The 251,410-nt window shown below is 50.2% G+C and overlaps 1 protein-coding gene and 1 long non-coding RNA gene across 9 annotated transcripts; one reads left to right on the plus strand and one right to left on the minus strand.

Moving 5' to 3' along the window:
• Positions 1-42,250: 42,250 nt before the first annotated feature.
• Positions 42,251-241,357, plus strand: DLGAP4 (DLG associated protein 4). Of its 8 annotated transcripts, XM_027977154.3 has the most exons (13): positions 42,251-42,424; positions 100,939-101,157; positions 154,275-155,346; positions 158,627-158,868; positions 161,607-161,721; positions 164,310-164,360; positions 167,160-167,400; positions 208,808-209,169; positions 211,623-211,711; positions 212,258-212,670; positions 237,732-237,823; positions 238,551-238,706; positions 239,558-241,357. In XM_027977154.3, the coding sequence occupies exons 3-13, from the start codon at positions 154,348-154,350 to the stop codon at positions 239,774-239,776; spliced, it is 2,979 nt and encodes a 992-aa protein (XP_027832955.1). In that variant the 5' UTR covers positions 42,251-42,424; positions 100,939-101,157; positions 154,275-154,347; the 3' UTR covers positions 239,777-241,357. The 8 variants fall into 8 exon arrangements, with proteins under 8 accessions (XP_027832955.1, XP_027832957.1, XP_060253762.1 ...); XM_027977156.3 differs by lacking the exon at positions 164,310-164,360; XM_060397779.1 differs by lacking the exons at positions 42,251-42,424; positions 100,939-101,157; positions 211,623-211,711 and adding an exon at positions 211,288-211,367 and having other exon boundaries at positions 154,318-155,346.
• On the minus strand, positions 187,446-189,102 carry LOC121816216 (uncharacterized). Its single transcript, XR_006055691.2, has 2 exons — positions 188,752-189,102; positions 187,446-187,885 (listed from the first exon to the last, which is right to left on the minus strand). It is a non-coding gene; the product is annotated as an uncharacterized LOC121816216 (long non-coding RNA).
• Positions 241,358-251,410: the final 10,053 nt, after the last annotated feature.

Consider the following 251,410-nt stretch of genomic DNA (forward strand, 5'->3'; position numbering starts at 1 on the left):
CCAGACCCCGTGGCCCCTGTCGGGATAGGGTGGCTGTGATCAAGGCTATGGCTGCTATTTACCGAGTGCTCACTACGTGCCAGGCTGCGTCTTTGACAGTACAGTAGCTTTGCGTACATTCACCTTCATATGAAGCCTCCCAACATCCACATGAAGGAAGTGCTGTGGGAATCCCTGTCCTACCAGCGAGGAAACAGGCCCAGAGAAGTTAGGGAACTCTCCGATAGTCACACTGTAGTTGAGCCACATGCTTGGACTAGCTTCCCAGGTGGCTCAGTGATAAAGAATCTTCCTGCTAATGCAAGCAGATGCCGCAGATTCGATTCTGATCCCTGGGTCGGGAAGGTCTCTTGGAGGAGGAAATGGCAACCCACTCCATGTTCTTGCCTGGGAGGGCTGCAGTCTATGAGGTCACAAACAGTCAGACACAACTGAGCAACTGAGCACGCACTCATGCTTGCACTAACCCAGGTCAGCCTGACTCCAGACCCATGACCTTACCCTTTGCATCAGGGGAGGCAAACTTGGACACTGACAGGGGTCAGGTGGGCCCGTGGCTGAGTGGACAGGAGCCCACTCTGCTGCCATGTTCCAGCCTGGGCCGGCCAATTCAAGGCAGACTTGTTAAAGCTTCCAGTTTTTCAAGAGAAGCCCAAAACTCGAATTTTTACATGAAACTTCTCTATTTTAAAGCGTTGGCAACAAACTCAGATTTAAAAAAAAACAACAACAACACTGTGCAAACCAACCAAAAGCCCATGGATTGTAGCTTTTCTGCTTTACTCTACTCTGTGTGGCTGGATGATGATATTCTAACCCCTGGGGGGTCTCTGTCCATCCCCCGGTGGGAGAACTGACATTGTTAAACTTGGCCTTTGCCAGGCCCGCACGCATTCATTCTTGAATGTGCCTCAGAGGCGAAGCAGCAGAAGTGGGGGCAGGGTAGGGGTTGTGTGGGAGCCAAGAGAGCAGACGGAGACGTACTCTTCAGTTTTATGAGCGACAATGGAACAGCACGTGAGGCAGCGTGAATGGGCGACACCCCACAGTAACTTGGCAAAACAGACATCGGTACTAGATCCGATGTCCTGAGCCACAGGTGTGCTGCGCTTACAGCCATTGGGGTAGAAAGAGGAAACACCTGGATTCTGAAAGTGGCAGCCTCCCAGCCTTGCTCATAATAATAGTACTAGGGGGAGTCACTGAAGCTTTCTGGGACTCGGTTTTCTCCTCTGGCAAGTGGGGGTATTAACCACCTCTCAGGATACAAGTGAAGAGCACACGAAGGACAGACTGGAAGCGGCTGGCACACAGTAAGTCCTTTTCTCCCCGCTCTGTTCAGGACACAGCCAAGTACCAGGAAGGCGATGGGAAGGCTCGCTCTTGCCCTTCCCTCTCGGTACAGTCCTTCCTGCCTTCACTCAGACGCTGCACTTGTATTCAGTCCGCTCTGAAGGCAGGTAGGCCTGGTCATCTGTTGAAATCAAGTAGAGGGGAAGGCGACGGGGAGCTGGCGGGGCAGCAGGCCTGTGTCACTGTGGAGACGGGCCCAAGATCACAAGCCAACTGGGCTCAGGACCCTCTGGGGGCAGGGCTGGGCCACAGCGCACGATGCTCTGGGTGCTCCTCAGAAAGAGGCTCAACGCGTTCCCGTGCAGCCAAAGGGGGTCCCTGGCGGGCGCATTCATGCAGGCTTCAGGCCTGTGGACTCACTGGACGCTGAGCCCCAGGGGTGGGGGCTCCTGGTGATAGATCCAGGCTGCGTGTGCCCCAGCGCACACACTGCCACTCCGGTCCTCACCCCGGGGAGATGCGACAAACTGATTGTGATGCCCTTTCCTTCTCAATGTGGTGCCCCAAGCAGCCTTGGCCAGTGCAGGAAACTGACGCACGAGGGGAAACCCGCTTGTCTTTCCTGATGCAGTTAAAGTGCCCTTGGCTTAGAGCAGGGACGAGACAGGCCCAGAGAGGGCAGAGCCCTGGTCCAAGGTCACCAGCATGCTCAAGTCAGGGCGGGCATGCCAGCTGCCCTGTGCAGCCGGGAGCACGGGTCCTGTGGGGCTGAGGCTGCTCAGTAGGACAGGTGTCCTGTGCCCTCATCTACCTGCCCCAAGCTTGAGATCTGCATTCTCACCTGTGTTCCCCACCAAGAGGCCACAGCCTTGCAAGAGGGCAGAGAATCTTAACCCTACCGTAATCCTTGGACAAGTTGGTCAGTGTCTCTCGGGGCCTGGTCTTCTCTGTCACATAGGGGATTGGCTGTGTCCCAGGCTCCTGGGAAACCCCAGTGCCCAGTCCTGGAGGATAGAAGGCTGTGTGCTCCCCACCTCCCCGAGCAGGACCCTGAGCCTACGACACTCACAGCCCCCTCTGGGCACTGCACCTGGAGCCAGGGAGTGTGTGTCCAGCACACACTGGTGGCACAAAGACACACCAGAGCAGAGCCTGTCCCCTGCTCAGTCCTCATGGGCGGGGCTCCATCCCCAGGTCACCAGTCCTCAGTCCTGGGCCTGAAAGAGAGGAGGAGAGTGAGTGAGTGAATGGGTGGATGGATGAATAATATCCTAACAGCAGCACTCCTCCAGCCCCCTCTCTGGGCCCCTTCCTGCACACACACGTCATGGCTCATCCTGGTGGCAACCGTGTGCTGTGGAAGGAGCCACACCCCCTCCCCGTCTAATGTTCGCTATGCACACACCCTTCTCTCTTCACGCCGTGATGCCCAGAGCTCCCCAGAGGCAGGAACTGTCCCTGAGACCCCTGACCCAGGCCGGGCCAGGGAAGCCACCCCCAAGGTTCCTTCAATCCTGGTCTGGCAGGACCAGAAATGCTCATGTCCTCAGTTATGAGATCAGCCCCCAGCGAATGGTGAGCCCTTGGCCTCCCCGTATCTGCTCAGCTTGGCGTGTCTGTCTTGAGGGTTCTCAATCCTTCACCTGGCCTCAGAAACAGCCTCTTGGCCTAAGGGCCTGTCTCCACAATTTGTACTGACTTCCCCCGACCTCATCAGGAGAGATTAAAGTTGAGCTTCAGGGACCTCAGAGAGCAGAGCTGAGACCAGTGGGGCGAAGCTAAGAGAGGCAAGCCTAAAACCTCAGTATAAGGTAGAACTTAGAGTTAAACCTGCCCAGAATGCAATGAGCTCTTTAGAAGAAGTGAGTTCTCCATTCTTTGTTTATTGTTGGTCTGTTGCTAAGTTGCAACCAATTCCTTACAGCCCCATGGACTGTAGCCTACCAAGCTCCTCTGTCCATGGGATTCTCCAGGCAAGAATACTGGAAAGGATTGCTATTTCCCTCTCCAGGGGATCTTCCCAGACCAGGGACTGAACCTGCGTCTCCCACAGTGGCTGGCTGATTCTTTACTGCTGAGCCAGCAGGGAAGCCCGTCTCCATTCTTGCAAGTACGCAGGTGGGAAACCTAGGCGGCTTTGCAGGGCGAACAGAGAGCTCCGCCCAGAGAGCAGCTTCACTAGGCATCCACGAAGTTCCCTTCTGGGTTCTGAAATCTCCTTTTTTTCTAGGACCTTCTCCTTCCCTCCCACCCTCTAAAGACAAACAAGAGCAAGCAATAGCAAGCCCAATTCAGGGCCAAGGAAAGGGGGATCCAGAGGCTGAAGGAAAGTTGTTTGTGAACACACTGTGGGCTCAGGACCTGGGATCCTGGAACCCAGTTGCCTTTTTGCAGGGGCTTCACTAGTCCTCCCTGGATCAAGGCCAAGGCTGAGGAGAGACCCTAACCTCCAAGAGGTTCCCCTGATGTTGCTATGTGGTGGGTCCAGCCACCAGAAGGGTGTGGGGGCCAGGGAAAGCAATGGGGGTGGGGACCAGGGGCCCTGGGTTCAAATTGGCAAAATGTGGGGATACCTGGGGGACAGGCAACTTTTCAGGGGCCCAAGGCCATGGTCTCTGAAGGTGTGTATACCCACCTCTATGAGGGGGATGGAGGGAGCACTGCCCAGAACTCTCTGGCACCTGCCTTCCTCTCGTGGGCTCCATAGACACCCATCTGCCTCTCTCGCACACTCCACTCTGGGACAGGCACAGCAGCACCCACATCCAAACCACTCACACACATCAGACGGGCATCCATCATCCACGGGGACACCCACACGGAGACAGAGACACACCTGGAGCCACACAGGCACAAACGCTGGTCCACTGGCTGGGGAATGTGGGCAGGCCCCGGGGGTGGGGGGTGCGCTGGAACCTTGTTCTGAAGCCAGATTGTATGCAAGCCACTTCGTATCTCTCCCCTCGCCTGATTTGGCCCACTGGCAGCCAGCAGGGCTGGGGTCTGCAGGGAGGCAGGGGAGCAATTCAGCAGACTCTCAGGCCAGCTGACGTGGGCTCAGGCTTTAGCTCCACTACCCTTATCACTCTGTGACTCTGGCAAGTCACTGGACCTCTGGGCCTCTCCTTTCTCAGCTGGAAAATGGGTATCAACACAGCTATCTCTTAGATCCAGTAATCTCTGTAGCCTGCAGGCCTGGCACCTAGTGGATGTGGAGTAAATGGAGATGTTGCCGTTAGTTCAGGGAATAGGCTCAGCTACCAAATGGCCTCTCACTCCTTGCAGCCCCACATGTGGTGAGGGCTTTTATTCATGAGCTATCATTTCCACGGCCCTTTAGGGGGCTCCCTGAGGTCTGAACTCACGTGTCCCCCTTGCAGGGGCCCAAGATTAAGAATGTCTATTTCCCACTTAATGGAGACAGCTTCCAAGCACCTGGTCAGCCTCAGGGGCTAGGAGCACAATGTCCCCGGAAACAGTCTTTGATGTTGAACAGTGAGCAGCCCCACTCTAGAACCTGAACTAGAATCTTGGCAGTTTAGTATTATTGCACTCTAGAACTATGGAGTGCAAAATGCAGAAGCTTTGCCAGCATATTTTAGACTCTTAAGGACCTCAAAGCACAAATCTCAGAATCCAGAATCTCGAGCTATAAGGAGGCCTTGGAGATACCCGGTCCAGTGGCCTCACTCTTGGGATGGAATCCCAAACATGGAGATGGAAGAGAATGTTGAGGCCATTCTAGTCCAGTTTGATACAAGAGACAACTGAGGCTCAGAGAGGGGGAGTGATTGAGGTGAGGTTGCACAGCAAGTTAGTGGAAGCATTGAGACCAGAACCCTGGTCCTGGCCACACACGCTTAGACACAGCCCATCTATGGAGACCTGGAGGAGATGGGGGAAGGTGGAGGAGGAAACATTTGGACCCAAGCAAGGATTTTCCAGAGATTGTTTTTGAAAAATCAAACCAAAAAGAAAAATGGGAAAGGGTGCTGGCTTTCTTTTATTTTCTGCCTTGCCTTCCTTTGGGCACTCATTCTCCACAGCTCTCAGCCGGCCCCCAGCTCTGCTCACAAGCTGCTTCCAACCGCCCACAGGCTTCCTAAAACAGTCTCTGCAAGCTAATTCCAGAGGGTGAATGGCAGAGAGCAGGCCTGGGGGGTGGGGGTGGGGGCCCTTCCTTAACTAGCGCATGCGCAGGGAGGCTCCTTGGGCAGGTGCAGAGCAGGCTGCCCCCAAACCCAGCCCTCTACCCAGGGGCTTCAGCCCCTGCCCACCCTGCAAAACCCACCATTCATTCATTGCCTGAACTCTCAGAATAGGCTATTGATTTTTCCTTCTTAAAAAATTATTTTTTAGGGACTTCCCTGGTGGTCCAGTGGTTAAGACTTCTCCTTCTAAGGCAGGGGATTTGAGTTCAATCCCTGGTCAGGGAGTTAAGATCCCACATGCCTTGAGGCGAAAAAACCAAAACATAAAACAGAAGCGATGTTGTAACAAACTCAATAAAGATTATAAAAATGGCCCACATCCAAAACTCTTTAACAAATTATTTTTAAAAACCATGCATGTAATAATATATGAAGTGAAGTCACTCAGTCATGTCTGACTCTTTGTGACCCTGTGAACTGTAGCCCCCCAGGCTCCTCTGTCCATGGAATTTTTCAGGCAAGAGTACTGGAGTGGGTTGCCATTTCTTTCTCCAGCTGTAATAATATATAGGTAATAGTAAACAGGCAATATCTACTTATTGTATAATAGTGAAGAAAGTGTGAAGAAGAAAATTAAGATCACCTATCATCAACTTCTCCCAATGAAACTATTAGCATCTAAACACATATCCTTCCAGACCTTGGCTCAAACACATATTATAGAAAGAAGGGCTAACTCAGTACATCATGTTCTAAAACCTGTTCTTTTTTTTCTTCCAATGATATATTCACAAACATCTGTCCTAGTCAGCAGCTGAACTTCTCCAGCATGATTTTTAGTGGCTGGATAGTGTCCTGCAATGACTACACCACATTTTTCTCAGCCAATCCCCAGCACTGAAAATTTTAGCTTATGTCTAATTTTTCCCCATTAGAAGCAACGAATCATTGATTCTTATTGTTAAACCCTTGCAGTTATCCTAATTATTCCCTTAGGACAAGGTTCTGGAATTTGAATGACTGGTCAAAGAGTTTACATTTAAAAAAAAAAGATAAATGCAAAATTATAACTGTATTCTTTCCTTCCAAAATGAATATGTTATGAAAAATTAGAAAATGCAGGTAAGGAAACATTCCTTAAGTTCCCTGATTCTTACCACCAAGCTGCAGTTAAGAATTTTGCAGTAGGGACTTCCCAGGTGGTCCAGTGGTTAAGAATCCACCTTGGATGAAACTGGAGCCTATTATTCAGAGTGAAGTAAGTCAGAAAGAAAAACACCAATACAGGATATTAATGCATATATATGAAATTTAGAAAGATGGTAATGACGACCCTGTACGCAAGACAGCAAAAAAGACACAGATATAAAGAACAGACTTTTGGACTCTGTGGGAGAAGGCGAGGGTGGGATGATCTGAGAGACTAGCATTGAAACATGTATATTACCATGTGTGAAACAGATGACCAGTCCAAGTTCGATGCATAAAACAGGACACTCAAAGCCGGTGCACTGGGACAACCCAGAGGGATGGGATGGGGAGGGAGGTGGGAGGGGGATTCGGGACGGAGGGACACATGTACACCCGTGGCTGATTCATGTCAATGTATGGCAAAACCCACCACAATATTGTAAAGTAATTAGCCTCCAATTAAAATTAAAAAAAAAAAAAAAAGGAATTCACCTTGCAAAGCAGGGGATGTGGGTTCATTCCCTGCTTGGGGAACTAAGATCCCACGTGCTTCTGAGAAACTAGGCCTGGGCATTGCAACTACTGAAGCCCATGCGCTGCAACGCATGGCCAAAGAGCACGTGCACTGCAACAGAAAGAGCCCTGTGACAAAGACCCCGCACGCAGCAACCAAGGCCTGACGCAGCCAACGAAATTGACTAACAATTTTTTTAAAAAGGGAGTTGCTGTAAAACACTAGGCTTTTTCATATGCGCGCGTACACACACGTGTGTGCTAAGTCGCTTCTGTCATGTCCAACTTTTTGTGACCCCTGGGCTGCAGCCCATCAGGCTCCTCTGTCCATGGAATTCTCCAGGCAAGAATACTGGAGTGGGTTGCCTTTCCTTCTCCAGGGGATCTTTCCCATCCAGGGATGGAACCCAGGTCGTCTGCATCGCCAGCAGATTCTTTACCATCTGAGCCACCTGGGAAGCGCATATTACTATGCTTTTACCCAAGAACATCTGCCATCAGTATTGGACCCTGGGTCTGATCAAACGTGGTCCTCTTCCCACATCCCCTCTCCGGATGCTGCCAGGAGTTTGTGGGGCGATGGGGGCGCTGCTGTGTGGCTACACTAGGCAGGCTCTCCTCTTCATCCCCATGTCAGGAAAGAGGCCCGTTGACACCTGTTCGCAGCCCCAGTTCCAGCAGCTATTCTTGGTCCTTTCCCATACCGCTCATCAACAGGCATTTTCCCTCCTAAACTCGCCCTGCGTTTCCATAGGAACCGCTGGGCGGGTGGAGATGGAGGGAGAGTCCTCCCCCACGGAAGGGAACTTCATTTGGGGCTGTTGGGGAGCGGCTGGCAGCGCCTGGCGGAGCTTCTCCCACTTGCTCCTCTCCCCACTTCCCAGACCCCTCCCTGAACAGCGTGTTCCTCCGCCCGTGATTTTTAATACATTTACCCTGGCGCTTAATTTATCCCGCATTGTGGTCGGATTTAGCCGCGGGCGCTCTGCACGCGGGCCGGCCTGCACATTCCTGAGCCGGTTCATTCATGCCGCCCGAGAGGCTGCCAGGTGCCGGCGCCAGGGGGCAGCGGGCCGGAGCTATGGGTCCCACCCGCGGCAAGGGCTCCCCGGGGTCAAGGGGTCAAGGGCCTGGGCTGAAGCCAGGCAGGTGGCCTAGAGTACAGCCTGCAGGAGGAGTCACTGGGCGCAGGCTCTGGAGCCGAACTGGCTTTTAAATCCTTCTCTGTTGGTTGCTAATGAAGTGGCTTCACCTCTCAGTTTACTGTCTGCAAAAGGGACCAGTACTGGCACTGCCAGGGCTTCCCAGGTGGCGCTAGTGATAGAGAACCGGCCTGCCAATGCAGGAGACATAAGAGACACAGGTTCGATCCCTGGGTTGGGAAGATACCCTGGAGAAGGGCATGGCAATCCACTCCAATATTCTTGCCTGGAGAATCCCGTGGACAGAGGGGTCTGCAGTCTACAGTCCATGGGGTCACAGAAAGTCGAACACTCTTGAAGCGACTTAGCATGTACACTTTGGCACTGTCCTGGGGCACTGGAAGGGCTGCAAAAGATGATACATGTCAGTGATCACAGAGTGGGGTGGGAGGGGGTAGGAGTGGGTATAAGCAATCAACACCTTCCACCATCATCACGGCTAAGCGGTGGTTCATCTGTTCTGGTTCCCCAGGGAGAAATAAGGCAGCCGCTGGACGATGCCTGGGTCTGTTCTGGCCATGGAAGGAGTGGGGTGGGTGGTGTTTCTCCCCAGCCTGTGCCTGCCTGCTGATACCAGCTCCCCTTGACTGACTGTCAGGAGGCCAGTCCCCAGGGAGGCAGGAGAAGCCCAGGAAGCCATCCAGCCTCTGAGGAAAGGCCACAGGTGTGGATGTGTGAGCCCTTCCTGGGGCCAGCAGGTCCTCCTGAGGCTGGGGTTCTGGCAGGAGGCTCTTGGCTCCAGGCTCAAGCCCATGGGAATTTCTTTGTAGAGTTAGTCTGTTCAGTGTTCATTCTGTCAGTTTACTGATGCCAGCCCCTGCTGAATGCTGGGGACACACTTGTCCTCCAGGAGATCTCTTCCCATGAAGGAGGTAAGCTCAGGGTAAGAAATAGGACCTTCAGATGAAGCCAGATCAACTTCCATGGAAATTCAGAAGAGGAATGGAAGAAGCCATCCCAGCTGGAGCATCAGGGAAGGCTTCCTGCAGGAGGTAGCGTTTAGGCTGAACCTTGAAAATGTGGCTATAGGACCTCTCTGGCAGTCGAGTAGTTAAGACTTAACCTTCCAATACAGAAGATAGGAGTCTGATCCCTGGTCAGAGAGCTAAGATCCCACATGCTTCGTGGCCAAAAAACCAAAGCATAAAACAGAAATAATGTTGTAACAAATTCAATAAAGATTTTTCAAATGGTCCACATTAAAAAAAAAAAAAAACTTGAAAAAAAGGAAAGAAAAGAAAAAGTGGCTGTAAAGAGATAGGATGGAATAAGAAGGACGGTTAGTGTCTAAGGGACAGCAAAGGGGTAGGAAACTCAGTTTGGGAGGTATCAGATGGAGCTGGGAGAATCCTGAGCCCCACTCAGAGGGGTCTGGACCGGCTTCAGTTCTCCCCTAAGACAAGGAGCCCAAGGGGGCTTACCTCTGTCTCTCACATGTGTGTGTGCACTGGGGGGTCATGTTCCAGCTTGCTGAAGAAAAGAGGAGAGCCCCCACCCCAACCCCACTCTCCTGATTAATCTATAATTAAATCAGCACAGAACCACGTTTTCATTGGAGGGCTGATGAGGGAATAGGCTTTTTCTGTGAACCAAGAGCCCTTCCAGGTATCTGTGGATCAAGCCGTGCACAGGCAGCCCTCAGGGGCAGGGGGCGGGCACAAGAGGCCAGGGTTTCAGTCAGCAATAAGAAAGCCAGAAGCTCCCACTTGGCCATTTACAGAGTGTTCCCACCGCTGTCTTGGTTAATTGTGGTGAGGGTGGGGGTGGGGTGCTATTATTTTCTCCCATTTTACAAGTAGAGAAACTGAGGGGCAGAGAGCAAAGGGCTGAGAAAGCCTGGCTGAGAACATGGGTTTTAGAATCAGAAAACCTCAGCTTCAGAATTCCCAGCTGTGCCTCTGGCTGGCTGTGTGGTCTCAAGCAGATTGCTCACCCTCTCTGTTCCTCAATGTCTTCATCTGTGTATTGGAGACAAAACATTATGACTTAAAAATAGTATTGTACGGACTGAATGGTGCAATCCACGCAAAGAATTTAGTACAGTGTTTGGCGTTCAGCAAGTGTTGACCACATGCTACTGATCATCACAATTTGTCTAATGGCTTATTTCTTTTAAAAAAGTATTTTATTTATTTATTTGGCTATGCCAGGCCTTAATTGAAGCATGTGGGATCTAGTTCCCTGACCAGGCATCAAACCCTGGGCCCCCTGCCTTGGGAGCACATAATCTTAGCCACTGGACCACCAGGGAAGTCCCTAATTTCTTATTTCTTGTCCATCTTTCTCACTAGAATGTGGGCTCCATGAGGATAGGGACTATATCCACCTCGTTCACCCCCGTAGCCCCAGCAATTTTCACTTGGTAGTGCAGGGCACAGCAGAGGATGAGATGGCTATGTAGCATCACCAATTCAGTGGACATGAGTTTGAGGAAACTCCGGGAGATAGTGGAAGGACAGAGGAGCCTGGCGTGCCAGGGGTTGCAAAGAGTTGGACACGACTTAGGGACTTCACATAATAACAACGTGTTTTGAAAATTATTCATATGTGAGCCGTCATTTGGAAGGCTACAAAATGCCAAATAAGTGTGAGATAGTCTTTCCTCTATATTCTGCCTCACTCTAAAAATGATTCAGGGAGACAAGTATTGTTACTCTTGTTATCTTTGTTATTATCACTGTTATGCCCCAATTCTGCTATTCAGAGCTGGCCCTTCCTGAAACAGATTCAGGGAAAGCCTAGAAAATACAAGAAGCCTCAATCCACAAATGGCTGCTAAGAGGTAAAGGAACAGCTTGCAAGAGACCTGGCTTCTGGAGGAGTCATATGGGGACAGCTACAGAATCTGTTATCGAATCAGGGGTCCCACTGCTCACCACTTACTAAATCAATACTCACAGATGTTGATAGAAAGGCAAGATGCCTTTAATCAACGTGGTCCAAAAACCACCCTAGAAGATTCTTCTCAGCTATGGAAGTTTTAAAGAGAGAAAGGAAGTAATCTCTGTTAATCATTGAGACAGAGGGTCAAAGTCGTTGCCATCCCCCACTGTGTGCAGGCTCGTGGGCTTCTTGTGATCTTCCCCTAGATTATCTTGTTCACACAATGTGGTCACACAGTTTGTTGGCGAGACGACTGAAGGGGAAGCTGGGAGAGAGATCTGTCTTCATTTCTACTTCTTTGATCTATGGAAAGAACCAACAGATTAGGCAAGGTATTGTGTGATCAAAAGATCTGAAAGGTGTGCTTGGCGGGGAGATGAGTAGAGCATGGGGGTGCCTGGTTTAAAAGTTAGTTACAATGTAACTTTGCTAAAACAAGAAAAGGGGCTGCCTGTGGAGGGTGGTTTCCTGCAAAGATCTGCCTATAAAACCTCTGAGCTACTCACAGCCTGGGAGAGGGCAACCTGGAAGAGCCCCTTCCCCCAGTCACCTGGATGTGCAGAGAGATCTGAGGGGCTGGAGCCTGCAGCCCACGTGAAGCAGGCTGGATCCAAGGGAAACAGACTTTGGGGATTCAGAGATCACTGGGAAATTATTATCTCTGTCCCGTGGGGCGATGGTTTACGACCTCTCCGTTGGGATCTGAGGTTTGTTATACAGACAACTGTTAAAGTCCTAGATTCTCCAAATGAATCACTTTAATGATCAATTTGAGGGGATTCAGAGTCATAGAATGGTGAGCCCCCACTCACTTGCATCCTTGAGTGAAAGATAAAGGAGCCTGTCACCTGTACCCCAAGCCGTGAGCAACTGAAGTCTGTTGACAGTCATTCCCCCATGACAAGAGGGCTCGTGTGAATATGGTGCTCTGGCAGGGTGGTGTGCCCTGCCCACCTCCCCTGGAGGTGCTGGTTGCTGGCCTCCTTGCCTGAAGGTGTTCTCTGCCATGGAGTGACACTCACCAGAAGTCCTAGGGCCTTCATGCCCCCAGGAGCCACTTTTACCCATGGGGACGGGGGTGGTGGAGAAAACCTTCCTCACCCCTCAGTGGGACAGACAGCCATAGCGGTAACTCAAGGATTAGCCCTGTTCTTGGCGTCCCTCCCTTTCCTGGCTCATTCCCCTCATCGCAACACAACTATTGCAGCTCAGTCCTCATCCAGGATCTGCACTGGGAGAAAACCTGACCCAAGACACTCTCCAATGGACATGACTTTGAGAGTTGGCTTTCAGAGAAGCCTGGAGAGCTGCAATCCATGGGGTCGCAAAGAGTCAGACACGAGTGAGCGACTGAACTGAACTGAACTGAACTGAAGACACTCTGCAAAATCGTGTGTGCTTTCCTGACCTAGAAAAAATTTTTGAGAGGTATCCAGGGCCTGTGGATACCCTTGGGAGTGCATCCATCGTGTGAGCTATGATGACTAGACTGCGGGGGCCTCTGGTACTAGAGTGGGACGTGCTGGTCGGCAGATGATTCTAGTAAAGAAAAGTGGAAAGCTGGGTAGCAGAGAGCTCTGTATCAGAAAAGGAGTACGTCAAGGCTGTATATTGTCACCCTCCTTATTTAACTTATATGCAGAGGACATCCTGCGAAATACTGGGCTGCATGAATCACAAACTGTATTGGGGCAGTTTGCTGTAAATCCTCGTCGGGACCCTGATGCAAATCCTGACCACAGGACTCTGTGCTGAACCTGGAAGTCTCTTGCTTTGCTTTAGTAATCACCAGTTAAGCACCGACTGCATGCTGAGGATACAAAAGGATGAAAACAAATCAAGAGTGAGCATCCTTGCCCCTAGGGATATCAGTGTTAACTGGGGAAGAGACATGTCAACATGTAGACTGAGATTAGAGAGGAGCGGAGAAGACTGAGAAATTCATCCATTTATTTGAGATACATTTATCGAGTGCTTAGGGTATACAAGGCACTGTACTAGGCTTTGTGAATGGAAGAGAGATGGGTTATAGCCATACTCTACTCAGGAGTAAGGAAAGGTAACTGACATTTATTGAGCTCCTACTGTGTGCCAGGCATAGAGCAGGGTGCCTTTCAAAGTGCTTATTTCTTCTCACAACAAACCCGGGATGAGGTAGCTATTCTTCTCCCCACTACACAGAAGAGGCCCAGAGAGGTGATGTCACTTATAAGACCACACGGCGAGCAAGTGGCCGAGCTGGGATTCAGCCTAGATCTGTCGGGTTCCTAGACCCCAATACTATTTTTTTCCCTCGAATCAGACTGTGGTTTTTGTCTTAAATACCTACTGAGTGAACCAGTTTTAAAAAGAACAAAACCTGGAAGCAAACCAGGCCAGTCTCAGATGGAGCCAGAACACGCTTTTGCTGGAGTCGAGCTCCTGCTCAGAAGCCCTGTCTCATCAACAGGGGCCCCAGCCTGGTCTTGACCCCTGTCTGTAGGGAATCCAGGACACCTGGAAGCTGACCTCATTCTACCCCCAAAAGTCAGGGAGGGAGAGCTTGGTAGAGGCCCGCTCCCCAAACCCACTGGACCTCAGATACGACTGTTGTGGGATTCAGAGCAGCTCAGGGCTCAGACCCAGCTCCCTCACCTCCCCAAGGGAAGTCAAGGCAGGGCCTGGATGTTCCAGCCACTATTACTGCAGAACAAATCACCCGAAAATGTAGAGGCACAATCTATCCATCTAATTATGTTCACAGTCTCTGTAGGCCAGAACATGAACAAGAAGACTTCCCTGATGGTCCAGCGGTTAAGACTCCACGCTTTCAATGCAGAGGGTGCAGGTTCGATTTCCAGCCAGGGAACTGAGATCCCAAATGCCATGTGGCATGGTCAAATTTTTTTAAGAAAAGAATATGAAAAGGGCACGGTGGGGAGAGGGGTATGCTCCTTCATGTTTGGGGCCTCCTCTGGGAAGGCTCAGCAGCTGGGGGTGATGTGACAGCTGAAGGCTGGAATCATCTGGAATACCTTCACTCACACGTCTGATGGTTGATGCTGGCTGTCGGCTGGGACCTCAGTGGGGCTGTCAGTCAGAACAGTTATGGGGGCCCTTCCATACCACCCTTTCTCAGACTAAACTGGGCTTCCTCAAGGCATGGCAGCTGGGTTCTAAAAGCAAGCATTCCGAAAGGGCCAAGTGGAGGTTGTAGCACCTTTGATGACCTAATCTTGGCAATCGCATAGCCTTGTATCACTTCTGCAATGGATCACAAGCCCACCCAGTTTCAAGGGAAAGGAACATAGACCTTACCTCTCAATGGGACAGCATGTGGAACTGGAGACATTGTTGTGGCCGTCACTGTCACCTAATTGGCTATAAACATACTTTGCTGCTGTAGGCAGGAGGTGGGTGTTGGCTGTCAAAACTATGAGACCAGTTTGAGTGAGTGGCTGCTCTGTGTGGAGATGGAAGCAGCTTTGTGAAAGCTAGAATGGGCTGGAGGTGGGGGGAGGAGTAGTCTGAGTGGGTCCAAGAATAAGTAGCTTGATTGAGGTTTGATTTCTGAGGTCTAGGCAACAAGGCTGGTGGTAACAAGGCAGGGCTTGATCTGGTGCAGAGGAACAGAGATTATTTTATTTGTTTATCTGTCATCCTTCCGTCTGGAGAAGGAAATGGCAACCCACTCCAGTGTTCTTGCCTGGAGAATCCCAGGAACAGAGGAGCCTAGCGGGCTGCCGTCTATGGGGTCTTGCAGAGTCGGACACGACTGAAGCGACTTAGCAGCAGCATTCTTCCATCAGTACAGCCACTCTCGACCACCCATCCATCCTTTTCTTTTTTTTTTTTCATGTTTGGCTGTGCTGCATGGCTTGTGAAATCTTAGTTTATTTTCCATACCAGGGATTGAACCCATGGCCCCTGCCCTGGAAGCGTGAGTCCTAACCACTGGACAACGAGGGAATTCTAACCCATCCATTATTTTTTGATCCATTTACCTATCTCCTCTTCTATCTACCTGTGCTTTCATTTGTTCAACTGGACATTTGGATCATATGCGCGTTGAGCTTATATAAATTCAACTATATCCTTAGGAAAACAGAGAGGAGGGAAAACTAATTTTAAAAGCACAATTGACTCTACCTGTCATTCCACTCAGTGGGTGTTTGCCCTTGAGGGAGTTTGAGCTGAGCCATGAGACTCTGCAGATCATCACAAAGGAGCGTGTAACCAAAGAGGGTGGTGAAAGCAAAACCACAAATGTGGAGAAGGAAATGGCAACCCACTCCAGCGTTCTTGCCTAGGAAATCCCATGGAAAGAGGAGCCTGGCGGGCTATAGTTCATGGGGCTACGAAGGGTTGGGTGCAATTTAACAACTAAACAAGACGATGCTAACAATATTTTCAAAAGTAAAGGATATTTTCTTACCTTCATTGCTGCTTTAAAAATAGCATTAAAAAGATAAAATTAGCATGCCCAGATGTTGTTAATAAGAGACAAAAGGAACTAAAATATATTTTATATATGTGTATGTATATATATATATATGTTCTCTGGGAGACAAATACTATATATTTCTAATTTAAAATTGTTCATTTTGTTAAACATGATTTGACTTTGGTTGGCCTTTTATAGTTTACATAAAACAAAGTTGATTTTCCTCAATTCTGTGATTTAGATATTTCCCACACTGAGCAAGTAAGAAAATTTGAATTTAGGTACCGTGCATGCATGCTAAATTGCTTCAGTTGTGTCTGACTCTTTGCAACTGTATGGGCTGTAGGCCGCTGGGCTCCTCTGTCCATGGGATTCTCTTTGCAACCCCATGGACTGTAGCCCACCAGGCTCCCCTATCCATGGGATCTCCCAGGCAGGAATACTGGAGTGGGTTACCATACCCTCCTCCAGGGGATCTTCCCAACCCAGGGATCGAACTCACATCTCTTCTGTCTCCTATATTAGGCAGGCGGGTTCTTTACCACTCGCACCACCTGGGAAGTCCTTATATATACAGTGGAAATGAAAGTGTTAGGCACTCAGTTGTGTCTGACTTTATTTTCTTGGGCTCCAAAATCATTGTGGACGGTGACTGCAGCCATGACATTAAAAGACGCTTGCTCCTTAGAAGAAAAGCTATGACCAACCTAGAGAGCATATTAAAAAGCAGAGACATTACTTTGCCAACAAAGGTCCATCTAGTCAAAGCTGTGGTTTTTCCAATAGCCATGTATGGATGTGACAGCTAGACCACAAAGAAAGCTGAACACTGAAGAATTGATGCTTTTGAACTGTGGTGTTGGAGAAGACTCTTGAGAGTCCTTTGGACTACAAGGAGATCAAACTAGTCAAGCCTAAAGGAAATCAGTCCTTAACATTCATTGGAAAGACTGATGCTGAAGCTGAAACTCCAATACTTTGGCCATCTGATGCAAAGAACTGACTCACTGGAAAAGACCCTGATGCTGGGAAAGATTGAAGGCAGGAGGAGAAGGGGACGACAGAGGATGAGATGGTTGGTTGGCATCACAGATTCGATGGGCATGAGTTTGAGCAAGCTGCGGGAGTTGGTGATGGACAGGGAAGCCTGGCTTGCTGCAGTCCATGGGGTTGCAAAGAGTTGGATATGACTGAGAGACTGAACTGAATTGTGCCTGATTCTTTACAACCCATGGACTATAGCCCACCAGACTCTCCTCTCCATGGGATTTCCCAGGCAAGAATACTGGAGTGGGTTGCCATTTCCTTCTCCAGGACATCTTCATGACACGGGGATTGCATCCAGATCTGCATTGCAGGCAGATTCTTAACCGTCTGAGCCACCAGGTACCTTCCCTTATATACACTGCAGTTTGGTCATTTAATAATCAGGTATTGAAGAACTAAAATACTTTGTCAGCATTTAGCCACTTAGTACTATAAGTATTTTGGATTAATCTTTAGTAATTTAAACAAGTCTAGAAAAACCAACTGAAGTTTCTGTGCGTTTTTAATTATGTTGAATATCCTGCTTGCTATTAGAATGAATAAACTGGTAAATTTGGTTCAAAAAGCACCTCATTATGGCTGTTGAAGATAGTGAGCTTACAAGCAAGCTAAGAAAATGACAATAGGAAGAAGAGATATTTTTGAGTGCTCAGACATTGTATAGATGGTTTGTTTATTTGATCAGTCTTCTTGAGGAGTGTGTTGGAAGACTTAAAAATGCTTCTCAAATACATGTCAATGGCAAAAGACCGCTGGTGGTGGGATAGGAAGAACATGAGAGGAGTCCCATGTGAGTGCATGATATAGGATGTTTAAACAAAATCTTAAATGACAAGCTTAAATTTTTAAGATACTCAAGAGAAAGAAGGGCCTGCCAAGCAGAGGGAACAGCATGGTCTTCAGAGATACTCAGGAACACAGGATGTTGGGACTTCCCAGGTAGTCTAGTGGTTAAGAATCTGCCTTGCAATGCAGGGGACTCAGGATCCTCAAGGGAGCCTCAGTTTGTTTGTTTGTTTGTTTGTTTTCCAATTGAAAATTCAAAAGGTTCAAAGCATTCAAGAAACATGCTGCCCTGAGCAAGACAGAAGAAATCACACACTATGATTTCAGGGCTCTTAGATACAGTTGGACCTATTAATATATCTGTGGGGATTCACTGAAGACTAGATTGAGGGTGTTTTCTTCCAGGGAGGATTTAGTTTTGCTTCTGTTGAGCTCCTGGTATCACCACAGAATTTATTTTGTATTTTTTATACTTTCAAACATGGAACCATTTCCTACAAAAAGTAAAGTTCACAAGACTTTAGAGGGAACCATTATTTTTTTAAGTTCTACCATGACTGATAAGTTGTGAAACTTAATACGAATGGAATCATGCAGGATTCCTAATGTTGATGCAGTATTGACTGATTCATCCCTGCTGTTACATGTAGTGACGATGTAGTATTCCAGTGTACGAAAAGACCATAGTTCATTTATCCATTGTCCTGATAATGGAAGTTTGGTGCTATTATAAATGAAGCTGCTGTGAACATCCTTGTGTATCACTTTTGGTGAACACAAGCACGTATTCTTATTGGATAAATACACAGGAGTAAAACTGAGTGATGGAGTATAAGGATGTTTGGTTTTAGTAGATACTGCCAAACAGTTTTCCAAAACAGTTGTGCCAGTTTACTCTCCCACGAGCCACATGTGAGATTTCCAGGTGTTCTCCATCCTTACCAGCACTTGGCCTTGTGTGGTTTTAATTTTTGCCATTCTGATGGGGATGTAGTGGTATTTCACTGTGGCTTTAATTAGTATTTTCCTGATGACTAATACTGTAGAACACCCTTTATGTTTACTGGCTATTTTGATACCCTATTTGGTGGATGTCCAAATCTGTTGCCTTCCTTTTTTTGAACTTAGACTTAATTGGAATTCACTGGAAATGTAAAAATGTTGCGAATTCCACATTATATTACACTTCCAGCAGAGTACATGGCAATAGTGCACTGATGTTGGCTCTTGGAAGTAAAAATAGCCTGATTCATATCATTTTCTGATTTCTGTGGTATAAATACTCCAGCCACAGTCGATTTCAAGCTACTGACTGAATAGCTCACAAAATTCCTGAATATTTAACAAGCAGCTCCCATGAGCCAGTCTGGATCGGCTCTGGGACACTGCTACGTCTGGGGTAACACCTCTTATGAAACTAATTGATATTTCTGCAGCAAAATATGTAAATATCCACACTAATTAGTATAAAACAGACTCACATCAGTTGAGGTCATTTTTTTTGCCTGCAAATGAGTCAACCACCAATTAACTGTAAGAGAACTTTCAATTTACAGAGCTCTTTGGGTTTTCACGCGGCACATGAAAGGTGGTGGGTCTACAATTGCTTCGAACCCACTGTTTGAAGGTTTGCTGGTGCTGTTGGGCCATGTCAGGAAGTCCTCCTGGGCTTGTGTGCCCAGCAACAAACAGCGATTTTGAGCTAGCTCATCTCTGCAGTCTCCTCTAGTCTGGGAAGTCTACAGCTGAACATAACAAGAAATATTCCATGACGTGTCCCCTTTGCTTTATTTATGTTTTAGCGTTGCTGTAGAATTATTGTTGTTGTTCAGTCATTCAGTCGTGTCCAGCTCGTTGTGACCCCATGGACTGCAGCCCGCCAGGATTCCTTGTCCTTCACTATCTCCCAGAGATGGCTCAAACTCACGTCCATGGAGTCATCTCATCCTCTGCTGTCCCCTTCTCCTCCTGCCTTCATTCTTTCCCAGCATCAGGGTCTTTTCTAATGAGTCAGCTCTTTGCATCAGGTGACCAAAGTATTTGGAGCTGTAGAATAGAGTCTTCCAAAACGTGACTTCTGGAACTAGAGAGTCCAGAGGTCACATAGCTTTGCCCACAGAAGGCTGTGGAGTCAGGCTGCCTAGCTTAGAATCTCGGCTCTACCATTTACCTGTCTAACTGATTCATTTTCGGCTGTGCCGCGTCTCCATTGCTGGCTGGGGGCTTTCTCTGGTTGCGGAGAATGGGGGCTACCCTTCATTGCCGTGCTCTGGCTTCTCGTTGCAGTGGCTTCTCTTGCTGCAGAGCACAGGTTGCAGTTACGGGCTTCAGTAGTTGCACACTCAAGCTCAGCACCTTGGGCACGTGGGCTTAATTGTTCTGTGGCATGTAGGATCTTCCCAGATGAGGGATCGAAACCTGCAATGTGTCTCCTGAATTGGCAGGTGAATTCTTAATCACTGGACCCCCAGGGAAGTTGTCTACTATTTACTTTCACATTAAACCCCTCTGTGCCTCAGTGTCCTCATCTGATCATGAAAATTGAGGTTACAAAAAAACAGAATTCCTTGGGACCATCTCGGAGCTGCCCGTTGGGGACTTCCAGGTTGCGTTGAGTATCTTGGACTAGTCAGCCTTGGTGAGTGCAGGGCGGATACTTCGTAACGGCAGCCCGAGGACCTATGTTGCCTGCGTTTGGTGCTTGGGGTGTTTCTCCATCTTTGCACCTTGCTGATCTGTGCCCACAGTGGCTGGTTAGGGCAGCTGCTGGGTCAGTGATGCTCAGGCCCAAGGCCACTCCCCTCCCTCAGAAAATCCTGTGCTTATCTGAGAAACATCCCATCCCAGGCCCCCTGCCCCCATCCTGAGCTGTCTCAGACCTGATTTCTTAAGTCTTTCTCTTCCTCTAGAGCCTGTCTGAAAGCCGTGCTTTAGATCCATCTCCTCTCTCTGAGGGGCAGTGGATGCTGTAATAGACCCGTGTTCCATGCTGACCAGTCCAAGGGGAGCCCTTCTGCCCAGGGGCCAGGGGATGCTGGCTGAGCCTTTGAGGTGTGAGCAGGCCAGTGGCCCCTCTTGTCAGGCCTACATTGGTAAACTGTTCTGATGGGTTATTTTTTAAATTGGGTTGTCAGGACCTCCCTGGTGGTCCAGTGGCTCAGACTCCATGCTCCCAATGACGGGAGCCCAGGTACAATCCCTGGTCAGGGAACTAGGGCTTACATGCCACAAACTAAGAGTTTGGATGCTGTAGCTAAGAGCTGGTGCAGCCAAATTAATTAGCTATATTATATATATGTATATAATTGAGTTGTCTGTCTTTGTCTTCAGATTCATAGGAGCTCTTTGTATGTTCAGGATATGAGCCCTTCCTTGGATACATATACTGAAAAACCTCCTTTCTCCCAGTCTGAGGCTTGTCTTTAACTTCTCCTAAATGAAGAGTTCAAATTTAATAAAGCCTAATTTATCCTTTTTTTCTCTTATGCCTTTTCATAAATCTTTGGGAGATGAAGACATCTATCCACATTTTCTTCTAGAACTTTTATTGTTTCATTGTTCACGTACAGCTGTATCATCCACAACCTTGTATTGATTTCTTTGTGTGAGGTAAGGCTCAAAAACCTTTTCTTTTCTTTTTCATGTGGATATCCAGTTTTGACAGCACTATTTATTGAAAATACAAAATAAATATACTTTTTGGTAAATATTTTTGAATTGAAAAATGCATATCCTTCCCCCACTGAATTCCAGGGACAACTCATTAGCCAGATGATCATATCTGTGGACCTCTGTTTTTTGGACTCTCTGTTCTGTATGCCTGGTTTACTCATCTATCCATGCACTGATGGCTGCTACTGCTGCTAAGTCGCTTCAGTCATGTCTGACTCTGTGCGACCCCATAGATGGCAGCCCCCCAGGCTCCCCCGTCCCTGGGATTCTCTAGGCAAGAACACTGGAGTGGGTTGCCATTTCCTTCTCCAATGCATGAAAGTGAAAAGTCAAAGTGAAGTCGCTCGGTCGTGTCTGACTCTTCGCAACCCCATGGACTGCAGCCTACCAGGCTTCTCCGTCCATGGGATTTTCCAGGCAAGAGTACTGGAGTGGGGTGCCGTTGGCACACAGCCTTAATTACTGTAGCTTCTCTTTTATTAATTCTTTATTTACTTATTTTTTGTTGTTGAACCATACAGCTTGTGGAATCTGGGTTCCCCAGCCAGGCATTGAACCCAGTCCCTTGGCAGTGGGAACACAGTCTTAACTACTGGGCCACTGGAGAATTTCCTTCTTTTTTAATTAGAACTTTTAATTTAATTTTCATTGAGATATAATTGACATATAGCATCACATTAGTTTCAGGTGTACAAAATAACAATTCCATATTAATATATGTTGTAAATATAATTGAAAGTTCACATACAGTTGTAAGAAATAATAGAGAGATCCTGTGTGCTCTTTACCCAGTTTTTCCCAGTGGTAACATCTTACAAAAGTGTAATACGGTGTCACAACCAGGATGTTGATATTGATACAATCTATCAGTCTTACTCAGAATTCCCCACTGTGTGTGTATGTTCAGTTCTAAACAGAACCACACATGTAGGTTCATGTGTCTACCACCATAGTTAAGATAAACAAGGTTCATCTTCAGAAGAATCCCTTGTTTCCCATTTTTAGCCACACCCACCTCCCTCTCACACCCTCTCCCCATCACAGTAACCCTCCTTAACCCTGGCAATCACTAATCTATTTCCCATTTCTATTATTTTGTCATTTCAAAAAATGATGTATAAATGGAATTATATAGTATGTAATCTTTTAGGCCTGGTTTCTTTTTCTCTGTATAAATTCACCTAAATTGTTACAGTACCAATAGCTTGTTCCTTTTTATTACTGAATAGTGTTGCAGGCTGTGGATGTAGCCATTTGTTTAATCATTCATCCAGTTAAGGATATGAATTGTTTCCAGTTTGGGGAAACAATTATTAATAAAATTGCTGTGAACATTCCAATACAGATTTTTATGTGAACCTGTTTCTGTTTCTCTTGGATAAATGCCCACAAGAGTGCAATTTCTGGATTGAATGGTGATAGCATATTTAGTTTTTTTTGGATATATTGACTGTATTTTTTATAGCAATTTTGTATTCACAGCAAAATTTAGTGGGAATTACAGAGAATTCTGATGTAACTCCGGCTCCCACATCTGCACAGCCTCTCCCACTATCAAAATCTACCACCAGAAGGGTATATTTGTTATAATCTATGGACTACATTGACACATCGTTACTACCTAAAGTCCATAATTTACACTAGGATTTACTCTGAGTGCTATGGCTTTGGACAAATGCATCACCAATACGGTATCATATAGAGTAGTTTCACTGCCATCAAAATCTTCTGTGCTCAAGTGAAGTGAGTCAGAAAGAGAAAAACAAATATCATATATTAATGCCTATATATGGAAACTAGAAAAAATGGTACTGATGAACCTATTGCAGGACAGCGATAGAGACACAGACATGGAGAACAGACTTACAGACACAGTGGGGGAAGGAAAGGGTGGGGCAAACTGAGCGGGTAGCATTGAAACATGGACATTACCAAATGTAAAATAGATAGCCGGTGGGAATGTTGCTCTGTGACAACCCCGTGGGGGACACACGTGTACCTGCCGTGGCTGATTCACGTTGCTGTATGGCAGAAACCAGCACAACACTGTAAAACAATTATGCTCCAATTCAAAAGAAATGAAGTAAGTCCTCTGTGCTCACGGCTATATTTAAAATGGATAACCAAAACGTCTAACTGTACAGCATAGGGAACTCTGCTCAATGTTATGTGGCAGCTTGGATGGGAGCGGGGTGTAGGGGAGAATGCATACGTGTGTATGTATGGCTGAGTCCCTTTGCTGTCCACTGAAACTATCATATTTTTAATTACCTACTCTCTAATATAAAATTAAAAATTAAAAAAAAATCCTCTGTGCTCTGCCTGTTCATCCCTCCCACCTCCAACCTCTGGCAACCAGTGATCCTTTCACTGTCTCTATAGTTGCACTTCTTCCAAAAGTCACATAGTTGGAATCATACCGCATGAAGCCTTTACATATTGGCTTATTTCACTTAGCAACTATCATTTAAATGTCCTCTATATCTTTTCAAGGCTTGATAGTTCATCTCTTTTTTTTTCCCATTGTGTGGATGTATCACGGTTTATTTATCCATTCACCTATTGAAGGACATCTTGATTGCTTCCAAGTTTTGGCAATTATACACACACACAAAGGTGCTATAAGTATTTGTGTGTAGTTTCTTTGTGTGTGGACCTAAGTTTTCAAGTTATTTGGGTAAATGCCAGAGAGTATACAATTGGTGGATCATGTGGTAAGAGTATGTTTAGTTTTAGTAAGAAACTGTCTTCCAAAATGGCTCTACCATTTTGCAATGAAATGAGTGTTTTCATCGCTCCACGTCCATATCAGTGTTTGGTGTTTTCAGTGTCCTGGAATTTGGCCATTCTATTCATAATAGGTGTGTAGTAGTACCTTGTTGTTTTGCTTAGCAATTCCCCAGTGGCATATATGGACTTCCCTGGTGGCTCAGACAGTAGAAGAATCTGCCTACAATGCAGGAGACCTGGGTTCAATGCCTAGGTCCGGAAGATACCCTGGAGAAGGGAATGGCAACCCACTCCAGTACTCTTGGTTGGAAAATCCCATGGACAGAGGATTACACCCCCTTTAGCCCCCTGGTGGGCTATAGCCCATGGGGTTGCAAACAGTCAAACACTGACTGAGCAACTATCCCCTGGACAAGAGAAAGGCTACCTACTCCAGTGTTCTTGCCTGGATAATTTCATGAACAAAGGAGGATACATACACATGTATCCATTCTCCCAGCACTCTGCTCCCATCCAAGCTGCCACATAACATTGAGCAGAGTTCCCTGCGCTATACAGTAAGACATTTTGGTTATCCATTTTAAATAAAGCAGTGAGCACAGAAGACTTATTTCATTTCATTTTAATTGGAGCAGGCTACAGTCCATGGGGTCACAAAGAGTTGGACATGACTGAGTAACTTTCACTTTCACTAATAACTTTGATGTTGAACATCCTTTCATGTGCTTACTTGCCATTTATATACCTTCCTTGGTAAGGTGTCTGTTCAGGTCTCTTGTCTGTTTATAAACTGAGGTTTTCATTTTCCTATTGTTGAGTTTTAAGAGTTTTTCGTATATTTTGAATAACTGTCCCTTATCAGATTTCTCTTTTTCATATATGTTCTCTCAATCTGTGGCTTGTCTTCTCACCCTCTTGACACTGTCTTTCACGGAGCAAAGGTCTTTAGTTTTAGTGAAGTCCAGCTTACTATTTCTTTCACAGGTCATGCCTTTGATGTATTTAAAAAATCATCACCATATCCAAGATCATCTAAGTTTTCTAATGTCATATAGGAATTTTATATGTTTACATATTACATTTGGGTCTACCTATGATCCATTTTGAGTTAATTTTTGTGCAAGGTGCAGGATCAGGGCCTGCATTCTCTCTTTTCTTTTTTTTTGCTTGTGGACGTGCAGTTGTTCCAGCTCCGCTTTTTGAAGATTATCTTTGCTTCATTGTATTGCCTTCGCTCCAAGATCGCTTGATTATATTTATGTGGTTCTATTTCTGGGCTCTCAGGTCCATCCGGTGGATCTGTTTATCCATACTTTCGCTAATGCTTGATTATTGCGGCTTTATAGTAAGTCTTGAAATTGGGTAGTATAAGTTCTCTGTGTTCTTCTCCGTCGGTAGGAGTTGTTTACTCTGGGTCTTTTGCCCCTCCATGTACATTTCAGAGTTAGTTTGTCAATATTCACAAAATAACTTGCTGGGATTTTGATTGGTATTATGTTAGACCTGTAGATCAGGTTGGGAACAACTGATATCTTGACAATATTGAGGCTTCCTTTCCATAAATATGGAAGTCACTCCATTTATTTAGCTCTTCAGTTTCTTTTCATTAGTTTTATACTTTTTCTTGTAAAGATCTTATATGTATATTTTTGGATTTATACCTAAGTAATTGATTTTGGGAGATGCTAACGTAAAATACACTGCGTTTCTTAATTTCAGATTCCACTGCGCTGGTGCATAGGAAAGTGACTGGCTTTCTCTTCTTGGCTCTGCTGGGTCTTCGTTGCTTCACAGGCTTTTCTCTGGTTGTGGTGAGTGGGATCTGCTCTTTAGTAGTGGTGCACAGGCTTCTGATTGCAGTGGATTCTCTTGTTGGGGAGCATGGGCTTTGGGGTTCTCATCCTTCCTATATGGGCTCTGAAAGATGGGCTCTTTATCTCCACCTGTTGGGCTGTACCCCGCAGGCCTAGAAGGCCTGTGCTTGCCCAGCTTCAAGACTGACGAAATAGCCTGCAGTCAGCAACAGAGATATTAATGGTTTAATGAATGAGGGAGCTTACGCCTGAAGCAAGGTCCTGGAGCAGCACCCCGTCATGTGCAGTGAGTGGATGGCAAGGCAGGACATGGTAGCAGTCTTCCCTTGGCTCCGCTCTTGAAGGCTGTTGATTCTAAGGGTTCTGCCCAGGAAATTTTCTCATCTCTCAAGACGCCTTCTCTATGAATGACTTTGTCTGCTCCATGCCTTCAATCTCTCTGTCTCCAGCTCCAAACTCTCCCCTGGTTTCCCATTTTCCTGGACATCTCCTTACAAACCTCAGGGAGACTGGGAGGCCCTTTGGGTGGCAAAGAAAAGCCTTGATATTGAAGGCAGAATACCTAGTTACACAACCCACTTGGATCAATTGTTGCCTCTCTCTGAGCCTTGAATTTTCTCTCTGAGAAAAATGGTGTTGGCTTCCCAGGTATGCAGGTCAGGAAGCAACAGTTAGAATGGGACATGGGACAACAGACTGGTTCCAAATAGGAAATGGAGTACGTCAAGGCTGTATATGGTCACCCTGCTTATTTAACTTATATGCAGAGTACATCATGAGAAACGCTGGGCTGGAGGAAGCACAAGCTGGAATCAAGATTGCTGGGAAAAATATCAATAACCTCAGATATGCAGATGACACCACCCTTATGGCAGAAAGTGAAAAGGAGCTAAAGAGCCTCTTGATGAAAGTGACAGAGGAGAGTGAAAAAGTTGGCTTAAAGCTCAATATTCAGAAAACTAAGATCACGGCATCCAGTCCCATCACTTCATGGCAAATAGATGGGGAAACAGTGGAAACAGTGGCTGACTTTATTTTGGGGGGCTCCAAAATCGCTGCAGATGGTGATTGCAGCCATGAAATTAAAAGATGCTTACTCCTTATAAGGGAAGTTATGACCAACCTAGACAGTGTATTAAAAAGCAGAGACATTACTTTGTCAACAAAGGTCCATCTAGTCAAGGCTATAGTTTTTCCAGTGGTCATGTATGGATGTTAGAGTTGGACTACAAAGAAAGCTGAGCACCAAAGAATTGATGCTTTTGAACTGTGGTGTTGGAGAAGACTTTTGAGAGTCCCTTGGACTGCAAGGAGATCCAACCAGTCCATCCTAAAGGAGATCAGTCCTAGTTGTTCATTGGAAGGACTGGTGGTGAAGCTGAAACTCCAATACTTTGGCCACCTGATGTGAAGAACTGACTCATTTGAAAAGACCCTGATGCTGGGAAAGATTAAGGGCAGGAGGAGAAGGGGATGACAGAAGATGAGATGGTTGGATGGCATCACGGACTCAATGGACATGAGTTTGGGTGAAATCCGGGAGGTGGTGATGGACAGGGAGGCCTGGCGTGCTGTGATTCATGGGGTCGCAAAGAGTCGGAGATGATTGAGCAACTGAACTACACTCACAGGCTGTTGAGGGCAGGGCCGGGGGTGGGGGCAGTTTCCCGGGAGTCTGAATTGACAACTCTTTATAAAATATGGAGCCCACAGGAGGAGCGGCATCATGTGCCCATATATACTTCACCTGGCTCCCAGGTGGGCCTTCCTCCCCTTTGCCTTTTGCCCAGTCCTCCCATCTCAAGGCAGTTCTATCAGCCACTCACACCAGAAACCTGAGGCTCAATTTTGCGTCCTCCCCTCCTGTGGCCACACAGCAGACTCCATCAGCAATAACTCTTCTTATTCTTTTTAAATAAACATTAGTAACTTTATTTAAATTGCATTTCTTTTTGGCCCTGCTGGGTCCTTGTTGCTGCCCTCGGGCTTCCTCTGGTTGCACGGAGCAGGGGCGACGCTCTAGTTACAGCGCAAGGGCTTCTCGCTGCAATGACTTCTCTTGCGGGGCACAGGCTCTAGGGCATGTGGGCTCAGTAGTTGCGGTGGTTGTCATTGTTCGGTCGCTAAGTCATGGCCAGCTCTTTGCGACCCCATGATCTGCAGCCACGTCAGGCTTCCCTGTCCTTCACTATCTCCCAGAGATTGCCCAAACTCAAATCTATTGAGTCAGTGGTGCCATCCAACCATCTCATCCTCTGTCACCCTCTTCTCCTCTTGCCCTCAGTCTTCCTGGACAAGATTCCTGGATCAAACCCTGTCCCCTGCATTGGCAGGCAGACTCCCAGCCACCGGACCACAGCAAAGTCTAGCAACAGCTGTTGATTCTGCTTCTTTGATGTTTCTCCCAACTGCCCCCTTTCTTTCCCTTTCCACAGCTCCAGCCTAGTCTCGGCCCATCATCTCTCCTCCAGATGGTTGCAGTGGCCTCCTCCCTGGCCTCACTGCCTCCTATCTCATGCTCTCTTGAGAGCCGTCCTCTACACGGGCCACCATTGAACGACATGGATCACATCATCCCCATCCTCTAAACCCTGCACTAACACCTGTTTGCCTCCCAGATGAAGGTGAGCTGTTCCCCTGGTGCTCCAGGTCTTTCCTGACCAGGCCCCTGCTCTGGCCTCAGCTCCGCCCTCCACATGCACCCTCTCATCTGTTTGCTTTCCCTTGAATCCCCTGTGCCTCCTGCCTTTTGTTCATGCCAGTTTCTCCCCCCGAATTTCCCCCCCTTCTTCCCATGCCTGCTGCAGGGGTGACACACTCCTTGTAATAAGACCCGCACTGCAGAGCGGGAAACTGCAAGGTATACAGGCAGCATACAGGCGTTTTGATATGATAACGATCCTGCTTTTGCCAGAACTCTTTGGAAATGGCCTCTCCTCCCCTAGGCTTAGTCATCAGATGTGAGAGTTACCTCTTAAACCCAAGATTTGGACTAACGCAATCAACCAGATGCACTGCTTGGGAAAGGTCAACCAGAGGACACAAAGGTTTAGGGTTGACCAGATATCCACTGGGTGAGGCATGTCTGTGTAATGCTTTGCGTGTGATTCACTACATACTAAGACAAATGGGATCTGGTTACCTCTTTCTAGAACTGGTGGTATCAGGTACTGGGGTGATGTCAGCCTTGGAGCCAGATCATGAGGACTGCTGGGGCTGAGAGAAAGGGGCTGAGACCCATCTGCCTGCATCCTTTCATCTCTCCCCACCCCCTACTCCAGGGTCCTTGAGCTGTCAGCCACCACTCCCTCCCAACCTCACAGAGGCACTTTGTGCAGGTCTCTGGGGTGGGAGTGGGCAGCAATTCCAGCAGTTTTAGCATAAAGTTTTACACTTTATGCTTGTTCCACCACTTTTTTCCCACTTATCCTTGGATAAGTGAATTAACTTCTTAGGGCCTCAGTTTCCTTTCTGAAAAATGCGACTCTTAAATCCTACCAACTGCGGTATTCAGAGGATCAGCCAAAACAATCCTTCCGAAGCTTTTGGTGTACGCACAGGAAATGCAATGTCCTTCTGCCCCTCCTGCTCTCCTTACACCCTATTTCAAGGGCAGAGACTTTGTTCCATTCGTAGCAGGCACTCCTGCTATTTCATGCGTGGCTCAGGGTGTAAGATACAACAGGTGTCCATGCGTGTTCCTGAACTGATCACATAAGGGAGGGCAACTTGGGGGCAGTGCCCTGCCCAGAGCATTCAGACATGGGGTCAGGGCAGCCCCAATGCACCTTCCCCTAATGTCATACCAGCTTTAGGTTTTGAACCCTATGGACCCAGGTCCAAATACTGACGGTGCTCTCACTCGCTCTGAAATCTGGGCCATGTAGTCACTGGTCTCCAAACCTCAGTTCCTCATCTGAAAAGGAGTGAGGGGATCCCCAGGTGGAAGCAGTGTGACAAGAGTCAGACCCAACACACAGTAGGTACTCAGGAGATGGGACCCAACCTGTCTGCCTCCTCCTCCCTCTCTCCCTCCTTCCCTTCCTTTCTTCCGTGTGAGAGATGTCTCCAAGGAAACGGGAGGAATTATTTTAAGAAAAGAGCCGAGGGCCCTGGTGGGAGCAGATGGTGGCTCGGGCATCTGGGAGGCAGAGGCAGGAGGCTCTGGCCCTTCAAGGAGACAACGGAATCCAAGTACCTCCCCATCCCAGAAAGTACTAGGGCTCAGCCTGCAGGTGAATCTGTCCAATGGCAGAGAAAAGGCATTTCCGGCATCACAGGGCAGGATGGAGCACTGGGCCTGGCTGAGTTTTTGACTCACTTGATGACCCTAGAAAAGTCCCAGCCCTCCAGTCTATTGGCCTGTGAGCAAATAGGAGGCCCTACTCCAAGGGATGAGGCAGGGAGAAAGTAGGATTGGGGTCAGGGGGCTGAGTTCTGGGCTGAGAATCGTGTGAGAGAAGGTACCAAGGCACTCCTGCACTCAGCAGAATCTCATTCATTTGCTCACTTGTCCATTCATTCCATTTGTATCCTGAGTGCCTTCCTCAGCCAGGCCAGGAGCACACTTTATTTCAAGACTTCTTCAGATTATCCCTGATGTAATATTTTTGCCCCCACTGTACCTATGAGGAAACTGAGGCTCTGAGAGGCAAAAAGAATTTGCCCTGGTTCAAAAGAAAGTCAAAGCTTCTCCCCCAGTTTTGTCCTTATTTTCCATAGATGTCTTCCATGTTCATAGTCATTGGAAAAGACCCTGATGCTGGGAAAGATTGAGAGCAGGAAGAGAAGGGGGTGACAGAGGATGAGATGGTTGGATGGCATCGACTCAATGGACATGAGTTTGAGCAAACTCCAGGAGACAGTGAAGGATAGGGAAGCCTGGCGTGCTGCAGTCCATGGGGTTGCAGAGAGTCAGACACGACTTAGTAACTGACCGACAGCAACCTCCACCTTCAGCTGGAAATCCTGATGCCTCGGGGTCATGATGCGGAATTGGCTAGACTCTGGCTTCATCTTTGAACTCTGAGACTTCAGCCCCAATGAGCTGCCCACAGTGGCTTGTGTTGACTTTCAGGAAAAAAAAAAAAAAAGCACAACATGAGAGCTTCACATTAAGTTTTATTTGGGGCCCATGGGAGGACTGCAGCCTGGGAGTCAGCACCTCAGATAGCTCTGAGAGACTGCTCCAGAGACAGGGGCAAAAGACAGTACATAGGTGATTTTGGTAAAGGAGGAGTGCTTGCAATCAAGCGCATATTTTTGGTAGAAAGTTTCTGCTGGTCTCGTGAAGCTTCTGCTAGTCATGAGAAACAGTCGTCACCATGAAGGATTTTAATGCTTTTCTAGATGTGAGGAGACATAAGAACTGGGCTCATAAAATCAGCTTCTGAGATTATCTAACTATCTGAAGACCTGTCCTGCCAGTTTTCTGGGAGCACAGAGTGCCTCATTTCTGCTCTCCACCCTGAACTCCTTCAGGGGGTGTTGGAGGTCAGCAGCTGCTGTGGCACATGATTTAATCCTTGTATACATGGATGGCAAGCGCCCATGGCAAGTGCCAATCTGTGGTTGACACTTCCAAGGGCCTGACCTGGGCCCCAGGCTTTGGTGTACGCTGTCCCCTCTTGCTGGAATGTCCACTCTGTCTTCACTTTGCTCATCAGACTAGGTGATGAGCACAGCTCGGGAGGCACTTCTTCTTGGATGCCTTCCTACACTCTGCTAACAGTTGGTCAGGGCTCCTCTGGAATGGTGGGTTTTCTTGGGTCTCCCCTGGAGCTGGCAAGACTCTTGAGGCCAGAGACATCCCTCCTGCATCAGGCATCCCTGGTGTCCAGCAGCATCTGTGAGCAGGAAATTAATAAATGAGTGAGAAAAGGGACACCCTAGGATTCCATTGCTTGTTTCACTCCTTTTTTCCTCCAGACATTTCCCAAGCACTTCCTCCATGCCAGCCCCGGGGACAACAACTCAGGCTTGCAATTTACTTTGTGGTTTACAATGAACTTCCATCATCAAAATCACATGCATGCATGCTATGCTAAGTCACTTCAGTCATGTCCGACTCTGTGCGACTCCATAGATGGTAGCCCACCAGGCTCCCCCGTCCCTGGATTCTCCAGGCAAGAACACTGGAGTGAGTTGCCATTTCCTTCTCCAACCATCCTGTAAAGTAGGTGTTCGTGTTTGTGTCCATTTTCCAGATGTGGAAACTGAGGCCTAGTGAGGTTGAGTGACTTGCCTAGTCACAGTCAGTGCGTGACAGAGCTAAGATCTGAACCCAGATATTTTCTCCTCCAGGGGATCTTCCTGACCTGGAGATGGAACCCGCATCTCTTAAGTCTGGCAGGCGGGTCCTTTACCACTAGCACCACCTGGGAAGCCCAGCAAATACACACTACTGTATATTAAATAGATAAACAACAAAATTTACTGTATAGCACAGGGAACTATATTCAATATATGGCAATAATCTACAATGGAAAGAATCTGAAAAAGAATATATATAGGGCTCCCCTGGTGGTTCAGACTATAAAGACTCTGCCTGTGATGCAGGAGATCTGGGATTGATCCCTGGGTCTGGAAGATCCTCTAGAGAAGGGAATGTCTACCTACTGCGGTAGTCTTCTCTGGAGAATTCCACGGGCAGAGAAGCCTGACAAGCTACAGTCCATGGGGTAACAAAGAGTCGGACACAACTGAGCGACTAACACTTTCACTTTCATATAGATATCATTAACTCACTTTGCCATACATCTAAAACACACAATATTGTAAATCAACTATACTTCTAATATTTTTTTTTAAGTCATCAGGCAGAAGAGTGGAGACACCTAGGTGCCTCCAGTGGACCAGTGTTTAGGAGCTGTTGACCTTGGCTACTGCTGGGCTCCAAGGTAGGCACCAAAAGCAGCTGCTATAACGTGTTTGAGATATGGTGTGTCTCTGCCATCATAAAGCGTTTGAGAAGTCTACAGATAACAATATCGTATTGTACAACTTGAAATTTGGTAAGAGGTTAAACCCGCCTCTTTTTCTTTTGGCCACACCAAGCAGTATGCCAGATCTTAACTTCCCTGACCAGAGATCGAACCTCACACCCCTGCAGTGGAAGCATGGAGTCTTAACCACTGGATGGCTAGGGAAACCCCAAAAAGGGATTAGGGGAAGTCCCCAAGTGTTCTCACCACAAGAAAAAAAAGGTTATTATTAATACGTGAGGTGATAGATATGTTAATAAACTCAATTGTGATCATTCTGCAATATAGGTATATATATATATCATATATATCAAAACATCAAATTGTACACTTTAAATATTTACAATTTTTATGTGTCAACTATACCTCAATAAGAAAACAGCGACCTCCTTCAACAGGGCCCATGCACAAATGGCCTCACTCAGTGCCCCCAACCCTGCAGCAGGGCACCACCAACCCACACCTCTGCTGGAGACTCCTGGACACTCACAGGCGAGTCTGGGGCAGTTTCTTCAAGAAAATTAGAGTTACCAAGGGAACATTTCATGCAAAGATGGGCACAATAAAGGACAGAAATGGTATGGACCTAACAGAAGCAGAAGATATTAAGAAGAGGTGGCAAGAATACACAGAAGAACCATACAAAAAACATCTTCATGACCCAGATAATCACGATGGTGTGATCACTCACCTAGAGCCAGACATCCTGGAATGTGAAGTCAAATGGGCCTTAGGAAGCATCACTACGAACAAAGCTAGTGGGAGTGATGGAATTCCAGTTGAGCTATTTCAAATCCTAAAAGGTGATGCTGTGAAAGTGCTGCACTCAATATGCCAGCAAATTTGGGAAACTCAGCAGTGGCTACAGGACTGGAAAAGGCTAATTTTCATTCCAATCCCAAAGAGCACAATTGCACTCATCTCACGCGCTAGCAAAGTAATGCTCAAAAGTCTACAAGCCAGGCTTTAACAGTACATGAACCGTGAACTTCCAGATGTTCAAGCTGGATTTGGAAAAGGCAGAGGAACCAGAGATCAAATTGCCAACATCTGCTAGATCATCAAAAAAGCAAGAGAGTTCTAGAAAAATATCTACTCTTGCTTTTCAACTATGCCAAAGCCTTTGACTGTGTGGATCATAACAAACTGTGGAAAATTCTTCAAGAGATGGGACTACCAGGCCACCTGACCTGCCTCCTGAGAAATCTGTATGCAAGTCAAGAAGCAACAGTTAGAACTGGACGTGGAACAACAGACTTTCCAAACCAGGAAAGGAGTACATCAAGGCTGTATATTGTCACCCTGCGTATTTAACTTATATGCAGAATACATCATGAAAAATGCCAGGCTGGATGAAACACAAGCTGGAATCAAGACTGCAGGGAGAAATAACAATAACCTCAGTTATGCAGATGACACCACCCTTTTGGCAGAAAGTGAAGAAGAACTAAAGAGGCTTTTGATGACAGTGAAAGAGGAAAGTGAAAAAGTTGGTTTAAAACTCAGCATTCAGAAAACTAAGATCATTGCATGTGGTCCCATCACTTCATGGCAAACAGATGGGGAAACAGTGAAAGATTTTATTTGGGTGGGGGGGGGGGCTCCAAAATCACTGCAGATGGTGACTGCAGCAATGAAATTAAAGGACGTTTGCTCCTTGGGAGAAAAGCTATGACCAACCTAGATAGCATGTTTAAAAGCAGAGACATTACTTTGCCAACAAAGGTCTGTCTAGTCAAAGCTATGGTTTTTAGAATAGTCACGTATAGATGTGAGAGTTGGACTGTAAAGAAAGCTGAGTGCAGAAGAATTGATGCTTTTGAACTGTTAGGTTGGAGAAGACTCTTGAGAGTCCCTTGGAGATCTCCCAAGGAGATCAAACCAATTAATCCTAAAGGAAATCAGTACCAAATTTCATTGGAATGACTGATGCTAAAGCTGAAACTCCAATACTTTGGTCACCTGATGTGAAGAGCTGGCTCATTTGAAAAGACCCTGATGTTGGGAAAGATTGATGGCAGGAGGAGAAGGGAATGACAGAGGATGAGATGGTTGGATGGCATCACCAACTCAATGGACATGAGTTTGAGCAAGCTCTGGGAGTTGGTGAAGGACAGGGAAGCCTGGCATGCTGCAGTCCATGGGGTTGCAAAGAGTTGGACACAACTGAGGGGCTGAACTGAACTGATACCTCAATAAAGTTGAAAAAAAGGGCTTCCCAGGTAGCAGTAGTGGTAAAGAATCTGCCTGCCAATGCAGGAGACATAAGAGATGTGGGTTTGATCCCTGGGTCAGGAAGATCCCCTGGAGGAGGGCATGGCAACTCACTTCAGTATTCTGGCCTGGAGAATCCCATGGGCAGAGGAGCCTGGTGGGCTACAGTCCATAGAATTGCACAGAGTCAGACACAAGTGAAGCGACTTAGCACTTAAAGATGGGAAAAAAAAAAAAAAAAAAGACATGCTTGGTAATACCAAAAAGAAAAAGTCAAGTATTTGGGGGTGACAAACTGGGAATGGGGAGTGGCAACTAGAAGTCAGGGCAAGCTTCCCCAGAGCAGGTGACATCTGAGTCAAATTTCAAAGATGAGTATCCAGTTGGGGGAGAGGCATTCCAGGAAAAGGGACTTGCACAGGCTGAGGTGTGAAGCAGCTTAGCTTTGGGAGAACCTGCAGAGCCTGTAACTGAGTCATGGGATTTGACCGGAATTGAATTAGCAGACTCTGGAGAGTCCTTTGGACTCCAAGGAGATCCAAACAGTCCATTCTAAACAAGATCAGTCCTAGGTGTTCTTTGGAAGGAATGATGCTAAAGCTGAAACTCCAGTACTTTGGCCACCTCATGCCAAGAGATGACTCACTGGAAAAGACCCTGATGCTGGGAGGGGTTGGGGGCAGGAGGAGAAGGGGACGACAGAGGATGAGATGGCTGGATGGCATCACCAACTCGATGGACGTGAGTTTGAGTGAACTCTGGGAGTTGGTGCTGGACAGGGAGGCCTTGTGTGCTGCAGCACATGGGGTTGCAAAGAGTCGGACATGACTGAGCAACTGAACTGAACTGCACTGAATTAGAAGAGGATGCAAAAGTCAAATGGTGAAGATTTTTGAATACAAGATTAACTCTGAATACCAGTTCAAACTTTCACAAGTTCTCTGCTATATAACACAGGGAGCTCATCTCAGTGCTCTGAGATGACCTAGAAGTGGGAGGTGGGGTGGTGTGGGAGGGAGGCTCAAGAAGGAAAGGATATACGCATGCTTATGGCTGAATCACTTGTACAGCAGAAACTAACACAACATTGTCAAGCTATTATCATCCAATTAAAAATTTTAAAAAACTGTCACAGGTTCTGGGTGCTAGGGACAGTATATTAAAAAGCAGAGACATTACTTTGCCAACAAAGATCCAGATAGTCCAAGGCATGGTTTTTCCAGTAGTAATGTACGGATGCGAGAGTTGGACCATAAAAAAGACTGAGTGCTGAAGAACTGATGCTTTTAAACTATGGTGTTGGGGAAGACTCTTGAGAGTCCCTTGGACTACGAGGAGATCAAACCAGTCAATCCTAAAGGAAATCAACCCTGAATATTCATTGGAAGGACTGATGCTGAAGCTGAAACCCCAATATTTTGGCTACCTAATGGGAAGAGCTGACTCATTGGAAAAGACCCTGATGCCGGGAAAGACTCAAGGCAGGAGGAGAAGGGGACGACAGAGGATGAGATGGTTGGACCATCTCACCACCGACTCGATGGACAGGTGTTTGAGCAAGGCCCTGGAGTTGGTGAAGAACAGGGAAGCCTCGTGTGCTGCAGTCCATGGGGTCGCAAAGAGTCAGATACAACTGAGTGATTGAAGTGAACTGGCAGCTGATTCATGTTGTTGTATAGTAGGAACTAACACAACATTGTAAAGCAATTATCCTCTAATTAAAAATAAAAAAAAAAACACGTTTATAGGTTCTAGGTCCTAGGGAGCCAGCCAGTGCAGGCTTCTGAGCAAGAGAGAGGCATAGATCTGTTCTATAGAAGGATCTCTCTCTGTGGCTGGTGTGGAGGATGGATTGGAAAGGAAGAGACTGGACAGGAGTCCTGAGAGGAGGCTGGGGTGGTCCAGTCGGGGATGCAGAGGCAGAGCCAGGGTAGGGCCAGAGCGATGGGGCCGAGGGGCTAGACCCACAGTCTTTATAGGAGAGAGAAAGTTGATGTGTGCCAGAGGGTGAGGAGTCAGAGGCCACCCCTCCCTCCCTGCAGGGGTCCTTGGAGTTTCCCTCCTCTCCACTCCTCCCAGGGCCTGATCCAGCCTGACCAGATGCCTGGTTGACCTGAGGACCGTACTGAGGTCACTTACTCGAAGATCTGATCTTGAAGGATTTGGACATTATCTGGTTTGGTCACAAGCCACGTCTCATAGGTAGATGTGGTTACTGCATGGATCTAGTCATTAGCAGAGCTGATCATTACCCAAGGCTGGAGGTTACCTGCTGCCATGTGGACTCTCTTCACTTGCTTTGAGTCATTCTGTCCTCTCCCAGGGTCTTTCCTGAAGCCTATGCCTCTGTGTGGTCTGAGCTGGTGGGCTGATGGCAGAGGTTGGAAGAGAATCTGACACCCAGGCTATTGCAGCCTTTCCCCCACCGTATCCTGTCCGGCCCCTGGGGTGGGCCAGAAAGGCAAACATCCTCCAGTCCCACAACTTCCTTCAGAGCCTGACTGTTCTGTGCTGTTTGGGTTATAACACCCTTTCCCAAATGGATCATACCTATCTCCAACTCTCCCCCTCCCCGTCTCTCTCAGTCTTTTCATCTCTCTTTGAGTCTCTACGAATAGTTTCTCTCTTTTTAAGTATGAGCCTCAGATGCACATGATTGAGTATCCTTAACAGCATCCTTGGCTCATGACACAGTCTCAGTAATGGTCCATGCACAGCTCTATGTATATAAAACAATACACTATAAAACAGAACATGATGTAATATATGTGCTTGTGAACCGCTGTCCATGCCCCTAGAACTAGAACAGAAGCAAAACCTGACATCCACTTCTGTGTCCCACCCCATCCCAGATCATTAATATTCTGAATTTTGAGTTTATCCTTCTCTACTTTCTTTGGTTTTATTACATGTATGAGTGCCTAAACAATTTATTTTTTTTCTTGTTTACTATTTTAAAAGGCATACTGTACATAATGCTCTCTTTAGAAAAACTCAGTGCCACGTTGAATGAGAATTCATCTGTGTTGTGTGTAGTTGATTCATTCATTTTGAGGGCTGCGTGTGTCTATCCCACAGCTTATTTATTTGTTCCTTCTCTCATCAATTGATAATTGGATTGTTTTCAGGTTTTCCACTCTTTTGAACAGTGCTGCTATGAATGAGTTGCTGTTTAGTCGCTAAGTCGAGTCTGACTCTTTGCAACCCCACGATCTGTAGCCTGCCAGGCTCCTCTGCCCATGGGATTTCCCAGGCAAGAATAAGGGAATGGGTTGCTGTTTTCTCCTCCAGTGGATCTTCCTGATCCAGGAACTGAACCCTCATCTCCTTCATTGGCAGGCAGGTTCTTTACCACTGAGCCACCTGGGAAGCCTGCTGCTGTGGATATTTGTGTGCATTTCTCGTAATGCTCCTCAAAATGTGTTGGCATCACTTGGAAACTTGTCAGAGACGTGGGCTCTCTAGCTTCGCCCTCAGTCAGTTTAGCCGCTCAGTCATGTCTTACTCTTTGCAACCCCATGGACACCAGGGCCTGCAGCACGCCAGGCCTCCCCGTTCAGCACCAACTCCCAGAGCTTGCTCAAATTCATGTCCATTGAGTTGGTGATGCCATCCAACCGTCTCATCCTCTGTCGTCCCCTTCTCCTCCTGCCTTCAATCTTTCCCAGCATCAGGGGCTTTTCCAATGAGTCAGTTCTTTGCAACAGGTGGCCAAAGTACTGGAGCTTCTGCTTCAGCATCAGTCCTTCTAATGAATATTCAGGACTGGTTTCCTTTAGGATTGACTGGTTTGATCTTCTTGCAGTCCAGGGGACTCTCAAGAGTCTTCTCCAACACCACAGTTCAAAAGCATCAATTCTTCGGTGCTCAGTTGAATCAGAATCTGCCTTTGAGCAAGATCGCTGAGGGATTCCTATACACATTAAGGTTTGGGAAGCACTGGCCCAGGCTTTGTGTGCAGGGTTCTCTCGAGTGCATGTATCCAGGAGCAGATTTGCTGGGTCACATTGGTGTTGCAGTACAGAGGGCCGCACTGATATGCATTCTCACCCACACTTGGTGGTGTCAGACTTTCTCATTTTTCCTAGTCTAATAGATGTGAAGTGGCAGCTCAACACGGTCTCGACTTATCTGTCCCTCATGACTAATGAGATCAGGCACCTTCCTTATATTTACCAGCCATGATTTCCTTCTGTGAAATGCCCTGTTGGTGATTTTTGCTCTTCGGGCTCACTTCCTGGACAGGGAAGCCTGGCATGCTGCAGTCTGTGGGGTTGCAAAGAATCAGACACGACTGAACCACTGAACTGAACTGGGCTCACTCAGCTCTACCCCTACCTTTGCTCTTGCTGTTCTCTCAGCCTGAAACCCCTCCCTGCTTCACTATCCAGTGTCATTTCTTCCCAGGAAGCCCTCCCTGACTGCTGCTTGGGTTGAGAGCCTCTTCAGCCCCACTGGCAGGAAAATTTGGTGTCACTGTCCCTTCGTTTCATCTCCTAAAGGCTCTTCCTCACCAAAGAGATTGCAAACCTTATGTCTTGGCCGCTACAGGGTTTTGATTTATTTTTTCAATTTAGTTCCGTAATTTAAAATTCAGAAAATTTTGTATTTTCAAAAATCTGAATTGCTGATTTCTCCTCAAAAAATGAGATGTCACCCCACTGGGTCGCCCCACCTCCAGAGAAACGATCAGTTGGCCCTGAGCAGGGGCTGCCCTACCAGACCGTGTGTCACGGTCCCCCCACCTCCGCACTCACAGCCTGTTTAATGACCTGTGTGGGTGGGCTCCATGGGCATTTGTTTGTGATGTTGCCTAAAGCACACCTGTTGTTCATTCCCCTAAATCTCTCCCATCCTTTCCCTCCTCCCAGTAACTCTGTCCCTGTCCCCTGAACTGTGACACCAGCCTCCCTCACCTTCTTTACTAGTCTTGCCCTCTCCAGTCCATTGACCACGTCACAACCCCAACTAAGAACCAGCCATGGCTCCCCATTACCTTTCCAGGCATCTCCTGACTTTCTCGGTGGGGGGTGGGGGGAAGCATTATTACATTATGAATATTTCACGTTCACAAAAAAGTCTTGAGAACAGCACATTAAACACCCATGTACCTGCCATCCAGCTTAAGAAATAAACCATTTCAAGTATATTTGAAGCCCTTATTACATTCCTTTCCCTTTCTCCCTCTGGGTCATTGCTCTCTTGAATTTTCTATTTATCACTGCAAGGCATGTTTTTATGTTAACACATTTGTATTACGTATGCATGTGTCCCTAAACAATATATAGTATCGTGTTGCAGGTTTTCAAACTTTATATATCCACGTCAAATTGCCTCCCATCTGCAATTTGCTTTTTTCATCTAATGATATATATTTTTTATTTTTTTCCTGGTACTGAAGTATAAAACTCATACAAAGGGTACACAAATCATAACTGTACAACTCTGAATCTTCATGAACTGAATCAACAGTGTAGCTTTTTTTTTTTAAAGAAAGTCTTGCTATATTTTACTACATTAAAAAATATAAGCAGGGTCAAAAGACAAATAATTGACATGGAAAAAACATTTGAAACTCCTATCAGAGGCAAAAGATCCATCTCCCTCATATAAAAAGACCAACTAGATATCAAACAGAAATAAAACAGTGTTTCCTTGTTTGTTTTTTTGAGATTCATCTTCACAGAGGCATGTGGTTTGGATTCGCCTGTTTTGAAGATCATGGCATGGAGAATTTTCCATTGCCTGAATTCATCACTGTTTATCCTGTCTCTGCTTGATGGATAGCTAGGCTGTGTCCAGCTTTACACTCTTACTCATTGATGCTGCTATGAACATCCTTGTAAGAATCTTCTGGGGACCCCTGTGTGAGGTGTTCTCCAGGGCAAATCCTGCTCATCTTTGACTTGACCATATGTTGCCAGGTCACTGTCCAGCTCTTGGCTCTTGCTAGCTTCCAGCTCAGATAAGAAGGTCTTCCCAACTGCTCCAGGCAGTCCATTCTCTGTGGTCCTATTGACACTCTGCTAAAACGTAACCACCTCTTTGCCGGCTACACACTCTCCTCCTCACCCACCACCTGAACTCCAAACTCACTTCTTCCAGGGCCTGCTGAAGTTGCCTCCTCTGGGGAACATGACCTTATGGTGTCATCTCCTCTGAGTGACATCCTCTCATCACACTGTCAGAGTCCATGAAGATACCGACTAACCTAGAGCAGACAGTGGGAGGGATAAAGGGAGGCACACAGATGGGCTGAGAGGGGCTGCATGAAACAGGGATATACAACTAATGGCTTAGGGCTTTGATGGATGAATAGGAGTTTGTCAGGGAGAGAAGGTGGGAAGGCCTTGCAGGCTCAGGGAAAGGCAGAGAAGTACTGGAACAGACCTTTCTGAGATGAGGATGTGGGCAGTGTGGGTGGGTGATGAATGAAGCTGGGAAAAGCTGTGAGGAGCCTTGAATGCCATCCTTTAACACTATTTTGACTCTGTTTGCATTCAACTGGCATTCTGGGGAGATATTGGAGCCAGAGAGAGCAAGCACATTCATTTGACACTTACTGAATGCCAGGCACTAGCAAGGAGCTTACATCCATTATCTCTTTGCTTCCTCGATCCCTGCTGGGGATACTATACTGGTATTGTCCCCATTTCACAGGTGGAGAAACTGGGGCTCAGACAAGGCAGTCACTCCCTTTTGATCACAGAGCAGAGCCTCAGGAGAGGTAGGACGCAAACTCTCTGCCCGGTACACCAGACTTCGGGGATGGTTTTTAACCCCCATGCTGCCATAGGCAAGAAGACACCAGGGGGAGGTTTCTGCAGGAAACGGGTCACCAGAAGGGGGCAATGTTCTCAGCAGCAGGAGCCTTAAGTTCGAATCCCAAGGGCCTCCAGACTAGCACGGTACGAATCGGGCCAATCTCGTCCCGTGTGGGCCTCCGTTTCTCGTCTCCACGGGGCCGGCGCTCGGCAACCTAGGATGTCGCTGACCCACTCTGGAGCCTGGATTTCCAGGTTCCCGCGCTACCGCAGCCCGCGCTGTGTGACCTTGTGCCAGTAGCCTGCACTCTCTGGGCGGCCCACCGGGGATCTCTAAGCGCCCTTCCGGCTCGCGACCGAGCGTTGCCGGCCGCGGAGACCCTCCCCCTCCCCGTGGGGTTGCGGGGCGTGGGTGGGGGCGGGCGTTGGAAACGGCGCCCCGGACCCCCAGCCCCGAGCCGGCGGCCGGATCCGGGCCTGGTTTTGGGCGCAGCCGCGCGGCCCCCTCCCCCGCGCGCATCTCCCCGCCCCCCGCCCCCTCCCCTCCGCTCTCGGGGAGCCGGGGCCGCGCGGCTCCTCCTCCCGCAGCCGCATCTGGGGCGCCGCGCCGGCCGGAGGAGAGGCATGGGGTGCCCGCGGGCCGGGGCCGGGGCCGGGGCCGGGGCCTAGGCGGGCGAACCTGCGAGCGGACCCGAGCGGCGGCGGCGGCGCAGCGCAGCGGCCGAGCGGGCCAGAGGCGGCCGGGGCGCCGGGCGCAGGTGAGGGCGCGGGGGTGGTGCGCGGTAGTGCGGAGGACCCCCTTTCCGGGGCGACGCGCCCCGTCCCTCGGCAAGACCCCCAAAGCCGAGTCTCCTTTCGGACAGACCTCCGCGAACCGAGGGGTGGCGCTGGCGCAGAAAAGCCCCCTCCCCCTGCTAGTTCCGTCTTCTGAGCCCCGGATCCGAGGGGGCGGTTCTGCGGCTGGGAAGCCCCCCTTCTCTGGGTGGGATCCCCAATCTAGGTCTCCCCCCGCCCGACCCTCGAGCCGCGAGGGCGGGGGAGGCGGGGGCGCTGGGGCCCGGAACCCCCTATCCAGGGCCGGGCCCCCATTCCAGCTCTGTTTCCCGCGGACTCCCCCTTGTCAACGGGTTACCAAAGCTGAGAAGTCCCTCCTCCGAACCGACCCTCTATCCGCAGGGCGGCCAGGGTGTCAGGTAGACCCCTTCCCTGCCCACCAACCTTGGAGCCGAGAAGGAGGGCTCTGCCCAGTCGGCCGGCCCGGGCATTCCTCCATTCAGCCCGGCTCTCTCCGATCCCGCCTCGGTAGCCCTGGGGGCCTGCCTGGCCGGGCACCCCTCCTTCCCCAGCTCTTTTCCCGGACCTGGCATCTGGGGAAGGGGCAAGGGCAACACACACACACCTCCCACCCCAGAGCTACATAGCACCCCCTCCCTGTTTGCGAACCCGGGAAGGGTCCAAGCTGACCCGGGCACCTGGACTAGGGTGGGGGTGGCGCTCACATGGCTACGGGAGGCCCCCACGTGCGGTGCCCCGCGGTGAAAGGGGTTCGCGTTCAGAGAGGGTGGCAGGTGGACCAGGTGGCCAGTGAGGCCAGCTGGGTCCAGATGTGCCAGGGCTGCTGGGTAGGGGACCTGCGTTCCTGGACATGTGATGGCCCCTGGCCTCTTTGGACCGAGCCCTCTTGTCTCGGATCCCCCTCCATCCTTCAGTTCCTCTGTCCCTTCACCCCTCTCCCTTCTCCCTTCGCGCTGCCTGTGTTGCAGAGGTGCTGCCAGACACTGACTGTTGATGTGGTGGGGAAAAATGAAACAGGGGAAGGGGTTATGGGTTGGGGAAGGCCAGTTGTGGGGGTTGAGGGGTGAGGGGGGAGGTGGAGGAGGTGCCCCCAGGATGGCAAGCCTCAAGCTTGGAGGGCCGGGCTAATGGGGGGAAGGTTCCTGCACCCCCACCTGCCTGGAAGTGGAAATGACAGAGGGGGAGGGGGCTGCGGTCCCCACCTTCAAAGGAGACCAGCCGGCCTGCCTTTAGTGGGTTGCACCTCCCCTGCCAGCCCAGTTCCCTGAGGTCCTGGCTCTCTCCACCGCTGTGCCTCCGCGGGTGAGAGGGGGCCTGTATTTTCTGCCAGGCGGGAGGTGGTGAAGAGAGATTGTACAGGACTGTCTCAGAGAGTAGCTGTTGGAGGAGCCCAGTTTCTGTCCAACCGAGGGGACTGTGGGCTGCCGGGTGGCCTGCAGGGCCTGAGCCAGACTCCTGAGGGCAGCAGGACTGGGTGGGGCCGCGGAGCTGGTGGCCCGCTGGTTGCTGGAGTGCCGGGAGCCACCGCCAGGCCCCAGAGCCCGCTGCTGGTGGCCAGTCAGCGGCAGATGCTGGTTGTATTCCGAGCAGCTCCTGGAGACAGTAGCTGCGCACGTGGGGCGGGCGTGTGTGCTCCTGCCTGCGCTGTGGCAGGGGTGCCCCAGGGCTCCTGGGTCCTCCTGGAGCTGGGAGACAGCAGCTGGACTTGGGCGAGAGTGCTTGTGTGTGGTGTCCAAGGCCCCCGCCCCTCGTTCATTCACTGGAGGCCAGGCTGGGCCTGTGAGAGGTGCTGGAGACTTGGGATGGCCTGATGTGGTCCCCACCCTCCAGGAGCCCCTGATTTGTCAGGGGGAGATAGTGTGTGCTGAGCCCTGGGACCGGAGGACGAGGTCCAGACTGGAGAGGAAGCATGGGGTGGGGTGGGCCGAGGGATGGCTGTTCTGTGGGACCCAGGGCAGCACCCAGCTTGTGCCAGCCTTGCGATGGAGCTGCAGGTTTGAGGGCTGTGCCCTAAGCGCGAGGCTGCTTGGCAGCTTAGCTGGTATTTTTGAAGAGAAGGCTGTGCAGCCCTTGGAAACTAACGATAGACCGTGTTCTTTGGAGCTTTCGGAAGACTTAGTGATGTATTGGACGTACCCCGGGCACCCATAGGCATCTCGTTAGGTTCTGGCTTCATAAATGCCAGTGTTTCTCCATGATGGGGAGGCTCTGAGGAATTATATGGGGCACTCTGTGTGACACAGGGCAGGTGGTCTCTACCCCAGCCCCCATCCATGATTGACTGATCGATTCATTCATTCAAAAAAGCATTAAAAAATAGCATTATCTGATTACAGTGCATTTAAACACTTCCACTTGGGCTTCCCAGATAGCTCAATGGTAAAGAATCTGCCTGCCAATGCAGGAGACACAGAAGACACAGGTTCAATCCTTGGGTCGGGAAGATCCCCTGGAGAAGGGGACTGGCAACCCACTCCAGTATTCTTGCTTGGAGAATTCCATGGACAGAGGAGCCAGGCGGGTATAGCCCATGGGGTTGAAAAGAGTGGGATTCTATTGAGCACATGTGCACACAAACATGTTCACTCAAACATTCTGGAATGTGACTTCATAAAATCTTGAATGCAGATATTTTAAAAGTACACAGTAGGTACTCAATAATTGCTCACAGCTCCCAGGATGAAGCCCAGACTTCTTCCCCAACTTGCTACTCTAGCCACGTCTTGCACTGCCTCCCCGCCTCCCTCTTTGGCTCCAGTCCCCTTGGCCTGCTTTCAGTTCCTGGAATAGGCCAGGTTTCCTCCAGCCTCAGGGCCTTAGCACATGCTGGTTCCTCTGAACCTCCGGACCCCCCTTCCCCATTTGCCTACTTAACTACTACTCATCTTCCTTGGTCCCCAGGCCAGGTTGTATCTCTGTCACCACCTTTACACCCTGTGGGCCTCTGCCTTCACTGTGCAAGTCACCGTTCCTTATCATTACATGTCACTCTGTGTAGTTGGTATGGAGAGGGCCAGGGTTATGCCTGCCTCTTCATGCCATTCCCCTGGGGCTGAGGACAGATCTAGGCCATTCTCAGTCAAGGGCTGGGTGGTAGAGTGTTGGGACCCTTGGCCACTCCCAGTCACCACCCGGACCATCCCTGTGGGTTCCTGGCCTCCAAGTGGGTCTGCAAGCTTAGAGTCATTTGGCTGGGCTCTGTGGGAGTGACAGGCCTGTAGGCTCTAAAATCCCAAGACGGATTTCCCCAGTGGTCCAGTGGTTAAGAGTCTGCTTCCACTGCAGGGGGCATGGGTTCTATCCGTGGTCAGGGAAGATCCTGGATGCCGCTCAGCATGACCAAAAAAATAGAATGGTTAGTTCTTTAAAAAATAAAATCCCAGTACATCTAGGGGTCCCCTGGAGGCTCTACAAGAGGGTGAGGGGCCACACTTGGGCAAGACCCTACATCTTTGGGGGTATGTCTATGTGCCTGTCTTGCCAGAAATTTATTCCTGAATCAGTTCATCTCTTCCTGAATCAGTTCATCTGCTCATATTGTCACTCATTTACTGGTTCATCTCATCTTCCTTTCACTAGGCCACCAGCTCCTTCACCTCTCCAGTTTCTAATCCTCCATTCTGTCTTTGGGCCCTCAGGGCTTCCCGAGGCCTGCTGAGTGCCCAGCCCTGTGCCAGGTGCGGGGACTCAGAGTCCAGCCCACAGGGCCCTGCTCTGTAAACTCTCGTCATCCCACCAGGCGCCCTTCCGTGATGGAGGCTAGGGTGGCCCCAGCGCTGGGAAGGGGCCCCTAGCGTGGACCTGTGGGAGTGCTTCCTGGAGGATGTCCACTGGATCTGGGGTGGATTTTGGAGGATTAGAGGGATTTGGGTCGATGTAGGATGGCAAGGAAGGGCACTATTGGCTGAGAGAACTGCATGGTTAGAGGCAGCAAGGCAGCCAGCGCTGGGCGGGCTTGGGGTAGGTGGGGGCGGCCTCCTGAAAGAGGTCGCCTCCTGAGCTGGCTGGCCATGGAGGTAGCCCTGGAGGTGGGCACTGTGCTGTCAGGGTGGGTGTCCAGTCGGTGCCAGGAGCCCCAGCGCTGCCTTGCTGTGTGCTCTTGGACCAGGCATGACCCCTCTCTGCGCTCTCTTGGTAAAGTGAAAGGTGAGGCCTGGTGAACTCAGAGGGGCCTTGCGTCTCTACCCACAGTCTAGAGTCTGTGATCTTGACAGCCTGGGAAGGGAGTCCTCCGGGGCCCTGCCTCTTCTCTGGGTGTGAGGCGGGGTTGGTGGCTTTGAGGGGCCGTGTGTGAGGCTCTGCGGTTCCTTCTGAAGGAGGACCCTGATGGTTACCAGAGTGTGGTGGCTGGCTTAGCTTAGCCGGGGAGCCTTGCCATTCTAACTCTCACTGCAGCCCCTTTGAGAAAGACTAGCACGAGGAGGGGCTTCCTGTGTGGCACAAAGACAAGCCCACTCCCCACTTCATCAGACTCTTGTGAGGGGAGCCCTTTAAGACTCCAATGACTGGACTTCCTGTAGTTGTGAACTTTGGTGGGGATGGGGAGCCTGTTCCGCTCTCACGCCCCCTCCAGAGTTTCCTGGTGGTTGCCCCAGGCCAGGACTCAGGCCTCTAGGGTGTGTGCAGTACTCCACAGTTTGCAGAACGCTTTTAATCCCCGCCTCCATCTTCCAATCACCCCCAGGGAGGAATATGAATACAAAGGGATACTGTCTCCATTTGACAGATGAGGAAACTGAGGCTCAGAGCAGTTGGTTGGCTGCTGAAGGTCACTCAGAGGGTGGAGATAAACCCACAACACAGAAGTCCCCTGCCACTGGGCTCCCAGGGCCCCCCTTGCTCACCGATTGCACCTCATTTCCCAAGCCGAGGAGTGGGGCCCAGATTCCTCTGTGCCGGTTTCGCAACGCCGCCTCCTCCCCGCGGAGCTCTCTGACGTGGCCTTTTCAAAAACCCAAATGAATGGAAGCAAATTTTGTTTGGAGAATTTTGCTACACCCTTCACCAGGGCTGGCTGCAAAACCAGGCTTGGGGATCCCTGCTGATGTCGATGATGATAATAATAATAACAAGGGATCATGGATGAACACCCATTCATTCTGCAGAGCCCCTGTGACGGCATCCCAGGAGCCGAGCACAGGGCTGGGCCCTCTGCTGACTGAGCAGCGGCTCTGAGCACTGTAAATCCTGCTTCTCCTCTCATCCCATCCCACCCTGTGATTACTCTCCCCATTTTACAGAGGAGGAAACTGAGGCACTGAGAGATGTAGTAGGTGCTCCAGGGCCCAGCAAGTGGTGACATGGTGGCACCAGGGTTTGAATCCAGGTCGGTTAGCGTTCAGAGTCTAGTCTTAGCCCCGTGTTCTGGAGATTCTAAAGTTACCATTTGATCAACAGAAGTGATGGGTAGGGGGCACGGAAGGTGGGGATTAGGCAGAGGAATCGCATGTGGCAGACCCAGATCCTGGTGTGAGGGCACCTGGACACACACTGGAGGCGGAGCTCAGCCTGGCCTGAGAGTGACGTCAGAGTGCCCATGGATGTCACTGGTCACTCAGCAGCGCCTCGCCTCCCAGGCCCTGCCCGCGGCCCCGGAGGAAGCCTGCTGTTAGTGAGAGCTGGCCTCTCCCAGCTCCTGTGGTCGCCACTAGCATACACTTATGGCTTCCGGGAGGGGGGATGGGGATGTGCGACAGGGGCTCTCACACACACCCCCACAGCCCTCAGGGCCCTGTCACAGGGGTGCAGACGCTCCTGAGAAGGTAGCAAAGCAAACCCAGTGTTTGTATTCCTCTCTTTAGCGTAAGGCCCGTGCAGGTAATCCATCTCCTGGAGTTTGCTTCAAAAATGGCTCAAGCGACATTTGGTACATGAGAGGGTCATCGTTAGAAAACACACGATGTGGGCGTGTTCTGTCTTTGACAGTGTAGAAATGAGGCCAGCATCCCGGCTTATACACGGAACACAAGACCCCTTATTGAGCACCTGCTGTGTACCTAGCACTGTGCTGTGATCCATGACGTGGGCTCAGGATCCCACCCCAAAGAGGTGTATGTGATCGTGCAAGCGGGGTCTCTGCAGCCCCAGGTGCTGGATCTGGGGGGTGAGAACTGGGCCTCTGGTTCCGATGTGTTTCCTTCTTCAGTGACAGCTGAGCCTGTGGTGATAGAGGTGACTCCAGGAGGCTTTTGCTTCGCAGCTGCTAGGGGCCGGGGGCCGGGGATAGGAATGGTGAGCTGCCTTGCTGCTCTGTGTTGCCGACTGACTTGCAGCACCTCTCTGAGCCTCACGTCTCCATCTGTTTGTGGGGTGCTGGGGGTTAAGTCTCTGAGGTTCTCCCAACTCAGCCCTCGGTGACTCCAGAGGTAAACCCAGCCGGGAGGTGTCAGGGAGCCCTCACTGTGCTCACTCCTGCCCCCCACACCTGCCTTCCCTCTGCCCCCAGCCCCTGCCAGAGGGAGGGAACCTTCCCTTCCGCCCACTGTGGGCTGACTGCGCGCAGTGACGCAGCAGCCGCCGAGGGCTCTGGAGCGCAGCTTGGAAACGGGGATCCGGGTTTGCTAAAGACATGGGGAAAAAAAGGTTCTTCCCACCACCCCCAGCTGCCTGCCTGCCTGCCTGCCTCCCTCCCCCGGCTGCCGCCAAGCCCTGGCACCTGCTTGGCTCTGCCAGATCCACTTCAGGGTGGGAGGCTCAGGGCTGGAGTTGCAGCCAAACAGAGCCCAAGTTCACGTCTCAGCAGGCTGAGGTCTTGCTGTGTGACCCTGGCTTGGTTGCCTGCCTTTTCTGGGCCAGGCTTTGGGGTTCTGAGTGAGGCTAAGCAGGCAGCTTTGCCGGGATGGTTCTGAGCGGGGTGTCCTGCCTGGACAGTGTCTGCTATTGGGGGTGACAGGGCCCTCTGCCGCCTGTGTTCACGTGTGCACCCCGCCGTGGAGCGGGCGCGGTACCGTGCACATTTTACCTACTGAGGCTGCAGAGCTGGTGGGCATTTGAGCGAGGATTTGAAGCCAGGTCTGTGTGACTCAGGCATCCAGGCAGGAGGCTGGCCCGGGTCTCAGCTTCTCCATCTCTGCAGTAAGAGCGGGATGGGGTCAGAGGGGTGGGGGCTGCCCTGGTCCACACTGGGCTCCCCACAGGCCGTGGTAGGAATTTTCCGAGGCTGCTCACCGATTTCTGGTCCTCGGTCCTCGAAGCTGAGGTGTGATAACAGGGAAGAGGTGTCAGCAGCTCACACCACTCCTCCAGTGGTGGTGGTGGGGGGTGACCTGCCACTTTTGGGGTGTGAGAAATTCCTGGAGGACGGGGAGAGTGCAGAGCCTTCCAGGGACAGTGTGGGCTGGCTGGCTCTGGGGAGCCTGATGGTCTTTGCGAGTCATGAGGCCAGGTCCACCTCTGCAGGTCTGTGCCTCTGCCTCTCATCTCTCTGGTTCATCAGGGGACTTGGGAAGAGTGTGGGCGTGGCCAGGGAGGAAGGGCTGCGCTCAGTCCCCTTCCCATCCCTGGGTGGGATACGTGTGTGTGTGGTGTGTGTTTGGTGTATGTGGGGAGTTGTGATGTTTGCCTCTGCTAAGGACAGGCCTTTTGTATATTGTTAGATCCTCCTAGCACTGCGAGGTAAATATTGTCACTCCTCGGGACGTCTCTTCCCTTCCTCCCTTTCTTCTTCTAAGTGTGCATTCAACAGACATATGGTAAATGCCTGCTCTGTGCCCACAGTGAAAGTGAGAGTGTCAGTCGCCCAGTTGTTTCCGACTCTGCAACCCCAAGGACTGTAGCCCGCCAGGCTCCTCTATCCATTGGGATTCTCCAGGCAAGAATACTGGAGTGGGTTGCCATTCCCTTCTCCAGGGGATCTTCCCGACCCAGGGATCAAACCTGGGTCTCCCACATTGCAGGCAGGTTCTTTACCGTCTAAGCCACAGGGAAGCTCATATGCTCAGAGTGGGTGCTGGGGGTACATCAGTGAGCCGAGCCCCTGGCCATCCTGTGGGGCCCACAATCCTCATGGGAGGGCAGCAGTCATGACCTAACCTCCGAGATGAGTGTAAACTCACATCAGAGACAGGCATGACTGCTCCAGAAGCACAAGGAGAACTGACCCAGATGGGGTGGGGGGTGGGGGCTCAGGGAGGGCTGGCCCAGGGAGGTGATGCTGGAGCTGAGACCTGCGAGTGAGGAGTCAACTGGTGAAAAGGCCCTGAGGTGCGGGCAGCTTGGGAAGTGTATGGGTCTCAAGCCCAGAGGAACTTGGAGGAGCTCGGTGTGAAGTAGAATCAGGCACGGCTGAAATATGGGGAAACTGAGGCTCAGAAAGGTGAGGCAGCCTGTCCAGGGGGCTGGCCACTTGGCCAGATGGGGGTTGAATTGCTGAGGGGTTCTTGGGGGGAGCTCATGTTGTTTGAGCGACGTGCCAGAGGTCAGAGTGGAGCTGGGCCGCTCTTCCCAGCCCTCTCAGCCTCCCCCTGCAAGGGTGCTTCCCGCCGAGAGAGACTGAGGAGTCACAGAAGGTTCCAGAGAAGGGCAGACCCACAGTGCTCCCCTGGCCGGCCACGCCCCAGGCCTTCCCGGCACTGGCACAGAGTGTTGGCCACCTGCCTGCCTGCTGAGGCTGAGGCCAAAGCTGACTGACTCCGCTGACCCGGCGTGTCACCACCCTCTGCCGACACTGGACTGGGCAGGGGCAAAGGCGGCCAGCCGGCTGTTGGGAGCCGACAGTGGGCAGGGGCGCCCCACAGCCAGCAGCCCTGGGGCTTCTAGGAACCATTCGCCAGGCTGGGTTTAATCAATGACAAGTCTGTTCCTAGAGGCTGGAGGAAGGGAGGCAGCCTTAGGCTCGGAGCCCTTGGGGTGGGACTACGGGTGGCCACGAAGCAGAAGTTGAGCTCCTCCTCTGCCCCATGTCCCCTTCTCAAGCATCTTTTGACTCCAGCCCTTCATGGCCAGTGGCCATGGTGACTGTCCCAGCCCTTCCCGGGTCTCCTGCCCGTATACCCTCCTCACAGAGGAAGAGAGATTTATCTAGAACCACAGCCAGCCCTGACACCCTGTCATGGCCCAGAGCCCTGAACAGTCCACACCTCTGTCACCTGCCTCCCTGCACTCCCCTTGCCCCTGCTGTGCCCTCGCCTACGGCTCAGCTGAGTGACTTGGGACTCTCTGAGCATGTCATGTCCCCTGGCCCCCACCCTCCGCACTTACTGTTCCCTCTGCCCAGAAATCCCTTCCCCAAAGTCTTTCCTCAGGAACTCCTGGTTTTTACCACTTGGCTCAGGCCTTGTCCTTTCAGGCACCAGACCTCTTGTCCCACATGGGTTCTTCCTCCCCTACCAGATGGAGGCCCCTCCAGGTGGCCAGGCTGGCACCTCTTGGTTCCCCCAGTCATGCCCAGCCTGAGGCCTGGCACACAGTGGGTGCACAGCTCATGGATGTCAGCTGAGCACTGTTGAACCCATGATAGGATGTAAGGCCCAGTGACGAGGGAATGGCCTGTGCCCCCTCAGACTTCTTCCCCCAGGGATGTCCGGGCCATACCCCAGGCCAGGTGGCAGATGCCTCAGACCAGAGTCCAGCCCAGACCCCCACTGTGGGCCTTGCTCCTTCCTTCCCAACTAGGAGAGGAGGTGATGGCTGCGCGAGCCCCTCTGGGGCACCTTGGTGTGCCCGGGACTGAGCCAGTGGGAAGTTAGCTGGTTGGTCTCTGTGTTTTAGCTGTGGACCCACCAGGGCTGTTTTTTGACCAACCCAACGAGAAGCCCAACTGTTTGAAAGGGATACAGTTCTTATTCTTTAAGCCCCTGAAATTTGGGGCTGCCAGTCCATACAGAGTAACAATACCTACTGTGTGCCAGGCCTTATTCTTGGCACTGGACATAATGCTATTCTCCCCCAAAGGGCTTTTGGAAGAATTCAGTGAAAACTGATATGTGAAAGCCTTTAGTTTTGAGCTGGCACATGGTATGCTCTCTGGTTTAGAGGAGTTCTTTCAGGTCTGTTCTTGTGTCTGTAAATGGTTGTAAGAAGCAATCATACAGGGAAGGCTGGGGTTGAGGGGGGCGGGGAGACATGGGAAGAAGGCCCCCCTGCACGCCCAGCCTGGGAGCATACAAATCGCATCCTCTGAAATCAGCCCCAGTTGCTCTCTGCCCTCTCCTCTACCCTGTGGCAAGGCTGACCCTCTGTGTTATTAATAGTTATCTGGTGGTGTGTAACAAATCACCCCAAAACTTAGTAGCTTAAAAAGATAATAAACATTTATGATCTCTCTCTTTCATACACACACACACCACACACACACACACATACACACACACACACATACACACACACACACACAATCTCCAGGAGCCACTCAGGAAATCTAGGGAACTTTTTATGGAATCTCGAGAGTCCCTGGGACTACAAGGAGATCAAACCAGTCAATCCTAAAGGAAGTCAACTGTGAATATTCATTGGAAGGACTCATGTTGAAGCTGAAGCTCTAATACTTTGGGTACCTGATGCAGAGAGCTGACTCCTTGGAAAAGACCATGATGATGGGAAAGATTGAGGGCAGGAGAAGAAGGGGGCAACAGGGGATGAGATGGTTGGATGGCATCAGTGACTCAATGGACGTGAGTTCGAGCAAACTCCAGGAGGTAGTGAAGGACAGGGAAGTCCGGCATGCTGCAGTCCATGGGGTCACAAGGAGTTGGACATGATTGAGTGACTGAACAATCATGATGATAAGTGATAAGTTAAACCAGAGTGATGCTAGCTGTTTGCTGTGAAACCTGGGCCAGAACTTGACCTCACTGTCTCTCCAATACCCGGTGACTCTGGATGGAGGGTGGGAAAACGAAGCCTGGAGAGGGAGAATGACACTGCAAAGGTCACACAGCTGGCAGCTGGTCGAGCTGGGATTTGAACCCAGACTAGCCCAGGCTCTGCACTGCGCTGCCCAGGGTGAGAGTGGACGAGGGACAGGAGGGAGGTTCGGCTGTTTGGGGCCTGGTGTGTGCTTAGTCGCTCAGTCATCGCTCATTTGTGTCCAGCTCTTTGCGACCCCGTAGATTGTAGCCCGCCAGGCTTCTCTGTCCGTGGGATTCTCCAGGCAAGAATACTGGAGCGGGTGGCCTTTCCCTTCTCCAGGGGATCGTGTGCAGCCTTAATGCCTGCTTAAAACTGAAGCATTTATACCAGCGAGTATTTATGTCCAACTGCTTTAATATACAGGTATTTTTAATCTGGTTTTGCTTTTAATTGAAAGAACAAAACTGAGTGGAAAAGTAGCGACTGCCTCAGCCCCAAGGACCCAGGGAGGCTTTCTAGAGTCACAGGCTGACCTCCCTGGGTGGCCTCCAGCGAGCTAGTCCACCCACAGGAGGAAGTGAGTGGACTCTGTGGGTTGGCCCCAGTTTGAGTCTGGCTCTGTTCACCAGCTGTGTGACCTTTAGCAGGTCACAGGAACCTCTTTGAGCCTCAGTTTCCCCATCTGTTCCCCATGGGCTAACAGCATCATTGCCTGCCTTGGAGGCTTGGTGTGAGGGTGAGATGACGTCTTTGTGTTAAATTATCTAGGACGGGGCCTGGCATACAGTAGGTGCTCAAGAAAAAGTAGCTGATGTTGTGTTCTCTTATGACCGTTTCCCCCAACTGGACACACACACTCTGGAGGCTTCTAGTGTCCCCTCCCCACACCCCAGTCCAGATCTGCACACAAAAAGTTTGCCTGGGCTCCCAGCCTGGAAGGGAGGGCCAAGAAGTGGACACTCCAGTGTGCACAGTGCCTGCACACACCGGAACGTGTGCTCATCTCCATGTTATAGGTGGGGAGATAGAGGCCCGGAAGGGCTTGCCTGAGGGCCTCAGTGGTGGAGATGAGACTGAAGCACAGTGTCCTTTTAAAAACTTTTATTTTTGACTGTGCCACGTGGCAAGTGGGATCTTAGTTCCCCAACCAGGGATCAAACCCATGCTCCCTGTAGTGGAGACGCAGCGTCCTGACCGCTGGGCCGCCGCCAGGGAAGTCCTGAACCACGGAGTCTTGCCTCTGAACCTAGTGCTCTTTCTGCTGTCGCCTCTGAGAGATCCTTGAGAGAACCTCAAGAGGCTAAGAGAATGCTGGAAGCCTTCAGGGTTTCTGGGAGCCGGGACCCTTAGGGTCTCCACCCCTCGCTGCCCCCAGCCCCCTGTGTGACCCTGTGAAGCTGCCTCCCTCTCTGTGCCTTGGTTCCAGGGTGGCGGGGAGAGCCTGGACTCTGGGCTGCCGGGGACCGAGGCCTCCTCCCCCAGGCTCCACTTGTGTGCCCTCCCTCCTCTGCTGGCCTGGTTTGTACGTGGCCCACATTCAAGGCAGCTGCTTTTGGGTAGGAGGTCAGGCTTTGGGAACCCTGCTTGGGAAGACCCACCCAGGCCCAGCCCTGAGTTTGGGCCCCAGATTGGACTCGCCCCCGCCAGGGCAGGGGGCCGTGGGCCGGGCGAGTGCTCCAGAAAGCCTCCCCCAGCACTCAGGCCTACCGTGCCCCCTACTCCCTCCCTGTGTGTCCTGTGTTGGGAGCAGATATATTTAGACAGAATGCTCTGTTCTGTACAGATTCTACATCCACTGTGCCCATCGGGGATGGGGAGGCAGGGCCTGCAGGCAGCCACACCTGGTCCCTAGAGCTCTGGGCCCGGCTGGTTGGAGGAGGTGCAGCTGACTGTGGACACCTCCCTGCCTGCTAGGACCACATCTCTCTACCCTTGGCCTCCAAGCCTCAGCCAAATGCAATCACTTGCTCCCCTCCTGCTCTCTTGCCCCCCACTTCCTCTGTCCCTCTCGGCACAGGAACACTTTCTCCATCGTGTAGTCAGTCGGCAAACATGGATTCATTTCTGCCCTGAGCCACGCCTTTGCGGGGACCTGGGACATGGAGATGACCGTGAGGGCCTGCCAGGTGGCCATGTTGTCACAGGCTAGGAGAGGGATCACAGGCCACTAAGTCATCAGCTTCTGTGTCGCCATAGCGCGCAGCCCCAGGACAAGGTGTGGGGGGATGATCAGGGAAGATTTCTTGGAGCAGTTGTCCAAGCTGAGATCTGCAGGTTACGTGGGAGCAAGCAACTACTGGGGGCCGAGCAGGCATTCCTGACAGCGGGCGCAGCGTGTGCCAAGGCCAGGAGCTGAGTGAGGACCTGGCTGCACTGGGGAGAGTGGAGAGCAGGATCCTGAGCTGGGATGAGACCTTGCTGAGCCTTGAATGCCTCGGGGAGGTTCTGGCCTCCCTTTCCCTCGCACCCTGAGTGGTGGGGAGCTGAGGGAAGGTTTTGAGCAGGTCAATGGCCAGGTCTGGTGTGAGCGTTACGGGGTGGCTGGCCAGCGGTTCTACCCACCGAGCTGGGCCTGGTTCTCTGGCAGATGCGCTGGGCCCCGCCAGGTGGGAATCAGAAATAGCTCACACGTGCTCAGCGCTTGCTCGGTGAAGCGCCCCCCGCCCCCCAGCACATTTCATCCGTACTGGAGTCAAGGACAGCTCTGCTCAGTGTTTGCAAGCTGGGTGACCTTCTCCCTCAGTTTATTAATACATCTCCCTCTGGAGCTGCAGGCAGAGCTCAGAGAGTGTTGTAGGGGACAGGGAGGGTGGCAGATGAGGGTCCCCCAGACAGGAACTGCTGAGGGATTGGAAGATGGTACCTGTCCCCTGGAATAGTCTCCAGTCAGATAAACCCAAAGTACAAAAGTGAGAGTAAAAAAAATGGCCTGAAATCCACCGCCCTGTGGTGAGCATCGTTCACCTTTCGATGTCAACCTTCTGGAGGCCCCTCCAAGTAGACCATCCCTGGCATGTGGATTCATCCATTCATTTTTCGTTCCTTCATCAAGTATTTGCTGAGTGCCCAGTTCTGTGGGCACTGTGGTGGGCAGAGGGGACTTGGCTCTGAGTGAAACACACTTCACTTTTCTTGTTGTTGTCCAGTCACTCAGTCCTATCTGACTCTTTGTGACTCCATGGACTATAGCACACCAGGCTTCCCCATCTTTTACCATCTCCCGAAGTTTGCTCAGACTGGTGTCCACTAAGTTAATGATGCCATCCAACCATCTCATCTTCTGTCGCCCACCCCCCTGCCCTGCCCTCCAACTTTCCCAGCATCAGTGTCTATTCCAATGAGTTGGCTCTTCGCATCAGGTGGCCAAAGTATTGGAGCTTCAGCTTCAGCATCAGTCCTTTCAATGAATATTCAGGGTTGATCTCCTTTAGGATGGACTGGTTTGATCTCTTTGGTACCCAAGGGACTCTCAAGAGTCTTCTCCAGCACCACAGCTCGAAAGCATCAGTGGTTTGGTACTCGGCCCTTTTCACTGTTAGGGGACAGAAAAAGCAGATAGAACAGAGATGAGGTCCACAGGGGTGGGTCATGGAAGCTATGGACTTAGATGAGAGATCCTAGCCCACGCTGGGGGTCTGGCAGGCTGCATGGAGGAGGTGACGCTTGGGCTGAGACCTGGGGAATGAGAGGATATTGCCCTTACAAAGAGGAGTGGGGAGGAATCATTCCAGGTGGAGAGAAGGGCTGATGGGCAAACCCTGTGGTGTGAGGGCAACATCATTTTCAGGGAAGAGAGGAAGAGGGGAAGCCACAAGTGATGGGGTGAGGAGGAGGGAGAGGTGAGGCATGAGGGGGTGACAGAGACCAGACTGTGTGCAGCTTCAGGGGCTGTGGTCAGGGTTTCGTTCAGTCGCTCAGTCGTGTCCAGCTCTGCAACCCCATGGACACAAGAGCATGGTTGCTGGTACCGTAAGGGCCAAGTTCAGATCCCACTCTACCACTTAGCTGTTTGATTGAAGCAAGTTACCTAATCTCTCTGTGCCTCACCCTTCTCATCTGTAAAGTGGAGCCAGTAAAGTTCCCTACCTCGTAAGTTGTGAAGATGAAATGATATTAAAAAGTGCTTAGGATGATGCTCGGTGTACACAAGTACTCTTATAAATTGTCACTCATAGTTTTGAAGTCATCTGCCGATGAAGTGCATATGTGTAGATGATTTTGCATAAATAGCATCATATAAGTCCTCTTTGTCTATAGCTACCTTTCCCCTTGATATTGGCCATCTTTCTGAGTCAATGACCACAGAATATTATTATATTTAAAGTTGTGTATTGAGGTGTGACCTATGTGTTGTGGAGTACACGAACCTTAATGTATATATATATATATAGTATGACTTGATTTGTGTATATATGTACATATACTGGAAAATACTGGAAGCAACCAAGGTGTCCTTCGATGGATGAATGGCTAAACAAACTGTGGTACATCCATTTAGTGGAATATTATTCAACAGTAAAAAGAAATGAGCTGTCAAGCCACAAAAAGACACAGAGGAGCTTTAACCATAATTACTAAGTGAAAGAAGCTAGTCTGTAAAGGTTACATACTGTCTGATTCCAACTGTATGACATTCTGGAGAAGGTAAAACCATGGAGACAGTAAAAAGATCAGTGGTTGCCAAGGATTTGAGGGGAGGAAGGGAGGGGTGAGTAGGAGGTGGAACACAGAATATTATAGGGCAATAAAACTCTATTCTATGATACTAAGCCTATGGGTACATGACATTATATATTTGTCAAAACCCATAGAACTTTTCAGTTCAAAGAGTGAACTTTAACCTTGGACTTTAGTTAATAATAATGTATCAATATTGGTTCATCCACTGTAACAAAGGTACCACACTGAGGCAAGGTTTTAGGGGAACTGCAAGGGGGCAAGGATAAAGGATCTATGGGAACTCTGTAATTTCTGCTCAGTTTTTCTATAAACCTAAAACTAAAAAACAAAGCCTATTCATTTAAAAATTAAAAAGTAAATTAAAATGTAAATTTTTTTAAAAGGAAAAAGATGAAAACAAAATTCACTAGAGGTTTCTGCTGTAGTGTTGGAGATGGGTCCCGTTGGTTGTTTGGTCTGGGGACGTTTTTCTTCTCCATGGGAGATGACTCCAGAACCCCTCCGTGTTTCGCTTCTGCTCCCTCTCTTCCTGCTCATTCTTATGGTGGAAGAACATCCCCCTATTACTTAAAACTCTTTCTAAATGTCATGTTTTGTGACTCCCTAAAGTAGGAGATGATTTAGAATTCCAGTGACAGACTAGGAGCCATTCTATTTGTCCTTCCATGTTTGGAGAAAAGGATGGAGAGGGGATAATGGAGGGCTTCCCTAGTAGCTCAGCTGGTGAAGAAGGCACCTGCAGGGCAGGAGACCCCAGTCTAGTTCCTGGGTTGGGAAGATCCCCTGGAGAAGGAATAGGCTACCCAGTCCAGTAATCTTGGGCTTCCCGGGGGGCTTAGACGGTAAAAAAAATCTGCCTGCAATGCGGGAGACCTGGGTTCTATCCCTGGGTTGGGAAGATCCCCTGGAGGAGGGCATGGCACCCCACTCCAGTACTCTTGCCTGGAGATTCCCCATGGACAGAGGAGCCTGGCAGGCTGCAGTCTGTGGGGTCGCAAAGAGTCAACACAACTGAGGTGACTAAGCACAGCACATACAAAACAATGGAATCCGGGGATCTCAGGTGATGGGTATTACATTTTAGGATAAATGGTTTAGAATGACAGCCTCATACCTGGTACCAATGCATCTCAGAATCTCAGTACAGTTATCTTCAAGTGACAGAATGAGGTATGTTTATATTCTGGAAATAAATGATTATGACTCTTTGAATAGATGAGACTTAACATTTCAAGACTCTAAAAACATTAGAACCTCTAAGTTGAAAAAACCAAAGTGTTCTAGTTTGATCCTTTTTCTGCCTCTTTTTCACATAACTTTGATTTATTTTCCTTTTTTTGAAAAATAGCTTTTAATGATGTATAACTGACATACAATAAATCACACATAGTTAAAGTGTTCAAACTGATAAGTTCTAGCAAATGTATGTCCCCATGAAACCATCACCATAATCAAGATAATGAACATATTCATCACTCTCGAAAGTGTCCTTATGGCCTTAGGTAAGCCGCCCTCTTTCTCCTGTTCCCTCTTCCCTCCCCCACACTCTACTATTGTCCCTCCCCGTCCACAGACAAGCATTTATTTGTGTTCCCTAGAATTCTATATAAATGGAATCATACATCCTGTTTATGTTTGCTTTCTTTCACGTATCATAATTATTTGGGGTTTCACCTGTGTTGTAGCATGTATGAATAGTTCTTTCTTATTGTGTTGAGTAGTATTCCATTGTGTGAATATGCTATAGTTTATTAGTTTATTTATTCATTTACTCGTTGATGGAGATTTGGGCTTATTTCCAGTTTGGGGCTATTAAAAAGCTTCTATGCATTTTAGTGTACAAGTCTTTGCATGAACATATGTTTGCACTGTCTTGTGTAAACACATCCAGAGGAATGACGGGATGATTTGATAGGTGTGTGTTTAATTTTTTTAGGAAACCTATGGAGGTGTTTTCCAAAGTGGGTGCACCATTTAAAATTCCCACTAGCAGTGTGTGGAAGTTCTTCCACGTCCTTACCAATGCTTTGCAGAGTCAATCCTTCCAATTTTAAGCATTCTGATAGCTGGAGTATTTCACTGTGGTGTTCATTTGCAATTCCTTGATGACCACTGATGTTGAACACCTTCTCATGTCCTTAGTTGCCATCTGTATATTTTCCTTGGTGAAATATCTCTTTGTCTCTTTTGCCCATTTTTAAATTGGGTTGGTGGTTTTCTTATTCATGAGTTTTGTGGGTTCTTTTTGTATTCTGGATACAAGTCCTATAAAGGATATATGTTTTGCAAATATTTTCCTCCAGCCTATGGCTTGTCTTTTCAAAGCACTGGCATTTTAAAATTTGAATGAAGTCTAATTTATCAGTTTGTTCTCTTATGGATTATGTCTATTGTTGTCGTATCTAAGAAATCTTTACCATGTCCAAGATCATAAGGGTTTAGTCTGTGTTTTCTTCTTGAAGTTTTATAGTTTTAGGTTTTATAACTATGACGTATTTTGTGTTAATTTTTGTTACAGTGTGAGATGTAGATTAAATTTCACTTTTTGCTCATAAATATTTGATTATTCCAGCACCATTTGTTGAAAAAGAAAAACTGGCTCTGCTGATTATCTCTGCTCCTTTGTCAAGAGTCATATATATTCATATATGTGTGTGGGTCTATTTCTGGACTCTCCTGTTCCATTTATTTGTTTGTCTGTCTTCTGATACTTCAAAGCAGTGTGATACTGTTTTGAAAGCAGGCCCTCCAGCTTTACCCTTTTTCTTCAAAGTTGTTTTGGCTATTGTATATCCTTTGCATTTCCACATTAATTTTGTAATTAGCTTATCAATTTCTACAAAAGTGCCTGTTGCTATTTTGGTTGAGATTGGTTTGAATATGTAGGTCAGTTTGAATAGAATGAACATCTTAACAATATTGAATCTCCTAATCCGTGAGCAAGATATCTCAATTTTATTTAGGTGTTTTTCTAAAAACTTACCTCAGCAATAACTTAGTTTCCCATATCTAGTCTTTCACATTTTTATCATATTTATTCCTAATTATTTCATATTTTTTGATGCTGTTATACATGGTATTTAAGATTTTAGTTTCTGATAGTTTGTAGCTAGTGTATAGAAAAAATGGATTTTTATAGATTGATCTTTTGGATAAAAGTAAGCTTAGTAAGCTTACTTATCAGTTGTAATAGCTTTGCTGTGCATGGCTTCTATTGGATTTTCTATATAGATGAGCATGTTACCTGCAAATAAAGATAGTTTTCTTTCTTTCTTTCTAGTGTGGATGCCTTTTGTTTCATTTTCTTGGTTAATTGCCCCGGATAGAAACTCCTGTGCAATGTTGAATAGGAGTGATGAGAATGGACATCCTTGTCTTATTCCTGGTCTTAGAAGGAAGACTTCAGTCTCTCACCATTAGATATGGTATTAGCTGTGGGGTTTTTGTGGATGCTTTTATCAGTTGGAGGAATTTTTCTTCTATTTTCAGTTTGCTGAGAATTTTAAAAATTAGGAATGAATGTTGGATTTTGTGAAACGCTTTTTCTTTGTTTTGAGACAATCACATGGCTTTTCTCTTTTAGTCTGTTATGAAGTACATTGATTAGTTTTCAAATGTTGAGCCAACTCCACATTCAAGATGAGTCCCACTTGGCCTTTTAATATATTATTGAATTAGGTTTGCTAAAATGTTGTATATGATTTTGGCATCCATATTCATAAGGGCTATTGGTCTATAGTTTTTGTTTATTGTATTGAGTTTGTCTGGTTTTGATATTAGGGCCCTATAAAGTGCAGTAGAAAGCAAAATATTTCCCTCCCTTCAGTCTTTTACAAGAGTTTAGGTAGAATTAACATACACGTGTTTGTCTAAAACCACCGATGAAGCCATCTGAGTCATGAGTTTTCTTTGTGGGAAAGTTTTATCCAAAAATTCAATTTCTTTCATTAATATAGGGCTACTCAGGTTACCTACAGCTTCTTTTAAGTGGGCTTTGGTAATTCATATGTTCATGGAAATTTGTTCATTTCATCTAAGTTGTCAAATTTATTGGCATAAATTTGTTCATCATATTCCTTTGTTATCACTTTAAAAAGTAACAGCTTTATTGAGTTGTAATTATATATAATACAATTTGCATACAATATAAAAATCAATGGTTTCAGTACCATTGTACACAGTTGTACACCAGTCATCACATCAAGTTTAGAACATTTCATCACCCCCCAAAGAAACTCTATGCTTGTTAGAATACCGACTTCCTTACCCTTAGTCCTGGGCAGCCACTAGTCTACTTTCTGTATCTATAGAGTTGCTTGTTTGAGACAGTTCATATAATATGGAATCAAATATATGGTCCCTGTGACTGTCTTTTTTCACTTACCATGAAGTTTTCAAGGTTCATACAAGTTGTAGCATGTAACAATACCTCTTTCATTTTTATTGATGAATAGTGTTCCATTGTGTCCTGGAGAAGGAAATGGCAACCTACTCCAGTATTCTTGCCTGGAGAATCCCATGGATAGAGCTGCCTGGCAGGCTATAGTCCATGGGGTCCCATAGATTTGGACACAGCTGAGCGACTCACACACACACACACATGCACACACACACATTCCATTGTATGGATATGCTACATTTTATCTATCCATTCTTCAGTTTGTGGGTGTTTGTGTTGTATCTACTTTTCATCCATTACAAATGATGCTGTTTTGAACATTGTATATAGGCTTTCACGTGGACATGTTTTCATTTTAGTGGCTCAGTCAGTAAAATATCCGCCTCCAATGCAGAACCCAGGTTCAATCCCTGGGTTAGGAGGATTCCCTGGAGAAGGAAGTGGTAACCCACTCCAGTATTCTTGCCTGGGAAATCCCATGGATAAAGGACAGAGGAGCTTGGTGGGCTATGGTCCATGGGGTCACAAGAGTCAGACATGACTTAGTGACTAAACTACTGACCACACCATCACCATGTATCTAGAAGTGGAATCACTGGTCCCTATGTTCTGTATTTAAGCTTTTGAGCAACTTCCAGGCTGTGTTTTAAAAGAGGCTGTACCATTTTGTATTTCCACAGCAGTGTATGAGGGTTCCAATTTTTCCAGGTCCTCACCAATATTTTTAACTTTTTAATTTTAATATTTTTTTTTTTGCGGGAGCGGGGAGGGCATGCCACACAGCATGTAGGATCTTAGGTCCCCAACCAGAGATTGAACCCACGCCCCCTGCATTGGAAGCATGGAGTCTCAACTACTGGATCCCCAGAAAAGTCCCTAACTGTATGTCTTTTTAATTATAGCCATCCTAGTGGATGTGTTTTGATTTGCATTATTTTCATGGCTTCTGATGCTGACCATGTATTTATTGACCATCTGTGTCTTCTTTTGAGAAATGTCCTCTCACATCCTTTGCCCATGTTACAGTTGGGCTGTTTGCCTCTATGTTATTAAGCTAGGAGGGTTCTTTATATATTTTGGAATATAAGTCTGCCATCAGATATATGATCTTCACATCTTTATCCCAGTCTGTGAGTTGTCTTTGCACATTCTTGGGAGTGTCCTTTTCCATTTTGATGAAGTCTGACTTACCTATTTTTTCTTTTTAGGTGCATGTACTTTTGGGATCGTATATGAAAACACATTGCCTAGTTCAGGTTGTAAAGATTTACACCTGTGTTTTCTTCTAAGCGCCTTATAGTTTTAGCTCTTATGTTTAGGTCTTTGATCCATTTTGAGTTAATTTTTTTGTACATGGTGTGAGGTAGTCCAACTTCATTTTTTTTTTTTTAATGTGGATATTCAGTTGTGCCATCACCATATGTTGAAAAGGCTGTTCTTTCCCCCATCGAATGGTCTTGGCACCCTTGTTGGAAATCAGCTAACCATAAATATGGGGGCTATTTTTTTTTCTGGACTCCCGATTATGTTCTCCTGATCTATCCTTATGACAGTACCACCCTGACTTGATTACTGTAGCTTTGTAATGGAATTTTGAAACTTACTGTTCTTTTAATATCTTTGTAATCTGTAGTGATATCGCCTGTTTCATTCCTGATATTGGTAATTTGTGTCTTCTCTCCCTTCTTTCTATATTTTCTTTCTTTGATCCATCTGGCTAGAGATTTTTTCAGTTCTACTGATCTTTCCAAAGAACCTGCTGTTTGTGTGTCTGATGTTTCTTTATTGCTTTTCTGTTCTCTTTTTTATTGATTTCCCATTGAATCTGTATTGTTTCCTTGTTCCGACTTAGTTTAGTTTAATTTGTTCTTTTGGTTTCTTAAGGTAAAGGCAGAGGTCATTGGTTTGAAGCCTTTCTTCTTCACTAATACAGACATTTAATGCTATAGTTTCCCCTACGTACTGCTTTAGCAGCATCCCAGAAATTTTGATATGTGATGCTTTTGCTTTCATTCAGTTCAAAATTTTCCAATTTCACTATTGATTTCTCTTTGACCCACTGCTTCTTTAGAAGTATATTATTTTGTTTCCAAATATTTGGGATTTTCCAGGGATGTTTTCTGTTATCGGTTTTTATATTAACTCCACTGTGATCATAGAATGTATTTTGTATGACTTGAATCTTTTGAAATGTATTGAAACTGGTTTAATGGCCCAGAATATGGTCATTTTGGTAAATGTTCCATGAAAAGAATATATATTCTGTTGTTAATTGGTGAAGTGTTCCATAAATGTCAAGTCAAGTTGGTTGATAGTGTTATTCAAATCTTCTATATCCTTATTTATTTTCTGTTTACATGTTCCATCAGTAATTGAGAGAGTGATATTGAAATCCCTGACTATATAATTGGGAATTATCTGTTTTTTCTTGCATTTCTATTGTTTCTTGCTTTATGTATTTTGAAGTTTTGTTATTAAATGTGTAAATATTTAGGATTATTGTTCCTCTTGATGGATTGGCCTCTTAATCTTTATAAAATGACTTTATCCTCTAAAACATTTTTTTCTAATATTTTTTCTAATAGCCCTCCAGTTTTCTTTTGACTGGTGTTAAACATTTTTCTACGGTTTTCTATATCTTTACTTTTAACCCACTGTTTTTGCTCTATAATTGAAGTGCATTTCTTATAAGCAGCATATAGTTGGGTCTATTTCTTTATCCAGTCTGAAAGTCTCTGACTTGTAGTTGGAGTGTTTAGACCATTTACATTTGATGTGATTGTTAATATGGTTAGGTTTCGATCTTTCCTCTTGCTGTGTGTTTTAGCTGTTAGTCTTTGCTTTGTTGGGCTTGCCAGGTGGTGCTAGTGGTAAAGAACCTGCCTGCTAAGAGAAGCAGGTTTGATCTCTCAGTTGGGAAGATCCCCTGGAGGAGGGCATGGCAACCCATTCCAGTATTCTTGCCTGGAGAATTCCATGGACAGAGGAGCCTGGCGGGCTATAGTCCGTGGGGTTGCAAAGAGTCAGACATGATTAACGTGACTTAGCACTTTATTTTGTTACTTCAGTGATTCCTGTGTGGTTTATAGTACACACCTTTAACTTAACCATTGTCTACTTTCAAATCATATTATATCACTTCCTGTAGAAGACTATCGCATTCTTATTCTATTGTTATGCATTTTACTTCTGCACATTTTAAATACAAAATCATATTATTATTGTCTAAACAGTAAGCTATCTTTTAAAGAGATCTAAATAATGAGAAAAATAATCTTATGTTTATTCGTGTAGTTACATTTTCCAGTACTCTTAATTCCTTTTTGTAGATCCAGGTTTCTCTTTCATATCATTTTCCTTCCGCTTGAAGGACTTTGACTTTTCTTTAGTGTGGGTCTGCTGGTGATGAATTTTTTTCGGCTTCTCTGCCTGAAAAAAGTCTTTATTTTTATCCTTCATTTTTGAAAGTTATGTTTGCTGGACATGGAATTCTAAGTTGACAGATTTTGTCCTTTCGACACTTTAAAGATGCTGTTCCTATGTTCTCACTTGATTGCTTTTGGCCAGAAATCTGCTGTCATCCTCATCGTTCTCTTCTCTTTACCCTGATTTCTTTCAAGATTTCCTCTTTATCTTGGGTTTTGAACAATTTGATGAAGATTTACCTTGGTGTAGTTCTCTTCATACTTCTTGATCTTGAATTCTTTGAATTTATTGAATCTGAAGGTTCATAATTTTTCACATGATAGGGTGAGACTCAGGAATAGAGAAGAAGTATCAGGCCCAAAAGCTGGGGGAAAGCTACTTCTGACTCAATTTGCCTGTCAAGTAGGCTGAGGGATCCTGCACATTCAAGGCATTCTGTTTTCCATGCAAGACTTGCTTCTAAGGTCCGAGTACACCATGACAGGGTGACTAAGGTGTGAGGTAACTGGATACGACCCTTAACTTGATGGCTCAGCTTCTCTTCTTGTTCCTTCTGTGTTGAGACATGGAGCTTCTAGCTGGAAGGACGTCAGGCCCCGGCCAGTCAGGCCCCAGATCCACACAGAGGCTAACAATACACAGTGAAAGTAAAGAAATATCAGAAACAGAGATGGTGCATCTTGTTTGCAGATTAATCTGGCAGATTTTTAAAACATAAGTCTGGCATGGACAAGAGTATGGGAAAATAGGCCTTCCCAGACCCTATTGGCAAAGGCGCAAACTGAGAAATTGAGACCGCCCCTCCTATTTTTTGGGACAAGTTGGTATAGAATTTTTTAAAATTAAAGATTTAAAAAGCTTAGAATTTTATATATGCTTGACCTGGCAATTCCAGCTCCTGGAAGTTATAAGGAAACAGTTCAGAGCCAAAAGATGTGAATTTGAAGACTGGACAGTGACCAGCTTTGTGATCCTGGACATATTACATTACCTCTCTGAACCTCCATCTGCTTATCTGTAAGACAGGGATTTTAATGATGGTATCATGGTTGTAATGAGGATGAAATAAGAGCATGTGAGGGTTAAATGAGATAATGTATACAAGGTACTTGGTACAGGGCCAAGCAGAGAGCAAATCTTATGCTGCTGGGTGATGTCTTGATGATTATTATATATGGAAAATAAAAGACAAGAATGACATGCCCAAAATATCAAAAACGGTATGACGTGCCCAAAATATCAAAAACGGTCATCTCTGGGAGAGGAATCATTTTATTTTCTAAATGCTTCTCTGTTTCCTTCCAGTTCTCTATAGTGAACATATATGGCCTCTGTAATGAGGGAAAAATGATGGCAGTTTAAACACAATATGCGTCTTTCTTCCCAAACTTCTTTTGAAAGGAGTGAGAAACCCTTTGAGCCAGGCCAGAGGTGGGGGTGATAGGGCTGGAGAAGGGCCGGGTGACCAGATCTCCACCTCCAAGGCCAGAGCCTAGGTTAGAATCCGAAAGGAGGCCACGGAGGGAGGTGGTGGAGCATATTGCATTGCAGGTCCGCTTCCTCACAGTATGCCTCAGTCAAGCACTTTTGCCACTCTGTGCCTCAATTTTCTCATCTGTAAATTGGGCATATAAGAGATTCTGTCTTGTAGAGTTGTTGAGGCGTCAGTGGCTGTTTAGTTTCTTGTTTTGTTTTTTAGAGGTCTATCTGTTTTATATTTATTTATTTATTTGTCTGGCTGCACTGGGTCTTAGTTACAGTACGCAGGATCTTTAGTTGTGGCGTGCAAACTCTTAGTTGCACCAGGTGGAATCTAGCTCCCTGACCAGGGATTGAACCTGGGCCCCCTGCAGAGGGAGTGTGGAGTCTTAGCCACTGGACCACTGGGGAAGTCCTGACTGTTTAGTTTTGGCATAGTGCCCAGTGGACAGTGTGTCAGTTATGGTCACTGTTGTTACTTCTCTTCTTATTATAGTCATTCACCATTACCTCCAGGGCACGTGGTGAAGGGAGGGGACTGGTAGTCCGAAGAGGGGCTCCATCTCCCTCACAAGATGAAGCAGGATGTGAGAGGTGACAGCTCAACTCAGCTGGAGGTCCTAGGGCAGGCCACCCCATCTCTCTGGCCTTTGGTTCCCCCTCTTTCCAATGGGGACGCTTGTTTCTACGTGTGATGGGTAAACGGGCGCCCATGTCCAGTGCCCACACACCAAAGACACCTAAGATTTGTTCCCTGCCGTTTATGGATGACACCTGCATCAGGGAGAAGAGTAGGAGCGGCCACATGGCCAGGCTGGGTGGGGTCAGGCACCCCTAGCACCCAGTGGCTGGTGCCTGAAGCCCCAGCTGTCCCTCCTCTGGCTCCCTGATGGCCGTGGTGGGAACAGGAGCAACATGGGGACATTAATCTGCCTCATTAACTCACTTTGCTCTGGAGTTGTAGCAATTAGCCCTGCATGCAGTCTGAGGAGCAGCCAGAGCTGGGCAGGGGTCACCCAGACTGCTGGCCACCTGCCTGCCCAACCTCTGCTGGGTACTCGCTCTGTCCCCGGGGAGAGGGGCCAGAGAAGGGGGTTTCTTAGGCAGCAGGGTTCCTTACATCACTGAAGACGGAAGCAGATGCTCACTTACTGACTCAGTCATTCAGAGGATGTTTCTAGAGCACCTACTACGTGCCAAGGAGACTGTGTGTGCTAAGTCGCTTCAGTCGTGTCCAACTTTTTGTGACCCTATGGACTGGAGCCCTCCAGGCTTTGTCCATGGGATTCTCCAGGCGAGAATACTGGAGTGGGTTGCTGTACCCTCCTCCAGAACTTCCCAACCTAGGGACTGAACCTGTGACTCTCAAGTCTCCTGCATTGGCAGGCGGGTTCTTTACCACTAGCACCACGTGGCCATGCTTGCCATGTTTAAGTGTGGCTGGGAAGAGTGAGGGGATCAGTAGCAGGAGATGTGGTCATGGAAACAAAGGGGCAATGGCTGTTGGATGGCAACACCGACCCAACAGACATGAGTCTGAGCAAACCCCGGGAGATGGTAAAGCACAGGGAAGCCTGATGTTCAGCAGTACATAGGGTCACAAAGAGTTGGACATGACTTAGCGATTGAACAGGGCTTGTAGGAGGGACTTGGCCTTTTCCCTGATTCAAGCCAAAGTCTTTGGAGAGCTTGGGCCCAGGAGGTGAGGTGATCAGATTTGTGTTTCATGATACTTTTCTTCTGGAGGAGGGGCACTGGGAGGAGCCCAGCTCGGCCAGTTGTCCCAGTGGTGTGGCCACTGATCTGGGAGGCATTGAGGGCTGAGGAGTGCGGATGTCTTGAGGATGAAGGACAGATCATGGAGCTGGGCAGGGCAAAGGGTTCATGTCCTTCCAGTGAGTCCTTCCTAGGCTTTGAGTCTTACTCATCCTTTTCACCAAGAAGTGGGCTGATCTCCAAGGCATCTCTCCTGTCAGCCTTTCCCCTGCCTGGTCCATGCCTCATTCCACCCCACCCTCCCACCCCCAGCCTCAGCTGCAGCAAGGAGCCAAAGCCTACATGAGCATGAACCTCAAGGACTAAAATTGTCTTTCTGTGTTAGTGTTGACCAGAGGTTTACGTATATCTTAGCTCCTTTCATCTCCAGGGTGGGTAAACAGAGATCTTCCCATTTTACAGATCAGGAAACTGAGGTGCCAAGAGGTGATGCGTCTTGCCCCAGGACACAAAGCTAGTGGCAAGCAGAGCAAGGATTTGAATTCAGGTTGGATGACTTGCCAAACCCCCCCTTCTTCATTGTTAATTGTTCCAGCGGCCCCTCCAAGCTCTGGGTTCTGTGATATAAGCACCACAAGTATTGGGCACCCAGTGTGTACCAAGTGCCATATTGGGTGTGTCACTTAGCATCATCTTCTGTCCTCGCCAGCCCCAGGATGGAGTAAGTGTCCCCATTTCACAGGTGAGAACATAGAGGCTCAGAAGGGACAAGAGTGAGTTGCCCAAGGTCAGAGCTGGCCACTGGGTCTCCGGTCTCTGTAGCGCCTGCTCTCTCAACCCTCCCCCCACCCCAGCCCCTGGAGTCAAGATCCCCTCAAAGCCGATGACCTCAATTTTCCAAGGTAAGGCAGCCTGTTAGCATCTCAAAGAACCCTCTGCCTGCCGCCATGTATATTCATGGAGCTTCAAAGAGGAAGCTCAAGACAGGAGACTCTTTCTTTCCTTCCAAGAGCAGAGTCTCACCCTCTCAGATGCAGGAAATGTCGTCTGCCTGGGAAAAGACTTGATTTCTTTTTCCTTTTTCACCCATTGGTAAAAGAAAACGGCTGCCTCCAGCTCTGACTTCTGAACAGGGTTGGTTCAGACTCTGCCTGGTTGGTTCTAGAAGGTGGGAGGGCCCCAGAGCTGCTGGCCAAGTAGTGTCCTCCGTCCTCCCTTCCAGGCCATCTGGTCTCACTTTGGAGTCACAGAGAACTGGGGGCAGAGTGCAGAGGGGGCCTCGGCATGCCAGGGTTACCTCCTCACCCTGCTTAAAATGCACCCCGTAAATGCAGTTCTTTTCCCTGCTGTTGTGTATGTTTGAAAGTTTTAATAAGAAGAAGTTAATAAAGGAGTTATTTTTTAAAAAATACTAAAAGCAAAAAAAAAACCCTATTCTGCAGACTGGTGTCCTTCGGGGAGAGGGCCACCCCTTCTGGGCAGGGCAGCCCACGCCTTTGCAGTCAGGCTTCTCCAGTGCTGGGGCTGCAGTGAGAGTCTGCTCCTTTCCACAGCTCTTCACTCTTTGCATGCGCTTTCCCCTCTGGCCTCACAAACTCCTATTAATTTTTCAAAGCTTATTTCCCATGCCACCTCCTCTCTGAAGCCATCCCGGATTCCTTCAGGCAGCCACACCTGCCTCTCTCAGAGCCCCTGGTTCATTTTTGCTCATCAGCAGCCCTCACCAGTACATGAACAGTGCTTTCGGCTCTGTTCTTTTTCCAGACTATGGCTCTGATGCCTCAGGCAGTGGTTCCCGTGCCTTCATGAGGAAACCTGAGGCTCAGAGAGGTGAGGTCGCTTGCCCAAAGTCACACAGTAATGGAGTGGTGGGGTTAGGATCCAAATGAGTGTGTGGCTATGTGGCCCAGCCGCCACACCCCTCCCCACTCTGCCCTGCATATGTATAACACCAGGGCACTTTGTAGCACAGGTCTTTCTGGCTTGGTCTCCCCTGCTGGCCTGGAAGCCCCCCAAGGATGGGTCCTGGGCTCTGGATTCTGTGTACTCAGCCCAGGGCTGGCACCAGGAAGACATCTGTCAAATGGGCGAAAACCTAGATCCAGAATCTTGGAGACCATTTATCCCACTCCCTGACATTATAGAGGCTTCCCTCGTGGTTCAGACGGTAAAGAATCCGCCTGCAATGCAGGAGACCCAGGTTTGATTCCTGGGTTGGAAAGATCCCCTGGAGAAGGGAATGGCAACCTACTCTAGTATTCTTCCCTGAAGAATCTCATGGACATAGGAGCCTGCAGGCAATGGTTTATAGAGTCACAAAGAGTCAGACACAACTAAGCGACTGACACTTTTTGCTGCCAGTATGGAGTGAAGGCAAAGGCTTGCAGGTCTCATGAACCACCTGTAGAGGCCTCAGGATCTAGAAACCTTGGGAGGCTAGAAAGTCACTGCCCCCACCTACCCACAGGGAGGACCAGATATTTGGGGAGCAGTGGTTCCTTGGACTGCAGGGGGAGGATAGGGCTCAGTGAACAGCAGGGGGTTCCTGTTGCTGGATCGTCCAGCAAACATTTTTTAAGTGCCAGGCAGAGTGGTAGACACTAGGGCACAGTGACAAGCAGACCCAACCTGTGCCCTCACAGGGCTCTCCTGTGAGAGGCAGAGGATGGCCAGACAGAAAATTGATAGGAATGCTACAGTGCTGAAAGAATGATGGGCGGGGCGGGGTGGAGTGGGGGCGGGCATGGCAAGTGTCTAGGCTTTCCGGAGGTGGTGTTGAGGCTAAGCTCTACCGGGTAAGGCAGCCAATCAGGGAGCTATGGGCTGCAGGATCTCCCAGGCAGACTGTGCAAGGGCCCTGCGGTGGAGAAAGTCTGGGCTCACCCAGGACAAGTTGGGCGTGCTCTCCAGGAAGGAGGAGATGCCAGAGGAGGTAGTAAAATCTGCATTTGGTTTGGGCTCAGTTGCTGGGGGCCAGATGAACATGGAGACCCCGGGTACAAGGCTGGTGCAGTTTCAGGAGAGATGAAAGTGGACTGCATCAGGACGGGCTGGGGATGTGAAGGGGAGGGGCCAATTAGATTTTGGTGGCCAGGCCTGTTGGCTTTGTGCTAGGCTGGGTGGAGGGAGGTGTGGGGGACACTGGCTAACTAGATGGGGGTTGGGACACGCAGCCAAAGTCCTCCTTGTGGGGTTCCCCAAAGTGGCCTGCGGGGAGCTGGGTGGTCCCTTTCTCTGAAGCCATCCCTTCGTAGCCTGCATCTGGAACTGATGGGTCTATTGGAGGTGAAAATTGTGTCTCCTGCCTGGTCCCCAAATTGCCCCCTGGGGGCAGCAGAACGCCAGGTGCCCATTTTAATTCTCCGACAGTCGTACTGTTTTATTGTTCCTATTTGGGGTTTTATTATTATTGCTGCTAATGGTTTAAAAAGCCTTTTAATTAAAGCTGTAGGTTGGAGCTGGTGCCTGAGCCCTTGGGGCGGGTGGGAGGAGGCCTTGCTAAGTGCTCATTCCCTGCCTTACGGAGCTGGGGGTTCTGTGCTGGGGTCCTTTCCGCAGGAAGGCTAAGGCAGGGGCCCCTGCCACTGAGACCTTGAGACCAGCCACTGGGGGGGGATCAGGCCTCCTGTGATGCAACCAGAAAACTGTCCCAGAATGGCCCCCATGACTTCTGTTTCCTGTTGAGAACCTTCTGTGGCTCCCTAGTGCCCTCTCCTGCAGGAGGCTGGGGGCCTGTGGTGGAGAGCTTGTGGAACACATCTGGGTTTGAGTCTGGCCTTTGTGACTTAATTGCCACAGGACCTTGGGCCAATTGCTTAATGGCCCACAGCTTCAGTTTGCTCCTCTGTAAAATGGGAATGCTGAGTTCTTGCCTCATAGGTAGGGTTGTTAAGAAGAACACAGAGAATGGCCAAGCATTTGGCCCGTACCGAGCATTCTATGAATGGGAGTTGTGTGGTTGTGATTGTCAAGACTGTGCGGATTGCACATCAGGTGCTCTTTGAATACCAGCTGCGCTTCTCGCTGATGCTGCCGCTCTTTTCTCCTTCCCTTCTTCCTCCACTTGTCCTGGATCATGCAGGAGATGGAACCTGCCCTTTACCTTTGCATGGGAAGCCTTCCCTTCCTCCCCACTCTGGGTTCTCAGAGCTGCTTAAGCATCTCCTCTTAGGGACCTGGTCTTCTGCCTTTGATCACAGACTTACTCCCTAGGGTTGCAAACTGATGCCTGCAGGACCCAGCAGGTCAGGTCAAGAGGAATGCTGTGGAGGGAAGGACCACAGCCCTTTGGTGAGATTCCTGTTTCTAAGACCTGCTCCCATCCTGTGGCCGTTTCCTGCCTCCCCAGTTACCTTTGCCACTTCAGCCCTCTTTTATTGAACATCTACTATGTACTCCTGAGCTATAAGGTATTACCTACACTGACTTCCTCCATTTTCGTCCTGGTGACCACCTATGGCATCTTTCTGTGCCCATCCGACTGATAAGGAGGCAAAAGCTACAGAGCTGAAGGTTTTCACCACCAAGGTCACCCAGCTGACGACCGCTGATGCTCCATCTGGTGCTCACTCTCTTCAGCAGTGTTGGCAGCTGCATCCATATCACATTTCTGCCCCAGGGTCTTTGCACTTGCTGTTCCTTCTGCCTGAAACTTTCTGCCCCTGCATACGTACAGAGCTTCCCCCCTCGCTTCGTTCAGGCCTGAGTTCAGATGTCACCTCCTAAGAAGAGCCCACCTCCTGGAAGAGCCCTCTATTCCACCTTTAATCCTGCTTCATTTTGCCTCGTGACAGAGGTCATACCCTGAAATATCACACAGTTGTCTGTGTAATTTCCATCTTTTCTGCTGGACTTCAAGGTCAGTAGCCACATTCATTCTGCTCACCTCTTATCTCCAATCCCCAGAATGGTGGCTGACATACAGAACCTATAGGTTTGTGGTTGAGTGATTCCTTTGGTTTGCAGACTCTCTGTGTGGGTGGGACTGAGGGGGTGGCAGACACTGGGGTTCAGCAATCCCAGGGGCAGGAGAACTGGAAGGCCTGGCTCTGCCCCAGGGGAGGCCCAGCCATCAGCCTCTTCCCCCTGCTCTGGTTTCCTTTGCGCCTTCCAAGCAGGGCTGTGGCCCTGAGTCCAGTCAGAGTGGGCATCAGTCCAGCTTTGTTCCTAGTGGCTGGACCTTCCTTCCACACGGGGGTCCTGGCAGACCCCACCTGGACTCCTACCAGCACCTATGGTCTCTGTCTCTGCCCTCTCCCTGCTGCGGCCACATCTCTGCCTCCCCCTAACAGCTATCCATTGGAAGCTTCTGGACTTGAGGATAAAAAAAGAAGGAAGATACAGCCTGGGGAGCTGGAAAAATGAGGGAGAGAATATAGGTGGGGCTTGGTAGCTTAGCGGAGAAGGCAATGGCACCCCACTCCAGTACTCTTGCCTGGAAAATCCTATGAACGAAGGAGCCTGGTAGGCTGCAGTCCATGGGGTCACTAAGAATCGAATACGACTGAGCGACTTCCCTTTCACTTTTCACTTTCATGCATTGGAGAAGGAAATGGCAACCCACTCCAGTGTTCTTGCCTGGAGAATCCCAGAGATGGGGAAGCCTGGTGGGCTGCCGTCTATGGGGTCGCACAGAGTCGGACACGACTGAAGTGACTTAGCAGCAGTAGCATTAGCTTAGCATTTCCCCCATTCTGGATTGGATTGACCTATTTTACAAATTAGAAACTGAGGCCCAGAAAGGTTAAGTTATTTGCCCAATGGAAGAGCTCAGATTCAACACCCTACGTTATTCACATGCCCATGGAGGGTCAGACACGCTCCAGGCTTGAGGGTAAAGCTAGAACCCAAGTAGTGTTTTAGGGGTCACTGCCCAGTCACCCGAGAATCCACTTGAACAACTGCTAGTGTCCAGCACCATGCTGGGGGGCAGGGGGATGGGAGGGCAGTTGTAGGGGTGGTGGAGGCAGCTAGGTCTGCTGGGGGTAGCCTCCAAGAAAGGTTGGATTTGGGGCTTGAAGTATGAGCAGGCGTCCCCTGGCCAGTGAGGAAGGAGGAAGGGAAAGCCCAGGTAAGGGTCAGGCTGGAGCCTTTCAGCATTGAATGGAGACACCTGAGAGGAAGGTGGTCAGCAGCCCCTTCTGCTTCAGGGCCACAGGGAGCTGGATGGTGGGATTGGGGCTCCTGTGGTGTTTCCTGGCTCTGGGGTCCTGAGGGTTGGTGGCTGCAGCAGAGGTAGGAGTTGTAGTGATCACCCCTCCCCAGTGAAGGATTAGCTTCTGTGCAGCATGTTTTAAGGCCAGCCTTCCCTTCCCCAATGTGTCCAGTGGTGGCTCAGTGGTAAAGAATCTGCCTGCAATGCAGGAGATGCTGGTTCGATCCCTGGGTTGGAAAGATCCCCTGGAGAAGGAAATGGCAACCCATTCCAGTATTCTTGCTTGGGAAATCCTATGGACAGAGGAGCCTAGGGGGCTACAATCCATGAGTCAAACACAACTGAGTGACTAACATTTTAGAATGTTGACTTTAGAGTCCCTTCCCCGCTGTGTCCGGTGAGGGCCCACAGGTAGGCCCACTCCTCTACCCTCTGCGCCTCTTTCGACCTCTCCCAGGGGAAGAAGGCCCAGGCGGTATTGCCTTCCACCTGGTCTAGAGTGTGAGGGGAGCTGAGGACCCTGTCCAGCATCCAGAGGCCCTCACCCGACCCAGTCTCCCTTCATCCTCATCACTAGGCCACGAGGAGATGGGGATTGGCCTGTTCCAGGGTGGGGAAGCCGAGGCCCCGAGAGGGAGGGCTGGGTGTTTGGCAGGCCTGAGTTCCTGCCCTGGCCTCCACAGTTCGCATCGTGCAGACCAGCAAAGGCTCTGAACCTCGAGGACCTCGGCTGTCCAGGAAGTGAAAGGGTCAGAGGAGGGAGGCGGAGGCTTCTTTGGCTGCATGTGACATGGGAAGCGTTGTCTGCTCAGAGCTGAGTGCTGGCGGAGAGTCAGCCACGAGTGCGAGGGGGAGGCAGGGAGGCCCATCTGGAGTCTGCTGAACAGTAGTAAAAATCACCAATGTAATCAACATTTATCGGGCACCACCTGTATGCAGGGCCCTGTGCAGATTGACTTCTGCCCTCAGGGAACTGGTCCAGTAGGGGAGACAGTCGTCAAATTATCACAAAAACAAGAAAGTGGAACTGAGCAATCAAGTGGAGAGTCCTATCCTAGTCAGGGGTTGGGAAGTCATCTCTGGGGAGGTGTCACTTGAACTGGGCTCTGATAAATGACAGCCTCGCAGGTAGAGATGGAGGGCAGGGCAGGAGGAACCATACAGCACCGGTACTGAGGCAGGAAGAAGCAGGCCAAGTTAGAACGTGCGGAAAGCCTGCGAGGCTGGCCCACTGTCAGCCAGGGGAGTGGGAGTGAGAAGGATGAGGCTGAGAGAGGGAGCCTGTGGCTGGAGCAGGGAAGACAGAGGAACCTGGAGTCGCCAGCAGTGCCTGATTAGCATGTTCATGATCACGCCCACCCTCATGAATATGCTCATCACCTCCCAGAGGGTTGAGGAGGTGGCCTAAGATCCCAGCACCCTCTTCTGCTGGAAATGGAGCCCCAAGTAGGGGTGGGGGTCCCCGACATCCCCAGTGTCAGCTCCTGCCTTCTCCTGGCTGCCCGCCAGTCCCTGCATACCCGCTCTCTCTTGGGAAATTCCGGCTGTTCCAAAAGTGGGGATGGTACAGAAGAGGGGTGTCCCTGGGACACCCACACACACCCTGAGGGCCGGGCCTCGTCTTGTCATTCGCCTGCACATGGCTGGCTTCACTTGGGTGACTCACCCTGCCCAGGGGCACATGGAGGGTGGGAAGTTCAGGAAGGAAGCCCGAGCTCCCGTTACCAGTCCCATGCTCAGTGTCCCCAGTTTAGGCCAGGAGCCTCCACTGGTCTTGAGGCACTTGAGTCCCTGGTGGCCACACCAGATGAGAGGCACTGGTTGTGCCCCTGCCTATCCCACCCCCTGGTTCTGAGTCACCGGAGAGCAAGAGAAATATGAGGGAGAAGTTGCTTCCAAACGGGGCCCCCCCCAGCCTCCCAGGAGACCCAGGAGGGTCTTCCCAGCTAGGCCTGGTCCCTCAGGGGGCTGTCAGGAGGCTGGTTGGGTGAGGGGGGTCAGGAGCCAAAACACTTTGATGCAGGTGCTGCAATCCAGTGGGTGGAGGGGGTGGTGTAATTAATTGTCACCGAAGTAGTGAGTCAGGCACTGCTTGCAGCTTTGAGTCAGCCCCAGGGGGTGAAGGGGAAGAGGACATGGTCAAGGTCGCTTGCCAGCAGTTTGGGCCAGGCCTCCCCCAGAGCCTCCCACTGCTCTCCCAGGTTGCTCCTGGAGCGTTCAGCCTGCTCCAAGGTAGCTCCTAGGAGCTGTTCAGTCGCTCAGTCATATCCGACTCTGCGAGCCCATGGATTGTAGCACACTAGGCTTTCCCGTCTTTCACCATCTCCTGGAGTTTGCTCAAACTCATGTCCATCGAGTTGGTGATACCATCCAACCTTCTCATCGTCTGCTGCCCTATTCCTTTTGCCTTCAATCTTTTCCAGCATCAGGGTCTTGTCCAATGAGTCAGCTCTGCGTCAGATGGCCAAAGTATTGGAGCTTCAGCTTCAGCATCAGTCCTTCCAATGAATATTCAGGGTTGATTTCCTTTAGGATTGATGGGTTTGATCTCCTTGCTCTCCAAGGGACTCTCAAGAGTCTTATCCAACACCATGATTCAAAAACACCAATTCTTTGCTGCTCAGAAAATCCCATGGACGGCAGAGCCTGGAAAGCTGCGGTCCATGGGGTCGCTGAGGGTCAGACACGACTGAGCGACTTCACTTTCACTTTTCACTTTCATGCATTGGAGAAGGAAATGGCAGCCCACTCCAATATCCCAGGGAGGGGGGAGCCTGGTGGGCTGCCGTCTATGGTGTCGCACAGAGTCGGACACGACTGAAGTGACTTAGCAGCAGCAGCAGCAGCTTTCCTTATGATCCAACCCTCACATCCATACATGACTACTAGAAAAACCATAGCTTAGACTAGATGGACCTTTGTCGGCAAAGTGATGTCTCTGCTTTTTAATACACTGCTTAGGTTTGTCATAGCTTTTCTTTCCAAGGAGCAAGCATCTTTTAATTTCATGGCTGCAAGGAGAGCCTGGGGCATTTCCCTCACCCTCTTTGCATAGAGAGGGAAACTGAGGCTCAGAAAGGGCACACACATGCCTGCTTACTCAGTCCTCTCTGCCTACACAGCTCTCTTTTCAGGTCTAGAACACTACACCCAGATGCTTCCTGACCCCAGGCTCTTGCTTAGCACTTTCCTGTGCCTGGAACCCTTCCCCCCTCCTTGTTATATATACGTCAAGATTCTCAGCTTACTGTCCTTTCAAAGGGGCCTTCTGTAACCCTGTCTTGGCCCTCCGGTTTCCTCTGTCCCCTGCCTTTGGAACACTTACCGTGATTTATAATAGCTTTTACCAGTTTTATCTCTTCTTTTTGCCAAGAGGTAAGCTCCGTGAGCCCCAAGTCCACATCCATCTCATTCAGAACTCTAACCTGGCATAGAGCAATGATAGTAGAAATAACCAGCATTTACTCCATGCCAGGCAGGCTTCCTTAGTGGCTTAGACAGTAAAGAATCTGCCGGCAATGCAAGAGGCCCAGGTTTGATCCATGGGTCAGGAAGATCCCCTGGAGAAGGAAATGGCAATCTACTCCAGTATTCTTGCCTGAGAAATCCCACGGACAGAGGAGCCTGGCGGGCTACCGTCCACAGGGTCACGAAGAGTTAGACGCGACTGATCGACTAAGCATGCTCTCCATGCCAGGCACAACACAGACCCCTCCAGAGGCCTTGATCCCTCGTAACCCTTTGAGAGAGTCACAGTTTCCATCTCTCCCATTTTAGGGATGAGTAGGCTCATGCAGAAAGGAGGCTGGACCTGGTCTTGGGCAGTCCACCCAGAGCCCGCACTTCCATACAAGCCGCTGGGCTCCCCTCTCCCTCACTCCCTCTGTTCCAGTGCACACAGTGGGAACTTGCTTGGTAGACATTGGCTTGGTGAACGGATAGGAAATTAGGCTTTTCCCGGGGCCACCCAGACTTTGAGGGAAGAGCCCACCCATCACCCCAGCTTCTGCCTCCCCAGTGTTTTCAGCTGCTGGTGGGATAGCAACCTCAGCCCCGGGGGCGGGGGGGGCGCGCACCCTGACAGCTTCCTGCTTCCTGGCTGCTGGCAGTCCAGGCTCTCCAGGGACGCCTCTTTCGGTTTTCTCCTCATTTCTTTGAGCAGATTGAAGAGTGGGAACAGAGACAGCCTGTTAGACTGGTATGCTGGGACGAGAGGTTTAATTTCCCAGGAGGCCCTAGCAGCTGGAGCAAGCCCCCGAGGTTGGAGAGAAGGGGCTGCCAACACAGGCACGACAGTCAGCTGGGGGCATAACAGAGTCACATGGAGCTGGGCACGTGGACCCCCCATGCCTTCTCGCTGGACTGGGCTCTCCCTGGTGAAAGGGGCAAAACAGAAGTGTTATGGCCAGGGACCTCCACACACTGCTGTGTGACCTTGGGCAAGTCACTCCTCCTCTCTGTGCCTCAGACTCCTTTTTGATAATGGAGGACACTGTGAGGACCTGGGCAGCTAAGCGGTGCCTCCAGAAGGAGTAATGGGAGCGTGTGTTGACTGGATGGGGAAAGGAGAGGCAGGATAGGCAGAGGGCTGTTGCTGGGTGGGAACCTGTCAGGACAAGAGGAGCCTGTTAGGGTCTGGGGTTTTGGCCTGGCAAGTTCCCTAACCTTGAAGGCCAGGCCTGTGTGCTCTAAGTTGCTTCAATTGTGTCCAGCTCTTTGTGACCCCGTGGACTGTAGTACGTCAGGCTCCTCTGTCCATGGGATTCTCCAGGCAAGAATACTGGAGTGGGTTGTCATGCCCTCCTCCAAGGGAACTTCCCGACCAAGGGATCGAACTCATGTCTCTTATGTCTCCTGTATTGGCTGGTGGGTTCTTTACTACTAGCTCCCCTCAGGAAGCCCTGAAGGCCAGGCCCAGCTCCCACCAAAGCCAGCAACAGCCTCGGTCTGACCGATGTTGACTAATGGCCGCAAGGTGCCTGGGTGCCAGTAGCCGCCCCCCACATCGGTGGAATTAGCTGTGATTTATGGGATTGGAGCCCTTGGGGAGCAACTGTCTGAGCTCAGAGAAGCCTGAGGAAAATGGGCCAAGCAGGGTAGGGCCTGGATGGAGGCTACCACGGCCACCTAGAAGGGATGCCGAGACTGAGTCCCCTGACCAATGGTCCTGGCTGGGAAACTGAGGCCCACGGAGGGCAGGTGACATGCCCCAGGCTGCCTGGTGCACACGGTTTGTGCCCCTGCCGTTTGCCAGCAGAGTCTTCTTCCTCTAACTAGCAGCAGAAACCAAGAGCCAGAGCTGGTATTTGGTGCTGGGAGGTTCTGTAGACTTCAGACTGGCCAAGAAAAGCCACTCAAAGCGGGCTGCATTCGGGCTAAGTCCTGCGGGATGAAAGGGAGCCAGTCGTGAAGGTAGGAAGAGAGTGAGCTGAGTGGAGCCACCCGCATAGGCTAGAGCTTGGAGGTGGGACAGAGGCTGGTGCATTTTTCAGGGAAGAGCGAGGAGGGCAGGGTGGTTCCAGGGGCTGAAGGGGAGGGGCAGGGTTAGTGATGCTGCTGCAAAGAGTGGGGCCTGATTAGACCCTGAGGGGTCTTCCAAGCCCCAGCCAGGGGTTTGGACCTCATCCTAAGCCCCCTGGGCAGGCTCTGGAGGTATGTGAACAGCTCTGCTTTCCATTTTCCAAAGAGCCTCCCTGCCCATTCATGAAAAGTGACCTGGAGAGGCACAGGGGAAATTGGGGAGCCTGGGGATGGCTGCCGTCAACCCTGGGGCAAAGGTGACCGAGGATAACCCAACCCCAGAGCTGAGATTTGTCTCTATGATTCTACTTTAAACCTCTCTCCACCCTGGGGGCAGCGACCAATTCTAATGTCTCAGAACCATTCCAGTCCATGATCCCCATGATGCCCCTCTCTAGGGCACAGGAACCCTGTTTTTCAAAATAGTTTATTTATTTATTTAGCTGTGTCAAGCCTCAGCTGCGGCTCAGGGGATGGTCAGTTGCAGCAGGTAGGACCTTTAGTTACGGCATGTGAACTCTTAGACGCAGTATCTGGAATCTAGTCCCCTGACCAGGGATCGAACCTGGACCCCTTGCATTGGGAGCATGGAGTCTCAGTCGCTGGACCCCCAGGGAAGTCCCAGGAACCCCGTTTAGTAGAGGTGGTACTGCATCAGACAGCTTGATGACTTGCTCAAGGTCACCCAGCTTGGAAGGAGCAGAGCTGGGATAGGAAGCCAGGTTTCCAGGCCCCACCACTCTTTCACACCTCCCCTTGCCCCTTATCCCCAACCAGAGATCAAGGCTGCACCTCCTCCAGGGTAGAAATTGGGGTTTTGAGGCTACTGGGAGCCTCCTGTTGGGTGGATTTGAACTTTATCTGCATGTGTGTGTGTGTGCCCATGCTCCATCCAGCAGGAAATTTGGGACAGGAGCAGCTTGGGTGTATGTCTGGGTCTCTTCTTTGCTGGGAAACCAGGCCAGAGCTGGGGGGCAGCGGGGGTGGGGGGAGGCCTAGCAGCATTGCCCTGGCCCTGCCCTCTCCCTGGCACTTAGATGCCTGCCGGCAAGGGCACTGGTGGACAGTGAGTGGCCGCTGGCCCATGGCTGCAGCTGCCACACATTGTCTCTGTCCGCTTCACGTCTCTGCTTTTGACAGAGGACCCTCCAGCAGAACAGAGGTATCACCATGGAGGGAGCTGCCTGCCTGTTGTTCTGGCTGCTGTGGGCTTGGGGGTGTCCTGTTCCCCTTGCCAGGGGCATTCTGGCTTGAACCTGGGTGATGGGACCCTGGGTTTCCTGGGTCCCAGGTAAGTCAGGTCCCTCTCTGGTCCTGATCCACAGTTTTCCCATCTGGACGGTGGAAGTGGAGTGGGATGGATTCAGTGACTTTGAAGGCCCACAGGTCTGAATCTCTGCTCCCCACTTCACTTTCTGTGTATCTTCCACAACTAACTTCACTTCTCTGAACTTAAAAATGCCTGCATTCTTATCCTCATTTTAGTACTTACTTTGCAGGACTTCTGTGAGTAGAAGCAGGTAAAATTCTTGCAAGACCAGGTACAGAGCAGGCACGCAATTAAAATCAGCCTCACAAAGTAATAACACATACACCATCCAACAATAATAGCTAACATTCGTTGGGCCCCTCCATGCACCATGTAATTCATCTGCATTCACTCTTCACTGCAGAGTTTCGAGGTCAATACGCTTATTGCCCCCATTTTACGTTGGAGAAACTGAGGCACAGAGAGGTGAAGGGCCATCCAGAGATCACACTGCTGGAAAGTGTGGAGCCTGACTGGCCATGGCTCCCTGCTTGTCCCTAAGTGCTAATCTTTCCTCTTGAATTCCCAAGCCCCAGCAGAACCGGCTCCTGGAAGTGTTTGCCAAGGGGAACCCTGTCTTAGGAACACTGTTGGGGTTTCAGCACCATGGATAGAGCTCAGTGGCCACCAGGCGGAGGCTGAGGGCCTGAGGGTAGGAAACTGACTCTCATCTGTGCCTGGGACCCTGGATGGCAGGTGCTTTTTTAGGGAGATGGGACCCTCCACCTCATCCTCACCGTCTAGGGATAGCAGGGCTCTGGATGAGCCAGCAAAGGCAAGCGTCCACCGCATCCCCTGGCACAATGACTCTGCTGTACACGAGGTCCATCTTCCTGGAAGGGAAGGAGTCAGGCCACCACTTCCAAGTCCTGGAATCACCACATCCCCATCCTAAGCTGTAGGGTCACCATGGCAACAGGTGGCAGTTGCACACCTGAAGACGTGGCCCCAGGAACCTCAGGCTGACTTGGCTTTGGGAAGCCCAGGGGCCCTGAGTTTGAAGGGGTCACCACTGACTCTGCTCTCACTCCAACCCACTGTATAGATGGGAAAACCAAGGCCCAAAGGAAGGAAAGCTGGATTCCTGGGATGTGCTAGCTAGAAAGTTCCCAGGGATCGTCTGGCCCCACTGCCTCATTATATAGATGAGAAAACTGAGGCAAAGGGACCATCGTCAGGGAGATCTGCAATAGGTCCCCCTGCAGTTGTCTTCTGAAAGCATCGCTTCTTTTCCTCCCTTACATGTGCCATAATTTAAAAGTATGTGTTTTGTGTGTTTGGTGTCTCTTCTCTGCTGGCAGACAAATTGGGGGCTGTGGCTGTTGCTCACTGTGGTGTTCACCATGGCATGGACTCCAGGGCCAGCTGGCCTGGGTTGAGATCCCAGCTCTGCAACTTACCAGCTGTGAGACCTCAGGCAGGTCATTTCTCCGTGAGCCTCAGTTTCTTCACCTGTGAGATGGGGAGAATGATGGTTGCTTTGCACATTTGCTCAGTTGGTAGGAAAACTGAGCCTTGCAGGTGGCAGGTGCCAGCCAGTGTCAGCTGTTGTCTTTGTTACTGGTTTGTGGGCATTTGATGTACATTGAATGAATGAGTGAAATCCACCTGCCAGGCCCATCATGAGGACTTTCCTTGAGGGCATCACGGGCAGCTGCCTCCTGATTCTATGGCGTTTCTCATTCCTCATCTGTCTTGTCAGAAGACCTTGAAATTTACCACATACTGAAATCCCTTGGAGAAACTTGACACTGCAGATTGCTGGCCCCATCAAGACCCCTGGGACCCAACTCTCTAGAGGCAGTGTCCAGGGTCCAGTATCGTGAGCACCCTGTGCTTGTCATCAGTGGTGGGAGGCTGTTGTGGCTGCCTTGGGGTGTTCAGTGATGAACTGCCTGGCAAGCACGGGGCTGGTGGGCTGCTAAGGCAGTCCTGTTCAACCCCAACAGGGCCTGAGGCCTCATTCCACAGAATTCTGGACAAGGTGCTGATCTCAGGAGAGGGAAGGGTAAACCCTAGAGAGAAGCTATCAGGGAAGGCCTCCTGGAGGCAGTGGTGTGTCCATCGGGCCTTGAAGAGTGGGGAGGATGTTCCCTAGCTGAGATTGGCAGATGGTATCGAGGATGGGGGAGTAGCACACACAAAGTGGTGGGGGCAGGAAAGACAGGTTGTGCCTGGTGTGTGGCGTGGGATGAGCTAGTAGATGATACAGTCAGAGAAGTGGGTGGGGTTTATGTGAATCGTCAAGGACCTCGAATGCTACCTCTTATACAAGTCCCTTACCTTTCTCTTGTTTTCCTTCCTTCCATCACTACAAAATCTTAGGACCTATTCCACCTCTGATCCCAATTAGTCCCCTCCCAAGCCCCAGTTCTTCCCCATCCCCTCTCTCCTCTTTCTCACCCATATCCTGACCTTGAAATCAGTTCCCTATGAAATGATGCCTATTCCCTATGAAATGTATCCATGCTGAAGTCACAGAAGCTGAAAAAGGTTGATGACATTGGGGATGGGGGTCCCGGTGGTGAGGAGGTATGTCTTTTTACAGTAGTTGTTTAGTCCCTCAGTCGTGTCCGACTCTGCGACCCCATGGCTGCAGCACGCCAGGCTTCCCTGTCCTTCACCATCTCCTGGAACTTGCTCAAACTCAGGTCCATTGAGTCAGTGATGCCATCCAACCATCTCATCCTTTGTCATCCCCTTCTCCTCCTGCCTTCAGTCTTTTCCAGCATCAGGGTCTTTTCTAATGAGTCAGCTCTTCGCATCATGTGGCCAAAGTATTGGAGCTTCAGCTTTAGCATCAGTCCTTCCAATGAGTATTCAGGATTTATTTCCTTTAGGATTGACTGGTTGGATCTCCTTGCAGCCCAATGGACTCCCAAGAGTCTTCTCCAACACCACAATTCAGAAGCATCAACTCTTTGGCGCTCAGCCTTCTTTATGGTCCAACACTCACAGTACCTTGTTACAGTACCTTAGCACAAAGCAGGGACTCCAGTGGTAAGAACTCAGACATGATAGAAGGACAGAGAGGAGGCCAGCATGACTGAAGTACCTTTTCATGGGTCATTATGCAGATAAGAAGTGATGAACATAAAGTACCCAGCACTCATCCTGGCACATAGTAGGTGTTCAGTGATTGATGTGCCCATGTCATGATTTTCCCAGGTCATTTCTGGAGTAACTATTAACAGCTTCCCTTTCCATAAGTTCCTGGTTTGGATAATAAAATATATGGTCATTGCATCTGTAAGCAAGAGCTATTTCTTGGGAAGCTTGATTCCCTAAGGTGTTTCTGGGAGAGCAGCAGCGCCAGCCTGTTCCGTGTCCCCAGGAGATGGGCCACCTTCCTCATATCGACATTCTCCCCCATCTCAGCCCCCACTTCCCTGCCCTACTGGGCACAGCGATGCTTGTGCCAGCCCCTCACCCCCAAGCGAACAGAGTGCCAGCATCTCACAGTTGGCACACTTTCAGCATGAGAGTCCTAGGTGGCTTCGTGATTTCCCCAGATGTGTCTCTGAAGGAGGTGCCTGGGAACAGGAAAGTGATCCACGCAGGGAGGCAGGAGGTTGGCATATGCCCAGCATCTGTCCCCCTTGCTCAACTTGACCTTGGGCCTGGCTAGTTCCTTCCCACTCTTGGCACCAGTTTCTTTGGTGCTGGAGTGACAGTCCCCCTGTGGATGTGGAGGCACAAATGAAGTAGAGGATGAGTTTCTCAGGGTTTGGAGCCCTGAGCTATATGTGGGTTGTGTTGAGGACAGTCCCTCCTGGACAAGGCAGTGGGGTGGCCTCCTGTGATCTCATCCATCATCCTGGCGCTGGGGACAGTCTTTCCTTGTGCCAGTACCTGCCCCATCCTGACGCTTCTGAGACTCAGAATTCAACCTCTTTAGATTCCTGGACTGGAGACTTCTTTGGTGGTCTAGTGGTTAAGCCTCCATGCTTCCAGTTCAGGGGGTGCACGTTTGATTCCTGGTCAGGGAACTAAGAGCTACATGGCCCAGCCAGAATAAATAAAGGAGAAATATTTGAAAAAATATAGTACATTTTTTTTTAAGTATTAAATAGCTGGATTGGCAGGTGCTTGACAAAAATGTGTGCCTCACTTTCCTGGCCTGTAAAATGGACCTGATACTACTCACCTGTTATTTCTGATGACTGGCAAGGGGCTTGCCAGCTCACAGCACCAGCAGGAGTGGCTGGTGATATCCCTTCATTCCCACAAGTGTCAGCACAGACCTCTGCATACAGTAGGTGATGACTCTGTGCCCCGGCCGCAGACAGCAGGGAGGTGGTGTGTGTTGAGGGTTCCATCTCCCCTTTGCCGAGGCCAGAAAGGGCTGCAGTCACTGACACCTGACTCCTCCTACTTTGGGCGTGAGGACTTCGCTGCTCCCAAAGGCTGGTCATGAGGTTGGGAGGGGCACTGTTCCTCCCACCAGGAAGACCTCATCCTGCTATTATCTGGCAGCACCATGAGCCCCTAACTCAGGAACCCTGAGGACCTGGGAGTTTGGATGCCAGGCCAGGGCAGCTAGCATTGGCGGTGGGGATCTGTGGGCCCAACAGATGTAAATTTTAATCCCAACTCTAATGCATGCTGGCCATCTGACCTCAGACAGGTACTTTCACCTCTCCGAGCCTACAGTTCCCTCAGGAAAATGGGGATGATAGAAAAGAGTTCTCAGAGTTAGGGGGACCTGATTACGTGGCACAGAGGAGTGAGTAGCGCCTGCTGCCGCTGGCATCACCCTTAGCCTTGTGCCAGCTCTGCCAGTTGGCAGGATCTGGCGTGTCGTTGTAACGATGCTATAAATGGCAGAAACTCTACAAGACAGGAGGGCAGGTGGTAGGTCTCACTCTGTCATTTGCTCTGTAAATATTTATTAAGTGCCTTCTATGTTCCAGGCATGAGACTGGGGGTTCCTCATACATCTGCAGGGAAAAGAGATACTGTCTTTCCTCCTGGGCTTACTTTAGGGATGGGACTCATTGAACCAACCAGTAGATATGAGTACTGCAGTCCGGGTGGCGACGCATTCTATAAAGCAGGACGAAGGGACAGAGTGAGAGTAGTGGTGGACTGCGGGGTCCAGGTCTAGGATGGTCTCTCTGAGGAGGTGACGTTTGGACAGCCTTAAAGGAAATGAGGGAGGGCGGGAGCCATGTGTGGATATCCAAGGAGGAGTGCTTCTGGTGGTGGAAACAGCCAGCGCAAAGGGCCTGGGGTGGGTACAGATTGTGGCAGGAAAGCTGGGAGGTCAGTACAGGGGGAGCAGAGGGTTCTTGATAGGAGAGTGGTAGGAGGTGAGGGCTCCTGGAGGTCAGGTGTTTGGCCCTGGAAGCCAAGGCAAGACCTTGGTCTTTTCGTTCCTGGTGAGACAGAGCCCTGAGGGCTTTGAGCAGAGACTTGCCTTTTAACAGGATCCTCCGGCTACTGCGTGGAGACCAGGCTGAAGGGATCAAGGGTGGAGGCAGGGAGGCCCTGGGGAGGCTACAGCTCTGACCCAGGAGAGAGATGATGGTGGCCGGGACCAGGCGGCAGAGGTGGAGGTGGTGAGGGGTGGCTGGATTCTGGAGATGTTTTGGAGGTGGGGATGGGAGGGGCACTGACGGATTGAATGTGGGGAGGGAGAGAAGAGGAGGGGGAGGGGCAGAGAGAAAGACGGTGTTAAAAAGCCTCAAAGCTGTATGAGATTACCCGTGTGGGCAGAAGGCGGACTGAGCTATGGTCGCTTTGGGGAGCAACGCTTGAGTGAATGGAAATGTGTCTGGTGAACTGAAAATTAGGTTGCAGGTCTGAGTTATAACACAAAGACGTAAAGAAGAATAAAATCTTTTCTGTCATGAAAACTATTGGAAAGGGCCACAGGAATGAGCTGGGTGGTCAGGAAGCCCAGGTTCATGCTGCTGTCCCTCCCCCTCCCCACCCCCACCTTATCTGCTGTGTGACCTTGCTTAGGCACCTACCCTCTCTGGGACTCTGATTCCTTTCGGAAGGTCTGGACTCCCTGACTAGGAAGTCATCCTTCAGGAATCTCCCGTGGAGGCTCTGGGGCGGCCGTGGCGGCCGTGAGACTCCAGGGGGCTGCAGGTGTGGAAACAGGGAGGAGGGGTGGGCAAGGGAGCTAAGGGTGGGGAGAAAGCTGGCCTGGAGGGCTGCTTCCCTGGAGGGGGCTTGCAGACAGGGAGGCCCCAGCTGAGAATGAGGAGAGACTCATGCAGAGCTGTGACAAGTCCTGCTGGGATGACTGAGAAGGGGCAGCTCCCGAGAGAGGCAAGAAGGCCTCAGGCTGGGCCTTTGTCCCAGCGAAGTGCTGAGGCAGCGTGTGGCCAGGCTTGGCTGGATTCCCCAGGTGCAGAGCCTCCCGGGCCAGGCCTGAGACAGGAGGCCATTTCTCCTCCCCTCAGCCTCCTCTCCCCGCCCCATGGCCTTTCCCTGCTACTGACCTTCCCAGGGGCATTTTTTGTTTTCACCATAAAGGACAGAGGTATCTCCAGTAAGCACCTGGTCCAGGACCAGCAGGTGACAGCCACAAGGGGTCTAAGAGCTCACTGTACAGCTGAGGAGTCACCCTGACCCCAGGAGCTGGGGCAGAGCTGAGGTTTCACCACTTGCTGTTTCGAAGTCTGTCCTCCCCTCCCCACCCCTCCTGCCCTTCTCTTTTGTTTTCCCCACCCTATGTCAAGGGTCAGTGGGGAACAGGGAGCAGGCTCTTGAGGCAGGTTGACCTAGGTACCAAACTCGCTTCTGCTACTCGCTGTGTGACCTTAGTTGAGCCACCCAACCTCTCTGAGTCTCTTTCTCCTTGTCAGCCAGAGGGGAGATAATGATGACAATCTATCAGAGCCGTGGGGAGGAGCCAGTGGAACACTATGAGCAAGTGATTGACAGTCGCTCAGGTGTGTCCAACTCTGCAACCCCATGGACTGTAGCCTGCCAGGCTTCTCTGTCCGTGAAGTTTTCCAGGCAAGAATACTGGAGTGTTTCCATTCCCTTCTCCATGGGATCTTCCCGACAAATTCTTTACTGTCTGAACTACCAGATGAACACTGTAGAACTCGAAAAATAGGAGGCTGACAGGTGCCAGCCTCCAGCACCCTGGGCTGATGGGCATCTGGGTTATCTGGTGGGAAGTCATGCCTAGACCTAAAGTGAAGGTAGTGCCGAGCAAGTTCTCCCACTTGACTTTTTTTTCCCCTGACCTGATGTATTCGTTTATTTGGCCAACGCACAGCTTGGCTTTTGGGGTCTTAGTTTCCCTGACCAGGGATTGAACCCCAGACACGGCAATGGAAGCCCCAAGTCCTAACCACTGAACTGCCAGGGAACCCCTGCCCACTTGGCATATCACACAAAGCACTCCCAGAATTTGGGAGTGGGCTAAGGACCCTGTGGGGGAGTCAGGAGAAAAGGCCAGAACAACAATGCCTCGGGGACTAAGAGCTGTCCTCTGCCCCACTCAGTGCCGCCTCCTCCATGCCCAGGCTGGCCACACTTGAGATGCAACCACACCGTCTGTGGACAGTGGCCCGGGGCAGGTGGGGTGCCAACCGTGGGAGGGGCCGCCTCTCTCCAGTGTGAGCAGCTGGGTGGCTCACTGGGGTGTGGTGGCGCCGGTGACAGGCAGGCGGCCCCATTGCAGCAGCGTGTGGGGGCTCAGAGTGGCTGCAGCCCCCCATCCCCCACAGTCTCCTCCCCCTCCTCTCCCACACCTAGAGTGTAGACCACGCCCACTGCTTGCCTTTGCTTTCTGCCCAGCCCCTAGCCTCCCTGCTTCCGTCCCCAGCTGAGTTTCTCAACAGTGCTGACTACTCACTGACCCCTGGTATCCCTCACCCCCTGCAGCCTGGATTGCCTCTCATCTTCCCATGGCCATCCTTCCCACCAAGGCCACTGGGACCCCCAGTGGTTCACCAGGTGGCCGCATCTCAGTCCTCAGCCAGGCTCTGGCCGTCGGCACACGCCGGCAGCACCCCTGATAGCTGCCCTGGCTGCTGCCTCTCGAGCTTTTGCCGGTTTCCCTTCCTCTGCTGGTCCGCTAAATATTTCTGCTTCTCAGGGCTCTGTGCTGTCCGCCTTCTGTCCTCAGGCCACACTCCCTCATGGGGACTCATAGGCTGCCCCCACTTCAGTGCCCTCCTGAACACCCACCATTCCCTGATCTCCAGCTCCATCCTGACCTTTCCTTGGAGCTCTCCTGGTTGGACTCCCGGAGTCCCAGAAGCACCTCCTGCTCAGCGCGTCCAGGGGCACCTTGGCGTTTGCCCTCCAGCCTACCGTTGCCTCCCTGTCCTGATTAGTGACCGGCACCACTGGTCACGTGGACGCTGGTAGCCATAGTATCCCCTTTGCCCCCATCAGCCTTTTTCAAAAAGAGCTTTATTGAGGTATAATTTACATACCCTAGAGTTTAGTTATCTTATGAATTTTGGTGAGATTTAGTAAGTTCATAGGGTGCAGAAATTACCACAATTCCAAAGTTCCCTTGTGTACACTTGCAGTCATTCCCACTCCCATCCCATACCCTAGGCAACCACTGATCTGCTTGCTAGTTTTTACCTTTTCTGGAACGTTCCTATGAATGGAAATATACAATATGTGGTCTTTGCATCTAGCTTTTCGCTTCCTCCAATTAGCATGTTGTTTGTCTGTTGATGTTTTAAACTGGGGTAGAGTTGCCCTACAGTATTGTACAGCAAAGTGAATTAGCTATGTGTTTACCTATACCCAGCCCCGTCTTGAACCTCCCTCCCGCCCCTCCATCCCACCCCCCTAGGTCACGCAGAACAGCAAGCTGGACTCCTGTGCTATAGAGCGGGTTCCCAGCAGCTATCTGTTTTACGCATGGCACTGCACATATGTCAATCCCGATCTCTCACTCGATCTCACCCACCCCCTCCCGGGCCCAATACGTCCATTCTCTCTACATCTGCGTCTCTATTCCTGCCCTGCAAACAGGTTCATCTGTACCATTTTTCTAGGTCCCACATATAGGCGTTAATATACACTATTGGGTTTTGGACCTAGAACCTGTCATACAGAGTGAAATAAGTCAGAAAGCATATTCTTTATGCTCATTTACATTGTGGCACAGATCAGTACTTCAATCCTTTTTAGTTCTGAGTAGTAGTCCATCTTATGGACATATGACATTTTGTTTATCTGTTCACTACTTGGTGGAAATTTGGATTTGGGGCTATTATGAATAATGCTGCTATGAATATTCATTTTATAGGGACATATACTTTTGCTTTTCTTGCATTGCTCTCTGTATTCCACCATCGTGCAAGGCCCTGATTTTCACTGGGAAGCCATGAAGTTGCTTGGAAACTCTCTACCTCCTCAACCCAGGGATAGAGCATGTGACCCAGACTAAGCTAATCTGTGTGTACAGATTAGAATAGGGGCTCAAGAAATGTCTGTTTGTGGGGCACAGTGTCCCCTGCCTTCTGCTCCAAAGCTACCGTGAGGAATCAGAGGGGCTCCAGACTGGATGAGGCTTTGAAGGAGAGATCACCTGGGTTCAATGTTAACAGGGGAAGATGGAAGGCTTGGAACTGCCTGGGTCCTCCAGGCCAGAGCACCTTTAGGAAGTGCAGAGAAATGCCTCCCAGTATTCAGAAAAGGGAAAAGTAGGGCAGGCAAAAGGGGCCACGGCGGCGGGCCCTGGAGACTACAGAAGAGAAATGAAAGGGTTATGAGGAAATGACATTAAAATGAAGATCTTCCCTGGCCTCCAAAAGTCAGGGGGCCAAGAGGAGACCAGGTAGCCAGTGAGGGGTGCCCCTGGGTCCCATCAGAGTTGCCAGAAAGTTTAGGGACTTATGAGACTGGCCCTTTGGAGGATTTAGGGAACATTTGATCTCCCCATCCTGGATGGAAAACCCGCTTGGCACCAGCTGGCTGGGTCCTGGGTGAACCTTCCCCAAGAAGCTGCTATGAAGGTTTCAGGGAAGTTCTGGCCTTACACGCTGTGGGGTCTTGGCCTCCGCGTGGCAGGGCATAGGGCTGGGGCCCAGCTCAGGTTTCCTTCCAGAAACAGGTGCTGATGTGAATCTAGGGCACAGAAAACCAGAAACCAGGCCAGGCCTGAACTCCCTCATGGGACCAAAGTCAGGAGCAGATGAGACTGTGGATGTGAATATGCCTTGCAAACTGTGAGGGGCTGTCACACCCTGTTGGTGTCTCTCCTCCGTGCAGCCTTCTCAGAGACTCTCCCAGCTGAGTGAGTCACCCTGTCCTCCCAGACTGTATATAAACCTCACTCTTGGACCCATTTTCCTCAGTCACAAACCCTAAGGAAGGACATGTCCCTTCCCGCCAGACTGAGCTTCTTGGGGGCAGGGACAAGCGCATCATTCTTCCGCGTCTGGCTCAGTGCCTGACCCAGAGCAGGAATTTGGCAAGGAGTTCTTGAATGACCTTGACTTGTAGAGAAGCAGGTAACATGAGGGTGCTGGGTAGCCTCTGCTTGTGAAAACAGGGACCGGCTGGTACGTGGTAGAAGTCTTTCCAGTGAAACGTCAAAATGCTTCATCAGTTGTGGCTCCAGCAGTGTGACTGGCCAGAAATGCAGCGTCGAGGTTGAGGATGCTAAACGCCCGTCTGGTCTTGTGCTGTTCAGTAGGGTAGCCCCGAAGCACCTGGGGCCATTTCAATTTAAATTTCATTTAAAATTCAGTTCTTTAGTTGCACTCGTCACATTTTGGGCTTTCAGTAGCTGCATGTGGCCCATGGCCTCTATTGGACAGTGCAGGGGAGAGCATTCCCATCACTGCAGAGAATTCTCTTGGACAGCATTCATCAATGCCTAGAAATTGCACGTCCATGTGTTATCTTGGGCCCTGATCATTTCAAGGGGCTTCCAAGATTTCCCTTGAATTGCAAGATCAACCCAGTCAGTTCTAAAGGAAATTGACCCTGAATATTCATTGGAAGGACTGATGCTGAAGCTGAAGCTCCAATACTTTGGCCACCTGATACAAAGAACCAACTCATTGGAAAAGACCCTGATGCTGGGAAAGATTGAGGGCAGGAGGAGAAGGAGAAGACAGAGGATGAAATGGTTAGATGGCATCACCAATTCAATGGACCTGAGTTTGAGCAAGCTCTGGGAGATGGTGAAGGACAGGGAAGCCTGGCATGCTGCAGTCCATGGGGTCACAAAGAGCCAGACACAACTGAACAACAACTGAGATTTCTGGGAGGGGGCTCTGGAGCCTGACTGACTTGAGTTTGGATCCTTGCTCAGCCTGAAGCAAAGGAATTTCCGCCGCCTCCTCTCTGAGACTCAGTGTCCTCATCTGTAGAATGGGTGACCGAATGCCTGCACAGAGCCATGAGGGTTGGAGTTGGAAACTTGTAAAGGGCTTCTCAGTGCCCTGTGCAAGAGCCAGATAACAGGATGCATGTGTCCAGAGCAGGAGTCTCTGGACCCTTGTAGCTTGGAGCTTCCTGCCCCGGGGCAAGGCATGCTGGAGTTTCTCCAGACACTGGGGCCTGAACAGGGGCAATGGTTTGTGGGCGTGCCCAGCTGAGGACAGTTGGTAGGAGAGGATGAGCCTGGAGCTGGTGGGGCTGAGGCTGAGCTGGGACAAGGAAGCTCACTTCCAAGCCTCTACGCACTGAGGAGAGGGCTTTGCAGTCCGAGTTAGCTTGCAGTTCCTCTGTGTAAAACTCTCCACTGTCCACTAGCTGACTGGAGGATAGTAATTAATAATAATATGAACATACTATTCCTTGGACTGCAAGGAGATCAAACCAGTCAATCCTAAAGGAAATCAGTCCTGAATATTCGTTGGAAGGACTGATGCTGAAGCTGAAACTCCAATACTTTGGCCACTGATGGGAAAAACTGACTCATTGGAAAAGACTCTGATGCTGGGGAAGATTGAAGGCAGGAGGAGAAGGGGACGACAGAGGTTGGATGGCATCACCGACGCGATGGATGTGAGTTTGAGCAAGCTCTGGGAGTTGTTGATGGACAGGGAAGTCTGGCATGCTGCAGTCCCTGGGGTCACAGACACAACTTGAGTGACTGAACTGAACTGAACACACTAGCAGCTGTATTTACAGAGAATTTTCTGTATATCAGGCTCTGTGCTAAGTATATGGACATAGCACATAGTATGAGGGACATACTATGCAGATGCTTTAACTCATTTCCTGCTCACAACATCTCTTTATAATAGGCATGTTGTTCTTACCATTTTACAGATGGGGAACGTTGAGGACATTTGTTCTAAGCCACACAGTTATGAGGTGGTGGAGCAGGATACTGACCCCAGGCTCCAGAATATATGCTTTGAATAAAGCACAGATTCCCCGGGGCATCCCTGGTGGCTCAGACAGTAAAGAATCTGCCTCCAGTGCAGGAAACCAGCGTTCAATTTCTGGGTCGGGAAGATCTCCTGGGGAAGGGAATGGCTACCCACTCCAACAGACTCCTAACCTGGTCTGGAAAGTCCCTGCAGAGCTGGCCTCAGTGAGTCTTTCTGCCTTCACTTTGGGTCACTCCCCACCTATCTGATCCAGTTCCTCAGACACCCCAGATGTCTCCTTCCTATGCCTGTGCCCTTGTTCATCCCCTTCTCTCCTTAACGCTCCACAGAGTCCTGTTCATCCTTTGGGACCCAGTTCTAGAGTGAGCACATTGAGGCCAAGGACAGGGCCTAAGTCCTTTCTGTATCACAATGTCTGGCACGTAGCTTGGAGCATTGGAGGTCTTGGTAAATTATGGGTGGTGGATTGGAGGGTAGATGAGTGAGTGGATGGAAGGATGAGTGAGTGGATGGAAGGATGGGTGACGTCGATGGATGGTGAGTCACGGGAGAGTAGAAGTTGGTGGAGGTTGGGAACCTGGATGGGTGGATAGAGTGTGGGTGGACAGGTGGCTTGTGCTCAAATGCCCGTGGCTGCTGCACTGAGTGCAGGGGAGTGGCGTAGAGAGCATCAGTGATTTGAAGACATTTCAGGACACAATCAGCAGAGCTTGCACAGAGAGCTGAGGGGCAGGGAAGGGTCCAGAACAATGGCCAGGTTTCTAGCTTTTGGAGACTTGGGAGGATCATGGTGTTTTCAGGGAGGAGCAGGTTTAGGGTAGAAGCTGCCACGGTTGCTCCAGGCTGAGCTGGAGAGAGGTTTCACGTGTGGGAGCCTGAAGGGCCCATGAAAGAAAGGCCTGGGAGGCAGCTGGGGAGATGAGCCTTGGTCAAGTTCAGGGGCAAGGGTGGGCCTCGCCGAGACTCGAGAGATCATATGGATTCAGGACTGAGGGCTGGAGGACAAGCCAACAGGGGAGGTGGAGGAACCATGGCCCCTGAGGGAGAGGAGCAGCCAGGAGGGACGCTGAAAGAGACGGGAGGGCCCTGCCATATTGCAAACCTCCATCAACCATTGTAGGCGGCGTGCTGTTGGGACCCAGTGCCAAGGTGGTGCAGGCAGGAGACTCCACGCTGGAAATGGTCCATGAAGGGTGATGAGGTTTTGACCAGTCTGATGAGGGTTACTCTGAGCAGGGAAACTGCATAGTCCAAGGCAGGAAGCGAAAATAGGTTATGCCCGTGGCAGCCAGTCAGCTGTAAATAGGAGGCTCAACACCCTTTCTCTGCCCAGATAGCACACTGGGGTCACAGGCTCCAGGGTCTGGAAGGACTCTGGGGTAATCTGGGTGCTGTGCTACTTGGGACAAGTTGCCTCCCCTCTCTGGGCCTCAGTCACCTCATCTGGAAACCGGAATCAACACCACCAACCTGGTTTGCTGAGAGGAGTAAATGAGATGTGGGAGTGTGAGAAGCCCCCAGTTGCATGGGGAAACTCTATAAGTGCTATTTTTAAAAACTGTCTTTTCATTTCAATTTCACAAATATTTATGGAGCTAAAAGGTTCTGTGTAAATTAAATTTTTGTACGACAAATACTATTTTAGCTAGGCCTGGGGTGGCAAGATTGGGGAGGTTATCCATTATTTGAAGAGCCCTGAGTTGGATTCTTTTGAAAAGCCCTTGCTCGTGAAGTGAAAGTCACTCAGTCGTGTCCGACTCTTTGCGACCCCGTGGATTATACAGTCCTTGGAATTCTCCACACCAGAATACTGGAGTGGGTAGCCTTTTCCTTCTCCAGGGGATCTTCCCAACCCAGGGATTGAACCCAGGTCTCCCGCACTGCAGGCAGATTCTTTCACAGCTGAGCCACAAGGAAACCCGGAGCCCCTGCTTGGTTTGTTTTTTTTTTTTTTTTTTGAGTCAACAAGGATTTTGACTTTCTAGGCTCACAGAGGGAAGTTTTCATTTGTTCCTCTAGTGTTTTGAAAAGATTGTCCCAACTGATATAAGGTGACGGACCGAGGGAGACAGCAAGCAGGGCACTCACGGAGGGGACTAGTGCCATGGTCTGAAGGAAGGATCACGGTGACCCAGACAGGGGGTGACTCTGGGCATAAAGGGACTTCCCTGGTGGCTCAGCTGGTGAAGATTCCGCCCACACTGTGGGAGACCCGGGTTTGATCCCTGGGTTGGGAAGATCCCCTGGAGAAGGGAAAGGTTACCCACTCCAGTGTTCTGGCCTGGAGAATTCCATGGACTATACAGTCCATGGGGTCACAAAGAGTAGGACATGACTGAGCGACTTTCACTTTCACTGGGCATAAAGGGAAGGGAATGTGACAGACAGTGCAAGAGGAGGAGGGTGTACAGGAACCCCCTGGCGTCTTGCTTATCAAAGGGGGTGAGCTGGTTCCAGGTACCTGGTTAGATGATGCTATCAGAGGGCAGGGTCTCTGCAGAAGAGACCCTGACATGTGACGTGTGAGGTGTCCACAGGGCAACGGGCAGAGCTGCCAGTGGGAATTTGGTTCTGCAGACCTGGCACTCCATGAGACATCCTGGGCTGGAGAGAGAAGTAAATGTCTGTGATAGGGAAGGAGGGGGAACCCAGAGCTCATGACAATTAGCTAATAAATATTTATTTGGCACCAAAAACATTTGTTGAGCGATGTCTTCCCTGAGCACCTCCGAGCACAGGTGATGTGGCAGGCACTGGGGACCTGGCAATAAGCTGCGTAGACCTAACTCTCAGCCTCACGGGGCCGACATTTTAGTGGGAGGAGCAGGGTGTAATTGGGATAAATTACTTATTTGCATATCCTGTTATAAAGTGATACGTGCCTAGGAGAACAATAAGGCATGGAGGGACTGGGAATGTTAGGTGGAGTGGCTGGGTAGCCATCAACGCTGTGCTCACTGAATTCATTTAAACCTCACAACTTTATGAGGAAGGTGCTGTAATTATTCTCATTTTAGGAATAAGCAACTGAGTCACAGAGATGTTAAGAAACTTGCCTACAGTCACTCAACTGTATAACTGGCAGAACCTGGATTTTTACTCTAAGTCCATGCTCTTCTGTTAAGAGTCTTAACTATTGAGGGAATTCCCTGAATGTCCAGGGGTTAGGACTCCATGCTTCCATTGCAGGGGACACAGGTTCAATCCCTGGTGAGGGAACTAAGATCCCACAAGTCACATAGCATGGCCAAAAACAAACAAACAAAAAGAGTCTTAACAGTTGTGCTGAACTGCCTCTCATTGACAAGGTCAGGTCTCAGCGAAGGGCTAAAGGAAGTGAGGGGACAGGCTCATGGACATCTAGGTGACAGACTTTCCAGGCAGAGAAGAGCAAGTGCAAAGGGCCTGAGGCTGAAGCGTGCCGCAGAGGTCAGAGTAGCTGGGGCAGAGGGAGCGGGCCGAGCGTAAAGGGGAGATTCAGACGTGGGTGGGGGGGCACCCGTGGCATCTGCAGGGCTGTCAGCTTTTGCTGGAGATTAAGTGAGGCCATGGAGGGTCTAGGGCAGAGGAGGGGCAGGCTCTGGCTTGGGTTCCCAGCCTGATTCCTCTGGCTTTTGTGTCAGGAGCCAGAGCAGAAGCAAGAGACGAGAGGATGTGACTGATCCGGGTAGGAAGTGACGGTGGCTGAGCCCACAGCACTGGAACGCAGGTAGCGCCCCTGCCTCTTGCTCCGTCGTGCAGGTGGCTTCAGCAGGAGCGGCTGAGGGCTTCGATGTGGGAGCGTGAGGGAAGGACAGGCATTGAGGCTGACTCCAGGGGCTGAGCCCGAGTGGCTGGAGGGAGGGGGTTCAACTGATTGTGATGGGGCGGCTGTGCTGAAGCTGCTTTATGAAGTACCTTTCATGTCCATTAGCCCTGTTAATGACCTGGCTGCTCTCTGTGGTGGATGTTGAAACTCTCGGAGGTTGCTCGGAGGTTTGCTCAGGATCACTCAGCCGGAATGAGGTGAAGCCAGGACCAGAAACCAAGTGTGCATTGAAATTTTGATCCATTTGTCCAATCAGGAAACATTTCTGGAGCACCTTCTGTGTGCCAGGCTCTGTGCTAAGCGTTGACAGTGATGGCCAGTGATGATGGTCCTGCCCTCAAGGAGCTCCCAGTCTGATGGAGGAAGCAGTGTCAACCAATGACCATAGTTATGACTTCCTCACATCAGCATGATAAGTGGCAAGAAACTGAGGGAGTCCTAGGAACTGGGGACTTGGCCTGGCTGGGAGGTCAGAGAGGGCTTCCTGGCGGAGGTGAATGTCAAATGCAAAGGCCTTTGGGATGGAGGAATTCTTAGAAAAATGCTCCCTGATTTCCCAGGCCATAGTGGAAAAACCCCCAAGGGAACCCCTGCCTCCCAGAGGACAGCTGTCCATTGGGAAGTCACAGAACCTTTCTTTTAGTTTGGTTTGTTCTAGCAGCTTTATTGAGAGAATTCAATAAAGAATTCTATAGACTATATAGAATTCTATACAATACTATACAATTCACTCATGTAAAGTGTCCAATTCAGTGGCTTTTAGCATATTCACAGAGCTGCGCATCCATCACCACATTCCACTCTGGAGCCTTTTCATTATCCTGAAAAGAAACCAGGAGCCCCTTAACTGTCACCCTCTCCCAGTCCCCGCCCCCCACCACTGGCAACCACTCCTCCTTCCTGTGCACACAGAGTTGCCTGTTCTGGACATTTTATATAAGTGAAATCATGTACCATGTGGTCCTTTGTGACTGGCTTCTTCACTTAGCATAATGTTCTGGGGGTTCATCCCTGTTGGAAGAACCGGAATCTTAATCATCGTCAGAACGGGCGAGAACCTCAGAGGCTGTCTCGCGTGCTTCTCCCACCTGTCGTAAAGCGGGGAATCTGGAGGAGCCTTGCCCCCGCCCCTCAGAAGGGAAGCTGAGGGGCGACTCCAGGGCCAGCCGTGGGACCCCCTGCCCCTCCCTCGGCCTTCCCCTCTTTTCCTTCCACTCTGGGTTGCAGCTGACTTTGGCTCAGAGTGACAGCATGATCAGGCACACATCCTCCCCAGCCCTGGATTTTCATGTACTGGCAATTTTCACGCCTCATGGTTCATCTTGAAATCTTTTAAGAATTTGTGTCTGCTAATTCAGAATGTTTTGGAGTTCAGTATTTTCCTTTTCTGCTATTTAAACACTTCTCATCCAGATGGTTACGCCTGTTTTCCTGGGGTGGTGATTTCCCCACTTGGGGAGGCAGAGCCACGTTGGGTGGGGTTAAGCGCCAGGTCTTGAAATTAGATACTCTGACACGTCCTCAGTGGAGGGTAATTCCTGAAGCTCTCTGAGCCCCAGTCCCTCCCTTTGAAAAATGCAGATTACACTGTAGGGCTGTGAGGGGAAAATGAGGTCAAAAGAGGTGCCGACATAGGGAGTTTAGAGAGCGTGAGGGCTTTCTGGGGTCCTTTTTACACCAGGAGAAAAAGACAAGCCTCCTCCACCGTCCACTGCCCCTTTCTCCATATTCTTGCTGTGAACTGGCCCCTGGACCCCTCTTCCTGGGTCTGAGGGGAGGTCTGAGTTAGGATCCCAGCCCCACCCCTTGGATTCTGTGTTCTCACATCAGCTCAGTGTCTCCACGGCTCCACCTGTAGACTGAGAGGACTAGGGCTGGGGCTTCCACTGAAACCTCCAGAGCAACCCAGAGGCTCCTGGGAGCATGGGTGTGGAACGCTGTGGGTGGGGGCAGCCTTTTCTCCTCCAGGAGAGCCTGGTTCCTGCTGACTTAAAGATCCAAGCGGGACCACGGCACCTGTTCAGCAGAGGCGGGTGGAAAGGGACACCTGGCTTCCCTGGGCCTCTTGTGTGAGACGAGATGAGACGTGTGATGTGGGAGGTGGTGGGGATGGTGAGGCAATGCCTCCTGCTCCAAGTGCAGGGGACAGGGACCAAGCCACCAGACTCGATGCCGGGTATTCTACCTGCGTTATCGTCCTAATCCTCACTGAAGCCCTCAGAGGAAGCACTTTTATTTCCCTTTGACAGGCAGGGACACTGAGGCTCAGAAAGGGGTAGCTGCCTGCCCACTGTCACCCAGCGAGCGAGGGCTCATCTGGGATTTGAACTCAGTACTGTGTGACTCTGGCCCCTTTCCTGACCACCCCCATCCAGGGAAAAAGAGGGACAAGCAAGAGGGGGAGGATCGGAGCCTCTGGAACCCCAACTTCCCAGCTGCTGTGGGATTTCTGTGGGTGGTGGGGAAAGCATCATAAATATGCATGACATGCAAATCTGCCTCTGATAAACAATGTGGGGACCCATGTGAGCAGGGATAGTGTTGTACAGACACTTGCATTTCTATCATGATGGCTGCATGGAGAGTTCCTCCCCGGCATCCCCGGGGTCCACCCAGGGGTCTCAGGGTCCCGGGCTTACCCCTGGCCACCTCCTCATTGACGTCCCCCTTCATTCCTGCAAGGAGGTGTCCCTGGTGACTCAGATGGTAAAGAATCCTCCTGCAATGCAGGAGACCAGGGTTCCATCCCTGGGTCAGGAAGATCCCCTGGAGAAGGACATGGCTACACACTCCAGTATTCTTGCCTGGGAAATCCTATGTACAGAGGAGCCTGGTGGGCTACAGTCCATGGGGTTGCAAAGAGTTGAACATGACTGAGCGACTAACACTTTCCCTTTCATTTCTGTAGGCACCCGTGCCTCCCCCTCTGCCAGGTGCCTGGTGGCCAGAACCTGGTCACTCGAGGTGCTGGAGGGCCCCATCCCACGCTGTTTTCCGCCAGCACCTCTGATCGTGTGCCCAGAGGATGTGTGTGCTAGCCCTCGGTCCAGCGCCTGCTCCTGAGGTGACGCCGCCAGCTGCTTTCCGACTGGTTCCCAATTTCCCTCTGCACGTAGCTCCCGGGTGGGTAAGTAACCACAGTTACAGCCTGGGCACTTGGAGTCAGGGCTGCTCACCCACCCACCCACGCTCGGCACAGTTGGGAAATGCCCAGTCTTCCCACCTAGCAGGGCCCATCTGCTGGTGAAGGGACCTCAGTGAGAGCTTCTGTATGTCTGTGCTCAATTTATAGTGTGACCCCCTGCCTCATCCAGTCCTCCCAACAACCCACAAGTTGGAGGCAGTGATTTTGCCCATTTTTTACAAAGGAAATGGCCTTAGAGTGGAGAAACCACTTGCCCGAGGAGGCAGAGAAAGCCCAGTGCTATACATCTCCAGCTCTTTCCAAACCCGAAGGGCTGTGGGATTGGTGACAGGGGCTCAGGAAGGGAAGGGGAATAGCCAGATGGGCTGGAAGCCATGGAACCTCTGGGGCCCCTGGTGGGATGGGGGGCTGAGATGAGGTCCTCAGAGTTCCAGAATCTTGGGGAGCCACGTCATTCCTGCCCCTCTAGCCTGTTCCATTGGCACCCTTGCAGTGCCCATGGTGCCTGACCCCAACATGGACAAGGTGCCCAGCCCTGTAGCATCTCTGACATCCATCTGAGGATGCCTCTGTGCACCCACACCTGGTCCCATCACCCTTCCTGCAACAGGGACCCCGACAGGGTTACCCCACTTGTTGCCAGCCGCAGCTCCAGGCACCCCCTTCCTGAATCTCACTCTCCTGCCATGTCCCCAGGCTCTGTAGATGTGACGAATTCACAGATGAGGAAATCGAGGCTCAAAGGTGCTCACGGGGCTCGCCCAGAGAAACCTGCTACCACTCACCATGACATGGGGTCGTTGGTTCACGATCGATTTCCTTGTCTGGTCTCAGCAAATCAAGGGATGGGAACAATCGCTTCCTTCCCCACCGGACAGTCAGCAGCTGGGCCTGGCACCGAGTGGGTAGACAGTAAATCTTCACGTCTTCATGGGAGGAAGGAGAGACAGAGAGGAGGGAAGACAAGACCCTCTTACCTCCCTCCACCCAGACCCCAGCGGGACCCAAGAGCCCACTGACGTTTGGGCAGCCACTGGTCCCTGCTGACTCCAGAGAGCTGGCGGTCCACTCAGACCTTCAGCAAGGCAGCCAGCCCCTCTGGTCCCCATTCTCTCATCTGCCAACAATTGATCAACCTCCTTAATGGAATGGTTATGAGAAGGGGAAAGACTCATAAATATGGATAATAGGCAAATATCATAGGCTAATGAAAAGCTGGGAAGTTCACTGTAGATAACGTTTGTAGAAGTGCTTCTTCAGGAACAAGAGCCACACACTTGTGTGATGCCCGCTTAGTACTAATGACCATGTAAAGGACCCTATTAATTTGCTCACCCCCAGCCCAGCTCCGCCGATCTGGCCAGGCTGTTGTAGTGACCATAGACAGCTTTTGCATTTGGTTGAGAAGCTGTCGCAGGGAAAAACGTCCTAAGGCCACCTGGTCTGAGATCTGTGTCTGTGGGATTTAATCCTTTGCAGATACTCCTGGTGGTGCCCAGGGTCCTGCATGCCTTCCCCACGGACTAAGTATGTGACAGGTGCAGTCTGGATGACAGCAGGGCGTTTCATGAGCAGTTATTATGTGCCGGGCGTTGTGCGGGGCTTCCCGGGTGGCTCAGCGGTAAAGAATCTGCCTGCCAATGCAAGGAGACACAAGAGATGCAGGTTTGATCCCTGGGTCAGGAAGATCCCCTGGAGGAGGAAATGGCAGCCCACTCCAGCACTGCCTGGAGAATTCCATGGATGGAGGAGCCTGGTGAGCTACAGTCCGTGGGGATCACGAAGAGTCGGACATGACTGAGTGACTGAGCACACACGTGGTGGTGGCGTGCTAATGCTTCGCTGTCTTCATCATCTTAGTTAAGCTCCTGGTGACCCTGTGGGAGTTTGATGGGGAGACTGGGGCATGGACCTGGGGGAGAGGACTCATCTGGCAGCCTTCTAGTCCTTCCCTCGAGTTACTGCCGCTCTGTGCCGACTTGCCCCCTCCCCCACCGGCCTGGCCCAGCCAGGGGGGCAGGATCTTGGCCGCCAAGAACACAGCGTAGCTGGCAGCCCCTGGCATGTGTGGCCCAGTGACGAAGAACGGGATTCCTTGGCACAAGCTGGGAGCACAGCCGTCAGCACTGCGCTGAAAGATGGAGGCCTGGGTGGCAGCGAGGGAGGTGTTACTGCTGCTATTTTGCTAACAAGCTGGTTATTTAAAGAACAGCCAAAGCTAGAGTTGGGAAATGGATGGGGAGTCTCTGTGCCCAGGGCGGAGGCGGCCAGGGGTCCAGGAGCCTGGCTGGGTGTGGATGGGGTAGCCATGCATTCTTTTTTCATTTGCTTATTATTATTAATAATGGTAACAGGATCATAAAAATCTAGAAAGGGATTAGATTTATGAAGAAAAGAGGATATGAGAATTAAGAGTGGGCAGGAGGGGTTTCTTAGGGGCAAGCAGTGTTCTAGTCATTGATGCAGGTGGTTTTGTGATCATTTATTACAGTAAACCGGAGAAGGCAATGGCCCCCCACTCCAGTACCCTTGCCTGGAGAATCCCATGGACAGAGGAGCCTGGTAGGCTGCAGCCCATGGGGTCACTAAGAGTCGGGCATGACTGAGTGACTTCATTTTGACTTTTCACTTTCATGCATTAGAGAAGGAAATGGCAACCCACTCCAGTATTCTTGCCTGGAGAATCCCAGGGACGGGGGAGCCTGGTGGGCTGCCATCTGTGGGGTCGCACAGAGTCGGCCACGACTGAAGCGACTTAGCAGCAGCAGCAGCATTACAGTAAACATTTCTGTTTTACGTGCTTTTCTCTGTGACTTAGATTTCACAATATAACGGGTAAAAAGCAATTACAACAATAATGGTTAATACTTCTTGAGCACTTACTAAAGCCTGGCTCTTTGCAAAGCATTTACCTTATTTCATGAAATTCTCACAGATTCTATGATTCTACCCATCTTATAGAGGAGGAAAGTGAGGCTTTGAGAAATATAGTGTTATTTATTATATAATCAAAGGGCACTCAGCTGGGAGAGATGGGATGAGACACAGGACAGACGGACTCAGCCCCATATCACTGTCCTGTATTTGAAATCGGGGGCTAGGAAGTTCCCCCCAAAGGGCAGGGCTTCCTACATTTGTCCCTCAGGCATGCATTGACACCATTATGTTCTTAAGGCTTAGGATACCAGATGGGAGTCTGTGTTGTAGGCAACATGGGAGGTATCTGAGTCTGACGAAGGATCAAAGCAGAGCACTTCACCAGTTAATAAGTGTTGACAGAGATTTCTCTGGTGGTCCAATGGTTAAGAATCCACCTTGCAATGGAGGGGACACAGGTTCAATCCCTGGCCAGAGAACTAAGATCCTACATGCCCTTAGGGTGACTAAGCCCCACACCTCAATTGCTGAGCCCATGAGCTGCAGAGCCTGTGCGCTGTGACAAAAGATCCCACGTGCCACCACTAAGACCCAGTGCAGCCCAAAACAAAACAAATTTAAAAAAAAAAAGAATGATTAGTGTTGACAGGTAAGAATGGGTCTCCCTAGGAACAGACTAAGGGAGGAGGTTAGGGCTCACCTGGGAATCACTGAAGGTAAAAACAGGTCATCCAGGTGAGACAGGATCAGACTCCACCTCTGAGCTAACTGCACATAGTGCAGAACCGGAATTTCCTGAGGATCCACTGTGTGCTAGGCACATCCATTGTCTTCTTTCATCTTTAGAACAACCCCGAGAGATTAGTGGAATTCACCCCATTTTACAGATGAGGGGACTGAGGCTTCCAGAGAGGAGATGACTGGCCCAAGTCCACACCACCAGGGAGGGGTGGAGCTGCTCCATCAGCTTGGCCATCTCCAGGGCCCACTGTCCTGTGGGTACAGTAAGCGCCACTCAGGGCAGGGGGTCCCAGCAGGGCAGGCACCTGACACAGAAGCTCCAAGCAACCCATGAACAGAGTCAAGTTCTAAGGCAGATCTATGGGTCCCCAAACTGGCGCTGGGGATGTGGTCCAGAGGGTGGCATGGCAGAGGGTGTCTCCAAGCCCAGAAGCAGAGACGCCTGCTCTACAGACAGGGCGCCAGCCCCAGCGAGATTTCTTTATTCCCGGGACATTTATTGAGTGCTGTGCTTTCATGCATTGGAGAAGGACATGGCAACCCACTCCAGTGTTCTTGCCTGGAGAATCCCAGGGACAGGGGAGCCTGGTGGGCTGCCATCTGTGGGGTCGCGCAGAGTCGGCCACGACTGAAGCGACTTAGCAGCAGCAGCAGCAGTGCTGAGTTGTGCTAAGTCGTTTCAGTCGTGTCCGACTCTTTGCCACCCTGTGGACCTCAGCCCACCAGGTTCCTCTGTCCATGGGATTCTCCAGGCAAGAACACTGGAGGGAACCGCCGTGGTCTCTTCCAAGCGATCTTCCTGACCCAGGGGTTGATCTCGCATCTCCTGTGTCTTCTGAATTGGCAGGCAGGTCCTTTCCCACTAGCACTGCCTGGGAAGGCCTTATTGAGGACTAGTCCCTGCTAGTCTGTGCCCCATGCAGAGCGCTCAGCCTTGGGGAGGGACAGATATTATACAGACACCCAAACAAATTAACTGAATAAGCAGAGACTCCATCATTGCACTGAAGGAAATGAATGGTGACATTATAAAGATGAATGGGGTAGGGCGCCTGCATAATGGCATCAGAGGCGGGTTGTGGGGCTTCAGCGAACTATAAGACATAGAAGTCTGGAACAATCCCGTTGCTGGCTCACTGGTGGCCGCTGCTTTTCCCACTGTGACCTCCAGAGGTGATAGCTACCTCCTGTGTGCTCATCTGCTCATCACATCCTACCGGGACCCTCGGTGCCAGCAGGTCCCCTTCCCCTCAGTTACTGAGAGACAGACCCAGGTGGGGGATGAGGTGCAGGGAGGCACACAGCTCAACGGGGTGCGCATGGCTGGCTGGACCGCATGCCAGCACCACCCTGGATCCCCGCACCCCAACTACATCGTCACCGACTCACTCGGGTCTGCCAATAAGCACTCTCGCCGGAGACACTCTTTTTTTTTTTTTTTTTTTAAGTTTGTTTTCACATTCACATCTCTTTCGAATATAATTTTACTTCTTTATTTTTGGCTGCTCAGGGTCTTCACTGCTGTGCGGGCGCTCTAGTTGCGGTGCTCAGGCTTCTTTCGTTGCGGAGCGCCGGCTCTAGGGAGGGCTTCGGTAGTTGTGGCTCACGGGCTTAGTTGCTCCAAGGCATGTGGAATCTTCCCAGACCAGGGATCAAACCCAAGTCCCCTGCATTTGGCTAATGGATTCCCTGTGCCAGCAGGGAAGTCTCTCGCCAGAGACACTCTTAATGGAGATGCCCTGGATTTGCTTTTGTGATAACCATTTATCCTGCCTGGGAAGACAGATGCTACCTTCCAGACACTCAGAGAATCTGAAATCTCAAGCAGAGAAACTTACACTGGTGAAGTCAAACTCTCGAAATCACGGAATCTTAGTCATAAATAATCCAGCAAGAGCAAGCATATGCATTTTGCAAGTAAGATCACTGCACCTTTCCTGAAGACAGTGATAAATTAGAAACCACCCAATCATCTATCAGCAAGAGATAGTTAAATAAATTACGGTCCAGCCAGACAATAGTGTTCTCAGTGGCAGTGAAGACAATGCCACAGATCTATGCTTGTTGACATGGAAACATGTCCATGGTACATTGTTGAAGGAAAAATAGGAGATTATAAAATGGTGTATGTTGTATGATCTCATTTTTGTTAAGAAATATCAATACATGCATGCTCCTGCCCAGAAGGACAACCATTTCACTGTTGATAGTGGTTTCCTCTGAATGGTGAAATAGAGACAAATTCTATTTTTATTTTTGCTTGTATCACTCAAGTACTCTGTAGGTACAAGTGATAGAAAACCCAGCCCAAACTGGGTTTAAGGAAAAATGGAATTTATTGATTTGTGAATGTGAAGTCCAGAGGCAAGTTCAACTTCAGGCTCAGCTGGTCTCAGGGGTTCAAACCTTGTCACTAGGACCCATTTTTTTTTTTAACTGCTGGTTTGTTTATTTTAAACTTTATTTTATTTTTTTGGCCATGCCATGCAACTTGAGGGATCTTAGTTCCCTGACCAGAAAGCGAACCTGTGCCCCCTGTAGTGGAAGCACGGAGACTTAACTACGGGACCTGATTTGTAGTCACCGTGTCTCAAGTCTGCTCCCTCTGAGTTGTTCTTATGTTCTCATAGGTCTTGCTTGGGCGGGTAATAAGATGCCTGCCCAGAGGAGCATGCAAGACTTCTTCCGAGATAGCTCAGACACAAGTCCCAGAACAGAGTCTTAGTGTTCATCAGTCTCGTGTGTGGCTGTTCCCATTCCTCAGGCAGGTCCTCTGACTGGCATCCTGGGCCTATGCACCACCATCCCCCAGCTGGAGAGGGAACTGATACTAGAACTTTATCAGTGGAGAATGGGGAAGCATAGCTTCCTCAAAGGCTGGTCCTGAAGTAGACCCATGCATATGTGCTAAGTTGCTTCAGTCGTGTCTGACTCTGCGACCCTATGGACTGTAGCCCACCAGGGTCCCCGGTCCATGGAATTCTCCAAACAAGAATACTGAAGTGGGTAGTTATGCCCTTCTCCAGGGGGTCTTCTTGACCCAGGGATCGAATCCGGGTCTCCTGACTTAGCAGGAGGATTCTTTACCATCTGAGCCACCAGGGAAGCCCCTGTTCCCGCTACCTCCAGTTAAACATCTCCTACACAGGATCAAGTCCACAGTTCTGCCATTGCCTGAGGCATACCCAGAACACTGCCCATCCACCTGCCCTGAGGTCTGTCTCCTGCATGACCTGCTGGGAGGGCTGCCAGGGACCTATATTTTCAGACTCTAGTTAGTTCAGTCACTCAGTTGTGTCCGACTCTTTGCGACCCCATGGACTACAGCATGCCAGGCTTCCCTGTCCATCACCAACTCCCAGAGCTTGCTCAAACTCATGTTCATCGAGTTAGTGTTGTCATCCAACCATCTCATCCTCTGTCATCCCCTTCTCCTCCTGCCTTCATTCTTTTCCAGCATCACGGTCTTTTCCAAGGAGTCAGTTCTTCACATCAGGTGACCAAAGTATTGGAGCTTCAGCTTCAGCATTAGTCCTTCCAATGAATATTCAGGACTAATTTCCTTTAGGATTGACTGGTTTAATCTCCTTGCAGTCCAAGGGACTCTCAAGAGTCTTCTTCAACATCATAGTTTATTTCTTCGGTGCTCAGCTTTCTTTATGGTCCACCTCTCACATCCATACATGACTATTGGAAAAACCATAGCATTTTCAGGCCAGAGGGTTCTAAAGCCAAGGACCCCTGAGCAGTCTGCACATTGCTGGCAGCTTGAATGGAGAGGGGCAGGCAGACAGTGTCACATCAGTCCAATCGCAGAGGGGTGTTTAGGACAAACATCTGCCTCAGCAGTTCTCCAAACCCCTCTTTGCATTTTACATACAAGAAACCGAGGCTGAGAGAGGCCAAGCCACCCGTACAACAATACAGAGCAAGTCAGAGGCAAGTCTGGGACGTGGACCCAGTCTCTTTCACCCCTGCCTCCTCCATGGCCTTCCTTCCATCCTTCATTGAGCCCCAGTTACTTCATCTACTTGAACAGCTTTTTTTTTTTTTTGGAAGTTCCTACCATCCCAGATCATCCTGATACCCTTCTAAATTCAGAGGCAGCCAGCAAAGTCTTCATTAATCACACTTTTTGTGTGTCTGATTATTGTGGCAGCAGCATTTACTGCTTCTGATACATCAGAGCTTCGACATGCGTGAACCATATTTTATGGGTCATCTCTAATACTTCATTGCCCCCCATGGTCCCCATTTAATCATTTCTTCTCACACTCAGACATTTGCTAGCACCTGCCTTGTGCCAGGCGCTTTACTAGACACCAGGCTACACCAGTGCCTTAGGGCAGCCCCTGCCCAGGGGGAATTCACAGTTCTGCTGGGGACAGCGATGCCTCCTTCACGGATGGCAGGTGACACATGGCAGATCAGAGGGAGGTGCCAATTACTCAGAGGTGTCTGGGGCGAGAGCACTGATTCTGTCCCTCTGAGCAGAGTCTTGAAGGATGCATAGGGGTTCTTCAGGAGAAACAGCTGAGCAGGTTGAACCAAGTAAAAGAAGCAGCGAGGTCTGCAAAGACCTTGCCTCCTTCCTGCTAAGCTCTAAGGCCACCCGGGTGTGAAGGTTGGAGATGTCGTCCCTGGAAGGAAGGCTTCAGCTGTTGGGCCAGGGGGTTGCATTTGATCCTTGGAGTAGAAGGGAGCCAAGGGCAGGGCAGTTTGAGTGTTAGAAAAACTTGCACATATGGCTGGTGACAGGGAGGCAGGGCAGGACCATGGCAATGGCTCAGAAGGGCAGTTAGCAGGGAGACTGAACAGGACTTGGGGACTTAGCAGGTGCTGCAGAATGGGAGGGGGAATTCATTTCAATCCTGGGAGGAGGGGGCTGTGGGACTTGGGGGCACTGTGGACCCGTGTGGAGGAGAATCCTGGCAAAGACTGGCTCAGTGTCAGTGAGATGGTCCCCAGGTGGGGCCAGTAGGAACCTCTTCCACTTTTGTGAGACTTAGAGGAGCAACCCAGTGAGATCTCCGGGGTCCCATGTCCCCGCTGAATGTCGGAGACAAGTCTCTTCCTCCCATGAAGCATAGCATCATTTTGCTTCTCTGTAAAATGGGCTGAGGATAGTCCCTCCCCAGGAACTGGGGGGAGGGTCAGAGGAGGATTTGGGAGTGGGTGGGCTTTGCACAGTACCCAGTACACATTAAGTGCTGCTGACTGGCGGCTGCCCTGGTTATCATGGTCAGGGGTGCAGAGATGGTCAAGGGAGCTCTGGTGTGTCACCCGCAGAAGGGAATCCAGAGACCTTGAGGGGGCCTTGCTCCCTGCCTTTCTGTCTCTGTTAGGGAAGGCAGGGGCAAGGTCTGGCTGTCAGACCCAGGGAAAAAGCTCCAGGGAAGGAGATTTCAGCTAAGGGTAGGAAATACTTTGGATACAAAGAATTCTCTGTAGATGGGCTAACTCAGATGATAGTGAGCTCCCTGTCAATGGGAGTATTCAAGCATCAGCTGCATCACAACTTGACCAAAACGTCTGTAGAGTATTTGTAATTCTGCTGAGAATCTGGAAGGTCCTTTCTAGCTCAGAGAGTCTTTGAGTTCATGTTTTTTTCTTCTCTGAGCCTCAGTTTGCTGATCTGTAATATGGAGGGAAATCGCAGCCCTGTCTTAGAGTTGATTGCAAAGTTTAAGTGAAATCATCCAAATAAAGTGCTTAACCCAGATTTGGCATAGAGCAAGTGCTCTGTGAGTGGTTTTCACCATTGTTGATGTTACGCTAAATTCCTGGGTGTGTCACTTCCATCTGATGACCTCCACTTGCAGTGTGTGGTCTGACCACCTTTCAGGATCAACTTTCTGACCTTCTCATTGCCACTGTCTCTGTCCCCAGCTCCTCCCCTCCCCCCATCCCCTCAGGGTTGGTAGGAATTCCAGACCCTTGTTGGGCCCCTTTTAGCTCCTGCTTGAGTGAGAGTTGGCAGGTTGGGGTGGCGGGCGCCATCCGCCTCCCATATGCTTCCTGCTATTTAGAGGAAAACTCTGCTCGCGTTCCTCCAACCACACGGGTTGACATTTCCAGACAGACGCTGGAATCAGCTCTTCGGGGGATTGGCAGATAAATTTGGCCCTGGCTGTTGGGAAAATCTTTAGCCTTTCCGAGGAAGCAGAGCCCAGGCTCACCAACTTCCGTCTACCCCACGACTCCTCCAGCCTGCTCCTTGGGGGCCAGAGCCCTGTGCTACAGCCTTGCAGATTAGGGTAAGTCTTACCAGCTGGGCCGTCCCCCCAGGAGAGCCCCTGGTCAGGAAGGGTGGCTTCCAACTTTGTGTTCAGAGGCAGCGAGAGTTTTCAAGAGGAAGCCTCCTCCCTGTACGTCAAGACCCCTGGGCATCGCCCAACTTAACCTCACAGAGAAGCCCGTTTCAGATTAGAGAGACCTGAACTCAAGACTTCTTGTATGTCTGTGACCTTGGGCAGATGTGGCTTCACCTCTCTGAACCTCTTTTTCTTCATCTGTAAAATGAGAATAATAGCATCTATCTGAGGAGAAGCCCTTAGGATGGTGTCAGGCTCATGCTAAAATGCTCTACAAATACTAGCAGCTGTCATCATCATCGTCGTATCATTATTATTTGATCTAGAACGATGCCTGACACATAGTAGGGGTTTAGTTAACACTGGTGTTTTTCTCTTCTTCTTTCTTACAGCTGTAGCTACCTAGGGAATATTGGAGCATCTCAAAATGAGCTCAGACAGAGGCGACCAGAGATAGACATGCAAGAAAAGGAACATAGAGAAGCTGCCACATCCAGGGTAGAGTGTTGGTGGCCAGACACTCCAGCACGTGCACGTGCATGCACACACACACACACACACACACACACACACACACTCTCTGTCCCAAAGTTTCATTCACACCCTGGAGTCTGGGATGCCCATCTGTTTGAATTCTGTTGGGGCTGAGTTATAAGCAATATCCTGAGGGCATGAGACACATAACAGCTTGGCTTTGATGGACGGAGGGAGAGGAAGGCCTGGCTGGAGGAGGAGTCGGAGGGGAGGCTCTGGGCCTCAGCAGCAATAGGAAGGTTCAGGGAGCCTGAGTAGTGCTGTTCGGCTGGAGTAGAATGCGGGAGGCGGGAAGGTGTAGGAAGCTAGCCTGAGCTTCATTCAGCACCTCCTGATTGAGCTCAAGTACTGGGCCTCGTGCCAGGCATGGGTAGATGGTTGGAAAAGATGGGCCTGCTTCCTGCCCTCAAGAAGCTCTGGTTCTGGTGGGGCCAGGGGGGAGGGTGTAGATGGCAAACAGCGAATTAACAAGATTATGTGTGCTGAAACTGACCAAGCGGCTGAGAGAGAAGGGTGTGCTGGCTGGTGGTGGGGAGTACCTACTTGAGGCAGGTGGGCAGAGAGGGCCTCACTGTGACCTGAAGTTGGAGCTGACCTGAAAATACAGGGTATGGGGGCAGAGGGCAGAGGGAACAGTAAGAGCAAATGTTGGGGAGGAGCCAGATCCTAGGGGCCTTGAACACTGGGTGCAGTCAGAACTGCTCTTGAGGATGGTCACTCTGGTGGTAGGCGTAGGATTCTGGTGGGGAAGAGATGGGAACCAGGAAATGTGCCTGCAAAGACTGACTGACAGCTTGCTGTGTGCACTGCTGGAGGCGGTCAGCAGCTTCAAGTTTTGAAGGGAGGATCCAAACCTGTGTTTAGCTGGCAGGTGAAGTCAGTTAAGAGAGGAGACATCGGGGAACTTAAAGCCAGACACCAGAGCAGTCAAAGGAGAGCCAAGTGCTGGGCGTGAGATATCGGGCCAGGACTGATAGCATGCAGGTGAGGGAGTGGGCATAGGCTGAAGCGCTGACTCACACTAGACCTAGAGGCCAGTCCAGACCTGTTTACCTGCTATGTGACTTTGGGAAAATCTCTTGACTTCTCTGAGCCTCACTTATTGTAATACTGAATCAATTGGAATTGAATATGGCTGCATTTAACAGAAGAAATAAAGTAACAGTGATACAAACATCCAGGAGATTATTCTCATGTAACAAGGATCCTAGAAGCAAGCCAGGGCCAGTATAGCACTTCAAACAAGTGATCAAGGGCCCAAGTCTCTGCCATCCTTGGCATGTGTCCTTTGTTCTCATGGCTGCAAAGTGGCTGCTCCACCTCCAGATGTTGTATCTGAATTCCAGGCAAAACAAAGGAAATAAAGATCGTATGCTTTCTGAGTCTACCATTTTTATCAGGAAAACAGTAGGTTTCCTAGAAGACCTACTCAGTGGACTTTTGCCTACATCTCATTTATCAGTGTGGTCACCTGGCCATGCTTGCCTCAGGGGAAGCTGGTGGAGTGAATAAACGGTAACTGGGCACTTCTGCCAATTAGGCAAAAGGAAAAATGGCTAGCAAGATAGGTAGCAGCATCCACTTCAAAGCGCCCACCTCATGGGAGCTGTTGGGAAGATATTAATGTGTATAAAATAGTTAGCACCTGGGAGTCCACTGGTTAGCAGCTTGCCTTCCATAGCAGGGGGTGCAGGTTCAATCCCTGGTTGTATAGGTAAGATCCCCCATGCCCCTTAGCCAAAAAACCAAAATGTAAAACAGAAGCAATACTGTTAACAAATTCAACAGTGACTTTGAAAATGGTCCACATCAAAAAAGGTTTTAAATAAGTTTAATATTTAGCACCAAATAGAGAACCCTCTCCGGAGAAGGCAATGGCACCCCACTCCAGTACTCTTGCCTGGAAAATCCCATAGGCGGAGGAGCCTGGTAGGCTGCAGTCCATGGGGTCGCAAAGAGTCAGACACAACTGAGCGACTTCACTTTCACTTTTCACTTTCATGCATTGGAGAAGGAAATGGCAACCCACTCCAGTGTTCTTGCCTGGAGAATCCCAGGGATGGGGAAGCCTGGTGGGCTGCCGTCTATGGGGTCGCACAGAGTCGGACACGACTGAAGCGACTTAGCAGCAGCAGCAGAGAACCCTCTCAGTATATGGTGGCTGTCTTTATTATACTGCACTACTGAATTCATTGATTCAGCAAGCATTTATTGTATTCTGGGCACATGTATAGTCTTGGAGACGTGATGGGGCAGTCCCTACCCTTCTAGTACCCAAAATGAATAGGGAAAATGAGCAAGGAAGCAGGCAGATTTATTCCAATCGGTGTCACAGGAAAACTGGAATGTCCATTTACTTATGACTTTTTTTCCCATTCAAAAACTTTATTTATTATCTTTGGCTACACTGGGTCTTCACTGCTGCACATGGGCTTTCTCTAGTTGCAGCAAGCCGGGGCTAGTCTCTAGCTGCAGTGCACGGGCTTCTCGTTGCAGTGGCTTCTCTTGTCGCGGAGCATGAGTTCTAGGGAGCAAGGGTTTCAGTAGTTGCGGCACGCAGGCTCAGAAGTTGCAGTTCCCAAGCTCTAGAGCGCAGATTCAGTAGTTGCAGTGCACGGCCTTAGCTGCTCCTTGGCCTGTGGCATCTTCCAGGACCAGGGGTTGAACTCATGTCCCCTGCATTAGCAGAAAGATTCTTAACCACTGGACCACCAGGGAACTCCTATCTATTTTTTCTTACTGCTGTGGTCCCACCACCAACAGCAGTGCTTGGCATACATTAAGAACTCAATAAAGCATTCTGAATGAAAGAATTTCAGAAGTGTTCGTTAAGGGCCTTCTGTGTGCATGGCTCCTTGGGTCATATAGAGAAAATGGGTGACACATCACGCGTTTCCACAGGAAATTGCTACAGGCCAGGCCTTGAGGTGGATGCTAGGTACCTTGGAGTGTGCAAGCGTGCTGGACGCTTGCCCCCATTGACCCTGCGGTCTAGGGGCAGGAGCAGAAGTCTGGAGGAGTCTGGGGTCCTGAGATCACATCTGTTCATGTGTCCTGGAGTAAGTTCTGCCCCTTGCTGGGCCTCAGAGTTCTCCTCCGTATGACAGGTGTGAGGGGCTGTATGTGGAAGTTCAGGGATGCTGGGTGTATAAGCACTACATAGGCAAGTGGGCTAGTGCCAGCTTGCCACATTAGGAGAAAGATGGGAGGGGACTGCATCTGAGACCCCCGAAATCTCCTGGGAGGGCAAGGGGTATGGGCTCTGCCTCCATCCTCTCTTGCTCCACCATCTGGGATCAATAGCTTGATAACTGCCAAGGAAGGGCATGGAGCTTCCAGCACTGTATGTGGGCAAGTAGCAAGTAGGCTATACTGGGTCCCCCAGGTGAGAAGTAAGTATGATTGTAGTTATCAGAGAGCTCCTGGAGATAGGGAAGCAGCCTGGAATTTGAAGGTGAAAATCTGATTCTGTCATTTGGTCGGTTGTGTGACCTTTGGCCTATTTCTTGACCTCTTTGAGCCTTGATTTCCTTATTGACAAGATTGGTCTAATAATCCTTGCCTTCTCTGCCCCTGAAGATCTTGACCCAGCACCTGGCGTGTAGTAGGCACTCAGTATTGGTAGTGATCCTCATTCAGTTCAATTCAATTCAGTCGCTCAGTCATGTCCGACTCTTTGCAACCCCATGAACCACAGCACGCCAGGCCTCCCTGTCCATCACCAACTCTTGGAGTTCACCCAAGCCCATGTCCATTGAGTCAGTGATGCCATCCAACCACTCATCCTCCATCGTCCCTTTCTCCTCCTTCCCTCAATCTTTCCAAGCATCAGGGTCTTTTCAAATGAGTCAACTCTTCGCATCAGGTGGCTAAAGTATTGGAGTTTCAGCTTCAGCATCAGTCCTTCCAATGAATATTCAGGACTGATTTCCTTTAGGATGGACTGGTTGGATCTCCTTGCAGTCCAAGGGACTCTCAAAAGTCTTCTCCAACACCACAGTTCAAAAGCATCAAGTCTTCAGTGCTCAGCTTTCTTTACGGTCCAACTCTCACATCCATACATGACCACTGGAAAAACCATGACCACTGAAAAAAAACTAGATGGACCTTTGTTGACAAAGTAGTGTCTCTGCTTTTCAATATGCTGTCTAGGTTGGTCATAACTTTCCTTCCAAGGAGTAAGCGTCTTTTAATTTCATGGCTGCAATCACCATCTGCAGTGATTTTGGAGCCCAGAAAAATAAAGTCAGCCACTGTTTCCACTGTTTCCCCATCTATTTGCCATGAAGGGATGGGACCGGATGCCATGATCTTAGTTTTCTGAATGTTGAGCTTTAAGCCAACTTTTTCACTATTACCTTCATTATATCTTCCTTCTTGGGAGGAGGAATGGAAATTGACTAAGCCTCTATTGTATGCCAGGCTCGTGTTGGACACACCGCCTCATTTTATCACAGCTCTGAGGAGATGAACTTCTTCCTGTTTATCAGAGGAGGACACTGGTATTGTTTTGTGGACTCATCTTCCCCTCCTGCTGTCTTAGAAGGATATTGCTGGCTTTTCTGGGGTCCCTGGTGAACGGAGGCCCTGAAGGTCCTTGAAGAAGGGCCTGAGGCAGCTCATGGTGCTTTCTCTGAGACCATGTAGGTGGCCTATGAAGTCAGACATGGAGGTGGGCAGGGCAGGAATCTAGCCCTCATCAAATGGGCAAGGAGCCAATAAAGATGGACTCAAGGGTGAGTGATGTGGGAGGAGGGGAAGGGGACAGGCATCTATTCCACTCAGAAGTGCTTTTCCTCTTTATTTAGCATCTTGAACAGGGCAGCGAGCCCAGCCCTTGAGGTGAGGTGGCAATGGGCCTGGCCCTTGCTGCCACTCTTGGCTTATGACACTCTGCCCAGTGGCCATCACTAACTTGTGTCTGAAATGAGGCCAGGAGTGAGAAAAAGAGAAGGCTTGGGAGGCTCTCCTGGCCTAGGGAGATGGGTTTTCCAGTCAAATACCCCTAGAAAGCCTTCTTGAGGTACCTCAGTCATTGGGTGAAAAACAGGGAAACAGGCCAATGGCAACAAATAACTACATATAGGGACAGGAAAAAAGAAAAGAAAGAAAGTAGCCTGTTCTGGGCCTTAAAAATAGAGAAACAGGTAACTAGCTGAGTAAAAAAGAGGCTTTCAATGCCACCATAGCATGGGCAGAGGGGGTTTTTTCACTGACCTTGGCACTGGGCTATCTAGGGTGAGCACGATGTGGTTGCCCTCTCCTTGGGGGGGGGGGGGGGGGGGGGGGGGGCTAGCGGAGTGCTGTCCATGGTACTGAAAAGAGGGTTTGGCTCAGTCCCAGCAGCTGGGGACGCTGTCCGTGGTTCCGTCTTCAGAGACTCTCATGAATCATTTCCAGGATTGCTTTACTGGGAACCCAGTTAGGAGAGTCTTTGGCCTTGGCATTAAAAAATCCTAACAGTATCTGAGGTGGAATTTGGGTCCATATTATTGTTTACACATTTTTAAGAACTAAGAAATGTATTATGCTGTTTATTTCCAAACATCAAGCTACAGGAAAGGTATTAACATGTATCCCCTCCCCATTCTAGATGTGAGCTAACTGAAGCCTAGAGAATTTAAGTGAACTGAGAACTCTGTCTCTCTCTAGCCTCTGTTTCCTCAGTCATAATAGGAAGGTTGCTGGTAGCACTACACAGCCTAATGGGTGGGGCCAGGCTTCGTAAACTGATATGTGGAGGGGTGACCTTGGTCTTACACACAGAGGAAGGCATGAAAGGATTGTTAAATATAAGCTCTTAGAATCTGGTGGGGTTTTCCTGAATGGTATGTGTTATATATGAGCCAAATCTGAAAGAGGGACTGTATGGAAAAGGGGGGCATGGCAACCCACTTCAGTATTCTTGCCTGGAGAATCCCATGGACAGAGGAGCCTGGCAGGCTACAGTCCATAGGGTCACAAAGAGTTGGATATAACTGAAGCAACTTAGAATGCTCACATGGAATCACTGCCTTACAAGGGTGGGTTTTTTGTGTTTTTGTATTTTGAGAATCAGAAGAGACAGTGGGTGGAAAGGGATGACAGTTTAGTCAGTAGAAATAAGACCCAGAGAAGGGAAAGATGCCCCCTAAGGCAGCACAGCAAGCATTAGAATGTACTTACAGAAAAGGGCCTAGCCCTGCCACCCTGAACTACCCAGCAGGACTGGCAGCCAGGCAGGGACAGCACCTGGTGGCCCCAGCTGATAGACCTTCCTTCAGGCAGGCAGACTTGGGCCTCAAAGCCAAGTGTCCCTGTGGGGGTCAGTGGCTGGTCCAGCTCTGGCTGCTTCTCCACCAGCCACCCTAACAGCTCCTAGCTTAATATGCCTCACAGGATTGCTGTCACGCCCAATTAATCTGTCCGCCGCCACCCTCTCTCCAGGGCCCTGTTGTGGTTGTCTGAGGCTCTGGACATGATCATGGCTGCTGTCCTTGGCACCTGTTTGGCTTTTGTGACAAGGTGTCCACCCGCTCTTATGACCACCTGTCACCTTAGAGTATTACTGCCCAAGCCCAGGCAAGGAGAGATTATCTTCTGGACCCAGAGACTTGGCTGCCCTCTCCCGCCACACTTTACCCTCGTTCCCAGGGACTAAAGCAAATGAAGAAGGAGAGATGGGTGGGGGTGACAGAGGACATTGGGAAAGGAAGGCAAGGAACTTCACGCGCCGGCCACTCTCCTTGGTGACCCTGGGGGGGGTGTCAGCTGATGCACTGTGGAAGACACAAGTTCAGCTCATCCACACCCTCCTGGAGAGCTCTCAACAGCCTGGGAAGCCGGCAGGACATAGGATCATGTCCATGTCACAGACCCCAAGAGCTATGTGACGTGAGGTCTGCAGTGAGCACTTAGTCTAGGGGCAGGCTCATGGTGGGATGCTTTGCAGGGCAGGGATTACAACCTGGGGCCTTGGCCTAATCTCCAGCACCTGTCAGCACAGAGCAAGCATGTCACAGGAAGGGAGAGAGGGACGGTGAAGGAAGGGAGAAAGGAAGGAAAGGAGGAAGAAAGGGGAGGAGGGAGAAAGGGAGGAAGAGAGGGAGGAAATGCAGAAAGTCTTTCCAGGTATTAGAGGGAGCTTTCACAAACCCAGGCTCACGGGCGTAATTCGAATGACTTTCTTATATAAATGATGTCATAATAAGTGAATTATCTTTGTATTTTGCCTTCTTTTGACATCTATCCAAGTACAAGTGCTTCTGTGAGTTCATTCATTTCTTCTGCTGAGCAGGGTTCCATCAGATGTTGATGCCGCATTTAGCCCGTCCTCCCGCTGGTGGGCATTTCAGCATCTCCAGTTCTTCATCTTAAGCAGGATTGCTGTGAACTTCCTTGTAGACGTGTTTTCGTGTTTCCCTGGAAGCAGGGTATTCTTCATCTTAAGCAGGATTGCCGTGAACTTCCTTGTAGACATGTTTTCGTGTTTCCCTGGAAGCAGGGTATTCTGTTTTAACAAACACTGCAAATTGCCCTCCAAGGTGGTTATGCTGCTTTGTGCTCCTATTAGTGATGTATCTGAGTTCCCATTTCCTCAGCACCTCCCCGTCAGTTGATTTATCACTGTTCAATTTTGCCAGTCTGCTGGGAAAAAGCAGCTATCTTCGTTAGCATCACCCGATTATCAGAGAGGCTGAGCTTTGTTATGTGTTTAATAGTCATCTTGGAATTTCCTCTTGTGCAAAATGCCTTTTCATGTACTTTGCCCAGTTTTTTTCTTTTTATCTTTTCTTATTCACTTGTTAGAGACGTTTATGTATGTGGATCTCAGTCCTTTTTATGTTTGTTGCAAATATTTTCTCTCAGTGTTTTGCTTTTCTTTTACCTTTGTGTCTCTTTCACTTAGAAGTTTAAATTTTGGGTGAAATAAAGCATCATTTTTTTTCCTTTATTTGCTTTTATTTACAGTTTCCCCAACCTGAGGTCATAAAGATATGCTATGTGTGTGCATGCTAAGTCTTATCTGACTCTTTGTGACTGTATGGACTGTAGCCCACCAGGCTTCTCTGTCCATGGGATTCTCCAGGCAAGAATATTGGAGTGGGTTTCCATGCCACTTGGGTCTTCCCGACCCAAGGATTGAACCCGCCTGTCTTTCATCTCCTGCGTTGGCTGGCAGGTTCTTTACCACTAGCGCCACCTGGGAAGCCCCAGACTATCGGTGTGTGTATTAGACTCAGTTGTGTCCAACTCTTTATGACCCCATGGACTGTAGCCCACCATGTCCCTCTGTCCATGGGATTTCCCAGGCAGGAATACTGGAGTGGGTTGCTATTCCCTTCTCCAGGGGATCTTCCCAACCCTGAGTTCAAACCCAGGTCTCCTGCATTGCAGGAGACTACCATCTGAGCCACCAGGGAAGCTCAAAACTATCCATATAAACATGAAATTAGGCTCCCTACCTCCTACCACATGCAAAGATAAAATTCCAGATGGATCAAAGGCTTAATTTGAAACATAAAGGAAAACAAACCTTTAAAATTATTAGAAGGAGATACGGCATATCTTTGGGGTTTCCCAGGTGGCACTAATGGTAAAAAACCGCTTGCCAGTGGAGGAGATGAAACAGACTTGGGTTTGATCCCTGGGTTGGGAAGATTCCCAGGAGGAGGGCATGGCAACCCACTCCAGTATTCTTGCCTGGAGAATCCCATGGACAGAGAAACCTGACGGGGTCCATGGGGTCGCAAAGAGTCAGACAAAACTGAAACAACTTAGCACCTGGATAGTTTGTACCAGCAGCTTTAGAAATCCTCCATCCTTTTCTTGCTAATTTGAAATATCATCTCTGTTTTCTGTTAAAGTGCCTGTGTATTTATGGATCTGTTTCTGGGAGTTCTGTTCCGTCTCATTGATCTCCTTGTCTTCCCCTTTGTCTATGTTAATTCTGCACTAATTACTGTATCTCATTCTTTTTTCAGCAGGGACTTGGAGTAGAACTTGGCATTTGGAGTAGGACAGTTCTTTTTGGGGCTTGACTACCCAGCTAGTTACAGATTCTTTAGGATCCTGGATTCAGTCCTTGGTGCTCAATGGTGGTAGAACCGCTCCCTTGTCCCCAGCCATTGTTACAATTGAAAATGCCCCAAGCATTTCCAAATACACCCTAAGAGCGCAATTTCACCTGCTGTTAAGAACCACCACAAATAACTGTCGACTGTGCTTTGATATCTGATAGGAGAAGCCCCTGCCCCCTTCTCGATTGATTCTTCTTTCTCATAATCTCTTTCCACTCTGCTTTGCTGCCAGGAATGGAATCCATAACATGATGCTTTGTCAGGCACCTCTGGAGTTTCAGTTGGACACATTGGGTTAGAATTCCTGCTCCCTTACCTGTTAGCTGTGTGGCTCTGGGAAAGCCAGTTAACCTCTCTGTGCCCATTTATTAAACGGTCCTCTGAGGCAAGGACAAGGTCAAGAGAGATATAAAGGATTCGGAACAGGAATCCTTAGTCCTGGACCTAATGGGATTGCCAAAAAAGTGATAGCTCTTAACGTTATTCCTGTGATTATTCCTAATCCATAGTCACTGATTATTCCATCAGTGACTCTCATCATGGTCACTGTCCCACTGTCCCATGTCCATCCAGCGCTGAAAGGAGTACCTGGGTGGGCTCTGGCCAGGGCTGAGACCACCATGGCCTTTCCTGTCTGGAAAATGGGATGGCAGGATTTGCTGCTGGGCTGGTTGTGAGGATGACAAAGCAGAGTCAAGGCTGAATCCAAGGTTTGGGTCTGATCAGTTAGGAGGGTGGAGCTACCAGAAACTGGGATGGGGAGACTGGGAAGAGCAGATTTGTAGGGTCAGGGTTGCAGGTTTGGTCATGTTGAGTTAGAGATGTCAGTTAGATGTCCAAGATGCTGAGTGGACAACTGGGTACATGAGTCCAGAGTTCAGGGGAGGGATCCAGGTGGAGATGGAAAAAGATCTTTCCTAGATCTTTTTCTCTGCCTTTGCATAGGTGTTTTATTGTCTTCCTATCTCATAAATGGAACCATACTTATAATTTATCTGCAGCCAGCTTTTTTCATATATCCTATGGTTTGGAGATTTCTTCTCAGGTCAGTACTTAGAAATGAACCTTTTGCTTTTTCATGGCTGCATAATATTCCACAGTGTGGCTGGATGGAAGTTATATTCCCAGTCTCCTACTGTTGGAGACTGGGTGTTTCTTGCCTTCTTCTCTCACTCACTGTATCATGAGCAATTTCACAGAGTTCTCCTTGTGCAAGAGATGGAATTTCTCTGGCTCACCTTGTAGCTAATGGCAGCTCCAGGCTCACATTTTTAATATTTGGCCTCTACCCGAGGGTTTAAAGTTTCTTTGAAAAGTTTGAAAGCAAATATTTGAGTCAGGTCTTGAACGGGGCCTGAGTTCAAGCTGCAGGGCCACCTGAGGACCCCTCCCACCTAGAGGTTCCACTGTTCTGTGGCTGGGGAAATAAGAAAGCACGGTGGTTAAGGAGACTGGTTTGGGAGTCAGAGAGTTGAAGTTGAAGTATTTGCTCTTTCTCACCATGGGTCCTGGGGCAGGTTATTTCCTGTCTTTATGCTTCTGTTTGTCCATTTGCAACAGAGAGATAACACGTATACCACCTGCCCCTTATAGGAATGGTGAGATTAGAGGAGATAGTAAGTGCCGAGTCATAGGCTTCGCTGAGTCCTGCTGCTGCTGCTGCTGCTGCTAAGTCGCTTCAGTTGTGTCCGACTCTGTGCGACCCCAGAGATGGTAGCCCAACAGGCTCCCCCATCCCTGGGATTCCTGTCATGGGCAAAACACTCTTACACTCTGAACTAATATTTATCATTTACAGCTAAGAGTCTAAGGTATTATTTCCCAATTCATCCTTGTGGTCCTTTTCTTCCTCTCTCCTTTATCTTTTTAAAAATTTCCTTATAGAATTAAGAAAAAGAAATAAGAGATCAGAAGAAGAATGAGTAGAGACAGAAATGAGATAATTCCAGGTTATACTTTGCTAAAGGGAGGCTATGCATTTGCCTCTGACCTTCTTAATAGACAAAGAAAAAAGAAAAATACAAGGAATAGCATGACTCACATAGCAGCCTTGAAAGAGGAGGCAGTTAATTGCTCTGGTATGTACGGAATGACCATGTGTGCGATGCCATTCGTATGACGAGTGTAGTAACCATGGGCGCTGCTACAGCTCCAGTCTCTGAAGGATCTGAGGGGCTGGGGACCATGGCTGTGGGACCCTGAAGGCTAGGATACCAAGGGGTGGGTGGTGGATGGACTCTGAGCTCTTGGGCTCCCAGTCTGGTGGGGGAGACAGCCAGGACCGCACCCACCCTACTGCATGGCAGAGTGGGCTCCAGGCTGAAATGGGGGTTCAAAAGCATGCAAACTGACCAAGGGGCAGTGAATTTCAGTGGGGAACGTCTTTTTTTTTTAACTTTTCATTTTGTATTGGGGTACAGCCGATTAACCATGTTGTGATAGTTTCAGGTGGACAGCAAAGGGACTCAGCCAAGCATAATCATGTGTCCATTCTCCCGCAGCCTCCCCTCCCATCCAGACTGCCACATAACACCAAGCAGAGTTCCATGAGCTAAACAGAAGGTCCCCATTGGTTGTCCATTTTAAGTACAGCAGTGTGTACATGTCCAGCCCAAACTCCCTAACTATCCCTGCCCGTGGGGGAGGTCTTCATGGAGGAAGTGGTCTTTGCTCTGGGGCCTCTGAGGCCAGCTCAGACTTTAACCAGTGGGGGTGAAGGTGGTGGAGCTGAGAGCCCCACCAGGTCCTGCCCAGGGAAGCAGTGCCCATTTACGGAGTCTCACAGATAAAGAGAATGTAGAGACCTGAGTTCAACTGCCCGCCCCGTGAAGGGAAAACTGAGGCCCAGAGAAGGCAGGGATGAGCCTGAAGTCACACACAGAGGCAGGGACATTGCGGTCCTCAAAGCCAAGCCTCCTGTGTCCTTGGCCAAGGCTAGTTCTCCCCCTCCCCGCACCCCCACCCCTCATGGCGCCTTCTCTGGGTTCTGACTCGCCTTCTACAGGGTCATTAACCACCTACTGCCTGTCACGTGGCGTCCCCTTATATTTAACTTTCACGTTGTGACTTACAGAGACCCAGAATAGCAGCCCTGAGGAGGGGCATGCCTCCACGGCTCTCCCCTCTAGGCTAGCTGAATTTCTTATGGGCGCAGTGCCTTCCCTAAGACAGAGTGGAGTTCTGGATCCTGGGCCTCGGTGTCATTGCAGAACTGGCTTGTCTTTCAGTCAGACTCAGATATGAGAGGTAAAGTACCACCTCCCTGAAGAAACGGGGACTTCCCCGGCAGTCCAGTGGTGAAGACTATACACGTCCAGTGAAGGAGGTGTAGGTTTGATCCCTGGTTGAACAACTAGGATCCTGCCTGAGACCTGGTGCAGCCAAATAAAAGGAGTGAAGTACCCACTGGAGGGGTCCTGAATACACACCGAGGCCCGATTTTGATCCCAGTCGATCTCTTCACCCTAGCCCCACACTGGGAAGAATGAACCCTGATCCCTTCTCCAGACTGAGCTCATGGAGAGCTGGGGTCAGCCCTTCTGCCCATCACTGCCAGAAACTCAGCTGAGGATTCCACGCCCCTCCCCCCCAATAAAGGCAGTGGTTCCTGATTCAGATTGTGCCCCCACGGTTCTGTCTCAAAGACCTGCTCCCCATACCCTGGCCTTGGCCTCAGTGGCCTGGGCACCGGTATCCATGGGTAATGGACAGGCCATTCAGTCCCGTCTGCTCTGACCATGAACTCTGCATCTCCAAACAGGCTGCCAGCACAGCTGAAGCCCTTCCTCCCCTTCCTCCTAATTTGCCTCCTAGCTAATTCCCCATACCGTGTGATCCATGTGAGGGCTGAGATATTCATAAAATCTGTGTCCTTCATGATCAAGCCAGCCTCAGGGACCAAGGCCAGAGCCGCTCTATTCATTCTCCCAAGCCCCCAAGCTTCAAACCATCCAGCGCAGAGGCCTTCATCACAGTCCAGCTGAAGCTGTAGCTTCTGCATTTCCCCTCTCTCAGGCCCTACCAGGCTCAGGAACTGTTCCCAGCAGCCGCCAGCCCTGCTGGAGTGGAAGGGGCAGGGCTAGGGAGGCAGGCAGCAGCTCCCCTTGGGTCCTGGTGCACCTGCCTGTGAGTCACTACCCCTCTCTCAGCGCCCGGCTCTTTGTCTTGCAAACGGAACATTGGCCTCCTGAGTCCGTGGGCTGGGAGTGGGGTTCAGTGAGGGGCAGAGTGCTCAGTGCAGGCCTGGCAGAGACGATCTGCCTGGCGTTAGACGTGTTCCCCCCATGACCTGTGCCACGTGAGCAAGTGGACAGGCCCTACTGTCCCTTCCCACAGCCTGTCACAGGGCCTGAAGGTGAATCGTTTGGGTTGTCTAGAAATCTCAGCTAAAACACGGATCATCCCAGGAAGGAGGCAGCTTAGGGCTCTCCTTCTGATGAATTACAGAGGCTCCTAACTTCCTGTGGTGGGCTTCAGGACTTGGGTGACAGGAGGCAGTGGCCTGAGGTCATGCCCCTGACCGGTCCTCCATAGTAACCCCACCTTCACCAGTAAGTCAGAGGTCTCAGAGGTCTTCCAGGACACCTCTTCCCAGGGTAAAAGCCCCTCCTCAAATTTCCACCAGCCTCCCTCTGGCCTCTGCTCGCATTCAGGTTCGCCATCTCCTGGGCAGCTCCTTGCACCATTGGGATTTTTCTTAGATTGTGCCCAAATCTTTCTCCCTGTAACTTCTGCTTTCTTACCCAGATTCTTCTGCTTGAAACAGTGATTGTTGAACCTAGTCCTGTGCACTGGGCTCTAAAGCCCCATGGGAAAAAGCCTAACATGACCCAGCTGTTGAGGAATTCATAATCCACCTTTAGAGTCAGATGAACTCATCTCCTAATCCCAGCTCCACGTGTTACTTGCTGTGTGATCTTGGCAGGTCACTTAACCAGTGTCCTCATCTGTGAAGTGGGCGCTGTGCAGGTTACAGGAAGTGGTATGTGCAAGGCTCTGAGGACAGGAGCTGACGTGCATTGGGAAAATGATAGTGGTTGGGTTGGAGGGTACAGGCTGAGGGCAGCCTGGCCCAGGCTGCAGTAGACACCCGCCCAGGGAAGGGAATATCGGCTCCCAGTTGGTCAGGACAATAGCTCTTGAGAAGGTGGGGCAAAAGTGGGCTGTGATGGGCCAGGCTGACAAAGGGAAAGTCTTTCCTGGTAGCAGGCACTGCTGAATAGAAGGTCTGGAGGCATGACACCCACAGGCTGTTGTGGTGGCTGAAGCCTAGGTGTGCAGTAGCAGTGGAGGCTGGAGAAACTGCCTGAGTCATGTCACAGAGGACCCTTATTACTGGGACATGGAGTTTGGGCTTCAGCCTGTGGTCACTGTGAAGCCAATGAGGGGTAAGGAGGCATGATCAGGGGGCGTGACTTGAAGGAGCCTGGCTGCCGTGACCTTTCTGACAGGTGATGGCAGCCAGGTCCAGGGCTGAGACAGCAGTGTAGATTTGAGAGGTGGCTCAGAGAGGGCACCACCAGATTTGGCTACAGAAAAGGGGACTTTTGAAGCATGAGAAGGGGAGCAAGGGCACCTCAGTGTCCAGCTCAGGTGCTGGGGGCTGCCACTGGGATGGGGATGTGGAAGGAACAAGTCTGCCAGGGGAGATCTGGAGTTCACATGTGTTGAGTCTCAGATGCTGGGTGGACATGTAAGGGCAGGCGGCCGGGAGGTGAGGCATCCTCAGGGCCACTGGTCATTCACTCACTCATTCATTTATATGTTCATCCGCTCAACGTACACTTAATAACCACCTCCTGTGATCAGGGACCATATCAGACTCAGGCTATTGAAATGGACAGGACCCAGCCCCAGCTCTCCAGGGATTCTCTATAGTGGAAGAAACAGACAGTAAGCAAAATAAATGAACAAGTGCTCTTGAAGATAATAAACCTGGGTGACATGGGAGTGGGGGAGTGGTGACACAGAGCAGGGGAGGCCTCTCTAAGGAGGTGGCATTTGGGCTGAGCCCTGAATGGAGGAAGGGAGGAGCCACATGAAGATCTAGGGAGGAGCACTCCTGGTGGGGGGAACCGGGTGGGAGGCGCTGTGGGGCGAGGACGGGCAGGAAGGAGTTTTGTGACCTCCCCGAAAAGAGATGGGAATTCAGGGGCAGGGACTCCTCTGGTGGTCTAGGAGTTAAGACTATGGGGGGCACAGTTTGAAGTGGCCAAAAAAACCCTCAGGGACAAGGGGAGGGTGGCACTTGGAGCTGGGAGTCATCAGGGCAGAATGCCTGATGAAAATTCTGAGGGGCACCAGGTGCGAGACGGGAGAGGGGTCTGAATGGGGAACACTGGCCTGGCCAAGAGCCTGAGGAGGCCTGGAAGTGAGAAGAGCTTGACTTAGCACCACGATCCCCGGCCTGGGCAGGTCCCCCTTCACTGAACCTCCTCCTCTGTTAGATGGGGGCACTAATCCTTGTCCCCAGAGAAGGGGGCTCCTGAGCTGTGAAGGGCTGTACATTTAGGGGGTGCCCTGGTGGCCCGGAAGCCCAGGTCCTCTGACTGAGCTGGTGGACTTCCCTGGTGGCTCAGAGGTTAAAGTGTCTGCCTGGAATGCAGGAGACCAGGGTTCGATCCCTGGATCGGGAAGATCCCCTGGAGAAGGAAATGGCAACCCACTCCAGTACTCTTGCCATGGAGGGAGGAGCCGGGTAGGCTACAGTCCATGGGGTCGCAAAGAGTCGGACACGACTGAGCGACGCGACTTCACTTCACTGGTGACCCGGAAGCCCAGGTCCTCCGGCTGAGCTGGGGAGGCAGAGCTAGTCTGGATTGCTATCCTTGTTCCTGCCCCCAGGTCTCCAGAGGTGGAGACCCCAGACAGCCCTTGGGGAGAAAGCCCAGCTTGGCGTGCCTAATGGAACCAGTCTGGGCGGGCTGGCCACTGTGAGCATTGACTGGGCTAAGCTGGTCCCATCTCCAGCCTCAGACAAGACTCCAGACCCTTTAAGGAGCTGGGGAGCAAAGTGAGGGGGGAAACCAGCACAGAAGAGAGAAGGAAACGGGCGATAGGCTTCATTTTGCCAAGAGCTACCACGTGCCTGCACCCTTCGGGGCACTTTAAACGTGCCATCTTGAATTTTAGCATGGTTGGCGTCTCCATTGTTCAGATAAGGAACCAACAGTCAGAGGGGGAGGTGACCTGCCCAAAGCTGCACAGTGAATGGGTGCATTCCAGCCCTGACCTGTCTCTCTGCCAGCTCTGGGCCCTGCACACACACAGGGAGGGATGACTTTAGTGGTACACAGCTCTGTCTCCCATGCCACACTGGTCTTCTCTCTGTTTCCCTAAACCCGTGATTCTTTCTCTAACCCCAGGACCTTTGCACACACTGTCCTCTGCCTGAAACACACACACACATACACGTACCTTATCCTGTAAATTCCTACTCATCCTTCAGACCTCAGATTGAACCTCACTTTCTCCAGAAGCTTTGTTACACTTTCTCTCTTTTTAAATGCGCTCTGTGATCCACCTATTCCTTCTCTGCAGGTCTGGTCAGTGTTCAACCATCTCTGTAGTTATGTTTATGATCTCTCTCCCCGAGAGACTCTAAAGTCAGGGACCAGGTTTCTCCTGGTGCCCATGGGGCCTAATGCAGAACAGAGCGCCAGAGCTCTGATGGGGGGCTGCCCAGCACCCCAGCCCTGTGGGGAAGCAAGGCTGCAGGGGTACAGAGGAGCCCTGTCCCTGCTGGTCCCACTGGACACCTGTCACCCATCCTCCTCCTGAGACAGACACCAGGTCCCCGTCTCCTCCAGGGCGTGACGTCAATCATTAAGTGGCTTCTGAGATGAGCTGGGATTGCGTGGGTTCTGAGGTGCGTGTGTGTGCACATGGCCCTTGGTGCACACACACGTGTGCACACGGGCCTCCGTGAGTAATTCCAATGGGGCTTCCGAATACCGTCTCCATGGAGAGGCCACCCCCGCCACCCCAGCCCCAGGTGGCTTGCCTCTGCCACCCTAGCTAGCTCCCCTCCTGGCTTCTCCACGACCCAGATTCGACCCGCCTCGCCTCCCGCATCCGCAGGGGTCTCACTGCTGAACGCTTGGCGTTCAAGGGCCTCTCCCCAGACGCGCCTCTCATTCAGGACCAACCACGCTCCTGGAAACCATGTGGAGAGTGGGAGCTGGCGTGCGACTGCCTGGGCTGGAACTTCTTCCCCCACCCCGGTGAACGGCCAAAAAATGATGCCGGCACACCCAAGGGACCCAGTCACGGGACCCTCAGGATCTGTCCTCCTCTGCACACTCCGCATCGCTCCTCCCGCCCTTCTGACCCTTCACAGTAAGCCACTCACCCAGCACACTCACACACTCTGACACCCACTGTCTTGCACTCTCTCTCACTCGCAGCGCCAGCTGCACACCCACTTAGGCACCTGCCGTTCCTCTACCCAGAATATCCTTTCCCTAAGTATCCACAGGCTCTCCCCTCGCTGCTGCCCAAGCACCGCTTTTCCAGAAAGCCTGTCCTGGCCACACGTCACGCCCATTCTTCTTTACCGTCTCTGATTAGGTTCCAAGAAGCTATTGTTACCTGAGTTACAATACGTCCATTTCTCTGTTATTTGCCCATCCATACCCCCACCCCGACCCCCACCCCAGGATATAAGGTCTATGAGGACAAGAACTTGGTCTGTACTGCTGAACCCCAAAGTCTCGATGGCCTGGCGCTTAGTAGGTGCTCAGTCGGTATCTAATGAGCCGACTCATTAGAGAAGACCCGCGTGCTGGGAAAGACTGAAGGCAGGAGAAGGGGACAACAGAGGACAAGATGGTTGGATGGCACCCCTGACTCAATGGACATAAGTTTAAGCAAACTCTGGGATGTGGTGAAGGACAGGGAAGCCTGGCGTGCTGCCGTGCACGGGGTGGCAAGGAGTCGGACACAACTGAGTGACTGATCAACAACAGCCAGTATCAGTTAAAGGGACAAATGAGTGAACTTACAGCCAGAGGCCGGCCCCTGGTGATCGGGACTGTATCTCTCATAGCTGATGCCATTCTTCACTCTGAGTGAGTGTTGGTCGGCTCTGTGCTGGGTATTTACACACACCTTACTGCCTGTGACCCTCACAGTCAGCCCAGGAAGAGAGGCTCAGATGTCATTATCCCCACTTCTGAGAGGAGGCAGTAGGCTTCTCGAGTTGCCACAGGTCCCTGAGGCTGGCCGGGCTGTTGGAGCCCAGGCCTGCACAGTGCCAGCTCCAAGCCAGTGCTTCCTGCCAACCCCAAGGTCACCACCTGCAAACGCAGCAGTCTTGGGAGCCCCATTGATATAGCATCCTGGCAGTGGGCACTACAGCCCTCGGAGGAAGGTGGTGGCTCTGTGTCGAAGAGAAAGGTGGGCCCGGAAATGGGAGCCCCAAATTCTGGTCCTAGGTTGACCTCCTCATCGCCAGGTGACCTTAGGTCAGCATCTGCCCCTTTGGCATCTCGGGAGGTCACTCAGCCCACTTGAGACCTCTTTTGTGTTTAAGAGAATGACCAGAAAGTGTGGGGCCAGGGGCCTCCCAGCTCTAACCGCCTCCTCCAGCACATGCGCACGTGTGCACACATACAAACACTCATTCACACACACCCCAGGACCCCACGAGGGATAGGAACTTCAGCTTGAAAAACACTGACATGGAAAGTGGAATGGTGAGTAGCTGAAACTGTTGTCCCCACGGCACACATTCTCCTGACTGACTACAGTCCTCCAGCACTGAGCCCTGGGCGAGCCTGTGCCGGACCCAGTGATGCCCCCAGCATGCGAGGGACACAGACGTGGAAGCTAGCAGGCACTCCCTCCCTCCCTCCCACCTTCTCTGGGTTTATTCTGATGTTCTTTTCTCACTTCTTGACTTGGATGCTTATGTTATTTTGCAGTCTTATTTTTCCTTTTCTAGTGTTAAGAGCTTAAGCCAGTGCATGTCTTTCTAGGTACTGCTTAGCTGCATCCCACAAATTTGATACATTGTATTTTCATGATCACTCCGTTCTGAATACTTTCTATTTCCCTTTCGGCTTCTTCCTCAATGCATGAGTTATTTGGAAGTATGTATTTTTAAATTTTCAAACATGCAGGTGATTTTAAGTTATCTTTTGTTACTGCTTTGTGGGTTTTTTTTTTTTTTTAATGTATGTATGATACTGTTTCTTTGGTACTTGTTAAGACTTGCTTTCCCAATGCAGTGGGCATGAGTTTGATCCCCGGTCAGGAAACTAAGATCCCATATGCCTAAGGGGGGTGGGGAAAAAAAGGAGACTTGCTTTATGACCTAAAACATGGCTGAGTTTTGTAAATGTTGCATGTGTGTTTGAAAAGAAGATACATTTTCTAATTATTGGGGTCAGAATTTTCTACATCTTCAGTAGCAGTTCTGGTGTTTCAGAGAACTGAGGGTTGTGGGAACCAAGAGGAGACTCCTGACACAGCCTGTGTGTCTCAGCGAAAGCCTCCTGGAGGAGATGCTACTTAAAGATGTCTTAACCTGGTAGGCAGGACAGGAAGGGCATTCCATCCAGAGGGAACAGCATGGGCAAAGAAGAGGAGGCAGGAATAACTTGCAGAAAAAAAAAAAAAGGTAACACTGATAGAACTTGCTAGGAATCCAGGAGAGAGAAGATGAATCTGATTGAGGTGGCAGGGTCAGGGAGTGATGTTTATAGGAGGATATATTGATCTTAAGATGGTGGGATGAGTCCAGTTTCAACTAACATAGCCATGTAGAAGGGAATGTCAGGTAGCAGGAACTCTGAGAGTAATAATACTAATTCCGGCGAACATCTATTGAGCTCTCACTACTTGCCCAGCACAATGCTAAGTGTTCTATGTAGATTCCCTCATTTAATCCCCTGAACTGCTGCTAAGTCACTTCAGTCATGTCCGACTCTGTGCGACCCCATAGACGGCAGCCCACCAGGCTCCCCCGTCCCTGGGATTCTCCAGGCAAGAACACTGGAGTGGGTTGCCATTTCCTTCTCCAAAGCATGAAAGTGAAAAGTGAGAGTGAAGTCGCTCAGTTGTGTCCAACCCTCAGCGACCCCATGGAGTGCAGCCTACCAGGTTGCTCCATCCATGGAATTTTCTAGGCAAGAGTACTGGAGTAGGGTGTCATTGCCTTCTCCACAACAGTTCAGTGAAATAGATACCATTATCATCTCCATTTTACCGATAAGAAAACAGAGACCAGAGAGGTTAAGTAACTTGCCCCAGGTCACCCAGCTCCAAGTGGTGGAGCCAGGACTTGAAGTCAGCCAGGTACACTCTGACTGTAGCTCCCATGCAATCTTAGCCACTACACTGCTGTTTCCCAGGTATGATGGGGCTATAGGGGAATGACTGTGGCCCACTGTCGCTGGTCTTGGATTACCTGAGATCGGGTGGAGCTGAGCAGCACAGGCTGGACAAGATGAGGGTTTTACACTAAAAAAAAAAAAAAAAAACAAACAGGGTTCTGGGACATCTGTGGTGGTCCAGTGGTTAAGACTCTGTGCTTCTGATGCAGGAGGTCCAAGTTCGATCTCTGGTCAGGGAATTTTCATGTGCAGCCAAAAATAAAAAAGTAATAATAAAAATAAATGTTAAAAAAATTAAAGTCTTGTTATTATTAAAAACAAAACAAAGCAGGCTTCCACTGCTGACTACTTCCCAGCTCTGTAACTCTGGGCAAGTCACTTCTACTCAAAGAGCCTTGGTTTCCTTATCTGTAGAATGAGCCTGCCTCACAGTGGTATGTAAGGGTCAAATATGATCCTGTGTGCTTTGCAATCTTTAAAGTGCTCTGCACATGTGTGTCATTGGACCGATTCAGGGAGAGCTTAGGATGTCAGGCCAAGGAAGCAGAGCTGCCTTCTGTCAGTGGTGGAATGCCTTGGGTGGGCTTTGAGCTGGGGAAGGGCAGGAAATTCTGAGCCTGAAACTGAAAAAGACCACTCAGATCCTCCATCCAGTCTGTCGATTCAGTAAATATTTGTAAGAGTTGAATGAGTTTCTACGCTGAGCCAAGTTTCAGCTCGTGAGCAGATTCCAGTGGGTTACATAGAGTGCCAATTTGAGGATTCAGCAAGGAAGTGAACTTTGGATTAGCCATGTCTGCCTCAGTTGCGGGAAACAGCAGTGGCGGCGAGCTATACATCTGCCATTCAAGCTCTAGTCCAGAGGCTCCCAAGGAAATGGCTCTGCCCTCCAGGGACCTTTCTTTGTTGTTGTTACCACAGGTTGTGCAGGCACTGCTAGCACTTAGAGGGCGGAAAACTGGGAATGTTCTGGTCAGCCCCTCACAATGAAGAATTGTCCCACCTGCATCCCATGTGACTTTCAAATGTCCTACTAGTCATTGCAGGCTTCTCAGGTAAAGAATCCACTAGCGGTAGAGAACCCACCTACCAGTGCAGGAGACCCGAGAGACACAGGTTTGATCCCTGGGTCGGGAAGATCTCCTGGAGGAGGGCATGGCACCTCACTCCAGTGTTCTTGGAGAATCCCATGGACAGAGGAGCCTGGCAGACTACAGTCCATAGGGTTGCAAAGAGTCGGACACGACTGAAGCGACTGAGGATGCACGCGTGCACTGGTCATTCTAGCAGGCTGAAAACTGTTTCTAATTCACTGAGCCTGTCCCCTCACTATATTTCATATACATGCATGAAGTATTTTCTGCACAGTTTTAACATACCCTGAATTTTCCAGGAAGGTAACTATCACATCTACAAAGGAAATGATACGCTTTGCCAGCTTGTTCAGAACTTTGCCAAGAGTTGGTCACCATTTGAGAAGAATTTCACCGTCTCTAGCTTTTGGTACATGTAGGATTTGAGTAACTGATTCAACAGCACATTTCTCTCTGTCTGCATTCATCGCTGTCACTGATTATGTATCGGTAGGTGCCGGCATCCGATTCCTTCATTATGCCTTCTAGTGGAGTTGTGGCCCAGCATTTATGCTTCATAATATACTCTATTATAAATTACTTGCCTTTCATGTCTCCATTATATTTCAGTTAAGGCTTTGTATTTTTTTTTTTGGGGGGGGGGTCGCACCATGTGGCATGTGGGATCTTAGTTCTATTTCCCTGTGAGTGTGTGTGTGTGATGTTGATCAGTCGTGTCTGACTCTTTGTGACCCCCTGGCTTGCAGCCCACCAGGCTCCTCTGTCCCTGGGATTTCCCAGGAAAGAACACTGGAGTGAGTTGCCATTTCTCACTCCAGGGAATTTTCCCAACCCAGAGATCAAATCCACGCCCCCAACAATGGAAGCACAAAGTCCTAACCGCTAGACCACCAGGGAAGTCCCTGAATTTTGTTTAAATTATGTGTGTAGGTAGGCAATGTTATCTATGAATTTCATTTCAGAGATGATAAAGGGGGACATTACCAAATATTTGCTATAAAAACGGAAATTGGGGTCTGATTGGTTTGGATGATGCTGAGAACTACTGCTGGAGCCCAGCCCTTTCATGGGGAAACTGAGGTCCAGGGAGAGAAGAGGCTCGCCTGTGTTTATATGGCCTGTGGGAGGCAGAGCTTGAAGCTCATGCTTTAGGAAGATTTATCTCCCTTTAGAGTGGGGTGAACAGGGAGGCAGGAGATCAACGAAGTGCCCGAGGCAGAAGAATGGGAGTGAGAGGAGGGCTGGCTGGAGCAATGGAGATAAGATGCAGAGTGGAGAGGTGGCTTGGAGGCCAGGCAGGCGTGTGTCACAGGGCACTGGGTGGGGCGAGGGGGGTGGGGGGCAGAATGTGCTTTTAGTTCTTTCTTGAGGAATTCCTCCCTTTGCTGGAAAACCTGGCCGTCTCTGTCTGGGAATGCCAGAGGAAATCAGGCCACCCCATAGAGAGGCAAGACAGATCTCCTCCTGCCAGCCACCCCCAGAGCAACCAGAGACTCAAACTGGGCCCAGCCAATCAGGCAGCCTGAGGCCAAACCAGCTCCCACCCAATCCCGGGTGGCAGAGGCTTCTGTTCCCTGGGAAAATGATGCGTCTGTTCCGAGAAATCAAATATCCTACAATGAATCCAATTAGATTTCACAGGCACATGAAAACACGATCCATCTCAAATGTCCTCTGCAAACCTCCAGCCACAGATAAATATTTCATTTCGTTCCAAGTGGTCCCAGGCAGAATATCAAGCAGCATCTAGCCATCTCCCTGGTGGGTCCAGACAGTCCTGGCCAAGACGGTGGTTTGAATGGAGAGATGGAGCCCTCAGTCTGTGCCATGTGCTGCTGCCTTAGCCCTCCGATGACCTCAGACCTGCCGCTTTTCCTTCCTGGGAACTGCACGGCCTCACTCGCAAAATAGACTTACAAAACCGCCTCTCTGGCTTGTATCCTCCCCCACAGAGTGCTGACCAAGGTGCTGGGCACACAGGAAGTTTGTGTTTGTCGTCAGACAAATGGTCAGTGAGTAGCTCCTGTGCCCAGCATCGTGGTTAGTGGTAGGAAACACAGCTGTGAAGAAGCCAGGCTGATCCTTACCCTTGCACAGTTCGTGATCAGGGAGGAAGAGGCAGAAGTCATCATGGAAACCAACACCACTTTTACAGGAGATAAGTCTTGCCAAGAATACAGTCAGGATGCTGTGTTGGAGCACATACTTTAGACTGGAAGGTTGGGGCAGGTCTCCCAGAAGCCAAGTTCTGAATTGGGAAAAGAATTCCCAACAGAGGGCTCAGCAAGTGCAAAGGCCCTGAGGTAGGGAACCCCTAGTGAGTCTGAGGATCAGGAACACCACTGTGGCTGGAGCCAAGTGAGCAGTGGGGAGAGAGATGTGAGAAGATGCTGGACACAGTGCCAGGGCCGAGTGGGATGTCAGAGTCATGCTACATCTCTGTTCAGCAGCTGAACTGTGAGGCTGTTCACTGCTGTGACTGAGCAGGGCCCAGAAGACTCGCTTTACCCCAGTGGGAAGAGCACTGAGTCAGTGTATTTTGGGTCCAGGTTTCCTGTTGGGGCTGTACTGATGAAAACAGGCTAGCAGAAAGGAACTGCCCTTTACCCAAGATCTCTCTCGACCTGGGCAGTTGTATGGGGTTCACATCTCAGCCCCACCACTTACCAGCTGGGCAGTTACTTCACTTCTCTGGGCTTAGTTTTCCTCTGAAAAATAAGGTATGATCTCACCTTGCCTGCAGGACTGTTAAATGGGCTAATGTCTGTGCCCATGAATGAAATAGCTGGTGTTATTATACTGTTATCATCATTACATTAACTCATGTACTCCTGCTAGTGAGCCATGGTTACCCTGGAGTCCCCGTGGGGCACCAAGATGGATTGTAAGATGTTCCACTGAAGGCACCATCCTTAGACACCAGGTTACATCTTATGTGGCAAAGGGAGAGTCTTATGGGCAGGTGTACTTCCCCGGTAGCTCAGTTGTTAAAGAATCTGCCTGCAGTGCAGAAGACCCCAGTTCGATTCCTGTGTTGGAAAGATCCCCTAGAGAAGGGAAAGTCTACCCACCCCAGTATTCTGGCCTTAAGAATCCCCGTGGACAGAGGAGCCTGGCAGGCTACAGTCCATGGGGTTGCGAAGAGTCGGACGCTTTCTGAGCCACTTTCCCTTTCACTTTCAGGCTGCAACTGGCACATTCCTCCACTGCCCCAATCAGCAGTGATCAGCTCCTATATCTTCCGTCTCCTCTTCCAGTGCTCTGTTTCTGAAGGCTTCTCCAGAGAGACAGTGTATGAAGGGGCGGAGTGGAGTAAAGGTGATGATGGGACATTCCCCTATGCAGAGGGCATGCAGAGATGATGCTCTGTGTGTGAGATGTTGGTCTCTCCATGAGACAGCTCTGCTGGTGAGAACCGGCCTAGCTCCTAGGAGATGTTTACAAATGTTTGTTAAGTGAATAAATGAAAGAGATACAGGAATGAGTACACTGCCACCCCAGCTTGTGGGGAGCCCCTGGTCCAGAGGGACCCTGACAGCTCATTCTGGAAGATGCAAGATGTTCCAGTAGCCTCATGCAAGAGCTCCTGGAGGGAGAGACAGCTGACCAGCCTGCAGGCAAGAGGGGTGGTGGGGAAGCAGATCAGGGAGCACCTCTGGAGGACGGACATGTGAGCCAGATCTGGGGGAGGAGGGCATTCAAGGCAGAGGGAACAGCACACACAGCAGCCTGGAGGGAGTGTGTCCTGGGAAGAGCAGGTGGCGTGGGCTAGAGATATGGCTGCAGAAGGGGGCAGGGGCAGGACTGCAAAGGGCCCTGCGTGCAAGGGGAGCAGGGCAGCCAGGGAAGGGTCTTTGGTAAAGGGAGATGTGATTGGAGTCAGGAAGACACGTAGAGTCACTAAGAGCAAGGACTCTGGACTTAGATGGCCCGAGTTCAAGTCCCAGCCCTACTACCAACTGGCTCTGGGACCTTGGGCACCTTCTTATCTGTAAAATGGAGGTGCTGATAATAGTTAAGTGTCACATGGGACAGCCGGAGGTTAAAATGAGTTAGAATATGTGCTAAAAGTGCTTGAAACAGAGTCCAACCCTTGGTGAGGCTGTTTAAGTGTTAGTTATTGTAAGTATTGCATACACGTGTGAGAGAGACAGAGGCCATTTCTGAAAGACCACGTGGGAAATTCCATGAGGGGGTGTAAGTTGGGGGGAACTTCCTGTTTGTTTGTTTTTTTACACATCCTGGGCAAGTGCTATTTTCATAATGATGGTGGAAGAGCCAGGAAGGTCAGATGAGACTGGGGAATGGTTGGACCAGAGCTGATGAGGGTCCAGTCATGCAGAGAATGTGGGGGACAGGGAAAGGGCTCAATCAGGGTGTTAGATGCTGCCACCCTAGAACGGCCTGATGGCCTGTTAAATGTGGAAGACGGGGAGGGTAGAGTGAGCGCACCCCAGGGTGGATGCAGCCATATTGGCCCATCTAGATCCAAATGGGCATCAGGCCAGGGGTCTCCACGGACGGGGTACCAGGGAACATGCCAGGCTGGTCCCCAAGAGAAGGGCCCAAGGTAAGAACCGCTCATGGGGCCCAAGGAGGCTTCCTTGAAGGTTTGAGAAAAATAGCTGAAGCAAACTGATGGTGTCCACAGGGAGGCTGGGTCTCCCGGTGAAGGTCATGGAGGTCACTGTTGGGAGCTGGATCCACAGTGAGGCACTCACCCCCTTGTCCTACCTGTTCTGCCCCTCATCCTGGCAAGGGATCGAGTGGCGGTGAAAGGTTCACGGCCAAAGTCATGTTGGATGAGTCGCCTCTGCACTGGAGGGCAGAGACACCCTGTTTGTCTTGGTCTCAGAGCTGGAAGGGACGATGGAGCACCTGTTGGGGGAGTGTAGCTCACAGATGGTTCTTGACCCTGGAACACCATCCCATCCCTGAGGGAGGAGAGGAGAGGGCCAGATCCCCTCCACCCCGGGCAGTCAGCTGGAATCTCAGGCTATGAGTCTTAGATACCTCAAAGATTTCCTATTCCAGCCAGCCCCCATGGTGTGCAGATGGGGAAACAGAGGTCCAGAAACCACAGGGGCCAGCCTGAGCTCACATCAGGGGTTAGGGGCTCAGCCAGGGCCAGACGCAGGCTGTGCTCCAGCTTGCTAGAGGGGGGTTGGCGGTTGAGGGGGACAGTGGAAAGCCTTCAGGAGTCAGTAGTGCGTGAGCACATGCTAAGTTGCTTCAGTCGTGTCCAACTCTTTGCAACCCCATGGACTGTAGCCTGCCAGGCTTCTCTGTCCATGGGATTTTCCAGGCAAGAATACTGGAGTAGGTTGCCACGCCCTTCTCTAGGGGATCTTCCCAATCCAGGGATCAAACCCTGGTCTCCTGCACTGCAGGTGATTCTTTATCATCTGCGTCATCGAGGAAGCCCCATTCGTTCATTTTCCAGGCTTTTATTATGCACCTGATCTATACCAGGCTCTGGGAGGTAGATCAGACTCAGGAGTGCCTTTACCCTCAAGAAGCTCACAAGATATAGGAGAGAGGAATCCAGATTTGCTGGAGGGGTGACTAAAGGACCATGTGCCCAGAGGGTCAGAGAAGTACTCCCAGAGGAGACAGTATTTGGGCTGGGCCATTGAGATGAGCAGGAGTTTCCTGGGCAATCAGGGAGAGGGGGGCACTCCAGGCAGAGGAAACAGCAGGTGCAGAGCCGTGGACATCTGAAAGTATCGTGTTCGGGGCACCCCAAAGGGCCTTTTGTGTGTGCCTCCTGGGTGGAAGACAGGGATTGGTGTGTGGACAGCCTGTGAATAAGGCCATGGGCCTTGATTTTTAACTTGGTTGATGTTTTTCTGAAGATCCAGTGATAAGGATTGTAGGGAGATCTTTTGCAGGTGATCCTAAGAAAGCCTCATTGGGGTGAGGAGTGGAAGAAAAGGCAGTCAGTAAAGGATTGCTATCTAGGCAGGTACTGCTGTGGACAATGGGGGACCGTGGGAGGCTGAGTAGAACACATATCTCAGAGTTACCAGCACCGGAGGGTTGAGGAGTCTGGGGGGTTTATTGCACCCACACCCCATCCATCGTGGGTTGATGCTATTTCTGGGGGCATCTGCTCCCAGATATGTCTTGCTTGCCTTGTGCATGGGCTGAGCTTGCTCCTATAGACAGAGTCACAGTCTTTGCAGGAGGCAGCCTTTGGTAGGTGGAGGTGAGTGCCAAGCGGATATGGGCGGGGCTCTGACAGCATCTACGGCATGTCTCATCCTTCCATTATCTTCTGGGGAAAAGGGACCAGCAAAGTGCCTGTGCCAGGAAACCCAGCTCTCGGGTGCCACTTGCACAGCCCGGGCTCACCCTCCCACAGGCATCCAATGCTGAGGCTCTGTCCACTTACCCTTGGGTCAGGTCATGCCAGCTCAGAAGCCTTCAGACCACCCCTCGGAGCTGCAGTTTATTATTTTTAAAACAGTTTTGGGATAGATAATATACTCACCTGGATCAGAATTCTAAAAACTAAATGCAATGTGATATCCTGCATGGGATCCCGAAACAGACAAAGGACATTAATGGAACCGGTGAACTCCAGATAAAGCCTGGAATTTCATTACTAGTAATGTACCTATGTTAATTTCTTAGTTTTGACAAATGTGCTATTGTTATGTAAAATGCTAAAGTTAGGGAGAACTGGGTGAGGGTTATACAGGAACTCTCTGAACTCTCTTTGCAACCTGGATAATCTAAAATTATTCCAAAACAAAAGGCTTAATTTTTTTTTTTTTAATTCTCAAAACACGTAGTAGAAAAGCCCTCTTCCTGCCTTTTCCTCCATCCGTTCTGTTCCTAGAGTTTTGGGTACCCATCGCAGATAAGCGAATTTGTCGCCTTTTCAGGCAGTCAGTCAGTGCGCTTCTGTAGCACACGCCGTGGGGGCCCTGCCCCTACTGTCTCATCTCACTGTCTGGTTCATGTCAACTGCTTCCTCCTGGAAACACCTGCAACTCTCCAGCGGAGGGGTTTCTTTCAGCTTGCACAGAAAGGGTGGAAGCACTGGGATTTTGTGCCCCCAGGCAGCCCTCTGCTGGGGCTTTAGGAAGTGGGGAGTAAGCACCCCAGCTCCCCTGGCCCTCTCCTAGGAGCGGAGATTCTGAGATGTGAGTTCTCCCTGTTATGCAGGGTCCTGCACTCAGTTGCTCACTGCATAAGAATGAATCCTTGATTTTCTTTCCTTGCTTCCCACCCCTCCACTGTGCTTCCTGGAATCACCTTCCAGATAGACCTAAATCCTTGGCTAGGGGGTCTGCTTCTGAGAGAACCCAAGACAGACAGGCCCTTGCTGTTTCCACTTACTGATGCATTTTAAAGAGCTTTTCATGGCAGTACTTAGAACTGCCCCGTTCTTTTTCATAGCTACATAGCATTCCTTAGTGTTCAGTTCAGTTCAGTCGTTCAGTTGTGTCCGACTCTTTGCAACCCCATGAATTGCAGCACGCCAGGCCTCCCTGTCCATCACCAACTCCCAGAGTTTGCCCAAACTCATGTCCATTGAGTCGGTGATGCCATCCAACCATCTCATCCTCTGTCGTCCCCTTCTCCTCCTGCCCCCAATCCCTCCCAGCATCAGAGTCTTTTCCAATGAGTCAACTCCTCGCATGAGGTAGCCAAAGTATTGGAGTTTCAGCTTTAGCATCAGTCCTTCCAAAGAACACCCAGGACTGATCTCCTTCAGAATGGACTGGTTAGATCTCCTTGCAGTCCAAGGGACTCTCAAGAGTCTTCTCCAACACCACAGTTCAAAAGCATCAATTATTCAGTGCTCAGCTTTCTTCACAGTCCAACTTTCACATCCATACATGACCATTGGAAAAACCATAGCCTTGACTAGACAGACCTTTGTTGGCAAAGTAGTGTCTCTGCTTTTCAATATGCTATCTAGGTTGGTCATAACTTTCCTTCCAAGGAGTAAGCATCTTTTAATTTCATGGCTGCATACTAGATCATAATTTGCTTATTTAGTCCCCTGGTGTGCATCTGAGTTGTCTCCAGGCTTTTGCTAGTCCAGCATTTTAAGGAGAACCCTGTGGGGAATTACCTGGTGGTCCAACAGTGAGGGCTCTGTGCTGTCACTGCAGAGGGCTTGGATTTGATCCCTGGTCATGGGACTAAGATCCCACAAACTGCATGGCGTGGCCAAAAAAAAAAATAAGAACCCTGGGCACCCCCATGTCCCGTGCATAAGCCTGGGCTGCTGGATAATCCCTGGAAGTGGAATTGCAGGTGACAGTGGCCTTTGGGGCCCTGCTCTGTTTTGATGATCGATGGTCTATGGTCTAAGCCTAGGGCCCCTGGGGTTCAACAAGACCCCCATGATCTGGCCCCAGGGATCTGCCTTCCCACCCCCACCGCAAGGACAACTTGCTGTTTCCAATACTGCCTCCATCTCTCCTCTCTTGACTATATCTAGCGTATGCTTTTCCCTTCTGTGAAATGCTCTTTTCTACACTTTCCTCTGTTGAAATCTTTCTTGTCCTCAGAGATCTGGCTGAAATGCCACCTCTTCCAGGGAGCCTCCTGGTGTCCCAGTGAGTATTAATGCCTCCTTTCACTCGACTGCACACTCTGGCTTTGACGCTTCTCGGAATTTATTTTTATGTGTTGTCTAATTGCCATGTGTATTTCTGCCTCCTGCACTTGGCCACATGCTCTGTAAGGGCTGGAACTGTCTGAGTCACAGAGCAGGCTCCATAAATGTTGAAGGAATTGAATTAAATGTGCTGGCAATTGCTGCATTCTGGCCATTTTGTTCTGTTGTTTGCCAACACGACCTTCCAGGATGGTCCCTCAGCGGGGCCCAAAATGAATCAGGCTGAGGCAGGTGAACTCTGGGGCCCACATGCCCACAGGCAGGCCTCGGGAAGCTGGAGAACAGGGCAGTGTGTCCCTTGGATGACCTTCTCCTAACAGACCTCTTCCAGGAGGGTCATGGTGAGCAGGCGGTTGAAGGGTGTGTCCCCTGATCCCAGCTTGGGGCTCCGCGAGGTGGTGGCACAGGGGACATTGTTATCTAAAAGCTGAGAGGTAGCTCAGGGAGGGGGCTGGAGCGACAGGCTCTAGAGCCAAACTGCCTGGTTCAAATCCCAGCTCCGTCATGTCCCACCTATGTGACCTTGGACAGCCACTTCTTTCTGCGCCTTCTATAAAGTGGGGCTAACAATAGGATGCTCTTCCAAGGGCTTACTGGAGGCTCTAACAAGACAATTCCTATAAAGGAATTGTAGGAATATGTAGGAAACACCTGATAAATAAGCTTCAGAAAGGTCTTGAAAGGCTGTTGGGGGTTCCCATACCAAGCATGTACCAGAAACTTTTGTGGGTACTCTGCAGGCATGCTCTTGCTGAAGCTCCATACATACCCTATAAGTGAAGTATCTTAATGTATTAAATTGTGGTAGGATACACATAAAATGTACCATTTTAACCGTATCAAAGTGTGCGATTCAGTGGCATTAAGTCCATCTACTTCATTTTACAGCCCTCACCACTGTTTTCTTTTGTCTATACTGGTCTTTATTGCTGCACACCGGCTTTCTCTTGTCGCAGTGCTTGGGGACTTCTCTAATTGGTGGTGCAAGGGCTTCTTGCTGCAGAACACGGGCTCTAGATCATGCAGGCTCAGTAGGTGCAGCGTGTGGGTTCAGTTGCCCCACGGCATGTGGGATCTAAGTTCACTGACCAGGAATCGAACCTGTGTCCCTTGCATTGAAAGGCAAATTCTTAACCACTGGACCACCAGGGAAGTCCCCCTTCACCACTGTCTATTTTTAAAACTCTTTTATCACCTCTAAGAAAAATCTTGTACCTATTTAACAGTCACTCCCTGCTCCTCCTAGCCCCTGGCAACCACTAATCTTCTTTTTGTCTCTAGTAATTTACCCAGTATAGATATTTCACATAAAAGGAATCATACCATAGCTGGGCTTTTGTGTCTGGCTCCTTTAACTTAGTGTGATGTTTTCAGGGTTCATTCATGCTGGAACATGGATCAGTACTTTGTTCTTTTTATGGAGAAATAATATTCCACTGTAGCAAGTGAAATATCTTATCCGTGCTTCCTAGGCAAAGAAAATGAAGCTTGGAGAGGCCAGATGACCTGCATGAGGTCACACCGCTGGGAAGAGGTAGTGCCAGATTCAAACCCAAGTCAGATGAGATTCAACTCTCTTAGCACCTCCTGGTGGACAAACACTCTCTTAGCCAAATTAATCCCATTTGTCGCGTCACAAGGGCCCCCACACAGTTGGGATAATCATCTCCATTTTCCAAATGAGGTAACCAAGGTGGGAAAAGGAAGATGACTTGCCTGAGGCCACATAGTGAGTCTGCCAGAACTGAGAGTCCCAGGCCCGACCAACACAAGGAATGTTTTGACATGGCAGCCACGGGGGCTGTTGGGGTCCCTCTAGGCCCTTCTGGAGTGGGATGGGGAGAAGATGAGTTCTGCCTTTGCCCCCTTCTTAGTCCTATAGGCATCCCAGTGCAACCTGGGGAGCTGTCCGTGGTGCTGACAGGCACCTGCTCTGCAGCTGTGACCAATTGTCCCCTGCCGTCCATCCCAGAGTGGTTTTTGGCTTTTGTTCATCAGCAAAAAAAAAAAAAATCATTTCTGTTTACCAGCATCTCAGTCAAATTGCTGTCTGTAGCCTGAGCAGCAGGGCGCTGGGGCACAGCAAACCCAGAGTCAGGCGACCTGAGCCCCTTGAAGCGTCCACCTGCCATATGACCTTGGGTGAGTCCCAGCCTCTGCCCGAACCCAGTCAGCAAAGTGTATCCTGAGGAGGTGGGACAAGATACAACAGATTCAGAGCTGAGCATTCCACAATTAGTGGGCTTCAGAGAGGCTTCTGTGGGCATTGCAAAGGGTGAGACCCCATCTTATCCCCCTTCAGTCCCACATAACCTTCATGATCAATAACCACATGGAGTGATCCAGTTCCAGGCAGCACTCGCTGTCCCAGCTGCCTGTACTGGTGGAAATGGTCTCTATCTGCACTGTGTGTGTGGTAGCCACTAGCAAAAACATGGCCATTACACAGTGGAAATATAGCTAGTGAGACTGAGAAGCTGAATTTTCATTTTTATTTAATTCTTTTTAAGTTTAATTAAATGTCTAGAGCTCGTCTAGACAGTTGGGCTCTGGGGATATGTGGAAGGGAGAGGGCCACTCAGAAAGTGCCCACAGGCCAGGACACACCCAGCTGTTGTTGCTTCTTGACCTCCAGAGTGCACTGGACTAGGAGTCAGAAGCCTGGGATCAAATCACAGCTATCACAAACATGCTGTGTGATCCAGGCCAAATCTCATTCCCTCTCTGAGCTTCTAAGTAGCTAAACATGGGTGGTGTCCAGCCCTGTCTGCTTGTGGGTGGGTCCTGTTGATAAGGACAGTGATAGTGAATACATGTAGGACACTCACCATGCCTGGTGCTGTGCCAAGCCATCTGACTATATTATTAATAACTTCATTTATCTTTCCCAACAACCATTTTAGGATGCCAGACTCAGGGAGGTTCAGTAACCAGCTCAAGGTCACATAGCACCAGGCTTCAAACTTGGGGAGGCTGCCTCCAGAGCCCACATTCTCAGCTTCCATACTGCACTGCCTACAGGGAGAGGACTATCCTCAATACTCCCTAGGACATCTCAGGGAGTGGCTGAAGAAGGGCAACAAGGTTTGAAGTGCCAAGTGGTAGCCCCTTGGTGAAGCCTGGAGGAGGAGGGCAAGGGGAAGTCATGATAATCACCCTTTCGTCTCCCCAACTTGGGGTTTTCCTAGGTGAGGGTGGGCTGACCCTGATTCCCCTAGGATTGAGGGGGTCCTGGCTTGGGAAGTTGGGGCAGAAACTCAGATCTCATTTAATCCATCTCAGCCACAGACACGTCTTCTTTTGCCGGTGTCCCCATGTTTCTTCTTGCATGGGGTAAGCATATGATTCACTGTTTAAACCATGACACTTATGAGAATCAAACAGGGAGACTAGCCATCAGGGATTCAGGATAACAGCGAGAATCTGAGTAACCTCAATGTGTGTCACCCTCTTCATGCTTGAACATGTATGGGACCCAGCTCTGTGCAGGGTCCTGCTTCAGGCCTAGAGAAACTCTCAGGACTGCCTACAATTCCTTAGGATGGTGGCTCCCATCACTGGGGAACCCAGAGGAAACCTTCCTTCTCCACCTGTAAGGTCAGAGAGGACTTCCTGGTGGAGGAGGTATCTCTTCTGAGCTTCGAGGATATTAAATAGGGAAGGAGGTTAGGAACAGAGCATTTTTCAGAAAGGTTCTAGGGACTAGAAATAGACCAGCCTATGTGGGACACAGGCATGGAGAAGAAGTGGGAAAGAGGAGCGAGTTAAGCCAATAATCAACTCCTTTCTCGCCCCTTGGGAAGCTCCAGCTCTTTCCAGCTACCCTCCCTCTGAGGCTCTGTCTGTCCAACTACCTCATTTAACAACTGCGCATTGTATACCTACTATGTGATGACTCTGTCCTTCATGCCGGTTGAAAATGAAATAACATGGTCCCCGCCTTCTCCCCTCTCAGACCCCACAGAGACTGGGGAGACAGATATTAATCAAGTACACAGGGAATCAAGCAGGATAGCTGGAAACCCTGATGAGTGCTTTGAAGGAAATCAAGAAGAAGGTCAAGGGAGAGGAGGGTGGGACGGAGGAACTGTCTTGGACACAGGGGTCAGGGAAGGCCTTATGCAGAGATTCAAGTCAATAGAAATAGCTGGTATGTGAAGATTTGGAAGGAAAAATTTCCAGTCAGAGGGAACAGCATGTGTAAAGGCCCTGTGGCAGGAAAGAGCTGGGGCTGCTGGAGAAATGCTGAATGAGGGGGCCAGTGTGGCTGAGTCAGGATGAGGAGGATGGGTTGTTTTGGGGGGTTGTTGGTCTTTTTGGAGGGCTATGTCTGGTCTTAGTTGCAACAGGCAGGATCTTTCATTGCAGCACATGGACTCTCTAGCTGTGGTGCATGGGCTTAGTTGCCCATGGCTTGTAGAATCTTCCCAGACCAGGGTCAAACCCACGTCCGCTGCATTGGAAGGTGAATTCTTAACCACCAGACCATCAGGGAAGTCGAGGGATGGGGTTTTGCTCGAGGACCAGGGGAAACCTTGAAAGGAACTGGATGAAGCTATTCTATTCTATCTGGGATTTTGAAAGGATGACTCTGTTGTGATTCGTCCCCTGTAGTCTCTTTGTTCTGAGGCTCTAGGTTATTTCCTTCTGCCTTTTCTGTGTCTGCCACACAAAGTTGGGTGCCAAGTGGGGAGTGTGCTGGTGACCTCTGAAGGCCCTGCTGAGAAAGGCTATTTAAATGGGGTACAGTCTCAGAGAGGCCTGGTTAGCAGTCCTGTCCCCACAGAGCTCCTCAACTCCAAATCTGTGCCCCTCAGCTCAGAGGAGCTCAGCACCCATATCCCAGGCCCTGGGTCCAGAGTTCACCACCAGGATGGGAGGCATAGGAATTTGGCTTTGAGCAGAGGAGGGGACCTAAGTCGGGGACAGGGTCAGCCACATGCCCTGAACGGCCCCATCCAGGGGAACCTGCTGGAGCCATTGCCGGCTATCTTGTTGACCAAACAACCAGCTGATTGAATGTCATGCTTTCTAAACAGTTGCTATGGACACAGACTTAGGCTGGAGATAATTCTGACCTTGAAACCATCGGGATAACAGATCCTTCATAGATGGGGAGGATCCTGGAACCTCAGCCTGGAATGTGGGCTCGGTAGTTGGACTGATTTGCACCAGACTCTGACCTCTACCAGCTATGGGGTCTAGAGCATGTGACTTTAGCCATCTGAGTTCTTTGCAAACATGGATGTACTAATATTAGTCACCTATTTCTGTGTTAAAAAAAAGTTTTTTTTTATATGAAAACCTGGCAGTGGCTTTAAAAGCAACCAACATGTAGAGACTTCCCTCGTGGTCCAGTGGCTAAGACTGTGTGCTCCCAATACAGGGGAGGCAAGTTCAATCCCTGGTCAGGGAACTAGATCCCACATGCCACAACTAAGTGTTCCCATGCCACAACTGAAGATCCCGAATGCTGCAACTAAGATCTGGTGCAGCCAAATAAGTAAATATTAAAACAAACCAAAAAATGTATTATATCTCACACAGTATCTGAGAGTCAGAAACAGCCTCAGTGGCCCACAGTCTCTCAGGAGGTTGCAGTCTAGGTGTTCCCCAGGGCTGCAGCCATCTGAAGTCCTAACTGGGCTGGAGGATCTGCAGCCACTCACGTGGCTGGAAAATGAGAGCTGGCTGTGGGAAGGCTGCCTTAGTTCCTCCCACATGGACCTTTCCTTAGGGCTGCTTGAGTGTCCCCACAACATGGCGGCTGACCGCCCCAGGGCCGGTGGTCCAAGAGAGCGAGAAAGAAGCTGCAGTGTCTGTTCTGACCTGCCTCAGAGGTTATGCTCGGTCATTTCCACAATATCTTGTCAGTTGCACAGTCAGCCCTGTTCGGGTTGGGGTGGGTTGTACACAAGAACGTGAGCAGCAGGAGGTGGGACCCCTGGAGTGTATGTTGGAGGCTCACTACCACAGTGGGCTCATTATGCCCACCAAGAAGAGCTGCGCTGAGGATTAAATGAGCTCACAAATGGGCTATCCTGCTATCCAGAAAGCATTTGAGGAAGGATCGTTTTGATGAGCTGGAGCTGAAAGCTCACCACCCTGTGGCTGCCTCACTTTCTTCATCGCTTCTGAGCATCCCCAAGACCTTTTGCCACTCTTTTCAGTTAGCAGAAGCCTGATGAGTCTCCACTGGGTCCAGGCGCTGTGCTGGGTGCAGGTGACACAAGAGTGACAAAGACAGGCCCTGTCCCTGCTATCTCAGGCTCCATGGGACCTAAAGCTGGGCGATACAGAAGGAAGGGCTGGCAGGTAAGGGGCTGGCCTCTCTGTGGAGGCAGCCTGTGCACTGAAATCTGGATAAAGTGAAGGAGGAGTCACATGGTCAGAGGGGGACAGAGCATTTCAGGCACCAGTAAGGGCAAAAGCCCCAAGATGGGGGGTTTGTGTCCAAGAAGCAGAATGGAGGTCCAAGGGAGGGGGCAGGAAGTGAGGCCAGGAAAGCAAGAAGTAAGAAGAATGAAAAGCGGACTTCCCTGGTGGTCTAGTGGTTAAGAATCCATCTTCCAATGCGGGGGATGTAGGTTTGATCCTGGTCAGGAAACTAAGATTCCACATGCCCCAGGGCAAGTAGGCTCACGTGCCACAACCCTGCAACGAACAGCCCACATGCCTCAACTAAGATCTGATACAGTCAAATAAATAAATTTAAAAGAAAAAAACAAGAGTAAAAAGATAATCTTTGAGTTTAAGGGCAATGGGAGTTTAAATTGTCTGGGTGAGATCCGATAGGGGCCTGGCCATGGGCAGGGCAGTAGGGGCGGGGAGAAGTGGTGGGATTTTGAAGGATTTGCTGTTGAATGGGATTGGAGTTGGGAGGAGGTGGTAAGAAAAAGGTGAGTCAAGGATGATTCCAAGGTTTCTGACCTGAGCAAGCAGGAGGATGGAGTTGTCATGAGCTGAATTGGAGCGGACTGTCAGCGGAATGGGTCAGGGTAGGTGGGAGATCAGACATTAGATTTTGGACCTCCAGGGCAAGATGTCAAGGAGGCAGTTAGAGATGTGAGTCTGGTGTCTGAGAGAGATTGGGTGGAAGATGTAAATTTAGGAGTTGTCAGATATAGGTGGTGTTTAAAGCCACAAGTCTGGATGAGATCAGCAGAAGAGGGAGTGTAGGGAGAAGCGGGGAGCAGTTCCTCTAGCATTTAGAGGTCAGAGGAGGGGAATCCAGCCAGAGATAGAGCAGGAGCTGTGGCAGGAGAACGGGAGGGGTACCCAGAGATGAAGTCACAGTGTAACACAGCCTGCCTCTCTCTGCCTCCAGCCCTACCCCAGGCCACATTGAGGCCATCCTTCCCCTTCCGCACATCAGCCCTTCAGAGGCTGAACACAGTGGCTGCATCCTCCATGGACTTCCATGAACATCCCCAGAATATCCAGCCATCATCCATACCATTTCCAGCCTTCCATCACTCAACTCACTCTCCCATGTCCCACTCTGTCTGTCTCTCTCTTAAGAACAGGACTCAGCACTGAACAGAAGTATCCTCTCCCTTCATTTAGACTCTTCCTCTGTTAATGCGACCATGGGCAAAACCAGTGTTTCAGGTAGCACCAAATTCAAAGATGTAGATAGGAAATAGTGAGGAATCTGGGCTGCTTAAAGGGAGGGACTGTGAAAAGGGAGATGGGAAATGTTGGAAAAGATGCTTAGGGTTAGATCATGAAGGGCCTTTTTAATTTTTTCCCCTCTGGCCTCATCATGTGGCATGTGGATCTTAGTCCCCCAACCAGGGATTGAACCCCTGCCCCCTGCAATGGAAGTACAGCGTCTTAACTGCTGGACTGCCAGGGAAGTCCAGTAAGGGTCTTTCTTGATTGCTGCACCAAGGAGTTTGGACTGAGGAGGGAAGAGGATCCAGAGAAAGTTCTAGATTAGGGAAATGGCTCAATCAGGTGAGTTTTGCTTCGGGAAGGGCCATGCTGGGCTCTGTTCCTGGCCTTGTCTGTCATTAGCTCTCCCATGCTCACTGGCCAACTTGGCTCCAGGTTGAGCTGGGATAGAGCAGGGAGGAGCCACTCTGTGCAGATGGGGGTAGCGGCTGCAAACACAGAGGCGCCACTGAGCAGGCAGGGCTCTCGGGGAGGCAGCAGCTCTGCTGGTTCCTCCATGTTTCCAGGAGGGCAATGAGGCTTATATTAATGAGAGGTAATTATGGGCACCCGGATGGGCCTAAGTATAGCTCGGAGACAAAGGCAGCCAGCTGCTTCCCCTGCAAGGCCGAGGCCTGCCTATTTTAAGACTTCCCCAAGGTGAGGCTCCTGCCACCCCTGGGTGCTGGGTGACTGAGAGGTTGGCACCCAGTGTTCCAAGAATCCTGGCCAAGAGAGCTCAGGGTGGATCCACGTGGCCAGACCACCCTCAGCAAACCCTAGAGGTGGAAACTGAGAGGGACCCATCCAAGGTCGCAGCCAGTACGGAGCAGGGCCAGGACTGGCATCTGGGTGCAGCTGCCTGCATCTTCCACTCAGCTATGTGGCCTCCTACACTGGATGCCTTGGCCTGCCCCTAAGAAACATGGTGAGATGAGGACCAGAGCACTACTGATATTTATCAAGGGCCTAGAGGCTTTCTATCTGACATCATAATTAATCCTCATCATAGTCTTGAAAAGTGAAGATCTTCATACCCATGTTATAGAGGAGGAGACTGAGGCTTAGGAGGGATAATTAGATCACCAAATGACCCACAGTAAGAAGTGAAAGAAGTAGAACCCAGCTACACTCTGGCTTTGGGTCAGATTCCCCAGGAAGTAGACTCTGAAGTTTTCCTGGGAAGTCTCTTGGGAACACCTGTGACAGTCGAGGGGCACAGGATGGGGCAGTGTGAAGAATTAGGTGGAGATGCAGTTACAACAAAGGCCTCGGTTAATCCCAGGGGAAGCTCTGGAGCTGGGATGGCCCATTTGTTCTGAATGGGGCAGGAAAGCCAGACCTCGGTTCTGTGCACCCATCAGTGACTAGACACAGGCTGCCCCTGGAAAGAAGCGTGACCTTGACTGAGGCATCGCCCTTTGGCAGAGAGCAAGTCCTAACAGGTACCTGGCCATGAACTGTCAACAGCCAGTGCCCTTGGCTGCTGGAGATGGAGGTGCCTCAGTTCTGAAGTGGAACTGAGGCTGCAGAAGCTGGTCGAAACTAGAGCATGCTGGGCCTTCTAGCCCTCCACTCTTCACTGAGGCATCTCCTCACTCTCTACTCCTTAGCTGGTGATCTAGCCCCAACACAGTCCTCTTCCTTTGCAGACCCTCTAGTGCAGGAGGACCAGTGGGGTTATGAGTAAAGAGCCTTGGGTTCCAGGCTGGAGTGACCTTGCCATGAGGCCTTATGCTGTCTCTTTCCCAGGCTGACACTCTTTGTCTCACAGTTGCTTTAGCTCCAGCATGCCACGTGGCTGGAGCCTAGGGTCTGCAGAGACTAGCTCTCCTCAGTGGCCTTGAACACCCGGCCAAGAGCCATGGGGATGGGACTTCCCTGGTGGTCCAGTGGTTAAGAATCCACCTTGCAATACAGGGGATGTGGGATTGATCCCTGGTTGGGGAACTAAGATTCCACCTGAATCTTAGTGGGGTGGGGCTGTGGGGCTACTGAGCTCCAGCTAGAAGGTCCGTGTGCCACAATGTAAGATCCCCTGTGACATAGTGAAGATCCTCTGCATTGCAACTAAGACCTGACGCAGCCAAGTCAATAAATAAATAAATTTAACAGCAACAACAAAAATCTTTTTTTTTTTTAAATAAAAGAACTTCGGGGAACCACTGAAGTGGAAGGACGCTACTGCTTTGGCATTTTAGAAGTATCATTCCAGTTGCAGTTTGCATCCTGGATTGCAGGGGTCTTAGAGTGAACATAGAGAGAGCAGGGAGGAGATATGATTTTCCAGGTGAGCGGTGGGAGTGACACAGACAGAGGATACAGAGAGGGGATGGCATCCGAAAATATAACTGAGGTGGAGTCCCTGGGGCTATCACAGTTGGGGTTCCTCAGAAGCATGACCAAGATAAGGATTCAGGTGCAAGTACTTTATTGGGGAATAGGCAGCACACTGTGGGAGGAGGGAGGTAAGGCAGGGAAGGGCGGTGGCCAATGGAAGGAGCCTTATCAAGCAAGTGACCGCCCAACTGGAGCTCGCTGAGGACCATAGAGCCCACTCCTCTGTAATCCCAGCCAAGGGGGAAAGAGCCAGGATATTTATACACCAACCACGCAGAGTCAGTAGCTGAGAGCTGCAGCCAGAAGGCGCGGTGGGGAGGGGGTTGTTAATTCTCCCGCAGTTCCTGCCAGCCACATGTGAGCAGAGAGCACTTCAGCTGCTAGAAAAAGCCCCCGCTCCCTCCAGCAGGGATGCAGGCGCTGACAGTTGGAAGTCAGCCTGTTGGGCATCACAGTGAGATATGGGTCGGGTACCCACAGCCACTGCCGTAGTGACCAACTGGACATGAGTTCAGTAACAGGCTCTTATTGAAAGACACAGAAACTCAAGTCAGACTTAAGCAAAAAGGCTCTTAACTCTCATATCTAAGATGTTAGACAAGATCTTGACAAAGGACTGCAGGCTGACACTCAGATAGCAGCCTGAGGATGCCTCTTTCCTAAGAGTTCAGCCGTAATCCCAGGGCTGCCTCTCACTGGCTAACAAAGATCCTGTTTCTATCTCAGAGCCAATCAGTACTCGGGGATGCAGGACTCTGATTGGCCACGCCTGGGTCACGTGTCTACCCCTGGCGCTCTGGAATAAGGCCGATTCCACCTAGACCACAAGAAGGGAGTCTGAATCATTTTTCAGGCACAGTGGGAACAGTTATTAGGGGAAACATAAGAAAGATCGGGAGAGAAGTGCTCGGGGCTGAGAGGACGAGTGCAGTGTGTGCTTCTGGGGCAGGACTGCAGCTGTCTTCTGCTCCTGGTGGCCAGCCCGCTCCACCTCTGGTATTTGGAGGGAGTCAGGCCCCTGCAGAGCCAGCGAGCAAGCGGACTGTGTTTGCAAACTCTTCTGCGTTTTCAGTATCATCGACCTTACTTGAGTGGACACCAAGGACAGATTGCCACACACACAGTTCTCCAGCTGGAGAGCCGAGGAGGCTGGCCCCTGAGCCCAGGGACACTGCAGCGCTGAGGGGCTGTAAGGAAGCTTGGCCAGGAGCAAGAGGGATCCGGGGGTGTTTTTGTGCCTAGAGGGAGCTGCTGCTGGCTGGAGTGGAGGAGGATACTGGCCTGTCTGGCGCACTGATGGGGTGGGTGGCTGAAGTCTGAGTTACTTACTCACTTTGGCTAGAGTTGCTTCTCCCAGCCTCAGTTTCCCCATCTGTAAAATGGAGATGATGGTCCTCCACCTCATCTGGCGGCTGTAATGAAGGTAAAGATGCGAATCAGCAGTTCCTCTCCAGGCTGGGGATAAAGGCGCTGACAAGTCACCTGGTAGAAGCAGAGATGCTTCCAGGGGGGCTGTTCAGTCACAAGGACCATTATTGACATGCTCTGGACTTCAGAAGTGGGGTCCCTCAGGCTTCTAGAGGCAAGGAGAGGTTCTGGCAAAGAACGGGGAGAATTCCACCCAGTGGACCCTGCGCAAGTCTCAGGCTGAGGGGCTTGAAGCACCGTTGGTCGTGAAAACAGCCAGGTCCAAGGATGGCAGGCCTGCTTCTAGGGCCAGCACAGATCGTCCCATGGTGGTCTACACTGCCAGTGGGACCAGCCCTAGGGATGAGGGGTGGCTGTTTGGGGGGCATGTGGAGTGAGCGTGCATGTATGGGGCTCCTTGTGGTGAGGAACAGTCATGCAGCCGTGGAATCTGGAGGAGACCCTGGTGGCTCTGTGCTAAAGAATGCCTGCAATGCAGGAGACCTGGGTTCGATCCCTGGTTAGGGAATATCCCATGGAGAAGGGAATGGCTACCCACTCCAGTATTCTTGCCTGGAGAATTCCATGAACAGAGGAGCCTGATGGGCTACAGTCCATGGGGTCACAAAGAGTTGGACATGACTGAGTAACTAACACACACAAGAAGTCTGAGTTTGAACCTGGGTTTCCAGTTTATTGTGAAAATATATTCATCAAGATAGGAAAATAGAACATATTTTAACAGTTTGCTAGCCTGAGCTGTCGCTTTTATTTTCATATATGGTGAGTGGGTCTCCATTTTACTTTTTTTTTTTAATGCTATCATTTGTATTTGAAATTTTAAAAATGATATAAATGAACTTTGAAAAATTCCTTGTTTACGTATAAATTTTAGAATAAGCTTGTCAATGAAGAATATATATAATTTTTTTTTTGGCCGTGCTGGGTTTTCATTGCCCATTTTACTCTTGATCTCAATGCACAATGCTAAGGGCAGGCCAGGAGTCTTCAGAAATCTTCCCAACCTTGAGATCTGTGGGGAGTCTGGGCTAGCCTTCGCCTCCAAATCCAGCTGACGCCTGTCTGTCTTCTCTCCCCAGGTCAGCTGCTGCCCGGGAGAGGCAACCCGGGCGCCCCGCTAGGGGGACGGCTCCTGCCCCGAGGGCCGGGATCATGAAAGGCCTCGGTGACAGCCGCCCCCGCCACCTCTCCGACAGCCTGGACCCACCACACGAGCCCCTGTTCGCCGGGCCTGACCGCAACCCCTACCTGCTGTCGCCCACAGAGGCCTTTGCCCGTGAGGCCCGCTTCCCTGGGCAGAATGCCCTGCCAGGGGATGGGCTCTTCCCGCTCAACAACCAGCTGCCACCGCCGAGCAGCACCTTCCCCCGAATCCACTACAACTCCCACTTCGAGGTGCCAGAGGAGAGCCCCTTCCCCAGCCACGCCCAGGCCACCAAGATCAACCGGCTGCCTGCCAACCTGCTGGACCAGTTTGAGAAGCAGCTGCCCATCCATCGCGATGGCTTTAGCACGCTCCAGTTCCCCCGCGGGGAGGCCAAGGCCCGGGGCGAGAGTCCTGGCCGCATCCGCCACCTGGTCCATTCCGTCCAGCGGCTCTTCTTCACCAAGGCACCCTCCCTGGAGGGCACGGCAGGCAAGGTTGGTGGCAATGGTGGCAAGAAAGGCGTCCTGGAGGACGGCAAGGGCCGGAGGGCCAAGAGCAAGGAGCGGGCCAAGGCCGGGGAGCCCAAGCGGCGCAGCCGCTCCAACATCTCAGGCTGGTGGAGCTCCGATGACAACTTGGATGGTGAAGGTGGCGCCTTCCGCAGCAGCGGCCCAGCCTCGGGACTGATGACGCTTGGCCGCCAGGCAGAGCGCAGCCAGCCCCGCTATTTCATGCACGCCTACAACACCATCAGCGGGCACATGCTCAAAGCCGCCAAGAACACCACCACCGAGCTAACCGCCCCGCCACCCCCGCCCGCACCCCCGGCCACCTGCCCCAGCCTTGGGGTGGGCACCGACACCAACTATGTCAAGCGGGGCTCCTGGTCCACTCTGACCCTCAGCCACGCCCACGAGGTCTGCCAGAAGACCTCGGCCACCTTGGATAAGAGCCTGCTAAAGTCCAAATCCTGCCACCAGGGTCTCGCCTACCACTACCTGCAGGTGGGTCCCTGCCAAGGTCAGGGGTGGCGTAAGGGGTTGTGGGGAAGGCACCAATTTGAGACCCAGCTGTACCACAGGTTGACTTGGAAAGTTGTTTCATTCAGGCCTTGGTTTACTCACCTAGGAAGTGGGTGGCTGGTGGTATCTTGCTAATAAGATTCTTTCCATTGGTCATGTGCTCAAGAGCCATTGATTAAGACCCTTCTGAGACTAGCCCTGAATAAGGACTAAAACATATCCCTGCCCCCCCCTTTTAAAAAATATTTATTTTCTTTTTTGGCTGTGCTAGGTTTTCACGGCTACACGTGGGCTTACTCTAGTTGCGGCGAGCAGGGGCTACTCTTCATTGTGGTGCATGGGCTTCTCCTTGCGATGGTTTCCCTTGTTGCAGATCATGAGCTCTAGGCGCACGGGCTTCAGGAGTTGTGGCATACAGGCTTTAGTTGCTCCATGGCACGTGGGATCTTTCTGGACCAGGGATGAAACCTTCGTCCCTTGTGTTGGGAGGTGGACTCCTAACCACGAGACCACCAGGGAAGCCCATATGTCCCTGCTCTTGAGAAGAAAAATCTGAAAGCTGTGCCATCTATCCCCTCCTAGAACCAATTGCATGGCATTCTGGTGCCAACCTCCTACCTGGTACTGCCACCAGACTTGGTGCTCCTTGAGGACAGGGACCATATCTGGTGCCATTCTGTGTCCCCAAGGCCCAAGACAGTCTGTCATAGAGGAAGTGCTCAAGAAACATGAGAGGAGAGAGGGGTAGATGAGCAGATGAGCACTTAAGTGAAGAGATCAAAAAATAAATAAGACCTATTCCCAATTATCAGGATGCTAGGAGGAAAAAGGGGGCTTCCCAGGTGGCTCAGCGGTAAAGAATTCGCCTGACAGTGCAGGAGATGCAGGAGATATGGGTTCGATCTCTGGGTCAGGAAGACCCCTTGGAGGAGGAATAGCAACCCATGGACAGAGGAGCCTGGCGGGCTACAGTCCATAGGGTCACAAGAGTCAGACATGACTGAGTGACTAAGCATGCACGCTGGAGAAAAAAACACACGGACAGACAGTCCTGTCAGTGAGAGCAGAATGTGATGTAGATGAGCAGGGAGCTGCAGGAGCCCAGAGGCCTAAGTCCTGTTGGAGGACTAGCTTTTTTCTTTCAGACACTAGAGTGGATTGAGGCACTTATTATGCACCAAGGTCCCACTGCTGGAAAGTGGCAGAAGGCTCAGAGACATCTCTGTTGCTACACATGCACTGGCCTCCTCAAGGGCAGGGTGAGTGGCTGTGACCTGGGGAGCTCCCAGCGCCAGAGCCCAAGCTGTAGGTGAAAATGACAGGAGTAAATTTTCTGTTCACTAGATGGGAGGGGCTGCTTCAGCAGGTAGCGAGTGCCTCATCCCAGAGGGCAGGTCGGCACAGGCCTGGCCAGCCCTTGGAAACACATTAGATGCATTTTGAACCAGATGAACATCAAAGTCTGACAGATGCCTGCATTCTTGTCATTCTATATAGAATTCTAAAGACAGTGAGACTATGGAGGGGAAAGATTCTTTTTGTTTTTCCAAAGGAGGGAAATGAAGTCTAGGCAGGATTTTATATATTTAAAGCTTTTGTGGCTCTCAATCTACCTTCCTTAGTTTAGAATATAGGAGAGGGTGGCGTGAGACCTAGCTCCCTCTCAGATGATGTGGTTTAGTCTGATCATGTGAAAATGCTTCAGAAACACCATGAAAGAGTGGCCCTGTGGGCGCTGGGTTAGTGCCAACTGTTTGCTCCACAGGAAGTAGGTGGGGAAGAGCTAGGGAAGCAACAGGTGTTGAGCAGGGGTATACAAAGCCACCTTCCCAAGGGACAGGTAGGTGGAGGAAGAGAGGTTGGACTAGCCAATGGTTTGGGGTGGAAAGTACAGAACAGTCGGCTGGGGAGAAGGCATTAATGAGAAGTCTGCAGGGGGGACCTGGGCTGGGAATCTCAGGCAGGGACCTTCCCTCAGCCAGGAATCAGCTACCAGCAATGCAGGGGCCAAGAAGAATGTGGACTCTGCAGGCATGGTGATTTGGGGAGTGTGTGCATTTGTGGATGTGGGCAAGAATCGGTGTGCTGTGTGCACTGAGAAACATGTGTACCTGGGTGTACCTGGGTGTCCACGGTGACGTATAGACCCAGCGAGAGTGTGTGCTCTGCATGTGTTGAGGCCGGGACACAGTGAGGCGGGGACAAGCTGAGGTGGGTCCGAGGTGCACTGGCGGCTAGTGTGCATGTGAGAAGGCATGTAAGCTCTGTGTTCACATCATGCGCTCACTGAGGGAGCGGCACACCTTGAAGTAGCTGGGGTGTGTCCTTCAAGAGGCGGGAGTGGGGGGTTATGCCTGCTCTCTGAGATGAGTGTACATGGCACGATGTGTTCACCCTGTGCTGGGCTGAGGTACAGCCATACTCCGTCACATGGTGACCATCCACTGTCGTGGACATGTCGGTGGGTATCAGATGAATGAGGGCGTAGACTGTATTTCCTGGAGCAGCTGGCGGATCCTGGCCTCAGAGAGCAGGAGAGGTCCCCTCAGTTGGTTTGCCATTGTAACCACTGGGGTCAGAGCTGCCCTCACAGCTGCAGCCTCACTTGCCCTTATCACAGCTCCCTTCCACTGATGGGGTCCCTGGGGTTCAGATGGGAACACTGAGCCCTTTTTCCAGCTCACCACATGGCTGCCCAACCCAGGAAAGCCCCTCTGCTCTCGGTACCTCAATTCACCCATCTATGGGGTGAGGAATGCTGGTTGGTTGGCCCCGGAGACCTCACCCCCATCCTTCAGGTGAGGTCCTCTGGCTGGGGCCCTCTGACTTGTCCTCCCCCACTACCCTAAGGTCTGGTGGCCTCTTTCAGGCCTGCGGCTCTCATCTGTGCAGTGAGATCTCCACTGAGTTGATGGGGGAAGGGATAGGAAGGTATAGGTGCTCACACTGTAGCTGGGGTGGAAGCCATTGTGAACATTCTGTCTGGGTGGTTTGGCTGGGGCACCCAGCCTGGGATCCTCGGAAAAATCTAAGGCCAGGGAAGGCCACATAGTGAAACTTCCCAGGATATCTTTCGAGGTAAGGCCGAATTCTCCAAGATGGGAGAGCGAGGGAGCTTTAAGGTCTTGGGGATGGGGGTTCTATCCCGCAGCTCCGTCCCCAGATGATGAGTCCCATCCTGGGTGGCCGGTGGCGCTCTGTGGGTGTGCACTGCCCACCCGCAATCCCGGAGCCACCTTCGCTGAAAGCGGTCCATCCCCAGGTGCCCGGCGGCGGCGGCGAGTGGACCACCTCGCTTTTGTCCCCGCGCGAAGCGGACGCCACGGCCGAGGGCCCCATCCCGTGCCGGCGAATGCGCAGCGGCAGCTACATCAAAGCCATGGGCGACGAGGACAGTGACGAGTCCGGCGGCAGCCCCAAGCCCTCCCCCAAGACGGCGGCGCGGCGCCAGAGCTACCTGAGGGCCACTCAGCAGTCGCTGGGAGAGCAGAGCAATCCCCGCAGGTGAGCGCACAGCCCAGGCCCCTAGAGTCGCTCCCCTGCCCCCGGGAGCCCCGCACCAGGAACCCTGGCCACTCGGAGTTCGGCTCCCTAAAAGGACCACTCCCTTAAAGTGAGCCACGCCCCCGCGTGGGCCACGCCCTCCGGTTATCCCCGCCTCCAGGGGCCCCCGCCTACTTGTGAGTTAGCCTCTGGGAAAGCCTCCTTGCTGCTGCTGCTGCTGCTAAGTTGCTTCAGTCGTGTCCGAATCTGTGCGACCCCATAGATGGCAGCCCACCAGGCTCCCCCGTCCCTGGGATTCTCCAGGCAAGAACACTGGAGTGGGTTGCCATTTCCTTCTCCAATGCATGAAAGTGAAAAGTGAAAGTGACGTCGTTCAGTCCTGTCCGACTCTTAGCGACCCCATGGACGGCAGCCCACCAGGCTCCTCCGTCCATAGGATTTTCCAGGCAAGAGTACTGGAAAGCCTCCTTACCTGCTTGCAACCCCCGCTCCAAGCCTCGCCTTCCAGGTGAGCCCCTCACAGGTATGCCCCACCCCTGAGAACCTCGCCTTCCTCCTCTTCGACCGCCGGCTGTCGGGAAAGCGCAGCCCCACAGATGAATCCTGCCCTCCAGCTTCAGACTCAGGTCCCCTAGGTGAACCCTTCTTCAGTTTAGCCCCCCTCCTGAGATCCTCCTCCTTAGGTTGGCCCCTGGTCTTTGATGAATTGACTCCGGACAGCCCCGCCATTTGGTGCGCTACCCCACTACCCCCCTCCACCCCAGTTTGAGTCCTGGCCACCGGTGAGCCGTATGCTCTGATAAGCGTAAGGGGAGTCTCTCTAGAGAGACTGGCCCAGGTAAACCCTGCGCAGAGGAGCCACACCCCCAAGGTGGTTTCCACTCCCACAGCCCCAGGAACTGCTCCAGGGGACCCTTTCCTTCTGGCTAGAAAAGCCCTGCCCTTTGGAGGATTAGGGAGAATCCAGAAGTCAAAGGGAGTGATACACAGCCTTCATCTGTCCATTACCTTGCCTGGAATTCCTGGAATGGGGCCCAAACCTATTGTTTTAAGGCTTGGAAGAGTTAGTGAAAGTGTGAAAAATGAAATGCACTCACACAGAAAACAACAATTAACATGCTAGAGAAGTGAGCTTTCACGTGCAGAAGTCACAGTGGGAATGAGAACAGAAAAGAATGAGTAGAAAACAGGTGAAAGTTGCTGCAGGCGATTCAGAACCCCCTGAGGAAGAGAAACAAGCCAGGAGCAGACAAAAGGCACGGAAGAGGTAAAGGAAACAGGGTTAGACCTAGTTCTTCAGTTCCTGGGGGCAACAGCCAAGGCTTCACGGAAAAGGCAGGCTGGGAGGACTGCAGCCGTGGGAAAAGAGCAGAGCAGATGACAGGAGCACCGAGGCAGGGAGTCTCCTTGGCCAGGACAGAAGGCAGGGAATGGCCTCCAGGTGGGAATTCAGGACACCGTGGGCTGTTTCTAGGTCTCACCCTCTCTGAGCCTTTTCCCCCTAGCTTTAAGGAAAGGAGGCTGAGCTGGATGATCTCTAAGATCCCTTCTAGTCCTGACCTCCTACAATTCTTGAATGATCTGTGGGCATGGATGGGGGAGAGGTGGGCAGGACCAGGGTACAGGCCTTGAATGAGAGCGAATTGATAATAGTAGTACAGGCATACTTCAAACCACGGTAATACAGAGAATATCGCAATAAAGTGAGTCACATGGATTTTTTTGTTTCCCAGTGCATGTAAAAGCTATGTTTACATTCTAGTCTATTAAGTGTGCCATAGCATTATGTCTTTTAAAAGGTACATACCTTAATTTTAAAATGCTTTATTGCTGAAAAGTGCTAAGCAACACCTGACAACTCAGGGTTGCCACAAACCTTCAATTTGTAAAAAATAATTCTGCAGAGCACAGTAAAGGGGATTGCAAAAAAAGGAGTATGCCTGGAGTAACAGTAACGGGGGCCATCTGTTAGCAATTGCTGCTCTCTGGGCTCTCTGCCTGCCCCAGTGCCCTTTAACCTGCATCTCTGAAACCGCCCCACAGCCCCAGCAGACAGGCACGGTGACACCCCCACTTAGAGGTGAGGAAACTGAGACTTACGAGGTGACAGCTTACCCAAGATCACCCCGGGAGGAACCTGGGTTCCAGTCTAAGTTTGTCTATATCGAGGGCTGAGCTGTTGGCAGCTTGGACCTTATTTTGAGAGCAGCGGTGCAGAGGAGGCCTGTGGTCAGGTAGTTGTGAGAAAGACTGAAGCACCAACACTGTGGGGGGAAAGTGGTGAGTCTTCAGGAGCCTGGAGGAGGCTGCCTGGACATTGTGTCAAAACTGATGACTTTCGGGCAGCCCTAGCTGGAGGTCAAGGGTTGTGGGCCTTGACAGTCTCCTCTGTCCAGCCCCTGGAATTGCCCCAGGCTTGCAGAGGAAGGCGCTGTAGAATTGTGCTGCTGTGGAGTGCCTCTGGTTTGAAACAGTCAAAAGCGAGCTTGTTCTGCCACCTTGTGGCTGCAGCAGACATGACAGGTGAAGGCCGCCTGCACCCACGAGACTCACAAGGCCTCCAAAAGTTGGAAGCTCTCCCCTTGCTCATCACCCCTCATACTACCCAGGCTGGCAGTGACTTCCATTTTCCCTTGTACCACTGGATGACCTTGGCCAGTTTTCCCACCTCTGGGCCTTAGTTTCCCAGGGTGAACAAAGAGGAGACTGAGCCCGTTCTGCTCCCCATCCCCTCCCAGGAGTCTGGACCGCCTGGATTCCGTGGACATGCTGCTGCCCTCCAAGTGTCCAAGCTGGGAGGAGGACTACAACCCCGTCAGTGACAGCCTCAACGACTCCAGCTGCATCAGCCAGGTGAGGGTGGTGGGCAGCCAGAAGGCCGGTGGGCTGGAGAGAGCCCCGACTCCCACCCAGGAGAAGGACCAACATCTGGGTCCAGCCTCCGCTGAGTGGTCCCTGAATGTCTGCCCTGTGCTTCTGTTCAGTCTTTGTTCCTGAAGCTGTCTGTGCATGTCTCTTCCCCACTGACCATCCAGTGCCTGGAGAGCAGCCCCAGGGCCCGACACTGATGGCCTGAGCTGTGGGCACAGAGGGAGGGTTGCACTACTGCTGTCCACCCAGAAGCCCCGAGGATGTGGAACTGGAGACCTGGCTTTGCGTCCCAGTCTTGCTGCTGACAGTGTAAACCCAGGTCAAATCCCCCACCCCCCCTTCCCGGAGCCTGTTTCCTGACTTATCACCAGAAGGTAATCATTCCTATTTGAAAGGGTTGTGAGGAATCAGTGAGATGACAAACACAGTGTGCTCAGCACAGGGTAGCTACCTTGATGGTTAGTGCTGCCATCTTGCTGTGTGACTTCCAGCAAGTCGCTGCTCCACTTGACCTCCATGTCCTACCTGCTTGGTGGATAGCTGGGCTTCCAGGACTCGGCCAGTTCTGCCAGTAATAGTGGTAAGCGCGCTGTTCCGTACTATTAACTCAACCATCAGCTCCTGGATCCCTCACCACCACCCCAGAGGGTCCGTATCCATATCCCCATTTCACAGATGAGGAAACTGAGGCCCAGATAGGTAGGATCACACAGGGAGGAGGAGGAGGCAAAACTGGGCAGAGAGGGACTGTCAGGCCCAAACCTGGACCTCAGTCCCAACTGTGTTGTGCACAGTACTTTACCATTTGCAAAGGGATAGCCAGGCAAGGCTCGAGCGCTCCCTCCACAGTGTGAATGCGGGGACAAGGCCCAGAGAGGGCAAGACACCTGCCAGTGGTAGCACAGTGTGGCAGTAGAGACAGTCAGGTGCAGACCCAGCTGCCTCTCTAGGCAGGAACAGGCCCCGGGTCCCACTGTGTGCAGCCCCACTGCCCAGACTAATGGACTGCTTAGAACTTTTGGACCCCAGATCCCTACCACACCATTATTCCTAGCCTGGCCAAGCTCTCCCCAGCCCCCAACCCTCAGGACTGTCATTCCCAGACTCCAAGGAGACCACCTCAGATGGGGGGAGAGGTAGAGCCCCCCCACCCCAGCTAGGGGACCCTCTGCCCCTCCCATCCTCCAGATCCCACCAAGTCTCACCTGAACAGTTGTGCTGGCCTCCATGCCTGTCACCTCCAACCTATTCACGGTGGCCAGAGGGAGCTAGCAAAAGGCAGAAGTCAGATCACGTCACCTGCTCCGCACCCTCCCATAGCTCCTGCCTCCCCCCAGGAAAGCCAGACCCGCGAGGCCTGGCCTCCGTCTCCGACGTGATCTCTGACATACTCTGTCGCTGGCCCTACTCTTGCCACACTGGCCTCCTTTTGCTCCTCGCATCCCTCATTCCTGCCCCAGCCTCCCTGCGCTTGTTCCTCCCTAGGAGCACTCTTCTCTCAGATCTTTGCACAGCTGGTTCCTCTCTGTGATCCAGGTCTTGGCTCACATGTCACCTCAGAGAGACCTGCAGTATCACTTCCCACCTCAGGGGTTCCCCGGGGCCCCATTCCCTTACCTTGCTTCATTTTCTCAACAGCACCTCTCACGATCAGGAATTATACTTGTTTGCTTATTTACTTGGTGTCTGTCTCACCCTTAAGACTGGGAGCTCCCTGCAGACGGGGCCCTTGCTGTCTTGTCCCCACAGCGTCCCCAAGCAGGTGGTGCAAGGCGTGAAGGTGTTTGCCGGATGGACCGCGCCCTTCCCTGTCTCTCCCATTCTGTCTGTTCTCTCATCCCTCAGCTGTCTTGTCTACGTCCCTGTTTTTCTCTCCTCTCATTCACATTTTTCTCTGATTCTCTCCAGTGTGTCTCATCTCCATGTTTCTCTCTGGGTCTGTCTGTCTGTCTCACATGTGCCCTCTCCATCCCCCACCTGGCCTTGGCACTGGAAACACACTTTTGTCCTTTGGCTACACGAAAGGGTATATGGAATCAGCCAGGCTGGGGACCCCAGCCAGTCTCTCCCACTACCCCCTGCCCAGCCCCAGTTCTCTTCTGGCCTAGAGTCCTCTGAACCCCAAAACCCTCACCCCGTGAAGCTTTGACATATGTGGCATCAAAGTCAGGGATGTCCAATTCTGTCTGTGTCTCTGAGTCTCAACTCCTGCCAGGAGAAGCTCCCCTCCCACCAGGCACTGGATGGGGTAAGCCCTGACCAGGGAAGAGAAGCCTCCAGGTTCTGCCCCTAATCTATAGATCCTGGGAGGCTATCTGCCCAGCTGACAGGCAGCAGACAGGACCTCCATGGTTCCAGAAGCCAACCCAGGAGAAACACTTATAAACCCAGTCCCAGAAGGAGTGAGCCTCCTATCCCTGGAAGAAACCAAAACCTCCTAGTAACTGGGCCCCAGCCAGTCTGGGGAGGAGGTTAGACCAGCCCCAAGTTCTCTTGTAGCCAAGCCTGAAGACTCCACCCCAGCCCCCAGCTTCGATCTCCCCGTAACCCTCCCCATCTCTTTCCTGCAGATTTTTGGACAGGCCTCCCTGATTCCCCAGTTGTTTGGCCACGAACAGCAGGTCAGTATGTTTCCCATTCTCTTGCCGCCCCATCCCAGAGTTCAAGGCTGGGCCTAGGCATCTCAGTGTCCTGGCCCCTAACCCGGACAGGTGCAACCAGAGCTAGCACCAGGAAAACCTCCTCCAAGGAGGATGGAATTGGGGCTCATGTTGCCACCTGGACCTTTCACTGCCTGGCCCTGTCACTTTACTTCTCTGTGCCTCAGTTTCCTCTTCTCAAAAATGGAAAAGAATGAGTTAGCTTCCATGGATGAGGCAAGAATAGCCCCAGGACATTAGGATAGCATTGTAATCAACTCTACTTTTAAAAAAAGAGTAGCCCTAGGATAAGGGAAGGCATATCCTGAGAGATTCTAGCTTCTTCCTTGTCTTCTCCCCCAAGGCCTGGGAAAGGCCAGGCAAGATCAGGGGCTGGGGACATTGGCCTCCATGTTCTAGGCCCCAGATCCTCTGACTTATCTCTTTTCTTGGGTTCCATCAAGATTTTTAAGGATGTTAGGGTTCTGGGATGAATGCAGAGACTTCTCAAGTTTACCAAAGTTGGTGAAGATGATGCTGGTATTGGCACTGGCTGCCTGTCCCAAGGGTGCCCTCTCCCACACACACATCCTACCCCCGGAAGTGGTCCTTTCCTCCCCTCATCACCCAGCCCCAGCCCCAAGGCCACGTGGTCTACAGAGTAGAGCTAGAACTGGCCCTACATCTCCTGATTCCAGCTGGGCATGCGTCATGCACCTCCCACCTTCATTTCAGAGTTCCTCTTGGTCACACTGATGCAGAGGGTCTTTGGGGAGCCCACAGTGGGCCAGGTGATCTCTTCCTTCCTTCAATAGCCTCGTGAAAAGGGTGTGATGTTTCACATATAAAACCTCCAGGGGAGGTTCCCTACACACAGTGTACCCTCAGTGGTACACATACCAACAGCACTAACCAGCTGGCCTCTCCCCAAAGAGCTTGGGAGCATCTTAACCAACACTCACAAATCCTTGCAATCACCCCACAGAGCTGCCTGTAATAACAGGTACAGGTTATCAGCTATTTACTTTCCCCCCAACACACTTCAAAGCATGCGATATGAATTATCTCATTTAATCTTGACCACCATCCTGTGAAATCTGGTCTCTAATTAGCCCCCATTTTATAGATGGGGAAACTGAGGCACAGAGCAGTTCAGTGACTCGCCCACATTCATATTGTGAGAAAATGATGGACCTGGCAGTGAACCTCTGGCCGTCTAGCTCCAGAGCTGGGCCATTACTCTGCAATCCCAAAGCAAGACCTCATTGCCGTTGGCAATCACAAGGGTCTCTCAGTATACCTCCCTCAGGTTGCAGTTTTGGAGGATAAACACCTATCTCTTTAATACTCCCTCCAGGTGAATTCATGGTCTACGTGTTAATTTATCAGTGCTGATAGAACCTGGTGATAATTAGAAATGTTCTATAATCCATGCTGTCCAATAAAGATAGCATGAGCAAGTGCAACGTGGCTAGTATAATTAAGGAACTGAAATTTTTTTAAATTATATTTAGCTTGACCCTAGATAGCCACACACGGTTAATTACTACCATATCGAACAGAGCAAATTTAGACCTCTCCAAACATATACTCTAAATTGGGTGATGATCCCTCTGCCAATTTACCTGGTGCAGGACCTGATAAGTTCACAGGCGTTCCACTTCATTTAGAGGAGGAAACACTGGTCTAAAGGGTTGTGCTGGCCTGAGGTCACACAGCAGGTCCAGGGCAGAGCTGGCCCTAGGCCCAGCCTCATCTTTTCCTCCATGTGGTGGAGGAAACTTTTGCCCCCTGCCCTCTTGCCCAGGTGTCTCCCAAGACCCCTACCCAGTGTCCACCTTTGGCCGACTCACTCCTCAGCTCATACTTTGTGATCCCCAGATAACAAGATGGCCTGAGACGTGGGTCAGACAGACCCTTCCAGAACTCTCGGAGGGTATATGTATGGTGAGGCCCCGCTATGCTCACAGCTCCAGCTGCAGATTTGTAGGATCTTGAATGATTTTCTCTAGAGGGACACTTAGAAACCATCCAGATGAGGTTGAGCTAAATGTTGAGGTTGAGGCAAATCACACACATACCACCATTCTCCATACCGTGGCAGACATCACTAATTGATCCTCACTGCCACGACCCTCATTCCAGTTTTATTTTCTCTCACCAGACTATTGCCTCACTTCGTCTCTGGCCTCTGCCTCCATTCCACACCCTCCATCCAACATCCATTCTGTATCCCAGGGCTAGATTAATCTTCCTTAAACACACATTTGGAATACTGATTCTGCTACTTCCTCACCGGGTGCACCTGGCAAGTAGCTTCCCCTCAGTTGCCTTCAGTTTCTTCGCTTATAAAAATGAAGGAATTGGACCGTAAGATGGTAAATGTCTAGCACACCTAGTGCCACCTCCCCATTCCAACCATCAGGGCAAACATTACTAATTGAGTATAGCCTTCTTTCTGGTTGACTTCAGATGTGACCTCAAAATCTATTAATCAGTCTGAACGCACAAGATATAACCTAGTTAACAACCTAGAAAGTACACTGAACAGTTTCTCCTCCATCTGAGAGATCAGAAAATTGAGGCCCAGAGAGATGAGAGGGGCTGTCTATTTCTTAAGGGCTCCCTCTGCCCATCCCATGCCCTGAGTGAGATGGGAGCAGGAAGGTGGGCTGAGTTGCAGCACCAGACTCCAGCTCTGCCACTGAGCCGACCACCAAGCACCCCCATCCCTCCAGAATGGGCGGAGATGGCCCCTGATGCCTGCTTTTGCCCGGACAGGTCCGGGAGGCAGATCTGAGCGACCAGTACGAGGCGGCCTGCGAGTCGGCCTGCAGTGAAGCGGAGTCGACTGCGGCTGAGACTCTAGACTTGCCACTGCCTAGCTACTTCCGCTCCCGCAGCCACAGCTACTTGCGCGCCATCCAGGCGGGCTGCTCGCAGGAGGAAGACAGTGTTTCCCTGCAGTCCCTTTCCCCACCGCCCAGCACCGGCAGCCTCAGCAATAGTCGCACGCTTCCGAGTGAGTACCGAGGTGGGGCCGGGACTTGTTCATTTGTTTTGCCAGGGGGCCCCTGGGACTGTGCCTGGTGGACTGCAGATGGATAGGAATCCATAGTGGGCAAGCCAGGAGTGGAGGGGTGGTTAGGCAAAGCAGGAGCCCTTGGGGCTGAACTTCCCACCAGCTGGTAAACTGGAGCTCAAACAGGGCGTGGAGGAAGGGGTCACAGAGAGAGATGTCAACACTGGGAGTGGAGTGGAGGGGTCTAGCTTGTGAGATACTTGGTGGCCCCTGGGTCTCTAAAACCCTGATTCAGAGCAGCCTCCTGCTGGCAGGCAGAGCTCACTGAAGCCCTACTTACCGGTTTGGATTAGTTCATGTAGGCAAACCTGTAGGAAGAGTGGGACCCTGCAGGGAAAAGAATGGGATTTGCATTGAGCCATCTCAAAGGGGTGAGTTTGCAGGTGTCTCTCATATTCACAATCAGGGACAACCTGTCCTTCCTGATACCTGTTCTGAGTTCTCTGACAATAACCCAGGGATGATCAGAGGAAAGGGGGACCCTCTCTCCCAGAGCAAGCCATGATATCAAGACCAAGGAAAATCATAGTACAGTTTCTAGCTTAGTAGGCAGAACTTTGATCTCACTCTAGCCAGCAACTTTTCCTCTCCAAGCTTCAGTTTGCCTGTCTATAAATTGAAGCATAAACCAGACCCCAGAGAGCTCTCCAGCAGATGAAGTAAGTCTGTGCTTAGGGAGGCTTAGGTGGGTGAGGCCTTGCATGTGGTAGGAGCTGACAAGTGTAGTTGTTATTACTGGTTCTCAGTCTTGACTCGGAGCCTCCTGACAATCAAAGGCATTTGGGGTTGGGTTATTGTAGGAGAAGACACTTGTTTCAAGTGCTCAGTTGGTGTCTGATGTGAACAAATGAGCCTGAATCTCAAGGAATTCTATACACAAGAAACCAGCTTATTGACTAGAATGAACTTGGCTGGGGACACAGCAAGAAACCACTGTGTTTCACTATTGCCTTTCAAGTCATGGGTGATATCTGGGCAGGTTCCTGAGCTTTCTCTATCCCTTTTAGACCCTAAGGAACAGTCTTGTTTTCAGATATTGAGAGTCCAGCCTCATTTCAAAACACCAGGCTCATCCACTTCAGACCTCATGCAGCTGGCAGCTAGGGCTTGACTGGCTGGAAAGCCCACAGTGTGGAGCTGGGCATGGTGGTCCGTGTCTCCTGGGCTCCTTGTTCACAGTGGCCATTGCTGGTTCTTCCAGTGGGAGGGGAAGGTCGCTAGTGCAGGGCTTGTCTAGCATCAGGACTTTTCTATGGGACAGACGCCACTTGCAGCTCTTTCTTTTAGAAAGAGGGCCTGAGGACCCTCATGATGCCTTCTCTCCTGGCCTGGGAGCCCCCCTCCAGGCCACTGCTGCTTATTCCCCTCAGCTTCTCCAGCCAGTGGTCCCTCTCCTCCCCACTCAGCCTCTTTTTGCCAGGGGACCTGCCCCTGCCAGGCAGGCTTCTTGGACAGACTCCTCTGAAGACAACTCCAGCCCTACTGTCTCCCTCAGCTCGACTTAACCTATATGACAATGGGGCCTGTGCCTTGAAGAACTCTGAAAGTGCAGGGTGGTCTGCTCCACCCTTCCTTCTAGCTAACCCTACCAGCCTCTCCATTTTAGGAGTCTCAAGCAGGCACTGGGGTCTACATTGTTTGGCCTCCAAATCCAGGGAATCTCTCTGCCCGAATCTCCCAGGCACTCCATTCCAGTCCTCTAAGAGCCTTGGGTGGAAGGGTCAGATTTTCCACATCACCAGGCCCAAAGGAAAGTTCTCTCCCTTTTTTTTCGGTGGGGGTGGATGTGGGGGCATGCTGTGTGGCTTGCAGGATCTTAATTCTCTGACCAGGGATCAAACCCATGCCCCCTGCGGTGGAAGCACAGAGTCGTACCCACTGGACCACCAGGGAAGTCCTGTAAGGGAAGTTCTCTAAGCAGAAGGTGAGCGTGGGGAATCAAACAGCACCTCCAACGATTTTGTTCAAATAAACCTTCATTCACCAATCTCCCCCTACCTCATTCACTCATGAATGGGCTGAGGTTGGGTGATGGGCTACATGACTCAGAGCTGTTTGGAACCCTGTATTGGTCAACTATTGATATAACATTGCTGCATAACAACCACCCACAAATGAGGTGTAAAAAAAAGTACCATTTATTTCTTTTACTCACCTTTGTGGTCAGCTGGAATGTGCTCCACATGTTTCTCACCCTCTTCCTGGGACCAAAGTGTCCTCCTGGGATCAGTGGCTTTGGCAGGGCATGTTCTTCTTGTGGTGATGGCAGAAGCGCAGGACAGCAAGCCTAGCTACACAGGCACATTTCAAGGTCCCTGCTTGCATAGTATCTACAAAAATCCTATTGGTTGAAGGGGGTCATATGACTAAGCTCAACAACAAGGGATGAAGAAATACCCTCCCACCTCTGTGTAAGAAACTGATTTATATGGTAAAGTGTGAGGATTGAGGAAGGGGTGACGAGTCCGGGTCAGTAATTCAATCTATTGTGGTCCACTTTCTTGGCCACCTTTATTCCGGTCCCTCTTACTGAAAATACCCTTATCCCAAAGATCCTGAAAAGTCTCATTCAACCATAACATCAGGATGTCATGGTACACCTGAAATTAACACTGAAAGTCAACTATCCTTCAGAAAGGAAGAAAAAAGATCTCATGATCTGTGTCAAATTTGGATTTGGCTCCTCTTGATTGAGGAACCTAAAACCTAAAAAAGAAAAAAAGGTATCTACCTGCCACCTCCCAAACATCCCCCCCCCCCGCCACACACACACACAGCATGCATTGGTGAAACAGGGACAGGATGACTTGCAGGTCACATTCTTGTTCAGAAGGAGGGGGAAGGGGCTCAGAGACTTACTTATCCATGGCCATTGTGAAGTCCCTCTTGGCAAATACTGGGCAAATAGTCTGAGAGAGGGAATATCTCTTGATGAGGCCCAAGGTCTTGCTCCCTGGGGTTGATTCCCTAAGCCATGTTTTTCTATAGCTCTCTGGAAGCCCTTCCTTTTCCATTAGCCTTTTTTGGCCATGTCTAAAGGAAACACTGGAGAATATAGGTCTTTGGGTAGTTGACGAACTGTTGTTGCCAGCTTCCTGCCTGAAGGAAGTTAGGGACCCAGGTGTCTTTTTACACCTTGAATGGTCTCAGTCTCCTTAGCCTAAGCGATCATTGTTTTGGCCACACACCTCCCTCAAACACTTTATGGGTTTTCTGTGTATTGTATTCCACTTAACTTCCATGTTGCAAAAACTATACCATTAATTTTTAAGTTATGACAGTCTCTCTCTACTCAATTATGACTACTTTGGGTACATCAGGCTTCTATGGGGCCATGCTCTTAAACTTTCTGGAAGCCCTTTTGAGCAGCTGAGAACATCTACTAAATGGTACCTTATTATTTTCAAGTATTAATAAAAGATTTTGTAACTGTGCTCTTGATTGGATCTGGCCCACATGTTATATCTTAACTGGCCATGACCTTGGTTTGATCGTTGTCCCCAGGCTGCATATTAATTTGAGACTGATTTACTGGCTGGAGAAGCGTTGACTGATTTATTTTCCAACTCAGCCAAGTTCTGGGCTCTCTGTATTCCCTCTAAAAACTCAACACTCCCTATATCTTTTATGAATTCCACTCTTTCTTGTAAGCCCTTATCAAATTCAGCCCAGAGGCACCAGCTCTTGCTTTCAACATTTACTTGGAAACCATCTTGCCCAAATCCATTGGTTCTCTTCAAATTCCTATAGATGGACAGTTTTACCATGCATTTTGTCTCTCCATAATGCAAGGTCACCTTTTTTCAAGCCTCTAGTAACAACTCACTGTGCACCACTTGGTCCCGGAGACAGTGCTACATATTTTTATTTTTATTGCTCATAGACCCCACTCTTGGTACCAATTTCTATCAACTATTATCACAATAATGCCGTGGAACAAGCAAGCGCATCTAATTTCAGCGGCACCCAATAATACGCATTTGTTCTCATTCATGAGCTTTCCAGTCACCTGGTTTTGCTCCCATGTCCTATATCTTTCTCCTCCTGGGACGAAAGTGCATTCCTAGAATTAGTGCCCAAGCCATGCCATGTGCTTCCCACAGAGGTGGCAGAAGTATAAGAGGGCTAAGCCCACCATACAAGCACATTTCAAGTCTCCTGTGAACATCTGGTTGGTTAAAGCAAGTCACGTGAGCCCAAAGTCAAGGTCCAGGGAAATACACTCGACCTTTTGTGGGAGAAACTGCAGTTATGTAGCAAAGGGCATGAACACAGGGAAGGGTTGAGGACTGAGGCCAAAAATTCAATCACAGCCCGTTCAGCACCTCCCATATGAATGATCCAGCATTTCTGGCTTTAAATGTAGGGATGGCAGGGAGGAGGGGGGAGGACTTCAATTATTCTCAATTTGGGGACTTAAGCCCAAACTAAGATACTCAGGAATGTATGGGAGGACTTCCCTGGTGGCCCAGTGGCTCCCTATGCAGAGGGCCTGGGTTCAATCCCTGGTCAGGGAACTAGATCCCACCTGCCAAAACTAAAGATCTGGTGTTCTGCAACTAATATCCGGCACAGCCAAATTAATTAATTTAATTAATGTATTTTTAAATTAAGAAAGTATTGGTAGCAACATCTGATACCTACCCAGACATGTGTGCACATATATACCTATTTGTGGACATATATAAGATTCTATACCCTTAGACTTCTCTCCATGAAAACATATAAAAGCATCTGCACATTGGTGTTCTCGCATGTACACACACACATCCACCTAATCTCTACCTGCAGTTGCACAGATGCTCTCATATGTGTGTGTATGTGTTCTTCAAGGCTCATGCCACCTCCACACCAGTGAGGAAATTGTGCCCCTACCAGATTGGAGCCACCAGAAACATCTCCCCCCTCCCCGCCACTCTGTTTCCCCACTCAGCCCTCTATCCAAAGTCTCCATAGTGACCACTACATTCTTGCTTCTCTCCACTCCAACCTCTGACTCCCTCATGCTCAGCAGGTAAACTCACCTGTCTTGCAGGGAAAACCAAAGTCACCAGATTTTCAGACCTCTGCCCAGAGCTGCAGTTGGTCCCTTAGATACCTTAGTGCTGGGTTAAGAAAGACACTTAACTGTCATCTGTTGCAAAATTATCATGTCACACAATTTTTGTTAGGCTTAGATCCTGCACTGCCATCTGCCACAAACATGTCATAATAAATGTATATTCAATTATGTCTATGTTATGAACAGCACCCTCTCCTATATGTGGCATCCTTAATCTGTGTACAACCTGTACCACCGTACATGGCAGTCTTGCCCGCCATCACCTCCCTCGTTACAGACACACCCTAATATGCACAGGCACACCCTCCCGCAGCCGCTGTCTCCCTGCAGGGGTCTCCTGCTCAGAAGGCTGCCCCCTGTCCTCAGCATATGTCTCCAAGAAGTGAGCCCACCGAGGGCTCTTCTGAGCCCCCAACTTGCCAAGGGGCATGAAAGCTCTTTGTCACTGTCACATGGGCACATATGCTCTCAGGCCATCAGCCGCGAGTGGGAGACGTGGGGTCAATTATTGAGACAGAGCCTGGCAGGGGCGGGCCCCTCCCCAGTGGCCATGGGCAAGGCATGGAGCTGCCCACCCACCCACCTACCCGCTGGGAACTGGCCAGCTTCCCAGCTGCCAGCGCTGCCTCCACAGACACCCCCTCTTTCCCTCCCCCTTTCTGACCCAGATTCCACATTCCGGAAATAGCTCTGGCAGGTGACTGGCAGGCGGGGGTCAGCCCCTACTGGGATGGTGGGGGAAGCAGCAGATACACGTTTAGGTACCTACACATGCCCCTCCCCAGCCACAGGACCTGCCGGGAAGGCCCCTGGGTACCCTTCAGTCTGCCCCATCCTCCGTCCTCTTTCTGCACTTCTGAGAAAGAAAAGAACAGAGAACAGAGAACGCCCTCCCTCCCACTCTTCCCATCTCTGACTCTGCCCACCTCCTTTCCTCTCCTTCCCCCCACCCTCCCTCCATCCCTTTCTCCCAGCTTCCCCTCCCCGCCATCATCTTAGCCTTCTGTCTGTCTCCCTCAGCCCTATTTCTCCCCACCACCCGCTCTCCCGTTTTTCCTCTCCATTTCTGGCCTTTCTCCCTCCCCAGCCTGTCTCTCTCCCACTCCCTCTGAATCACAAGAGAGGCTGTGACATCACTCAGGAGCCGTGATAGTGGTGGGCTGCGGGGTGATACCTGCCACCCGCCCCTGCCCTGCACCAGCTGCATTCTCTGCAGGGGAACATGGGTACACGTGTGTACATGCACAGATGTCCACACACCTGGGGTCACTCTCTGGTGGTGCTTGAGGCTCTAGGGTGAGCTGGGATAGGTTGCTGGCCTGGGAAACATACTGGATCCTTTTGGATCCAGTTTCTGCTCTGCTAAGTCACTCTGGGTGGGTCCTGGCCCCTTCCTGTGCCCCAGATTCTCCATCTATGTTGTGAAGCTTGGATTTGGAGACCCCCAAACACCTCCTATCTGAGTCACAGAATGCTCTGTCCTCTTTTCTTTGTTCCCTCTCCCCTCCCCCGGAACTCCCCCAGTTTCTTCTCTGATTCATTCTCTTCTGCACAGACACAGGAAGGGAGGCTGACAAAATTCCAGTAAGCAGCCAGCCTTCCAGGCGCCCTCATCCCCCAAGCCCTCTCCCAAACCTGACCCTCCACAGTCTCCGATTATCACGCTATAGGCTCCTGTCGGGTTGGACACTCCAGTCTCCAGAGTGTCAGGGCAGAGAGGAATCTCAAAGACCATCATGTCCAGCGATGCAAATAGGCTTCAACTCACGTGTCATTCCTGATCCCTGGAGCTCAGGACCGAGAGTGAGTTAAGCAGAGAAGTGTGGCACCATTGATTAGTGATGTCTGCTTTGGCCAGGAGAGTTGTACTTTTCTGACATTCCTGATTTAGCCCAGTTAATCATGTGCACACACACACGCATGTGAGCACACATACATATTGACAGATATTTTACAAAGAAACTGTAGCCTAGAAGAGGTGAGTGTCAAGTCAGGGTAACCCAGTTAGTAGGTCAAGGAGCTCTTTCCCCCGCTGGGTCAGCCTGACTTGAGTTCCCCACTATTCTGTGGGTGTTGAGGGGTGTGCATCCAAGGTTCTGGTAAAGAGCTGCAGTGTGGTCACAGGAGTTTCAGGAAGAATCATCTGGCAACATGGGCAGGATGGATTGGAGGCTGTGCAGCGGCCCAGGCAAGGCCCAGGGAGCTTAGGCAGGGAACATACAGTCAGAGAATAATGCGAGTGTCCAGGAGACTTTCCTAGAGTGAGTGATGAGGAGCCAGAATTCCTGCCTCTTGAATGAGGGCCCTCTCCACAGAAGGCACTGGGCAGAATGGGGCCTTCCTCCCTGGGCCTCACCCCAGCCTTGGACCAGGAAGTCCCTGGTTAACTGAGCCAGTCTCCTAAGTCCCATTTTTAGGCAGACCCGTAGAACCTTCTCAGGGAAACAGTGATTGGGCTGCTGGTGGGCAGGCTGGGAATCCCAGGTTTCTGACTGAGACAAAAATATCCCCTACTCCCTCAAGGGTAGAGAGGTCAGGCCAAAGGAGGAGAGACTAAGGTGCTTACATTGAATCGTGGAGGCCCTACAGTGGTGGTGAAGGACAGGAGCCTTGCCATGGGGCATCCCTTTCATTGACTAGATGTTCACTGATCACCTACCATGAGCCAAGTGGTGGTGCAGGACCAGAGACACCTCAGTGAGCAAAATGGAAACCCTAGCCTTCATAGAGAGTATGCTCTTGTTGGGTGCAGATGGGTGGGTTGGAGGACAGACAAAGCAGTCAGCATAAATAATGCAAATAAATATATGGGGTTTTAAAAATGTTTCTTTATTTGGCGTGTCAGGTTGCAGTCTTCATTGTGGCATGATCTTTTTGTGGTTGTGGCGTGGGGCACATCGTGGGCTTAGTTGCCCTGGTATGTAGGATCTTGGCTCCCCAACCAGGGATTGAACCCACATCCCCTGCATTGGAAGGCAGATTCTTAACCCCTGGACTACCAGGGATGTTCCTTAATTATATGGCTTATTGGAAAGCAGTGTAGGGCAAGGAGTACTGGGAGTGCCAGCAGGGGGAGGGGAGGGATATTGCAGCATAAATAGGGTACCAGGGTAGACCTCATTGAGAAACATGTTTGAGCAAACTCTTGAAGGAAGTGAGGGAAGAAGTGGTGGTGGGGTACTCCAGGCTGGGAGAAGAGTGATACAAATGCCCAGAGGCAGGAGGGCTCAGTAGCTGATGGAGGCCAAACAGGGCTGTGGGTGTGGTTGGGACACAGCAAGGCAGTCAGGCTGTGCTTTGAGGCTTCCTGAATTTTCCTACGTAATCAATCTAAAGACTAAGTGAATGATATAGGTGTAGCCGTGACTGTGAGAAGGGCAGAGCAATCTAGTATTTCCAAAGTGCCTAGTGCAGTGCCTGGCATCAATATTAAAAGGAAATGGTTGCTCCAGTATTTTTGTTGTTGCTGTTTATTCACTCAGTCATGTCTGACTCTTTTGTGCCCCTGTGGCAGTAGCCCGCCAGGTTCCTCTGTCCATGGGATTTTCCAGACAAGAATCCTGGAGCAGGTTGCCATTTCTTTCTCCAGGGGATCTCCCCAACCCAGGGATCCAACCTGCATCTCCTGCATTGCAGGCAGATTCTTTAGCACCAAGCCACCAGGGCAGCCCGCTGTTATTATAACTTTATGCAAAAATCACAACAGTGGTATTGGAAACTGTATCATCTTCAGTAAACTTTTCTCCATTTTACATTTGCAAAACAGAGGTGCAGAGAAGGGCAGGGGCTTGTCTAGGTCACTTAGCAAGGCAGGTTGGGGAGCAGAAACTGGATATGCAGATGGTAGACTTACTGTAGGTACAGCCTGGAGGGATGAGGCCCGGAGCAAGGGCCAGGACTGTGAGTAAGGGGACTCACAGGGGCGAGGCGGGGACTCCATGAGGTGAGGAAGCTCCATGAATTGTGAAGGGAGTGACTTAGGAATTTACACAGCTCCTATTGCACTTGGCCCTCCAAGGTATCATGGATGTAATGGTTTTATTTTACTAAAGAGGAAACTAAGGTTCAGGAAGTTGAATGAGCATCTTGTCCAAGGTCACACAGCCCTCCAGAGGCTGAGCAGGGATTAGAACCCAACCTGCAAGACCCCAGATGAGCACAGCAAAACCAGGAGGGAGCGGTGGGGACACTAGAAACCCTTAGGACGTAGAGTCCATAGTATTGGGAGGCTAATTTGACCACACACAGGTGAGACGATGTGTTTGTGCGGAGCCTCTGTTTCCCCTGGGGAAAATCCAGGTGTAGCCACAATAAACTGGTACAGACTCCGCGGGCCCCTCGTTCGTCAGGGAGCATGCGTCTCGTTCCAGCTGGAACCGGTTTGTGGGGGCGGCTGGAGGGGCGGAGTCCCGGGTGCTCAGGCACGCGCGTGCTGACGTGGGCGCGCGCTCCCTCGCAGGGTCGGGCGGCCTGGGCGTGGGCTGGACTGAGCGTCTCGCGCGCTTGCGCACCCGCTCCGCCGGGCGCGCGCGACGGGCCACGTGCCGAGAGGGCCGCGCGCGGCCCCGCCCGCCCCGGGAGTCCCGAGCGACGCGCGCGCGTCTGACGCGGGGGGCGGGGCGGGGCGGGGCCGGCGCGGGGCTTTAACCCAGAGGCCCCGCCCCTCGGGCGTACAAAACCGGAGCCTCGGGCCGGGCCGCGTGAGGGAGGAGGGTGAGTGCCCGCCGCTGGCCGCAGCTGCCGCCAGCCCGTCCGTCACTTCGTCGGTCTGTCCGGTCCACGTCGTCGCCGCCGCCGCCGCCTCAGCCCGGACGCCTGGGGCCCGCCCAGCGCCGCTCAGAGCAGCCGCGGCCCCGCGAGGAGACGGGCGCCGCCCCCGCCCGGCCCTGCCCCCGCCCTCCTCCCAGTCTGTCCGTCCGTCCGTCCTCCCGCCCGCTCGCGCTTCCGTCCTTCTGTCCAGCCACCGACCCTGGGGCCCATCTCCCCGCTCCGCCCGCTTTGTCTCTCCCTGGCTCGCTGTCTCTTTGTCTCTGCCCTCGCGCTGCCTCCCAGCCCCTCCCTCGCTCCCCGATCTCGGGTCCCCCTCCAAGCGCTCGTCTCATCCCTCAGAGTCTCCCTCTCGGAGCGCCCCTGTTCTTCGGGACTCCCTCTCTGAGCGCCCTCTCATCTTCTGGGGAGGGGGCTTTCTTTCAGAACACCTTCCACACTACCCGCACATCCCTTGGGGATCCTCCCTTCCATCTGTCCCCCACACCCCGGAGGTCTTGCCCCTTCTTAGCCCTCCTTTCTGCAGGCTTTTGCCTCTTTTGGTGTCCCCCCTATACGCTGGGACCTCTGTGATCCCTTGGGGTCTCTCCTTGGGACCCCCGAAGCTCCCCAGCTCCCTGACTTCCGTACCCTTTCCCTGCCTTTCCTTGGTTTGTCCCCCAGTCGTTGTTCTCTGTCGGGCCTCCGCGCCCCCCAGCCCCCTGGGTCGGGGTCTCCTGCTTTGCTCTCCCTGCCTCTCCCTGTCCTCACATCTGTCTTGCTGGTGTCACCGCTCGATGTCTCTTGCGCTGCAGACCCCTTTTTGAGGCTTCTCCTCTGCCGGGGGCTCTTGCCCCGCACTCCCCCACCCCCCACCGCGCTTTCTCCGCCCCGTCTCCCTGTCTCCCCTTTCTCCGCTCCTGTGTCTCTCCCTCTCCCCTTTTCTGTCTTTGCCGGTCTCTGGGTCTCTGACCCCCATCCGGCCCTCATGGCTTTGTGTCTGGAGCTCTTGAAGCAATGTGAGTGGTGGGGTGTCCGGGTCGGGCCGGAGTCCCCCGCAGGCTGGCCGCGGCCGAGGCTCCATGGGGTTGGCGCTGGGGCGAGGGCTGGCGCTGGGGACTCCCCACCAAGAGGGCAAAGGGGTAGGGGCCAGGCTGTCTGGCAGAGGTGGGAGTGGGGGCCCTTCCTGCTCTGAGGCTTCTGCTTTAGTTGCTTGTGTGTGTGTGTGTGTGTGTGTGTGGACCGTGCCACGGGCTGGGCATCCCTGCCTGCTTGGCCCTGCATGGCCTGGCATTTTGTGATTGCTTGTGGGCAGGCCTGGGCTATTTTGGAGCCAGCAGGATGTGATATCACTTGGGCGTTTATTTAGACCTGACTGGGGGTGGGGGCTGCGTTCTTGCCAACTTGAGTAATCAAATTTTGCAGGGGGGTGCGGCCTCCTAGGCAGCTGGGCTGTGAGGTTTGGGGCCAGAACTTGTAAGCCACCAGATGGGCAGGTGAACCAGGGTTTATGCTGCCTTGGTCTTGCTGAGACTGTTGGTCAGGGTGAGGGGAGAAAGTTGTTGTTCTTCACGTGACCACCTTTGAGGTTTGGGTGTAGTGATCTAAGACCTCTGGGGCCATGGGTCTGCCAGCCTCAAACCTTGTGACCTTGAATGAGACCCTCAACCTTTCCCAGTCTCAGTTTCTCCATCTGTACAAAGGGAATAGTTGTGTCAATCTCACAGGGTTGTCATGAAGATCAAATGAAATATCTGTAAAGACACTTTGGGAACTGCCAGCCTAGCTCTAACCTGAGCTCCACAGAGGGGAAGCAGCTAGTTCATGGGCACACAGGCTAGTTCATGGCAGAGTTGGGATGGGGATCTGGGCCTGGGACGCCCCGGTCCAGAGTTCTTTACCCCAAACTCCATTGCCACCTATTATTCAGAAATACACCTGTCCTGTCAATAGGACAGGGAACCAGCTGTCCCCTTTTATGCCTCGATTCTCAGTTGTTCTTTTTCAGTTTGTAAAGGTAGGTGGGTGTGCCCAGCGGGATGTCTGTGCTGGGAGGCAGTCGGATTTTCCATGTTCCATCCCATTGTTATTTAAGGGTGGTCCTGCTTGCCCAGTGGCGCTTGGGAATAAAGTCAGTCAGTCTGTGGTTGTGAGCCCCACCTGCTTTGCCAGCTTCCCATAGAGCAGGGGAACAAAGGCCCCGGCTGAGAGATGCTCCGCAGACAGCTGGGGTCCGCTGTCAGGGAGCCTCAGATGTCCCAGAACTTTGGAGCAGGATATCAGATCAGCTGTGATAGCTCCCTCGTCTCATAGACAAGGTCCAGAAAGCACAGAGGATTCAGCGAGGACTCCTGCATCCTCCTCTGTAGCACTGCCAGACTTGTCACAGTCAGGCGGTGTCACCTGCTTACTGGTGTATAATGACAGCTTCCAACATCCATTGACCTCTTATTGTGGGCCCCGAGCTTGACATGTTACACAGATTTCGTGCAGTGGGGAGGAGAAAGGGCTTGGTTTCTGGTCTAGAAGTGGGAGGATCAGGGTGTGGTCCCCACACCGCACTGTGTCAGCGAGGCTGCTTTTCCCTGGGCTTCAGCTTCCGTATCTGCAACATGGGAATAATCTTCCTTGTCCTCAGATGGATTCTGAAATCATGGAATCCCTAAAGAAATTCCAGGCGGCAGACTGCCAAGGTTCTATTCTCGGATCTGATGCTAAGCTGCTGTGTGACTTCAGACAAGTGTCTTCCTCTATCTGTATTTTTCCTTCAAAAAAATGAGGAAGTTGGATGTTGTGGTCTTGGAGGTGCTTTCAGCTCTGACATTTGAGGATTTTTTTTTTAAAAACACCTGTGGTCTTTTTTTTTTAAATTATGAATGACATTTGAGGATATTGAGGTAACTGAAAGGCCACCTATTTGTACCTACATCTCGTCTTACCTGTAAAAGTGTGTATGATCACAGAATAACAGAATGTGTTGAGTGCTGCCAGGTATGTGTTGATGATATACTGTGGGGTTTCATCAGAGAGAGACCTTGTCCAGGTAAAGAGATCAGAGACACTTCCAGAAGGAGGCAGTGCTTGAGCCGGGCCCCTGTACCTGACACGTTCTGCCTCTTATAGGAACTGTTCCAAACGAAAGAAAGAGTGTGGGGTTTTGAGTCAAAAATGCCTGGTTTTAATTGTTCTCCACTCACTGAGGGTGTAATCTTGGTCTAGTTACTTTCTTTCAACTTTGGCTTCTTCATCTGGACTCAAGATAATCATATTTACACTGCAGGGTCATGGTGAGGATTAAGTGAGATTCTATATTTGAAAATACCTAGTACACAGCAGGTGACTTCTCAGGTAGCCCGGTGGTAAAGAACCCACCTGCCAGTGCAGGAGATATGGGTTCAATTCCTGGATCAGGAAGATCCCCTGGAGAAGGAAAGAGAACCCACTCGTCTTATTGCCTGGACAATCCCATGGACAGAGGAGCCTGGTGGGCTGCAGTCTATGGGGTCGCAATGAGTCGTTCATGATTTAGCAATTGTGCACGTGTGCAGTGCACACTAGGCAGTTAATAAATGGGAGCCTTCACCTCCAAGTAATATCTGGATCCCTTTCTTCTTAGTGGGAACAAGACAGAGGCCCAGACTCTCCCACTGCCCCTCTGTGGCTGGGGTTCAGGTGACAAGGAAAGCACCTTCTGGCTGTTCTGATGTATAATAGCAGTAATCCTCTAATCTCTCCCTCACTGTGTGAGACCTTGTATAATCTGCCAGGCTCTTTCCTTACCCACTGTTCCCCACAACAGTCCTGGGAGGAAGTCAGAAGCCAGTGGAGTTCTCCCTGTTTCAAAGGTGAATGAAGCACAGGGGGCCCGGGGAGGGCCTTGCGCCCAGGCCTCGACTTTTCTTCCGCTGCAACCACAGTGTTGCTCCATATTTACTGCTGCCTGGTAGCCTACCCCTTGGGCCACCTTCTCTCCATCTGGCATCTGTTCTGCCAGGAGGGTTTGCTTGACATTTCCCCAGCCTCTCAGCTCATCTCAGATTTAAAGAGACTAGCTTGAGTTTGGGTGGGGACTGAGTCACCACCTTCCTCCACTTTCTCACCCTGAGCCACAGCCAGACATGCCCAGAGGGCCACCACCGTAGACCTGCTGGTCATAGACCCTGCACACAACAGGCGTTCCTCCCAGAAGCTCAGGTGGCTCTCTCTGGGCTCTCCGGGGAGGGCAGGCTGCAGGGAGGCTCCATATGTATTTCTTCACGCCTAGGGGGTCGGGAAGCACAAGCCACACTGAGTTGTTGCCTGGCCTCTCCTGCTTCAAGCCCTTATGTGTGCTCTATCCTTCCCCGTGGTGCCTCGCTTCCCTTGGAGGCCACATAGTCAAGTGCCTCCTCTTCAAGAAGTCTGTGATTGCTGCCTCTGGAGTCAGATGTGAATTTAGTCTGCACTCGATGAAAGTGTGACCTTGGAGATCACCTCTCTCTGCCTCCGTTTCCTCATAAAATTTAGGCTCCACATCTTGACACAGGTCAGGCTTCTGAGCCCTATCCCCAAAGGGTCTCAGTTGACCGGTCTCCTTTGGGAGGTCTGGGTGCAGGAATGAGCTTTTTAAACCAGCCCCCTGGAGGAGGCTGATGCTGAGGGCTTGTGGATCGCGCTCAGGGAAAAGCTGAACTGAGTGATTCCTGGCCTGGGGTCACAGTTTGGCTTGTCCCTGCTGTGTGACCTTGGACTGATCGACTTTCTGCACTTCAGTTTTCTTCTGGGTCAGAAAGGGATGGAAATGCATTCCTCCCAGGTTGCTCTGAGAATGTAAACTGGTATCAGAAAGGTCCTGCAAGACATGGGAGCATGTCTGCCACACTGGGTGTTGGGGACTGCACTGGGCGGTTTCTGGCATTATCCCACTGCATTATTGCAACAATCCTGTGATACGGGTCCCAATATGATCCCGAACTGACAGGTGGGGAGACTGGTCCCTCATCGTGCTCTTTGTTTCAGGCAGGATTGGTTGTTTCCAGAAAGAGGTTACCAGCTTCCCCTGCTCAGTCCCAGCAGTAGACGCTGTCAGCCCTGGCCAGGGTAGGGGCTATGAAATTGAACAGCTGGGCAGGAGTGCAGTGCAGTCAGCAACAGGAATTGAATGAGGTTGTCCAGGTGTGCGCTGTGCGTGCCTCACAGGTTCTCAGGTTTCCCAGTCCTGTGGGAGGGGAGCCACAGCTGCCTTCCGTCCCTCAGCCTGTGTTGGAATCAGCTGGTTTATCACCCGCCCACTCCTGGGAACCAAGGAAGACAAAAATCTATATTCTGGAGTTAAAAGATTATTGTTGCTTGTTTCACTGTAAGAAGCAGGCCAAGGAGGGGAAGGGACAGGACGTGCCTAGCACTCCAGAAGACCATGTCAGGGCCAGGCAAGAGCTACCGCCCTGCCTCCCCGCCCAGGTCTCCCACATTTCTCTGTCCCTGGCCTGGTTCGCCTGGGGAGAGCTGGTGCATGGAGGCTCCATTTGGCCAGTATAGAGGACAAGAGCCAGAAAAGTGGTCCCAAGTGGTTGAAGCTGGACCCAGCTCAGCTGAATTGGGCTTGGAAAACACTCTCTGACCAGCGGTCTGTCCTCCCAGCCCTGGGCCAGACTCCGAGAGGATGGGAAAGACCAGACAGACAGGGCCTCTGCCCCTGGGAACTCAGGCTCTGACAAGGGAGACAAGGCCTACAATTATGAGAGACTGTGTGACAGTCTGTAATTAAGCATCTGCTGAAGAAAGGCTTTGTCTGCGGAGGAAGAAGTGAGCGTGAGCCAGAGGAAACAAGAGCCCTTGAGAGGGGGACTGGATTCAGAGACCAGCGTTGGGGCTGGCATTCCTGGGGATGGTTTCTCCAAAGGTAGAGGTGCGGGGGCTGGACACGGCGAGCACATATTTTGGAAACAGTGAGTAGACGAGTTTAGCTGCCGCTCTGGGAGGGCCCAGAAGGTTGTAGGCCGCATTGAACTTGAGCCGAAAAGCAGAGACTTTAGAGAGCCATGGAAGGTTTTAGAGCCAGAGCAGCACAACTGGAGGATTTTTTTCAAGATGAGTCAGGCTGGGTGAGTGGGACTGAATGAAAGTGGTGATGGGAGGAGCTTTGCAGGCATCCTGGAGAAGGAGAGGGCGGGGTGCAGGGGGAGCCCGTGGGAGGGGAAACGGCCAGTTGGTGTGCAGAGGATGTGTGTTCCCTGAGGAGAGCCCAACTAGGGGCCTGATGGGCCAGCGAGAAAGATGCTGGGTCTTGCTGTTTGGAGCAGGGAATAACAGTCTGAGTGCATTGCTCGTCCACCTGCTCTGTGCCAGGCTCCGTGCCAGGGCCTCCATGGGTGCTCTCGTGAAATCCTCTCAATAAGCCCGAGGCAGGCAGACTTACCATCGCCCTTTTACAGATAAGAAACGTGTGGCTCAGACCCAAGGCTGACTGCAAACACTGGCTCTCCCAGTTCAGCTCAGCTTCTTAGAAAGGAACCTCCTACTATTAGGGTCCTGGGAATCTGAACCTTCTTGACCCTTGAATTGAGACCCTTGAATTAATACATCCCTTGGGCTTTCCAGGCAGCACTAGTGGTAAAGAACCCACCTGCCAGTGTAGGAGATGTGAGAGACCTAGGTTCAATCCCTAGGTGGGGACGATCCCCTGGAGGAGGTTACCGCAGTTCATTCCAGTATTCTTGGTGGAGAATCCCATGGCCAGAGGAGCCTGATGGGCTATAGTCCATGGGGTCGCAAAGAGTCGGACACGACTGAAGTGACTTAGCACACATGCACGCGCAAGTGTATCCCCTAAAGCCCACACGCCCCCTGGTTTCTAGAGACTGGAAGACCCGGGCTGAGAACCAGCTCAGAATTCCTTAAGGTGGAAACATCAGAGAACTGAAGGGCCTTCAGATCAGCCGTTTTACTCACCAGGCTGTGAGCAGCCTCCAGAGCTGGGCCTCCTGTGGCTGGTCCAACTGTGGGCACGTCCATGACTGGGCACACTGGAATTCTCCTCCGGCCTCCTCCCCCACCCCCAAGAGAGAGTGTTCCCTGGCCCAGCCACAAAGGCAGGAAGGGACTTGTCCAAGGTCCTCTCAGCTCAGGAGAGCCGGGTGATGAAACCCAGTTCTCCTCTCCCAGGCTGCAGCCAGGGATGCCCCCTGGGCAGAGGGAAGGTGAGGGGGAGTGGCTTCCAGGGGAGGCAGCAGTGGTTGGTCACAGTGCGTGGCTTGAAAACCAGTGGCCAGTTCTTCTCTGTGTGCCCCCTTGAGCAGAGCCATGGCCGGGGGTCTTGTCACAGCTTCCACGCTCTGCTCCCCACTCCTCCCTTGCCTGCAGTAAACACCGCTGGGATCCTGATGCCAGTTCTAGTGATAAGTCACTTCAGTCATGTCCGACTCTTGCAACTCCGTGGGCTGCAGCCCACCAGGCTCCTCTGCCCATGGGATTCTTCAGACAAGAACACTGGAGTGGGTTGCCACTTCCTCCTCCAGGGGATCTTCCCAACCCAGAGGTCGAACCAGCGGCTCCTACATTACAAGCTAATTCTTTCCCACTGAGCCACCAGGGAATACACTGGCATCTACTCTCTGAGCCTAGGGGTTTACAGGGTACAATTGTAACTGCTCCCACAATTTTCATACCAGAAAGCAGGGCGAGAGTTTCGATGAGGGATTTTTGTGCTCCTTTGGAACAGACTGAGCCTGAGAAATTATGTAGACGTTGGCGGAGTGAACTAGAGTGCCCTGTGCTGTCCCTTTCAATTGTAGTAATTCATTTGATCAATGCTTTACCACTTGCCAGGTGCTTTGTTGTAAATGTGATCATTCTCAGGTATATTCATTCTTTTTATTTTGTTCTCAGCACATTAGTTTTGGATCCTTAATGTTTGTGTAGCCCGTTTTTGATTTGCAGAGAACTTACCCACCTTATCTCAGATTCTTACCCAGCCCTAGGAGGTCACTACTGTTCTTGTCATCCTCATTTTCCAGAAAGTGACTTGACCAGGGTCACTCTGGGATTTATTGACTGAGCTGTTGTTCAGTCATTCAACAAATATTTATTAAGTGCCTGCTGTGTGCCAGTTGATGAGCTGGCCCTGGGAATACAGTGACCGGGAGAGCCATTTTAGAGACTTAGCTTCTGACCTCCCAGAGTCCACCGAACCTCCAGGGTCTAGCAAGGATCCACTCCAGTGCTCCTTCCCCCCACCCTGGGCTCTTTCCACTGCAGAGCCCTGGAATTTTGGGCATGAGGCTTACACCTAAATTGTTGTAGCCTGTGAGCCTTCAACCTGGAACATCACGATAAAGCAAGCCAAGACAGCAAGTCTCTGCAAACTGAACTTCAAGAGTGACTAAGGAGGTCTTCGGTAATGGCTTAATTATTAACAAGAAGGCGAGGGAGGGCATCTCTACAGAAGGCCATCTGCTTCTCCCCAGGGGGATGGAAGTTACCCAGGGGCGACTGTACCTAAGATCCTGGCCTGAATTTTCTGCTGCCTCCAAATATTTGATTACAGTCTGCACAGATGTGGAGCCCTGTGGCCATGTGCTAAGCTGGGGACCCTCCTTGCATCCTTTAATATTAAATGAGACAAAGGCATATCATAGGATATCAGTCTGGAAGGAACTCTCCCAGCCTCCTCACTTTCCCACGAGTGGGAACCACGTCTCAGAGGGGAAGGGTCTTGCCAGTATCCTATATGGAGAGAGATTCTTTTCTCCCTTTCTGTCTTAACAGCCCGACTTAATTTCCCCAGTCCTTCTGGAGGAACTCCCCGCTTCCAACTGTACCTGTTGAGCATTCAAAGCCCTCTTCAAGTCTTTCATATGCCTTAAGGCCGAGTTTTTTTCCCCTGAGTCTTCCCTGCTACTTTCTCTCCTGCCCAGACCCTGTGGTGTCCAGGCTGCCTCCATCTGCTTTTGGAAGCTGACCACCTATTCTGCAAGGTGACCAGCAGCCCTTGTTCAGTTCAGTCACTCAGTCGTGTCCGACTCTTTGTGACCCCGTGAATTGCAGCACGCCAGGCCTCCCTGTCCATCACCAACTCCAGCCGTCTCATCCAGCAGTCCTTGAGGAAGCTTCAAAATCCAGGTGTCTGGGCCTTGCCCCCAGGGAATGCAATGCCTGTCACCTAGAAGAAAGCTTCCTTGGGTACATTTTGCTGGAGTTCTTTTTTATGTGCAAAAGTTATGCTTCTCTTGAGAAAGCAATCCATGTAGGCAGATAAACATTTCAAACTTGTAGGGAAAAAAATGTCTCGTGATAGTTGTCTGTCTCCCACCTAGGCTCCTAGATAATCACTGTCAAACAGCCTTGGTGTTTTCCTCCAGAAATATTCTGCATACGCGGGCAGCTGTGTCCGTCAGTCCATCTGGTTTTACTACCTAAGGAAATGGCAACCCACTCCAGTGTTCTTGCCTGGAGAATCCCAGGGATGGCGGAGCCTGGTGGGCTGCTGTCTGTGGGGTCGCACAGAATTGGACACGACTGAAGCGACTTAGCAGCAGCAGCAGCAGCCCCTGCTGTTCTGTTCCTTGTTGGCTTCACGCGAGACTGTCTCTGTTGTAGGTTGTTCCTGCACGTGGCCGTGTAGTCCGTTGGTGAATGGGCCACCCATTGTTTATCTGGTCCTCTACTCAGGGACTTTTTTGTTGTTCCCAGCCTTGCTGTTACGAACACCGTTCCCCACTTGGCTGTATGTATGTGGGCAGGCATCACTGTGGGAGCCGCTCCTGCCAGTGGAATTGCGGTTTCCAAGAATCTGTGCACCTAAACTTCTGTTACCTTCTTCTGCATCCTGAAAATCTGTGTGTTTTGTAAAGCACCGTGGTTAGGTATTGACTATGCTGATCCAGCCCAGAGAGGGGGAGGCCGACCAGTGTCACTCAGCAGTTCTAAGCCAGTGAGATGTCTCTAGAGTAAGGTGCAGATGGGAGGGAGGGGGGCAGGAATGAAGGGAAGAGATGGGCTGGGGGACACATCAGAAGTGGAGCCAGGATGGTGGGGAGGGATGCTGTTACAGGTACCTGGGGATCTGTTTGTGACTTGGTCTGCAGGGAGAGATGACTGCCCCTACACACACACACACACACACACACACACCACCCCCCGCTTCCCCTGCTTCTCTGGTGTGTGCCACACCTGCTTGGCAGCAGCTAGGCCAGTGAGCTCATTGGTCCAGCAAATATTTACTTAGCTCCTGAATCCAGTTCTGGCTTAGCCACTCTGTCTCTGTGCCTTTCCAAGCCTCAGTTTTCCTCATCTGAGAGATAGGGAGACTTCTCCTTGCCTTCCTCATGTCACCAGGCTCCATCTCACCAGTGGGGAGATGTGGTAAACCAGCCATCTCCAAAAAACAGATGGCTGTGGTCTTAGCCATATTGTGGCTGGCACCCCGGGGTCAGCAGAGGGTGAAGTTTGGACCCATCCTGGGTGGCCTGCTGTCATTCTCGGCAGATGGCCTTGGCCCTCGAGTCAGGAGTTTCCAGGCAGCTGTTGGTGTCTCCTCCACAACTGTCTCCAGTCTGTACCAAGACTGGATCGGGCTCATCTCCGGGGTCTTCCTGACTTTGCTCTGTCCCAGGGGCTGCTCAGGATAAAAGAGTTGAGCTGACAGGTTGGAGAGAGACAAGACAGGAAGCTGAGGGAGGGTCTCCACATGGCAGCCAGAGCTTTGTGTCCTCCCACAAGCCCACAGGAAGACCCACAAGGATGTCCCAGAAGGTCATCCTCTGGTCATTTCTGCAGCTCCTTTTCAGTTCTCAGTGGTGGCAGGGATGAGGAAGGGGAAGTCCTGTCCTTTTTCTAGTTTAAAGGGACCCTTGAAATCACTAGCCGAGTTCCTCCTCCTGTTTTATCAGTGGGGAGACTAAAGCTGAGGTTGAGGCCTTCCTCCCCAGTGAGAAGTCAGGTGTTCGGCCCTTAACTCTCACTATCTCTCCCACGTTGTCCCGGTCTTTAGTTTCACTTTGGGGTTAAAAACCAAAGTGAAAGAAAAAGATAAAGCAGGAAGCAGTTGCCCGAGACCCAGCCCAGGCCGCAGTGGGCCCTGGGGGGCCTCACAAGGCCTCGCTGGCAGGGGAGCAGGCCTCTTTCCGACCGGCTCCCACCCTGGTTCTGAGGGCCTGGCTGGGTGGGGGCTGGGCAGGGCCCTGCCAGGTGAGGCGCCAGGCTGAAGACAGGCGGTGGCCTCCTGGCCAGGCCCACGCTGTCTGGGAGACGGCCAGTTTGACGGGTTCCCCCCAGTAAAGTCAGCCTCTCCCGGGTGTGGCCCCAGATGGGGAGCAACTGCCTTTGAAACTCCCGTCCTTCCGGAGCAAGGCTGGGCTGGAGCTGGGCCCATGTTGGCCCAGGAAATCAACCCTGGCTTCCCGAATCCAACTTGCACAAAGCAGTTCCAGTCTCCTTGAAGGTAAGAGCTAGCACCCATCTCCACCAAGAAAGCTTTTAACCTTTCAGTTCCTGTGGGCACTTACCTCACCCCCTGGTGGTTTCAAGGACCCAGATGGCCTGAAAGCCTTTTGTCCTGATTATGCTTCCAGCCCCAGGGGCTTGGAGAGGACGGGTTGTGGGGAGCAGGAGCCGTGCTTCTCCAGGAGTTGGTAGGTGGCCTCCAGCAAGCCCCGGGATCTCAGGTTCCCCATTTGTTTCTTGGCAGGAGCTAGATCCTTCTAGCTCTGCTGTTCAGCCGAATCGATCTTGGTCCCCCGAGCTAGTGAGAAAGTTCTAACACGCTTTGGGTTCGCCCATGTGTTTCAGAGATGAACCGTTGCCTAACTACCTGGGGTCTCAAGTTCCTGTTTCTCTATGCTTTTTCTAAGGAACCTCTCAGCCTTGCCAAAGCAGATATGGTAACAACTTGGTTGCTTCAACAAATAGGACTTTTTTGTCCACCTCTCTTCCTCTCCTCTGCACAATCCCAAGGTCCCCAGGCACAGAGCTGTGTTGGTTCAAGTCTGCTCCGGGAGGGCACACAATGAGCACACAGTAGGTGATCTGGACGTTGTGGCAGAGCGACTGTGCTGACGATCCACACTGGACCGTGCTGCTACCCTGGGAGGCAGAACCCGGCGCTTACAAAGCCCAGCCGTGTCCTGAAGCCCACGTACCAGGGGCCGTGCAGCCCGGTAGCTAAGAGCATAGATGTGGAGTCATACTGCCGGGATCCAGATCCTAGACTGCTGCCTGGAGCTGTGAGGCTTTGGCAAGTCGCTTAATCTCTCTGGGCCTCAGTTTCTTCATCTGCAAAATAGAGGTGATAATACTGATATCACACGAGTCACAGTGTGAGAGTGAGTGTGTGTGTGTATATGTGTGTAAAGCACTCAGCTTGGTGCCCGGCACAGTGGAAGCACTTAAGAAATGGTAGCCCTGCTCATATTGATATCCAGAGAAGATGTGGAATATTTAAAGACCATCCCTGTCCCATGCCTGGGAAAGTTCAGATGCACCTGGTGTTTGGAGAGGAGTTGGTCATCTGATGGCTCTTTGTCGAGTGTGGGGCTCTGATGGGGAAGATGAAGCCAACTGAGGCAGGCTTTAGAGAGGACCTCAAAAGCAGGGGAAAACTCCAAGTGGATGGAGATTTTTAGGGGAGGGTCCCTTGGGTAGGAGAGGGAAGGCAGGGGCTGGTTATCCAGGGGTCTGGGGATCTGAGTCAGGCTAGAGAAGCCTGCCCAGAGCTGTCAGAGTCCACCAGGCACTCAGCCAGGGTTTATTTCGGTGCAGTCATCACTCCATTGGGCAGTTTGCTTCCCTGGGCTGTGATAAGGAGTCTGCTCTTAAGTGCTGTGAATACAGTACTAGGTCCAGGCTCTCCTGGAATGTTCTTGCCTTCCCAGGCTGCATGAGGTGCTGTTGGCCCAGCACAGGGAGTGGTAGCAGTCAGCAGGTGTCAGCCTGCAGGGTGGGAGGAACTGGGCTTGTCAGGCGGTACCTGTGAAGGCAGGGCAGCCAGCGCTACTGCTGCCACAGCAGTTTCTCCAAAGGGGGCACGCGCAGCAGTGTGTGGGAACAGTCCAGGGGAAGAGGACTTGGGTTCATCCCAACCAGCTCCTCCCCGCCCCCACCTCCACGCCCCTTTCCAAACAATTGGCCATTCATGCCACACGCTGAGCCAGGGGAAGAAGAGGGAACAAGACAAACTTGGTCTCTTTCCTCAGGCAGCTTGGAGACCCCATCCAAGCAAGTAAGGATACACAGGATACTGTATAATTGAGATCAGAGCCCTGAAGGAAACATAGTTGCCGAGAAGGACTTTCTCAGAGAGGATGGGGAAGGCACCTCAGGGAAAGTGGGGTGGAGGATGGGAAGGAGGCAGGCCAAGGCAGATTGGGAACTGCATAGGGGCAAGACCCTGAGGTGTAAGGCTTTTGGTGTGTGGAGGGAACTGGGACAGGTTCGGGTCTGCAAGGTCCGGGCCGGGCCTGGCTGGGCTTGGTGAGCTTGATTAAGTAACATCAGCGCTTCCAAATACTTACATCATCATCACTGTCATCATCAAGTTTTCATACTGATCATTAGTCATCTAGGGAAAACTTCTTCAGCGCTCCCTACTTACTGCTAACGCCCTTTCACATACTGCTTCAGCAGTGCACAGAGCCCTGTTGCTTCCCTCGCTGAGGGAGGCGGGTTGCAGTTAGCACTGCTGTTTTTAGAAATGATGGAACAGAGAGGTGAAGTGACTTAACTGGAGTCACACAGCTTAACCAGGATTTGAAATCCTGACTCACTGCTCTTTATTTTCTGCCAACTGCTTTTGTTTAAGAAGGCCAAAGCAGAAGTTTCTACTTTTTAGCCAGATTGCCATTCCAGAATGGCTCATGCTTAGTCGTACCTAACTCTTATCGATCCTTTGAACGGCACCCTGCCAGGCTCCTCTGTCTGTGGGATTTTTCAGGCAAAAATACTGGAGTGGGTTGTTGCCATTTCCTCCTCAGGGGATCTTCCTGACCCAGGGATCAAACCCACATCTCTTGCATCTCCTGCATTGCAGGCAGATTCTTGACCCACTGAGCTGTTGGGGAAGCCCAGTTTGAAAGTTCTGGTGTAGAATGATGGCATAGTGGTTGTGTTAGGGCACTGGGATTAAAGTGACTTTGTAACTTCTCTGTGCTGTTATACAGGGTATTTATAGTTCTTTTTTTGTTTTATTTAAGTATTTATTTGTCTGTGTTGAGCCTTAGTTGCAGCACACAGACTCTCTAGTTGTGGTGCATGGACTCCGGAATGCGCAGGCTTCAGTAGTTGGGGCGCACGGGCTTAGTTGCTCTGTGGCATGTGGAATCTTGGTTCCCAGACCAGGGGTCCAACCTGTATCCCCTGCATTGCCAGGTGGGTTCTTAACCATTGGACCATTAGGGAAGTCCCAAGTTTTAATTTTTTTAACCTCCACATTTACCTTCCTTCTAACTCCTTTCCAAGGTTCTAATACTAACACATCCATCTCTACCCTTGTAGACCTCCAGTCTTTTTAATTTTCTATTTGCATTTTCAAATTTTGTTTATTATTTATTTTTGTCTGTACTGGCTCTTCATTGCTCAGCTCGGGTGTTCTCTAGTTGGAGCAAGTGGGGGCTGCTTTTCGTCGCAGTGTGTGGGCTTCCCGTTGTGGTTCTGGAGCACACACTCTGGGTGTGAGGGCTTCGGTAGTTGTGGCATGTGGGCTCAGTAGCGGCAGCTCCCAGGCTCTAGAGCACAGGCTCAGTAGTTGTGGCGCACGGGCTTCGTTGCTCCACAGCAAGTGGGATCTTCCCAGACCAGGGATCAAACCTATGTCCCCTGCATTGGCAGATGGAGTCTTAATCCACTGCACCACCGGGGAAGCCCTGTTTGAATTCTGCTGTTCCCCACCCCGCTTTTTAAATTTCTGTTTCCTGAATCTCAGGAAATAGTCGTCTCAGATTATTAGTCAGCCCCTGCTCATAAATACATTTAAGTCAAATCAGAAAATTCATGCTTAAAGTAGCTTTAAATATTTTATTTGTGACTTCTGGATTTTGGTGAAAAATCAGTGTGATGACTGGGGCTCATTTGTAGAGAATTCCTCAGTGGACTCTCACTAGCCCATTTTTTTTTTTTTAATTGCGGTTAAGTATACATAAAACTTTACTGCTGAAACTGCTTTTAAATGCACAGTTCAGTAGTGTGAAGTACAGTTCACATCTTGTACAGCTATCACTGCCCTCCATCTCTTTTTATCTTTGTAGAGCTGAGACTCTGTACCCGTTCCCTCCTCCTCCAGCCCCTGCAAATCACACTTCTACTTTCTGTTTCTGTGGCTGGGTACCTCATGCACTGGCCCATTTTAAGGAGGTATATTTGAAAGGAAGAATAGGTGGTGTCTGAATAACAAACTCTTCGGGTTAACTCTCCAAGTTAATGCACACCGCAGCCCGCAGCTTTACTTGGCTGGGTTCTAGCAGAATTTTTAAAAGGCTGCTCATCTCCCAGGAGGGCTGTCTCCCCAGAGGCAGCCTTGGTTCCCACGCCCGCGGTGGCTGTGTGGAGCCTGGGCACAGCTTCAGGATCCTTCTTAACACATCCCCGCCTAGTGCCGTGCCCAGCCTTTACAGATCAGTCCTAGGAGGGGAAGGGACCATTTGAGGGGCAAGTGATGTCACAAGTCTCTTTGTGAGAGCGGAAAAGGGCCTGGCAGGACAGCCCGAATCCTGGGGGAGGCGGGTGATAGGTAATGCTTGCAAAACATCAGGGCAGAGCAGCTCCCATAGGGGTGGAAGGTAAGGTCAAGGTCAAGTCCACTTTCTCCAGGTGCTCTTCAGAATGCTGGCTTGGGCTTGAGGTCTGTATAAAAGTAAATGCTAGCCGGAGTCCACCAGCAGAAAGGGGAAACCAAGCTTTCTGTGGTGACTTCCAAGCTTTATAGGAATGTGTGTTGTCAGTCTCCTTGCCAGCAAACTTGTATTTTTGTTGTGCAATCAGATGCTGTGAAGGTTGGTTTCTGGAGATTGAAACCTGAAAGGTTTTCCCTCACTTAGTAGATAGAACACAGCTTGCTGGGTGATGCTGAGCAAATCCCTCAGCCTCTCTGAGCTTCCATTTCCTCAGCAGCACAAAGGGCAATGGTGAAAACATCTCCTCGTGGGGATCAAATGTAAGGACCTCGGAGAGTGACAGGGCCATAGCCGCCGATGCCTGAGCAGGTGAAAAACACCGGTACCTATGACTCTTAGTCGCTAATATTCAACCAGTCCTTACGGGGGCGTCTCACACTGTGCCATTGCAAGGGCAGGGTTCTGTGGATGGGATTGGGAAGCTGCTGACCTTCCCCTGGGTAGGTTTTCTTTCAAAGAGATCTTCCCAAGTGTCACCATATTGTGCTTTTAGAGGTGGCGGGAGAAACATCGAGTAGAGAGGGGTATGGCCGCGTGAGGGGGAAGGCCCTGCAGCCCTGTGCTGCTTTGGGGGTGAAGTCAGAGGATCCTGCCTCGTGAGTGGCAGCAGGCACTCTCTGGGGGGACCCCTTCTGGGTGCCACGGGCATGGGAAGCACGCGGTCCTTGCCTTCCGGAGACTCAGGATCTAAAGGGAGGAGAAGAGTAAGGCCTGTGAAACAGTGTGATGGTAGAGGCCTGTGACGCCTCTAAACCGGTCACAGGGGGTGACCCAGTGAGGGGCACCGGGCCGGGGCGGGAGGGCAGTCAGGGAAGTCTCAGAGTGAGGGGTGCTCGGAGTAGACCAGAAGCAGGGGAGGCAGTAGGGTGCAGGAGTGGGGGTGGTGCAGGCAGGGAGCAGCCATGCAGAGGCCTGGACACTGTGGACATGGGGGGTTGGCATGGAGAGGGGGGCAGAGAGGAGTTAGAGGGGTGCTTGGCGAGGCAGGGACACCAGAGGTCATCACCCTAAAATATTAACACAGGTATGCGGGCGTGGCCCCGGCGGATGGGCAGGTGGCTGAGGTCCTCAGGACCCTGAATTTTCCTGAGCCTGCCCCCTGGAGGGACAGGACACGTCGCTTCTGCCCCAGGCCAGAAACCCCCAGCTTCTGGGCCCTCGAGTGCTTGGAGGGCCTGGGGTCAGACAGCTGCCCTCTGGGCCCCTGGCTCAATATGCAGGCCCCTCTTGCCTGGAGAATCCCATGGACAGAGGAGCCTGGCGAGCTGCAGTCCATGGGATCGCAAAGAATTGGACACAACTGAGCGGCTAACACACACACACAGGCAGTTGTAATGATGGTTCCTCACCTGCCAAGCCCTTTCCCATCTGTGGGAAGATGAATCTTGTGGCAGTCCTAGGGCAGTGAACAGGGCGAGCCCGTATCCTTCCCTTCTTACCAATGGGAGCCTTAGTCATAACCATGAGTCAGTGCAGAATGGTGCTCACACTCAGGGCCTCCCGACCTACAGGCTTCCCTCAACTCAGCAGCAAGTGTGGGGGGAGGTGAGAGCCAGGATAGCCAGTTCCGGCCGCCCTCATATTCTCAGGAGGGGGTTTCCCGTCTCAGGTAGGGGCTCTGTGCCGCCAGACTGTCCAGAGGAAGTCCAGGTCCAGCCCTGACCGTGCTGTCTTAGAGGTAGCCCTTCCTTATTCCCTTGGTAGCTTGGCCATCTGAACATTCTCCTGCCCCTCCTCTGATTGTTAGAACCAATTCTCCGGACGCCAAAAAAGAATTGAACAGTGAATGTCATACACACAAAAAAGATGTCTGATGTCACATCGAGAACTGAGTGTGAAGTAGGAAGCGAAGAAAGAGCAAACATCTTAGGCCTGGGAGGCATCTCAGAGGCCACACCTGTGGGAGCATGAGTCCCTCCCTGCATCCACTGTGCCTGGGTCCAGCCTAGCTGACCACCTCCTAAGCAGCTTTGCCCCTTAGAAACGCCTCCTTAGGATGAGGCAACATCTCTTCCCCTTGGACCCCCGCCTTCGTGCCCCCCTTTGGTTGCACTGTGATGACCGGGACCATGTGTGTATGTGACAGTCTCCTAGGTATTTGAAGACTTCCTGGCTCCTACTCCAGTCCCTCAAAGCCCCCCACCCCTCGTGTGCACTGGGCACGGCTCGTGGTGCACACGTGTCACGCCCATCTGTGGCAGATCTGTGACACACGCCACTCGTCAGTTGCAGGAACTCTTGTTCCCTGGTGGCTCGAGCTTCCCTGGTGGCTCAGGTGGTAAAGCATCTGCATGCAATGCAGGAGACCCGGGATCAGTCCCTGGGTTGGGAAGAGCCCCTGCAGTAGGAAAGAGCAACCCACTCCAGTCTTCTTGCCTGGAGAACTCCGTGGACAGAGGAGCCTGGTGGTCTGCAGTCCACGGGGTGGTAAAGAGTCGGACACGGCTGAGCGACGAATACTTTTTCTCTCTGTTCAGTCAGTCCCAGGCTTTCTGCTGCAGTGCTCCACGTGGCTGCACCCAGTCGGTGGAGCTTTACTTCATTGTGAGTTTCCTGAGGTCGAGGACTACTCATCCTGGGTCCCTGGGGCCCACCCAGGGGCCAGCGTGCGGCCTCACTTGTCATAACAGGAGGATGGATTAGAAACTTCTCCCCAGTGCAAATTGTCCCCTTCTCGTCAGGCTCCAATTTGGCAACACCCCTGTCCACAGTCACCAACAGTCCCCACTGCTTTACCCAGGAGCCCCCTGGGGTTGCCCCCTCCCTGGTCCTGCACCTTCCTCTGGTGGTATAGCCTCAGACCGTGTCTGATCTGCCGGAGTCACTAAGGCATTTTCCCACGTGTCTGCTGCTTTGTGTAATTGTCTAACTTGGGATCCTGAACTGAGGACCTTAATATAAGCTCTGAGGACCAGGCCCTCTCCCTTCCTGTGTCCCTGTCCCCAGGCCTGGCACCACAGAAGGTGGCCAGCCTGGGCTGACCTAAGCTGAACTCACGGTTTTCCCCATTCACTGCCGCACCGTTCATCTCATCTTGTCTCTCAGCTGCCCAGGGTTCTTGGCTCCAAATTCTGTCACCCGATAGGCCACCTGTCACTCCAGGCACAGTGAATGAGCCTGTTAACACCGTCTTTCTATTCTGGGATTCGCTTCGTCATTCAGAATGATGAAAGAGGCCAGCAATCGAGGTGCACAGGGCCTGGCAGTGTCTGGCTTTGCACACTGGACCCAGGGTCCTGTGACAGCTTGTCAAAAGCCAGGCTTTTTGTGACCCGTTACCAGGGTTTGACGTCAGCCCTCCAGTAGTGAGGATGGTTTTAGAGGCTCTTTCTTTTAACTGGCACTTCCCAGGCTGGGCTCCTGGGACCTTACAGTTTTGGAAAGGCCGCAGCGAGGTTCACATGCTAGAGCTGGCATTTGACAAGTCAGATAGTATTTGAAAAGCCAAATCTTGGATCCTCCACCCCCTACTCCTCTGCCAGGCCAGGCAGGGGCTGTCCACGTCAAGTTTTTGCGTTGGGCTAGAGCCATAGTGGCCGGGTAACAGGCCATCTTCTACCTGTCAGCACTCCTTACTAGAATCTATAGCTTTAATGTACGAGAAAAATCACGATTCAGTAACTGCTGGCATCTCTTTAAAGCTTGGACTCCCAGGGGTGGTGGTAATAAGGTGTCCTGTGGGGTAGGGCAGGGGCCTCAGCAGAGCTTCCGGCAGAGCCAACTTTGCAGGCAGGTCTCCGGGGAGAAATAAAAGGATTCTTGCAGGAGATTCCAGCACAGAACGGGTGGTGAGGGGTAAATGTTGCCTGACAGGTTGCTGACTGGATACAGTCGTGGTAATGGTAGAAATGTTTTTTGAGAAACAGATGCTGGTTAGGGGCTGGAGGAGGTGGGGCTCAGCCACAGTTGGGTGCCTCCCTGAATGTCTGGAGCCGGTGGTCTGCAGGGTGGGGGTTGGGGGGCATGGGGAACACACACACTCAGAGCCCCAGGAGAGGTTGTTGCTGAAGAGCAGGGAGCACGTTTGCCTTTCTGACCCTCAGTTTCCTCATTTGTACTATGAAGAGGTTGAATTAGTCTGGTGGAGCTCAAAATACCAGATGGGGAAATGGTATTTCCCCCCCATATGGAGGGGAAAAGGAAAATGGAGCCCCTCCGAGGGCCCTGGCTGGGAGTCAGCCAGCCTCCCCAGGCCTTCTTGGGGGTCCCTGGAATCTGGCTTGAGAATCACTGGAATTACTATCTCCTCAGACCCTGGAATTTGAGAGTTTCACATCCTCGTTCCAGTCACAGTACCCCGTCAACCAGCTATGTGACCTGGGACAAGTGGCCTCATTCTGGTCTCTGCTTTGAGGCTGTAGTGAGATTTAGCCAAGCTGGGAAAGTCCTGAGTGACTGGGAAACCCATATCAGGGGTTCTGGTGTTTTCTGGTGAAGGGTCAGAGTGTCCAGGACTGCACATCCAGGGGAGAAGGGCGCTGGGTGGCCGTAATCACAGAGCAGGGCACCTTTTTCGTCCATATGCTGGGGCTCTGGTCCAGGAGCACCAGACCTCTGTCGCCATGGGCAGCAGAGCCAGAGGCACTGCCAGCTAACCCACTCAGAGGATATCGCCAGACCCTGCGTGAGGACCAAGACTAGGGTCCTGACTGGGGAACTGGCCTGGCCAAGATCTCGCAGGCCTGGCTGAGCGGCACCTGCCTCCGCCCCTGGGCAGGGTGGTGAAGCAGCAGCTACGAGTGCCGGCTCTGGAATCAGAACGCCGGAGCTCAGATCCTGGCCGCCTGACCTGGGGCTGTTCGCTACTCTCTGAGCCTCACTGTCTTCCTCTTTGAAGTGGGAACGATAGGCCTGGTGAGGACTTGATGATCTGATACAGTTACATCTTTTCATGCTAGGCCAGTTCACGGCCAGCCCTCCGTCTGGGGAGATGCCCTGGAGCTTGTGAGTCATCTGGCAGCTCGCTGTCCTCAGAGAACCAGCTGACCTGAACTGTGGGTCTATCTGGAGGGCATTGCTTAACCCCATCCTCCAGCCCCTCCAGCCTGAACGTGTCAGGACAGAACCACCTCAGACCTTGAGCCCAACGGGGATGTGAGCAGGGCTTTCTAAGGAGCAGCTGTTTCTGGAGGACACCAAGGCTGTTGCCCCAGCAACCGAGCAGGTCCCTCCCAGGCAGCTGCTCCAGGGCCTTTGGGGGGGGGGGGCGGCCATTTGTGTTCCTGGTGGGGCTCTCCTGTCCCCCGTCCCCTGTGCCCTGGTGCCATGGGCCCGCAACCAGACCTGGCCTGCCACCAGAAAGGGTTTCTCTGCTTTTGTCCAGCAGGCCTGACATAGCGCCAGAGGGGCCTCCTGCTCCTATTTCAAAGTTCCCAAGGGTCTCCTGCCTTTGCAGGAGGTTCTTGGGGACCGGCTTCCTGGGGTGTAGGGGAGAGGAGCTGGGGTTCCGGAAGGAGCAGGGAGGTCTGAGGGCAGCAGCTCCAGCAGTCGCAGCCTCTGTGCCCCGGGCCATGTTAGCAGGCGGGCGTGTGCCAGCACAGTAGTTTTTGTTTGTTTTTTTTTTTAACTTTGGATTAACTAACTCCGTTTGTTAATCTTGAGGTTTTATTTATTTATTTTTAAGTCCAGATATTTCTGGCTTCACTCACCCAGGTCTCCACCTGACAGCCGGGGGCCAGAGGCATTAGAGGCCTGGTGTCCCGTAGACATTTAAACTTCTGACGCCCAATCAAAGGCCAACCCACTTAGCTGGGAAAACTAAGGGATTAGACCCTGTGCAGAGTATACAGCCCACCATGGTCTCACAGAGCAGACTTTTCTACACAGCCACTCTTTTCTCCTTTTTAATAATTTTTATTTACTTACGGCTGTGTTGGGTCTTTGCTGCTTCGAGGGCTTTTCTCTGGTTGTGGTGAGTGGGGGCTACTCTTCATTGCGGTGCATGGGCTTCTCATCACGGGGCCTTCTCTTGTTACAGGGCACAGGCTCTAGGCCCTTGGGCTTCAGTAGTTGAAGCACATGGGCTCAGTAGTGGCAGTTCCCAGGCTCTAGAGTACAGGCTGAGTAGTAGTCGTGGTACACAGGCCTAGTTGCTCCGAGGCACATGGGATCTTCCCGGACCAGGGATCGATCTCAAGTCTCTTGCACTGGCAGGCAGATTCTTTACCACTGAGTCACCAGGGAAGCCCCACAGCCACTCTAGAAAGCTAAAAGCCTGTTCTCCCATCTATAAAACATCAGCGATGATTATCTCCCCTCCCAGGCCTGTGGAATAAAGTAGTACCTGGCCCAGTACTCACTCGGTCATGATCCTTTTAAATCTGTACATAAGATAGGCCTTGCCTGGAAGACATTGCTTGTCGCACGGCTTCATTGCTAAACTTCACACAGAATTGCTCCAAGCTTTACCTCCCACCAGATTGTACTCGTATAGTGTGTGTGTGTGTGTGTGTGTGTGTGTGTGTGTGTGTGTGTGTGTGTGTGTGTGTGTGTGTGTGTGTGTGTGTGTGTGTGTGTGTGTGTGTTGGGGGCTGACCTAAAGGGATCTTTTCTCTTTTTTTGTTTTTTATTTATTTTTTTTAAACTTTTAATTTTGTATTGGGATATAGTTTTGGGGAATACAATTTATATTGGGATATTGTATTGGGAATACAATTTATATTGTATTGATTAACAATGTTTTGATAGTTTCAGGTGAACAGTGAAGGGACTCGGCCATACATACACATGTATCCATTCTCCCCCAAACTCCCCTCCCATCCAGCCTGCCACATAACATGAGCAGAGTTCCATGTGCTATACAGTAGGTCCTTGTTGTTTATCTGTTTTAAATATAGCAGTGTGTACATGTCTATCCCAAACTTCCCAACTATCCCTTCCCTCTGTCTCTACCCCTTGGCAACCCTAAGTTCATTCTCTAAGTTTGTGAGTCTGTTTCTGTTTTCTAAATAAGTTCATTTTTGTCATTTTCTTTTTAGATTCTGCCTATAAGGGATATCATACAATATCTCTCCTTCTTTGTCTGAATGACTCACTTCACTCACTGTGAGAATCTCTAGGTCTATCTATGTTGCTGCAAATGACATTATTTCATTCTTTTTAATGGCTATGTAATATCCCATTGTATGTATACACCACGTCTTCCTGCTCCATTCCTCCGTCAGTGGACATTTAGGTTGCTTCAGTGTCTTGGCTGTTGCAAACAGTGCTCCGGTGAACTCTGAGGTGCACGTATCCTTTCAGGGCATGGTTTTCTCCAGACGTATGCCCAAGAGTGGTATTGCAGGGTCATATGGTAGCTCTTATTTTTAGTATTTTAAGGGACCACCATATTATCATCCATAGTGTCTGTACCAGTTCACAAGGAGTTTTTCAGAGTATTTGTCCTGGGCATTAGATTCTAGCTCCAAGTCAGGAATAAATCATTCTTCCCTGAGCCTCAGTCTATCCAGCTGTCCAGACGGGTTTGTTCAGTCATTCAATAAATATTTACTGAGCCCAGCCCTATATTGGGCTTGGTCCTGGGAAAGCATCTTAATTCTATAAAATATTCAGGGTCAGTCTGTAAAGTGTCTGCCTGCAATGCGGGAGACCCGGCTTCAATCCCTGGGTCAGGAAGATCCCCTGGAGAAGGAAATGGCAGTCCACTCCAGGATCCTTGCCTGGAGAATCCCACGGACAGAGGAGCCTGGCAGGCTACAGTCCATGGGCTCACAAAGAGTCAGACACAACTGAGTGACTAACACACACACACACTCTCAGGAACCTATGTTAGATACCCAGGATGTGTATCTGGTCGGGGAGAGGGACAGAAGACAAGTGAACCAGTAGGTTGATCAGTGCCTGATAAAACCAACAAGGTCCTCAGAGCAAGAATAGCAGCTGTAGACAAGGGTGGTCAGGGAGGACCCATCAAGGATATGACCCCTGAGCCAAGACCTGAGTGGGCAGCAGCGATGAGAGCAGGTTAAGAAGGAGGAGGTGTGCAGAGATGGGGGTGGGAGCATCACAGACAGGAGCAGCAGGTTCAAAGGCCCTGAGGTGAGCACGCACTTGCCGTGTTTGCAGAACAGCAGCGTGACTGGAACGGAATGAGCAAGGGGGACGTGCAGGAACTGAGTGTGAAGAAGGGGCAGTGCCTGTTGCAGGCCAAAGTAGGCAACGTTATGGAACGGGGAGCCTTTGCAGAACTTGAGAAAAGGGAGGCAGTAATCTAGTTTGTACTTTTATTTTTTTTATTAATTTTTTTTTTTAGTTTGTACTTTTAAATAACTCCTCGGGTTACTGTCTGGAGAGTGGTTCTGGGTGAGTTGGGCCACTGACAAAGCAGGGAGGCAGGAGGGTAGGAAGTGGCAGCCTGGACCGGGCTGATGGGATGGAGAAAAACCTGGCTCTGTGACATGTGCGTTTGTGGGGGAGGCCGGGGAAGAGGGGGTGGGACTCCCCAGGCTCCTGGAGTGTGTCACTGAGTGCAGGGGGTCCCCTCTCCAGGAGAACAAGGCTGATGTGAGGGAGGGAGGCACAGGTTCATCTGGACACTCTGGACTTGAGATGGCCTTGGCGCCTGACACAGGGCTGCCTCGTGTGCCAGGCCATGGAGATAGGAGGCAATAACGCACTTCCAGCTGCAGTCATGTCTGCGTGCTGTGGAATCCTCCGACTGCAGGCCCATTCAGAGGGACTGTGAGGGATTCTCTGGGCAAGAAGGTCACACTGTTCCCATTGTCTGGGCAGCCCCAGGAAATCAAGGACCCTGTCCGAGAGGAGGCAGCCCTCTCTCGGGCCCCCTGGCTCCATTTCACCAGCTGAATTACCTGAATTCCACTTCGCCAAGCCAGGCCCTTCTGGAATCTGTCTGCCCACGCTTTGAGCTCTTTTGCCCTGCTCCTCTGCTCAGAGTACCCCTCCACCTAAAAACCCCGCCTTTCCTTCCCTTCAGTGACTCTGGTCCATCCTGCCAGACCCAGTCAACCCTAATGTCTTCCAGCTGTCCTCCAGAAAGTGATCAGTCTCTCCTTCATCCAGAAACCATGGTGACTGGAATTGCAGGGGCCACCCCTAGATTACAAGGCATCTTCATATCTGCCAGCTCTTTGGATCCCATTTAGAGCACTTGGGATGTCACACCCCACTTTCTGGGTGAAGCAGTTGACCTGCTCAAGGCTGTTGCCTCCAAGTGACCCTCATGGAGTTGGTGCCATAGCCAGGGCATGGGGGAGCGGTCAGACTTCAGGCAGCCTGGGTTCAAGCCCTGGCCCCAATACTGCGTGGCTGGAAGGTGAGCTCAGCCAAACCTCCGCACTTCTCTGAGCCCCACCTGGAAAATGGGGCAGCGACAGACCTACCTCACATACCTGTTCTGAGGATTTGTTTGGCCAAAGTCCAATCCATGCTTATTATTCATAATGCTTAACACACATAAAGTCTCACAGACACTGAATTCGCGATCCTGAGCCATTGTTCCAAAGGGAGATGCAGAGTCCTTGCATGTTCACCAGCTGCCAGCAGAAAACACCGAGGCTTCTGTTAAAGACACCTATTTAGTATATTGTTGATGTGTCAGTGTGGAATTCGGCCAATAACACCGTAACTCAGGCCTGAACGAAGCTTGTCTGACACAGACGGTTTCTCCATAAGGCACGTCACAGCCTTCCTGCACTTAACAACGCTGGACCGCACTTCAGCACTGTCCTTCGGGCCATTTCAAACTGAGAAAAAAATCACCACCAGCAACAAAAACACACAAACGTGAAAGCGCAGCATTAAGTAGGCTAGGAAGAGGAGGCTTGTTTACAGTATGAGCTGAAACAGAAGGACGGGGTCGCCCTGTTCAGTGTCAGCTGGGAATCTGTGTGTCGGGCTCTGCCAGTGGCCACAAAAGCCCCGCGAGCGTTGATTTAAAGGTTACAGAAGAGCCTCAGCGCGTAGGCAAACTTGCGTTACAGACTTGTTAATAATGAGGGCTGGGGGTAGGTGGAACACTCGCTCAGTGAGGTCTGCGGTTAGTGTTGGAACCAACACCAACAGAAGTGTGTCCTGAGCGCGTCCCCTCTGGACAGGGCTGGGACTCCCTGAGCTTTGTGGCTTTGTCTTCCCCAGAGTGTCACCTTGGTAACCTCTTGGCTCCTGTGGACTTCGGGGTGGGAGGCCAGTGTAGGTTCTGGAGGCCCTGAGGCCACCCCCCACTCCCCTCCCCCAACTGAAGGGTTTGTTCCAGTTCCACTGGGTGGGTGGTGGCACCACTGAAAAGTTTTAAAGCAGAGGTGTGATTGGATTCCTTAAGTGGCCCATTGATCAGCATGAAAGAGGGGCAGGAAAGGTAAGACAGGAAGACGAGGGGCCAGGGAGCGGCAGTGTGGGGTGTCTGGGGGGCTGGCTCTCAATCAAGAGAGAAGGGAAGGATGGGGAGGCAGTTAGGAAGCACCTGGCTGTGTGCACTCGCTCCCCAGGAGGATGTTGGGGGGAGAAGTGCCGCCAGTCCCTCTTGCTGGTGTTTGAAATTAAAGTTTGATGTTGTTCTTCTAAGGAGCAGTGAGGGAGGTGGTTCCAGGCTGGCACAGGGAGGGAGGAGCAGGGGGCATGTGGGCCGTCAACAAGAAAGTGGATCTCAGAGGCCAGTCTGTTGTGGGATTTTCTCCCAGCATCCTCTGCTTTGGGGAGGGAGACGGGGAATAAAGAGGAATTGGAGGCCGAGGGGGTGGGGAGCCTTGACTTCTGTTTTTACCATAGCAAGTGAGCTGCCCAGTTTAGCTGTGTGTTGACCCGTTGCATGAGACAAAGAGGGATCTTACAGGTTCTCAGTCAGCCCTTCCTCCAACAAGCCCTCCCTGGAGCCTGGTAGAGCCAGCAAGGGAGGTCAGCTTTGAGGTCAGCTCCGTTTGCACGGGGTCTCAGGTGGGTCCACTGGCTCTTCTGCAGAGCTTGTGGCCATGGCTCCCACACTGTTGAGGCTGCTTCCTGCTCGGTTCCTGGGCACCAGCAGACCTGAGGGCTGGGCTGGGCCTCCAAAGCATTTGCAGGGGGGCTAGCATCTGGAGGTTGCTAGGGAACCACAGCCACTCCTCTGAGCACCGGAACTCTGATTGGCCATCTTCTGTATCTTGACATTAAAAAAGACAAACAACGTGCAGAAGCAAATTTATTCCAAGCTGAGAGTTTGCTGGGTAAAATCTTGGTGCAGAAGGCAGAAATGAGACAAGGGGCTCCTCAGAAGAAGCAAGTGCTTGTGCACAGTAGGGTGGGGAGACTGGGCTGGATGTCTGGAGCCTGGGGCCAGGCAGCCTCGCACAACTGGCTTCCGTCTGATCCTGGGCGTGAGGGACCGGCTGGGCCAAGGTGAAGGCAGGGAGGCACATGGTCCCCAGGGCTCAGCAGTGCAGTGCGCAGACAGTGCTAGGGCTCAGCAGACACTTCTCTCAGAATCTTTAAAAATACACACAGGAACCAGCTGGAGGAGCCGGTCACCATGGAGAGATCCCCAAGCTCCCCAGGGCAGGTCTGGAAGCTTTCCAGAGTGAATGGACGCAGAGTTGGCCCCGCTCACCGCGCTGGTGTCGAGTGTGGCACACAGGGCAGGGAGGGCCGCAGTCGCATCCTGGCCGGCGCCAACACCCTGGGTCTCCGGGCATTTGCTTCCTCTAAAGTTCATTGGCAAATGATGGTTGTGCACCCTCTGGACTGGGTCCCGGCTGCCGACACGCATGGGACACACACTCAGTCGGAGGCTTGGCCATGGGCCTGAGCGATCCGGAGAAGAGGGTCAGACTCTGCCTGGGCCGGAGGGCAGGAAACACGGAGGATGTGCAGAGGGGTTTTGCCTGAGATGATGCATGTGCAAGAGGGCTTCGGTGCATGAAGAGTGTGGCATGTTTGGGAAAGGGTGGGAGGGCTCTCTGAAGCTCGAAGGGGCATGCTGAGGGGGTGGGAGGGCGGAAGGTGAGGCTGTCGGTGTGGGAAGGTGGGACCAAGAAGAAAAGGCTCCAAAGTTGGGACGGGACTAGAACCTCGGGTTCTAAAGTGCCGGAAGCCTTCACTATGGCTAAATCCTGATTTTTGGCACTGGAGGGTTTTTTTGGTAGTGGTGAGGTTCTTTTTCTTATTTAGCAAATACTTATTGAGAGCTTTCTGTGCTTGAGACATCACCATGGGCCTGGGATACGACCTGCTGTGCCAAGACAGACAGAGTCCCCCATCCACGTCAGGCCTGTAACCACTGGCAAGTAAATGCTGAGATGAGCACATGACAAACGTGGCAGGTGCTCTGATGGAGATCCTGAGAGACGCAAGATTAGGGAGCAGTCAGGGGAGGCCTCTGGGAGGAAGTGACCCCTGAGACATGAGGAGCTGAGAGAAGCCTTCCGGCAGAAGGGACAGCATGTGTAAAAGCCCTGAGGTGGGAGGAAGTGCAGGAGTTAAGAACACAGACTGGCTGCATCTGGATGCTGGAAGGGGCTGCAGAGGTGTCGGCCTGTATTTCTCGGCATTTCACGCCTGTGAAATGAGAGCTGTACTGTAGAGTCAGGCCCCATCCTCCTGCCCTGGCTCGGGGTGGTGGGGAGCGTACAGTGCTCACAGATGAGTGATGCCTCCCACCCACAGAGGCCCCAAGGCCTCAAAATCCACTCCATTAGTCACACCACTTATCACCCGTGCCCGCGGAGACAGAGAGAATCCAAGATAAGTTCACTTCTCTTTCATCACATCTGGCTATCTGGCCTGGCCTCCCTAGTTCACTTTCTCTCTCTCTCTAATGAGTGGGTGCATCAGCAGGACTCTGGCATACACACCCTGAGAGAGAAACTGGAGGGTTAGCCCTCTGTACAGGCCTTTGACTGTGGAGGGTCCCATTGTGTCCTGGGTGGGGCGGGTCCCTGCACAGAGTGACTCATTCAAGCCAGTGTCAGCCTACAACACAGGTTGGGGACAAGGACCCTGATTGCGATCACAGGGCCTCAGCTAGGCTTAGAGCCCAATTCTGGGTCCTCACACTCACTGCCACCCCCTTTAGGGAGATGTTCTTAGGGAGGTGTCCCCCTTTAAGCATTTTGAGCAGATTGAGGCTTCTTCCTTCTGATGTGGGGAAGAAAACTCCACTGAAGCTTCCTTGGGACATTCAGGCCAACCAAACAAATGAATCATGAAATCCCTGGTGAGTCCGGGCTCTGCGGGTTGTGGGCTTCAACGGGCTGCTCTACGTGTCAGCTCTTGAGGGAGACTACCCCGGGCCTGGTCAGAGAACCAGTCCAGTCTCCCACGGTAAACTGGGGAGTGGTAAACTTTTGGCTCACCCCTAGGTATGTCTCCCTCAGAACAAGAAAGCAGTCAGCCGTGCTGGCCCTGGGCTGTCTGACCTCAGTGATGTAGCAGGTGTGTGTGTTTTGAACGGAGAAGGGGCTGGGTGCTCCCAGAGCACTGGGTCGCCTAGACTGGCAGGCACGAGGCGAGGCTCCGGGGCTTTTCCGTGGTGGCCTCTGGTGGTGAGGCACTCGAGTCACAGCTGTCGCTCTGCTGAGGGGGGCCCCTGGCTTTCCCAGTCCCCAGGACGGGCCTGGCCTAGTACACGTATCTGTCAGGTGAACAGGCGGACTGTCTAAACTACATTTTTTATTTTTGTTGCTGTTGGTCACTCAGTCGTGTCTGACTCTCTGTGTCCACACGGGCTGCAGCACACCAGGCTTCCCCGTCCTTCACCGTCTCCTGGAGCTTGCTCAAACTCATGTCCATCGAGTCGGTGATGCCATCCAACCATCTCATCCTCTGTCGTCCCCTTCTCCTCCTGCCTTCAATCTTTCCTGGCATCAGGGTCTTTTCCAATGAGTTGGCTTTTCCTCTTTAGGCAGTGGTAATTTACATACACTTGCAGGAAATAATACGGCAGGATCCTGGTACCCGTTACCCGGTTTCCTTCAGTGATGACATCTTGCAGAACTGCAGGCTGCTGTCATAGCCGGAACACTGACACAGATGCAGCCGAGCAGTCTCACTCAGGTTTCGCCGTCTTCACTTGTGTCACCTGTGGTGCACTTAATCCACTGTGCTTTCATCACAAGTGCCGGTGCCTGTACCCACCAGCATGGGCAAGATACACAGCTCCCATCAATTCGCACATACTGGGGTCTTCCCTGTCACCCTTTTATAACCAAGTCCTCCAGCCTCTTCATCACTCTCTCCCCCAGTCTCCGCACAAACTGCTAATCTGTTCCCATCTCTATAATTAGGTCATTTCAGTAATGTTTTATAAATAGAATCACGTGATCTGTAACTCTTGAGATAGCTTTTTCACGAGGCATAATTCACTTGAGATTCATCCAAGTGGTTGCTTACATCATTGTTCCTTTCTTTTGGTTGCTGAGTGGTCTCCCATGGTCTGGGTGCACCGCAGTTGCTCACCCATTGAAGGACTTCCGGGTTGTTTCCAGTTTAGGCCTATATCACATAAAGTTGCCATGAACATGCTCGCCTAAGTTTTTTGTGAACATGTTATCATTTCTATGGGCTAAATGCCCAAGAGTGTAGTTATTGGGTTGTGTGATATTTGCATGTTTCATTTTAAAAGAAACTGCCAGATCGTTTTCCAGGGTGGTTGTATCATCTTACATTCCCACCAGCCATGTACGAGTGATTCCATTTTTCCACATCCTCACCAGCATTCGGTGGTGTCCCCGTTTCTTATTTTGGTCATTCTGGTGTTTCCGCAGTGATGTCTCATGGGGCAGATGAATGGGCTCTCCCGTGCCTTGTCCATGGCCCCGGTGGCTCTGAGCCTCGTTTCGAGGGTTCCCACTGGGCCGTCACCATCACCTTGATTGACAGCCCCTTGAAGGCCAGGCTTAAAGCCCCTCCTCTGGCTCCTGCTCCCTGTGGGCCTTACCTCGGTAGAGGCTGTTTCCATCCTCCCTGGGGAATGGGCAGTTGGAGTTAAGATGACGAGAAAAGCCACTGGATGTGACCCCACCCCTCAGAGGAAGTAGCTTCTGCTAGTTGACCAGCATCTCCTGTTTCAGACCGAAAGTCGAGCCAGCCCTGGGCCAGGATCGGAACGGGACTCTGAGACCCTACCTCCCACCCAGGGCAGGTCTTAGTTCCCTGAGTCTTGCTGGACACAGTCTGACTGGGTGCGATGGAGTCTTGGGGGAGGCAGACTGGTGTGTGGGGTTTTCACGTAATGAGGTGGGGGTGGTGGGGTGGGAATGGCACCCTGTGGGGAAGGATAACTGAGCCCTGAAGGCTGCCTTGGTCTTTGACCAGACAGGGAGGGGGCCTCTGGCAGAGGAGCAGGGTGGAGGGAAGGTGGAGTAGGAGGGAAAGACCAAGAAGGGGAGTGGCAGGTCTCTGCGCTTGAGGACAGTCAAGGTTAACCATTCTTTAACTGTCCTGACCACACCTCTGCTGTCACTGCGGGTGCCCCAGCTGGATAATCCCTTTGTATGGGACTAGGAGGGGGAGGGTCTGTTGGTCCCTCTGGGCATCCCCCACTAGACTTGACCTTGGCGCAGCATGAGGATGGGCAGGGCTCGGGTCTGTCTGTCTTGGTCATGGCTGTGTCTGACCCCCATTCTCCTCCAGAAATCCTCACAGAGGCCAGAGCTAGGGTCGGGTCAGGTGGGGCCTCAGCCCTGAGAGGGACTCCAGAGGGCTGGCGGCTTCACCCTTCCCCTGCCCTCCTCTCGCCCATCTGCAGGTTCATCATGCCTAGTGGCGTATAAGAAGACCCCGCCACCGGTCCCTCCACGCACCACGTCAAAGCCGTTCATCTCTGTCACAGTCCAGAGCAGCACCGAGTCTGCCCAGGACACCTATCTGGACAGCCAGGACCACAAGAGCGAAGTGACGAGCCAGTCTGGCCTGAGCAACTCCTCGGACAGCCTGGACAGCAGTACCCGCCCGCCCAGCGTGACACGGGGCGGCGTCACCCCAGCCCCCGAGGCCCCCGAGCCACCCCCAAAACATGCAGCTCTGAAGAGCGAACAAGGGACGCTGACCAGCTCCGAATCCCACCCTGAGGCCGTCCCCAAAAGGAAACTGTCATCTATAGGAATACAAGTAGGGGCCCCTTTCGCACTCTGTCCTCGGCCTGCACCGCGCACCTGCCTGCGTGTAATTACATCTGGCGGAGGCCCACTAGGTCTCCTGGGTCACGGTGGTTTCTCTCTTTTGGGGGGTCGGCCCCAAGTGGCCAAACCAAATTCCACCCATAAGCCATGCCTTCCTCGAGGTCGCCCAAACGTGGTATGGGCCATGCAGCTGTGGGCGCGTGTCCCTGCTCCAATGATGGGTTGTCCCGGTGAATGTAGTTACACTCAGCCAGCCATCTCCTGTCCACTGTTTGCCTGTCCTCTGTCTGTCTGTTCACTCCACCCTTTGCCCTGCCAGCCGACGTGTGGGAGAAAGGACTGGCCCGACAGTTCTCTGATCCAAGGTCAGCTCAGGTGCGGAGGCTGCAGCCCTGCCTGGTGGTGGGAGCAGCGTGGAGCGTAGACGCCAAGGGCCGGGGGGACCAGGACCCAGGGCCCTGGAGCCTTGGGGGTTGCTCCAGGGGGACTTTGCCCAGAGCCCTCTCGGGCCTTGGGGACAGGTAGGTTGCTCAAGGTGCCAGGCCCACAACAGATTGAGAAGTGGGACATCGGTCCTGACGCCTCCCTCCACAAGAAACGATCCAGGCAGATAATTCCCTGGGACCAAGGGGCCAAAGCCAGGAGACGCCTCCGGAAGCCAGGCTCTCAGTGCACTCGTGACCGCGGCGCGTAGCAGGGCCGGTGCGCTAGCTTTCCGCCCACCGCGGTGCCTCCTGCATGACCTCATAGCAGTACTTGAGCTGAGCCGGGAAAACCTGGGCCCTGCCTGGCAACTTTCAAGAGCTGTTCTACATCCTTAATTAAGTAAAGCACACTCCAGGTAGGGAGTGGGGAGGGCAGCTACAGTGGGCTGAGAGCTTGGGGAAGGCAGAGCCCCTCCTAACCCAGATGCTGATCAAGGACATCCAGGTGGCGTGCATGGTGGCTTAGATCAGACAGGATCTCTGTTTCCCCGGCCAACCCTGGCCAAGTGCATCAGAATTATAGAAGGAACATGGGACTCTAAGGAGGGCTGAATGGACCAGAGATGGCTCACTGGCCAGTTGCTTGCACTTGCTTCTTGGGGAGGCAGAGTTTAGGCAGCTCTGGGCTACAGTTTTCGCCACGGATACAAGAAGAAAGTTGGCCGGGAGACTGTGTTTTCTGGTCTCCTTCATAAGTTCAGCCCCTGGCCTATACTCTGGAGGGATTCTGAGGGGTACGGAAAATCGCTTAGTCTTGGTTGGGCAGCCCCACCCTCTCCTTGGCCAAACCAGATGATCTCATCTTTACAGAAGACCTGAGAGACAGAGTCACCCTGATTCTTTCACTCAGAGGTTCACACGGGGCTGCGAACTCTGGCTCTCGGGCCCACCCAGGCTTCTCCCTGTTGGATCACCCCACTCCCATCCAAGCTCTCCAAGCAGTTCTTGGGAGCCGGTGATGCCTCGTCCCCTGAACTGGCTATAGCTGAAGGAGACATGCAGTTACACCCTCCATGGTGGGGAGGTGCCTGGCGCTCAGCCCCATCCCAGGAAGCCTCTCTGGCCTCTGTGAAGCCAGGAGACCAGAGCTTCCAATTTCCAGTGACAGTCCCAACAACCCTTGTCCTATCCCTTAGTGCCTCAAACTGCTCAAACCTGGGTTCTCCCTCATTCATGAGCAGTGATGGAGAGGCTGGCCTGGCTACTCTGTGGCCACGTACCTCTGTCCCAGGAATGAAAGGTAGGCCCAGGGCATCCCTGGTATAGAGAAAGTGCTGGCCTTGCACGTGGCCCTGGTCCTACTGCTGCCCTGGCCCACCTGGTGCTGAAGGTAACCTCAGCCGAGTGTGATCGAGGCCCAGGGATTGCGTCCCGTAGGGCCCAGGGACTGGGCCGACTGTGGCCTTGGTGACAGCTTTCAAAACCAGAACTGCTGCCCAAGGTTTGCCCCTCGTGTGGCGCCCCCAGCCTGCCCTTCAGCTGCAGGGTTGGGGGAGTGACCTCTGCCTCGAGACAGCCCGGCTTCAACTACACCAGATAACGGCTGTGGCTTTGTGTGTGTGTGTTTTCTTTCTCTTTCGTTGTCCTTTTTTTTTTTTTTCTTCTCTCTGATGCGTGTAAAGGAGAGGACTAGAAGGAACGGTTCCCACCTCTCGGAGGACAACGGACCCAAAGCGATCGATGTGATGGCACCCTCCTCAGAGTAGGGAAAGGCGGTCCTCTCCACCCCATCCCACCTCCCGCCCGCCTGCCCGCCCGCCTCCGCGCGAATGAGCAGTGCCCGGCTTCACCTGGTCCGGCCTCGGGCCCACGTGCAGTGTCCGCATGCCTCGTGTGCGTCTGTCCGCTCGTCCGTTTGCGTCGTCCCACTAATGTGAATTTCAGCAGCAAGTGTGGTGTTTGTTTTTTTATTTTTGTCTTTGTCCCCGTGCCGTGGCTGTCGTTGTCCTTCAATAAGGTTGACTGCATTCAGCCAGTGCCAAACGAGGAGCCCAGTCCCGCTACCAAATTCCAGTCCATCGGGGTTCAGGTAGAGGACGACTGGCGGTAAGTGGCACCGAGGTGGTGGCTGCCTCTCCCCTCTCCTCTCCCTCCCTCCGCTCTCACCTCTCCCGCGCCTCCTCCTCTTGCTCTCCCTAACCCACTTCTCCTTGCTGGATTTCTAAGAACCAAGCTGGGTTGGGGGTGCGGGCGGTGGTCCAGGCGTGGGAGGCTGGGCGGGCAGGGCGGCCGGTGTGCTGATGAGCAAGGGTGAGCGCTTGCTCTTTGAGAGGAATCAGCCACGGGGACTGAGGCCGGGCAGAGTCATGGCCCAGCACCCCCAATGTTGGTGGGCTTCCTGGCCCCGCTGCAGTAAACAGGCAACCTTATGACCTTGTCCGTGTGTGCGTGTGCGGGCAGGGCGGGGGCTGAGCTGAGAATGAGACGGGGCTGTGGGACCCGCTTCAGGCGCATGGTGAGCAGACGATGCATCCGTTTCTCTGTCTCCCGTGTGTCCGGGTCGGGGTGGCCTCTGGTCTCCGACCCTCTTGGTGACTCACCCTTTCCTGTCCCCACCCCTCCTCCACGCCGTTCCCTCCCCGCTCCCAACAGAAGCAGTGCCCCCTCTCACAGCATGTCCTCCCGACGGGACACCGACTCAGATACCCAGGATGCCAATGACTCGAGCTGTAAGTCCTCTGAGAAGAGCCTCCCAGACTGCACCCCGCACCCCAACTCCATCAGCATCGATGCCGGCCCCCGGCAGGCCCCCAAGATTGCCCAGATCAAGCGCAACCTCTCCTATGGAGACAACAGCGACCCTGCCTTGGAGGCATCCTCGCTGCCCCCGCCTGACCCCTGGCTGGAGACCTCCTCCAGCTCCCCGGCAGAGCCCGCGCAGCCTGGGGCCTGCCGCCGGGACGGCTACTGGTTCCTGAAGCTGCTCCAGGCAGAAACAGAGCGGCTGGAGGGCTGGTGCTGCCAGATGGACAAGGAGACCAAAGAGAACAACCTCTCTGAAGAAGGTGGGTACTGCGAGGCCGGCGTGCTGGGGCGGGTGGGTGGGGGTGCCAGCCCCAAGTCTCCAGGGCTCGGCAGGGGGAGTCTCTTTAAGTTCTCTTCTTGGCTCAGTTGTGAACCCTCCTCTTATTTTCATTCTTGCTTTTCTTCCTTCTATCCACCTACATAACCAGCCTTTTTCCAGAAAGAATTTATGTCAGCAGCTGATAGTTGCACAGGCTGTGGGATCAGCCACCCCCGGGGTTGAATCCCAGCTCTTTCCTTACTAGGGAAGTGACCTGGGCAGGTTTCTTGAACCTGTTTCCTTACCTGTAATGTGGAGATAGTCCTACCCTCTGATGTAGTGGTGCTTGTTCAAGGTCTGATGAAGTACCAAGCACAGAAACTTGGCACCATAATTACGCCTTCAGCAGTTCCTTATTGAGCACCTACTGTGTGCCAAGCATCAAGCATCTACCTGTGGGCTCAGCAGGGTGTGAGGAGCTGTGAATGGGTGAGACCGAGATCATCTACTTCCCCACTTGGTTTCTGTCTATACCATACCTGTTTCCAAAAATTCCCCTGAGAATATGTAGGGAGCCTGCAGTCACAGGTGGTTGATACAGGGGAGGGGAGCTCTGGCCCCCAGTTTGCTCCCCTCCACAGACCAGGCAGGAGGGACAGGTCCTCAGAATGTCCAGAAGGGATGGAGCATCCCACTGAGCCCTGGTGGGCAGGGCCTGAGGAAGACACCCCTTGAAGATGCAAAGTCCCTGTTTCCACTGTTTCTAGGCCAGTTCCCAGCTCTGATGTCAGAGCAGGGAACTGTTGTGAGGTATATGCCTAATAACTTCTTACAGTACTAGCATTTACAAAATCAGAGCAGTGGCATGGATCCTGAACTGCTTCTAATAGAAACCATCCAGCCCTCTGGCCTTCTTCCTCAGCCTTCCCCACCTTCAGCTCTCAACTGCTCTGTCTTCTGGTATCTACCTTCAATATTTCTTTCATTCTTTTTTTTTTAAATGGGAATACCTTTCATTTCCTCTCATTAGGCATCATCATGTATTGAAATCTGCTGTAATAGTTCATATTTAGCTCTGTCACTTCCACTTCCTGTGCCCCATCCTCCGTATATTACATCAGTTTAGGGTTAAAAAAACAACCAATATTTCTGTTTACTGTGAGCATGGAAATGATATTCACTGCAGAGCCTTGTAGTATGATTTCATTGTCTCATACATTTTATTTTCCCTAAAATAAATGGTTGCCTCCTCTTCTGTATACTTTGTTTTCTAAGCTCTTATTTGTAATTTTTTTCACATGCCCCACAAGATCTGCCAGCCCACCATTGACATTGTTTCCCAGGTGTGCAGACGTATCAGATCATGTCGTGATCTCCTGTTTTTCCCAGTGCCCTCTGTCCCCGGCTCTGGTCTGGCCAAGTTGCTCTCTAGGCCTGCTACCTGGCTGCTGTCCGGAGGCTTCCCTTTTCTTCACCTGGGGCTGCCCTTGGCTACTTTCCTGCTTTTTGGACCATGTGGTCTTCTGCTTTCCTGGGTTTAGTCCTTAACTTTACTGGAGCACACCTTCAGTTGGAGATAAATTTTTGGAAACCACCATATTTTTGTTCAGACCTCATATAGTTTGGCTGAGTATAAAGCTGAAAATAATAAATACCAATTTTTTTTATATAACTGTAGAGATATATATATATAACATTAAATAAAATTGAAAATAACTTTCCCTTAGAACCTTAAAGAGGCTGTATTATACTTAGCTTCCATTACTTGTGCTTAAAAAAAAAAAAAAGTGTGGACTTCCCTGGTGGTTCAGATGATAAAGAATCTGACTGCAATGCAGAAGATGTGGGTTCAGCCCCAGGGTCGGGAAGATCCCCTGGAGAAGCAAATGGCAACCCCCTCTAGTTTTCTTGCCTGGAGAATTCCATGGACAGAGGAGCCTGGTGGGCTGCAGTCCATGGAGTCACAAAACAGCTGGACACAACTGAGCAACTAAGACTTTCACTTGTGCCTAAAAGTTTGAGGCCGGTCCAGTTCTTAGTCCTTGGAAGCTGTTAGAGTCTTCACTTCACTTCTTTTGTGAAGGTTCTAGATGATGTGTCCTGGAATGGGTCTTTGTGCCAGTAGTTAATAGGCCACTTGTATGTGGAGACCTTTTCTTTCTGAGAAATAGTCTTGCATTAATTTTTAAAAAACAATTCCCTCACTTCTACTTGTTCTGCTTTCTCTCTCTGAAACTGCTGTCACTCAGATGCTGGGTTTGCTGAGCTGATCCTGTCTCACATCTTTTTTGTCTCTTATCTTTTTATTGTCTGTCTTTCTGGAAGACTTTTTCTTTTTTTTTCCACGCTATAACAGCTTTATTGAGATATAATTCGCATGCCATAAAATTTACCCCTTTTCAGTGTTACCATTAGTACAGTCAGTACACTCATAATGATGTGCAACCATCACTACTACCTGAATTCTGAACATCTTCATCACTCCAAAAAGAAACCCCATGACTAAAAGCAGTCACTCCTCATTGCCTCTGCCCCACTGTCTCTTAGCAACCACTAATTCTGTCTGTGGATTTGCATATTCTGGATGTTTATGCAAATTGAGTCATACAGTATGATCATACGACAGGACTTTTGTGTCTCACTTTTGCCTCTTCTTGCCACACGTTTTGCAGGCTCATTCATGTTGTAGTGTGTATCAGGTTTTCATTCCTTATCATGGAATAATATTCCATTTTATGGATATACTACATTTTATTTAAACATTTGTCTGTTGATGGACGTTTGAATTGTTTCCACTTTTAGGCTAGTGTGAATAATGCTGCTATGCACATTTGTGTACAAGTTTGTTTATGTAACCAGAAGTGGAATTGCTGGGTCACATGGTTATTTTGTGTCTAACTTTTGGAGGAACCTGCTGAGCTTCCATAGTGACTGCTCCGTTTATAACATTCCCACTAGCAGCACACAAGGGTTCTAATTTCTCCACCTCCTCACGAACTCTTGTAATTACTGCTCTTTTTGATTATAGCTATCACAGTGGTAAAGTAGTACCTTGTTGTAACTTTTATTTGTGATTCCATGGTGGCTAATAAAGTGTATAGCATTTTTGCATATGCTACCTGTGTATCTTTTACTGGAGAAATCTATTGAAATTTGGAGGTTTTCCTGACTTCACTCTGTCCATCAAATGTTTATTAGAGCCATCCGTATAACAGCACTTTGTTACTCTGTTCCTTTTTAATAACATTTTTTCCTTGTTACGTGGATAGAGTATCTTCTACCTTTCTAAGACCTACATATATATTTATTTAAGTTTTCACGTGTCTCTGTGTTGTCTCTGTTTCCTTTAGATCCTTCTTTCTATGTATCTTTTTCAGTTGGAATCTTTCTTGGAATGTCCAGTAATCTTTGGTTGTTTATTCATATTAAAAGTGAGCAACTAACCCAGGAGTAGGAAGGGATGGAGTATAAGATTGCTAATTTTATTGTTTGCCTAGTAGTCCCTCTTGTTTTTTAATCTTATGATTTAATTTAAAATAGAACTTCAGAATTTCCTTACCGTCCAGTGATTAGGACTCAGCACTTTAGCTGTTGTGTCCCAAGTTCAGTCCCTGATTGGCGAACTAAGAATCCCTCAAGCCATGTGGCATGGCCAAAAAATAAAATAAAACTTAATTTTAGAGTTAGCAAAAGCAAATTATATAAAAACAGCAAAAAAGTCATGGTAATATACTGGTGTGTTGGTAATGTACAGTAATAATATCAAAGACGAAATAATTATTTAACCATCAGGATAAAAACTCTCTAATAGCAGGATAAAACTCATAATAGCAGATAAAACTATTATGAATAATGCCGCTGTGGACATTCATGTACAAGATTGTGTTTGACTACCTGTGTTCGTCTTTTGAGTATATACCTGTGCATGGAATTGCTGGATCATGTGGTAATTCTTTAATTTTTTTCATTTTGTTACTATGAAATATATATAAAACCTGCTGTTTTAGCCACTTTTAAGTTTGTAATGCAATGGCATTACTTATATTCACAATATTGTATATCACCAACATCTATTTCCAAAACTTTTTTATCACCTCAAATTGAGATTCTGTACCCATTAAGCAATAATTCCCCATTCCCCTCTCCACCCAGCCCCTGGTAACCTCTAATCTGCCTTCTGTCTCTATGAATTTCCCTATTCTAGATCTTTCATGTAAGTAGAATGATAGTGTTTGTCCTTTTGTGTCTGGCATGTTTTCAGGGTTCATCCATGTTGTAGCATATCAGAACGTCATTCCTTTTTATAGCTGAATAGTATATTCTACTGTATTTAAATACTGATACCACATTTGTTTGGTCCATGCATCTGTTGACAAACATTTGGGTTTTTTCACCTTTTAGCTACTATGAATAACGCTGCAGTGAACACTGGATATAAGAATCTGTTTCATTCCAATTTTCAGTTCTTTCGAGTTTAAACCCAGAAGTGGAATTGCTGGGTCACGTCGTAATTCTCTGTCTGGCTTTTCGAGGAATCGCCAGACTGTTTTCCATAGCAGTTGCGCCACTTGACATTCCCACCAGCAATGCATAAGGGTTCCAGTTTCACTATAGCTTTGCTAACACTTGTTATTCCATCTTTTAAAAAAAAAAATTTATAGCCATCCTAGTAGGTATAAAGTAGTATCTTGTTGTCATTTTGATTTGCATTTCCCTAGTGACTGACACTAAGCATCTTTTCGTGTTCTTATTGGTCATTTGTGAATCTTTGGAGAAATATCTATATTCAAATAGTCTCTTTAATGGGGCTGTTTGTCTTTTTGTGGTTGAATTTAGGAGTTCTTTACATATTCTGGATAATAGGTCCTTGTCAGATACATGATTTATAAATATTTTCTTCCATTTTGTAGGTTGTCTTTTCATTTTCTTCGTAGTGTCCTTTGATGTGCAAAAGTTTTTAATTCCGATAAAATCCAATTTATCTATTTTTCTTCTATTGCTGTGCTTCTGTTTTTTTTAAATTATGACTATATATTAATTTAATAAAAATTAAAATTAGGACAGGGACTTCCTTGGTGGTCCAGTGGTTAAGAATCCACCTTCCAATGCAGGGGACTCAAGTTTGATCCCTGGTCTGGGAACTAAGATCCCACATGCCACAGGGCAGCTAAGCCCACGCCCTGCAATCAGAGAGGCCCAGAAGCTGCAGTGACCACCCGGCGCAACCAGAACAAAGACCAGGACGGAAAACACTGAGGCAGGGAGAGGCAACCAGCAGGTCTGTGGGCAGGGCCTAGGTCTGAGAGCTAGGCTTGCAGACACCTCAGAATATTGGTTTCAAATAACACACAGTAAAAGTCATGTCAAGATAACAAAGGAAGCCAGGTACATTAAGATATAGTTACTAAAATAGTAAATAAGCCTGTGATGTGATAATATGTGTACTTCTTTGTTAAGGCATTAAATAATACAGTCTTGCAGTCTGTCTACTAAATTTTAAAGTAATGATGACAGTAAGCGTTATTTCGAGATCGCTGTAACCGCTGTAATGCGACATGAACTTCTCTTTGATTTCTGTTGGTGACAGTGTGGCAGGTGCTCCTGACACTGAACCAACGTATTTGTTGCCTATCTGAGTTTAAGGGCGTCCTGTTCTAGCATGACTGGGTGGCAAACTGGTCCTTTCCTTAGAAGATCTTGAAATGTCAGTATCTTTTCCCTGTAACCCTTCAGAATCTTCTTCGGAAAAGAACCCTCTAGTTTCTCCCGGGGGCCTGTGTCTGGTTGCTGGCATCCCAGATGCTAGGCAGCAGGAGGGCGCTCACAGACCATCATTCATTCCATGCTGTCCTCCACTGACCCTGCCTGGTGGCCTAGGGTTGGAGCACGTAGAGCAGCACTTATAGTCAAAATATAATGTGAACCGTGAACTTTAAATGTTCTAGAACTGCATTTAGAAAGAAAAAAGAGATAGGTGAAGTTGATTTTAATACATTTATCTTATTCAGGATGTCCAAGTAGTAGTGTTTCAACATGTGTTCAACACAGAAAATTATTGAGGCGTTACATTACTTTCCTACTAAATATTTAAAGTCCAAAATAAATAAAATAGAAGTCCAGTGCATACTTTATTTTATCATTCTCAATCCAGACAAACCACATTTCAGCTGCTCACTTGCTTCATACGACCGGGAGCTGTCGTATTGGACAGCACAGATGAGAATAAGCCTGGGGTTGAGGGGACTTCCCTGGTGGTCCAGTGGCTAAGACTCCACGATCCCAAAGCAGGGGCCCCCGGTTCAATCCCTGGTCATGGACCTAGATCCCACATGCCACAACTAAATATCCCACATACTGCAACTAAGACCCGGTGCAGCCAAATACATTAAAAAAAAAAAAAGCCTAAGGTGGAGGTGCAAAGATACCTTAGTGACAAAGTGTTGGTGGAGTAGGTTAAACTTTCTGGCAGTATCCTTAATTCTTTCAGGATTGAGAAAAGGCTTCCCTGCTAAGGGTTATTATGTCATGCCAAACAATATTACCTTCCTGTAGTATTATAAGCACGTGCTCTTTCAACATGATAACATTTCTCAATAAGCAGTCCCAGCCCTTGCTGTTGAACCGAACTCTGCATGGAGCCCTTTCCCCAGCCCTACATCTGTGGCTATAACTTAAGGACAGAATTGGTCACATTGCTCTGTCCCTTAGATTCAAGATAAGTATTCTGACTGCTCAGGTGAATCAGTAACACGCATGCAGGTGGCTGCCTTTCTCAAATAGGTTTTGTGTTAAACCACCGTTCATCTCCAGAACATTTTCATCTTCCCCGGGTGACACTCTGTACCTATCAAACACTACCTACCCACCCCCCCTCCCCCATCCCTTGGCCACCACCATTCTTTGCGTCTCTGAATTTGACTACTCTAGGCACCTCATATAAATGAAATTATATGGTGTTTGTCCTTTTGTGACTGGCTTAGCATAATGTCCTCAAGATTCATTGACCTTACAGCTTCTATCAGAATTTCCTTCCTTTTTAAGGCTGAATAATATTCTCCTGTGGGGAAAGACCCACATCTTGCTTACCCGTTCATCTGTCAGTGGCTACACAGGTTGCTTCCATCTTTTGTCTGTTGCCAATAACGACACTTCTATCTCTTAGGACCACAGTTCTTCCTTGACGACCCTGCTTTCTAATCAAATTATGTGTGTCCAGGCAAGGCCCTCGCCTGCCTTACGGCCACAGGTTTCTTGTGTTTAATATTTATTTGCTGCATCAGGTCTTAGTTGTGGCACGCAGGATCTTTAGTTGCAGCTCTCCAGTGTCTCTCTAGTTATCACGCAGGCTCTAGAGCACACAGGCTCAGTAGTTGCTGCGCGCGGGCTTAGTTGCCATGGGCATATGGGCTCTTGGTTCCCCAGCCAGGGATTGAACTTGCATCTCCTGCATTGGAAGGTGGATTTTTAACCACTCGACCACCAGCGAAGTCCACAGCCACAAGTTTGTTTTTTGTTCTTTTTTTTCTTATGGCCACAAATTGTAATGTCACTGTTCTTATATCTCTGGAAGAGCGTTACCAAGGAGTGCCTGAAGGAGACCACGGTACCTGCATATCATGCAGAAACGTGGCAGAGATCCTCCAGGCATTGCAGCTGGAGGGAACAACAGGGACAAAGGCAAGGAAGCAGGGAAGGGCAGGTTCCAGGAACCACAACTGAAAGAAAGGGATGGGAAGAGTAGGAAGCTCACTGAGAGGGGCCTCAAATATCAGATCAAAGTATTGAGCATTATCCTCCAGGCTGGGTGGGGAGCAGCTGAAGATCTGAAGTAACAGTGAGATGGTCAGATTTTCTAATTAGAAAGATCACCCTTGACTGCTGTGTTGAAAAGGCTTTGGAAACAAGGAGACCTGGGGTGGAGGAGGAAGGAATGGATAATAAATGTTTCTGAATGTTCCAAATGAACCAGCCAGAGGGGCCCTGGGTTGGAGTCAGGTGGAGAGCTCTAGCTTCCCTGGTCTGGGCCACAGGTGACTGGAGAGGTCATTAACTTAAGGGAGATGGAGGCAGGACATGCCTGGTTGGATAAGGGGGAGCCCTTAGAGAAGCAAGATCAAGTTGTGCACGTCTTTCTTTGCTGTTGAAGGAGGTGCAGATGAAAGCAACACTTAAATATAGCCTGTGGAAACTCCTGTGGCCTGGGGGGTTGATAAGACTAGCTCCAGAGAATCAGCCTTGAGCGCTGGGCGGCTTACCATTCACCGTCTTGTTTACTTGCTGCTACCCAGTGAGGTCTATTCAGTCGCTCAGTCGTGTCCGTCTCCTTGCCACCCCATGAAGTGCAGCATGCCAGGCCTCCCTGTCCATCACCAACTCCCAGAGTTCACCCAAACTCATGCCAGTGAGGTCAGACCTATTAAAATCCTGTCTTGAAGAAGAAACAAACACATGGAAGTGAAGTGCTCCACCGCTCAACAGCTGTGTGACCTTCGGCACATCTGAGCCTACTGCTCCCCACTGTTCAGTGGGGACCATGACCCCACTCTTAGCGTATGGCGGGGGTAAGATGGGACCCTGTGTATGAAGAGTGCTTGGCCTGAGTGCCCCGCGGTAAATAGTACCAGCTGTGCCTGCTGCAGCTGCCGCCACCATCACCCTAACTTGTAGATGGATGCAGCCCAAGCCAGGAACTGAAAGGAGGCTCAGTGCCAGGAGGCTAGAGGTGAACAGGGGCGGAAACAGAGCCGGCAGCCGGAGGGAGGGGCCCGCCATCCCGTCTCCGTGGCGCTCTCAAGAAAGGGAGCTATGAGAGAGACCTTGGCGGAGTCACCTCACTTCTCCAGGCCTCCACTTCCTCACATGTGACTTGGGTGGACCAATGTCAACCCCACCGGGCTGTGTATTAATGCAAGATTAGAAACACGAAGCCCTTGGCAAGAACCCAAAAGATGGCAGCATCAGCATCTTTTCTTATAGATACAGTTTTATTCATTTATTTATTTTTGGCCGTGCCGAGTCTTCGTTGCTGCATGGGCTCTTCTCTGATGACAGTGAGCAGGGGCTACTCTTCATTGCAGTGCGAGGACTTCTCATCCACTGACTTCTCTTGTAGCTCCTGGGCTCTAGAGCACAGGCTTAGCAGTTGCGATGCACGGGCTTGGTTGCTTGGTGGGATGTGAGATCTTCCTGAACCAGGGATAGAACTCATGTCTCCTACGCTGGCAGGCCGTTCTTTACCACTGGGCCACCAGACAAGTCCTGTATGAATTTTAGGATTGGTTTTTCTGTAGCTGCAAAAAAAATTACTGGAATTTTGATAGGAATTGTATTGAGTCTGAAGATTCCTTTGGGTAATAAGTCTTCTAATTCATGAATAAGGGGTATGTTTCCATGTATCACTAATTTCTTTCAACAGTGTTTTATAGTTTTCATTGTGCTAGTTTATCACCTCCTTAGTTAATTCCTAAATATTTTGTTCTGTTTGATGGTATCATAAATGGAATCATTTTTATAATTTCCTTTTCAGGTATATATTGTTAGTATATAGAACTGTAACTGATTTATTTTTGGCCACACAACATGGCTTGCAGGATCTTAGTTCCCTGACCAGGGATTGAACCCAGACCCTCAGCAGTGAAAGTGCAGAGTGCTAACCACTGGACCAACAGGGAATTTCTGAAATGCAACTTATCTTTGTGTATTGACTTTGTATCCTAATCCTACTTGCTTTGCTAAATTCATTTATTAGTTCTCTCAGATTTCTTTGGTGGAATCTTTAGGTTTTCTACATATAAGGTCATATCATCTGTAAACATTATTTTACTTCTTTTCCAATTTAGATGCCTTTTATTACTTCTTGTCTAACTGCTCTGGCTGAAACTTCCAATCCTGTGTTGAATCAAAGTGATGAATGTGGGCACTCTTGCCTTATCCCTCATCTTAGAGAAAACACCCTGGAGTATGTTGCTCATTGTGGGTTTTTCATATATGGCGTTTATTTATTGAGGTAGTTTCATTCTATTCTCGGTTTACTGTTTCCCTCATGAAAGAGTGTTGAATTTTGTCAAATGTTTTTTCTGCATGACTCGATTGTATGGTGTTTCCCTTTCATTCTGGTGATGTGGCATATTTCACTGATCAGCTTTCACATGTCGAGCCATCCTTGCACTCCAGGAATAAATCCCATGTGGTCATATGTATAATCCTTTTAATATGCTGCTGAATTCTGTATTTTGTTGAGTATTTTTGCATCAGTGTGCATAGGGATGATTGCCTGTAGTTTTCTTGTAGTATCTTTGTCTGGCTTTGATAACAGGGTAATGCTGGCCTCATAGAATGAGATAGGAAGTGTTTCCTCCCCTTCAATTTTTGGAAAAGTTTAAGGAGTGCTTTTTTTGCTGCTGCTGCTGCTAAGTCACTTCAGTCACGTCTGACTCTGTGTGACCCCAGAGACAGCAGCCCACCAGTCTCCCCCATCCCTGGGATTCTCCAGGCAAGAACACTAGAGTGGGTTGCCATTGCCTTCTCCAATGCATGAAAGTGAAAAGTGAAAGTGAAGTCGCTCAGTCATGTCCAACTCCTAGCGACCTCATGGACTGCAGCCTACCAGGCTCCTCCGTCCATGGGATTTGCCAGGCAAGAGTACTGGAGTGGGTTGCCATTTTCCAGTGGTCATGTCTGGATGTGAAAGTTGGACTGTGAAGAAGGCTGAGTGCCGAAGAATTGATGCTTTTGAACTGTGGTGTTGGAGAAGACTCTTGAGAGTCCCTTGGACTACAAGGAGATCCAACCAGTCCATTCTAAAGGAGATCAGTCCTGGTGTTCTTTGCAAGGACTGATGCTAAAGCTGAAACTCCAATACTTTGGCCACCTCATGCGAAGAGTTGACTCATTGGAAAAGACTCTAATGCTGGGAGGGATTAGGGGCAGGAGGAGAAGAGGTCAATAAAGGATGAGATGGCTGGATGGCATCACCAACTCGATGCACATGAGTTTGGGTGAACTCCGGGGGTTGGTGATGGACAGGGAGGCCTGGCATGCTGCAATTCTTGGGGTCACAAAGAGTCGGACATGACTGAGCGACTGAACTGAGCTGAAACTATGGTGAAGGTAATGAAGATAATGGTGATCTCCTTCAAAAGATCCCATGCATGGACTGCTACACTCAGTGTCCCCAACCATGCAGCAGACCACCACAGACCCACACCTTCACCTGAGACTCCCAGACACCCACAGGCAAGTCCGGGACAGTCCCTTGTGGGGTCACTGCTCCTTTCTCCTGGGTCCTGGTGCACAAGGTTCTGTTGTGCCCTCCAAGAGTCTGTTTTACACGCCTGTGTAAGTTCTGGCAGCTGTATGGTGTGGTTAATGGTGGAGTGTTTTTAGTCGTCTTTAAATGGTGGATTTCAGCAGTGAAGCCACTGAACCAGAATTTTTCTTTGTTGAGATTTTTATTACTGATTCAGTCTCCTTACTAGTTACAGGTCTATTCAGATTTTCTATTTTTTATGATTTAGTCATGAATTTGTCCATTTCATCTAGGTTTTCAAATTTGTTGATGTACAGTTATTTTAAGTACTCTCTCATAGTCCCTTTGTATTTCTGTAGAATTGGTAGTAATATGCCCACTTTTCATTTTTGATTTTATTTTTTTTTTTTATTTTTTATTTTTTTAATTTTAAAATCTTTAATTCTTACATGCGTTCCCAAACATGAACCCCCCTCCCACCTCCCTCCCCATAACATCTCTGTGGGTCATTCCCACGCACCAGCCCCAAGCATGCTGTATCCTGCGTCAGACATAGACTGGCGATTCAATTCTTACATGATAGTATACATGTTAGAATGCCATTCTCCCAAATCATCCCACCCTCTCCCTCTCCCTCTGAGTCCAAATGTCCGTTATACACATCTGTGTCTCTTTTGCTGTCATATACACAATGGAGTATTACTCAGCCGTTAAAAAGAATTCATTTGAATCAGTTCTGATGAGATGGATGAAACTGGAGCCGATTATACAGAGTGAAGTAAGCCAGAAAGAAAAACACCAATACAGTATACTAACACATATATATGGAATTTAGAAAGATGGCATTTTTGATTTTAGTATTTGAATCTTCTTTTTTTCTCAGTCTTCCTAGCTGAAGTACTGTCAGTTTTCAAAGAGCCAACTTTTGGTTTTATTGATTTTCTCTATTGTTTCTCTATTTCACTTATTTCTGCTCTAACCTTTATTATTTCCTTCATTCTGCTAGCTAGGGTTTAGTTTGTTCTTTTTCTAGTTTCTTGGGTTGTAAGTTAGGCTGTTGATTTGAGGTCTTTCATCAGTTTTTAATGTAAATGTTTCTGGCTGTAAGTTTCCCCCTTGGCATCGCTTTTGGTGTGTTATGTCTTTTGTTTTCATTTGTCTGAAACTATTTTCCAAGTTCCCTTGTATTTCTTCTTTGATCTACTGGTTGTTAAACTGTGTATTAATTTCCACAGTTTTGTGAATTTTCCAGTTTTTTGTTACTAATTTCTAATTTTGTCCTCTTGTAGTCAAATAAGATATTCTGTATGATATTATCTTTTAAAAAGTCTACTAGGGCTTAATTTGTAGCCTAACACATGGTCTGTCCTGAAAAATGTCCCATGTATACTTGAGCAGAATGTGTATTCAGTTGTTGTTGGGTGGAGTGCTCTGTACGTGTCTGTTAGATGTAGTTGGTTTATTATGTTGTTTAAATTCTTTGCCTTACGTATGACTGGTGTTCTATTATCGTGAATTAGGTATTGACATCTCCAGCTGTTGCTATTAAAGTTTGGGGGGTTTCTTGTTTTTTCATATGTAGGTGTTTAATCCATATGCAGTTTACATTTGTGCATTCTGAGATCTCATGTTACTTTTTCATATGCAGAGCCAGTTGTCACAACACATTCCTGAGTCTCTGCTTTCTTTGCTGATTAGTCATAGCAGTCATAACCTCTGCCGAGAATTCTACACACGCAGGGGGGTGTCTCTGAGTTCGTTCTTTTCTGCTACCCTTTTGTGCGTTTCTGTGTTAATACGACTTAATTGCCTAGCTTTTTGGCATGCCTTGGCATCTCAGAGGGTGAACCCCCTTCCCTGTTCTTTTTGTTCAGAAAGAAAAAGTCTACTTATATCTTCATTTTTCCAATCCTAATTTTAGAATTAGCATATCAAGTTCCTCAGAAAATTTTTGCTGGATCACTGAACAGGAATAGAGTGTATAGATTACTTTGGGAAAAACTGATACCTAAAAAAATACTGAGTCTTCTTAGCTATGAATGCAGTTTATCTCTTCATTTATTCAGATCTCCCTCTTACATGCTCCTTTCCAAGTGTGAGTAACACATCTATGAAGACCTTACATATTTGTATTAGATTTATTCCTTGCTACTTTCTGGGTTTGTAAATTTTTTGGTAGTAAAATGAGTTTTTATTATTTGCATACTTGACATTGAGACATCTACACTGATCTTGTGTCCAGCAGCCTTGTACAGCTCTCGGCCCTCTTGGATTCGCATCATAAATGATCACGTTTGCTCGGATAGCAGTTGCCATGTCTGTCTTTCTAATTTTACTGTGTCTCGTGCGCATCTTGTATGACTGCAGGAGTGTCAGGACATTGTGGGACAGTAGGAAGACAGCGGCATCCTTCCCTTGGTCCTGACCTTCATTCAGTGAACATTCCGTGAATATTTACTGAATTCTTTCCACACGCCAGCACCTGGGGATGGAGCAGAATAACACGAAGTCCCTGCCCTCATGGAGCTTACATTCTTAAGGGGAGAGACAGAAAATAACCCACTAAACATACAGTGTGCAGGATGGTTAGACATGCAGCAGAGAGAACAAAGCCCAGTAGGAGCAGGACGGAGTGCTGCGTGGCTGGGGGCAGTGTTGCTGTCCCCCGTGGTGTGGTCAGGGAAGGCCTCCCAGATAAGGTGACCTAGGAGCAGAAGCCGGAAGGAAGGGAGAAGTGGTCTTAGAACTCTGAAGATCAGAGAACTCCAGCGGTGAGCAAGAGCTTGACGTGTTCCAGGCTTGGGGAAGGCGGCCAGTATAGCTGCAGGAGTGAGCAGGGGGGAGGTGGGGGATGAAGTTGGTGTGGCGGAGCCCCAGATCACAGAGGGCCTCAGAGTAAAGGCTTGGCTTTGACTCCCCAGAAGAGAACACATTGGAGAATTCTGAGCCCTGCAATGTGACATTCTTTTTTACAGGATTAATCTAGTTTCTCTGTTCAAAAGAGAGTGGGGGGAGGGGCACAAGGGGAAGCTGGAAGATGAGTTAGGAGGAAGTAACAGGATCTGGGGAAGAGGAGATGGAGACCATGGAGTGTTTAAGGGAGGGGTCAGATTCTGGGTGTATCTGCAAGGTAGAGCAGGATTTCTTGACAGGGTTGGATATAGACTTAAGAGTGAAAAGAGTCAAAAAAGATTTGGTTTTGTGAGTCACAGAAAGGATGGAGCTGCCCCTGCGACAGGAAAGACTAGTGTAGATATCGGGAGAAAAGTCAGGAGTTTATTTTTGAACACTATCAAACTACGTATCAAAGTGGAGAGGTCAAGCAGGCAGTTGGATACATGAGTCTGGTCTCCCCAGGTCTCTGGGTTGGAGATCATATTTGAAAGCCATCCAAGTACAGACTTAAGGTCAAAACTGAGACGAGAATTCTCAAGAGAGAATCAACTGTGTCAGATGCTTTTCTGATGGGCACAGCAGGGCAGATTTAGGAATGTGAGGTCATCACAGGCTTCAAGAGCTGGTCTGCTTTGGAGGTGGTGGGGTGCCGAGGGGAGGACAGCCTGACTGAAGGACTAATAGAATAGCTGGGAGACCACAAGTACAGATGACTCCATTGATGAAGTTTTCTGTTCAGGGAGCAGAGAAATGAAGGGAGCGAAGGGTCAGAGGGGAGGGCTCGGATTTTTCTGTTGTTCTTTTTATGTTTAAATGGAGTGTTACAGGCACATTTCTATATTGTTGAGAATGACTCTGCAGGAAAAAGGAAATCCATTATGCAGGAGAGAAAGGGGGTAACTGTTGGATGACATTCTTAGGTGGGCGAGAAGGAACTGAACTAGTAGAGAACAGAGTGACAGGAGGAAGCGGTGTTCGGGGAGCCCTGAGGTGGGAGGGCAGTTACCAACACAGCCTGAGAAAGTCAGAGGGGGCATCGGGAGGTTGGGGAGCATCTGAAATGGACACCAAGGAGAGAGAAGGAACCGTGCGCAAGACGAGGCTGTAGAGGGAGATCTGAGGGGGTCTTACTCCAAAAGATGGGCTTCTTTTTATTCTGCTGTCAGTGTAATTGTGTTGTATTGGGGGCTGCCGTCTGTGGGGTCGCACACAGTCGGACACGACTGAAGCGACTTAGGAGGAGGAGGGGATGTGTATCATGCACTTAAAAAGATTTTTTTTTAATTTTGGTTGTGCTGGGTCTTGGTGCTTTGTGAGGGCTTTTTCTCCAGTTGCTCTGGGGGGTGCGGGGGGCTGCTCCCTGTTGCAGTTCACGGGGTTCTCATTGCAGTGGCCTCTTCTTTCGCGGAGCACGGGCCCTAGGTGCGTGGGCTTTAGCAGGTGCAGCTCAAGGGCTCAGTGGCTGCGGCTCCTGGGCTCTGAGCAAGGGCTCAGTAGTTGTGGCCCATGGGCTTTAGTTGCCCCGAGGCATGTGGGATCTTCCAGGACCAGGGATCGAACCTGTGTCCCCTGCATTGGCAGGTGGACTCCCATCCAGTGTACCACGAGGGAAGTCTGGCACCTTCTATAAAATGGTGAATTGGTCCTTTTCTCCTTAAACTTCTGTCACATTTTGCTTTAGATTATTTTGAAGATATCTTAGATGTACGAAGCTCAGGATGTAATAATATCCCAGGTGAATGTTTAGTGATTCATTCTATTTTTCCAGATGCCTGATTGTGTTTTGCCTCAAAGTCGTCGTTATAAAGTGTTGAGAGTATTGCTTAACCAGGTTTCCTTGGTTAGTGTCCATCTGTCACACAGCGTTCAATCCTTTCACTTTCAACTTTGCTCTCGCCTTATAATTATGGCTCTTATATGCATATACCCGAGTTTGGTAATCTGTTCAGTCTGCTGATTTTTATTTCAAAAGTAGAGAATGTTATCCATTTACAATGGGATTTCTCCTCTTTGGATTTATTCTTACCATGTTATTTTGTGCTCTTCATTCTACTCTTTAGAGGTTTCTTTTTTTTCCCTCTCTTTTCTTGCCTTCTCTCTCCCCATTCCCTTTGCTATTTTGAGGTTGTGTTTTAGTTTGGATTAGGTTTGCCTATAAATAACATTTAAAAAGGAAAGAAAAGGTGGTGTGAACAAGACTGTTTATCTCTCTCACATTCGGGAATGTCTGCAGTAGTGATGCTGTAGCTGCTGCTTTAGGTTCGATGTCATAATTGGATTCCATTCATGAGATCTTCTCATCTTTCCCAACGGCTGCTGGATTCCAGAACCCCAAGAGCATTCCAGCAGCAAAGGAATCAGTGGCAAAATAGAACAAGCCAGCCCCACCTACCACTCCCACTTCTATCCCTTTGACCAAACTACTCATAGCTTGTCGCAAGGGTGGCCTGGGACATGCCTGAGTCCCAGCAGCCATGTATGTACCCAGTTAAAACTGTAGGTCCCCCCAGACAACTTGTTTTCAAACGCCTGTGCTGCGCTTGCTGGACAGAGTGTGCATATTAGAGATAGGCCATCATACTAACAGCAGAAGCCGTTATTCCACCCTGGTACTAATGTAACTTGTTCTATGACTTTGCATACCATGTATCATACTTTCCATTTGACAATCCTTTGTCCTAGAAAATCCAGTTTGCCTGAGAAATTCCTGTGTTTTATTTCATCTGAATAAAGTTGCTGTTTGAAACAAAATAAAGAAAAGGTTCTACTTCTGAGGGAGAAGGACACGAACGCTAGGACAACTAGCCATAACTGCCACAGAAGTTATGCACTGTATTTCTGTTCCTTTAACACTTCAAATTGTAAAAGTAAGTTAGTCAGCATTTTTACCTTTCTCCCAAACAACATAAAAGCCTTAACATATAATTTATCTAACTGTTTTCTTACGATTTAAAACTGCACACATTATCATTATATAATTTTCAATTATCTAAATGCGTGTTTAATAATTCCCATGTGTTTATCATTTTCTTTGTTCATAATTCCTTATCTCAGATCTTCCTTCCTGGATCATTTTCTTCTTTGCTGAGTTCATCCTTTAGAACTGTCTTTTTTCTTTTTTTGGCTGTGCTGGGTCTGGGTTGCGTCACATGGGCTCTCTTTGTTGCAGCGTATCAGCTTTCTCTAGTTGCGGTGTGCAGACCTCTCTAGTTGCCCACAGCATGTGGGATCTTAGTTCTCTGACCAGAGGATCAAACTAGTGTCCCCTGCATTGGAAGGTTGATTCTTAACCATTGGACCACTAGGTAAGTCCCTAGAATTGTCCTTAGTGAGAACCTGAGAACTGGAATTAACCCTGCTTTGATTTATCTGAAAACCTTTACTTTTGCTCTCATTCTTATTAACCTTCATTTTTATTGTGACATACACATGCAAACAGTAGACAGAGTAAAGAAGAATGTCCAACACCCCTTTTCTCACCACCTAGTTTACAAAATGGAATATTACCGGTATCTTTGGACCTGATGTTGGTCACCTTCTTTCTGCCACAGCAGTAACACTATCCTGAATTCTGTGTTAATTACACCCTTGCCTTTCTTTATACTTGTACCACATATATGTGTGACCCTAAGGAACATACTGTTTAGTTTTGCCTGCTTTCAAAATTTACATTCATAGAAGCCGGGTGTCCGTATTCTTCTGAAACCTGCCTTCTTGGTTCAGCCTTGTTTGTAAGACTCATCCATGTTAATGCATGTACGTGTAGTTCATTCTTTCCATTAACATGCAGCATTCCACTGTATGAACATATCATTGCTTATCCATCCCACTGATGAGCATTTGAATTGCTTCTACTTTTTGTGAGCAGTTTTTTTATAATAGTATTAAAATGTAATTTGTATATCATAAAATTCACCCCTTGAAAGTATACAATTTAGTGGTTTTTAGTATATCCACAGAGTTGTGTGACCATCACTGCTACCTAATTTTAAAAGTTTCCTTACCCCAAAAAGAAACCTTGTACCCATTCAGCCATCACTCTGTAGGAAATGGCAGCCCACTCCAGTATTCTTCCTGGGAAATCCCAGGGACAGAGGCGCCTGGCAGGCTGCAGGCCATGGGGTCACAAAGAGTCAGACACGACTTAGCAACTGAGCACAAGCACTGAAACACGGATCTGCTTCATTCGCTAGAGCTGCCCGTTCTGAACATTCCCTGTGAGGGGACTCATATGCGGTGTGCACTTGCAGGTCTGGACTCACTCTGCCTGATGTTTCTGAAGTTTCCTCATGCTATAGCATGTCAGCACTTCACTCCTTTCTGCTGTTAAATAGTACTCCATTGTATGGGTATACTGCATTTTGCTTACCCATTCATCAGGGGTTTCCACTTTTTGCTGGTAGGTCTTCTTTGAAACATGACAGGTTAACTTTAATGGAGTCCAGTTGGTGTTTTCATTTGTCGCTTGTGACTTGCTGTCAAGTCTACGAAGCCATTGCTAATCCAGCCTCGTGAGGATTTTACTCCTGTTTCCTCCTAAGAGTTTTATACCTTTAGTAGTTACATTTAGGTCCATGATCCATTTTGAGTTAATTTTTGTATATGGGGTGAGGTGTTGGTCCACCCTCATTGTTTACATTTGGATATCCAGTTGTCCCAGCATTTATTAGTGAGACTCTTCTTTCTCAATTGAATAGTCTTGTATCCTTGTCAAAAACTAGCTGACTAAATGTAAGGGTTTATTTCTGGACTCTATTCCACTGCATCAATGTACATGTGTATACTTAGGCCAGTACTGTACTGTCATGATGACTGTAGCTGTGAAATAAGTTTTGAAATTGGGAAGTGTGAATCCTCCAATTTTATTTTTCAAGTAAAAGAAGTTCATCGTTAGTTCTCATTTTCTCACTAAAGGAAGTTCTAAAGTTCATACTTCATTTTTCATTTCCATATGAATTTTAGGATCAGATGGTCAATTTCCTCAAAAAACAGGCAGATAGGATTTTATTTTGATAGGGATTGTGTTAAATCTGTAATTCAGTTTGACAGGTGGTATCATCTTTTAAGTCTTCTGAACATGAACATAGGCTATCTTCATTTAAGTTCTTAAAATTTTCTTTCAATACTGTTTCGCAGTTTTCAGTGGACAAGTCATATTTCTTTGTTAAGTTTATTCCTAAATATTTTATTCTGCTCGATGGTATTGTAAATGAAGTTTTTCTTCATTCCATTGTCAGCTATTCACTGTTACTATATAGACACAACTGATTTTTGTACCTCAGTCTCATATGCTGCAACCTCACTGTTTTGGGGGGAATTCCTTAGGATTTTTTATATACATTAAGTCCCCTGCATATGAATGAGTTCCACTCCAAGAGCACATCTGTAAGTCGAGATTGTTCATAAGTCTAACAAAGTTGGCCTCGGTATCCAGCTAACACAATCATTTATATAGTACTGTACTGTAATAGGTTTATAATACTTTTCATGCAAATAATACATAAAAAACAAGTACAGAAAGTAAAGAGAACATTTTTAATGTTACAGTACAGTAGCTTGAAAAGTCAAGTAGTACATTGCGAGAGCTGGCATCCAGGGGCTGGCACTAAGGGCAGGAGGCGTTACTGACTAGAGGACAGAGAGGCGGTGGCAGACAGCGGAGCTGAACGGCGTCGGCAGGGGAGACACCCCCGCCCGACCCTGACGGGACGCGTGTTCTCATCTTTGAAAGTCACAACTTGAAGGTTCGTGCATAGGAGACTTACTGTAATTGAAAAGACAAATTCCTCCAACCTGTTGTTCTTCAGGAATATCTTGGCATTGGCTCTTTGCTTTTTCCATATACATTTTAGACTTGGCTTTTTAACTTCTATGTTGAGGTTCTGACTGGAATTATATAGAATCTGTACATCAGTTTGATAGAAAATTGATGTTTATGAATGAGTCTTTTGTATCCAAGAACATGATTATGTCTCTCCATTTATGTAGGTCTTCTGTAGTGTCCTTCATTTAAATTTTATATTTTCCACATAGAAGTTTTCCATATTGTTTAAAGATTCATTAGGTTAGTATTTTAATTTTGGAAGGATGTAAGTAGTAGTTTGAACTCCGGGAGTTGGTGATGGGCAGGGAGGCCTGGCGTGCTGCATTTCATGGGGTCAAAGAGTCAGACACAGCTGAGCGACTGAACTGAAATGAAGTAGTATTTTTGTTATTATATTCTTTTTCTTTGGTTGATGAAATGCTCTTGGCCTTTTTATTGATCTTGTATCTAGAAATACTGCTGTATTCTTATTTGTAAATAAGGAATTGCTTTTAGCATGGTACCATTGTGTATGAGGTTTACTATAGGTCTGTTGTAAATATGCTTATTCTGGTTAAGAGAATTGTTGAATTTAATGGAATTCTGTGTATCTATTTAGATAATCATATGGTTTTTCTAATCTGTAATGTGGTATATTTATTGATAGATTTTTCTTTCTTGTCTTCTTTTTAGATTAATCAGATATCTATTTCCACTTTGCTCATGTTAGCTTATTGTTCTTTTAGCAGTTACTCTGTATCCTTGACTTTGTAAGACTAAATTGGTACTTTAACCACTTCACAGATAACGCAAGGACCTGATCATGTGTACTATGGCCGTGAGATATTTCCATTCTATAAATATGATCTAACTGCCCCCAAGACATTATTTTTGTTTTATACAATCAGTATTACCCACATAATTACTCTTTTCTTTCTGGTAACACTTTACTCCTTTATTTCTGTGCTTGCGGTTATGAGAATCACTTTCCTGTGCCCTAAGAACTCCCTTTAGTACTTATATTAATGCAGTGTTTGTCTTAAAATGTCTGTATTTTTCCCTCTCTTTTTTTGAACAGTATTTTTTGCTAAGTATAAAACTCTAGGTAGGTATTGATCTTCTTTCAGCATTTTTATTTATAAAAGTTACTATGTTCTGGTTTCCAGACTTTCTATTGAAAAGTCGGTCTTCCTGCTGCTGCTTTGAAGAATAATATTTTTCCCCTTTGTTTTTAAGATTTTTCTCTTGTATTTGAGTTTTATCCATTTTTACTAGGATACCTAGGTATGGTTTACTTTGTGTTTTTCCAACTTGATGCTCACAGGGTTTCTTGAATCTTCAGCTTGAATAACTTTCATCAGTTTCAGTAAAGTCTCGGCCATCATTTCCTCAGATCTCTGCTCCATTTTATTTCTTCTCTCCTTGTGGACTCCAGTTACACATATTTTAGACTGCCATGTTGTTTCTTCATTTTCTCTTCCGAATTTTCCTTCTTTTATTTCCTCCTCTGGACCTCAATCTGGACATTTCCTGCTGGATTATTTTATAGTTTAGCTGTAATTAATCTACAAAACCTATCTGTTGCAATCAGTGGGATCGAACCTGATCGATCAGTTGGTAAGGAATCCAATGCAATGCAAGATTCCTTACCAACTGGATCGAACCCGTGTCTCCCGCATTGGCAGCGGATTCTTTACCACTGAGCCACCCGGGAATCCTCACGCTTGGTAATTCTTATTCAACACCAGAAACTGTATATGAAAACTACAGAAATAACTTGAGACCCAGGATGATTTTTTTTTTTAAGAATGATTTTCTGTTCTTCAAGAATGGATTTACTTTTGCTTCTTACAGACAATTGCATAGGGCGAGAAAAACTTAATCCAGTATGGGATTCAGCTGATTCAGAGCTGGGTTTTGTGACAGCCTCGGGTATTTCCAAACCCCTCCTTCTTGGCAGACACTGAGCTCCAATTTTGTCTTAAGACGGCTGGAAGCTTTGCTCAGCTTGAGGTGCTTTCCCCCAAGTCCTGTCTGCCTTGTAGCTCCGAATTCCAGTTTTGGTCTCCCTGTCCCCGTGGAACTACCACAAGCTCTGCTCAGCTTCTCAGACTCTCAGCCACCACTTCGTTGTCTTAGCACTCAGCTTTCTGCTGCCTATAAATTTGGGAGGCGCCTTGGGGTAACAGACCATCAGACTCACCTGATTATAGTTTCCCTTCTTACTGAAATCTTAGCCTCTCAAATTCTGGCTGCTTTGGTAACTTTTTAATGCCTTGAAAGAGATATTTTGTTGTTTTGAGTATGTTATTTAGTTTTTTGGTGGGGTTTTAAGTTCAGTTTATCTGATAGTAACTGGTTTTTCATAGCCAGAATCAGAAGTTATTAGAATTTTCTAATATTGAATCTGTCTTGTAGTACCAGAATAAACCCAGCTGAGTTATATTACTTTAGTACATTGTTGCACTTTTTAAAATATGTGATTTAATAATTTTGCCTTTATTCTTGATTATTTGGCTGGTAGTTTTCCTTTCTCATCCGTGTCTTTAGTACCAAGGTTCTCTAAGCATAAAATGAGATGGGGTGGTTCTTCTAGTCATATCCTAAGTCATGATCACTCTGAAGAAATTTCTTTTCTTCCATTTTCTCTGTCCTTTTAGAACTCTGACGGATGTATGTTAAGTTTCCCTCTCTCTTCCATGTCTCTCAGTCAGTATCAGTTCAGTTGCTCAGTTGTGTCCAACTCTTTGTGACCCCATGGATTGCAGCACGCCAGGATTCCCTGTCCATCACCAACTCCCGGAGTTTACTCAAACTCACATCCATCGCGTTGGTGATGCCATCCAATCCTCTCATCCCCTTCTCCTCCCGCCTTCAGTCTTTCCCAGCATCAGGGTCTTTTCAGATGAGTCAGTTCTTTGCATCAGGTGGCCAAAGTATTGGAGCTGCAGCTTCAGCATCAGTCCTTCCAATGAATATTCAGGACTGATTTCCTTTAGGATTGACTGATTGGATCTCCTGGCAGTCCAGGGGACTCTCAAGAGTCTTCTCCAACACCACAGTTCAAAAGCATCAATTCTTTGGCGCTCTCTCAGTCACTTTCTTTTAAATAGTCTCTTTGTTGTAATACACCTACTTGCTTCTTTTTTTTTTTTTTTTTTTTTTTAGTATTTATTTTGTTTGGCTGCACCAGGTCTGGGTTGCCGCATGTGGGATCGAGCTCCCTGACCAGGGATCGGGTTCAAGCCCCTATGTTGGGAGCACAGAGTCTTGGCCACTGAACCACCAGGGAAGTCCTCTAGTTGCTTCTTCTATTTCTTAAAGAAAAAAAAAGTACCTAAGTGTAGTCTTATGATGAGGAATTCTTCAAAAGGGACTTCTTTTATTCCCATTCTACTTTAGACCAAGCCAGGTACATACACCCACTACCTGCAGTTATTCCTGGCAGCTTTAAGATGTCAGTTTAGCAGTGTAAGGGTTTTGCACCGGGAGCTTTTCCACTCCTGTTCCCTCATCGGTACTGGTTTTCATTACGGTTTATTCTTTGTGCTGTGTCCATCATGGCCCTTGTTTCTGTGATGCCTGATTTTTCTCTTGCATAGTTCCAGAGCTCATGTCTTACCTCCTTCCATGCTCTTTAAATCTCTTTTCAGGGCACTTCAGTCTCTGCTTTGAACTGCTGTTTAAATATCTGTGGCTACAAGTCACACTTTTCATCTGTTCTCTGGCAACAACTTCCTGGTGAACACTTACCTGCCGTTTGCTGCTCCTGTACTATGTCGAGCTCCTACGTGGGCTCCTTTGTCATAACTAATTTCTAAATGAGGTGAAATTCCTCCTAGATAAGCTGTTGTAAGTAGACCATTGTGGGGGAGGAGGCAGGAGGGTGTCCCAGGCTGGCAGGAGCTCCTCAGCCTGGTGACGGGTACAGTGTGCCCTTCAGCTTGGTCTTCTCTCCAGGACACCAGAGGGCAGTTACCAGCAGTGTTGTTGCCCCCTGCCCCCCACCCCTGGTGCTGAATCAGATTCAGGGAAGCTCCTGTTGCAGTCCATACCCCTTTTTATTTCAAGCTATGCCACTTTTAAGAACTCAAAACTGCCACCTTTATCTGAGCCCTTCAACTGCAGGAACTCTCCCTGCGTGGCTATCACTGCACGTTGACACTCTCATACACCGTGCTCCGGATTCTACCAGGAGGCAGTGTGCATCTTGATTTATTTACTGTTTTGCTTTTCAGTGATTTCTAAGGGGGTCAGGAGATAGTATTGTCTTCCTGCTACTTTATTATTTTGATGACATACAACATAATTAATTTTTTTACTTTAGAAAAAAAAACACCTGACTGTGTCCGGCCCCAGCTGGGGCATGGGGGCCTTTCACTGCAGCACACAGGCTCTTTGTTGCAGCCCACAGGCTTCTCTTTAGCTGTGGCATGTGGGATCTTAGTTCCCTGACCAAGGATCAAATGCGTGCCCCCTGCATTGGAAGTGTGGAGTCTTAACCACTGGAGCGCCAGGAAAGTCTCCCCTGCCACTTGAAAACCAGAAATCACACTAAAAGACTTCAGTCTTGTATTCCTGGGCTGAACACTTCATGGTTAACACTGCTCTTTGCTGTAAGACTTTTGCATTCGTAATGAAAGTGGCCTATTCTTGTCATGTCCTATCTTTTCTCAGGGCTCCTGAAATTAGCTGTGTCATTTTCTGTGTTTATTTACTCTCAGGAAGAATTTGAATATATATAACAGGGGTTATCTGTTCCTTGAAGGTTTTGAAAAACCTCACGTATAAAACTATATAGGCCTGGTTCCTTTTTCTAGAGAAGATTTTTAACTCCTGCTTCAGTTATTTTAAACAGTTATTGGTCTAATCAGATTTTCTATTTCCTGTTGAGCCTATAGTAGTAATTTGTTTTCCTGAAAATTTTTTTTCCATTTAAACTCAGTTTTCTGGTTTATTGCCATGAAATATCCTTAGAAACTAGTGGGTTAATTACTGTGTAAATAAAATGAAGACTGGCTGCCATCAGCAAATAATGATCAGTGTCCTGAGGTGGTGGGGAGGGAGGCGGAAGCAGACTGGAGCTCTGCTCAGCCTTCGCCCCCTTCTCTCTCAGTCTTAGGGAAAGTCCTCAGTGCTGTGGGCAGTGCCCAGCTACTGATGTCGCAGAAATTCCAGCAGTTCCGGGGCCTCTGTGAGCAAAACTTGGTAAGTGTGATTCTGCTTTCTCCACAGCGGGTCTCCCAGCCAGAGCCCCCAGCTGGATTAGCCTCTAAGCCTCTGTGACCTCCTCCCTGACATGGAGAAGGTCCTGCCTCCCCAGCCACAGTGCCCACAAGGAAAGGGCCAGGAGTGGTCCTTTCAGGTGTCTAATACCTTCTGAAATAGAAAAGTGAACTCTGTGTAAAAATAGACACAGGGAAGTTAAAAATCAGTTAGCACTTTTTATTACAACATACTCTGTACCTAAGAAGACAGTCAAGGTAAGAACTAAAGAAATTACCACCATTAGGCTTGTTGGGTCTCCCTTCTCCTTCACCCTCACCTGTCGGGTGGCAGCTATTCCTGTGGGGAGCTTCTTTCCGTCCGGCCAGGGCTGGGGGACAACGGCCAGTGTTTGTCTCTAGGACCAGTAGGGGTTTGGGGGTTCACCGAGGAAGTCATGATGAGGAATGTGTTGGCTGAGAACAGAATGATGGGAGGGCATCCCCATGGGTCTGTAATCACACTGACCTGGGAGTGACGCTGCCTTCTCCCTATAAGATGAGACGAGTCACACGCCAGCCACACAGTAGGCCACGAAGGCCTTCCTGACCAGAGCCCGGCAGAGGTGGCAAAGGCTTCGTCACCATGTGCGTGAGAAGCCACGCAGGGCCAGGAGACCATACTTGCCTCCTTGCCCTGCTGGCCCCACTGACCCTGCTCTGTCCCACAGAACCCTGATGCCAACCCACGTCCAACGGCCCAGGACCTGGCAGGGTTCTGGGACCTGCTCCAGCTGTCCATCGAGGACATCAGCATGAAGTTTGATGAACTCTACCACCTCAAGGCCAACAGCTGGCAGCTGGTGGAGACCCCCGAGAAGAGGAAGGTGAGCATGGAGCAGTGCGGAGGGGAAGTCCAGGGACAAATTCCTGGTCGGCAATAACGCTGCCCACATCGGTCAGTGCTGCTTGGCTCCCTTCTCCGTGTGTCGTCTCTGAGCTGGGGGCTCACGTCCATCAGTGTGCGGGGTCCATGCTCGGCGCTCGTCCAGCATGCCGCTGGCTCTGTGTAGTTGAGGCTGCCCCCGAAGCATGCCTTCCTGCCCTGCATGTTCGGAAAATGGGACTCCTGGGAGACACATGCCCTCAGCCTGGAGCGCTAGTGTAGTCACAGCTGTTGGAAATGCCAGAGGCAGAAAAGGGGTCCTTCTCCTAGGACCACGCTGCCAGGAGTCCAGGGGTCTGGACCAGGTTCTGCCTCCCAGGCTGGCCTCATCCCTGAGGCCCGGGTTTCCATCTGTGAAACGGTGCCCAGCGCCCCCTTCGGTTGTTGGGTACTGGACTGTGGCCCTTGTGAGTTCTGATCCCCTAGAACAGCATGTGCAGTGTGATCTGGGAGTCAGAGGCCCTGAATTTACATCCCGGCTCTGGCTGTGCGGTTCCTGTGTGAGTTTTGGGCTCTCAGTGGTTCCAAGCAGGGGTGGGAAGAGGTGGTCTGTCCGTCCCCTCCTACCAGAACACCAGGATTGTAAGCTTGCTGTTTGCTCCTGTGCCTTGTGCTCTTCCCACCATCATTGCTTCTTGTGGCTTCCTGGTTCCAAATGTGTGTTGCTTGTGCCCAATGCAGGGGAGCTGGGGTGGAGACTCCAGCTGCCAGCATATTGTGGGTGGTAGTGCCGCCACATACAAGGTGGCACCTTTATTTTATTTTTCTTCCCTCCTCACTGTCTCACTAAAGGAAGAGAAGAAAGCACCCCCTCCGGTCCCAAAGAAGCCAGCCAAATCCAAGCCGGCAATGAGCCGCGACAAGGCCTCTGATGCTGGGGACAAGCAGCGTCAGGAGGCCCGCAAGAGACTCCTGGCAGCCAAGCGGGCGGCTTCCGTGCGGCAGAACTCAGCCACAGAGAGCGCGGACAGCATCGAGATTTACGTCCCTGAGGCCCAGACCCGGCTCTGAGACCAGGAAGCAAACAATTTTAAATCATTAAAAAAAAACACAAACTAAATGCAAATGGAACAAAATTTTCTCAACCTTTAGTATGGTTATTCTGTCTAGAGACCCTGAGCCAACTTTCAAATTGACGCATCCAAGGGCTCACGATTTGGCTTCTTTGGGTCCCTCCAAGCTTTAGGTTATGGAGACTTCACACACACACAAATCAACAAAAACATGAAACTAGGAACCTTTTTTTTCTCCTCTCGCTGGCCGCGGCGGACTAGATAGATGGACTTTGGCAACTCCCTGGCCCGGCCTCCAGACCACGGTCTTTTTACTCATTCTGTCTAATGAGAGCTTAAACTAGCCTGTTTACAAGATGATGACAGCCCGGGGCAGCCTTGGGCGCCTGCCCTGCCCTTCCTCCTCCCGGCTACCCAGCTCTGACCGTGGAGTTCTCATCCTTACGTTTCTCTTTGCCCTTCAGAGCTCACACAGGGGTCACCATCCTGACGATCGGCTTTCTGGTTCTCAGCCCTTTGTGTGGTTGAGCCCAGAGGACAGGGAGATGGACACGCATCCCCTCCCCCACCAAGTGCTCACACACAATCACACACGCGCGTGCACACGATTGCAGGTTCCTCTCAGCAGAAGCGGCCCTCCCACTGTGCTGCAGCAGCCTCCGGTCTCACCTTTCTGAGACCAGGAGGAGGGCTGAGGTCTTGGGGGGGGCAAGGATGAGATAAAAACCACAGCTACCACACTCCAGACTCCCGCCTTTTTCTTCTCTCCAGCCCCTTCCTTCCTTCAGCAAAAATGTATGACTCAAGAGTGACTTGCTGGGGCCACTCAAGAGAGGGCCCCCACGTTCCAGGGGTGGTCTACCCCTGGCCGAGCCTGTGTACAGTACCCGAGGGGCGGGCGGCTGTGTCTGTACGTATGTGTACATATGCACATAGACCTTAGAGTGTATATTTAACAAACGCCCCTCTGCTCACCCATGCCCACCAGCGCCACCGCTGGCTCTCGGGGCACCTGGCAGGAGGCGGGTGTGTGAATAGCATATATTTTTACATGTACTATATCTAGGTGTGTGTACAAGTGTGTGTAAAAATACATACCCTGTGTGTAAGCAGCCCTTCCCCCCCCTTTTTTTTTGGACTCTCACCTGACCCCCACCATGGGCCCATCTGCCCAGCCTCTGAGTTTTCTATTTTTTTACCCCAATCATCCTTCTCTCTCCCCAGCCCCACTCCCAGGGTGTCATGAGCCCTGAGCTGCAATGGTCCAGGCCTGCAGGGTAAGGGGAGGGTGGGCAGGGGGCAGGGAGAAGGTGAGGCTGGCCCGCAGCGAGCTCTGTGCACGAGGCTGCACGCTCCACGACTATGGTATTGGGGCTATCCTCTGTCCAGCACCCACCGCAGGGGGCCTGGGTGAACTGCGGGCCTGCTCTAGGGCCCATTCCAGCTTGGCCGCCGTCTGTGACCTTGGGCAAGTCACTTGACCTCTGTGTGCCTCAATTTCCTCCTCTGTAAAATGGGGACAGTCCCCGCCCCTCCCTACCTCACAGGCATGTTGTGAGAATAAATGAGGTAATGTGTACCAAGGGCTCATGGTGTTATTGCGGTGGGATGGGCCAGGCTGGCATGAGGTGGGTGGAGTGAATGCCCCAGGAGACAGCCAGACCCCTTCCAAGTGGCAGGGGTCTCTTTGGAGACAGGCGGTCTGGAGGGCAAACTGCAATTCCAGCTAAAGCACCAGCTCTGTGACGCTGGGCAAGAACACTAGGCTCTGGATTCCCTTATCTGGAAGCTGAGTGTGTCACATCTGCCTGACCAGCTTCCTTGAAGAAATAAATGCTTAGTAAGTTGCTGAATGGGCTTCCCTGGTGGCTCAGAGGTTAAGGCATCTGCCTGCAATGTGGGAGACCCGGGTTCAATCCCTGGGTTGGGAAGATCCCCTGGAGAAGAAAATGGCAACCCACTCCAGTACTCTTGCCTGGAAAATCCCATTGACGGAGGAGCCTGGTGGTCTACAGTCCACGGGGTCACAAAGATTCGGACACGACTGAGCGACTTCACTCACTCAAGTTGCTATATGGTGGGACTTCCCTCGTAGTTCAGTGGTGAAGACTCCACGCTTCCAATGAGGGGACATGGGTTTGATCCCCGGTTGGGGAACTAAAAGTCCCACATGCCATGTGACATGGCTAAAAAATGTTTTTTAAAAAGTTGCTACACCAGAGCCAGGATGGGCCACCCTCGCTGACAGCTGGTGCCTGCTCCAGACCCCGACCCTGCATGCACTTCACCCAGGACGGGGCACTCGGTACCCCTGACAGCCGTCTCCACCCAGACAGTTACACGCCCTGGATGCACTTCTGAGCACCCACTCTGGCAGGCCCGCGGCCTGCAGGTCACTCGCAGAGCTCACATTCTGGTGGGGGAGACGGAGCGTGTCCCAAGTGAGCTCCAACCCATGGCAGATGGTAGAGAAGGCGCTGCTGCTTAGTGAGGCCGTGGGAACCCTGACGGCACCGCTCAAGCTGGCCTGGGCAGCAGCCTCTGGTCAAGGAGAGGGACAGGGGTGCTCGCCGGCTTCGGGGGTGGGTGTGGTGATGGGGTGTGGGGGAGACCGCGGGAAAGTGCATTCTAGGCAGAAGGAACAGGAAGTGATGTCTGGAGGTAATATGTATTTTAGAAGGTTCCTGGATTAACACACCATTGTAAATACAACACTGTAAACCAATTCTACTTCCCAATAAACATTTTTTAAAAAGAAAGTTCTTGGGCCCAACTGAGCTGCAGACACCTGGTCTTCTCCCTTGGCCCAGCCCAGCTGAGGTGCTGGTTGACCTCAGGCCCAAGGGAACTACCTTCCCAGGAGCTTTGATCGGGCTGCCCTGCCCTCCCCAGCAGGGCCGTCTGTGAACTTATCTGAAGCCACTGGGCCGGACCCCCTTCACTAGGAGCAGCGTGTCCTCCTGTCTAGATCCTGGTAGTGGTGGCTGAGCATCCAGTGACCACAGGTGGCTCAGATTAACTCCTGGGGCTGCCTGGACCTAGCCCCACCGAGAGTGACTTGAGGGTGAGTAAACAAGCTTCAGGTGGCCTGGGCACTGAGCTGGATGCTCAGAAGCCTGGAGGAATATAGAAGCTGCTCCCCCTGGCTTTGACCAATCAGCAGCCGAGCTTTATGCCAGCCAAGCCTCGGGGCACCAGGAGGACCCTCACCCCTTCAGAGCGAGTGTTTCTGCTGCAGCAGGGGCAAGGCATTGTGGGTCAGACCAGGGAGAGCTCTGCACACCCCGTGTCAGAGCATGAGTTGCGGGGGGGAGGGACACACCTGATGTGCTGAATCTGGGCCCCTGCTCCCAGCCCTCCTGGTGCAGCAGAGGAGAGGCCTGCCTCCCCAGGCTGAAAGGAGCGTTTCATGTCTTTACCCAGAATCGCCAACTGGCAAGATTTTGCCGTATTTGCATTGTTCCTTTCTGGGACACAAACATCTCCCTCACCTCAAGCATTTAAACATAAGTTGCACACACCATGCTGGTTCACCCCAAACACACCAGGTGACGCCTAAGAACAGGGACACTCCTTCCCACGTGAGCACGCGCCACCGGGTGCTGTGTGCTCAGTCACTTCAGTTGTGTCCGATTCTTTGCGACCCCATGGACTGTAGCCTGCCAGACTCCTCTGTCCATGGTGATTCTCCAGGCAAGAATACTAGAGTGGGTTGCCATTTCCTTCTCCAGGGATCTTCCCAGCCCAGGGATCAAACCCACGTCTCTTGCTTCTCCTGCACTGCAGCGGATTCTCTACCACCAGCGCCGCCCGGGAAGCCCAGTGCCACTGTCACCCTCTTAATTTAACGGCCAAGGGGCCCTCAAGCACCTCCCTTACCCGAGGCACCGAGGCCTTAACACCAGCTAGAGCAGGGCTCACACTCCAGATGGCCCGCAACAGCCTCCACGGCTTCTCCTTCATATCCAGCCGGGACCCAAAGCAGGACCGGTCACTACTCTCACGTTGCCATGTCTCTTTACTCTCACTGAAGCAAAACCAGTTTCCCCACTCGTATTTTCATGATCCTGACATTTTTAAAGTTCCCAAGCATCTTGCAGAATGTTACATAATTTGGATTTCCGTTTCCTCATGACGAGACTCAGATTAAACAGTCTGCACGTGAACATGGCTTAGATGATGTCCCCTTCCTGCATTCTGTTCTATCAGGGAGGCGTTTCTCTCTTCATGGAAAGGCAGCTTCCCAGGGCACCTGAGAATCCTTGGTGTCTGCGTTTCCAGAGCACAACCCTTGACGGAACAGAAAGGGCCAAGCCCTCTGAGCCAGAGACCACGAGGACCCCAGATGAACTGAGATGAGAAGCTCCCATCACCACCAGCCCTGGAGCGGGGCTGATAAGAGTGAAGTTGGGGGACTTGCCTGGTGCTCCAGTGGTTAAGACTCTGCCACGCAATGCAGGGGACGTGGGTGTGATCCCGGGTCAGGGAACTAAGATCCCACATGCCACGGAAACCTGTGCAACGAGGATCCTGCGTGCCATAACTGAGGCCTGATGCAGCCAGATAAATATTTTTTAAAAATAAAATGAAGTAGGGCATCTGCTACCCACCTGAATCTGGCTGATCTGAAAAATCAACGCAGCCCTCACTCCCTTTTCCTTATGGCAGCCAAGGGACTCCTCAGAAGCACCCCCTCCACTCCCTCAAAAGTCCCCCTCTGGTCAGGACCCTTTGCACACTTCCCGGTACCAGTGGGAGAAAATCCAGCCTCCTCACCTTGGCGGCCTCTGCCCACCTTTCTGGGTGCACCACCCATGGGAGCCCGTCCCTTGCCCTCTGCCTTCCAGCCAGCCGGCATTTCTGCAAGGAAACCCTCCCAAAACACCTCAGGCCAGGCTGGTGCAAACCCCCCCCCCCCCCCCCCCCCCCCCCCCCCGCTCTCCATTCAGAGCACAAAAGTGATGTCCTTTGTTGCTGTCACTGGTGCTTAGATCTGTGAGATTACAAATGAATACAGTATTGGTCTCCACCAGGGAGACAGATGGGCTCCCTGAGGGCAGGAATAGAGTGTTTTTTCACTGGTCTTGGTGCCTAGTATCAGGAAATATTTCTTAAATGAACGACTTTGTTGGGGAGTACAGGGGCGGAACTTCCTGAAGAAGGTAATATTTGGGCTGGGCTTTGAAGGATGAGCAGGAGTTCTCCGAGCTGTGGCAGTGAAGGACACAGAGAGCAGAGGCAGACAGGTAGGACTATGCTGCTGCTTGGGGAGGGGTGCACTGGACAAGCCTTGAATGCCAGGTTAAGTCCAAGAGCTTTTACCAGCTTTGAACAGAGCAAGGTCATTTCCTTTCATAGAACCCAGTTTCCCTTAAGACAGGAGCCCCCAGTCCCAGCCTCCATGAAGCCATGGTACTCTGGTGACCCAGTCAGCACCCGCGTTTGTCCCCAAAACAGGTCAGGGGACCCAGGCCTGGAGAAGTCCTGTGACCAAGAGGCGATGTGGGCCCTTGGAGCCCCTCAACTGCTAATGGCTTTAACTTCCTATAGACTGACAACTCCTACATCTAAATCTACAGCCTGAACCCTTCCTGAACTTTACACTTCCTAGTCACCATCACCACTTAGATGTCTAACAGGTAATCTCAAAGTTAACATGTCCACCAACTAGTAAAAGGAAATGAGAAGGGTTAGAAAAATCACCATTTGGGGACTTTCCTGGTGGTTCAGTGACCTTGGTTCGATCCCTGGTCCACGAATTAAGATCCCACACGCCTGGGGGCCGCTGAGCCCATGGCTGCAACTACTGAGCCTGTGCTCCAAAGCCCGCAAGCCACAGAGAAGCCGTTGCAAAGTGAAGCCATCGCAATGAAAGGTCCTCGCGCTGCAACTAGAAGGCAGCCCCCACTTGCCACAACTAGGGAAAAGCCCATGGACAGCGGTGAAGAGCCAGTACAGCCAAAAACAAACAAATAAATGAAATTTCTAAAAATCCACAGAATAATCATGAGGAAGTACCAGGTAACTGACCCGGACACTCCGAAAATGTTAGTCTGTGAAAGACACAGAAAAGCTCAGGGACAGATGGACTTCCCGGTGGTCCAGTGGCTAAGAATCCACCCGCCAATGCAGTCGACACAGGTTTGATCTCTGGCCCAGGAAGATTCCACATGCCATGGGGCAACTAGGTCCATGTGCCACAACTACTGAAGCCCGCTCACGCCCTAGAACCCGTGCTCTGCAACTAGAGAAGCCGCTGCAATGGGAACTCCACGCACCACAACTAGAGAATAGCCCCAGCTCGCCACAACTAGAGAAAGCCTGCACAGAGCAACGAAGACCCAGCATAGCCAAAACAAAGCTAACTGACAGATTAAAAACACTGCAATCAATGCAGAAAAAAAAAATTCGACAAAACTCAACACCCTTTCAAGATAAAGAATGCATGACAAATTAGAACTTCTTCGAGCTGACACTTGAGGAGGGAACATCCCCTCCTCCCCCTAAAATCCACAGCTAACATGTTTTATGGTGAAAGACTGAAAGCGTTCCCCTCAAGATCAGGAACAAAGATGAAGAGTTTCACTCTTGCCATTTCTATTCAACACTGTACAGTAGGTTCCAGCCAGGGCGTTTAGGCAAGAATGAGCTTAGAATGAGTAAGTGAATGAACAGATGGCATCCAAATTGGAAAGAAAGAAGTTAAACTACCTCTATCTGCAGATCACACGATCTCTCATTCAGAAAATCCTAACAGGACTTCCCTGGCGGTCTGGTGGCTAAGATTCCATGCTCCCAAGGCAGGACTTCCCTGGTGGTCTGGTGGCTAAGATTCCATGCTCCCAAGGCAGGGGCCCCGGGTTCCATCTCTGGTTGGGAAAGTAAGACCCCACAAACCGTGTGGTGTGGCCAAAAAAGAACAAATTTACAAAGAATGAAGCACTGATACATGTTATGGAATGAACATACGTGGAATTTGAAAACATTATGCTAAGTGAAAGAAGCCACATATTATATCCATTTACGTTACATTTCCGGAGTAAACAAAGAGACAGAAGGTAGATTAGTGTTTGCCAGGGGATGGGGGAAGGGGAGGAGAGGACTGACTGCTAATGAGTATGCAGTTTCTTTGGAGGTGATGCTGGTAGAGAATCTGCCTGCAGTGTGGGAGACCTGGGTTCGATCCCTGGGCTGGGAAGATCCCCTGGAGAAGGGAAAGCTATCCACTTCAGTATTCTGGCCTGGAGAATTCCACGGACTGTAATAGTTCATGGGGTCGCAAAGAGTCAGACACGACTGAGCGACTTTCACTTTCACTTTGGGGGTAATGAAATGCTCTGGAGTTACACGGTGGTGATTCGTGATTTTTTTTTTAATTTTCTGAGTTTTAAAATCACTGAATTGTACCTTTGAAAAGAATGAATTTTATGGTACATAAATTATATAAGTTTTAAAAATGATCTTAAACAGAGAGGTCCATAGAATGGGAAAGATTTTTGCAAATGACGTATCTGATAAGGGATTAGTATCTAGAATATATAGAGAACTCTTACAACTCAACAACAAAAAAAGCAAACAACCTGATGTTTTCAGCAGCTTTTGGGTTTGTTTTTCTTTCGGCCGTACTGCATATCATGTGGGATCTTGGTTCCCTGACCAAGGATGGAACCCAGGCCCACGCAGCAGTGAAAGTGCTGAGTCCTAACCACTGGACCGCCAGGGCATTCCCTAAATGGGCCAAGAGTCTGAATAGACACTTCCTCCAAAGAAGATACACAAGTGGTCGATAAGCACATGAAAAATGCTCAACATTAGTTATTGTGGGAAGACAATAAACCACAATGAGATATCATTTCCCACTCATTAGGGTGACTATTATTTAGCAAAAAGAAACAATAACAGAAAATGACAAGTGTTGGCAAGGATGCAGAGAAATTAGAATTAGTGCACTCTTGGTGGGAATGTAAAATGGCACAGCTACCGTGGGAAACAGTATGGCAGTGCCCACCAACCCCCCCAAAAAAAACAAACTAAAAACAGAGTCACCATATAATCCTTCAGTTTTGCTTCTGGATATATACCCTAAAAAAAAAAAAGAAGAAAATCAAAAGCAGGGACTCAAAAGATACTTGTAGTACACCCATATTAAGACCAGTATTTTTCACAATAACCAAAAGACGGAAGCAACACAAATGTCCATTGACATGAATGGATAAGCAAGACTGTGGTCTTTCCACACAACGGAATAGTATTTAACCTTAAAAAGGAAGAAAATTCTGACATATGCTGCAAGATGGATGAACCCTGAAGAAACTATGCCAAGTGAAATAAACCAGTCACGAAAGGACAAATGCCATGTGATTCCATTTATATGAGTTTCCCAGAGTGGTCAAATTCACAGAGGCAGGAAGGGGAAGGGTGGTTGCCCAGCAGGTGAGGGAAAAGGACAGGTGATGGCTGTTTACTGGGCTACAGAGTTTAAGCTGAGAAGATGAAATGCTGGAGATGGACAGAGGCGACAGCTGTACAGCAGTGTGAATGTGCTCAATGCCAAGGAATGATACACTCAAAATGGTTAAAATGGTAAATCCTGCTATTTCACCACACACACAAAATCACTGCAGATGGTGACTGCAGCCATGAAATTAAAAGACGCTTACTCCTTGGAAGAAAAGTTATGACCAACCTAGACAGCATCTTAAAAAGCAGAGACATCACTTTGCCAACAAAGGTCCGTCTAGTCAAGGCTATGGTTTTTCCAGTGGTCATGTATGGATGTGAGACTTGGACTATAAAGAAAGCTGAGTGCCAAAGAATTGATGCTTTTGAACTGTGGTGTTGGAGAAGACTCTTGAGAGTCCCTTGGACTGCAAGGAGATCCAACTAGTCCATCCTAAAGAAAATCAGTCCTGAATATTCATTGGAAGGGCTGATGCTGAAACTCTAATACTTTGGCCACCTGATGCAAAAGAACTGACTCATTTGAAAAGACCCTGATTCTGGGAAAGATTGAAGGCAGGTGGAGAAGGGGATGACAGAGGATGAGATAGTCGGATGGCATCACTGACTCAATGGACATAAGTTTGAGTAACCTCCGGGAGTTGGTGATGGACAGGGAGGCCTGGCGTGCTGCACTCCATGGGGTCGCAAAGAGTCAGACACGACTGAGCAACTGAACTGAACCACACACATACACACACACACAGGAGGATCAAAGAAATATGACAACCTTGGATTGGCTGTTGGAGCAGAAAAAAAAATTTTTTTAAAGAACATTATCAGGATAATTGGCAAAACTTGAATATAGACTGTTATACAATAGTATTAAATTGATGTTAAAATTTTCCTGATTTTTACAAAGATATGTTACCAAGTCCAAGCTCACTCTGCTCGCCATGTGACAGGCTTATGAATCCAAAAGAAGAGGTATTGAGGCAAGGAATATGACTTTATTTGGAAAGCCAGCAGGCCGAGAAGATGGCAGATTAATGTCTCAGGATAACCATCTTTCTCAGGGGTCTGGATTCCAGGTTCTTTCATAGAACCAAAAAGAGAAGGGGTGAGGAAGTAAAGTGAAAAGACATAACAGAGAGGGAGAGGCGGTGGGGAAGTAAAGTAAAAGGGCCATCAGTCTTGCAAAACATGTCCGGGAATGTCCAGCTGTGTTAAAGGGGATGTGTTAATCTCTTCTCTTCACAGGTGGGCTGGGTCAGATTATCTCCTTGTGAACTGAACAAAGGCACTTTAGTTTAACAGTCAGGCAGAGAAGCAGGGTCCTCTGAGGCAGGCCAGTACATATGATTATAATAACAGCAATGAAGAGCAAGTTAAAGAAACAGTTCTGCAACAGTACATGGTACAATGTAGGGAATATAGCCAATATTTTATGGTAACTATAAGTGGAATATAACCTTCAAAAATTGTGAATTATTATATTGTACACCTATAACGTATATAATACTGTACATCATCTATACTTCAATTTTTTACTTTCCCCTGGTTTTAATCATTGCATTATGGATATGTAATACTTTCCTTCTTAGGAGATACTCACTGAGGTATTTCAGTGTAAAAGGGCTTGATCTGTGCAAGTTACTCTCAACTGGTTTGGGAGGAGAACACACACACACACACACACACACACACAGAAGAGAATGTAAGGAAGCCAAGTGCTCTTATAACTTTATCCTAAATTTGAAACTATTTCAAAATAAAGTTTTTAAAATGTAGTAAGTTTTAAATATGTCCAAAACAGAACTTCTGATTCTGATACTCTCAACTGGTTTGGGAGGAGAACACACACACACACACACACACACACACACACACACACACACACACACAGAAGAGAATGTAAGGAAGCCAAGTGCTCTTATAACTTTATCCTAAATTTGAAACTATTTCAAAATAAAGTTTTTAAAATGTAGTAAGTTTTAAATATGTCCAAACAGAACTTCTGATTCCTCACCAAACCTGCTCCTTCCATAGACTCAGCTTAGACAATGTCAGCTCTTTCCTTTCCAGCTGCTCAGACTGAAACCGGTATATGGTGTCTTTTCCAGGGCTCTGAAGAGCTCCAGTACCATAGTTCTTGATGTCTCAGTGCAGAGAAGAATTCGGCGAAAGCAGAGTGGTAGATGAGAAGTGATTTATTAGAATAGGATGCTTGTGAAGCTTGCAAGTGGACAGGTGAGGAATGCCACACCCGAGAACTTACTGGGCTACAGTTTTACAGTCAAAGGATAAGTGGGGAGGGGGAGAAGACCTTCTTTGTCTTCCTTGAGTCATGTTTTCATCATTAGTTCATCCTCCGGGTTGTACAGGGGAGTTTTCTTGTCCCTGTGTGGTCAAACTAGGTCCACAAATTATTTTTTTATGTGTGCAGAGAGCATGTCCTAGGGATCAGTAACTTACTGTGTTCACTGGGCAAGATGTGGGGCTCATGCCACAGTTTTTTTATTGTTGTGGGGCATGTCTCCTGCTTCTGTGCCTGGTTTTGTTGCTAAGCAAGCCTGCTTGGTTCTGTGCTTAAGCAAACCTGCTTTCTCGAGTAACCATTAACTTACAGGGGTCTCCCATATTTTTCTACTGACAATCCCCACTGAGATTAACTACTTAATCACCTTGGAATCTTCACACACACACACACATTAATCACCTTGGAATCTTCACACACACACCAATCCACGTGAAAAACCTACCAGTTGCAACTTTAAAATATGTCCAGAATCCCATCATTTCTCCCACTGCCAGCTCACTAGTCTGGACACCTCATCCTGCTCAATAGCTCCTCACTGGTCTCCCTGCTCCCTGCCGCCGCCGCCCCCCCCCCCCCCCCCCACTCCAAGAGGGATTCAGTTAAAACATAAGCCAGATCATGCCACCCTTTGCTCAGAACTCTCTAAGGTCTTACAGAGGTCTGCAAGTGTAAGCAGGTAAGTGAAGAGGTCCCTGGAGAAAGAGAACCAGGAATGGTTTTTCTTCACATAAGGGAAGCCATTCTGGCCTAAGCCATTTTATGATCTAAGCCTGGCCACAAAGCTTGCCCTTGAACAGTTCTCAGTAATGAATGATGTTAAGGGAACAATAGCATGCAGAAAAGAGGCAGACAAACAATACAGCGGTGATAAAG

The sequence above is a fragment of the Ovis aries genome, chromosome 13 (genome assembly GCF_016772045.2).
Source record: "Ovis aries strain OAR_USU_Benz2616 breed Rambouillet chromosome 13, ARS-UI_Ramb_v3.0, whole genome shotgun sequence".
Lineage (NCBI taxonomy): Eukaryota > Metazoa > Chordata > Mammalia > Artiodactyla > Bovidae > Ovis > Ovis aries.

Bases quoted from the DNA above. Each gene is read 5' to 3' on its own strand.
- DLGAP4 (XM_027977154.3), top strand. From the start codon at position 154,348: ATGAAAGGCCTCGGTGACAGCCGCCCCCGCCACCTCTCCGACAGCCTG. The intron at 158,869-161,606 runs GTGAGCGCACAG...ATCCCCTCCCAG, and splicing joins GAGCAGAGCAATCCCCGCAG to GAGTCTGGACCGCCTGGATT. The intron at 238,707-239,557 runs GTGAGCATGGAG...GTCTCACTAAAG, and splicing joins AGACCCCCGAGAAGAGGAAG to GAAGAGAAGAAAGCACCCCC.